Source organism: Strongylocentrotus purpuratus, unplaced genomic scaffold, assembly GCF_000002235.5.
Source record: "Strongylocentrotus purpuratus isolate Spur 01 unplaced genomic scaffold, Spur_5.0 spur5_scaffold_11, whole genome shotgun sequence".
Taxonomy (NCBI): domain Eukaryota; kingdom Metazoa; phylum Echinodermata; class Echinoidea; order Camarodonta; family Strongylocentrotidae; genus Strongylocentrotus; species Strongylocentrotus purpuratus.
This window is the reverse complement of record NW_022145596.1, coordinates 5,675,466-5,923,564: the sequence shown is the minus strand read 5'-3', so window position 1 is coordinate 5,923,564 and position 248,099 is coordinate 5,675,466. Positions and strand designations below refer to the sequence as shown.

Here is a 248,099-nt window from a genome sequence, read left to right as displayed (position 1 = left end):
GTCTGGGACACATCCTTCTCCTCCTCCTCCTCCTCCTCCCAGTTTGGATGAGAAATGGTGGACATTAAGCAGAATGAGATGATGAGTGGATGTTGCAAACAGGTAGTCTAGTTGTTGGTATGCCCATCAGCGAATTTAAACTACTAATTATAGCAGTGTTTCATCTTCTTTCATCGTCTTTTTTGCAAAACTATCTGCCCCCTCTCCCTCTTTCTCTCTCCCTCTCTCCTTTTCTCCCTCTTTATCTCTTTATCTCTCTCTCCCTCTTTCATTCATTATGCACAATCTTATCCTTTTCTCTTTTCTCCTTTCCTCTCTCTCTCTCTCTCTCTCTCCGGTAGTCCAGTGGATATGATTAAGAATAATATAACGTAGTAATATAAAGAGAGGAGCAGCCTCCCCCCTAAGAAAAAAAATAACAAAATGAAAAAAATGAATCAAATAGCCAAATTTCAAAAGATAGATGAATAAGAATATAAATAAAAAAGAGAATAAAATAACAGGCAAAAGAAAAAGAAACATTAAATAAAAGTAACGACTCACATGATCAGAGCATGCGTTTATTTTTACGGTTTCATAATATTATATTTTCATTTTTAATTAAACTTTTGTTAATTGCATTTACTACATATATGTGGACGTTTTCACTCAAATGTCATCCTTTTACGCAAATGAAACTGATATTTTTAACAGGAAAAGCAAAGAATATGAATCTTAGTCATTGAGGGCTGTATAACATTGAAGTGATGATGATAGACAAATAGAAGGTAATACACAAAGAGTGTGAGAGGGGGAGAGAATGCGCGCGCGTGTGTGTGTGAGTGTGTGTGAATTAAAGAGGGCGATATATATATATATTTAATTAATATATATATATAAAGAAAGAGAGAGAGAGAGAGAGAGAGAGAGAGAGAGAAAGAGAGGGAGAGATAATATATAGAGTCGCTTTGAAACTTCAGGAATAAACCCAACCCAACAGATTAAATGATTTGCAAAAGCCACCCTTGGAATAACGAGAGAATAGAACTCTTAAGTTTCCACAATGATAAACAATAAAATAATTACAATTGTAAAGCTTTCGAAAATTCCTCTAGCAAAATGATACACCGAACCACAATTGTTTGTTTGTTTTTATTATTCATTATTTTTTGGGGCTTAATTTTCTCAATTGTAAAAAAAAATGATTGAAACTACAGAGTGAGGTCACATCCGGGCCCAGGATGGACTTTGTTCTAAAAGAGGGCGTGGAGAACATGGTCTGCAATTTCACCAATTCATGGTCTTCAAAAGTAATTCACAATTGAATTAATACAAAATACATGGTGTCCTTCCTCAGAAGATTTCCTCTCGGACAACTAAAGATAATGATTTACTGTCTTATAGAATATTAGTTGTTCGGAAATGAGGTTATATGGTTGCTCATTAAATGGTAATTACCCAAGGTGGTTGATTCCACTTAGCTCGATCATGAATCCTCGATCCGTAGCAATATTTGGATCTCTTATTTTCACTCTCGTCACTATTTTGCCCTCTCGACCCAGGTTTATAGTGATGTGTACCAGATAGAGATGAACCTCTCGCATGCTAGGGCCAAGCGGGAGACGTTTAGCCCTGAACAGCTCTGCGTGTCGGCTGTGAGCGCTTCTTATTGGCGTATTAGTGATATAAATTCTTTAAAAATTATTATTATACTATTTAATTATGTGTTTACATGTCACTACATTTACGAAAACTATCTCCCTGCATGGACTCATTGCTATTTTTTCTAATCTACTTTTTTTCTTCTTCATTTCGTTTGAGATATTATGGCACGTCTAAATCCGACTGTATAGAGCTGGAATCGTTTGAATATCTAAAAGCAATTTTTATCCGAGAAACAAACTAAATCTGCATGCAGTTTTAAATTATGGAGGATTCTTGGGAATTGTTTTGGTCATAGCCTTCTACTGTATATATATATAATTATATTTTTGTTGTTGATTACGTGTGAATCAAAATTTGTATATTTTGAAGAACACATTAAACAAAGTCTCGTTCGTGCCATTACTATAATATCTTCCGTATGTATTTTTTTTGTTTAGTTTTAATTAATTTATGTGAACGTGATCCAAAACGTCACACATGTTAGGGTGCGTTCAATCGAATTTTCGAAGCTAGAATCACAAACATGAATCACAAATCAAAACGCCATTACAAACAACAAGGTCACTGCGGTTAGCGTTCAAGCGATTTTTTATCAACGCTGATTCTAGCTCATTTCGAGCCCAGCCACTGCGGATCACACTTGCAGTTTGACCCAGGAAGTAAAGGTCAACTTCGGCGCGCGCTTTTTGGAATTGTTTACGGCCGACTGTCGACTGCTGTTTTGAGCATAGATCGCAATAATAAAACAAAGAATGAGAAGGTGATGGAAGGAAGAAACAAAAAATAACATAGGGAAAGAAAGAAAGAGAAAGTGATAGAGTTATTAAAACAAAGAATAACGTAAGAGAATGTGATATAAGGAAGAAACAAGAATGACATAAGGAAAGGCAGAAAGAGAAAGTGATAGAATGCTTAAAACAAAGAATTACATAAGAAAAGGTGGTAGAAGTAAAAAACAAAGAATAACATAAGAATAGAAGGAAGAAACAAACAATAACAAAAGAGAAAGTGATAGAATAATTATAAAAACAAAGAATAACATTATGAAAGACAAAAAGAGAAAGTGATAGAAGGAAGAAACTAAGATAACATAAGGAAAGACAGAAAGAGAAAGTGATAGAGTTATTAAAAAAAAGAATTACATAAGAAAGGCTGAGAGAAGGAAAAGAACAAAGATTAACATAAGAATAGAAGGAAGAAACAAAGAATAACAAAAGAGAAAGTGATAGAATTATAAAAATAAAGAATAAAATAAGAGAAGGTGATAGAAGGAAAAAAAACAAAGAATAACATAAGAATAGAAGGAAGAAACAAAGAATAACATAAGGAAAGACAGAAAGAGAAAGTGATAGAATGATTGAAACAAAGAATAACATAAGAGAAAGTGATAGAATTATAACAACAAAGAATAACATAAGAGAAGGTGATAGAAGGAAAAAACAAAGAATAACATAAGAATAAAAGGAAGAAACAAAGAATAACATAATGAAAGACAAAAAGAGAATGTGATACAAGGAAGAAACAAAGAATAACATAAGGAAAGACAGAAAGAGAAAGTGATAGAATGATTGAAACAAAGAATAACATAAGAGAAAGTAATAGAATTATAACAACAAAGAATAACATAAGAGAAGGTGATAGAAGGAAATAACGAAGAATAACATAAGAATAAAAGGAAGAAACAAAGAATAACATAATGAAAGACAAAAAGAGAATGTGATACAAGGAAGAAACAAAGAATAACATAAGGAAAGACAGAAAGAGAAAGTGATAGAATGATTGATACAAAGAATAACATAAGAGAAGGTGATAGAAGGAAAAAACAAAGAATAACATAAGAATAAAAGGAAGAAACAAAGAATAACATAATGAAAGACAGAAAGAGAAAGTGATAGAATGATTGAAACAAGGAATAACATAAGAGAAAGTGACAGAATTATAACAACAAAGAATAACATAAGAGAAGGTGATAGAAGGAAAAAACAAAGAATAACATAAGAATAAAAGGAAGAAACAAAGAATAACATAATGAAAGACAAAAAGAGAATGTGATACAAGGAAGAAACAAAGAATAACATAAGGAAAGACAGAAAGAGAAAGTGATAGAATGATTAAAACAAAGAATAATATAAGAGAAGTGAGTGAAGGGAAAACCAAAGATTAACATAAGAATAGAAAGAAAAAACAAAGAATAACAAACGAGAAAGTGATAGAATTATAAAAACAAAGAATTACATAAGAAAGGCTGAGAGAAGGAAAAGAACAAAGATTAACATTAAAATAGAAGGAAGAAACAAAGAATAACAAAAGAGAAAGTGATAGAAATATAAAAATAAAGAATAACATAAGAGAAGGTGATAGAAGAAAAAAACAAAGAATAACATAAGAATAGAAGGAAGAAACAAAGAATAACATAAGGAAAGACAGAAAGAGAAAAACAAGGTATAACATAACGGAACAGACCACGATAAAGAGCATGGTATAGTAAACGCAAATTGCATGAAAAGCAGGCGCGCGGTTTTTGCCCAAACCGGAACAGGCTCCGTCATACAATCATGATTGAAAACTCCGTCCGTTCAATCGAATTTTAGCGACCGTGATTCTGCAGAATCATGATTCAAAACGCATCTTTTTCAGCGTTTCATGTTTGTGTTTTCAAAGACGTTTATTTTTACGACCGACGAAAAAATCGCTTGAACGCATTGCGTTTTAAACTAAACGTCTTTAGAAACCGTGATTCTAGGGTGAAAAAGTGTCGATTAAACGCACCCTTAAAATCGTGTTTAGTTGGTGCATACATTTCTAATACCCTTGACCTCGGATATTTCCGAATTCCTACATTTTATTTCCGACGTCATAATCCCATACTTTCCTGAAAAAATGGAGAAAGAAGGAAGTTTCCATGCACACGAATAAAAAAGAAAGGAAAAGCAGTATTTCTTTCCCGTTCATATAATTTTGTTCGTATCTACTTTTTTCTCTCATTTCGTTTGAGATATTATGGCACGTCTTAATCCGAGTGTGGAGTTGGAATCGTTTGAATTTTATATAGTAATGTTTAATTCTTGGGAATTGTTTTGTTCGTTTTAATGTACCCATAATCATGGTTTTGTTGTTGTTTGCGTATGAATCAACATTTGTATATTTTGAAGAGCACTAAACAAAGTCTCATTCGTGCCATTCCTATGATATCTTTCGTATGTATTTTTTGTTTAGTGTTTATTAATTTATGTGAATGTGATCGTGCGAACGTGATCCAAAAAGTCACAGATGTTTTAAAATCATGTTAGGTCGGTGTGTACTTTTCTTATCCCCTTGACCTCAGGTATCTACGAGGTCCTACATTTTATTTCCGACGCCCTAATCTCATATTTCCCGGAAAAAATGAAGACACGGAAAATTCCATGCACACGGATACCAAGAAGAGAAAAGCAGTATTATGTTTTGCCTTGATCAGGGCTCTTTTTTTCTTCTTCAGAATTATTTCTTTGTATATCTCTTTCATAATTATTTTCCTAGTTTGCATATTTAACACTTACATCGCCTTGGCCAACCATCTGTAATCCCAGTTCTCTCTCTCTCTCTCTCTCTCTCACTCTCTCTCTCTCTCTCTCTCTCTCTCACTCACTCTCTCTTTCTCTTACTCTCTCTCTCTCTCTCTCTCCCTCCCTCTCTCGATATAGTTCCCTGTCTGCCACTTTCTCTCTCCCCTCTTACTCTCTTTCTTTCTTTACTTTCCTTTCTCTGCAATTCCATTCTAAATTACACATCTCATTCGGTGACGATGATGAAACGATCTTTGAAACCAGATCCAGGAAGATGTTGTTTTACTGTAATTTACTCCCCCACCCCCAAATACTCTACAAAGCAAAAACAAACACTTTTAAAATTCTTCATTTCATCACAGATTTATTATTTCATGAAAATCCACAAGTTGTGTGATATCATATCACTCAATAGCAATCAAAAACGTGTGTCCAGTGACTAGTCTCACACCTAGATCATTTACAAGTTGCAGAATGAAAACATTACACAAACACCTCACTACTAATTTCAAAAGTACAAGAAACGACTACATTCATGACATTGCGACTAATAACCGATAGTTTGCTAGATGGATACACCCCTCCCAATCACTTCAGAATTTTTTTATCAGGTCGGACTTATTTTATAACTTTCAATCAAATAGCAACATTAATTGGTATTAATTAGGTAGTATTCGATGATCGATAGCAAATTTTCTAAGCTATGACATTTTAACAAATAGAAACAAACGTATTAATATAAAGAATACTCACTAAAAATGTTGAATTTCCAATTATCGTTAATTCTCGAAATGTGTTTATTTTCTGCATATCCCCGTTTAACGTTAAAATTACAATTAAAGATAATTATGATGGGCGTTATTAAAAAAGAAAAAAGATTATCTTGATCCTTTTCGAATTCATGAGCATTCTAAAGTTTTACAGATATGTTACTTAGTGCTATTGCTATTAGTGAAACTTAATTGAAATGAGAAAAAATACTAACCATACCCTAGTATAATTATCTTAATTGGTTTGTTTCGTTGTAAGGAACATTGGTTGTTTGAAAGAACTTAGTACATATCGTTATTTTTATAACGTCATTAAAACATGATCATCATTCCAACCCAGGTGTAGTATGAAGACAACTCAATCTCTGTCAATAATGGTCTTATAAAGTTTGAAACTTTGCTTGCAAAGATATAACTTGATTCCGAAATAGGAACGATTTTTGTGGACATAACCTTTTTCATATTTTGCTTGCAAGTCGAAATTTGATTTCGAATAATATAACAATGAAAAAGTGCTGCTTTCACAAAACATTCTTTCCACTAAGAATCTTATAAATAAAACATCTACTTTCATAAATAATTTGTCTTGCGTTTTAGAATAATCTAATGATTTTTTTTGTAATCACATAAATTAAGTCATCTATGATACAGAAAATTACACTGAAGAGCACACAAAATCATTTTTACACTGTACATGTTTCATCCAAGCGAAGAACAAAAAGAAACAATGAAATTAATGACTAAAAACATGACGCTGTCATATTCGTTCAGAATAGGCACATTTTCAAACATGAAGCATTTCAATTCCATTTATAATAAAGTAAAATAGCACCAAAGGATGTTCGGAGATTAATCATTTACAAATTACCGTCCTCTCGCTACCTTCTCTCTTTCTCTCTCTCTCTCTCTATCTCTCGTTCTATCTCTCTTTTTTCACCGACGAAAATCCATGTATAGATATAACTATTTTTTCTTAACATGACTTTGCTTTCAATGTTAAGTCTACATGTCTTCATAGACACAATACAACGGAAGATTTGCCATTGTTTTCGTTTAATTAACCTTAATATGGACTTTAAAAGTTCGATAAAAAAAAGTATAATTTAAAAAAAAATAACATGGCGTGACAAGTATGGTTACATGGGTTATCGCAATTCCAATTTATGATCTAAACGACCTAATTTTTAGAAAAGTTTACAAGTTTGATTTTATAAAAATTGTGATACGACAAATTACTTTTTCACCTCAAAATATTAAGCTGTCTGCTAATGATATAACAAAATATTACAAATTGCCAAATAAATATAAATGAGGTTTTTGTTCTCAATCAAAAGTTGTGTAGATATTCCTTTTTGATACAGCATTATTATGGTTATTGTGATTGCAATATAAAACTATTTACATTCACCACTTTACCATTATAATTCCCTTCAGTGAACCTTTAATATGACAGTATACAAACATGATAATCAATTAGTCCTTTGACATCATCAAAAGGACTGCCTTCACCATCGGAACTTTACTACTGCCACCGAAGATTTCACTTCGAAGCTCGGACATTTCAGAAACGGATTAATTTCTGTTAATCCGCAAAGAGTGACACACGGTTTGAGATTTCAATGCCCTTTCATCTTCCTATCTGACGAAAAGCAAACCTAATCTTCCCCTGGTATTTGGTCCGCTGTCATGTCGAGTTTGTTCACTTCTTACGCATTTTCCCATCTTTCTCTACAAGCTTCCGTGGTTTCACAACTACAAAGCTGTTGTGACATCGGTCGATGCACCTGTCCTTCTTATAAAAAGCGTGAACTTGTCAAGGCACCCAAACAAGTTTGTTGACGAATCAATTCTCTGGAGTTCAGTGACTCATGCCTCGTACAAGGCAGGAACTGTTTTTCGATACGTAACAACTTTCGTTCACCTTTGGCAGGCACGGAATGAAGTTAACCCATCCGATGCAACCATCTCCTTGTGCTGTTTGTTTGTTTGTGAAGCACGTTCAATTTCCACCTGTCCAGTGAGGATGGTTATTAATGGAGTCTTCTGCGACTTCGTGATGGGTTCAGGATCACAACCTGAGATGTGCAAGTAAGCTCAAGTGTTCAGCGTCGTTTTGTCGATGCTCATCTTGATGGTATTGGTTGGCCTTGCGCGCGTAAACAGTCTGAGCTTGGTTCGGGTATTGCAGAAAGCCTACATCGGATAATTGCAAACATCACCTTCTTGAAGTGCGGATGTTTTGTGGCATAGATGACAGGATTTATGCAAGCGTTCATAAGGATGATGGCCCCTGCCCATGGGATGAATGACTCAGAACCAGGAATCACCAAGCTAGCACAATATGGCGTGATGCAAAGAACAAACGCGCAGACGACATAAAAGAGGTTCTTAGTGATTTCGACCTGACGTTTGCTGATCGATCGTCGAGCCGTACTTTCACGCCTTTTGGGTTTGTGCGTTGATGACGAAGATTCTGAGGTGTCTTGAATCTCTGTGATGGTCTTCGTGTGAGCACGGACGTGCACATAGATGGCGACGTAAGACACCAGGATGACTGTCAGAGGAATCGGGTAGATGATGACGGCTTGGGTCAAGCTGTAGTAATCAGACAACGGATGTGAAGTCTTGTGAGTGCATGTACCGTACTTGGCGTCGTATCCGAGCTGTCCGAGACCGAAGATGAGCGGCAAGAGGGACAGGAACAGAGGAATGACCCATGTGAACATGACCATTATGCCCATTCTGACCTTGGAGTAGTAGTGGTGATACACGTGTATGGGTTGAGTGATCAAAACGAAGCGATTGAGACCTATCGCAGCCAGGCTGTAGACACTGGAACCAACGCACGTGTAGAGAATGATGGCGGCCATGACACAAAGTGATTCTTCCATCGGCCATTGCTCTCGGTCTTCATTCAACAAGGCAATCACGTTCCACGGGAGGAAAAGGTTGGTGAGGAGGTCAGCGATGGCCAGACTGACCACGAAGACGTTGGTGGCCGTCCGAAGTTTCCGAGACATGGCAACAGCAGCAATGACAATGCTGTTGCCGATCGAACCGACGACGGAGATGACGATGAAAGTGATGGCCAGGACCAGTCGCTGGTTGTAATCGGTGAACCGGAAGTCTTTACCACCACCACTTCCGGTTGTGTTGACCTCTTCTGACAAAGACATGGTGAATGTCGTCTCCGTCTGAAAGATATGAAAAAACAAGTCACAATGTCAATCCTGGGTAATGTAATATTTTGTTTGAGTTCATGCAAATAACGATTTATTTTTGTTTATATTATGGTCAATCTCGTAGAAATGGAAGAGGGTTCTGTTTGATGTTACCACAAGGCAACATAAGAAAAAAGCGTGAGAAATCTTGGAGTGTTCCTACGTATCATCGAATTATATGAGTTAGACTTTGTTTCCAAAGTGCGATCGCTTGTACTCATGCCTTCCTTTGGAGTTTTTGAGGGTCCAACAACATTGGATCAAAAGACAAATTTTGACTCACTTAAATGATCATTTTGAGACAGTGTAACCATGGACCTACTAAGATGGTGTAACAGAGTGGTAGTACTTTTCGAAATCTTACTACCTGCTAATATTATCATGGGCAGCGGCTAGACCATAAACATCAATTCACTTTATTGCGCGGGTCATGATAAGAATAAGTCGATAAAATTCCCAGACACACAGACAAAGCGTCCTGGTAGGTATACCTGGATGTCCTCGCTCGGAGTTCAAAATCTGACAATTCCCTTGAAAGGTCTCGAAACATGATTTACTATTTGTTATTCGATGTATTCAAATAACGGACCAGCATTAATCACGAATGAACTTGGATTCGCACTTAAAGGATATAAGTTATCAATCATTCGTTCACAAACGCTGGTCATGGAGTTGAGTATATATCACTACTGTGTTACCGGTATAAAACACTTTGAATGTCGTTGTTTTCGATGCCGTTATGCATGCCCCGGATTATGAATACAGCATGATTGATACGAGGAAGAACCGACGATATTGTATAACATCTGACCATCTGTTCATATTGTAAATATCTATGGACATTGAAGGGATAAGGCAACTGTATATTTCTGCTGAAATTAAAAGGCACACGTCTTGTGATATTAAAAACGCGTAATCTGCATTGTTCTCTACTGCCGCGAAACTTTGTTTATGTTTTCTTTATAATGTTGTGGGTAATAACACAAAGTGCTTGGAATATTTTGATCACGTGACCTTCGTGATCTCTTCCGCATTTTGTTTGAAACACCAACATTTTGCTTTAACTTTCCCATAGTTTGACTCAATTTTTCTCTCAAATCGCTTAGCCTTGATATTGTTAATCTAATTCATTAAACCTTCAAACAAGGTGATACCGTTACAAAAAAGTATGATAAAAGACCAGATGAATAATTACATTTTGGGATCAGGTGATTAGATGTAAGAGATACGATATAATTCAACATCTTAAATGTGCTCACGAATGACAACTACATTGTATCAGTCTATTCGTTTTGGGGCAAAGTTCTGGTTCACCATGGTTAAGATTCTTACAAGAAGCAAAATAAGTTACACTTTTAGACGTAACAATTTATAACCTCCACGCTGGTTTGATTTTACCAAGAATCAAGTTCATAGAGCAACGAGAAGAGATTATTACGCCACATGCCAATCTTTTTTTAAGAGAATGATCGCCTGGAGCTATTATCAGGGATTTGATCATTAGAGTGCAATGATGAGAAGGAGATGAAGGATTAGAACAATAATGAAGGCGACCTTATCCCTTCAAACCTTGACATCTGGTCTGGCCGTGATTCGCAATTTGGCGCCATTTTCTGGCTAAAGCCCGCGCGTTTATCGGAGAGCAGACGACAAATGCCGCTGGTGCGATGTATCTACAAACTACTATTCATAACGAGCTTTGTTCGCGATACAAAACGCTTCAAATTTACACCTCGGGTAGTTGCACCCTGCTGACAATACAAATGAGTAAAAACTGAAAATACATTTAATTGCGAAGAAATATGGAAAATTGGAGTAACACCTTCAAAAGCGACTATCAATTCACGGCGTTCGGGCGTATCGATTTGAGTGCGAATATTGTTGCGATGAGAAAGTGGTGATCAAAATGCTGATGGTGAGTCAGCGCCACAAAGAAGCGTCGATGTATCCTTTTATGTAAATTTTCGGCTCCGAAAAGCTTCATTACAGCACGAGTGATATTATTATTTTATTAGCACACTCACGAAAAAATATTTTGCCTGTAGCTTTGCCTTCGGGTTAGCACGCATCTACATCGAGGTATTGATTTTGTGCTTTGCATTCCCAAAATTATTAATCTCAGATATAAACGAATATAATTATATGGACTGTGAGAGAGGCGAAAAAAGGAAGAATGGGCTAACATTATAATTATCATAAGATGTTCCTACGAAAGGAAGTCACGTATCTCATAAATACAGAACGGCATATATGAAGAGAGAGAGAGAGAGAGAGAGAGGGGGGGGGGGAGGGTTGAGGAGGGGGATACAAGATGATGTCATTTCGTGATAAAATTATGGATAAACTGTTAATCATAATGGATTTTGGATCTTCTAAAAAAGGAGGTTCCTTCATCTCCAGATGTGTCACAATAGAAATTTAACTGAAATGTTTGAAGCACACGAGCAGCATTCATTTCTGCTTTATTTGCAATAAACGTTCTCATCATAGATTCACTCGAATAACCATCATTGCTCAGACCTTCATGAGTAATACACCAAAAATGAAACGGGTTTTCTCTCCCGTCCCTTATTTCTCAACCCTTCAACTTTTCATCTTCTCATTATATCCCCATCAGAGTCAGAGTTAGACGGCAATCTCATCCCACTTTCATCCTCGTCATCAATGATCTCACTTTCACGATCTCCCTACCTTTGATTCCTCTGTCTCTCATAACTGTTTTTCTCTCACTATTTTCCTCCAGTCATAACATGCCTCTATTTCGGGTTAGATACCGAGCGATGACTGGATGCCATTCATAACGAGTTTATGACATTGGATTTGGCATTTCAAGCCGTCCATCCATCAATAGACCGCTAGTCATCCCCACGCGATCGAGAGAGTCCGCTAATTATCTTAATTAGCGGCATACGCCGTTGATCCTCCGGACACGCGTCCCCGTGTCCACCAAGCCCGCCGGCCGAGCTTTAAGCCAAGACATACCCCAGACCCACTCAAAATCGGAGACCAATTAAATACCGTTGTTTGCTTGTTATATCCCTATCAACTCAATTAACTACAGCCTGGTTTCTGACTGACTGAGATGAGACAGGTATGGGGGTTTGTATCCTCACGTTCCTCAAGGTAATTAAATCTTGGACGGGGCGGTAACTTCGGTCGTTGTCACTTTTTGTCCGAGTTTGGTGATAAATATCTCCTAACTCAAAGAAAACAGTAATCCTGATGCTTTGAAAGAAGGTATCTTAATTGGCTAGTTTGTCGCTATTCTGATTAGTCAAACGACACTTGATAAAGACAAGGACCGAACCAGCACAAAGACCTGGAAGACCACACATCTTTTGTTTCAGGTCGACTTAAAAAAAAAAAAGTATTTTTCCTCTCATCCGATTGCTAAAACAACATTTCACATTTTCTAAAGTATTACAGTTAGTGATATTTTTATTGTATTTCCCCTCCGAAATGGCATAAGGTAGATATTTTGTTTTTAGATATATACTGTACATGTTTAAAGGTCAAAATTGTTTACCGATACAACTACAAAGAAGCCATATTATCAGCTCCCAGAAATACAGTGAAACCTGATTATAAAGACAGCTCAAGTTATTAATATTTCATTGTTTCATCCAGGTCAAGAAGTCATTTTAATGTTAATACTTCCATAAATAGATATTTAAGACAGTTTACCTCCCAACGCAACGGAGTCCAAATACCATAATCACATATTATGTTATCGAAAAATAGAAGCCTCGTGGGACATTTAAAGAGAAAAGGGGTATTGTATCCAAGCCCATTTCTACTTAATAATCGGTGACCATGAGCTAAATACATAACTGGTCTAGATAGCCCTTCGAGGGTAAAAAATATCATTGATCATGCAAGTCATATCATTTCGAAATCCTTGCGTTTATTATCAAAAGGTGTCAAGTATAAAGAGAATCATTGCAACAAGAGTGTAGACATGAACCATTCCAAATATAACGGCGTGCAGTTGCATCTTTAAATGTATACATGTACATTGGTCCTTACACTGTCTTTTAGATAAATAAAATGAATTGCATCGGAAATTGTTTCATATTAAACTCGATGGTATCCGAACATTGCATACAATCAATGATAATGCTTTTTGGGGGTGATGGTTTCAAATTCAACTATAGTACAAAATTCTGGTCGTACTTTTATTGCTTCGTATCAGGTTAAGATACAACATGAACTTCTGAACCTACTGAGGAAGCGTTCGATGTAGACAGGACTTCGGGATAAAATGAGAGAGGAGTAAATAGAAAGAGAGAGAGAGAGAGAGAGAGAGAATGGAATGAATGAAACAAAAATTGAAACATCTGGGGGAGATGTAACGCTTGACTAGCGGCCAACCATTAGTCCATACTTGCATTTCCTCCTTTCGATCTCCAGCTTGGTACATGGAAGGGACCTACTGTCATGGACCCTATTATCAAGCAATGCATGCATCCGAAGTAACGATAAGGAAGACAATTTCATCTCGCATGACCACCTCTATCTATCATGTTGTCTCCTTCCGGCGGGCCATTTGGTCATGTCAAGGTTAATATTGGACAGTATTTGGACCCACATGTACATTCCAGCATTTCCGCAATTATGGCTTTATATCTCCGTAACGCTCGTTAGATTGCAATATGGAGCACTAAGGGAAATTAAGATTTTTTTAAAAATCAATTTTGACTATTTTGTACAATTCGCAGCATAATGCTGCTCTCCTTTGTCAAAAACTCTATTAGGTAATCAATTATTCATGCACAGTGCGATTTTACTCCAGACTTCCCCGGAATGTAATATACACGAGCATCCCCCTTCCCCCAACGCTAATACCAAGTTCGAAGGGGATGATCGGTTGGATCCATAGCCACATTATATCCAGTGGCGGATAGTTAGGGGGGGGGGTACAGGGGGCACTTGCCCACCCAAATCATGAATCATGACTTTCATTACTTTAACCAGAAATAGAGGGTCTATGCTTTACTTTGTCGACCAATTTCGTCTGATTATTTGTTAACCGTTACTATTTGTAAAGGTGTGGGGGGGGGGGGGGTAGGGGGTATCAAAGATTATCACATAGTCAGTAATTGTACCCCTCCCCACTCCACCTCCCCGAGAAAATCAACCTGGCTGGATCCGCAAAAAAGTACACCAAGTTCATGCTCATGAGCTCGAATAATAACACATGTAAGGATTGCTCATTACGTCATCACTGATGATGATTCCCTGGACATTAGTGTCTTCCCCCTGTATACCCCCGTCGCGGTGCTTGTGTACCCCTCTAACCAAATGCTTCCTCTCTAAACGACAGAGGCGTACCGACTTGTTAGGGGTTCGGTGTTATTAAATCATCAAAAGGGGTTCGTAATAAGCGCTGTTCTACGTTAACTTATTCAAGAGATACAGAGTGTAACGTTATCATCTTTGAGTGGCAAGAAATTATGAGGCGAAGAAGGCCAAGTGGAGAATAAACAATAAATTGCAGATAAAAGATATTGGTCTCTCCATGAAACAGTTGTCTGCATAATTAAACATATTAAACATCAAGTTAATCCCCGTTATATCAGATAAGAGACTATTTAACAATAAACATGCCAGACAAATCGGCTGGAAGCGGCTAAGCACTATCTCATTAGCACAGCATTTCCGGACCTTAAAAACTCGACAAAGTACTTTCTTCCGTTGTTAGAAGTCAAGTCAAAGGAACTATTAACCAGTCTGCTAGCAAGAACGTGTCGTACTCTGCCCTTGTAAGTTGTTTTTGTCGGTCTAAACCTAAGAGTCAAAATATTGATGGGTTTATTACTTACTTGTTACTTTTAACGGTAGGAAAGATGAGTGAATACACTTTCGAATGTATGTATCATCTTCCATTGAACCCTTAGGATTGTCATGACAACTATTTGGTAATGTTTCAGGAAATCGAGTCCTGACTTCCAGATGTTTTCGAAAGTCACATGACTCTTTGTTGGAACGAACAAAGTGTACTGTACTTTTGACTATTAAAAGGATTTCCGTTCATAAAATAAATAAATGTCTTTGTATTTCAAATGGCAGTCAGTGTCTTTCAGATCAGTAAATATATGCACCTTATTGGTTAGCATACTATTATTACAACTGAGATGCATTTCGTATCACTGTAAATCAATCATGAAGACACAATTATGTTAGCAGATTGTACATTCCATGACAAAGTTAACTTAAATTTTGATGGCGAAACGTTAAAATTAATTCACAATAAGGTATACATTTTCTTGGATTCGATTCGTTACACAGAAATTAGATAGTGGGTCGAGTCTAAAATACACGTACGACATGATATAACAAAGGCTTCATGACTTCATGTAACTGTGTACCCAAAATTCGCTATGATGGAAAAACCCTGCTTACTCCCTGTACGATAGCACGAGTGGAGAATAAAAGGAATTTGTAAGCTACATTAAACGCTTTCATTCGAATAACTATCCTGTTAACCTTATCATTATACTCGTTAAACCTGCTGTTTACAGAGATATTTATAAACAATTATTAAGATTATGATATTCCTGAATACTGATGATAATCATTCATCCATTCAACAGCTGCAGCAGCATGACAATGTAATAATATAATAATATGGGGGCTACATGGGGGGGGGGGGGGCTGAAAAGGGCAGAAAAACAGGTTTGGTGTGTTGCAACGTTTTTGCCACAGACATCATGGAACTGTTGTAGTTTATCATGACTATGGTGATTGATAGACATCATTATAGTTGTCAGGTCTTTAGTCATGTAATGATTCATCTTATGAAAAATCATTTTAATAAACAAATTAAACATCACATGCAATCCTCGCGAGAGGTAGCCGGTACTTTCAGGTAAACCGATACCATGAATGAGTCATATTACGAGAGGCATCGTCAACTATTTTCTCTTGATGAAATTGATAAATTCATTGGAGACGGGATGAAATAAAACCCTGAACTTGATCTTCAGATGAAGGTGATAGCATTTCATGAATACTTGAATGCCAAGCCAGGTTTGGAGGTGACTAAACACAATCTAAGGTCACTAAGATACAGACAAAGATACAGACAATACTGCATAATCCTACGTTGTGTTACGCCTTTTGTCTGGTAGAATTATTCATTTCATGGTAAGTACGATCCCCGCCTTGTCACCAATTGTCAAAGAGCGATGTTAATACCAATTATCAGGACCCAATGGATGATGAATCGAGTTTGATTACTCCTAATCTCGTAATGCATTTGAGAACAAAACAAATTAAAATTTGCGGATGTGAATTCTTTTTGTTAAATGTTTTATTCATTTCCAGTGGTTGCGCGCATCGCTGAGGACGAGAAACCAATTAAATTCTCTCGACCACTTCGCACTTTTCAAGATTGAGTTCACCAAATTCGTATGTAAAATTACAGAATCACAAAGAAATATAAAATACAAGAAACGAACGGAGAACATTACAACAACAAAAGTGTCAGTATAGCAAACAAAATACTCTCTTTCACACACATTAATGATATGTGAATCAGACGAATGCTTCCGTTACACCATGCGTTACTGGGTTGAGGAATCGGTAAAATTCACTTATTATTCATGATCAGGTTTCATGATATTCATAACAACCTTCAAGACACACATTACAAGAGTAATCGTTTTGTTTAAGTCATATAGGCCTATAAAAATGGAAAAGCTCACACATTACATACAATCGATTTTCGAGCAATATGCATAACAACCTAATATAAATTAAAGAACATGTGTGTTGTTCAAGGGCAGCACGTGTTGTTACACTTATGACAACGGTTACTGCGAATGAGAGACAAAAGAGAGAGAGAGATAGAGAGAGAGAGATAGAGAGAGAGAGAGAGAGAGAGAGTGAGAGAGGGTGTTAGAGAGAGGGAGAGAGAGAGAGAGAGAGAGAGAGAGGGGGGTGGTGGAGGAAGAAACTGAATAGAGAGGAGAGTGGAGAGGGGAGGGAAGGAGAGAAAAGGGGATTATGGGGATACAGGAGGGAAAATGGGAGATGGAGGGGGGTGTCAAGCCCGGGCAATGGCAGGTATATCAAACAGATATACCTGATTTGTAGTTCTGTTCACATCCAGGAAAAACAAGGAGTCATAATAGCATTGACCTAGTACAATCATCAACAAAATAACAAGTTCAAGATCACAAACAGATATAAAAACAGAAACAAAACAAGTCAGCTACCACCTGGATGTTAAATCAATCACGTTTCAACAGGATAATCTAACCACGATTGGTTTACAGATGATCAGATATGGTGAGGTTTGTATAAATAATTTAATAGCAAATTGATTTTTGTCTTCTTCGAGGGTACATCACCAAAAAGGAAAAATTACATAAACTATAAACTAACAGGAGAATTGTATATTGCATGTACATATGAGTCGCAGAGAGAAACATACAAAGAGGGAGTTTGAGTGGTGATAGAAAAGGGAGGGAAAGAAGGAAAGAAAAGGTAGAGAGTTAGAAAAAAGAACCATAGAGGGAAAGAAAATGAGTGGGTAGAAATGTTCACATCGTTTCATAGTTAAAAATAGAGTTGAGTTTCAAAAGTCGTTTATGTAATGAACGAAGACAGTATGATCTCGCTTTTAACTTAGTTACGCCCAAATTGCAAATTGGTTTAACCGCTGTAATTAATTGTGATCTGATCTTAATCCTTTTTCCTGTTTCATACCTTAAGATTGAACCGATTAGTGACACGTGTCAGGTTATCACATGGACGGTATTACCATATTACGTGTTCACAAGAATAAGGGTTCATTCATATTTTATTAAGTGGTGAAGATTTTGAAGAGGTTTGACACTCTAGATTATACAGATTAGTTTATATTCATAGATTTTTTTAATGGCTTCTTCGTCCGTATAAATCACACCTATATAGGCAGTAATTTTAGCACGTGTTCTATCCTAGTCGACTCGTGCTTCTTACTTATGACAATTCTTGAAAAATACTAAGGTCTGTTTTCCAATTAATGATACAACATCGATTAGCATAATGTTGTGTTGTTTCCAATGACATTACGTGTACAAACCAATTATTATACAAATAGGACTTTACAAACGATAGTGGACAACTGATGAGATATTCCATTAAATGTGTGGTAATTAGTAATCAAAATTAATTACAGATTAAAGAAATAAATCAACAATAGACGCATTATGTAGAATGTGTAGATAATGGCCACTATTCGTCGTAAATTGTACAGATATAATTTTTTTCTTCTTCCAGTATTGAAATAAGCAGATCTGAAATATAACCTTCTAAGACAATCATAGGGCCTGCTAAAGAAAGGGGGAAAAATAAATTTGATGGAGTCTGCAACCCCCCCCCCCCCCCAGAATAGAAAATCTAGCATTTTCTTGGTTGTGACTTGTGAGTGCAGATTGCCGTTATGCAAATCTTGAGTCAACAGAAAATGAAGAGAGACAGGAGAAAGTTTTGAAGTTTTGAAGTTTTGAAGAGATTGAAATAACGATACGTCTTACGTCTTGACACATTTGTAACTTTCTTAAGATAATTATGGAGCCTGCAGAGTCAGGGATAGAAGATAGACTGTTGACAGAGAAAAGGAAAGAAGGGGATGGAGCATGGAGAAAATATTTTAGACTCATCCATCGCAGCCCTATCAAGAAAGAGTGAAACAGAAATCGGGTTTCCATCAAATCTGAAGATTGAATCAATCTATCCCTCATCGTCTAAAGTACAACGCGTTCTACAGTTTCGAGTGAATCATAGCAGGGAGGGAGACGAGGGGATGGAAAGAGAGAGATTGGATGAGTGAGAAACAAGATGAAGGCAAGAAATAGAATTTGGAAGTCATCACCGAGATGTTTCTTCTTCTACGAGTGTGGCTTCATGGAGTGGTGAAAGGTTCGAAACTGAGATTGGCGCTGGGTACACCCAGGGGGCTTCATACCATGGGGTTTTATACCAGAGGGGGCGACCCAGCCGACAAAATTCACACGTTGACTAGTCTGGATGACGTAGGCAGTTGTATGGGTTTCTACTAAAAACTTGAGATTCTATTTCAACTTTTAAATGAAGACTGAGAAAACTTTCGACATAAAATATGCATGACTGTCAGAAGGTTGTATGATTACTGTGATCATGCCAAATCATGCGATGTTTTGCCTTTCATTATTTACTTTTCTATTGCTATATTATTTTGTCCCCTCATACTATTTCATTTTGTCATCACAAAATGACATTCGAATTATGAAACATTTTTCAAATAATAAAGACCTCCCAGCAACCTTTTTACTTTCTACAGCCGAATCATTCATCGATTTCATCTCATGCTAATTGGTGAATGAATGCATGTTCTGCGGTATGTTACAAGAACTCGGTCTTGGTATGTGGCGAAGGTGATGACGAATTCGTGATCTTTCTACACCCCTCATGCCATGCCCTCATGCCATGGGTGCCATATCATATACCAGGCTACCACGCCCACACAAATCATCTAAATGTATAAATATAATGTGCAGGTATGTTCATGCAGCCCCGAATTTGCGATTGATTTGAAACGCCATCGGCAGTCACGGTAACACATACTGCAGACTATGCAGTCATATTTCAACCAAGGTATGGAAATGACTTGGAGAGGTAACTTAATATCGGACATCTTAGTGGCAACATGCAAGGAATGGTAATACTACACCTTTATGCCCGTCAATTCTAATTAAGGAGAAATTCGACAGATGAAAGATTTCTGCTCCACATCTCGATCGATAAAAGTTTAAGTTACAATTATTACTTTCTTTCCAGTGAAATATAAATCTGAAGTTTATTACGATATTCAACCAAATAAATTAACAAATTGCTAATACTTAGCAGAAAACAAAAGTTACGAACATCATTTATCTTTAAAGGGGACAAAATTGATTACAATATTCATCACTAAAAAAATAAATGCATTTCTATTCTTGACCTCGAAATTAAAATGATTAAAGTCATTTTAATTTCAAGTTTAAGGATATAAATGCGTATGTTTGAAATCCTGGTTGAAAGTGATGTCTTCCGGAGAATGCAAAACAATAAGGAAAGAAACATGAAGAAAAGCACTCAAAGAATCTCTAGAAACTAATCGAAAGAACTGAAGATTTACTTTTCAGGTTTTTATTTTTAGTATGATATTGCAGGTTTTGATTAATCCATTCTAACTCCATTCAGAGACAATGTTGCTCCGTTCATGAATGTAGCTATTTCGAACAAACCATTGTAAATCTTGAGAAAGAACAGGAAGTAATAACCAAAGAACAGATGTTTGTATATATATCAGTCCTTCGAAATAACACAGTCATCTTGTTATTACTAATAGTAGGGAAGTGGCAATGGTAAAAAGTTGAAAAGGAAACGCTTGATAATTTGACAGTATAAACATAATCTAAGTGAGAGTGATTGTCTTATAGAGCAAGATAAACAAAAGGAGATGTCAATCATTCGTGACAGACTTCTTTGTAAGATCTTCGGATCATGTACGACTTCTTGGATATGATTGGGAAGGATTTGGGAAAAGTGCTGTTTATTTTATTAGACTTTGCAGCGGGTGGCTATAAACTAGCTTGATTTCTGCTGACTAGTTATGACTTCAACCATGGCTAAATACAATTTGCAAGCAGCCACATCTTGTGCTGGCTGTCTCGAATCCACTGATCCCAATAGCTCTCGCAGCGAATCATCCAAATATTGTTTTCCTGTCATTTTCCCCCTCTATTTGAGAGTAAAAACATTGCACAAGAACAACGAAATCAGATTCGTGACACAATCAATGCGTGCGGGCAAATCCTGCAAGGGATGGAAGAATCCCCTTCCCTCCTTATGAAAAAAAAAACCAGTTACTGTTGTAACGTTTCCCAGGATAGAGGACTTTCGCTGTTTTTAAAAACATCCCCCCTATGATCACGGGTCTGCCGTTGAGATGTGTACGCTACTGAACATTCTTTTTAAATTGGTTTCCTTATAATTTAATATTATTACGTGTTGAGCTGAACTTGAAACAACCGCGAGAAGAAGTACAATGCACACCCCCAGGCCTCAGGCTCAGGAGCTTCAAAAACTTTGCTGCAACCAACATCACACATGATCAATGATTCAATACACATGGTTATTCGTAGACAAACATGACAAATATATTTAAGGAAATAATGCTGAGATGCATGGTTCGATTAACAAATTTGAGGAATGATTGTATTATATACAGGCTATCCATATCAATTTTACAATTAACATGAATTGAATGAGCTCAATTAAGATGGAAGATTGAATTATACTAACCAAGTAGATGGGATAAAAGGTGCTTTCTGCTTCCAGTGGTGAGTGGGTATTCCAATTTCTGGCAAGATCCTGCAATTTGTGCAAAATAATTATGTTTCACTAAAATCCACGTTCAAGTATGTGGAGTCGAGCTCAAGACGTCCCACCAAAAATGTATTTACTGGTTCATCTCAGAAAAATGTTATTGGTCCTCAAATCTCTTTCTCTGATTATATCTTGACAATTCAAATCCTCGAGCTCTTGCTTTGGCTTGGATGAAGCAAATATTTCTAGGACAGTAAACTGCAGGAAAAGTACTATCCTTGGTTTGGTTGTCAAAACACGAAAACAGTGTTTCTGTCGAGGGCATGTAGAGTCAGCAGCAGCCTGTCCGAGAAATGGAATAAACAGCTAGTTTCAGACGAGTAATGAAATTGTAACTGAATTACTGTCAAGCGAGGCACAAGTGCAAAGCGAATGGATTTATGACCTGACGGCACACCGCTGATATGATTTATATCACCAGAGGAGAACTTTCTCTGCTGATGCCTGCGGTATAGTTATCACCGTGAGCGGTCTGCTCGCACGCTGTCTCGTGGTTTTTCTTTGGCACCGCGCGTGTGCGTCCGTCCGCTCGTCGCTTTGCTCGTACAGCAGATACCAGGAGCCAATTAGTCTGAACTCTAAATACAACCTAACGTATCTAACCACAACAAAATCCTGTTTATCAGTCTAATATTGTGTAATTGTCTACTTTTGATGACCAAGATAACGTTGTTTTGTTCCATGGTAATTTATTTAAACATAAGCGAGAGACTGTCAAAGAGTTCGTTGCCTGATTGCTATTTTATTTCAATACGGTTTATGTCCTAGGTTTGCAAAGACTAATTCAAACGACGTTCTCTTATTCGTCAGGGATTATCACTGTCAATATTATGCGTTCCACCAATCAGCTTACAGGCTAGGCGCCAACTTTCCTAAGAAAAGAGCGGGCAAAGATATTACTAGTATTCAATAAACATACTTTAAAGTAACTATGTCCCTTTTGCAGCCAACCTCGAATTCTGTAGAACTTTGCAGGAATTATGAATATGTCATGTATGTCCTATCTGTGAAATTTAAAAGTTAGCAGTGTCCTCATATTCAAATTATGCAAGGAAACCCGTTTACTTGCTAGACTTCACTGTCAGACACTATGAGTGACTGACTGGCTTTTTTTTCTTATTTGGTAATAACATACATGAAAAGAGTTGTAAAGGGTACATGAGCATTTGTCTACATCAATAACCCACTTCTTGTGATGGCCAAGATTAAACTGATTGAATCTTTGCACAGCATAAAACGTATGACCATTCGGTACAATAATTGTCTGAAAATCAAGACTATTACTTTTGGGCTCTATAGCCCTAAAGTCGATTTGATAACTAATAGTCATTATTTTCCCACTTGAAGACATTTTCAAGCCCCACCTTTTTGAGGGAAGTTCTAAATAAGTATTATCTTTCAAATGCAGTTAGAATTAACTTTTTCATTTTTTTGGCCTGCAAATGGGACATAGTACCTTTAATATACTTGATCGTAACACTAAACGACTTTTATTTTCTCATCCGGCATAGTGTATTGATTTTTTTTTTGGATATCATTTTACTGTTATTCTGATATAGCAAGAAAGTGTGTCAGGCATAGAAATCGAATGATAACAAAAGAAGTATAAATGTTGTTTTCTAAATTTGAAAATATTGGTTGGTTTGTTAATTTTACCTGACTGCTAAGAAAGCATGTGCTTGTAAGCAGCAACCAGGGGACCGACGGCTTTAAGTCGTCTCCGAGGGACTTGGTAATTAGGATTAATACCTTACCAAGGGGCACTACAGCTCATCAATTTGGTTTCGAACTCGGGACCTCACGGAACCACTGCTCTACCACTGAGCCATCACTCCTCCATTTAATATGATAGAACAAATACAAATATTGATCGGGGTAATCACAAATTAAAAATCATGATCTCTAAATAAACTTGGTATTGCGAAACTGTCGAACACCTGGCCAAACGATTAACAAAAATAAAAATCCTCGCCACACAAAATCATACACCCCAAACCCACACAAACATTATAAACCCACATACTAATAGGAAAGTGCGTAGCTATAAAATACTGAAGCAAACAAAATTAACAAAGAAAAAAAATGAGGAGAAAATTAATGACAAAAACAATCATTCCTACTATGTTTCTACTAGGCCTTCTGCAATGATAATCATAATATCAAAATTAGTTTTATTTTATGAGACATGTACTTTGATTCATGTGTGTTGATTTCCTATTTGTCCATCCCTTGTTTTTCTTTGACTATTTTGTTGTTCTTGTTGGGCTTATTTCATGAGAAAGTATCGTTACCCATGCTGGTGATGCCTTTTGCTCCTTATTTTTTTTCTTCTTCATTTTAGGTTTTTGTAGATTTAAATTTAACCAGATGAAGGGTCATGATGTACGTTTTGTCGCCTTGCTCCCCCTCTCTCCCCCTCTCTCTCTTTCTCTCTCTCTCTCTCTCTCTCTCTCTCTGTCTATGTCTCTCTTTCTCCCCTCCCTCTGTCTATGTCTTTTCTCTGTCTCTCTGTCTCTCTCTCTCTCTCTCTCTCTCTCTCTCTCTCTCTCTCTCTGTCTCCCTCCATAGCTCGCTCTTTCACGCACCATATCCCTATAAGGCTAAGGTCATGATATCGCAATCGCATGGGTTTTTTTTCACCATTAATTTATTATGTCCAACATAGACAATGTTATAAATGTTGCAATGACAGTGGAATGGGGAGACTTCCTTACTCATTATTGTTCCACACTATGGAGTCATATGATACAATAACCCCTAAATTTGTAAAATTCTATTCTGTGTACATGATGCAAACTATATTTTCATAATTTTCAACCAAAAATATCGAATATTGATTTGTTAAAGGTACTATGTCCCTTTTGCAGCCAACCTCAAAATGTTGTAGAACTTTGCAGGAATTATGAATATGTCATGTATGTCCTATCTGTGAAATTTAAACGTTAGCAGTGTCCTCATATTCAAATTATGCAAGGAAACCCGTTTACTTGCTAGACTTCACTGTCAAACACTATTGAGTGACTGACTGGCTTTTTTTCTTCTTTGGTAATAGCATACATGAAAAGAGTTGTAAAGGGAACATGAGCATTTGTCTACATCAATAACCCACTTCTTGTGATGGCCAAGATTAAACTGATTGAATCTTTGCGCAGCATAAAACCTATGACCATTCGGTACAATTGTCTGAAAATCAAGACTATTACTTTTGGGCTCTATAGCCCTTAAGTCGATTTGACAACTAATAGTCGTTATTTTCCCACTTGAAGACATTTTCAAGCCCCACCTCTTTTAGGGAAGTTCTGAATTAGTATTATCTTTCAAATGCAGTTAGAATTTAACTTTTTCATTTTTTTGGCCTGCAAATGGGACATAGTACCTTTAAAAGTGATGTGTTTATTTTATGTGATATTGCATTAACTTTGTTTGTCGTACAATCGTAGACCATTCTCTCTCTCTCTCTCTCTCTCTCTCTCTCTCTCTCTCTCTCTCTTGCTCCTCCATCTCTCTCTCTCTCCTCCATCTCTCTTTTCTCTCTTCGAGGTAATGAGAAATCCCATGCAAGAAACGAACATGCAGTGCCCTTTTTTGTGTCCCTTTTGCAAAGAATGCCAACATTTGCATTATATTTTCTTCATATTTTCAGACACGCAATAGGTTAGGTAATAAAACAAAATAGGTTGCAACACAATGAGCTTCAGATTTTTTTTTCCTCACTCGTTAATCACGTTCCCATTGTTTATTTCCTCTAATGCACCTACCTGTAGAAATCAAAAGGCGATATAAGATAAACAAAACACTTCATGTTCATTGCTAAGTATATGATGACGGAAGTCAATCCATATCATATTTCGTGATTTTCCATCTCTTTAATATCATATCATGAAATTTTTGTCCTTGACGTCAATGCCAAAATACTTTAAAATAACGAAAAGTTCAAAATCCTGATGCAATGTGAGGTGAAATTGTGAAATTATCTCTTTCTTTTAAAAAACTTACTACAGGCCCGGAAAGAAGGAAAAAAAAGCTTGAAATAATTTGATTTGATTCGTTTGAATGATTCTATTTATTTTATCACAATAGTCTATTACTGTATGTTCAATTTTGTCTGTCTGGAAATTACACGTTTTGTTATACAATTTGTATAATTACATATATTTGTGCAGTGCTGTTCATTGTTTGTGAAATTCAGGAAGATTTTAAACATGATATTGAATAATAATAATCACCCTGTTCACAAGTAATCAGCCGTTCAAAGTATAGCATTGACCCACCAGATCTCAATTATAGCTCATATAGTTTATAATATAATTTTTAAAGTTAGACTTTAAAGTTTCTTTCAACATCATTTCAGAAAAAAGTAACTCTGCTTTGCATAAAAAACAATTGACCATTATAACCATGGAAATGGATTTTAACAATAGAATTCAATCATTCTTTTCTCTCGCCATGTATATTGGACCTTGTTTATCTCAAAATCTACAGTTCTGAGTGTATTATGGTATTGGGAACTATGACTGATACTGGCAAAGTGTCGCAATAATTATTTGTAGTATACACATTTTTAGGTTCGATTAGTCAAGGATAATGAATTGTTTTTATAAAAAATAAAAGTAGTTCCCACAGAATATCAGATCACATGACAAAGATTGCTCAATTGGTTTTTTCTTTGCCATGACGTCATGCACAACAAGGTGAACGACGGTCTGGTGATCAGAACAGAAGATTGCGTAATCATTCTATATTGTCACGACTCAATTGCGATTTTTGTTAGTTTGTTTGCTTTGTTTTTTGTTGTCTTGTAATTGTTTAACTTTGAAATTAAATATAGTCGTAAATAATCACTGTTGCTATATTGTTGCCTCTGTGTTAGAACAATTATTCAAGACATATAACGCTCGTTTACGGAAGATCGAGTTCATCATCAACTCTAAAAATAATGCAGGGTAATTATGATAATAAACACAAAGAAGGCATGCGTATAGTTATAATCAAGCCCCTGCTAAAATCACCACCCCCCCCCCGATTTGATCCGATTATTCTGAGCTTTGATCCCTGATTAACAGTATACTGATCATAATGAAATAAACGGATCGTCATTTTGATTTGAAAACTAAAGTACGAACAGAAACATGCCTATCTGCGGTTGGAATACCCTGCCGGAGGTCTGGGCATAGAGTCTCAGGCATACCGGGGGGTCGAGACAGCGACCCGGCTATGATTCCATTAACATGATTAATTTGATCATTGCATCTCAGTATTATTAGCAAAGATATCGAGGGAAAAAAATGGGAGAGATGATTTGAATATATTCACAAATATAATTTCAGGCTTACATTGTCCTCATTTACGAATGACATTTTTAAAAGTTAGAATCTTATGTGGATGTCATTATAGGAAATAGGAGAGAAATGTGTTTCTTGTCACGTGTAGGCCACCAAAGGACCAGCATCCGAGTCTGCTTGAAGTTTTTTCTTATTGTTATAAGTAGAGAGACAGTATTGATAAAGACAGACGTGTCTTGCTTTCCCCTAAAGTTTATTTTTAACTTCATTTAAAAGAACCTTTTGCTTACAGCAAAGACATGGTTTAAACTTCTTCCTATTTTGTTTCTGCATTATTCTAAAAGATTTAAATGGTATAAAATAATAATATTATTATATCAATGGGAAACTAATACAAATATTGAAAATTGATTTTAAAAAAGATTTGTAAATTACGCCTTGCTCTTCCGAAGGGAATTGATTCTCTTTCCCGTTAATACTCATCTATTCAAAGTCAGAAAGGCTTTAACAATACGATACAATCCAATCCAATCCAATCCAATCCAATACAATACAATACAATACAATATAATACAATATTATACAATACAATAGGTTAACTCCACTTTAGCTCTTTCTCTTATTCGATGTTTGTAACTTCATTTCGAACGTTCAATATATAAAATGTTCAATAGTTGACATGTGTAAAATAGGGTTCCAACATGAATTGTGTATCATGACGGGGACTCGAGTCGTAATAATCACATCACATGAGTATATTATGCAACATGTATACATTGACACATGCAAACATTGTCACATGCATACATTGACACGTGCAAACATTGTTACATGCATACATTGTCACATGTTTCGTGTCACCTTGATGGCTAAATCATAGGCTTCATGGCCCGAATTCACAAAGGAGATTTGTCGACAAACCTTGGTTTTCGTACGTCATATGACGCGTTTTACGCTTTTTTTACAAACCTGGTTTGTAAAGAACAAAAGGAGGTTTGGCGAAACAAAAGGAGGTTTGAGCTCAAACCTTGCTTTGTGAATTCGGGCCCATGAGTTTGGTTGAAAAACACATCTGTACAATAATCATTGTTCTAGTTTCCTTAGCTTTGTGCCAATTACATCATAGATGTATTAAGCGCTATATAAAAGCATAATTATTATTATTATTATTACATGCCCTAGATTGGTTTCGTGATAAACATGTCGACTTCTTTCTCAGAAACTTAGAGTATAGGCCTATTAAGAACTCCAAATAAATCAGTATCAAGAGAAAATCACAACAATTTGAATTTTTCAAAAATAATGGCGTGAGAGAGCTTGTTACCATGGGCAAGCTGTTACTATTCTTTCATGTTTACCATGCAGTTTCATGGGCTATAATTCGTGATCTGAAGCGATAAAAACAAAAGGGAGAGGGGAACTCCCGATTTTCAATTATTGGTACTGACAACGAGGTGCTAGCCTGCATCATGGTGAATAACGCACCATCGATGTTCATCATAATCATGCCTTCAACTCTGTCTCTGTTTATTCTCCCCTCTCAAATATCATAAGGTAATAAAAACTTTGTTTTATATAGAGAAAGCTAGTACGTCAAGTCTAGAATAGGCCTATAATAAATAGTCCCTTCTCTCATAAGGACAGAGGGTGGGGGAGTGAGTGAGAGAGGGAGAGAGAGAGAGAGACAGAGACAGAGAGAGACAGAGACAGAGACAGAGAGAGAGAGAGAGAGAGAAAGAGAGAGAGATAGAGATAGACAGAGAAAGGGGGAGGGGGGGGGGTAGACAGAAGGAAACAGACAGAGATTCATTATAGTTTTAGACTCGAGTATACACATTTACATGTATTGGGGGAACCCATCATAAATAGCCTAAAATATGATGGTGTGTTATGTCAATTCCTTAGTTATTCTAATTATCATTACAAATTTAACTATTTTGCCTGTCATTTCCGACAACTTTTGCTATAAGACGTACTCTCTAATTTCAACAGAAAGTACACAGAGTTGGTTCTCAATACTGATGCACAAAATAATATTTGGGGCCTCGATTGATTTTGTCAAGAAGATATAGTTAAGAAGTAGGATCCAAAGAAAACAGTATTTGGATATATGCAATAAAAGGTTTTCTCTAAAATAAATGTTACATTCTTTAACTTTACAATGTGCAAACTGGAGTCCGATATGAGTTGTCAGATGATTCACAAGCATCTAATCTGTCATTGGCACAGAAATGTAGTACCGCTAATTCTTGAGATGGCGCTATTCCACGAATTGTTAGAATATCATTGGAGGACATGCATTATGCACTATGGAATAGAAATGAAATAGATAATAGATAATTTGAAAAAAAGCAATGCCACTCGTATGCCCTTTATCATTTTGGGTTTTAAATTGTGTTTTGTCCACAAATATAAATATAGCGATGTAAAACGTGAGTAGGGGAATTAATAAATTAGAGAGAGGAAGAGAGAGAGAGAGAGAGAGAGGGGGGGGGGGAGACAGACAGAGAGTGACGGAAGGAGGGAGGGAGGGAGAGAGAGAGAGAGAGAGAGAGAGAGAGACAGAGAGAGACAGAGAGAGAGACAGACAGACATATACAGAGACGGTCATTTTTTTTTGGGGGGGGGGGCGGAGATAGGAAACGGAACAATTAGAGAAAGTTTGAAAGCGCGGAAACCAGCAATCTTACTGCTATTCAATATTAATCCAGCGCCCTCATTTGGGCGTTGGGTTTTAATTTCAAAATTTTGCATATAGATATAAGAGAGAAGGATAAAATGAAGGAGAGGGGAAATAGGAAAAAAGTTCAGATGGAGGAGAAGGAGGAGAAGAAGAAGAAAAAGAAGAAGAAGAAGAACTGAAGTAGAAGAAGAAGAAGAAAAACTGAAGTAGAAGAAGAAGAAGAAGAAGAAGAAGAAGAAGAAGAAGAACTGAAGTAGAGGAAGAAGAAGAAAAACTGAAGTAGAAAAAGAAGAAGAAGAAGAAGAAGAAGAAGATATAGAAGAAGAAAAGAAGAAAAACTGAAGTAGAGGAAGAAGAGGAAGAAGAAGAAGAAGAAGAAGAAGAAGAAGAAGAAGAGAAGAAGAAGACGAAACGATTTCTGTACATGGTTATCCGATATTGAGGATGAAATACACGAAACAATGCTGTTTCGGTGCAGGGAAATCAATAAAGAAAAAAACCAACAATAACAAAAACTCATATTGGATCCAGGGGGATAATTCGACCGTGATGGAGGAAGGAAGAGGGAAATAAAGAAAACACTTCTGGCCGGGGATGCGTCGAAAAGTAGTTGATATATTTAAGGAGGACCATTAGAAGCGTTGCATGTCTCTTAATTCTTAGACATTGACACTACAACTGCGATTTTTGCCATCCTTTGTTTAATAAATAAAATTTGAGTATAACCTTCATGCTTTGATTTTAATCGGCAAATTGAATTTTAAAATGACCTGCCATTATTCATACTCAAAATGGGGGGGGGGGGGGGCTGGGGACAGGTGCGTCGCTAAAGGGGGGGGGGGGGGTGGGGTGCGACATCCCCACCTGTTAGGATATTGTAGGTAAAATTGCGGTGCCGTCGGGAAAAATGAGAAAAGGGGGAGGTAAAAAAAATTAATCGAGAGGGAAAGAGAAAGAAAAGAAGAAAAAAAAAGCAAAGAAAAAGGAAAGAAAGGCAAAGAGAGGATAGAGAACAGAAGAAGGAAAGAGAATAAGAAAAAGAGGAAGGAGAGGAAAAAAAGAAAGAAAAGAAAAGAAAGGAGAGAAGGAAAAAAAAGAAAGAAAAAAGAGTGGGGGGGGGGTTATCATCTTTCCTTGAACCTTGAACCTTTGAATGATCATGATCTAGAAGCTGTCCTGGGATGATGATGTCAGTCAGTCTGAGATGCAAGGGTGAAATAAATAATCCTATTTTCCATCATTTTACGATATGGACAACAATGATTTTATACAATGTGTGCTGATCGGATGAGGATATTAGCAGACGACAAACCAATGAGCTTTGTGTGTAAACCGTGCAAGTACAGCATCACAGCGCCAAGTTTTGCGTGGGTATAATTCACTCATACAATCAATACACGACCAGTATTGTGCAGACGCCTGCTATACGCTACGTGTCATCTCATCTAGGCTGCGCTGGCATAGAGCCTCGGCTGGGACACAGGTGTCTCAAAAACTTGTCTTCTGATCGTGTTTCTGCCTTATTTCCACCACATCCAGCTCAGTTAATATCGTATAGGTATGTGAATTCAATTTGTTTTCTTAGTTGCATATGCTCAAGTCATATATAGTAACGGTATTGCATTATACCACTGAAGAGACATATGCTTTTGCCAGTTTTCTCAGTGAAAACCAGCGGGTTGTGATGAATTCGATACGCCTGAAATGCGGCGTAGCTGGAGCCGTGTGAAGCCTCTTTATCCACCGCCGGCTGTGAGCTGTGATTGTGTTCCGACTGAGTAGCCATGTTTAGCTGTTTAGTATTCAGTATTCAGAATCCTGCTTATGCGATTATGAGAAGAAAAAAAAATCTATTGTGTTTGTTGGAACATATGTGCTACTTGGAGAGAAAAGGATGATGTTATCGACAATATTCTGTCCATTGTGGTAATCATGATGAGTGAATGAAATGTGCATTAATGATAAACTAGTATAAATAGTAAACAGACCCTTTGATGCTGCCCAGCTCCCAGGGTTTTGTTTCTTGTAATTTGTGATCATTATTACAATTTGTGATAATTCTTATATTAATGTTTGACCAATTCATAATATGGTGGTTCGGCTTTTTGTCATCACTGGCATCATCATCATATCATCATCATCATCATTACTAATTATTATTATAACTTAGGGCCTAAGATTATTATCACTTTTATTATTATCATTATTATTATCATGATTATTGTTATTATTATTATTATCATTATTATGATGATGATCATCATCATCATCACCATCACCATCACCATCACCATCACCATCACCACCACCACCACCACCACCACCACCACCACCACCACCACCACCACCACCACCACCACAACCACCACCACCACCCGACCACCACCATCATCATCATCATCATCACCAATTACTATTATAATTGTTATTATAATTGTGAATATGATATTTATTATTATATTCCACATACACCTGTACTAAGAATCTTGCTCTACGATTGGTCAAAAGTAAATCATGTGATGAAAGATAGTTAGCCCATCATTGATTGGAGAAGAAAAGTTTTTTGCACTGTGTAGATAGTAGTACCATCTACACAGTACAACCAAGATGTTACTAGTAACTTCTTGGTACAACGCACTTTCACTGAAGATAGAAGTACTGTACTATCTACACAGTGCAACGCACTTTAATTGTATACGTTGCGTATTGCTCTCCTCTTTAAGCGCTTTTAGTGTTAGTGCGCGAACTTTGGTCACGCGCGAACTATATGGTCACACCACCATACTGCATGCACTGTACGTATCATACATCGTTTGCTAGCTGTTAATTGATGACTTGTTGCTCTAAAATGACGGAAGAAGTGAAATGTTTCTGATGTGGAATATAAAGCAAATAATCACCTTTTGGTTTCAGGCGATGGCAAACTATCACTTCCTAATGGGGCTTTCACATATACACTCCGGGGCCCGTACGGCGAGTAAAATCAGACATTTTGGGAATTTTCGGCCGGTGTCCGGCCGGCTACCGTAAAGATCCTAGGGGCGCCGGGACAGTTTTTGAAGCCGTACGGGCGCCGTGGTGCTGAGTCGGCTGCTCCCAATTCTCCCGGCGTTTTTATCTGACTGTTAGGCCGTAGAGAGCCCGTGAAGGGCCCTCAGGGCACCTTACGGGTCCCGTGCGGGCTTCGGACGGTGTCCGGACGGGCCCCTCACGATTTCAGGGGGTCAATTCTCATGAAAAATCTTTACGGGCACCTTGCGGTGCTAACGGGTGCCGTACGTGTACCCTACGGCTCCCTCACGGGCCCCTCAAGAGCCCCGGGTTATATGCACAACACCGGGCGTCTGCCGGCCGGGGGAAATTTGAAATGAATATTGCCCGTGCGGGCCCCTCACGGCAGCATCTCAAAATGTACAACGCAGCTTTAAATATAGGAGGTGCGGATTTCAGAGGACACATAGTTCAGTGCACCGCACGGGACCCGGCCGGGCGCCTTGAGGACCCCGGCCGGGCCCCGGCAGGGCACCTTCCGGGAGCCACGGGTGCACCTGCTCATCGGACGGAGCACGTAAGCTTACCGGCCGGCATCTTTACGGGCGCCTTGCATTTCACCCGACCAATTTTTTCCGGGCACCTCCCGGGCGCCGCAGAATATGTGACCACACATGCCGTAGAAATGAAAATCGGACGGTTCCCGTACGGTCTCTAAATCCACGGCAAGCCGCCGGGTATGGAAAATCGTACGGGGCCCGGTTTATATGTGACCTAGGCATAAGCGATCTGAAAGATAGCTACATCCAGATCGCCTCAGAAGTGATAGTTTTTCCCATCACCTTCATCAACTGCAATTATTTGCTTATTATATTATTATCTTTATTATTATTGTTATTAATATTTATAGTATAATTTTGTTGTTGTTATTGGTGATGGTGGTGTTGCTGTTGTTATTATCATTATGCCCTATTAAATTGTTGATAACTTGATATATAATATATGATTACCATCAGTAGTATTAGCAATCAAGATGTGCCTGTAGAGTGTAGGCTTCCATCTTACATGTAGGTTTTCATACATAACAAACGATACAATAACATTCTTTAATTTCTCTAATTTCTCTACATTTCTCCTATAGGAATGTAATTTCAAAATGATTTTACCTGATGGTACTGTCGCTGCCCAGATGGCAGTAGGTTCAAATTGCTTCTGGTTCGCAGATTTTGTTTTCTTGTTTGTTTTTTATTCTGTATACCAATTGTGCATGTGATCTCAAAATGCTGGGAGTTACAGCAAGATTCTTTCTTAATCGTACACATAAAGTATTTTAAGTGAAAGCAATAAAAGTTAATTTAGTTTTACACCCCTCTGCATATTCCCGTTCTGAATTCGATGTACAGGCCAAAGTGTCTGTCTGCAATTTTATCTGAAATATCTAAACTACACTCTGAGCCTTTATAACATCGAACCTGGCACTTACACTGTAGTTGAACAAACAATTCAAATGCTTGATTTATAACATTGAATGCAGCAAAATGTTGTTATTTTGCCATGAAAAAAGCAATTAATGCAGTGAATGACTTGGTTTCTCAGATGTGTACATGTATCCTGATTCTCCAGATTCTCCTGAAGATTCTTACAAAGACACATAGCTTATATCATGCATGTTTTGATATTTATATCTTCGTGGAACATCAATCGGATATATTTACTCAGAAGGACAAAAAGTAGAGACAAAAAAGCTGTTGACATCCAATAATAGAAGACTGCAAGTCCAAAATAATGTAGAACTAAGAAGGCATGTGGCCATCTATTTATAGTATATGGAAACAGAATACTCTGAAACAATGCAAGTGACTCTACAAAGCAATTAGCAGCTAAAAACCTCATGAGAGAAGACAGCTCAGATTTTCAAGCTAACCAAAATTGTACTTGACGGATAAGGACAAAATCTCCCTTATTCCCTCACAACAAAGTGTGCATTTTGCTTTTATTTCAAACGATTGGCCTAGTTGTTATAATAGATATTTTGTTTCCTACAGATAATTAGCAGATTATAAATAGAGGCACATATTAATTGGTTAATTTTCTTTGTTATTATCCATCGATTCTCCCCCAAGACCAAGTATCATGTTTTGTTACACTGTGCTACACAATATGAATGTTGTATTCTTGATGGGGTGATTTCTTTTATCTTTCATGGCATTGTTCCATGTTTACAATTTTAAAAGTACTAATGGAAAAATACATATTAGGTATTTATAGATAGAGATTGATATTAGGTACATGTATCTTAGCGAATGCAAATGACATAGTGAATGATGTTAGTTATAAACAGTAATTTGTTGATGTATCTCAATGAAAGTCTAGGTAACATTAAGCCTGATTGAGATGGTACATGTATTTACTTGCTCCGTTTCCTAATGATGTAGTTGTAACTCTATGTGATAAATTATAATTTTCAACAATCATGCATTTTGCATTGTAATATCCAAGAAGGGCGTCTTGACATGGGTTTATGCTTTTTTCAATCTTCTCATATTCCATCTGCTAATATATATGCAAATGGACAGAAAGATCTCTTGTGCCTCGATGCCCTCGAGAACTCTTTTCTGCTGTAAGTTCCTTGTCCATAATATATAGTGCAAATCATGGTATTCTGTCATGAGAAGGTTTCTTTCAAATTACCGGATGGCTTACAATGAATAATGGAACCAGGTTGCCAATTTGGCTAAAGGAGCAGAGGGCACAAAGCCTTGTTCATACATAGGTGTAATAGGGTAAACCACCTAAAATGCTGTGGAAAAATAAAATTATCTTTCATGTAAATGAATGGCAAAATGGGATTACAAACATTGCTGTGTCCAACAACTTTCCGTAAGCATACACAGTTGATTGCGGATTATGATATATATACCAGTTATTATTAATTTTTTTCCCCCGTCAGTGTTTTAAAGGTAGTTTACCGCATCTTAAGTGAACAAGGCTTTATAAATGCTTCCTGCTCCAAGGTTGATCTGTGATGTAGTGATTTCTGGGTATATCATTCTTAATATTTCTCACGTATTTGGGGTCTTATTCTACTTTTGTTTTTCATAAAGTAAGAGAACAAATATATAGCCTTGAGCATGAAGGGACATAGAAAATTTTGAACTGTGTTCTGTGAAAGTCACATTGTTTGCTTCAGAAAATGTAATGAAACCTTTTCTCACTGAGATGAAATACATGTAGTTGTCACTGTTTCAATAAATTGTAATAAGAGCCTGTGGAAGGAAAATGTAGGGCGCATTCTGTGCACACAAAAAAAAGGGGAAAAAAGATTGCTGTGATGACACGACCCTACATGGTGTACTTTATGTTATTACGTTGGCCTACGTGAAATATTAGCTATTCAAGATCACGAAGCCTGATCATGGCCATCATGGTTCGGTCAAACCCTTTGGGTGGATTTTAATAACACGCGTGCTGTGGAATGTTAGGTAAACTAGACCCCAGTAGTCTCACCTTTAGTCAGACCCGTTGATCAGTTTAAACCACTCTAATTTTAATAACATATCTGATATTTTTAGCCATAAGAACTGTCGTATGTATTAAGTATCTTCTTCAGTACACATATTCATCATCATACGTGTATTCAATATCTTTACTATTGCCAAAGAGCCCTGTTCATAATGTGTTTTTTTGCTAGAAGCTCCGACTTCCTAAAGCCATTGTAACCATTATCACCACCTTTCATCAGTCATCGTCACCATTATCATGGCTCAATTACCATGACAACAGTCTACTGATCCTCAGTCGCCTCATTACCACTGTAATCATTATCTTTAGGCCTATCTTCATCTTGGCTTGACCTCTCTATCTCATTAACAAAATTGCATCCGGGCATCACATGTGGGAGACACCATCTGAGAATTCATTATACCTATCAACCATGTGTTTCACACATTTTAGTTTATTAATTTTTGATTTTTCCCTAGAGGGAGAAATATGAATTATGCATGTGTGTGGGGAGTTTGCGATAAAAAGGATCATGATCGATCATTATCTTTACTGTAACAAATAGCTGATTGAAAAATAAAATTGCTTTGATAATTAATTCGTTCCTGTTTTCACGTGGTGACGGTAGTGAGGAAAATCTGCACGCAAATTGTATGCAATTTTCATTCACTATCGTCACTTCGTGAAAATAGGGACGAATTGTAATAACAACATACGTACCACTTTTCCATTTACTTGTACAAGCAAATGACCTCAGCAGTTTGCAATTATTTTTTAATTACTTGTATCATCAGATTTAATGACAGTCTTTGCATTTACAGTGCACACTCTGAGCTCTAGGGAGTATTTTGTGTCATCATTTTTCATGTGCATCCGATATTAATTTATGTGTCATTCCGCTGAAAACAATTGCTTCTCCATACATGCTTTCTAATGGAGCTGCTAAATGTATTCATCACATCTACACGATATATAGTAGATTCCTGATCATTTGAATTAATAGTCTTGAAATCATAGTAGTGTTTTAAATGATGAGCTTTGAAGTGATTATGTCCAATGATACTAATATCCCTGCCAGCTGTTAAGAGATCCACCATCGTGAATACATTTTTTTCTTCAGTGTGCAGATCTATGATACCTGTAGTTTGTCTAAAAAATAAAGAACACATACCGGTACTTCTTGTTTACCCCTTTTTGTATCCACCACTGAAGGACTCTCTGTCATATAAAAGATAAACTCCAGTACTGGTAAAAAAAAAAAAAAAATTCTCACAGAATCAAACGAAACTTACACTGAATGTTCAAGATTACAAATAAATGACATGTGCCAAACAATTTTGGAAGAAAATGTATACTGGCTGAGTAATGAGCATAGAAAGACAAGGAAATCAAGATAGTACTAGCCCCGACACCATGTGTGTTGTCCCATATATAGCTTTCTATGTGAGTGCTTGTTACTTTACCAAGACTCGGTCAAATTTATTATGATTTTGATGACTCCAGAACCTTGCAGTGCACACCAATACTTACATGCTACATGATCAACTGTTTCTGATCCTTTCCACACCTTTTCTTTCACAATGCAATCGCATTACCAGTACTAAAGTTTATCTTTAATCGTGCTTGATAATGTATTTTTCTGACAGAGAGAATGCATCTCTACCTTTAATAGTGCCTTGAGACTTTCCGTTTCTGCCCACTTCATTCTTCCCATTCATACCACCATCAACCATCAAGAAAACAGTTCGATCATCAACCCGCCCTCGCGCATTCGGTTGAGAGAGAAGGCGGAAAGTGAATGATTTTTGTCAATACGCCAATATGGTTCCTAGAAAATTAACCAGCATATTGATGTTTGCCCGAAGTCAACATCAGGGGAGTGTTTCACAAAGATCCTAAGTCAAACTTAACTCTAAGTTGGACTTAAATATTATGGAGAGCCATTTGTAGCCTTAAAATAAAATATGTTCAAAGCAAAAGTTCAAGTATTTTAGACTTTTTGTAAATTCCACTTCAAGAACATGAAATCTCCTTGATAATAGAAAATATGAACTATTTAAAACAACATTTTATGCCTTTTAAAATAACTTATACAAAATATTTTCATAGATGCTAACGGCTATCCATAATTGTTAAGTCCAACTTAGAGATAAGTTAAACTTAGGATCTTTGTGAAACACCCCCCAGATGACGTAAGTTTGTGCTGAGTGTGAGGTCGGATTTCAAGGAGTCGTACTTGTCTGCTCTCAAGTCGTTGGTAGCTGTGAAGATGATGATGATGGTGGGGCAAATGACCAGGGATTGGAATATTGTGATGCGATGTATTTGATGGACCCCGAGCAGTTCATATTACTTCAAGACCTGGATGCTTTAAGATTTATCTCAAAAGTCCGGGTTGTCATCTGCGGAATTAATTTCCATGCCATGAAAGGCAAGACATAGTCATGTTTTAATGATTGGCACCCATGGGTGTGGTGTTAGAAAGGGCATCTTAAAGACTTAAAGATGGGAAAACAGAAGACTGCGTAATTATCATACGTTTTAGTAGCCGCAGTTGATGATATTTTGGGCCCGTATTCAATTCATTTCTTAAAGGTAATACAGAGTTTTGGTATAGGGTCATGAATTTGGTTCAAATGAACATATTGGAAGCATATGCAATCCTACACTATTCAGTGATCGTTGTCGTGTTTGAAATTGAGTCTAAAGTTATGAAATTGTAAATAATAAACTATTTATGTTGTATAGCTTCCTCTCAAGGTTAAGATAATACTTAAGCTATCAAACAATGTTTCTTGACTAAAATCGACCAATTAGCTATTCCCGTCTTGAAATTATATATCACAACTACATATTCTGAGATTTTCAGGGTCGCACCTACGATTGTACGGCCGTAGGCGCTATTTGAAATATATCAGAAATTTACCGGGAGCACCAGTAAATTTTTATATTAAATTTTTATCGAAAGCACAAGTGTTTTAGGGGCTATATTTTCTAGTGCTTTTAATACATCCTCAGGGGCATCCAAATATATCAAAATTGTAAAGAATCACTATCCACCCAATTTTCATAATTTTCCAAAACTTTGTATTACCTTTAAGTCAGAAATATGAGTATTTTAAATTAATTTTCGGCGTAGATAAAATACTTAGCCAACTTTGGTATTCAGTTGATGCTTTTGGCTAAGTATTTTACCCTAAATTTAAAAGGCTCCCAAGCAGACTTCAGTCAATTTTTTCAGAAGCAATGTTTGGCTGGCTTGTAGTTTTCATATGCAGTCATAACAAGCTGTGCACAATTAAATTAGCGTGCATTTATTTTAATGCAACATTTTGATTGGGCATTATTTTGATTGGGCATTATTTTTGATTGATCATTTGACATTACATTGCTTATCACTATCAGTAAGTATTTTGCCTTAAAGTTTTTTTGCCAAGAAACATTTTCAAAGTGATGATGGATGAGAGGTGTATTGGTGTAATAGAAAGAGGTTATTTTTTCAGGATCCATATTATGGTCATGCCTGATACTTTATGCTCGGGAGATTTTGTACATATTCACTAATGATATGGTTAAAAAAAAAAATTGTAGGTAGTAATGATTGGCACACTATTTGATGACACATTAGAGCTCATGATGATATTATTAATTCAATAAAAAAAAAGGAAAAAAAGAAGATCTAATGCAGATATGAATGTATAGTATTTGTTTTGGCAAACATGTTGATATATATTGATTGTGTGACCTTTAAATGTATGTCTTACCCGTGATTGTATGTTGGGCCATGCATATCCTAATGGGACAAGGGATGCAGATATCGGTAGGACTATTCTACATGTATATATTCGATCATTGAAGATGAATGCTGTATGCAAGGGATTTGCTTGTCACATCTTGAAATCTTTAACTTTTCTTGAGTGAAAAGTAGATTGGAATATTGTAAAACATCATGGCTGGAGTTCATATGGACCTCTGCCACATTTCTGTCACATTTTCTTTAAAAAGAAATTCATCTATTCAGTTCTTTCTGTAAATTTATTCCTTCTATCTCTCTCCCTCTTTCTCTCTCTCCCTCTTTCTCTCTCTGCCTCTTCCTCTCTCTGCCTCTTCCTCTCTCTGCCTCTTTCTCTCTCTGCCTCTTCCTCTCTCTTCCTCTTCCTCTCTCTGCCTCTAATTTTTTCTCTCTCTGCCTCTTCCTCTCTCTTCCTCTTCCTCTCTCTGCCTCTAATTTTTTCTCTCTCTGCCTCTTCCTCTCTCTTCCTCTTCCTCTCTCTGCCTCTAATTTTTTCTCTCTGCCTGCCTCTCTCCTCTCTCTCTCCTCTCTCTCTCTCTCTGCCTCTAATTTTTTCTCTCTCTGCCTCTTCCTCTCTCTTCCTCTTCCTCTCTCTGCCTCTTCCTCTCTCTGCCTCTTCCTCTCTCTTCCTCTTCCTCTCTCTGCCTCTTCCTCTCTCTGCCTCTTCCTCTCTCTGCCTCTTCCTCTCTCTGCCTCTTCCTCTCTCTGCCTCTTTCTCTCTCTCTCTGCCTCTTCCTCTCTCTGCCTCTTTCTCTCTCTCTCTGCCTCTTCCTCTCTCTGCCTCTTCCTCTCTCTTCCTCTTTCTCTCTCTGCCTCTTCCTCTCTCTTCCTCTTCCTCTCTCTGCCTCTTCCTCTCTCTGCCTCTTCCTCTCTCTGCCTCTTTCTCTCTCTCTCTGCCTCTTCCTCTCTCTGCCTTTTCCTCTCTCTGCCTCTAATTTTTTTCTCTCTGTCTCTTTTTCTCTCTTTGTATTTATATGTGAATGTCTTTCAATCATCCTTGCATAAATAAACCTTATCCGTTTTTGAATGAATTTAGTTTGTATAGATCTCTATATTTCAGTTCTACTTTATCAAATCGTTTTTCTAACCATGAGCATTTCTCATATAACTTTATTTCCAGATCTTGTTGACTACTCCATGTGGCATTACCCACCAAGCCATCATTTATCTGGGGAAAGGTGACCCATCTAGGGGTCGTGACCTGTGACCCTATCCCATGGATCGTGAAGCAGAGTCCGTTGCCTTGGAGAAGAAACATGTCCATGATGTCTATGAACGTATCGCGCCCCACTTCAGTGATACGCGGTACAAGGCATGGCCCAGGGTTAAGGAGTTCCTGTTGGAGCTGGAACCTGGCAGTATCGTAGCTGATGTCGGTGAGTATCTTAGCAACGTTCAATTGAAATGTGCAGCAGTTAATTTCTGGCATCTCAAAGTTAATATCTGAAGACGTTTGGCTAAAATTTAATCTTTCACCCCCCCCCCCCTTGTTTCCTGTTTGTTAAAGTAGGCAGATTACAGACGAACAGGAAAAAAAAAGGATGGATATGCTGAGAAGACAGGATGAGAAAGAGAAAAGAGAGAAAGAGAGAGAGAGAGAGAGAGATAGAGAGAGAGAGAGAGAGAGATAGAGAGAGAGACAGAGAGGCAGAGAGGCAGAGAGAGAGAGAGCGAAGGCACTTCTTCATCAGCTAGAGCTTCAGAAATTAGATTGATAAGTGCTTCCCAGGTAATAAGGCCAAAGGTGAAGTTTCCTGTCTCCATTCAAACCCAAGAATGGAACCTTAATGGTATTAGAAATGTGATTTCTTTAAAAATAAAAATAAATGCTTGTGTACATGAGATGGTGGTAGCTCATGATTGCTGGTACACTCTAGCATTGAGAATTAAGTCAGGGAACATTTTTACTGCTAATTCAAGCAGTATCTTGCCAGATAGAGGACTATTATTTTCATTAACAATGGGATGATGACAAGTTTCCCACAAAAAGCACAGTGATGAAATGGTCTGCTAATTGAGTGTTCGCTGAGAAAAGTTATTTCAGGACTGTGCTAATTAAATTGCTGGCTCTTCGATATCTGACTAATGAAGTTGTGTAGAGACTGGAGAGAGAGAGAGAGAGAGAAAGAGAGAGAGAGAGAGAGAGAGAGAAAGAGAGAAAGAGAAAGAGAAAGAGAAAGAGAAAGAGAGAGAGAGAGAGAGAGACAGAGAAAGAGAGAGAGAGAGACAGAGGGAAAAAAAATTTAATGAGAAATATTACTGATATTTACTTGAAATTTGAATTACGGTGAAGATTTTTCTTCCTGTCCCATATTTTTTCTTTCTCGCTATCTCTCTCGCCATCTTTGCTTCTCAATATCTTGTAATCATAGTGAAGCAGCTTACGATTTTGATGCATTTAAGAGAGATTAAAGATTCAGGTTATTACGCTCTCAAAGTAGGTCTGTCAATTATGTTAACTGAACGTACATGTACCGCTAGGTGTTTTAGTAATGCATATCACATGAGCTCATTTTCTTCTGTGTCATAAATTATGACAAATAGTGCTATGTGTATGTAGGTATACACATGTAATATTTGTTCTTTTTGAAAAGTCATCATTTTGCCATGGTTATTGAATATTATGGAAGATCAATTTAGAGAGAGAGAGAGAGAGAGAGAGGTGGAGAGAAAGAGAGATAGAGAGAGAAAGAGAGGGAAAGAGAGAGAGAGAGATGGGAAAATAAAGAGTAGAAGAGGGAGAGAAGAAAGATATGAATATTTTATATGGTTGCCATCATACAAACTATCTGTGTTGATATCATCCGGGACTAACAGGATCATATTGCGGTCTTGAGAGATTTGAATAATGGATCTTTCCATCGATACTATCCACCTCAGCAATATCTGGGCATCCTATGTCATCGCCAGAAACCCTTAAGCGCATTATGACGATTCGTTTCATCGGTAATATTGTTTGAGCTCACGGGAAATATTACATCGCAACGTATAAATGGAATGGAATAATGTGTTTTCCCATCAGCACAGCCTGCATAGGAGATATTATGGAAAAATCTTCACTCGCCACTTTCACCGTTCTAATATGTCAGTTTCTGTGATAGTCGTGTTATCCATACTGAAATAGGTATTTTTGTTTAAGCTAAGAGAAATGGTATCACTATTCTAAGGGATGTGAAATTTTGAATGATAGATCGTTCCATCAATTCTACTCATACGGGCAATATTTGAGCTCCATTAATTGTCTTTTTGAAGCAAGAAGGGCATTATTTCTCATATACTTGTATACAGAGTTAACACCCTTCTGGCTCCAAACAAATACAGTAATATTATCACTGAAGACCAAGGAATTAACATTTTCGGTTATTTCATCCATCTGCTCAGTATCACCCAATTGAAGTGTCTACTCGAAATCTTGCTCATTTATAACTCATTAGTGTCAATTCTATGCCATTCATTACCTAAATTACCTAAATAACCCTGCCCTCATCCAGCTTGGGTTGGCAATGCATCATTAGTAAAAGTCTATATGAAATTGAAAGGTCAAGTCATATCAACAAGAAGTGGAAAAGATAAATTTGCTGGATGATTTTGGCCTCGTTCGTTCATAGCCGAGGGAGTGACAAGTGTTATTGCTTGGTATAAGGTTTGAATATTTTATGGATCAATTTGGGGAATAGTGGGTCCCGTAGTAACTCCACAGATACTGAATCAAGTTGTAGAAGTAATTTAATAGGTTTTAAGTATATGTCCCATCCATGCTTTTTGATGTTATGCTTGACTCTTTCCTGTGTTGCTTTCTGTCATATTTTTCATCCCTTTTTTATTAGGTTACTCCCATGCTGAGGTTGAAATATACTAGATTTCTCCTCCCTTTCAATTATCCTGCCCTTTTCTGCATCATGCTATTTCTGTGCTACCTGGTTTCTAATTATATCCCAATTAGGAGGTTTTGTCTCCTTCTATCACCTCATTACCGCTTCTCTCTCATACCCAATGGGATGATCTGCACATTAGCTATAATAAGCATTCAAGGCAACATCACTTTCCTGTGCCATGATTCAAAAAGTGCATGGACACTACATTTTGTAGGTCATACTTTTGTCATGCCCCATGCTACTATATGTACATACATGTACAATATTCAGTATATTGTATGTTTAGAGCAAAAAGGGAATTAAGTATTATACAGAGTTAACGTTCTTCTGCCTTCAAGCACACGGTATAATATAAAACATTTGTTATGGTAAGCCAAATAACATTTGGATTCCCTTTTGCTTTTTATCATTTCCTATTTGTCCAAGCATGTTGAAGATAAAGGTGAGTTCTGGTCATGCGATTGCATTGTGAAAGAAAAGGTGTGGAATGGATCAGAAAAAGTTGATCATATAGCATACATGTAGGTATTGGTGTGTAGTGCAAGGTTCTGGAATCATCAAAATCATCATAAATTTGGCCCAGTATTGGTAAAGTAACAATCACTGTACACAGAAAGATGTATATGGGACAACACAAATGGTGTCGGGGCTGGTACTACCTTGATTTCCTTATCTTTCTATGCTCATTACTCAGCCGGTATACATTTTCTTCCAAAATTGTTTGGCACATGACATTTATTTGTAATCTTGAACATTCAGTGTAAGTTTCATTAGATTCTGTGAGAATACATTTTCTTTTTTTTACCAGAACTCAAGTTTATCTTTAAGGAAAAAGCCAAGATGATTTTTTACTGAATTTCATTTACGTGCACGTGGTGTGATTCCATTTTAGCCTCCGGGGAACGGCTCATCAGGCCGATGTACACTACTACACTACTCAAAGAGTTAAAGCTTAATCATTTTCTTTTTGTCGTTACTTATTCATAAAGAGTGCTTGAATTGAAAATGATCATCAGGCATGGTAGGATGGAGCGCTCAGCGTTATGAATGCATAATGTGGTAGTTCTTATAATGGCCCAATACTCGGAATCTCCCTCTTCCACTCATTTAATATTCATTGAAAAGATAATATTTGAGCTGAAATTCAAAGAACTATGATAATCGTTTTGGTGTTTCTGAGAGAGAGGGGATCAGTGGGCAATGAAGACGCTGACAATTATTTTTCATCACTCATGTATATGTATCCATCAATTTGGATTAATGTGCTTCCTGTATGAATAGCCAATTCATTTTTTCCTTGGGATTTTTTATTATATGATGCACGGTTTATAGTGAATCATCATAAATGTAGAAAGTCATTTTTAACTTAAACCTGAAAGGAGAGTAAATGTCTTCCTTTCCAATCCAGATAGAAATTTGCCTGGAAGAAATATTTCTGAGGTTAGTTTCACAATTCTAGTGAAACAAGTTTGCAAGCTTTTTGATATCATGAAAACAAATAGAAATCTAGTCTGCTTTAATAAATATATGAAAGTTAAGGTACTTCTTGGAATTACGTTTGTAAAGTGAGATTATCTTGTTATCATTCATTTCCTTTTTCATCATTAATAAGAGACAAAATCTATATCATACAGTAAGCTTTTATAAGTATTTAATGCCTTTAGAATAATTTATTCCCAGTCAACATATTTGCAAAGTCTTTTGATCTGTGTGCCCCAGTTTCAGCATCCATTCTAATCCACTTCGCTACCAAATGGATTCAATCAAATTGGATTAAAGTAGTCAAATTTTTATATTAGTTTTCACTTTGGGATTGAGTCCAGACAGAGTAAAACAAAATAAAATGAATTCATTTCAGTTGCTACCCAGGGAAATGAACGTTTTTCCATACATTTAATTTACTTGTGCTTGTGCCAGTTTCCAGGACATTATTGCCCAAGTACTTGTAATATTTTCCAATGGGAAATCAAAATTCATACGTAAAAGAGAAATAAATAGGAAAAAAAGATGGAAGAACATCAAAACACTTGATGTCTGCTTAGAGCCAGAAGGGTATTAACCCTTTCATGACAAATCCTTCCACATTTGTTTGTGGTTTGGCTCAATAACTTTTGAGCCGTAAAAAATATGCCAGATTCATGAGTAGAAATAGCACAAATTTCTGCATATACTGCATCCGTTCTTGTTTCATGGCTATCTTGCAGTTCATGTCTGGAATTTAAAAAAGGGGGAAATAAGCAAAAAGTCTTCAATTTGGCAACACATTGAGAAATTCAAAATCATTGTTTTTCGATCAATATTAGCAAATTTTGAACTTTTTTTATAACATTCCCTCCCATGTAAATTGTTTTCACAGACATTGCATTTCATTTTTAACAATGTAGCAATAAAATAAAAATATTATTGTTGCCAATTTAAGGGACAAGATGTGATCAATTTAGCCCTAAGAATAAATCCTGTCATAAAAGGGTTAAATGAATAATTACATAGAGCTAAGGCGTATGTAGCAAGCGATCTACAGTAGATATGAATGAACCTGTCAAATAGCATTTGTGGAAAGGGGGAGAGAGAGTGAAGAGACAAAGAGCACACATAGAGAGAGAGAGAGAGAGAAACAGTGTGTATAGAGGGAGAGAGTGAGAGATAGGGAGAGAGAAATATATATATATATATATATAGAGAGAGAGAAACTGAGAAAGAGAGAGACAGAGAGAGAGAGAGAAAGGCAGAGAGACAGAGAAAGAGAGGAAAGAAAAAGATGAAGAAGAGAAGAAGAAGAAGAAGAAGAAGAAGAAGAAGGGTAAAAGAAAAAGAAGGAGGAGGAGGAGAAAAAGACAGCCAAGTGGAATAGTTGATTGTAGAGTGGAAAAAGGGAGCGATCGGATCGGATATGAAACGAAGGAAAAATTGTACGTAGCTCAGTCGCTTGAGTGGTGATCAGTTTCCTGTTGTTTATCACGCCTGCCCCAGATTTTGAACCACATCCCAGTGGAAAGGAGGATTACCTCTGATGAGAAGCAGGAAGTGGAAATTTAATCTAACCCATCAGGGATGTTTTTTTTCCCCTCTTTTATTTAGTAGCTAAGGGAAAGATTGATGTTGTGGTAGATGGAGTAATGTGTAGAGAGAAATATACACCGTGACAATGCGGCTTCTGTAAGAAAAAATGAAGAATGCTTTTAAAGGGTTCGGAAGGGAGATGGCTGAACAGCTAAAGGGAAGATTAGAATCAACCTAGCCATTAGTAAGTTTAAAGGGAAATCCAACCTTGATAGCGAATGACTTAGAGGTAAGCAGAAGAAGCAAAGAAGCAAATTGGTGACAGATTTAATGAAATTTGACAAATAATCGTTATGTCTTTGTGATGTAGTGGCTGACAACTTTTCCATTTGTTCTAACACACAATATGACTAAAATTTCAATTTTTCAAAAATGTATGACTAAGTAGGGTCTTTTCTCTTTAGAGGACATATATATATATTTTAAGTATTGCTCAAGAGACAAGGTACTTCGGAGAAAAACGAAAATTAATGATATTTTTGTGCACTACAAATAAGAGAGTTATCCATGACTATGTCACAATCCACTGACCAAATTGCTAATTTGATATTCATATTAATAATCTTATATTTTCAAACTTTCACCACTCTGTTCTTCTTATTTAAATGAACTTATTACAAGGTTTGGATTACCCTTTAAGTGTTTAATGTTCAGAGAGAAAAGAGTTATTGATGTTCAGGTGGATAGGCAGTATTTACAAAGAGGTTAAACCTTGAGGAGGATACAAGGAGAGTGATAAGAAGAGGGAAGAGTGCAAGTGCGTTCGTTGAATGAGAGGTGGAAGATGCAGATGATGGTAAGGATTTTCTTTCTTTCATTGAAAAAAAATTGATTGTAGTCCCTCAGGCTCAAGGAATGAGTGGGTAAGAAGAGGAATATGGATGATAGCTGCATTTATATTTCAAGCAAAACCCATCGTTTTTTCTCATTTCCGGTGTTTTGACGGAAGTTACTAATACTAACAACTACCTAACTACTTAAGAGATGACAGAACAATCTGTAATTCATGTTATTCATCAAAAAAAATTCTTTAGGCTTCTAGCATTCAAATGGAGAAGTGTCAGAGTTGATAACGATAAACACGACAAGAAATTCAATTTAAAAATTCCCACCTCTGCAGTGTAGTTTCTTGAAACGCTGGCAGAAACTTCACTAATTTTTTGCATGTTAATGCTCGTTCTCAAAACACTGGTGAATCATTACGTTTTGTTGGTCACATAACTCTCCTCGCTTGCGTGCTAACGCATGCAGGGCAGCGACAAGTGATGCAGGCGCACAACTCACACAACAAAAAAAATAATTATCAAACACAGACGTTTTCATATGGATTTTTAGACTGTGTAAATGGGTCTATAATGAGACAAGTTGGTGAGATGATCGAGAGTGGAGGAAATGGAAGAAGGCGTGATTGGGGGAGTATGAGGAGAGCAGAGTAGAGGGAGGAAGTAGACATTATAATAAATGACAAGTAGACATTTACATAAACCGGAACACTAGAAGAGGAAAAAAATCAGGGAGTTAGTACAATTTAAATTTGCTTTAAAGAAGTGGTAAAACCTGTGGTGCATATCAATTTGAAAGACTGCAAGAACAGATAAATTGCAGAGAAATCAAGAAGAGTCTGTGGTTTAGAGGCCAAGAAAAGGCTTGTCAGTGATATGGAAAGCTTGTAAATTGTGACGTTATTAAGCTTGACAGTTTAGACGTTATTCAAGCTCGACAATTGTGACGTTATTAAGCCTGACGTGGGTTCATTTAACGATGGGACAAGTGCAAAGTGGCATATTACGTACATGTAAACAATACGTAGGTGGAATGAATGGAGAGAGGTTTAGAGATCTGGCATGTAATCGAAGAAGAGGAGTACAGCTTATCCAGTGATATAGATCTGAGAGCGAGGGCAAATTAGAGCAGATCAGAAAGAAAAACAGGAATAGAGAGAGAGGAGAAAGGGAAGATGAAGCGGAGGATGGAGAGGGGGATGGGGGGGGGGGGGGGGGGGGCTAGTATGGACTATCATCCTGATATATTTAGGTAATCAAATTCCTGTGTAGCATGTAGTTTGTGACTAAATAAGTCAACATTTTACAGGCTATTTTAAAGAACCATAGCCTATCGGGAGGTCATAGTGCATTAGAACAGATATTCCACATTTTACATAACAGATGTAGATGCAGACTGATTGATAATCAGTTTGCAGACCTTAATAAGTAGCTCTGTCAAAACCATCCATCAAGCAAACAAGCCTATCATTATAAAACTTAGATAAACTAACTCAAAGGGAAATCCAACCCAAATAGACGTCTACTATAAACGAAAGCAGAAGAATCAAAGAAGCAAACTGATGAAAGTTTCAATAAAATCTGACTAAATATAAGAAAGTTATGAATTTTTAAAAGTTGTAATCACTAAACGTATGGACACTTGGCTGAAGCAGTATTGGCAATGTGATGTAGTGCTGGACTACTTTCCCATCTGGTCCAACATATAAAATGACTGAAATCTCAGGAGAGTCTATTCTTTTCAAAAGACTCATAATAATATGCTATCTATAATTAATTTTGAGTAGTGCTCCAAGGGAGAAAAACAGAAATAAGTGATATTTTTTAACACAGCAAATGGGAGAGTTATCCACATCCTACATCACAATCCACTGACTAGTCTACAAATTTGAGATTCGCATAGACTTAGTGATCTCATATTTCAAACATTCATAACTTCATTACTACTATTGGTCCGATTCATTTCAAACTTTTGCCATTCTGTTTCTGTTATTGTTCTGCTTTCATACAAATGAACTTATTCCAAGGGTTGGATTGCCCTTTAAGTATGAGGTAAAACTAAGCCATGACTTATATGTACAATTGTACATGTATGTGCTGCATTTCAAACTAGTCTTGCCTTCTATACCCAAAATTCATTCGCAAAGACCATTCAGAGTCTGGACGCGCATACTAGTGGAGGATATCTAGAAGAGTTGATGATTGCTTCTGTACATGCATGAATTTCCAATCATTTCATAGTAGGGCTATCATCAATATGTGTGTTAGGTTGACTGGACATGCTCCATGATTACATGTCATTCCTATTCCCATCCTCCTCATCACCACGGCAACCAAGAGGCATCACTCCAATTCTTCTGCTTTTCTCATGTTTGTGATTACGATGAAATATTTTCTATGTGTAGATTGTGACTGAATAGTACCGAAATGTGTGTAGAAAGTAGAAAATAGAAAGTAGAAAAGAAAGTTTACAGTTCACCTGTTGAATACTAAAACTGAAATAACTCTGGTGTAGTTCACTAAAATACTTGTGATACAAAAACCATTTACATGTAAAAAGGTGTGTTGGTAAAAGTGTCTTGTCGATAAACATTAAACTTGTTGAAATAATCTCCCAAATTCAATTTTGTTGAAATTATTTTACTCTTTTAGTATCTTGCTACATATACGACACCTTGGACTGATTTTACATCTCAACATAATTTGGCACAGTATCTTTAGAGGGGAAATTCACCCTTGCCTTTTGTTGGCTTCAGTAAGAACAAAACTTTATATTTGTATATACATGTACATGTACAGATATGTGAAAGTTTGAGGAAAATCTAAAGAAAAGATGAATTGTAAACTTGTGATCAATGAAACACAAATCAGCAACTCTGTGATTACCCTTGCTATCTCCTCTCCATTAGTATTTTTGCTAAATCATAAGCTTCCAGGGTGTAGGCTCATTGATAGCTAAATCATTTCATATAAGAATCATTAATCTAACTTAATCACATTTTGCTTTAATTCAAAATGTTCTGTAAGGACTGGTGGATGATCATGATTTAGAACTAATTTATACCTATTCTCTGTGCTACCTGTCTCATAGTCCATGCATATAATTACCGGTACTCTTGCAATATTATGATGATATGAAATTATGAATGCTCTTTAATATGCAGCGAGGAAGAAAGAGGTAGAAGAGAGACGTGGAAGAGAGATGTGGATGTTAATTCTATCAGTTGTGTTTGTTCAGCTGATGAATGTGTTTGGAATGATCCCTCAGGATTTGTTCAATCTATATTCATTTGCCCTTCCCATCTCTTAAGAACAGTGCACTTCAGAGCTGTCTGCACTTTTCATCTCCCAGTCCACGTGGATTTATATGAGAATGTGTATGAAATAGGATTTCTTATAGCCTTTTCAGACAATTAGAAATTTATACAAAACTTGTATAAATAATCATTGTATAAACATCGATCGTACAGACTAGAAAATAGCATTAGAGGTCCAATATTAGCGCGCGCAAGGCAAGGTACGCTTATTTTGCACTTATTTTTAACCATGGGTTATGTACATGATGGTTTAAACCTCCTTTGTGAATTCTTGCCAGTATAATTGGGAATTCCTCTCAGTCTGATGTGAGCCAAATGTGATGCATTGCTTATAGAAACATGGTGTTATCTTCATTCTATACCGTATAAAATGTTTTTTGTTTATACTTTATCAAAGTGTTTTTCATGATAATATTATATATATATTTTTAAAAAAACTTTTGAGACCCTTCCGTCAAGAAAAAAAAATCTGCTTGCCATTTGGTTTCATGCAAGTTTTTCGCCCTTTTACTCTTGCCATTTATCTATATCCAAATTTGTAAGGGCTTTTATCACATCATGACTGTCTACAACGCATCTCACCGCCTAGATATTGATAATTGAGCTGTCTGTATGCAGTCCATTGTAGCTCTTTTTATAGAGATCTCTTTCTGAGCATTCCAGAGCTTAATCACTCATTGTTCCTGCATAATTTCCACTGATTCTATGATGATGTAATTAACCTTTGATTAGACACATCACTGTCTCATTAAGAAGCAATAGATTGGCTAACAGCTACAATTTGGCATTATGACGTACATGTAAATTGATGATGGCAAAGAATTATGTGGGGGTTTCTGTCAGAAAAAACAAATATCAGGAGAACATATGACATTTCTAACGTCTAACAGCCATCTTGAACACAAACATTGCACTGTAGCCTTTAGTGTACTCAAATTTTCATCCCATTTATCAGTCTGCCAAAGTTGACTCCAACTTCTATGTATTCGAATTAGATGAAAATGTTAAGAGTTCATATAAAGGTTGTCTAAGTACAGGTAATGTTCATGTCCAATTGTTGTTGGTTACCTTTGTGAAGGAACTACTCTATCTTGATCACTGAGTTGATTAGATAGGTCCATTAAGCCTTCCATTCTGTCAAGTATATTCCAGTTGATATCAACTTCTTGTCAGATTTGACATTTGCAGATTTGTTTGATAAAGCATCAAAGACTAAAGAGAAACAGCATGAAAAGGTGATGGCAGGATAGGTGAACTTGAACTTGAAGAGTGAGAGAGATGGGAAGACAGAGAGAGAGAGAGAGAGAGAGAGAGGGGGTATATTAAGAATGAAATGAAGGAAGAGAAGGGTCATGAGAAGAGCCTGGAACTGTACAGAGAAGAGAACGGTAATAATAGTATTGAGAAAGAATATAGTGATTAGAGGAAGATGGAGACAAAGATAAAGGAGGAATCAAGATTGAGAAAACATTGATGAGAAAGATGAGAGAAAAATATAAAAAATAGAGCAATACAGGGAGAGGAAGCTAGAAATAGAGAACACCGGAAGATTAAGGGATGTAGATATAGAATGATTGATCAATCTAGCGCTTGCGTCAATGATACACAAAATCAATCATGTAAGAGAAAAAAAAGAGATAGAAGGAAGATATAAGATTCATTGTCTGCGGGGATGGAACTCTTCCTTGGTATGTATGTGTTCCATCATCCTTGAAGGAGGTGAGAACCCTCACACCTGACAGGAGGAGAGAAATGTCACAAGCGTTCCTCCGCCATTGCATCATCGATGATAAGAACGGTGCCGGCTAGCGTACAGACAGATAGCTCAATTATCAATATCTAGGCGGTGAGATGCGGTGTAGACAGTCATGATGTGATAAAAGCCCTTGCAAAGTTGGATATATAGGTAAATGGCAAGAGTAAAAGGCTGAAAAACTTGCATGAAACCAAATGGCGAGAGGTATTTTTTTGCTTATGAGGGGAGGGTCTCGCAACATAGGAAACGATCAAACAATGAATACTATAAGATACGGAAGTGTAAGCCCAATACTTATCTGTTATCTGATATTGTTTAAAGCGGTTTACTGCTCCATGCCTGAAAGTGGTGTTAAAGGTAATTTCATGCATTTTCAAGAGTAAGAAATCATCATGAAAATTCAGACACATCTTTAACCTCAGGAAGGCAGTATGGTACCAAAAACATAGCTCAGAAAAAAAACTTCCACAATTATTTGAATGTTTCATGAATCCAGTACAAACGGATGAGTTTGTTATTTGACAGAATCTTTTATGCTTATTCATTCTATGTGATCAAAAATTGTGAAAAGAATTAACCTATATGGCTTGTGCATATAGGTTGATGTGTTTGTATGACCACAGAGCCATGTTGTTTATTTATTTATTTATTTTAATATGTTCATACAGGATGACAATATCAGCCAAAGCTGTTTTTACATTGGTCCTGTATATACATGATAACATACAAAATAACAATGAAATAGGCAAGACATGACATATGACATGGATATTAAATAATATGACATTTTTGATTTTATAAAATAACCAGCGACTACCCAGAATCACAAAAATAAGATTATCCAATGATTACGAACACAGTTAAGAAAAAAAAGAACAAAATTATATTTGTGTTCATTTTTGTATACAGTTGAAATCTTAGTTATAACAGATACTGTATACCAGCTGAAATTGGTGTGTAAATAGCTATCTCTTTGCATGTGTTTTGCTTCAGTGTCCAGTAAATTGTGTCAAGTCTCTCTTTCTTGGAACTTAATAATACAGCATAATGGCATTGTTCATTATTTGCCTACAAAGGACCCAGACTGTTTGGTTTTGTGAGTTCATACAATTGAGATCCACAAATGTCTAGGGTTTTTAAACTCATCCCTGAATATCCCTGAATGTAGATGAGGTCATTGTAGATGTGAAAAGGTATACCGGTATATAGTAAGTTGATGGTAATGTTTCCCTCGACAGACCTGTCTTATCCATTTGTGCATCAGAATATATATCACACCTCAGTATATAAAGAAATTCAATTAAAATACTGCTAGCTGTAAATTTATGTTTGCCTCTGGTTCATACTGTAAAATAAGCGACTTCAGTAGCAATTTAAAAAACAACAACAGATAGTTCATATTTATGAAAGTTCCATGTCTCCAAAAGAAATCACAATATTTATTTTTACTACTTTTACAAGATTTGGCAAAGTTCAGGTTTTTCAATATCTCGTATCTGTGCTTGTTGGCTATTTTTCTCACTTTTCCTCTTGTGTAAACTGTATTGCTTTTTTTTTTTTTTTTTTAGATGCACATAATACCCGGCATAGAAGCATATCGATCAATAAATACTCAGCATCATTCTCTTTAGCTCTTTTTCTGTTATTTGTCTGTCTGTCATCTCATCGTATGGTTTTTTCATGCTTTTCTTTGATATGTTCCCTTTTATTTGCTTCCTTTTTATCTGTATTATTATCTTTTTAATCTTTCTTTTCTTTTTCTCACAATTTGTCTCTTCTGCCTGGGGCGTGATATCTCTTCATCTCATTCTACCCCGTAATTTTGTAATTGAATGACTTTTATTTCTGTTTTTCAATTTACATGTGAGGTGCGATGGCTCCGTAATAAATTTCCCGAAGGAATATTTAGGTGTCAGATGCGGTACGAGTGGTTTTGTGTTTACAAATCGTGACATGTTTATAAATCTTGACCCATAGCAGAAAGTTGGCCGTGAGATAGGTTTTGTAATCAAGCCTTCTGTTTGTCTGGTCTTTATCACCATAGATTGAATCACCGATCAGATGAAAGCATGGCAATCGTGACTTTTCATGGAAATATTATTATTATCAATCTAGAACTTTTCCATACATTTTTTTCTTCAAAGGTAATTTTCAAATTGTCTAAAGGATAAATCTAATAATGTATATTACTTTATGTACTTGTACATTTTTTAAAGAAATGGATACATGTATATGTCTGTTGCAAATTGTATCTTCAATTAAGACAAATGTATTTCTGTGTCTGATAATGGTATCAAGTCATATTCAAAGTAAGTTTCCTTGTAAACTTTTTCTGCATATAATCTTTTATAAAGTATATTTTCATAACTTGTCTATTAGAAAAATATGTTATAATGCAATATTGAAAAACAAGCCATATATATTATGGAATAATTCACATGTTCTTTTTTCCATATTCCACTCTTAACGATATGATAATTTTACTTTTTTAAGTGTCACATTATCAAACAACATCTTTCTGACATTTTTAGTACTTTATCACTCAACAATACTTCATTCACAAAAGAAATAGAATGTAATTTGTAGACATGTTACTGTAGAATGCATGTTTACATTTGAGAAAATAAATTTTGATCGATTCAAAGAGAGAGCGAAATAGTCTGTATAAAAACTATTACAAGCTATTTTCATGTAGGATATAAGTGAAACGCTATGATGGATAGTTAATATAAACCGTGAACTACATGTACTATCATTGAGAATCAGAAGAGTATTGCATCTGATTCAATGACCCTCTGCCTCTCAGTAGACAATATATTTTTTTATTGAAAATTTGATTTATCCTTCATGTCATTGAAATTTTTCTAGTTTAAAAGGTGAGGCCTATTTTGATCTTGTTTGTTGAAATCGTCCCCCAAAGCTGCCCACACACTGAAGCCTTTTCAAGTGAGATTGAATGGCAGTGGTCATCTGGAATTCCATAGAATATTAAATGTCAAGGTATTCCTAAATAAGATTAAATTTTGAATCGAATACTAAAGTTGTTTTTTATGCTTGCTTAACCAAGAAACCGGAAATGATATATTGAAGGATGGATGTTGTTTAAGCCAAATTGAAATTGAATCTCTATATAATACAGCCTTTCATAGAGAAAACACATGTGAAGAAAAACATTCAGAAACTCATGCACATAAATTACATATATATGTATGATGAATAAGAAGCAAACGGTGTTTACACACAGTTAACAACTTTTCTCCTTTTAGAGGGAAGGGGCGTGGTTGTTTACATGTCCCATAATAGTATTGTGCAGTATCCAGGGCCGGTATTCAATTCAATACTTAAGTACAAAATTTAAGCTTTTTACTTAGTATTTGGCTTAGAAAAAATACTTAGCCAATTTTGGTATTCAATTCACACTTTTGGTTAAGTATTTTACTCTGAATCTAAGCCAACTCCATACCAATTATTTGGAGGCCTTGTTTGGCAGGCATGTGGTTTTCTTACGCAGTATTATAACCTGCGCACAAATATATCAGCACGCATTTATTGCAATGGATCAATTGCACATTACTTTTGATTGACGGTGTGACGTCACAATGCTTATCAGTAAATATTTTACTTAGATTTTGTCTCACGTAAGTAAAAGTCTAAAATGCGATTTGAATACGAGATAAGTAAATTACTTAGCTTAGCCATTTACTTAGTAAATTTCTTACTTATGTATTGAATTTAATACCGGCCCAGGTGATTAGTAGACTCTGGCTCTTTCATTGGGTTAGGGTTAGGGTTAGGACTCCTTGCAGACCAAACTGGTTGTCTATACAGAAAAACAACATTTGCATTATTATATTTGAGGTACAGGCCCTGTAAAAAAATTAATAATATGTATGAAAAGAAAAGGTTTGGGCTTGATGTTTGGTGCAAGTTTGTATAGAGGGTAATAAAATTCAATCAAGCTTGACGGTGAATAGTGTCTGGTAGGAGAATGGTCTGGTGTAGTAATTGGATACCATTACTGTTCTGTGAAGCATGAATACTGTGCTGCCTTTAATTTTTGTTTATCCTGCATGGCTTTGGTTATTGCCATTACTCAAAAGGATTACACGTAGGCAAGGTATCCTCTCTTTGCTAAAGTGGACTTGTTAGTGCATGAAATACTTCTGCTTTGTTGATTACAACAGCTACCAGTACTACTATAATGCATGTACCGGTATATCAGCCTTTTCACACACAGCTAAAATTCTATAAACATGATTAGTATAAACGTGTTTAAACTAATCACCTGAACATACGACATCATTCACACACAGAAATTTCGGTGCGATCGTTAATCGTTTTGTGATTAACTACTGCTCGTAAAATGCGCAGTAGTGCCATTGCGCATTGAAGGTCGTGTCATATCAATCAATCAATCAAATCAAAGCGCACGCTCCATCCAGTTTAAACACGTCTGAAACACGTTTAAACACGAATAACCTTTCACACACAAAATGTCAAGCTCTCTAGATACGAACTTCGTATCTGCAGCCTGCTTTAAGGGGCGTATGGATCGCGACTTTGTATCTATCCCAACATCGTATAAACGATGTTCACACTGGGAAAATTTTGTATAAACATGTTTAAAACTTGAGTTCTGGTAATGCGATTGCATTGTGCAAGAAAAGGTGTGGAATGGATCAGAAAAGTTGATCATATAGCATGTAAGTAATAGTGTGTAATGCAAGGTTCTGGAGTCATCAAAATCATCATAAATTTGGCAGAGTCTTGGTAAAGTAACAATCACTTACACAGAAAGATGTATATGGGACAACACACATGGTGTCGGGGCTAGTACTACCCTGATTTCCTTATCTTTCTATGCTCATTACTCAGCCAGTATACATTTACTTTAAAAAATTGTTTGGCACATGACATTTATTTGTAATCTTGAACATTCAGTGTAAGTTTCGTTAGATTCTGTGAGAATTCATTTTCTTTTTTTACCAGAACTCAAGTTTATCTTTAAACACGTTTATACTAATCATCTCTAGATACGATGAATTTTAGCTGTGTGTGAAAAGGCTGTATGTCATACTACAATGATGTATTACTCTCAAATGTAACTGTAACTGCTACAGCGATGACTACTGCTACTGCTACTACTACTACTGCCAATACTACTACTACTACTACTGCTCCTCCTCCTCCTTCTACTACTGCTCCTCCTCCTCGGCTCCTCCTCCTCATGATAGTCCTCCTCCTCCTCATACTTCTACAACTACCCCTGCTACTACGAGGATGGTAATGGCAATGACTCTTCCTGCTCTTACCACTACCTCTACCACTATTACAAGTACTTTTAACCCCACTATTTAAAACAATAATTTATCACTGCTGCTTCTACACAATGTACTTAAAACAAAAAAGTTTATGAAAATTGTATGTGGAATAGCACTGATCTTGTTATTAATATTATTAAATCCCTTGTTTAATATTTTAAATTGGGAATTATAAAGCAATCAGCCTTGACCATACTAAGAACTCACTGTGGGATAGTGTTCTGAAGGACACCAATTTCAGGCCATTATCTCTATCTCTGTTCTCACCGAGGACAAAATGTTTTACTTCATTTTCAAAGTGACCTACTTATATATTACAGTCAAAAGTAAACCTTTCTTGTAAATTCAATTTTATTTTCCCCCTTTTCTTTCAGCTTGTCTTTGTATATATGCAGTCAAGTCCTTGCCCCTGATTTTATTGAATGGCCTGCAAGACTATATGCCATAGTTCATGACCACTCTGATTTGTTGTTGAACCACAACGTCATGCAATTTTATTTTTTTGTGTGTGGAGAATTTTCATTTCGAAATTTGTTTATGAATGATACAGACAACAGTCCCCTAAAAACCTAAATAGAGATCTGCAACCTTTGAATGCTTCTGGCAGTTAGCTGCCCCATGTTTAAATTGTGCTACAGTATGTTTTGTTTAGGCTGTCTTTGAGTTTGAAAGTGGGTTGTAGTTCAAGGAACACTTTTTTGAACAAACAACAATAAAACAAAACAATCAAAATGAATCACATAAAATCAGAAAAAGAGGAGAATTCTTTTAATTTTTCTTAATTTAAAAGATTCTGTAAACTTGGAGGTGAAATCTTAACTGTGCAGCTTCATCCACCCATGCATAAGCTGGGTAATCAAAATATTGAGGTTTATAAAAGTAAATCATTATTTGGGACCAGTAGGGCAGATAATACAGATTCTGGGATATTGCTGAGAAGTGGGCCATTAACTTGACTTTTAACCACAGGGTTGTGTATAGAAATCTGGCTTCTATATTTGTTTATGTACTTTCTTGACCTACTTCATTGACTGCTGAATGCTTTCATAGACAGGAACCCTTCAGTTGGGTAAAAAAAACGTTGTATGGGAGTAACGGGCCATAGAAAAGTAGGGTAGGTGGGTCAATTTTATCATTATATTTTTTTATCTTGGGAAATGGTATATTATATTTGCCAAGTTTGCACCTGCATGAAAACAACATCTGTGTCTCAAGAAAAAATACGCCCAAATCCGCACAAAAGAAGCAATATAGTAGCAAATAAGCAAAACTGGAGTTACACGATAGCGATAGCAAAAAAAAAATCACAATATCGCGCTAATGTGATCGCGATAGCAAATATATTTTATTGAAATTTGTAGGGTTGGTTATGTTTTTTTTTTTTTAAGGGGTTAAATTTTACATGTACCGTATTTGCCGACGATAATGTCGCAGCGCCGCATAGGCCGCACCCCCGATTTTGACGTTAAAAAAAACAAAACTTTTGTCGAAGACGGGATTCGATCTCTTGCGTACAAATGTTGATGTGACTATAATCACCGCCTTAGACCGCTCGGCCACCCCCCACTGATGCCAGACACTGCAGTTTTCTCTGATGTATACATTGTAATGGATTGGAAATGGCAACTTCGCGTGCTGGATGCCTCGCGGCAGCTCCATTAAACGGGCCCTTCTTTTACTTTTGCAATGCATTGGCACGAACTTAGATCAAGATATATCGGCAGATGTTGTTTTTGGAAGTTTATTTTTGTCTTCATGTCAACAATGCAAGATAAAATTGTCGGTAAGATGTGTGGAAATGTCCTGTACCATAGTGGTATAGTTATTTTACCGTTCGTAGTCCCATATGTGCAAATTCGTGCTGGTTTTGACTTTCATTTTTTTTTTTTTTTTTCTTTTGCCGTAAAGGCCGCACCCAACTTTTTATATATTTTCTCTTCCAAAAATACTGCCGCCTTTACGCCGGCAAATACGGTATGTCTGAGATTTTAATTGTTTTGATACTTTATAATTTTGGGGAGCGAAATTGAAGGAGGGGGAATCTTTCTTGTTTACAAAGGGTGTAATGCTAGATTAAAATATAGTCATTTTTATATTGTTTGCATTTCTAATATTATATTTTGTTCTCTTATAATGAAACAAATACAATCTGAATGTGCACTCTTTCAGAAGTAATTTTAAACAATTCCTTAATCAACATTCAAAAGAATACGTGGTAATGAAAATCAATGGCATGGGGAAACAGATCATTTTTATCAGATTAATACCCAATGTAGCAGACTACTTGTTCATGTGTACCTTCACAGCCAGATTGATCTGTTTTTCTGCACATTACTGATTAATGCATCCATGATTAGAATCGCAGATCTGTTATCTTTCTTTATCTTTTATCTGTTTGGTGCCAGAGGGGCGTAAACTCATATATTTTATCAGAGAGTTGACACCCTTCCGCCTCAGAACAGAGGAAGTGTATTAAAAACAATGCAAATTAAATACATTGGGCATACATGACAAGGATGAAAGCCATATTAATCCCAAAAGTAATTAAGTAGACAGCTGGACATTTGTCCGTGGTGGGATACTGTATGTACAGCCATATGTGTATTAGGTCAGGGTTGATTGATTTTTAAAATGAATGACATACCGAAAGCATACCGTTACAAAATCAACCCCTACTATTGTGTACACTATTTTTGTTTTGTTCATCTTCTTCTCTTATTGTGGATGGGAAGATTGTCTTTTCACTTTTTAAGATCACAAGGGATTGTAGTTATTCAATCCTGTTATGTAATGTTATTTAGAAAAAAGTTTGATTTCCACAATTACAATATAGTTTTTGGTCTGGTCCATAGAATTTTGACGCACCAGCGTTATCATGTTGGTACAAATTAACTACTAATGGAAAAATACATATTCCACTACAGTCTGGTATAGCTTTGTTGAGACAGAAATTAATTATAGCTTTTCTGTTCTGAACATCTTGAGGCTTATAGTTTGATGAAAATGCAATCCAGGGCCCCATCTTATAAAGAGTTGATATTATTCACAACTTATTTACGATTGATATCAATCGCAACTATGTACATAAGAGATAGGAGTCTGCAAACTTGCTATTGATTAGAGGACTTGTGATGGATTTGGGTCAATCGCAACTCTTTATAAGACAGGGCCTAGATTTTTTTTTTGCTCTTGGTAGCAACTTATGCATATCCTACTTTCATTAGTTTCAGTTTTACTTGATGTATTAAGAGCCTAATTACCCCCCCCCACTCTCTTTTTTATAATCATGAAAATGAAAATGGGTAGAAAATGTGTTTGTCCTACAGAGGATGTTTGTGAAGAGTTGAACAGTGTAGTGAAACAAGAAAAAGAATTCTAAATATGTTTTTTTTTTCTCTCAGGGTAATTATTGATGTGATGGCAAAGCAAGTCGTTACTGCTACACTTTGTTATAGAAGAAATGTATAGTGAAGTTTGTAATCTTTTGAAAGCATTATGACATTAATAATTGCTGAAATTTCCTGTGGTTTTCCCATTAATACTTTATTTTTTATATTTTTCTTTGATTGTAAAAAGTTGATGTACAGGGAATGATGTACCGATATCTTGTAATTATGAAGGAAATAAAAGAATTATTAAGCTAGAATATTTTCAAACTTTTTTAATAAAGCCTTTCTAGTTGTTTGACGCACCAGCGTTATCATGTTGGTACAAATTAACTACTAATGGAAAAATACATATTCCACTACAGTCTGGTATAGCTTTGTTGAGACAGAAATTAATTATAGCTTTTCTGTTCTGAACATCTTGTTGCTATACTCCATAGCCCTTAAGGCCTGTAAATAATAAACATGAGACTCTTTCCCTTGCTTTTTACTTAACAACTTGGCCTTCGAAGATGTAACCCAAGCTTCAAGAGGCTTATAGGACAAGCTTCTTTCCTAGAATTTTAATCATGCAGGGAAATTATTTCTTGAAGGAGGGAGCCTTGGAGAATGTTTATCGCATTTATTTCTCCTTTCTACAATATTATTTAGGGTTTATGTTCGAGCAGATTGTTAGTTAAGTATCCCTTTAGTATCAAGTGTCTTGTTGAGCGGTCCCCTTTCATTTAATTTGTCTTTAGTTAGCAGCGTGCATTTGATATGACATGTGCATTCCCTTTGAGAATATTGCTTCAGTAAAAATGATTGCAGTGCTCGTTCAAGCTTGTAACGATCACTCACGTAATCACGTTTGAAGTACTTACTTGGAAAACGCTATCTGTGTTGGGTTAAGTAACCTAACATTTCGTTGAAATATAGGCTGCAAAAGATAAAAAGCATTTTACAGGTGACTAACTGGCAAGTAGGGGTGAAAAAGTAGCTATGAGCAACAAACTTCTGAAAGCATACTACTTATTAGTGTGTTATAAGATCTAGAGAAATATGATCTGAACTATATTCTTGAGCTGAGTGTTTTATTTTGTAGCACCATTTTTTCCAACCTAAAAAAACTTCACCCCTCGTTCTATGGGCTAACTGTTGGGAAGCATTGAGAATAACCAAGAAGTGAGTTGCTGGTAACTTTTTTGACTAACATAAAACGTTGCACATGGCACACCACCAAGTCGGATTTGTGCAGGCCCTGTTTTATGAGAGTGCATATGGGTTTGTTGAGTCTGTTACATTGAATTGAATTGAATTCGCATTTATTTCATTCTCGATTAAAAATTACATTGATACAAAAGATACAAAATTATTCATAAACAAATTTAGAAATGAAATGGGGAACTACATAAATAAAGCCCCTAGGCCATGTACACGCATAGTTCCCAAAGCATTCATAGCATAATGTAAAGCAAAGGAAAAAAAAAAAAAAAAAAATAAATAAAAAGAAACAAAAAACAAAAAACATATAACACAAATGTAAACATTAAGATGCTTCTCTGTTAGTTTAAGAGTGTATTTAAACTTGCAAAATATCTTTACAGAAATAATGTTAGTAGCTCATATTTTGAATAGAGAATCGTGACATGGAACTACTAACATACATTACAAAATATTTAAGGAGTGGATTTTGAAGTTTGGCTATTAATGGCTAGCAATGAGTGAGGAGATTATGACGTTCCTCTTTTCCTGGAAAACAATAATGAAACATCTAATGACTCCTAATTATAAATGACTGATGGATATCCATTGATCTGGATAATGGTCATAGGAAAATGAACATTACCTAATCGAGCCTGACCCTGCAATTTCCACTTGAGCAGGATCTGGAAGGAAGGGTATAAAATTGTATGAGTAGGAGATTAATGATTTTCCACTATCTTCATTGATGATGAGAGCCTAAGTCTAGAGCTCTAATTATTTGAGACAGGTAATAGCCTAGCCAGCATTGATAATGGTTTGGTAATTCAGGTTAAAAGCCTCAAGAGAATTAATAATACTGCATTGGAGGAACTTGAGGAAGAGCAGATTGAGTCTTTCATCCATTGAAATTGCCTTAATTTGATTTTTCCTTCGAGTCTTTGCAAACCTCTTGAAGCAGGTTTGTGTAGTTCTGTATAGCAACAGTTACCATAGGATTTGGTTGCTTTTTGTTATTGTTGTTTGAAATACCTTTCTTATTTTTAATCAGATTTTGCTCAATTTTTCACAGACCGGTTTCTATCATTTTTTTTCTGCGTCTATATAAAAACTATCAGGATGGACTTCCCCTTTTATGTTCTCTTAGAGTGATTCATCATCATCTTTGATTGAAAGATTATGACCATGTTTCTGTTTCATAACTACTCAACTATAACCCCCTCCCCCCCCCCCCACACACACACACACACACGTCCCTCCCCTTCAGCTTCATGGAAGCCATGCCATTGTATGCTAGTGTGTTCACATCTACTACAGATAGTATGGAATCGGTATGCTGAGAGCCAGAAGGACATTTACTCTTTGTAAACCTGTAAAGTGCTATTATTTAACAACCTTCTTGCTTTCATAGAGGATATGTTCTCCCAACTAAATCAGAGATATTGCTTGTATCCGCGACAAACAGAAACAGAGTTACATTTACTCAGAAAAAAGGATATTGTTAAATAGATTGAATATAAATTGGTAAACACATCATCCAACCTTTTTTGTAATAGTGATATGAATTTAGAAATGAGTGATGAGTAAAAAAAAAAAGTGGATGCCTATCGACCTGCTTTTTATATCACAGGTTAACAGTTGACTGACCTGGTTATGCAAACAAGTCGTGTGTAGCTCCCTTCTATGTCTAATTATCTTAATGGGATTGCTATTTCCAGTCGCGTTTGTTGTGCTGGATGCAGAGTCATTTCCGGTGAGTTAATGATGGTGATCATGCTGGGGTGATGTTTTCCACGAAGCGGCTGGGCTGGATGCAACAAGTAGTGCGATTGATTACTCACTGGTAGATGGAAGGAATGGCCTGAATCACAAGGGGATGCAAGGCAAGGAAATTGATTAGTCTTTGTGTGCAGACTATATGCCTGCAGGCATATAGTGGATGCTGTAGGGAAGGAAGCCTACTCTGAATAAACATGATGGTTTAATGCGTACAGAGAGGGGAAGCCATTGTCCTGGTTTGATTCATGGTGTTGATGAACTAAAGAAAGAAAATGCATTAGTTTATTAGGTGTATAGAACTCTCCTAATGAGAATGTGGAGTTCTGGTAAAAGGTAGAATATAATCCTTATCGTTATTTTCAATTTTACAAGTATGCTTATTAGAAGAAATTTCCTATTTTAAGATGTGTGTTTGGTTTGCCTCACAGTGTAGGTTTTTGTGTAATAGGTCATTGAATTCATGTGATAATGCAACTGTTGTTTTTGGAAAATGTTCACGTTGAGCATAGTTTTTTTTTGAGTGAGAGAGTATTACCTATTCTTGGCTAATTCATCAAATATGATTACCCCTAGGAAGTGTCACAAAATCATTTTTGATTTGTTGTTTTGTTTTGTTGTTGAATATCAGCGATACTTTTCATGCTGGAGTAACTTAATGATAGGTAGGTATAGTTTTCAGGGTTTCAACTTTGATAGAAAGACATGAATTAACCCTGATAACTTCACAAACAGTTTATGTTTTAAAGCATGAATTAAAAAGAACCCACAGTATATCTACCTCTTTAAGATAACTGAGGGATATGAGTGCTTTTTAGAACAGCATCCTATTCATAGTATAACAGTTTTTTTTCTTTGTTTGCTGCTCCCTCTGTAATTATGTGAAGACCAATCTACCTATAGCACAGTTATATTCGTTACGGTCTAACTCGTCTTGATAAAGTGAAGCATTGACCTGAGGCCATCCGTATTAGCCTTCATGTCCCACATGTTGCTCTAGAGCATCATCGCCGGTAGTTTAGAAGGTTAACCTTCTTGGTAAAGGTTTCTATGATATCGGCTGCCGAGAGCCAAAAGGGCTTCATATTATCTTACATGGAGCATTGACTCTCTGTAAAGGGATATAAAAGGGATCGCCCTTGTGGCTCCCAACAGATCAGTGTGCCTGAAGACTGTTTGCAAGGATATTTATATAAGAATTAAGAGAGAGAGAGAGAGAGAGAGACAGACAGACAGAGAGAGACAGAGTCAAAGGGAGAAGGGGGAGGGGGAGCTTGGGAGGGGGAGCTTGAGAGGGGGAGAGGGATAGATAGGTCGAGAGAAAGAGGGGGAGAGGGAGAGACAGAGACAGAGACAGAGGGATGGGAGAGGGAGGGAGGAAAAACAAACAATATTCTTATATAATTTACTGCAAAATATCATCTATAGATTGATTTTTTAATGCAAAAGCATATTTTAACACTTTAGATGCTTTCTTTGCCTCTCTGCATGGTTGCTTGTTGCAAAATATGCCAACTAACAGAAGGATTGCTTTGTGAAGCACAATGGCTTTGTAAATCACTCATTTTCAGTCATGATTAGTTCCTTGGCGACCCTTTTAACACCAGAATAGATTAATCTTGCACCGGATACAGTTAAATAATCTTGAAGCCTTTGGTATATCTATACAATGATAAACAAAAGTAGCACAAGGAGATTATTTCTTCCCTGTTTTCACAAAGTGACGGTAGTGAAAAAAAATTGCATTCACTTTGCGTGACGATTTTCCTCACTACCGTCACTTCGTGAAAACAAGGACGATTTGTGTAGCATATATTTTGACAAAAATTCATTGCAATTTCAAACTGCAGTTTCTATTACTTGATTTATCAAGTATAATTGCTTTGTTTAATCTCTTACAAGATGAGATAGCCTTAGAAATGGGTTTCGCGATAATTTCCTATCAATTGTATGTGAGCCTCCAAGGGGGAAATCCATCTTCTTTAACACGAGGATAAGGATGCTAATGTTTAGGATAGATGCAATATCTTGTAAGTCAATACTGACAGACTTGAAACAAGATCAAGATTCCTTCTGGCAATTTAGAATGGTGCAGAAATGGACGTAGACTGGTTTTGTGATGAGAGCAGAAGGATCTATTTTTATCATAGGACATTGCACCCATCTTCCAAGGGATTCATGCTCTCACCACACACCACAACATTACTCGTAGTCAATAAATCTTACATTTAGATCGCCTATTTGGTGCAGACTGCTATTAATTCATTTAACAGCTGCTGTTGATCGCTATTGATTATGAGAAATGCAGGTGTTTGTCCATTATAAAACTGATTAATATTTAGCGTATGTGCAGGATACATACATGTTATTGTAAAAGGGAAGGAGGGACTAGAAAATAAAATGTACTAACTAAGTTTGTCTGATATAAGACCAAGAAAGAAAAAAAATTGTTGATATTTGGAAGTATGAATACATCTAGATAAACCAGTCTGCCCCTGCACTTCGATATAAACATTGATTAAACAAAACAAAAAATTCTATAAAGAGAATAAAGATAATACTGGTATACAAATTATCATAATGTCCTGGCTTGTCTTTGACCTGTGCTGCACAAGGCAGTGGTAATGAATGGTATAAATATGATTGGTTTTCAATTCCTATGGAGACATTTTGAAAATTCTGTAATTATCGGTTCTGTGAGAAAGATCACTTTAGGTATGTCTACTCTTCATCAGCTGGAGATTGCCAAATAGCCTGAATTTTCTGATTTGGGAAATAGCCCGAAGTTACAAATTGCGTCTTTATCAGCTCAAGACTCAACCTCAAAACTCAAGGTAAAAAAATTAGCTCGAGATATTTTGCTCAGGGTTCGCTCATAGTGCGAGTCTTCGGGCTGGTGAAGACGCACCGGACAAATAGCAGGATATTTTGCAAACTAGCACAGGATATCTTGTGATGATTATCTCGAACAAATATCCAAATATAAGAAACAAATTAGCTGGATAATATGCGATCGGTATAGTTGAAATAAGCGGGTTATTTGGCAATCTCGAGCTGATGAAAACAGACCTTTAGAGTGATATATTTATTCTTTAAGCAAAGAGAGAGAGAGAGAGAGAGAGTGGGGGGGGGGGGGGGCAAGCGGAGAAGCATATTGTAGCATTTGTTGTATCCCAGACTGATTTTTAATCCATGTATGTAAATGTAGAAATAAATGCACCCTTCTGTGTAGTCTCCATTAATATGTAGCATGCTAAAGCATGAGAAGAGTCTTTGTTGAGAGACTATAATGATAGATAAGACTCGAGAGGTAGAATTGGCTAGATGAAATAAGGGAGATGGGAGGGATCTCCCTGACGAAATGAAGCGATTTGACCCGATGCACTGCACGACCATGTAATGTGTGATGAGAATACATGTATTCAGGGAGAGTCATTAATCACAGGGAAGCAAATTATCTTCTTCTTTAGAATACTCCTCATCGTCTCGTTTGGAACCAAACAAGGAGTTTTATCTAGTATTTAAAGTAAGAGGGTAGAAACTGTACTTTGGATTTTGATTTCATCATTTTTTAACAAAGTAAATGTTTCATTAATATTTCCCTGATTTGCTGGTGTTCTTACTTTCGTTTAGTTTAAGTTTTTTAAATTGGTAGTAATTTAATATCAATATGAGATTTGCACAAGATGTGTGCATATATTTTAGGAAATAGAGAGAGATAAAGACGGAGATATAGGCAGGGGGGATGCAGACTTGATCTTTAGAATTGTTGAGTTCATGTATTTCTCGACTGAGATGGCAGGTAATAGGAACAGGGAAAGGCAAGATATTGAGATTTTAGATGAACAAAAAGAGAGAGAGAGAGATAGAGAGGGGGAGGTTAAAGAAGCTAGGACAAGAGAGAGAGAGAGAGAGAGAGAGAGAGAGAAAAGGAAGGAGAAAAATCATATCATGAAATTAGATTTTATATTCATACCTTACAAGACATTAAGGAATGAGCAGAAACTATAACAACTGTTTATTCCAAGAATTCCTGATCTATGGAAGTTAATTTCACGGCATCAGACGGCAATATGATATCCAAATTTGTCTGATTTCAAATATTGTTTTGTAGTATTGGGATTCTAGACGATCTTCATAATACATATGCTGTGGGCTACCTGTGACAATATTTTCTTCATCAGCAGTATAGTGCTGCCCAAATTTTATGGAAATACCCTGGTTTGGCAGATGAACTGCTATCCAAAATGGCAGTGAATAGGTTTGTGTCACATATTAATATCATTGCACCAGTGATTGGGGGGGGGGGGGGGGGGAGTGCAAATGTTTTAATTGCCATGTGTATGGAAATATTGCAATATTTTACTTGATGCATGAAAAAATTGTCAGAGGTTAATGTAAGTGCAACAGATGAACATGTAATAGAGAAATAGGCACATAGCTAGTATACCTCAGATCTCTTTAATTCATGTTAGTATCACATCAGTGTGTATTATTAAAGATAGCTACATTGCAGGTAATTGGACCTCTACATGGTGTATGTATGCATGCCTTATGGGCTTCTCATTTTCCATGTCTATTAGGAGCCATGTTCACACAGCGATCAGTTATGTGCCATGTGGACGCAATCAGCGTGAAGGTTACGCTAGCTTGTAGTTTCAATGAATTTTAAAAGAATACCTTTTCCGGCTTGTTAACTTTGAATACTCATTGTTTGGGTCCCTTGTGAACCTTGTCATTATCAATGGATCATTGATAATCACTTCAAGGTTTCGCAAACTTTAAGTTAAAATCTACGGCGGTCCCCTGTGAACATAGCTAGAGCATTCAACTCTTTCCTTCCATATCCCCTATGGCACATTTTCATTCCTATTTTCCAAGATGTCATGTGTCCTTTGTCCTGTGTTGTTTCTGTTTTCCTCACCTTACCCTGTGGAATCCTGTGTCATCCACAAAGCCATCAAGCTTCCTAGTAATTTCCCCGAGCTAGATTTGTAATTATGTAAAGTATACTAGTAGTTGAAACAGGTATGCAAGCTTTCTATGTTTCTCTTCATCACCCCACTCACCCCCTCCCCCTCTCTCTCTCTCCCTCTCTCTCTCCCTCTCTCTCCCTCTCTCTTGCTGTCTTTTGTAAAGTTTCCCTCATCATATTTTACATAATTTCATTTTTGTCTCACTAACCCTGTATCCTCTTTGTGTTTCTAACAAATCTCACAATGTTTTTTGTTGTTGTTCTTGTCCCCATTTTCTTAATTCTGCAGCATACTTTACAAGTCAATCTTCAAAAGAATTATAAGATTTCACTTTTCAAATTACATTTAAATGGATAAAAGGGCTGAAATATCTGTTTCTCAACTAAATCTCATAATACTTACATATTTTATCACAATTTCACAGCTATATGAGCAAGAAAATGTTTGTTAATTGATAAAACTAAACAATTATCTCTATTTGTATTGAGAATAATTCTAAATACACCACCAGGTGATAAGTCGTGAATTTCTTTCTCTCATCTAACGTATTTACCTCAAAGACAGAAAATCCTAGTAGGATAATCGACCTGTGCTGATCATTGATCACAGTTTATCTTCCATTTCCTCCTCTCTCTTTCTTCTTACCTTTCTTCAAAATTTGTTTTATTTCTACCTCTCATTTTCTAGGTATCAACCGTCATACCCATGTATTTTGAATAAAATTATGATATTTCTCCACCAAATCAAAATATAAACATTATCAATCAGTTCACTCGACCTCCCAAAATAAAGATATTGTGGGATCTGTTCTGTGGATTACAAATTGTTACAATATTGGAGCATCACTTCTCACTAGCACAAGATTTTATGGATGCCAAACTCAAGATATCTTACAATGTAATCTGTTAATGTGAGTGTGGGCTTAAAATATCATACTTTTGAGTTTTTGATTCCACAGTAATTTTAATAAGAGTGGAGTTGTGGCTTTAAAGCCTTCCATGTCGATTTCAGCTTCTAATGTTGATTGCGAAAAGACCTTGGAGTGACAGGTTTGTCTTTCTTTGTGTCATCTAGATTTCCATCCAAGGAGAAAGAAACTCCCCGCAGGGTAATCAACCTGTGGCTGTCATTAATCAAAGTTTATCTCCCGTTCCTTTTTCTCTCGTTTTTTGTCACCTTCCCTTAGGATGCGGGAATGGCAAATACCTTGGAATCAACGACCAGACCTTCAAGATTGGCTCTGATTGCTGCGTAAATCTTGTGGACATATCCGCCAAGAGGGGCCACGAGGCCATGGTGTGTGATAATCTGCGCCTCCCGTATCGTAGCAACTGCTTCGATGCCGTCATCTCCATCGCGGTTGTCCACCACTTTGCCACGGTTGAGCGGCGCGTCCAGGCCATTCAGGAGCTGGCGAGGATATGCCGACCTGGAGGACTGGTCATGATATACGTTTGGGCTTTGGAGCAAAAACAAAGACAGGTAGCGTCACTAAATCATGTAAAATAGGTTTCTCCACGACTCTTTCTATCCTAGCATAGAAAAGTACTATTGACATTTAAGATAGTGTTACACAAACCAGTCCCAAGTTTCTTGGACATCAAGATATATACCCTTTTAAACATGCAACATGTGCAGAATTCTCACCTATGAAATAATTAGCAACTCTCGATTCATGAAATATAAGTGCTATGTTTTTATGATCCACTGGATTGAATAACTATGTAGCATGTCCCCTCTCCCTCCCCCCCTCTCCCTCCCCCCCCCCCCCCCCCTCCCCTCTCTCTCTCTCTCTCTCTCTCTCTCTCTATCTTCCTCTCTCTTACTCTCCCTGTCGCTCACTCTCCTTCTTTTGAGTTCATCCTACTGACACGTTTCTCAGTATTTTCTCCACTTTACCATCTCCATGTAACTCTACTCCTCTCTGTTTATCTGTGGAAATCCTGCTGGCTTTTATTCCATGATCCCCACGTCTCCATGAGTGAGGGTCTGATTTACTTTCAGTAAGAACTCATTAACCTTTCTAACTTGTCCTCCTTAGGCTTCATGTACATGTAGGTTCAGAATGTGTGTCATGTTTGTAGATCCAACACACGTAGAGCAGGCAAGATTATGAACTCTACTCTAGCCAAGATTGAGCGGTGACCTGGATTTTAGTTTTCTTTCGATATTTAACTGATCTTACATTGAAAGTGACGGACTGAATGTTAAGATATTTGACACTTGTATCTTGTGATTACACACGGAACCAAGAGGAGACCAAATGCAACAGGTTTCCTTCTGATTTATTTTTCCTATCAGAACTTTATGATACATGTTAGATTTGTACCAGAATCTAGAAAGCCGTGATGCTTCCAGCATTTATGGAAATATTGTCAGGGTATTACCCTGACAGTTCTGACTATTTCTTTGGTTTGGGGAGGGCGCCTAAAGTGTACACCATCTCAAATTCTGAACCATGAGCATGCAGTTAAGTAAAGCAACTTTGGAGCCCAAGGATTAATACATAAAGTACAACCAATTACACAAAACCAAAACATTGAGAAATATGCACTTTCTCAACTGGTTTGATCATACCTCGGCACATTAGAACACATCTGAGGGGTGTTTCACAAAGATTCTAAGTCAAACTTTACTCTAAATTGGACTTAGATATTATGGAGAGCCATTATTTTGTGGCATTAAAATGAAATATATTCAAAAGCAAAATTCAAGTATTTTAGACTTTCAAGAACATGAAATCTCCCAAGATAATAGAAAATATGAATAATTTGAATCAACATTTTATGCCTGTTAAAATAATTTTTACAATATATTTTCAATGATGCTAACGGCTTTCCATAATTGTTAAGTCCAACTTAGAGATAAGTTCAACTTAAGATCTTTGTGAAACACCCACCAGGTGTTTGGTAGATCTTATTGATCTTGTTCAAAACAAATGTTGCTCTATCCTCTGTGTTTAAAGGATTTGGTATCTTTGCCTCAGATTCTAAACAAAATCCTGGATTTAGCTCATGCTGCAATGATAATTATAAACCTTTAAGTCATTCAGGAATCCCATGACTATTACAAGCTGATGGCCTGTCTGATTATCAAGATATTTAAGATTGGAATTAGAAATTTCAAAACCTTTTTTATTACACTACAGTCTATTGGGGAAATGAGATATGGTAAAACCGGTCACTCAAAGATTTTTACATTTTTTAAGCATTTTATGATCATTTTGAAGCGCAATTTTTGTAGGGCTTCAATATTACACCAAATCACAGACACTGATAAGACGGAGAGCCATGCATCTCATATTTGTAAAACTGGAAACATTGTTAAACAATGCCTTTAAGCTTTTCTATCTTTTAATTTGCGAAACGGATAGATACGATAAGCCAACAGGGAGAGGAGACAGACTGCAAACGATCAATAATTGTATGTGCTGCGGAGGAATGTGGCATTTACATTCAAGAATTCAGATCAGCACATACACTAACTTGATGCATGCATGTTTAGCTTTTGAAGTAAAGTCGAAGATTCAGGGTACGTGCTCAAGTAAAGGCGCACAATCAATCAATACACTTTCAGTGAATCTAGGCATACAGGAATCAATATATGTATGTGGTATGGAGAAGATTATAACCTCGTGTTTTTCAGGCCGAGAAGCACTGAGCAAGCTTTTTGTTAAAGAGACACTGCAAGAAAAGATTCAATAATTATAGTAATCACATTTGTAGAGTGCTAAATACTACGTTTTTAAGTGCTTTACATTGTAATCATTATCATTGGATTCAATTGCTGATCTGCAAATGATAGTGTACATGCTCCGCTCCTTGGGGATTATTCCACCTAGGCACCATTTTACAAGCACACACCTGCCAAACCATCCACATTAACATTCGAATCCTACTGGGTACCCATTTAACACCTAGATGGAGAGTGGCAAATGTAGACTGATGTCTTGTCAAAGGACTTTATGGGCAGCGGGGGGACTTGAACCCAAAAGATGTGATCCATAGTCCGGTGTCATATCCACTAGACCATGACACCTCTACACAACACCATAATAGAATTGATATTTACTAACTTCAATTCATAATTGAGTTTAAAAGTGTGACGACTGCATGCATATTCATTATCATATTGTCATTACTGTAGTGTCATGCAGACTTCTCTATCCATCTTTCTTTTATCACGAAACTTTAAGAGACAGGTTTTTTTGTACCACTAGTTTAAATCTTGTATGTTTGATGAAACAAAATGTTCAGTCCATTACGGCTTGAGCTAGTGCCCTCTAGTTCCGTCAAAGCCCAAGTGGTGAGCTTATTTTATTGCAAGGAAAGAGGAGTTTTTCTGCAACCGTAGTTTAAATCTTAAACTGTTGGTGATACAAATTGTCATTGCATTAGAGCGTAAGTGCAGTCATGGTTAAAACCGGATGGATTAGACGGTTCGGTTGAAATGACACCATCGATGGGTTAATATTCGTTTATTGAATGAATTGAAATTCTTGAAGATTTCATTCGATCTGTGGCAGAAGTGATCGGGGGCGCACTCCAGATTGAGTAGAGAGATTAAATCAGAGGAGACTGCATGATTCTCCTAGTGGTCACAGCTTTGAGAAAGGCAGTTAGTTTTTATGTCTGCAAATTGGCAGAAGCGTGCCGCCTTGCTAGTATCATGTTACGCATGCTCCATTACAAGCTTAACTGAAGGAATGGATGGAGCTATTTGAAAGGACAGCTACATCTCGAGGTACTTTACTTTGTCGCCAGTCGCCTAATATTTATTAAATACACTGCCCCCTTTTAAGTTGCAACTTAGAGCTATCAAATGATGTACTAAAACTACCTGAAATGAGATTTAATTTGAAGAAATTTTTACTTGTCTCAATCTGATTTACTGTGGAGAGTCTATATTATACAATATAACTTTCCAGCATATATTTTGGTGGTGAATGATTAATAAAAAAAGGCCCCCACCTCCCCCAAAAACTCTCTGCCATAAGTCAGGATGTATACGATATGTTTATGTTATTGCTGTGGTAGTCATATACATCTATGTTGAAAATTGTGCAAGATTCCAGGGCAAACCTTTTTAATGAATGATTTTTTAATATTCTTGTAAAAATTTGAATTTTTCTTTACATCATTATTTCAGTTTGATGCTCAAGATGTGTTGGTGCCGTGGCATCTCCAGCCCAAGAACATGCGAACCAGGAGAAGCAAAGGTAATTCATTTTGGCAAAAATGTAGCTTACATCTGATCATCTCAAATGCTCAAAAAATAGTACCTATGATACATGTTGTTTAGGCTTAAGGTGAGATCATTATCAACGGTTTTACGACACTTGCTCCTTCAACAATTGCTCCATAGTTAAGTTCCTACACTAACCATGTTCCTAACTTAACTCTGGACCAAATACTGTACCTAACCTTGTACTTATAGTGATATAAAACCCAGAGCAATCGTTGCTGTAGCAAATGTCAGAACACCTCATCAACAAGATGATTAACACATAATTTTTGTAGGTCATGTATTGTATGGGATTTCAAATACATTGTATCCCGGAAAATACATCTTTCCGATTATCATTAATTGGTTTATAAAAGCTATATTCTATATTTAGCTGTATCTTTGTTTTCCAAGTAGAATTAAAGTAGAATGTAACTGCTTTGAATCGTTACATTGATTGACATGTCTCTAAATTTGTCACGTTGAGCCGTTTTGTTTGGAAATGGGACTTGAAAACATGGTCCAGGGCAATATTTGAAAGTTAAGCTCACAGTAACTTTTTATTTTAGTGATTTAAAAAACACCCTGTATGTTCTTGGCTCTTCATCAAAATAATTCTCATATTGCAATCAAGCTTACCGGTACTCATATTGAAAATGATATTTTTTCCTTTTCTTCCAGAGAGTTTAGAAGTCTGTGATATTTTCTCTCTAATATGAACTACTAAAAGCAAAACAAAAATATATCTTTCTTGAATTCTATAAGAGGATAGCAGCAATGCAATATCAGGAGATTGACTAAATTCACATTGGAGTGGGATAAAGGCTCTATTTCTTTCTTGTCTAGTAGAATCGTTGATAGGAATTACTATTTTGAGCGAGTTGAAATAGGTCTCCAACGATCATCCAATGCTCTCTGAATGACTATTCAATCTAAAATGGATATAGCACAGAGTGGTACGGGTGATGAAGTATGTGCTTTTGAAAAAAAATGAAAACAAGAGGTAGAGAGAGAAAAATGTAGAAATGCAATATTGATTGCTGGTGGACACTCAGAGCACACATCATCCGCAGAAGGGCACTAGTTCTTTGTAGAATTAATATAAGTGGATGCCCTTCTTGCTGTCAGCCAAGGATATTGTCGTAGAAAATGAATTTATTGTGCTCTTTGCCTTGATGTGGCTTTTAAAAAACAGGAGCTCCACTATAGCACAAGTAATGTAATGGAGAGAAGAAAATGAAGTTATGTGGGCGAGATACCTTGATTGAAGCTGCAAAACATTCTATTAATGTTCAAATTTTTTAGAGTGAAGTAACATTAAAAAAAAGCCTCTCATGGGCTCTTGAAGGACTGTTTTTGAGAGAGAAGCTTCATCACTCATGTTGCATACGGCTGGTAGAAAACGTGACATTAATCAAGTTTTTAAAAAAATAGATCACGACTCTAAGATTGTGTTTGATTGATATTTGTCCAATGCCTCAGAGATGTATGCTAGATTGATGTTCATCTGAGATTGAAGAGGCAAAAATTAATGAGAATTTTTTTTTTACCTTTGCGAGAATAAAATGTGCTGTTTTGGACAGAGAATTATAAACATCCTTTTATTTGATATTAATTGGAAAAAAAATGTTGATGGAAATTGCCAAGTTTTAGCTTTTTAAAATTAATAATATAACTCAGTTTTTATATAGCACTTATTACAATCACTTAGCGCTTCCAAACTTGGAGATTAATACCTCGGCTGTAGCTGTGCTGCCATTACGGCGCTCTAGCATTTCAAAGAATTAATTCCTGCCAGGTACCCATTTACATCACCTGGGTTGAGTGTGGCAAATGTAGATCAATGCAGTTGATCAATGCAGTTTCTTGATGTAGTTTTATTTTCAGATTTGCACTACCAGTAATTAAGTACACATGTTTAATACAGGAATGCCCTCTGCTATTCCATACTATTTTTTCACCAAAGTTGGTCAAGTCAATCTTGTGCTGCAGTGTATAACTCTTAAGTATTTTTAACTTTTGTACATGCATATCAACCTCCTGTTGTCATATAATCAGCTGCTCATGATTTATTCTTAAAATCAGTTTTAATTAAATTTAATATTATCTGTTTGTTATTTGTGAACATGATATGTTTGTCTGGATGCAAGTCTCTAAACCAATCAATATATTTGCACATTGGAAGATTGATCTCAAAATAGCATATAAATCATCTCCGTCACTCCACGACCCTTACTGGAGTCGAGGGAAATGAGGCTTTTGTGGTTGAGTTGTTTCCTCATTTTTGAAATCTACGGAAATTGTATAAAGCCTATCTCAGTCTGAGGTGAAATAAGTTGCGTCATCGAAGATAAGAAGAGAAGTTGTTTTTTTCAGTGATGTTTTTTTTTTACATTATGCTTTCTGATTTCCGATTGTGAAAAGAGGTTGGTGACAAGAGATTCCTGTTTTGTCGCATCCGGCCTTGATGTGAATGGCTTCTCTTGATGGTTTTCCACCCACTCTTGAATCAAAATATGATCATAGGAAGTATTGCATTTTCATTACTAAACAGCCACTGAAAAAAAAGTTGTCATATATAACTGACAAAAGTAAGTGTTGCTCAAGGTTTGCAATTAATGTGTGTTTCACTTTCTTAGAGGATCACAATGTGGTCTGGTTGATTATCAGAAGCAAGGTGATATATAAGTTGTGTTCACTCGTAATTCTTTGCAGTAGCTTATTGTAAATGTTTCACAATAATCAACATACCCGTCATATTAATTAACAAAAGAAAAATAATAACAAAATTATAAGATGACCTCTGTAGGCATCCACTATTATATATTCAATGGTGAGGGCTTTGTGACAAAGCTGCAGATTTCTTATTCCATCAAAACAAGGAACATGCTCAGTGGGTTATAAACACCATTTGACTGTGGGAAGTTAGTCTACAGAGTACAGACCAGGGTCCTTTTTCATGAAACTGCTTATCAACAAGAAATGCTTAAAAAATACTCTGTAACAAATTTGCTCTCACCCAATCCAATGCCATGATTTCTGTAGCTTATATCAGTTATTTCAACTTGTTATTGATAACAAGTGTTGTGAAACATACATTCCATTCCTTGTAGTCACCATGTTTCCTGCATTTATCTTTTAATCACTTTTGACAAAATCTTTCTCTCCATTTCCAATCTGACACTTTCTTCCAGATTTAAATCCATAGATCATCTCACTCAGTCCAATCATTTTGCTCTCTGAATTAGGGAAATTGGTTGCTCTGCGGAGCCAAATATTGACAACCAAACTCATTGCATTCATAATAGAAGGATGAAGAAGGCTTTTGAGTTAAAGTATACCGATCACCAAAATTTGTTTTGCTCTTGATGTAAGAGTTTTCATGTGGCTATACTGTATTTTAAATATGAGTTTCAAATATTACTTCTACAAAGATTTATATACATTCTCAGAACTAGTTCCTGAAAATGTACACACTAGAAGGATAAATTTCTGTCCGACCCTTCTATGTAGGGTTTTATGTAATCCTTTAAATTCTTCATACCCCTTAACTGTTAGAATGGCAGGTAAAGTACTTGAATATAAAGCGCCTTATAAATGTAATTAATACAGATGGTGTATACTTGCAAAATAAAGAAACAATTGCCCAAATTTGATAATATTAGAGTTTCTATCATAAATTACTTCAAAAACGAAAAGTATATTGCAAATTCGAATTGTAGAAATAATAAATTCACAAGAAAATGGTTTCAATTCAGGAATTTGTTTACTTATAATGATATTTTTTCTGTATTTGTTTTTCTTTCCATGAGTGTCAGAAATGAATTATTGATTTGTTAGTTTTCTCTTAACTCAACAGTTCAACAATACTTGTATCTTGAAAAGCCAATTTTGTTTATGTTATAAATGTAAATTACCTTGAATATATATTTGTTAATTTGTTTCAAATGAAAATCAATAAAATACCTGTGGAGGGAAAAATATGGAGAAAAAAAATGTAATTAGTTTAAAGTTGATTATAAACATTACATTCTGGTGGTTTTGCAGGTGGTTGGTGTGCTTTAAAGATAAAAGGATTTATGTTTAAAGGCATTCCCAGAGCTATGTTCTTGATAATGAAATTACAAATCTATTCTTGGTATACTCTTGCAGAGTATGGATTTGTCTTATATTCCAAGTGAGAGAACATACAATTTTAGGATACATAAACAATTAAGTTCTATACACACAGAAGACTCATACATCATAAGTATTGTATTTATTTGTTTACATAAATACTCAAGAGAATTTGATATACCCTGTATTTTAACCTACAACTAAACAAATTGCACCTGAAAGTTTTTAACATTTTCAGACATTGAAATTAATGAAAGAAAATGTTCTGCTCTTTGTGTTGAAAAAGTCTAATGCACAACAAATAACGTTCATGTAGAAATGTAGGATTATTATCTTTGCAAAGGTTAATGGATGTTTCCTCATGTGGAATCTAATTGAAATTAATTAACCATGAAATGAATGAGCATCTGAGTACAACATTTCTTTATTCTTTCTTCCAAATATTTGATAAACAGGAAACAGATCTCACATGTCAAATTCAAGTTTTAACATTCAAGTGCATAGCAATTATGATTTTCCACCCGGTACTGTAAGTAGTTTACAGGTTATACACCACCAAATTTTGATAATGTGTCATATTTCTTTAGCTAAGTAATGATAGTCTCTCTTCTTGAAATTCAAAATTGATTCATGTATTTAAAGTTAGATTTGATTGAATGTTACATTTCATATTTGTCAACTTGGTGGAAGAACAAGGATGTAAAAGGATATTACTTTACAAATCTACAATCACACTCCATCACAGTGAATATCAACCGATTTGTGACATTGTTAAAGAATGGGGTGTGTGCTAGATTTAAAAAAGCAAAAATACTTTTAAAAATTTCCTTGGTGAACAGCCTTAAACTATTTTATGACATATTTGAAGCATTCTGTGTTCTCACAGGTTATTATTCATCTGTTCTGTTTTTTTCAAATATTTCTAAATTTTTCTTTGATATTTGTTTTGAGATAATATAATGGCATAAAAATGCACTCCTTGCTTTGCTTGTATTGTACATTAGTAACTACATTTGTGTATTTACATTACAAAAATTCATTTTTAAGTGCTCAGTCAACTGTAAATAGATGTGGGTTGTGTTGATATAAGTACTTACGGTAGTAAAATTATCAGTGCATGAATTTCCATGTTCTCTGTAGCAATAATAGATGTACTCAAAGAAAGTGGGATGGTGTAGTTTGTTGTTTGAAGCAGGGAGGTGAAAGGAAGGAGTGGAATCAAGCTGCTTTCCTTTGACCCCATGCTCCAAGCCGCCGAAAAGTTATGCGCTAATCTGCAACTGTTGACCAGGTGGTGAGATAAAAGGGCTCATGAAATTTCAGGATTTAGAATTCCTACATGAGAAAATAGTATTCCAGCAACTGTTCGCTGCCCCTTTCAATGATTTTTCATCAATTGTTGAATGTGTAATAAGTAGAACAAGCGAAAACTAATTTGAGTAATGTCATCCTTTTTTCCAACTGCAAAAATTTAAAAAACTCGCATTTTGTCGGTAATTTAAGATTTTGTAATAAATATAAAACTGGTGCCTGGTCTTTGAAATTCCCTGCAGTGGAAGTGTGGCTCGGAGCATGAAACTTCAAAGCCATGTGGAATATTCCATCCCATTGTTACCATTTAGAACTCACGAATGCGATTGAATAAATTACAAGAGTTTCCACTCCTTTCTTTCACCTCCCTGTTTGCAGTAAGGGCATCACTGACTCACAGAAAAATTGTAACTATATTTGGGATCATCGTCATAGAATAATTTAACAATAACAACAACATTAAAACAACAGAAATTTCACAGAAAAAAAAGGTGCTGAGTTCATGAACTTTGAGTTAAGCTTGCCAGACATCATAATTTTGCAAACTCTATTGAATTGATGATTAAAATTATCTTGTTTGAAACTTGATGGAATTGCAAATGTGATGTAGAAATCTGTGGATTGGGGTGTGAGGGGGGGGGGGGGAGGGGTTGGTGCATGCATATTGTCCTAAAGTAGGAGATGCACTCCTGTGCTTGACTGTAATGTGTCTGGGGGAGTTCTGATATGTTCCATATCAATCCACTGATCTAGATAAAACTAGATCAAAATTTGTGATCAGGTTTGAGAGAAGACTACATGCATGGCTAATTGTCTGGCTGTCTGGGCATGAGATTTAACTAAGAGATTGCTCGAGGGCATTAATCACAGTTGGAGACAAACTTCGCTTCAGATGGAGCAAATATTAGAAACGATCAAATCACTCTAGAGGTAATTATTCTCGGACAGTGCTTAAGGCATTGGATGCCATTCAGACCCTTGGGAGGAAGTGATTTTTGTTCACAGTCCGAATAGTTGAAATTGTATAGAATTTTCTAAATGAAGAAGTGTCAAGCAGCCTTCGCCAAAAAAAAAAAGGGTACATTATTTGACTAATGCCAAGTATTGTAGAAAAAAGTGATTTGTACTGTTAGGCAATGGTTAATTTGATGATTCCTGCTGTGGGTTTTTGTTGATTGTATTGTACCACCAATTAGAATATTTACAAATATCCCCAACAAATCGAGTAACACAATTTGTGTCAGCAGATTTTCATAGTGAATTTGGAGATTAAAAGATTAAAAAATGAATCTGGTTGTTTTCTTTTAACATTTTTGTACAAAACATGTAGCTCGTTTAACAATTTGATGTTGATCAGACTGATGAGATTATTGGCCAGGAGTTGGAAATCAGCACATGAGGTTGTCTCTTAAATGACCTTTAGCACATCATTTCTATCATTCTACTATAACATTAACATATAGCATTATTCAAGTATAATGCATGACAACCTTGGGACAAGAATACATTAATTCATCACAGCTCTATATTGAGAATAATTATACCAAGATGATTTTGAATCTGTTTGTTTAGTCATTATTTTAGGAAAAAGACATTAAAGTATATTTTGTTTTTTCTTACTTCATTTGCCACAGGAAAACCGAACAGCAAGAACCAGAATCACAACAGCAGCAGTTCAGCCAGTGATGATGACGACGTGAAGACAAACAAAAAACCAGACAAGGCGCTTAACGGGAAGACAGACGGCAAGCTATCAAAAATGAAAGTCCATCCAGCCATTGTGTCAGCCCAGAATGGAGGTATGCGATCCAGGAAGACCAAGACACTCCAGAGGCATACAACAGAGAGGGACTGGCTCCGGGAGAAGTTTCCTAACCGTAGGGACCAGCCAAGATCAGAGGAAGCCCGGGTATTGAGGAAGTGTTATAGCTGTGAGGAGAGTGTTGTTCTGAGTGCTAAACCAAGAGTCGCCAAGACCAGGTGCCAGTCAGACAGCGGGATGAGTAGACGAATGATGAGCAGGAGTAGTAGTGTAGAAGAAGGAGAGAGGGGAGGGACTATGTGGGATGGTTTCCTCCAGGTATTTCCTGCATCCTACTCACCTACGTCCCCATTCAGGAGTGAGGATGACATGACCCAAGGTGATGTCAATAGTGTCTTTGGGGATGACGATGATGATGACATTGATGAGAACACCAAGAACCAGTGGTGTATCATAAATAAAGACGGTTCTATGGGCTTCTATGAAAATGGACACAAGAGTGGTCAGTCCCTTAAGAACAGGCACCCCCGTTCCCACCTTCTGCTAAATGGCTCAGGCAGTTGTGACAGTATTCTACCAAAGCATTCAAAACCTCTCAGAAATATAAAAAAGCGAACTTCACCACTGTTAAGCTCTCAGTCACTGGATGAAAGAGATTTTGAAAGAACCAGCTCACCCCGAACTTCCTTAGAAAAATTTGGTGCTAATAGGAGAAATCTGTCTTCTTTCTCACATAACTCCGAAGGTGCAATAGATGTCAAGAACCTTAATAAGGGAAGTGACTTGAAGGCATCAACATGGAGTAGCGACACATCAGGGTTTGTTAGTAATGGTAGCGTCAATGGAGAATGCTCAGAGGCCACTAAGAAGTTGCTGAATTGGCGAAAGCTACAACTCAAACTTAATCTTCGGTCTGATGAGACCAAAGAAAAGGGCTCCAGTCCATGGAATGGGGTTATCACCAAGTCTTTAGAACTCTTGTATAAATCTGAAGGAAAGACAGGCAAGAAGCCAGTAGTTGGGTTGAACTTTACATCTGCAAGGGGAGAGGTCTTCAAGCCCCTCAAAAGAAGGAATCGTTTGTCCCAGTCAGGATCAGAAAAGGACCTTGAGTCCTCTTTTGATTCTGTGTCCTCCTCAGATGAAAGTTTGACAGCATACCCTATCAATCCAACCAAACAATCCCAACTGAACAAAGAGCAGACTCCCGCATCTGACTTGCGAACTCGCTCCATCTCCCTTACTATGCTTGAGAAGCTCATGCCCAAAGATTTCAAATTCCCTGAGAGCCCGCTGGCTTTATCAAGGAAACCGTCCTCTGAAAGTCTTTCCCTCAACCAGGACGACCCATTAGAGCCCCATGACCCTGGACGGCATTCAAAGAATGTTGTCAACTCCAGGAGTGAGTTTGGTAAGAGGCGGCCAGCCAGTAACCCCAACCTGAGGTGCAACCATCAAGATGAGAGAAGCAAAACTCCAGAAGGTCAGGTCCAGAAGGAAGAAGACAAGACCAATCCCAAGAACCCCGCAGATGCTTCCCTTTATCTACGTTACTACCATGTATTCAAGGAGGGTGAACTAACAGACTTGATTGAAAGAAACATTGAGAATCTTCACATAGTTAAAAGCTACTATGACCATGCTAATTGGTGTGTGGTTGCAGAGAAAGTTGAAGTGTGGAGGATATGATGGGACAATCGTGCAACAGATTTTATAGTATTTTATACAGAGATCTAATATAGCCTGATAAATGGTATTTTTAATCAAAAGAGGAATATTAAATTATTTTTGTGTCATAGAATAAGTGCCCTTGTGTATTCATGTTGTCCATTGAAAATCATTATTTTTATAGATATTTACAGTATCATTAACAGTAAAAGATTCCTGTTGCCCTCAAATGTTAGTCCTTATCGTGATGTTAGAAATGCTCCATTCATCTTTTAGGTTCTGATTTTAGATTGTTCCCCTAGCTCAAATGATAATTTTCTGATAAGTATTTTGTTACATATACTTCATGATAGACATTCCAGTTCAAACATATTATATTCTTGGATTCCTTGTATGTGTGTTCTTTAGCTGCATAAAGTGATGAAAAGAAGTTAAGAAAATGAACCCATGTTTGACATGGGTCCTTACATTTTGATGCAACCCCTGCTTTTTGTACAATACATCTATGCATGATTATTGTAAGGTGTGACTAGTCCTGTTTACAGACCCATTGTATATGCATCAACATGATTTGAATATGTATGTGTCAAAGATAGAAAAACATAATGTACTGTGCTTTCAATATAATGAACATTCCTCTCTCACTTTATTTGTTCTTCAGTCAGAAGAGTACTTCTGAGAAAATGAAGTGTATCACATCTAGCAAAATATGCAACTGTTGGCCAGTGTCAAAATATAATTTCCTCAATGTTGTGATACTGGATACCTCTAGGTCAGGCCTTCTCAACTAATTTATTAGAAGCGCCAAAACGAATATAATTTTTAGTTAGGGTGCCAAACCAATATGTTTGATTTTGCTGCGAGGGAGCGTAGCGATCGAGCCGACAACGGTGGGGTGCAGGGGGCGGAGCCCCTGAAGCTGATGTATTTTAGGGCTTTCTAAAGTCCCAGATGTGTTATTTTTAACACCTCTTTATTCCAAAATATATCAATCCTAATTTCATACAATTCCTGGGTACATTCACACTGGAGGTAAATATATATGTAGATGTTTCGGAGCAATAAACACGGGAATTGTCCAAATTAAGTGAAATTCAAACATTTTGGGTCTTTTTGATTTTGCTGAGTTTTTAATTCTAAAATACAATTTTATTTTTTCTTAAATTGTGCAACAGTCGCGCGCCACTCCGACTGACCGCAAGCGCCACAAGTGGCGCGCGCGCCGCCAGTTGAGAAGGCTTGCTCTAGGCCCTAGAGCTTTGAATCCCTCATAATAAAATGTACAAGTTTCAAAGCATACACGGTTCTCAGGTTTAAATGTGGTCTATGCAGAAACTTCATAGTTATATTGCAAAGTAAAGTCAGTGAGGTTCTAAAGACTACACCATACCTGGTTTGGTCGGTAGCAGAAGGCTACTAGAATGAAACTTTACGAAGGTCTAGATATAACGTCTTTACGGTATATATTGAAAAGATTATAGAAGAGATGTAGACACTCTAGCCAATGTTGGAAGAAAGGACTTTCCCCAAGTAGTTTTAAATATGACAAGTACAGTATATATTGGTGATTGTGAATATCACCATTGCCAGTTTTAAGGCCAAGATGAGAGGAAGTTCTCTTTTTTTAACTATTCTGTAATTTGATTATAATTAATTGTATCAATAAAAATCTTCCATATAATGAATGATAGGGAAAGTAAGATCTATGATTTATATTAGTACACCTTATCTACAGTGCAGGTAACCAATTTGTAATCTTGATTGTCTTGTGTTTAAATGATTCAAGACCTCAACATTACCAAGTCCGCCACCTAATGCATTCCCTAAATGTAGTTTTGTGCAGATTTCTGCTTTGATTTCATGCGATATGATGAATAGGAAAGATGTTCATATCCCAATAGGTCATTTTGTTAGATCCTGTTATGTCAAGTAATGTAAAGTGGACCTCTACAATTAAATAAAATAAAATAAAATAAAGGGGGGGGGGGGGTGGTATGATTTGTGAGATTGTGGACGGAGATTAAATATATCAATAGCCTATTGCCAAGGAATCAACATACATTTTAAAGCTCAATTTTCATCTGTTTTGAATTGACAAATCATGTGCCTACAAATTAAACTTTAACATATCTTTACATTGTTATTCATCAACAAAGTGGCATAGTTCTATTAATTACAATGAACTGGTTATTATATAATTTTAGTGATGATGTTTAGGTATTCAAGTTCACAGAATTGTTAAAAGTTACTATTGGAATTTGTTCATGCAATTTTTCATAAGGTAACAATATTCTTTAATTTTATTCAAAGCGTTGACAGCAAAACTGGGAAGATTCAGGCAATTCACTATTTTCAGAGAATGTTAGTCCTATCTTCTGTTATATCATGTCAATCCAACTGTTTTGTGAACAGAGAAAATGGTATAAACTTTTGTTTTGAAAGAAATATTTTTCATTTTTGTTTTTAAGTTGTTGTTAGTTTTACACATCTGATTGGTATTGATGCATTTCATTTTTCAGTGTTAGATATTATGCTAGTGAAATGGTTTCTTCTTTCACATTCATGATGCTATTTTGTAACTAATTGTCATGCAGATAATTACTGTCATGTTATGAAACTATTTGAACTGTTGAATTGATTCTGTAGTCACCTTTTCACTTGTGCAAATCTTCACATATAAATATATACTTCTTTGTAACATGTCCTGGTTTTGTAAAATAGATATAAAGTGTATGTCATGTGAGTTCAGAATGTTTCAAGTCCCACATCCGTGTTGAGAATGTTTCAACGGACTTTAATGTTCTGATAAAACTATTGTCATTTACTCTTTTGACTACAAACAATCCATTTCTTTTTCACTCCTATTAGTGATTTGATTCTTATTGACTTTAGATTCTTTGTATATGTACATTATTTCTCTATGTGGCTACCAGGTATTATTGTGCTAGAAGTAGTTCATTTTGGGGTTAGTTGTCTACATGATGCAAGTCACCATGAAGTATTATTTCACAGAAGTTTTGTCGTTATGAATGATTACCAATACACTTTACCTTCTGATAGTCCGTAAACTGCCAAAATCATTAGGTTGTATCCAATATTTCTTGACAAATACTGAGAGATTGTCATTCTTCTTGGAAGTTGGAATATGGTCTCATGAATTGTGAATTTTTGCAATCATTTAATAATGATCGCATCAGGATAATCATTCAAAAAGTGTTACAGTGCTTGATTAATATCATTATATTTGTGATACATATTTGCTGATGCCATAAAGGTGAAGCTTTCAACCTCAATTCATCATTTTGTCAATTTTTTGGGGCAAGCACTGCTTTCAATGCAAAATATTCTCTATTGGTAAAAAAACTTATAAATCTTACAGATGCTGGTAAATTCAATTTAATGTTTACAAGAATAATTTTCTAGCCAAAACTAAACTCAGCTTGGTGCAAATGGTGTTTTGAATGAGAAATATGTCCCTTTTTGTCACTTATTTCCATACCTACCATGCTAAAGTATTTCAATTGAAAACCATGTACTCTCAAAAGTTTCACAAGCTGTTAATTACTCATATAAATTAGAAGATCCAATATGTTGCTTCTAAAAGTGTATTATATCCAGTAAATACTATAGAGTTCTGAGTATATTTATAGCTGCAGTATATATCAGGTATATAGTGTGATTGTACTTAAGTGCAGACAGTACTATGTAGGTAACTGCAAGTATAAATTAGTAAAACCCCGATGTTTTGTAAACATATTTTGAATGTTCAACCAAGTGCACCCTTACTTATGTGTGTGATGTATGTGGCTACAGCCCAGTAGATTATATGTCTATACAAGATGAAAGTCTAGGAGACCTAAAGTCCTCTAGACCAAGAAGTTTCGTCTCCTGTGAACGTTCAGTCTTATTAACTATAGTCTCAACTCTTTAGAAGGCCCATACGAGAGAAACCTTTGCTCTCAAGGACCTTCAGAATGTGAGCTTTTGGTCATATCAACTGTGATGTTTCTCATGTCTTCACTTGTGCAATGATGATGTTAACAGTACTACTGAGGGTGGTTCAGTAGACCCCACCCTCTTCTAGCATTTACCTGACGAGACAATTAAATTACCATGGTCTCACCTCGATACTCTCTGATTTTCTGGTTTGTGACACTTTACTTCTTTCTTCAATCAAGCAAATCTTTAGAAAGAGAATGAACAATAACCAGTGCCTTCTTGTAAGATGAGGTTTATGGTTCAATTAATAATTCCTGTCTTCAATTTTTGGACTTACTATTAGGTTAAGATAAATTATAAACCCTGAGAAGCCAGCCCATAAGAAGGTGAAGGTATACTTCATTGAACTCACTGTTTGAAATGTGTGTGTCAGTTTTGTGATATGAAAACATATACTCTTTTGTGTATCTTTTTGTACTGTAGAGATTCAAGCCTATTTGTATTCATATTCTATGAATCACTTCAAGTAAGGAAAGTGTTTGTACATGTAGTAGGGTAGGGTTGTCTTTGGAGGGTCAGCCAGGGATGTGTGATAGATTTAAAATGTGTGCATTCATTAATTTAAGAAATAGCGGGTTGCAAAATACAAGATCACTTTATTATGTAAAAACTTAAAAACTTAGAAGAAATGAAAAGGCATATATATTCTATCATTTAGACAATGCTTTTACAAGAATCTTTATCATGATTTGTTTCTCTCCTTGTGAATGGTCCTTATGAATAATTGTTAGTGTTTTATGAATAGTGTAGATCCCAATCTATAATATTATGCTCAACTAGGTTGTCAAATGTAGATTAATGTTTATTCCCCCCCCTTCCTCTTTCTCTCCCCTCTCTCTCTCTCTCGCTTTCTCCCTCCTACCCTCTTCCTCTCCCTCTTCCCCTCCCTCTTTCTCTCTTTCTGTTATAATTACACCTATCGGTACATGTATTATATTTAATTTATTTCTTTAAAAAAAGATGGGGATATAAATTTATTTATGCCTGTACACTTCAATGTTAATCTATTTCACTTGTTGATTTCGTATTTTCTCGTTTTGGGTTCTTAGTAACTTTATTCATATCTTTTGTTAGTGGTTTTATGAAACGGTGTATAGTGGAACAATGTGTGTGGACTAAGAAGTTTTATTTTTTTCCTGATATGCTCCAATTTCTACCTGTTATTGGTATTGCTTGATTGTAGCATATTACCTTGGTGTTGATAAGTGCGTTTGCAATTCTGTTAACAGCACAAAAAACAGATGCGGGACAATGCAATTAAATAAGGAATGTTGGCAGAACTAGTTTTTATGAACCAATTTTTAGTACACCTTGTTGATGATCTATTTGGAGTTGGAAGTGATTAAATGTTATTTATTCACAGATTCCATCTCACTTTGGATTTTGTCGTTCTTTATGATGCAGTGACTGGTCTTTGTGTTGTGTTCAATGATGCTGTTGTGTGTGATTAATGAATAAACAATGCTGAGTGATATTAATGGAGGGAGGTTATGCCTTGGTATGGCAAAATCTCTTGTTATTTGACTCTGTCCTTTTATTCATTTTGTTATTCCATTATTTAATCCACTTTGAACTTCTTTTTTCTTCTTCATACTATTTATCGGTTTCTTAGTACTTGATCGTTTACCTAATTACTAAGAAAATGTATCTGCTGGTAGATTTTAAATAAAAGATATTCCATATGTCTACCATAGACTTGAAATGAAGATGCGGAAAGAGAGAGGGGGAGGGAGGGAGGGAGAGATGGAGAGAGAGAGAGAGAGAGAGAGAGAGAGAGAGAGAGAAGGGGGGCTGTGGATCAGAATCGGGATGGGAAAAAAAAGTTATGACATTTTTGAAATTTAATTTTAATCTTCAATTGAAGGAAAACACTAGCTCTTTTTAAAAAATCCTGTATGTCCACTGCTCTACCGTTACCCAACAATGCCTTCACACAGTCGAGTACGCAAGGGGGGGGGGGGAGTTTGGGGTAAAACGCCCCCTTCAGTTTTTTTTATGTGTATGTTTTTTTGAGAAGACCCCCCCCCCCCTTATAATTGTGATTTTTTTTTTCCTCCTAAAAAAGATGACCTCACCCCCCCCCCCCCCCCCCCCCCCCCCCCCCCCCAACGAAACGGTATGTCGATCGATCAAATTTCGGGACAAAAAAAAAAAAAAATGTCCTCTTACCGCCCCCCCCCCCCCCCCCCTGCTTATTCAGCATCTGGCTGAGTCGATTTCAAAATGTTAAAATCCCCTCCCCCCCCCCCCTGAAAAAATTCTTTGTACGCCACTGCCTTCACAAATTGGCTTTTAGATCAATGTAATATATTGGAGCATCCAGTTTAGAGGGGCATTTTAGCTACTTCTAGATGCCTTGTCTCAATTATGTGACCGAGTATTCAGTTTATGTCTAACAGAATATAATTTTTCTTTGGAAAGGCTGGGAGAGAGAGAAAGAAAGAGAGAACTTCAGAATTCATTAGAAGATAAAAGTAATTGTAATTGACAAAATGTTAATATCAAGTTTCAAATAAAAGAATACCCCAACATCTTCTATTTGCAGTTTCTTTGTAGAATAGATCAATACCCATCTGGTATTTTAAAGAAGGAGCTTGTTAAGATTTTGAGTCCTAAATTTTAGTTTTTTCCACTTGCATGGGCAGAATATCCCTCCTGAACTAAAACATGTCCATGTCTCCCCACCCCCTGTAATAGACATGTTTACTAACACATTCAAATTTGAATACATTAGTTGTTGCTATGTCTGGCAAAGCTCGGGCAAGTTTCCAAGTTGTCAGGAAAACCCTATGTTTAAAGAGTATGCATGGAACTTGAATATGATAGTAAACTAGTCTATTCCTCGAATACAAAAGTTAAGTGGGCGGGTCCGATGCGAATATTATTATGCAATCATTTCAAGATAAGGCCAGCGTTAACATCCGGCGCAAAATGGATCCCCTTTCGTGGACCTGGCTCGTTTTTATCGTGTCATTTGTATTTGTGTTACTTTCTTACTCTCCTGAGGTATACAATTTTTTACCACATCTTATAAAAGATGTCGTCGTTTACGGAAAGCTCCTAGACCCGAGGAAACGAACCGGTATTCAGCAGTATTTACTGGTGCCAAAAAGGTTTGTTTGTGGAATTTTGATAACGGTCCCACACGTTATAATTCAAGTTGTAGTAGCCCCCGATTGAATATCGTTATCAAGGCTCTGAGCTGAGCTGAGCTGAGTCAATTGGCTTATTAAATTAAATGCCATGTTTTTCAGTTCAAAAGCCTTTTTTCATAATTATCAATAATTAATGTTCCATCTTGGTCCTTGAAATGTTGCTTTACCTTCAGAAGAGTTTAGACTTAGTAAGCAAACCTGCTTTAATTTATTTTTGATCATCATAATTCATAGACCTACTTGCGCTTGCATAGATCAAAAGCTTCAGTCTCTGAGCTCTGAGTCTGATATCGACGGTTTTGTTCCGTTGAGATTGCATCTGGCTCCTCTGACCGCCTCTATACATAGACTGAAGAACGTCCTATGGGGACAGTATGGGAGGAATAGTTCAGTTCGGCTGGACTGTGATGAATGAGATATGCAACAAGTTTTTCACTCTTTTTATTTACGTATTCATAGACTAGACTATATCCACTTTGGCTGCAATATGACACTGAATATTATTTAAGATAAAAAATAACACAGAAATATCTACTCCAACTTAGAGATAAGTTCAACTTTCTTTGTGAAACACCCCCCTGGTCCTCTAAAATCTTCAAAAATATCATTTTTTACTTATTTTGTGTAATGCAAAGTTGATAGTAAATTGCAGTTAATTCTTTTTGGAGTCTTAAAACTTTGCATCTATTTCTTTCTACAGATGGTTTGTCCACTTTTATATCCTTTCCTTCATCTGGAATGGCTTCATCTTAATGAATGTTGTTCAGTGTACTTTACAAGGTTCAGTCCTGCCTCTCTGGTTTTCTAAGATGATGTCCTTCCTCACAAGTTATCCTGTATCCCCTCCAGCAGGTAGGTGAATGTGATACCATTTATCATATTAAGGATTTTACTTTACTTTTAATTTACTTTAATACACAATGTTGTAGGTCTAAGCCTGTTCATCGATCCAGGATTCTTCCATGGTTACTGCAATTTGTGGAGGGAGGAGGTTGTGTAATAACATGAAACAACAGACAACACCTAGACCGGCTCATACATTTTGTTATACTTTACCAAACAATTGATTATTTCATCTTCTTAATGCATATATTTGAATTGTATCAGACTCTTGTTCCTACATTTAGGCTCATCGATATGCTATCAAGAGTGGGCCAACATACAAATAATTAAGTTTACTTGGTTTGTTTTCAAAAACAATTTCAAACATTGACAAGAATTGATCAGGAAATTATCGCAAAACAACCAGAATGAAGATCCCCCATCCTCACCAAACTTGGACAAATAAAAATAGTGACTGCAAGTATTTATACCTCTAAGCTAGTGAAAGTACATTAGATCCATGGTTACATACATACATAGAAAATGAGTAATGGTAGAGGAAACAAAATCGAAACCATTAAAATATTTAGGAAGGCTAGGGGCAACTGCATCTGTTCAGCTATTCAGTCAGCTCTTATACACATCATCTCAATATAAATGATATTTTGAACCTCTCTTTATGGTTGATTCTGTGCAATGTATCCTGTCTGTTTTTTCCATATATTTCATCCAAAAATGAATTATCTCTCAATATACTCGTCTCATTGAAAATTGTTCTTTCTGGTATTAGTACCATTATTAGTCATAGTCCTATCAAGATATTTTTCATTCATATGCTGTAGTGGATACTTAAAGCACAGGATCCCCCTTTTGTACCCGTTTTTTTTTAAAGCTCTTGAAAAGTAGGTACCGGTAGGCTTACTGAATTTGGATTGATACCCAATAATAGCAATATATCATAGATGTTCATCATTTGTTTCCTTCCTACTTCCTGTCCATACTCAGTTGACCTTCTGACCGTTTTAATCGCCATGGCTGTAATAGTGATCCACGCTCACAGAAGGATCTATGAGTGTCTTGCCGTCAGTGTGTATTCAAACTCCAGTATCCATGTGACTCACTACATCACTGGTATCTTCTTTTACTCTTTCATTGGCATCAGCATCATGGCAGAGGGACCCAATCTCAGTTTAAAAGGTACCGGTACGTGGATAATTTTTTTTTTTTTTGGAGGGGGGGGGGGAAGAAAACATTTTGACAATATTTTCTAGCATACAAGTCTCGCTTACAATGAGCTCACTACTTAGTGATACCAGAAAGCAAGATTGGTCAGTAGTCACATACATGTGATTTGCTATTAAATATTTTGTTGAAATAAAGGGAATGGGGGCTCTTCCAACATTACAAGTAGAGCATTATTCAGATATCATTAATTTGTGAAATAGTTGGTCCCTATGATAATGGAGTGATGATTAAACTTTTGATTTAGAATTCAGCTATGCATCTTTTCACACAAAGCTACCTTGATTGTCTGTGTTTTTCATGTCATACCACTTTTTTTTCTTCATTTTTGTTTAAGTTCACCCTCTATGATGATATGTGCATTGTATGCTCTCAGTCCGCTCAGGATTGTAGCAATTCAGTTGATTTATCTGTTATCTCTCTAGGTGAACCTATCCAACTAATGGATCTTGTGGAAGACTTACGCTGGCATCACATAGCAGGTTTATTGATGTTTGTTTGGGCCAGTTGGCATCATCATATAGCTCATGTCATCTTTGCCAGTTTGAGAAAAACAAAGAAAGGTAAATCTACACACAGTGGCAACCAGTCCTGCCCATAGTGTATTGAGAGACGTAGTTGCGACACGCACGCCCCTTGCACATACAATCTCTATGGGAGGATACTATTTGGAGCTCTATGAATGGTTTACATGTACACAACTATCTCTTTCAATACGCTTAGATGGTCCTATCTTAAAGGTATAGACCAGTTCTGGTCATGCGATTGCATTGTGAAATAAACGTTGTGGAATCGATCAGAAAAGGTTGATCATCTAGCATATAAGTATTGGTGTGTACTGTAAGGTTCTGGAATCATCAAAATGAATCTTGGTAAAGTTACAAGCACTGTACACAGAAAGATGTATATGGGACTATGCGATATCTATCTAGTCCGGATAGATATAATAATTTACCAAATATATCAATTAGTAGGCGATTTCCCGGCAAAATTTGTATCATCACATATATTATTCAAAACATATTGTTTCACATGATTGGTAATAAGAGCTTCCATTTCATTTTTAAGAGGGAGGCGTTTCCAAAACTGGTCTATACCTTTAAGTTATTAAATGCTGAACATCAGCTGAAGAAGCGAATAATGCCCATAGCTGACCATTCCCCTTCTACTGAGACAACTGATTCGATTTACATTCAAAAGAAAATGAAGAAGTCAAAAATACAAAAGTGATCAACCTCATTATTATGAAATGCAAGGTCAATTTTTTCTTTTAATTAGTATCAATTAAACTGATGACTACTAATCTGAACATGGCAGAGGATGAATTAAAATGGAAAAGCAAGTTTAATGAGTATGAAATTGTTTCCAACATAAATAGTTTTGTTATTTTCTGATCCAGATGTGAGCCGTCATATGATTCCACAAGGAGATTGGTTTGACTACGTATCCTGCCCTCACTACCTAGCAGAAACGCTCATCTATACTTCTTTAGCGGTCATCCTTGGTGGTCATCATAGGACATGGTGGCTTGTCCTTAGTTTTGTGTTCTCTAATCAGACTGCTGCCTCGGTCAAGGTCCATAGATGGTACCAAGGAAAGTTTGAGGATTATCCTAAAGAGAGGAAGGCTTTCATGCCATTCGTCTTTTAACCTCATCTGAAGTTCTCCATTTAACTCTAGGCGTATCCCTTGGACATGGTCATTTTGTGTTGCAGTTGTTACAACGTATCATGCAATTATGAACATAATAGACTTATCCAAGGAAAAGTCTTCTTTAATATTTGGTCTGATTTCAAGCTGATTCTAAAATCAGATGCATTAAATTTTTTGATGTAGTCTGTAATTTATGGGACAAGATAATTTGGATTTGGCCCTTTATTATACATTCAAACTGAATTGTAAGGACACTTCAAGTTTATCAGCAGACAAGTTCATAGGTTACATGAAATTTCAGGGTTGATATTAAGAGACAAAATTGTCATGTTCATAGGCAAGGACTGTACATGTAGTCTTCAAAATAATACAGGTTTGAATGTGGTTTGATTATACTGTGTGCCAAATGGAAGTGTAGCTCAGAAGTTTGAGTATCTCTCAATAATTTTTATGTAGCTATGATAAAATTGACATATGCTATGATTAAAAACATTGTTTGAGATCCGTTTAGTCATGACCAAATTAGTATTATACAAATATTGACTGCTCATGAGGATGATGGTTGGAATTATCACTCCCAAGGTGGTGTTCATACCGGCCCTTCTATCGACCCCGAGGCGAAGCCGAGGGTGATAGAAGGGCCAGTATTAGCACCACCGAGGGAGTGATAATTTCCTCCACCATCCCATTACAGAGCAGTCCATATTTGTTTAATATACCTCATCCTTTTCATTGATTCATGAATAGGTCTAGAAAATAAGGGGTTAGGAGTTCTATCACAGTGTTTGATAGTACTATCAAACCCTCTGATGCAATGATAGATCAAAATGCTCCTTGTCATGTGATATAGTATTGACCAATCAGTGAATGACAATCTATGTATGAGGTATATAATTTCTACTCTGAATTAGAGAGCTTAGACAAAGAAAAAACAAACAAAATGTCACTGCCTAACCGTATGAGCCAGTATTGAAAATGGTAGGAACCTTGTATGTCATTAAGGTATACACAAAATGTATCTGAGGTGCTATTGGCAAGTCATATTTACAAGTTATATTTTCTGTTTTTGAGAAATATAATGATATGTTATGTCTCTGTGTTACAGTGCAATAGAACAATAGGGTTCAACATTTTGTCAACTTTTGTTAACTGAATTACAGACAGGAACATAGTAAAGACACAGTCACATTCATCTTTTAAAATCAGTTTTAATCCTAACGCATCTGAAAACAAAATCAGAAACTGAAAATATCTTTAAACTCTGGTGTATCACTGTGTGTCTGGCTTATGTGTCAATGTGGAATGACCAAATATCTTATGGTAGAGATATGTTCATATCATTTTTATGTTAATAGTTCAGAAATTGTACCCAAAGTTGTTGGTGAGGTCATAATTAAGCTGTGGAAATGAAAAATGAGAAGAAAGGAGTGGGATTTGTGCAAGGTAAATATCCATCTTGACCTTCCTAAAAAATATTTAAAAAACATTATTAATCTGATCTGACAGCAGAGAAATGATCATACCTGGCCATAAGCTTTGGAGCTGTGGCCCTTGTCTTTTAAAGAGTTGTGATGAATTCACTCAAATTGATTATACATTGTAAGTCCTCCCATCATAATTACCGTATACTCCTTTCTTGATATGGGAAGTTACTGATATTAATTTTATTTAAAAGTTGATATTTTGATCAATTGCAGCTCTTTATGAGATAGGGGGGGGGGCCTTGGCCCTGTTTCATAAAACTTGTTATCATTAAAAAATTACACTAAATGTTTGAGCTTCTGAAACCATGGCATTTGATTGGCTGAGAGCAATTTTGTAATAGAATTTTAAAATTTGTTATTGATAACAAGTTTTATGAAACAGGCCCCTGATCTTTGTGTGCTTCTAATGAAGGCAATCATTGTGTTGTTTTTACAACCTTTGAAAAGTTCAGATTGATAAGCAAAATGAGATTCTTTCCAATTTGAAATAAGCATATATGATATCTGATTAATAAAACGCTATTGATTCAAAATCAAAAAAGAAAATTAGTAGTGGTAATGATATATGATTTTGTGTGTGAGAGTCACTTGGCACCTCCCTGTATGAAAGAGAGAGGGGAGGAGGGAGGAAAGAGAAATGAAAGGAAAGAGAAAGGAAAGGAAAGACCGATAGAGGTGAAAGAGGAGGAAGAATCACAGATCTTGTGTTTGAAAGGTCACTTGGCACCTCCCCCGTCGCTTTGCTCTTGATCAGTTCATATCAACATCAGACATGCACATTCTGACCTTTGACCCATCACCTCACCATGTAAAGAGAGAGATGTTGTATTTCTCGCTAAGATAGAAGAAGCAATCCAGAATGATGATCATGTCATGTATGTATTCCTTGGGGATCCTCCATAGCACTTCTTCTTTTAGGGCCTGTGGTTCGGTCCAACCTGGGAAGGGTGAAAGAAAGAGAGAGAGAGAGCGGATGAAAGAGGGAGGGAGAATGAAAGAGAGAGAGAGGGGATGAAAGAGAGAGGGAGAGAGAGGGACGAAAGAAAGAGAGGAGGGGAAGGAAAGAGAAAGTCAGAGAAAGGAAAAGGAAGGAAAAACAGGGTGAAAGGGAAAGAAAGTGAGAGGGGGGGATGTAGAGAGTGGAAGAAGAAAAGGATGTTAGAAAAAGTTCTAAGAATCAAAGATGCGTCAAATCATATTTTGAAAAAATAAAGAAAAGGTTAGTGAGAGGGGGATAGTCTATACAAAAAAATTGAGAAATTTGTGGTACAAACAAGAGAAGGAAAGATTGTAAGGGGAAAATAGAGTTAGAAGATTATAAAGTTGTAAAAACTGGAGAATTTGAGAGATGTTGAGAAACAAAAACATAAGACAAATGCGACTGCGTCTCCTATATATGCTTCTTCCATAATTGTTCCTGGGGGTGTTTCATAAAGCTGTTCGTGAAGTTACGCATGACTTTATGAACGGCTTGTATATAAAGTGCCAGATATGATGCCCAAAGTTTTTTCTGATATTTTCAATAACCTCAATTAAATTATGGCAAAAAATATACTTTCATTAAAAATGTTTGTTATGATAAGAATGTTAATCTACATCTGCACAGTTCAACTTTCTTGATGCAGTTAATAATGATTGAGCATCCCATTTGGCTTTTCATATACAAGTCGTTCGTAATGTCATGCGTAACTTTACGAACAGCTTTATGAAACACCCCCTGGAATTATTTGTGACATATCACAATGAAAAAAAAAGCCTATAATTAAATGTCAACCGACGACTACGATCTTGACCTGCTAATCCCAAAATGTAATTGGATCATCTTCATATAGTAATATCGTCGCCATGCTTAGATATTGCAATAGCAAGGCCCAAAACCTTTAATTTCAGAAATTGACCTCTGTGACCTTTGACCTACTTACTTTAAATCTAACGAAACAGTACATATATGGTGATACTATCGCCTAGTTTGAGGCCAATACCTCCAATAGTTCTTAAGATATCGAGATAAAGATAAAAAACAGTAATTTCAAAAATTGACCTCTATGACCTTTAACCATTGACCTACTAACCCAAAATCTAATAAGATCGTCTTCCTATGGTGACACATAATATTATTATCAACAATTTTGAGCTTCATTTCTCAAGTCGTTCTTGATATATTGTGATAACGAATTGAATTCTTTATTGTCATGCACAAAATAAAATGAAGGCATAAAAATCGTTTTACAGCTCACATTTGTATAGATATAACAATACATTAACATAATTATCATAGACAGTAACTACAAATAACATAAATAACATAACAATGTAATATAATTTAACCTCTCTGTTGAGAGCCAGGGGAATTATTTGATTATTTGTACTCCCCTGGCTCCCAACAGACAATACTAACTTAAATAAATAGCAGAAAATGTACATGACAACAATCAATGTCATATAACATATAAATAGAACAAGTCACAGCAAAGATCTAAAATCAATTATTCATTCATCAATTGTTAAAACGAGGCCTATACCTTAAATTGTATAAGTTGACCTCTGTGGCCTTTGACCTAGTTTCTCCAAAATCTAATCAGGATGTCTTCCTATGATACACAATACTATCATCATGCAAGTTTGACGTTCATATCTCAAGTGGTTCTTGAGATATCACGATAACTAGAAAGTGGGACGGACGGACGGACGAACAAGCCGAAAACATAATGCCTCCGGCACCACCTTTGGTGGGCGGAGGCATACAAAAAAAAAGGGGGGGGGGAAGGAAGAAGAAAGCACGAAATGAAAAATGAATACTTGATAAGTATGATGATGATTAGGATTATGAAAAAGGGTGATGCTAGTAATATTGCAGGATAGAGAAAGGCAGCCTGCCTATTCTGATGAGGCAGTTATGTGCTCAGTGACTTTACCTCTCTTTCTAGCCGCGCTCTTTGCTTTGGTGTTTGTAGGGAAAGTCCCGAATTTCTTGATGAGATGGGCGACGAGTCCCGGATGATAGTCACGATCCCATCCACACATATGCAATTCACCTTCGATCTCGTCTAACTGTCTCCCGAGCATGGGTCGCTCATGGTTGTCATAGTGACTCTGAATCATCTTTTCCATGTTGGACAAAGTATAACCTTGATTGAGATGGAAAAGATCAACGTGATAATGGGAGGTAAACGGTTGAAAAGATGGTTCAGGCATATACAGTGTATGAATATTTTACTCCAAGATATCTTCTACGGTATCTCTGAATTGTCTAGATGCATGAGAACACAACTTTTGAAAATGGAATATCATTAGGAAATACATGTGAATCACTTACGAACATATTTGGGAACAGTACGTGAAATATAAATGATAGCTTAAATAAGTTGACGATCAGCCATGCACAAAGAAGACGAAAGACTGGCTAACCGTCAACGAAACGGAGTTAAGTCATTTGTCAACTCTGCTTGTTGCTACGGCAGGCAGCCAGTGAAAACGAATTCGTTTAATCAAAATATGAAAATGCAAGCATTACTTTAAACAAACAGATCTTTGTTATTCCTGGCTCATTTTCCTAATTGAGGTGTCATATGAAAGGGCAGAAAATGAACTTTCTAGAAATGTAATTTTCTCTTTACAATTTAGATACCGCCCGCCAAATGACTTGTTGGTACCCTCTCTTCAAATCGTTTTTCATCACTCATGCGTGAAATATGCATCATACGAGTTGCATCAAATGAAAAAGGAGGATCTAAGCTTTATAACTATGTGTCATTTATTAATCAAGATTGTGATGATAAAACATCGATAATTCTCGGTTTTGTTTTTTCTGGGCGCACTGTATATCGTATTTACCGGTTAATTGCTTTGATCCTCCTCGGAACACTCTTGAGAGCACTACTCGTTCTAGCTGGAAAGCGACCTCGCCGAAGATGATGGTGTCTGGGCTAGCCATGAAGACAGATCTCGGTGATGTCGTCTGCGTATCTAAGAACCGTTTTCTCTCTGTCATGAAAATCCATAGCCCAACTTTAGATAACTACATGTATGTATTATAATCGTCAATATGCCTATATAATGTATATTCCCTGTTTAGAACTCCGGACATAAAGACTTAAGATGGGCATGTAACTGAAAATTCCTTTCCAATGAATTTATTATAAGAATAAATTGATATAATTCATGTTACATTCATTATTTGTATCAAAAAATATTAAAAAATCTGCACGGTTCTATTGTACATCCGAGGATGGTAGATTTGTATACAATAAATCTAAACTCTCTTCTGCTAAAATTAATCTTTACCCTACCAAACAGTAATGCCTATTTTCACAAAATCCATTTGAGATTGTATGCAATTAAAGTAAAACCTAGATCAATACCCCTTTCTGGTTTTCGCGAAGGTGACTCTGTTTGGAGAGATAGCTCTGTGCAGTCACTCTCAACCATTTTCTTACCGTGACTCTTTTCCATATCTGCTAATCCTGATCCCAGTCCACTTTCAAGTTCGCTCAGGTGACCCTCACTTACGGCAACTGATCTCAAATTACCATCAAATCCAGTTGAACAGTCACATTTCAAACAAGCCGGAAGGGAATGACTGAGCTTGTCGAGGTTTTCAGCAAGTCGTTCTTTGCCATCCTTTTCAAGGTTCACCATCTCGTTTTCCATCGCATTCCGCCAATCGTCAAACCGTCTGACGGCGCTGCGCCGAATCTGTGTAATTTTCACCTCGTCATCAAGATTCTGCTTGTAAATATCTCGAAGTTCGTTTTCAAGCATCTCGATTGTTGGCTCAGTGTTTGAGATGTCAGATGCGGTACTGAAAGAACCCTGCTGCCTCTGTGATTTCGACTGGAGTGGAGACTTCGGCACTGGCGCCAATCCTGGTGAAGTGTTCGTCACCCCTTCATATTTTGACCTTTTGCTTCGACTTTCTCCTACAAAAGATGCATGATCATTTTGGTAATTCGTCTTGTAGTCGAAATTCTTGGCATGTTCATGGTTACAAAATCCATTTTCTTTGCTACCGAATAATCTATCTGCATTTACAGACGGACGAAATGAGGTTTCTTCGTCTGCATCCAATGGCAAGTCACGTTTAGCCGAATTATTTTCACTAACACTCTTTGATCTTGTCCATCCATTCTTGCTGATATTATGTTTGTATCCTTTTCGTGATGAAGTTGGTCTCTGCGACGGACTGCCACGTTGTCGAGTGCGTGAATCAGATTTATCATTTAATGTTTGGCGCCGAAATGAGCGTTTGTCTCGAGAATCAACGAAACCGTCATCATCTGCTGGCGATAAACTCTTTAGTTGATACGCTAATTGTCTCACTGCGGAGCCCGGCGTCTTCCCAGGGGTGAAGAGATGAAGTGGATCACAATTATTTTGGGGGCTAGGATCAACGGTGGGGGCGACGACGGAACCGTCATCATCTTCTGGTGATAAACCCTTTAGTTGGTACGCTAATTGTCTCACTGAGGAGCCTGGCGTCTTCCCACGGGTGAAGAGATTAAGTGGGTCACAGTCGTAGGGGCGAGGTACTGATGACACCGGATCACCACGACTCCTTGGTGCGTTCTCATTCATCTCATCTTCAAATATAACCCTCTTCTGTGGAGTCTTTGCTGGAGTGGAAGTCACAGGTCGTGAATGAACACTGCTAATGGCGTTGCTAGCTGCAAAACCTTGCATATCTGGGCTGGCAGCTAGTCTTGTCTCCTCCAGTAATGACTCGACTTTAGCCTCAAGACAATCGTTTTTATTCACGTTCCTTTTAAACTTGATGCTGGTATTTGGCCTTTTCGGCGTTGATGTCACGGGTGTGGACCTCATCTGGGCGTGGTCAAGCTTTTCATCCTGTCTTCTCAGCCAGTCGTTTCTTATATCTGAGCTCTCCGTCATGGCCGATTCCCCGGGACGAGGTACAAAGTCAACATGCCGATAGGAAGCAGGAGCACACCATGGGTTAGACACTTGTAATATTCTCTCTTGGTGTGGGTCGAACGGGCCTTTGTCTGGTGATGACGTGATTCCTCCAAAATGTTTAGGCTTGCGGTAAGAGCTTTTCACTCGAGAATGATCATCCATGTTTTTAGGGCTTCCACTAGATCTAGGACTTCCACTAGATCTAGGCCTAAGCCTTGTCTCATTAAACCTTTGACCCAATCCAGCATCTGAAGCAGCTTGCTGTTTAGAAGATCTGTCAATACGAGCATTTTCTGGTTTTGTGTTGAAAGAAGAATTTCTAATTTGGTGAGATCTATTCATTGTTGAACCTCTAGAAACCATGGGAACATCATCCTGAACCTTTGATCTGCGTTGTGATTCCGTTGAAATCGGTTCTTGTTTCACAGACGTCATCAGGGCTGTTGGAGATTCGGAATCTCTTTCATGGCCATGAGAATGACCGTCCTCTTTTGACTTCCCTCCAGTCTCTTCCATCCACTTGAGAAAGCCTGAGAACATCGCATTTTGCTTCAGCGTCGCATTCTGCTCCAGTAGACTCATCTTGTGAGTCAGCATTTTATTTTCACGAGCCAATGCTGAAATTTGTCCTCTCATTTGCTTGATCGTCTGCCCCTCGTCTTTCGACATCGTTTTTTCTCTTTCTGTCAAGCTACAGCTTTCTTACAAACACTAAGTTATGACCTCACACTTCTCCGTAAAAAGGGCAGAAAAGAAGCGAGATATATTGTATTTTCACCCTTTTCAGCAATACGATGATATTAAAAAGAAAACAAACAAACTGATAACGCAGTGTCGTTATGCGCAACGCGTGCTTTTGCATCTAGCGCGCAAATGATTTTTGCGCAAAATAAGACTTTTCATTGTGACGTTTTCAATCTCATTACGAATTTCAAAGACTTTAAAAATATATCTTAATCATCATTTCACATCTGCTCCATCGTTTTCTTGTTTGGGTATATTCTCTCCATGTGTTCCAAATGTCGCGATAAACTTTCATTTTGCATCCTCCCCGTTCCCGAGATATCTCCCGTAATTTTCCTCCCTTGGCAATAAAATTTCGTGATTATAATCGTGAATGGTCGTGCATTAGCCCCTTCAGTCACTCACTGGAGGGTTGGTATAAAGACTCTATCAATGCGTTATATTGGTTCTTGGTTGGTTTGTCCTCCAAAATAATCGTCTGAGTTTTAACTGGAGGTGCGGGTAGGGTGTATTAATTTGTAGATGGGGGGGGGGGGACGATAGGGCAATTTTGAATTTGACAGGGTCAGTGTGGGTGACAGTGTAGGGGAGGCCCTTTTTTTGGTCCAATTTTTCAGGAAATATTTTGCGCCGATTCAGTCAGCCGGTGAATAAGCGGGGGGGGGGGGGGGGTGAGACCACTATTTATTTTTTTGGACCTAATTCGTGAGATTTTTTTTTTTTTTTTTTTTTTTTGACCCGTCAGCCCCCCCCCCCCCTTTTTTTTGGTCCAATTTTTCAGGAAAAATCGCTACGTGGATCCGCCCCTGATATCATGACATTATAATCATCTTTATCATATAGTCATCATCATCATCATCATCATCTTCATCGTCATCATTACCATCATTGAATTATCATCGTCGTCATCAATATTATGATGCAACATCCCCTCGAGCCTATAAAACAACAGTATTGCCCTCATAGCAGTCATTACATCTATACAATATCAACTTCATAAATCTCTGTTATGACCAATAATATCTTCCTCGTTAATCACTCTGTTTTTCATGTCATTACATATCGGCAGCCGTTACATGTAGCATTATTATCCTAACCATGATCAACATATTAAATCACCATTAACATTGTCGCTGTTCTGTTTAGTAAGTCTGTAATATCAAAACACTCCATTTTCGTTTTATTTGGTTTCCATTAGCCCCTATTCACTCTGTTTTAAGAGTACACATCTATCCTCGTGCCCGCATTTTTTAAAACAATCTCTTCCCATGAATCTGCTTTTAATACTTAATTTTTGTCTCACTTCTAATTCTTCGTTATTCCATTTTTAAAATTACAATTACAAACCCTTCTCTCAGTTCCTCCCCTTCCAAATCCCAAACTTTCTGCAAGTTCCCCCATGCTTGAACAATGTCTACATAAATCATTTCATATCGTTTTTTTCATTGAATACACATCATTATATACCTCATTTTAAGATTCTTTACTAATCCTGTCTTCTGATTGGTTGAAAATGCAGTCATGTTCTTAACCATGCCCGCTAATTGAAATTCATAGTCATTTTTCCCGGCTCTACCAGTTTATATCCATTTTTCATAGCACTTTTTCCATGGCTGTGAAACGTGACGTCATTTTGCTGCGATCCCCAACCATGCCCGCTAATTGAAATTCATAGTCATTTTTCCCGGCTCTACCGGTTTATATCCATTTTTCATAGCACTTTTTCCATGGCTGTGAAACGTGACGTCATTTTGCTGCGATCCCCATTTTGGTTTACGTGTTACCGTATAAGTTTCTTTTGTGCGATGAGATGGAAACCTAAATGGGTGAGTCAACATTTTCCTTTTTTTCGGTATATAAAATATATATTGACTGCTTTTAATATTCGAGGCATAGTTGTTTCTATAGGGTCTCGGGAAACTCACAACCTGCTATGACCCCGCGGCGCAAGCGCCTTGGGGTCATAGCAGGTTGTGAGTTTCCCTTGACCCTATAGAAACCACTATGCCTCTCAAAGCAGTCAATATATCCTTATTATTGCCCCCTCTCTCTCTCTCTCTCTCTTTCTCACCTCTACCTCTCAGTCTCATATACATTACTCTTCCTTCTTTAGATTAGAAAAAAATATTCTTCATCAGTAGTTCCATCTTTTGTAATCCTCTCTTTTGCATACTCCCCACATTATCAATTACAATATATTCTTTTTCTTTACATGAAGGCATGGAATAAAATGTTGATATCTAGGAGTTCATACTTGTTAATATCTTTTATTTACAATATACAATACAATGTATCTAATTAGGACTTCGTTTTCAAAATGATATCAGTCGATCAAATATTGCACTTCATTATCCCAACAATATATCGAGGGGTCAGTGACACAAAGATGTAACTCCATTTCAGCCATTTTGAGAAAAAGTTGTTTTGTGTCACTGAGCACTTGGGCCTTACAGAGTTAAGTCTATGTTTCGCTAGCCATTGACTTCAATGGGGTGTTGGATGGAGTCAAGTCTTTGTGTTTGCTGGAAAGCCCACATTTTTCTGAACATTTTGATATCAAATGCTCATTTTGACAAAATATGGAGTTACGTCTTTGTGTCACTGAACCCTCGATATTGTATCTATTCAGACCTGTTACATGTTTGGAGTCTTGTGATGGGTCTACAGTTCATAATACATGCATATTTGTACAATATTTTTCTGCTTGGAGCCAGAAGGGTGTTAACTTATATAAATTTACACAGAGTCAAAGCCCTTCTAGCCCCAAATAGATTATATATTCATATTTCCTACATTTCCTTGAATTTCCTTATGTAGCAACTAACACAAGGGAAGTCACACAGACATTCATTGATCCGAAATTAATAGCTCCTTGCTTGAATTTGTCAAAGATACAATGAAAATTCCAGGTTTAAATTCAGCAATGCACTTAGTGTAACAAAATGACCGCAATCAATTTTCATTAGAGTATGTGTCATCTAAGGAATTTTGTGAAGTACACAAGGGGCTAAGGATAGCCATACATATCGATAAACAAGATAAGGAGGGAGATACTTTAGAAATATTCCTTTGGTTCTAAGAGTACCCTGAAGAATAAAAATACATTTTACATCTTTTAAGGCGTATTTTCAGTAGTACACTATCCATGCAAATCATATTCCTTGCATTCCATGTGCTTACAGTGTATTCATAAACCATGGTAGTTGTATATGTATTAGGGAATACATATCAATAATGAAAATTATCAAATTTCGATTTCTAGCCCAATAATTTTAGTATGATCCCATACATTTGTTCTATAACTGAACAGAGTACATAATTCTCTAAAGATGTATTAATAAGTGTTCCATTTAGGGAATGTATCAAATAATATAAATGCAAGCATTCATTCAAATATCTTTTTAAAGATTTTATTTTTGTAATACCGGTAAGCCATTTTAAAATATAAAATAACACATAACTGCATTCATGCTGTCCATACCAATGGACATGCATCAATACGACTCCTGTCAGTCTCATAAGTCATAATGTACATTATGTATTTAATCATTTTAGGCAAACAAGGTTAAATACATGTATATACTTATTTAATAATGTTACTTTGGATCATATTTATGAACACAAAAAGTCTCATTATCAGTGGTCCTGCTTGTTTATATTCTTGTTAACTTTTTCAGTACCGGTATAACAAGCTAATATCATTGGTAGCCATGGTTCCACTGGTTTCTTGTCTATGGGAAGATACAGTGGACCTAATGGCTCTTAATGCCTGCCTCAGGGTCTTGGTTACAGAGGTTTAATACCTTACCAAAGAGCATATCAACAGATTTTGTAACCAGGGATATTCCAGTAAACAATACTTCTTCTTCACCACTAGAGCCTTCTCAATTCTCCTCTTCACACAATTACTACAGGCATTCTGGATTTAAAAACGCAAAGCCATTGGAGGCAGTTTGATTCCCATGAAACATATACTTCTGGTATTAAATCAACACCTTCTTATTAAAGCTCAGTATGCAACATGAGGTATAAATCAGAGCATACACTATTCCTTCAAATTCCTTTTGCAACATACATGTGCAGTATATGATGTCATGACATTCCGAAAGAAAGGGGGAAAACCGTTAACAATGTCAACATTGCAGAAGCCTTTCCTTGAATGGGATATATATAACTGCTCTTTATGCAACACCGATAGAGTACTATGACATAATCATGATAACAATGATGATAACTCAGCTAGTAAGGAATCTCTTGGCAAGTTGTTGTATCCTCTTTTCAAGGGCTGGTGACTTGATTGGACTGCTTGGCTCATAGAATGGATTCATGGAATACTGGGAGGAGAGACAAAAAGAATACAATCATATAAATATGATTAATATGATTATATGAATTTATTACTAGGGAAGTATGTATATCAATAAGGATCAAGAAGGGAAAAAACAGTCGCTGCACAGATATTTTTATGAACAAATTCAAATTGATATTATTTTATTGAAATCAGAATCCTGGCATAGAATTATCGTCAAAGTAAACAATCAAACAAAACAAAGCAAAATAAAATTGATGTAAAGTGAATAGGAACAAAAACTTCAAACTATCAAGAGCTGCATCTAGCTGTTAACATTCGAAAAGCAATGTTTGTCTGGAATAACAGGTACATGTGTTACTATATATCTAATAATTGCACTTTATATAATCATATAAAAACTTGGGCTGTATTCTATAACAATTAATACCCGACACTGGGCTTATGCTTCTGTTCAAATTCAGGTTTAACATAGGAAATTAATCTGAAGTCTACAAATGATCTTAGATCCATAGTCGCATTTAACTGAATTAGTAGATTACAGATGACAGAGTTTCTATGAGAACAAGAAAATAACAAGTACATGCTCCTTTAAAAATAGATAGGGATCAATTGGAAAGAGCATAAATGGGAGGTTGATAAACCTTGGAGATCCAGTATTTAGAACTCACCTTGATGAATATTTCATATACTTCTGAGAAAAAGTTCTTGATCCCGTCTTCATTCTTGATATCATGTAGAACAAGAAATCTCATCCGTAAATAACAAATTAGGTCAAGGAATCGTAATGCTTACTACATCATTTTACCTTTTGATTTCTAGTAATAATTACTCAGTCACCAATGATCACAAACTACATGCTTGATTGATAAAATGTCTTCTATCATACGTACCAGGCAATTGAGTAAACTTTGTATTAATTGTTTAACCTTGTACAGAAACAAGGAGTAGAATGCGCCTGCTTATGGTGCTTGTTCATGTTAGGTCTTGCTTTTCATATGAATGAACATTTATGAATTGAAATAAGAGACAATTAAAAGGGAATTCTCTTTTGTAAGTTAGTACTTAGAATTAGAGATGAGATGCCTTTTACTACCATAAAATGGCATACACCTTTGCTGCTACCCATTTACTCCTAGCTTGCATGTTACTGTTTCCTACCCCATGAACACACAATAAAGGCCACATATCTAGCATCTGTTGCCTCACTCTCTACATTGTCATCATTTTGTGACATCATACAAAATGTAGATCTACTGCCTCATTACTACATTATTAAACCTTTGCAAATTAACCAAATCAGAAGGGTGTTGGGAACAAAGAAATGAAAGAATTTTTTTTTTTGGTTTCTTTAGAAAGGATATTTCCCGCTGTGACGAATGCTGAAACAAACCACTCGTTGAACTTGTCAACTGTCTTGAGATACCTGCATCAATGAAGGACAAAAAGAAGAGTCAATTTTACATTTATAAAATTGTTATAATTACAATATTGCACACTTATCTCAGTGCATTTAACAGTATAAATCAATTAATAAGGTTGATATGTACAAGTTTCCACAGATACAATACCAAAATATTGTTACCAACACAGTGGAACATTTTCTTACATACCGGTATGTATCTGATTGTGAGATGGGCAAATAATGGACACAAATACGTCATTGTTGACCTTAAATGCTTACATGAACAATCATATCTAGAAATATAAGGATAATGTAGCACCTGTTAAAACTGCATAATAAAACAATATCGTATGCTTGCTTTAAAAAAAAACCTTAAGGATAATTATTCTCTGTTCAATAGAACTTTTTCTTCTACATAATTTCTGAGGATATGGTGTTTTTTCTGCAATTTTCAGGAGTAAACTGAGTTCTGACATATATTCATGATCATCCATTCTTTAAAGTCTAACTTAAAACCATCAGTTATATGGAAGATTAACAAAGTGTAATCATAAATGTGATGGTAAAGTGCTATTAAAAACAAGATACTCAACAAGTGAGATGGGAACATTACGTACATATTTGGTGTCGTCCACATGTGTTCATCTACCATATCCAATGCTGCATGAGCTATGAATTGATTCAGGTGTCTATGATCATCTTTCTGTTATGAAAATGGAAAAAAAAATGCAAGGTTAAGAACTCAAGGTAACATTGAGCTTTTTAATGGTAATTTTGGTATTGATAGAAACTGAATTTTCAGACTAAAATAAGTTATAAAAAAAGAAAGTAAAAGAAGAGTACAAAATGAATGACTTCTGTAAAAAAAAATATACCGTTATATAAAAAAAAAAAAAAAAATGGGGGGGGGGGATGGTTAGATGATGTATTCATCTCTCTGATGAAATCATAGGGATCATGCTTGGGTCATTCAACTAACAATCAGTGGCAACATTTAATGTTGGCATCAATTTGTATTGTGTTCATCATAGCTACTTGCTTAATAATTTAGATTTGAAAACAAATCTTTGTCACTATGATTGACATTGAGGGGGTCTGGGAATACAATTAGTTTTAAATATATAAGCTTGGGGTCGAAAAGCAAACCTTTTCTTTTGCAAACAAAATTTTTAAAAAGCACTATGTAGCATTTACCTTTGCTTCAGCAGCTCTTGATTGGCTACTATGCTCAAGCTCAAACACTGGGTTGTCATGGTGACCAACTATAACAAAATAGTAATTTCCTGACATCTCTACCCCTTTATAACAATGCTCACGATGCTTAATCTGTCAGAGTCCAGTCTCCTATGTTTCTCTGGCTGAAGATATTGGAAGAAAAGACATGAAATAAGAAATGATGAGATAAGAATTAGGTACAATTTTAAGGTTTGACTTCATCCCAATCCTAAATTCATCACAGAAGATTCTTTGTCCATCATTCTTTCATATATACATAAAGTTAAAGGCATAATGGGTGGCTGACGCTTCTTGCCTACTAATACTTTGTAAAGCCTACTGCTAGTTTCCCGTTTTCCGAATTTTTCAATAGACTGGGGGGTAAAATTTCATTGTGAAATAAAAACAGATTAGATAAGATTATATTAGAGTGCCTTAGATCTATTTGTAACAAAACAAAACCTTCATATCTATTTTGTTACTATTACTGTATTTATTTGTGCAAGAAAACAGTTAGAAACTGATGAGAAAATTCAAATTTATGTAATTTTTTTTACAAGCCTCTAAATGCCATCTTTCAAGTAAAAAATCTGGAACCGCATATTAAATAAATGAGTGCGCAGCCCTCATAGGGGAGATGCAAGTTGGTCTAGCGGCAAGTTCACTTGGTCAGCTCTCTTTCTTCGCCTACTAGCTTAGGTGACCCCAGTTTGAAATTAAGTCACATCTTTCAGATAGTGACATTAACCTTAGATCCCTAGATGTAAATAATCATATCTGATTGGTACACGTCTGTAAGAACCCAATTACACACACTCATCCCCAGGCTTTGTTTTTGCAATGTCAAAATGACAACACAGCCGTTCCTTGTAGTTTTGACACTTTACAGTCCAGTGTTGTCTTTGTTCAGTGTTTTCACTACAATTTTGACGAGACGAGATTCAAGCATTAGAAAAATACGACAGCAAATTGTCAATTTCAAATGAAATATATAATTAGCACTGATTAGGTACGCAGACATAGTCTATGCCCCCTATTATTTATACAAGATTTGAGTTTAGACTGCGCGAGATGCAATGCAACAGTGCTTGTCATTTTTACAAGTAACAAGGACAGGCAGTGTTCAGGCCTCTCGCCAGGAAATTAAAAACGCAACGCGTGGCGCGACCCGAGGGGAAATTTGACCCCCCCCCCCAAAAAAAAAAAAAAAAAAAAAAAATTACAAGTATTACAAGTAATTTGATGAATTTTTATCATGGTATTATATTCCGGGTCATTGTCATATTTACCCTTGCACTAAATATTCTAAATTATCAATGTTATTCTATCTGTCTAGACCTATGTTGGAATTTGTGAAATTTGTTATCCGATGTTACAAAGAAAAAAAAATGAGAATGATCCTAGTTGTTTGGATTTTTTAAAGCTGTAATTATTTTCCTTATATTAAAAACAATATTGCATTTTCTAATTTTCACAAAAATTGCAGTAGACCTCTACTCAAATTTCTGCAAGTCTTTTACTTCATATTCGAGTAAAATACATTCTCTGTCTCAAAATGAAATTTATACACCAGTCAATGAAAGTTTGATTTGAGGTCAACACACACAAAGACTACGCCGCTGCATAAGCTATGTGCACACAATGCCATACCTGCCAACCCTTACGAATAATTCAGAATATTCTGTTGTTTTTTTTATTTCTAGGACCAGAAAATGTCAGTTTAATTAAACTACCTAAACAATGACCCATAGATCTAGACCATAGTCTATGGGGTCATTCTTTAATAAAACTGACATTTGTCACCATTCCCCATACACATAGATGATAGAGGCAGATGTAATCTCCAGAGACGCCACGTTCAAAGATCAGCTATACGTGACATTTTCATGATGCGGCGCGCGAGCATGCATGCGAGGGTATAGCGTAAAGGTTTTTTTTTAAATCACGTGCGTTGTGCGTGAGAGCGTTTTCAGACCCTCGAAATGCGTGACACTTGGTAGCTCTGAATCTCAGCGGAGCAACCGTCGATATCAGAGACTGAATGCGTGACACTTGGTAGCTCTGAATCTCAGCGGAACAACCTTCGATATCAGAGACTGAAGCTTTCGGTCTTCATTTGCGTACACATCATTCATGACATGCATGGCCAGGCGCAGGCTGGACCCAATTTAGACCGAATTTTCCGTCTCTTTCGTTCGTTAGCCTCTTATTGGGGTAGGGTCGGCCGGCTCTCTCTTTAGTCAAATCTGTGCCACCGAGTTTACAGAGCAGACCCTATGGTCGGCTTCTGTCTCTTAAGAGAGGAGCCGACCCTACCCAAATCAGAGGCCAACGAACGAAAGAGACAGAAGCCGACCAGCACTGCACTGAGTCGGGAGAGGCTAGTCCATCTTAGACCGTCTTAGACCCAAAATCCCCCAAAATGTCATTTTACCTCGTGCATATCCACATGTAAATTAGGCCTAGGGTCTAGGCTATAATAAATCAGTTCCACTTAGATCTACCAACTTGACTGAAATAACTTTAATAGTCCCTTTTTAGGAAATTATGGGTCAAAATCGAAATCCATTTTGAAAATCTTTTTCAACATGGATTTCGATTTTGACCCATAAATTCCTAAAAAGGGACTATTAAACTGATTATTTCAGTCAAGTTGGTAAGTGGAACTGATTTATTATAGCCTAGGCCTAATTTACAATATAAAATGCACGAGGTAAAATGACATTTTGCCTTTTTTGGGGGATTTTGGGGGCAAAACGCTACGACCTGAAATGGCCGTGGCGTTATCAAGGGAATGTGTATAGACGGTTTCCGTCTCTAAAGAGAGAGCCGGCCGACCCTACCCCAATAAGAGGCTAACGAACGAAAGAGACGGAAAATTCGGTCTAAGTCCATCTAAGCTCGTCCGAGATTCATATGGCTAGCTATGCCGAGACTACTGCGGTCGCGGTCTCTCTCGATCCCAATTTGTGTCGCTGCGCTGGGCCTGAGCTTGTGAGAGCCTGGAGTGCGGTGCTGGCACGACAAATGGTTTAAAATAAAATCACTGACGAAGCTACGTTAAACTTAATGGAACCTGAATAAATAATGAGATAACAAAGCATTAGATGTAGTATAATAGTACTCTAGTAGTTCGCTAAACATATTACTTACACAATTATTACCATTCAGATGCAGAGTTGTCTGCTAAAAACACTGCCACTGGTTTTCTATTGAATCCGGAAGTCATCCGTGTAAGAAAAGTAGTTACGGCTACATGCGCTAGCCAATGAGAATAGAAAATTAGACGCGCGCCAGTATGCCTTATCACTCCTTTGAATAAACTGTGACAAGTCACTTATCATGTAGCTCCAAATTTATGATAATTTGATTTAAAATTTGTACGGGATAGATGAAAAAAATGATATATGATGTATAAAGTTAGCTTTATCGTTAATCTTGTGAGGGATATTTATTTTCAAAAGCTAGTATATTTTTCTCTGTAAATTTGCATACGAAATTGATAGGCGAACTGATACTAAATTGCAGGCGCAATGTTTAGGTTTTCGATTTTTTCCCTAGACGAGCACAAAATGGCTGCCTAATCTAAACTGTGTGTAACTCAGTGAGAGTGCCCGTAAAGCTATACTTTGCAGCTCCTGAGACCATAACAGAGGCATTTCCAGCTGAGAAACACCTTCAGCTGTCAAGAAGGTATGTTTTACTTTCATTTTTTTAAATTTATGAATTTCGTTAAGGCTAGAATTTTGCATAACATGTAATTTAAAGTGGCTGGTTGTCATGGTGTTTGCAAGCGGTGACATAGCGCCATCTTGATAAAATTTGCAGACATGAAAGGTCAAACATGTCATTATGTTTTACGTTTTTTATCGCTTCTTGATGTGTAAAAATGCTTTAAACTTGTACCATAACAACCGTGAATAAATTGAGGTAGATTATTATTAGCATTCCTGTCATATAATTGTCAAACCCAAATTATTCGTGCATAGTTTGAGAGTACAATTTAGAATCTGCTCCCTGGCAAATGCAAGGTGGATCACATCATCATATCGGGGAGTTCCTCTCGGGATACACTTTGCCGCGGCGCGAGACACAGCGTCGAGCGCAAGGCGAGGCGCCGGGTACCGGTCCGGGGCTGAAGGCAAATTCGCAATTCGTTTATAAATGTGTCGATTTAAACTTTAAAGCGAAAAGGTTCCCAAATATTGAACGGTATTTTAATGATTTTTTTTAGAGTTTGATAAAGATTATTTCATGTGCGCAAAAGTGTCCCATTGGATTGGCACTGCTCCCTTTGCAGCCAGCCATCAACACACGAACTGTGCGTGCAGCACAATCATCATCATCATCATGTCTCGATGCACACCAGCACCGGCAATGGCAATATGCCACTATTTTGGATAGCTCTGTTAAATAAATGGCTACAGTGATAGACTTAGTTCTCCTTTGACCCTAGACCGAATTTTTCTGTCTCTTTCGTTCGTTAGCCTCTGATTTGGGTAGGTCGGCTCTCTCTTTAGAGACAGAACAGCCCCATACGCTGTAGTGGCCGCGCGTTTGTACTAAGAAACGTTACACAAAACTTGGCCAAACTTAATCCCTAATTTTTATATTTTACCGGATGCGTATCCGATGCATTTAAAGTCCTAAATTAGCTAAATACTTAACTACTTCGGTTCCACTTACCAACTTGACTGGAATAATCCGTTTAATGGTCCATTTTTAGGAAATTATGGGTCAAGATCGACATCCATGAAGAAAATCTTGCAGCCGAGTCTCATTCTTTCTAGTCTACGCCGAAGGCAAAATGATTATAACGGAAAAACTGTGCATGTCATTACGAACTCGTAGCTCGTGCACAGTTTTTCCGTTATAATCATTTTGCCTTCGGCGTAGACTAGAAAGAATGAGACTCGGCTGCAAGATTTTCTTCATGGATGTCGATCTTGACCCATAATTTCCTAAAAATGGACCATTAAACGGATTATTCCAGTCAAGTTGGTAAGTGGAACCGAAGTAGTTAAGTATTTAGCTAATTTAGGACTTTAAATGCATCGGATACGCATCCGGTAAAATATAAAAATTAGGGATTAAGTTTGGCCAAGTTTTGTGTAACGTTTCTTAGTACAAACGCGCGGCCACTACAGCGTATGGGGCTGTTCTGTCTCTAAAGAGAGAGCCGACCTACCCAAATCAGAGGCTAACGAACGAAAGAGACAGAAAAATTCGGTCTACTTTGACCCTAATTCACAGACGTTTTTCACCCTTCCATATCACAAAAATTTGACAAATTGGTAGAGTAAGGGAGGGGGTAATCGACTGTCGACAGTTTTCGGCCGGTCCATTGGATGCATGGTAAAATCCCTTTAAAATACATCGCATAGAAGTTTAATAGCATATCACATAATCCCACACATACCATACAATACAATGCCAGAGTCAATGAAGAACCACAAAAATCTAGTATCTTACGCGTGGCTGTAAGGAATATGTTATATGGGTACCATAAAATGAGCTTTAGTTCAAGTATTTTTCAGATTTAGAGCCCGATTTTGTGTGAGTCACAAGCTCAAAAGTATCTCATCACATGTATTAAATCAATGCAGCCGGACACCGCAGCGCACACATGATATCTCTGTCTAATTCAGATTCCAATTTCCGATCACCGCAGAAATAGTTTTCGGCATGGCGAGCTCTGGCGTGGGATACCTGCTCCACCCGCTAGTGCTATAGATCAGCGGGGAAACGCACGGCGCGCGCGCTTCCTATTGACTTTGTACATGCGACCGAAAACTGTCTCGCTAGGCCGATAACTGTCTCCGAAACAGTGAAAATTGAAATGAATATTGTCATGGCAATTCATGATTTTTTTTCTGGGATTCTTTTTTTTGTTTAAATAATGATATTTGCTTCATGATTTGAACAAGAAATGATAATAAATAGGAATTAGTAAAGAGTCCAAAAAATGGGATTTTGTCTTTAAGATGAAGTTGAGTTCTGGTCATGCGATTGCATTGTGAAAGAAACGGTGTGGAATCGACCAGAAAAGGTTGATCATCTAGCATATAAGAATTGTGTGTATTGCAAGGTTCTGGAATCATCAAAATAATAAGAAATTTGGCCAAGTTTTGGTAAAGTTACAAACACTGTACACAGAAAGATGTATATGGGACTACACGAACAAGTGGCGTAAAAATCCTACCCTGGAGTTTTACGATGTTACATGACATATTTAGAATAGGAAGGCATTTGAAGAGCCATGCTTTTCAGGGAACATGTCTTATCTGATGTTCTTCCACACTTGCATAATAAGAATGATAACGCTCACAAATTATTTTTCACCTCTTCCCAGAACTCAACCTTCTCTTTAAGTGGCTGAAAACCCCCTCCTTTACTCTAGACCCTATTCCAAAAATCTAATAAGTAATAGGTCTAGATCTATCACCAATTAAAAGAGGAACAACATTACCTAATCTGTCATTTAGAGACAGAAGTTTCTTTTGAATTGGTTGTGAAATTCAGAAAATATTGACAAAAGATCAGGCAAGTTTGCACAGTCTGTTAATGTACATCCTTAAAAAATATGAACTTGCCGACAAGGGTCTGGAAATCTCCACTTTGAGAGATGTCATTAAAATTATGAGTAAAAGTGATACCAACTGATTGTTAGAAATCTTATTCAAACGTTAGAAACACAAATCAAACCATTACAGTTTTTACACACACAGAAAGTAACACCACATCAAAATCCCAATGTGACCTCCGAAAATTAATCTTTAAAATTTGCGTTTTATTGTCAAAAATACAGAATCTGCGCTATATTTCCAGAGCATGGTGCTAAAGTTAGGTACATGTAGTAGGAAACAAAGTCGACACAACCGTGGTATAAATCAGAAAACTTACCGTAGGATTATGGCTAGGTTTTTTTATTAGTCGCAAGCCATAAAAGTTATAGAATCAGCAACAACAAAAATGCCAACAAATTCTCAAATCTCAATTTCCATCGGTGCTGTAACTTCATTTGCGAATAGAAGTTTGGCTCAAAACTTGGTTATATGAATCTTAGCACAAGTACTTTCATTCTCAGCTGTCATGTTGAATAAACATCATTTTTGTTGCCACTGCCTGGTATCATTTTTCCTTTCTATTTCATTTCCTGCCCCACCCCATTCTGCTGATATTCCTTCCCTTACCCATGCACTGCTCCTCTTTTGCCATCCTAAACAGCATGGCAGCCAGCAAGGCTCCTCAGCTTCATCGGAGTGTGATGTCTGAGCCTAGGGGCAATGCTGTACCCAGGTACAACTTTACCCAGCCCATGGATGACTTCCTTTTCAACTTGATAGGTGGTGAGAAGGAGGAGAGCAAGCCAAATAATTACGTGAGTATTCAAAAGTAGTTTAAATAGCAGGTGAAGTTTGTGCAGCTAATTTCTGTGAGCTTCAAATTACATCCTTTAAAAGGAATTTGGACATTTAGTCTGCTAGGTTGCTGTGGGACTAATTGGCCCGAATTCACAAGGGAGGTTTGTCGACAAACCTCCTTTGTGAATTTGGGCCATTGTGTTGTACAATACTATACTCTCTTTTCATACATTTTCATATCATTTGTGAAAATTAGAACACTTTCATTCTGTATCGATTTGGGAATTTAGAATGGGCAGTGCTGTTCGAGGTTCTTATACACGTGTGTATTTTATGGCTTCACACCTATAGGAGGAAGTTCAAATTCATTTGCTCTTTATCAGTGATTTGATATTCTAATGAAATATAAGAGTTTTATTGGAATAGTCATTGGTCTGAAAAAAGCAACAGGTACTCCTAGGAATAATTGTTATTGATAGGATCAAAGCAATTAATATTGTATGGCAAACAGACAATAACAGATCACATTTGAAGTATTGATTATTTGCAACTTTTATTCATTTCAGTACAATTGGAAACCAAGTTCCACATTTGCTGAGCAACCTTCAACTGTTGTTCGTAGTAAAAAGTCCAAGAACAAGGAGAGGGAACAAAACATCTCTGTGAAGGCTGTAAGTAGTTCGTGGGTGTATTCTAAGAACCTGTCCTGCTAATTCTTCATGTTGTCCAAACTCTATACTTATTCATTTTCAGGATCTTTCTTGCCTTTTTTAATGAAAGGTTAACATGAATGAAAGCTTGCTACCCTTTTTAAAAGGAATAATTGTAGAAATAATGAACATGATTTATAGTTCTAAAGTGTCTATGTAATATTTTTGGTGGCTCTGACAAAATTCCCATCCAAATCGTTTGAGATATTGAGACAATCAGTGTAAAGGTAAAGTTTGTTTTATTTCACAAAAGGGAATTTATAGATAATTTTCCTCAAAGTTTTTTAACAAAATACCCCTAGAAGAAAAACTACAACATAGGCAAATTCTTACTTTCACTTACTAAATGGTATTGTTGCCTGAAAATTCCAATGAGTGTTTGTGGCAGTCAAAGACATGATATTTATTCACAAGTTAACCACTGTTTTTCCCTGAAAGAAATTGCACTTCTGTGGAGGAAATTGTCAATGAGGAACTTTTTGATGTATTCTATTATCTATTAAAACAGGATACGCAAGGTGCTGCTATGATGAGTAATGGTCCCTCCCGCCGTCGCACACCAGCAACCTACCCAAGAACACAACATGTTAGTTCCCTTTTAGACAGAGAGGAGCTGGAGAATCTCCGTCAACAGCTGACTTACAGTGATGTTGATGATGTAAGTGTTCTCTATTATGTTCCTGCCTTGGAGTAGTGTGTCTTAAATGTAATTTGAAATGATGATATACAGTAACAGTTGCCCAATGCTCCTCTTCAAAACAAAATTCATGTGTGGTTATTCTCTTATCCATTCTTGAGAAATAACTCGGTTCTTCTTTTTATGACCCTAATGAGCCATACAGTCAATGTATCATGAAAAAAGGACTACTTATGATGGCACCTCTTGTCTTGATTATCATCGTAGTGACACTCCGATAATCCTATGTCTATTTTTAGATTGAGCAATTTTTATTGCACCTAAAGATGACATTTTCATGAGAGGTCATACATTTTCTCTCCTGTTTTGCTTGTTCACAGCAAAGCACAGACAGCCAAGCTTTGGGTTCAGTTAGCATTGCTAATAGAGTGAACAACATGAGACTAGGTGATGATGTAGCATCCATCGAAAGTGGCACCAGAAGACCTCCCTCTTTACTGGATACTATCTTCGTCAATGAGAAGGTAAATTACCACAACATATTCCCTCCCTACATGAGCGGTTTTACATATACAAAGACTGGACTGGGAGTATGAGTAAGGTGGAGAGAAATAAGCATGATAACAGTCTAAGTTGCCTCTCTTCTTCATAACTGCCAGTTCATCAAACAGGTTCATTTAATAGGAAATAATAATCATCAACTTTTTAGATTCTAAGTTCATGAGAATTTGTCTTATCAGCTGCATTATTTCATCTTATGAATACTTCTTTTGAAATGCAAACATAAAAGAATTCACCTCTTTTTCTTTCAGCCTGATCGAAACAAGATTGTAGCCAGACTCATGCAAATAAGGGTAAGTGTTTATTTATTGATGTAATGCAAGCAATTTATGTATCGTTGCTCACATAACTCCTCAAAACTGTCATGTTTTAATCCTTTCATTTTTCAAATGCAGAGCTGCCAAGTAGTACGTTTTTAACGTATTAATACGTTTTTTGGGGGGAAAATACGTCTGTACGTTTTGCTGTGCCAAAATACGTTTTTTGAAAGTTTCGTGTATGGCTGTGCGAACGTGGCTAGCGGCTGGCTGTGAGATCCAGCGTATGCATAGTTTTGCTATTGCTTTGTGTCGGCGATTCCTGCAGCGCGCACGCATGTACATTGCACACAATACAGGGGATGTACACCACTCAAAGACGAGCGCATTTCCCCAGGCCATCCATACACACGCTAATGACATATATCATCAGTGCACTGCAATACACACACAGTGTCAGTACAAAAAAGTCACGATCTTACTACCAAAAATCCATCCCAAAAGCCAAATTTTGCTGTCAAAAATGCGGAATCGGAGCCATATTTCTAAAGCTCACGGGGGCTTAGCCCAGTTTTAAGAAACAGCTTCACCAAAAAAGCGCTAAAAATCAAGAAATCAGCGATTTTGTTTACCAGTTTTTTTTGCCTATCGCAAGCCCTTCGAATGTGATGGTATCTTCAAAAAGCCAAATGAAAAATAAACACGGACCTGCTGATGCATTGACTTTATGTACAAAGTTGATTGCAACTCTAGACTTGCCTTGCGCCGCAACACACAATGATTCTTTTAGTTTTAAATAATGGACTTTTCTGATAAAATAGCTAAATATCTTTTTTTTAATCATTTTTTTAATGATTTTTTTTTTTTTAAATTTTTTTAATTTTTAAAACTGACAGGTCGGCAGCTCTCAATGATTGAAAGCGTTTTTATTCAAAGAAACATGATTGCAGTAGCATTTTATAGGGAAAATAACAAAAACCGTTAAAACAGGCAAAATATGGTTTTTCACCTAAAAATATGGTTTTTCAAGCTGAATAATATGTTTTTTTAATGTGACAGGTTGGCAGCTCTGCAAATGATAATCAAACGTAGAGTTTTCAAGATTAGATTTTCAAGTTCAACAATCCTTAAATAGGAACCCTTTTATCGGGGGGGGGGGGGGGGGGAGGGGGAGAGAGCATTGTATAGTAATAAACAAATTATAGTTGTTTTGTATCCAGGTTACTTGTTTTTCAAGCTGACATATTTTGTGCTACATTTGCCCACTATCATGTGTTTCATCGACTCGTGTCTTCAATTTTTCAGGATTATGTGAAACAGGCCAATGCCATGATGTCTACCCTACAGAACTCTATAGAGAGTCCAGAGAAGGACGACCAGGTGGGCAAACTAAGCCGGCTCCAGGAACACCTCCAGGAGCAAGAAAGAGGTTACTTGGCTCTGCTGGAGCGTATGCTGGCTGAGGAGCTCAGCTTAGCTGGCTCTATCTCTGGGATGGAGTCATCGGTCACAAGTAATGATCTCAATGGCTTGGATGCAGCTGTTGAAGGCAGGAGCAGTCAGAACTCTGGAGAATCCTTTGCAACATCTGTAGCAGAATCAGCATCAATCAACCTAGATGCACGTTCAGATATTTCAGAGGCTACTACCGTGAGTGCCAAATATTATATATTTTGATGTATCTGTAACAATCAAAGTTGCTCATGTAAACTTCTTAATGCAAAGTTACATATGCTTATTTTCAGTTGCTGGCATTAGAATGATTAAGCAATCCTGCAGGAAATAAATCTTGTTAATGTCAAACTTTTCAAGCTAAGCCCAATAGTTTCATAAATGCCTTTCAAATTGCCTGTCAAATCATAGGTCAATTTTCATGAATGATTCTTGATGACATACTGGCTTCAGTAAGTTTGACATGAACAGATTTAGTTCCTCCTTCCAACTATCCAGTATGCCTTACTTCCATTCCATAGCCTCGCATGATGCTTGAGTTCATTCAAGAGCTTGCTGGTGTGGTAAATTCCCAAGCTGATAAATAATAACATGCATTGTATTTTTAGGAGGGTACTTTCACAGCTCGCACCCGTCCCAAAATTGAAAGCCACCTTGGCAATCACTCATGCGCAAGCGACAACGATATCAGCGATTCCGAGCTGGATGACATTCGGTCAGTCAGTAGCTACGCCAGTGGTTCCTTTGGCTTGGACACCCAAGAGCTTCATGAACAGTACAGCTCCATGCTACAGAAGTACCAGGATGGGGGTGAAGAAAACCTGAGCGCTGCCATGGAAAGGATTACCCTATCTAGGAATGAAGGACAGGATGAGAGCACATCTTCTCAAATGTCTTCCAATTCTTCATACAGCTTTCAGGAGGTACGCATCACATGTACCTTTGGGGCCGGCCTCCAGGGATTAACGGTGCTTTCTCATGATATAAGTCCATTGTTGGAACTCTGATGTCATCTCATGAGGCTACAGTACAAATATATATTGTATTTTGTATTTTACACTGCCTAACTGAGTATTCATGAAACATCTAACAAAGATTTCACGCGCTGTCTATGTTTCACTTGAACAATGAGATCATGCAAGAAAGGAAAACAGAATTGTCCATTATCAAAGCCATTATTCAATGAAGCATATGAGTTTCTTGATCGTTGATCCAGGATTTTTGAGAAACAGGTTTTAGAAGTGTGTGTGGTTTTACAAAGTTAGAATTGGTGGTCGAGAATCTTTGGATACTTTTGGGAGAAGCACAAATAATGAGATACTTTCAAGAAAAGAAAACATCACTTGATTTATACTTCACATGTGTGTATGGTTTTACAAATTTGGAATTGGTGGTTGGGAATCTTAAAATACTTTTGGGCGAAGCACGAATATTAAGATACTTTCAAGAAAGTAAAACATGATATAATTCATTCTTCACATGTTGGCATGCTCGTAGTTTACTACCTGTTCTTGTAGCTTCCTTCTGTCTATTCGTCTGTTTGTTTTTTTGCTGATCTGTCATTTCAACAATTTTCAACAAACAATGGCAACTCTAGATGCAGATCACTAGATCATTTCTCTTCTTCATTCTGTTTGGAGTATTACATGGCATTCTGGAAAGCACCTTATCCCTGGTTTCGGTCCCAGGGTAGATTCACTATTTCACTAACAGTCAATTCACCCAATTGCTTGCACATTATCACTGATATGGAAAAGAAAGTAGCACATTGCTGAAAATAGATGATGAAATTGATTTTTTTTTTAAACAAAAAATGCTTGGACAGTGATAGAATTATATTTGTTTGATATTCCTGTCCCATATTTACAATGCTTGCAGTGTGCCATTGTTTCTGAAAACTTGTTCTGGTAGTTCAGGTATTCTTGTCTGTGATTAGTCCCTATATGTGTGAATAATGGACCACTATAGCATGCAACTTGACCCAGATTTGTCTTGCTTGTATTGAAATACGTTTTAAAGTTAACGGCTGTCTGTTTACATGAGTGACCATAGACAATATAATATGTATCAGCATGAATGATGACAGTCTTGCTAACAATTTCTTTTCTTAATAAAGTAATAAAACAGTGTGTTTAAACATAGTTATATTAGAGGATGAATGAAGTGTTTTAACATACCGTGTGAGTCAAAAAAAAGTTTACACCTAGAAAATTGCTAATTATTCAAAAAATAAAGTATGAACAGTAAATTATTATACATCGTATGAAAGAGCGTTTTATCCCAAATCATTTGGTATCATTCTTGTGTGGTATGTGTTCACGCTTGGATGAACAAGAGGCACTAATTGCGAGAGTGCAAAAATCGACCTACGCCAAAGTGATGCCTACAGTATGTGATATGTTGGGATTAAAGTGAGAGAATGAATTGAATATCGAAATGAGATGCATTGCATATGCTTTTTGCAGAAACAAAGTCACACATACACACACACACGCGCACAAATGTTTGTTGATATTTGATATGTGTGGCATGATTAATTTGTTAGGGATGTTATTTGGATCTGCAGTGACCGAATTTATACCCAAATCCCAATTGTTTTATTCAAACATCACATAGTCAACTTTGGCGCAAGTCGATTTTTGCACTCTCGCAAAAAATGCCTCCTGTTCATCCAAGCGTAAACACATACCATACAAAAATGATTCGGGATAAAACACTCTTTCATAAGATGTATAATAATTTACTGTTCATAGATGATTTATAAAATCATTAGCAATTTTCTAGGTGTAAACTTTTTTTTGACTCACAATATATAGTATTAAAATGGTGAATATGCATATTTTTCACTTCATGACCAACATACACACAATTACCATTGCTGCCAAAAACACATTTTCAGCTCCATTCTGTTCTTATACATGCACACATAAATTAGTTTTCTGTACCTTTAAGCTAAAATTCCCATTAATCTTTTGAGCCAATTAGTTCAGGAAATCCTGTCCAACCATTGATAAGTATATTCAATTTATAAAAGTGGAATGTGTCTATGGTAACCATATCAATACATTCAGTGCATTCAGACATGTAGATCTTTGGGTAAAAAAAAAAATTGACATTCTAACAAAACAAAATTTAATGCAAATTCTTCTGTACAGAATGGTTTGTCGATGGATAATCATGAGTTCAGTTCTACATTGCTATTGCATATTTTGTCATGCTTTCATTTATATGTATCACATCTGAAAGTTCAATCATTTAAAGAAAGAAATGTCATCATTCCTGTTTAAGACTTATTTAGTGAAATATCTTTGGGTAGAATTTATTTTAATGATTGTATTGGATAGAAATCAAACTTCAGATACTTCATTCATTTGTCACTCCATCACTGATAACATTTCCATTGAAAAAAATTGTGTTTTGCTCAGTCTCTGGCTGCACATAGGCAGCATAAACAGCCATCTTTTAGATTCTATATTCAGAATCCATTATATTCCATTTATAATGCAGACACAACACTGGAATCTGAATATAGAATCAAGTGTTGTGTCTGAGTTTTTAATAAATACTTCCAGCTATTCTGCAGTAGCTGCTTTTTGATTGAAGGTGTTACTATTCAAACACAGGTGTTACTATTTATGCGAAGGTTCCACACCATTGCCATTGGGATATTTTGAGGTTTCATGCATGAATGAACATGACTGTATTCCATCTGTTGTAGGTAGCTGTATTCCGGTAGAATCAGTCAAGCATAATACAATGCATGCTTTGTTATGCGTTTTTAATGGTACCATTTGTATGGCCATCATTCAGTGTGTGTCATGTAGTATAGTAATAATAATAGTAGAAGGACTCATTGTGAATCATAATTGATATGATATTTTGATTAGATCCATATGCTTCATGAGTGTGGATCGAGATACAGTGTGATTGAATTCTAATGAATGGAATATACATGCATGGTTTGGAGGTGACATTCATTAGAGGAGTGTACATGTCAAGTATTATGAAGAAGAAATTGATTGTTAACTAAACTCACTCAGGGGTTGATTTATAGGTATGTAGAATACACTTTTGTCATTTTCGTGTCATGATACTTGATACTTCTTAGTGTTTAATAGTTCCATATTCCATTATTACAGTTTGAATTATAGGTATGCTGAATAAACTATTGTCATTTTCCTGTCACAATACTTCATTCTTCTTAGTGTTTAATAGTTTCTTCTATATTCTGCATGCAGGGCCAACAGACAAAGCAAAATGTCTCTGAGCAGATAGAGACCCTCGAAGGATTAAGGAAGCAACATGATCTATTACGGAAGATGCTTAAACAGCAGGAAGAGGTATGATTGACAAATTAATTTAATACATATTTTATTCATAGTCCTCAAAATGTAAATGTTAACCAGAAATCATGAACTGATAATATAGCAGTGTTTCATCACATCTGTCTTGCAAAATATATTTGTAAACTACACATACTAGAATAGAACATACTGTTTAGCTGAGGAGTAGTAGTGGAAAACAGTTTAATGATATGTAGCTTTTATCCTTCCAGTTGCAGGATGAGATATAGATGCAAATGTCTATACCATCATGTGTGACATGTTTCATTTGTGAAAAATGATTAAATATGACGTAAATGCATATGAATGAAAAATGTGTATTGTGTGATGAAATGTAAACTTGATGTAGACTACTGCAACATAAATCATCACTTTGAAATTTGTTATGTTTTTATTAGCTGAGAACACTTCAGAACAGACAAACAGCATTGATGACCTTACAAACTCAGATTGAGAGCAGATTGACAAACTCAGAGCAGGAAAGAGCAGAAGAAACAGGTAAAACATAAGCAAACAAGTTCTGTATCATCTTAAATATCTGGTCAGTTGAACATTAATCAGTATCAATTAAGACAACAAAGTGACATTCATTTTGTTATGCCCTACATCTACCAATTATTTAGATTTGTCCTGGGCTATTATGTCTCTTTTGTTGTACAAGTTTGATAAAGTGATATTTATGAATTAAATTTTTTTAAAAACGAAAACAAAGATGACTCTGATTTTTAGTATTAGATGATTAAGGTCAAATATTGTGTTTTACTTTTTTATAAAAGTGTATTATATTAGTAGACAGATACTGCTAATCCTGTCATAATATTGCAATCATACTTTGACCTTTCAATTATCTGGAAAAAAGAAAATTATGAGAGATTGAATCGAGTTAAGAGAATGTGAAGCAGAACTCCTAGTCCAGCATCCTGCTAATTTATATATTGTAAATAAAACTGCTAGTGAATGGTTACTCAATATATTAATGGAATTCATTTTGATCCTGCAGGTTCTGTCACTAGTACTCAGGCAACTACAACGACTGCCGGCACCTCTGTCACTGAGGACACCGAGCCGCTAATGACAACAGCTGGTCGGTTTGCAACAGGTGTTCCTCTGACGGCCGAAGACCTTCAGGAGAGACGTAGAACTCTGATGCGTATGCTAGCTGAACAGAGTGATACAAGATCAGGAGAGATCCAGCAGGCTAGGGCTCTCGACTGGATGGAACAGGCAGAGGAGGAGGTAAGACTGATAGTGGACTTTGTTCTTTCATTGTTCTGCAGAGGAATAGGACCAGATGATTCATTCGTGAGAAAAGGAACCCCTTATTGAAAGCTGTGATGCAACTTTATAGATATATGTAGTTGGGTAATAGAAATCAGGAATTTTTTCATTCATCTTTGTATGCAATAGGTTATAAATATGGTATTCTCAATTATGTGTCGTGACCCCCTTTATCATTATCAATTGGAATTTTTGTTTGAGGTATAACTTGCATTTTTCGTGGACTCGACCCCAAGTTATGGTTCAGTATTCAATGGATAAATCTTGTAGTCTAGTGGATATGTCTCTGGACTGTGAACCATAAGGTACACTATGGTTGCAGGAGCTGAAGGTGGGGTAATAATATTTTTTTTTTTTGGAAGCGCATAGAGATGTTATATTATGATGTGATATGTGCTATACAAGAACGTTATAGTATTGTCATTATCATTTTTAAGCTTTTCTGCATAAAGCTTGTACCGATTCAGGTTTAATTAGAGATTTGTAACATATTCATCAAGATCATTGTATTGTTGCGTTTCTAGGTTAGTCCACCATTGGTATCATCAGAGCATGCAGAATTGAGAGATAAACTAGAAGCTTTACAGCAGAAGAAGAGACAGATGGATGATCTTCTTATACAGCTCCATGCTCTTCATCCTGATATGGCTAATATGGGTATGTCATTGCTCACTCAACTTGTTATTATTTGTCATGGCGTTTAATCTTTGTACTTTTGAATGCATGTCTTCATTTGCAAAGGATGAGGATTAATTTCAATAGCGAATGATTCTAAACCATTAGTAAGATCAGTAATCTGCTTATGAAGATGTAAATTATATACATGTAGTAGATTTCCCTTGAAATGGACAATGTGAGGTATTGATAAAGACCCAACGTCAAATAGGGTCGAAATTAGTATCAGCTATCATTTGATTTTTGTTCTACCATATTGTTTTGCCATTTTACCGGACCTAATGAATTGCAGTACAGGAATTTACTTCTCATGAATTAAATTGTAATATGAATTCAAATGTTCTATAAATACAGTCGGTGATACATCAAGCGTAGCATCTACCACTTCAAATGCCAATGAATACAGCGGTTTGATGGTGCCGTGTGAAGAACCTAACGAGTCATTGGATGAAAATGAAGCCACTCTTACCAATGGAACAGAAAGCATCAGGTAACAAAAAGAATACTGAATAATGTGTTGTTTTTATCTCACCCATTCAGACAGGGCCCATCATAGTTTTCTGTTGTCGTGAGGAGACAATGATGTTTTATTTTTACTTATTTTTGTCATTAATCTTTTATTATTTTTTGTTTGTTTATGTATTTATTAATTTTTTGTTTTAATTTTGTAATTAAAGTGAGCTAATATTGTTCTTTTATTATTCATGCCATAGTTTTAAATTTAATTAAAATTATATGATACAGTAGTAATTTCGGTTTGAACATGCTCACTTAGAAAATATGAGATGGTGTTAATAGTAACTGGATAAGAAATAATGTTAATTATATTTTACATTTTATGTGAAGTTACATTAGATGACAGTTTTGTTCCATGAATGGCCACATGGAACTTAGTAGAAATAGTCAGACTAAACATGAATATGTTTTCCTTTCAGAAAATTGCACGATGTAAGGGAGAGGCTTACAGAGCTCCGTGATCTAGTACAGCAATACCAGGATACAAGTCAGGTATTAGGTGACCAGGATGAAGATTCGCAACGCAAACAGCAAATGCAGCAGTTGGGACTAGGGGCCAATTATGAGGATCCTGTTCTTATGAGCAATCTAAGGTATGCACAGAGAAAAATTGTATGGATGTGACAACCCTTTCTCTCTCTCTCTCTCTCTCTCTCACTCCTTAATTCTATTTGTTTATCCGTTCCTCATTACTTTAAAAATATTCATCTTTTGACCATGTTTTTTCCCCTCTTTCATCTATGTTTTACTCCCGGGGAAGGACCTGTGTATTTTGTTTGTTTGTATTTTTGCCTGAGATGTTGTTGTCCCCTTAAATGGTACATACTTGAGTACATAGAGAGTTTGTTTGATGATTATGATTATTGGTAATGCTCTCTTGCTAGCTGGCCTGTCTGTTCCACACTTTACAATATAACAATAAAGATACTAACCGTATTCTCTTTTTCTTGTCATTTACAGGAGATTAGAGAGAGGTGAACCTGTAGGAAGACCTGTCCAGATGAGGCCAAATCATGTAAGTTCTCTCATGCGTGAAGATACCATCTGTTACCTTAGCTGATTAATCACGAGCATTAGTCTCGCATTGAATTGATGAATATTACTTCATTGTGTTCAATGTGAGGGTAGTCTTTGGAGGCCTTGGTGGTCACAACCATTCATTTCATTCATTGAAGGTGTAGTTTCTTGTCAATCACAATGATTAATGTGCTTGTGACTTATGGAGTATGCCAGTGTACTATATCGTCAGAAAGTTGATTGACTGTATTGATTTTTTTGTATTTCTGTTGTATTAATCATTCTTTCTATTGCGTTGAAAGGATGACTATATTTTCTGTTGGGAGCCAGGAGATCATTTATTTATAAGCTTTTATAGAGAGTTAACATCTTGCTGGCTCTCAACAGATGGTAGATATGTAATACCTTGTATTGAGTTTCTTTTTTAAAGGATATATATATATATATATATATGTAGAAAATGTTGAATGAGAATAGCTTATATAACCCAAATTCCTTGTTAACTTTGCAGATGTCATATGGTGGAGATAGTGCCTATGTACAGGTTGGTTCAGGTCAGACCACCACTACAGTGACGGAGACCGAGACTGAGACGGAGACAGAGACGGAGAGTAACCACAGCTCCATACTAGCTGCATGGGGTGATGATCCAGAAATCAAAGAGAAAGTCAGGTAGGATCACTAGTCTGTGATGTAATTCTTATATAAGGTATCCTTACTTTGAGCGAATGGAAACCATTCATCCTGCTTTGATAATTAAAAATTGCCTTCTGATCTAGAGGACACCAACTCTTTGTAAAATGGTCTAAGTAAACATTCTTCTGGGTTTCAGCAGTTGATATGTAATAATTTCTGACTTTTCAGGTTTTAGATATGTATCACAACGTGTAAATGTCTCGCGTTGTTCCTTTTTGTTGATCTCATCTATCTTTGTAATTGTTTTAACTTCCTTGTCTGTGATGTGCAATGCAATAAAATCATGCTTTGCTATTTCCTCCCTCTACCTGAAGGAAACTTCAAGAGGCAAAGCATAAGTTACGCCAACTCCAGTCACTTGTGGCCATGGTACAACAGACCCCTGAAGTGGCTTCAGCCTTGCCCGATGACCTGGCTGAGCTGGCTGCAGGCCTTACAGCTGGCCTTACTGCAGACTACTCAGAATCAAACAATGAAGACGACGATGAAGATGAGGAAGACGACGAGGACGAGGAGGACGAAACGGAAGAGGGGGATGAAACGGTGGAGGAGAGTGGGAGTGAACTTCCTATGGCAGGTGCTACAGGCGACCACAGGATGCCAAATAGAGATGAACAGATTCCTGAAGAGTTTGTCAGGGAAACAAGGTAAGGCAACCTATTTCAAACTGGAATATTTTAAAAGGGATTATTTCCCGATTATATACATTTCATTGGTTTGCCTTATCCTCTCACATTCTCTTTTTTCCTATTTCTCTCTTTCGTTCGCCCTCTTCACATTCTTTTTGAAAGAAAGGCCAATAAGATCACTCTTAGACGCTTTGCAGTTGATGGAAGGTTATTTTATTCTGAAGGCAACAAAACAGCCCCTGTAGAAGCACAAGAGTAAAAACAAATGTAAATTAAAAACACCAAAATATTCAAATAACCAATTACTTCATGATCTGTACCAGCAACAAAGAAGGTGTTCAGTGAATAAGTTTATTATAGACCAGCTTCAAAATATTGTATCAACTAAATAATCACCACTATTATTTTCATGACTTCAATGAATAGGTTAAATTAAATAATATATCATGTCTAATATAACGGCTGAAGGACAGTAAACTTTTCATTTCGCATATATAATGCCTTACATCACTTAAGCAAAACCTAAATTACAGTTGAAGTGTAAAAAAGCAACAACAGATTCATTCAATACAATAAAATCCAATAACACTCACCGCCCATACTATATAAAAAAAAAAGGCTTGTCTTAAACGTACGCCCTTGTACAATACAGTCTTTATGGTCCTATGAGAGATAAAACATCATATATTACAATTAACATACAGCAAAATTCAGAGGTATGAATAAATAAAATTCAGTTATATAGACCATTAATCTGTGTAAAATCATAAAACATTGTACCACCAACTAAAATTAAAAATGCAAGTTTAGGATTTCACTTTGTGTACATTCACATACACCACTCAAATACTATAAAAAGGATTGCATTGCAAGAACCCATTACACACTCAAATTCTACCAATATCCATACGGACATCAATAATTGTTCAACAAGCATATAAGTAGGATACATGTACATATATAACAATAAATAAATGTAACATTTATAAGAATAATCAAATGATTAACTCACATGTAACTCAATTGCCCCGTATGCACGTGCACCACTTGTGACTTCTCTGCAGTAATGTCCTCTCCAGTAATGTAAAAGCTGTCACCTCTTGCAACCGAACCCATGCCCGGGCCATTGTCCAGTGTGCACTCAAGCCATTGCAAGAGAGGCCCGAGTGCACACCGAACAACAGACGGCTCCAAACCCAGGCCCACCCACAGGAGGCAACAATCTCACATTTCTACATTTTCATTCACTTTCTTTCACTTCTTTTTTTCTTTGGCTTGGGGGGCTCGATTGAGACCCTCTCTTTTCTTTTCACCATTTCTCCATTTCCCTTTTCTCCTTGGCTATTCCTTTTTTTGCCCTTTATCTTGTTTCATTGTGGAATTCAACTGTCCTTGATTATTGTCAAACTATTCCGTTCTCAAAATAAAGTACTGGTATGTTGTCCGGCCTTGGTCCGTATTAGCCACTGAATGAATATTATACTGTGTACACAACGCTTGAGTCATATTCCAGACAATCTGAAATGTCAATACACCTTTGGAATGTCAACGTATTGATTACATTAGCAAACGGGGAAAGGAAAAATTGAAAGACTTAAACTCATGCGGTGTTATGGAATGCGTTCTGATAAGCACTAATACATCATGTGGCTTGGGAGCAATTTTTACTGTGAACATTGCATTGCTGATATCATTGAATCAAAATGGTAATGTATTCAAGTATGTACAGATTACTTATCAGTGAGGTGAACTCATCTATGAGTGGATTTACTTGATAAGATGTAAGGCTTTGCATTATCTTTGGTTGTACATGGTGTTGTTGCATTGAGCTGCTGAAAGGTGCACTGAATCTTTCTCACGTTTTACCTGCTATAACACCATGTGTTAGATGTTTGTTTAACATGACATTGATTCTATTGTTTGTGTGTTATGGTTTGCAGGGAAGCCTATTATGAGGCTAAGATGAATCAGCAGAGACGGGAGCTTCAGAATCTAATGTCTGAGAGACATCGACTCTTGGGTGTCCAACAGCAGCTCAAGGAACTCAATGAGAATCTCCCTCCTGTCAGAAAGGTATGCTGCTCTTCAACTGTCTGATTATTAACTCTTTCATGAATTCCTCACCCAATATTTGTTTTTGTGAATCATATAGAAGCATGTGCTCCATTTGGATTTGTTGTTCTCTTGTGTATTGAATGTAAGAGCTACGAAAACGATTATTGTCTAGATCTGGATATTAACATCAAATTATTATGCAAATAACTAAGCAGGTTCAATGCGTGTTTTCTAAAAGATATTGAACCGTTATTTGAAAGACGATGGAAACACATACCTGCAAACCCTTAAGAATAATGTTTAGAACCCCAAAATCCGGAATATTCTGTTTTTTCAAAATTGTGATTTTTTAAAAAATTTATTTAGTTATTGATTTTTAATTTTTTTTTTTTTTTTTAAAGCCAAATTAAGCTTGTTTTATCATGTGCTGCGATGTTAGAGTTCATCTATTGTGTGCGTTGAAGGGCTGCATGATTGAACGGCTAATTTGTATTCGCTTTTTTGTACAGGTTTACCGCGTATTGTCAGTTACATGTGCCAATGCTTGTTAAGGGTACAGGTTTCTCATTTTCAAAGGCATACCGTGCTAAAAATTCCTAATTCTCATTTTTAAATGTTGGCAGGTATGGAAATAAAGCTTCAGAGAGGTATCAGTAATGCTATATGCAAGTCTTTAATATGATTTAATGATAATATTCTCTCTCTCTCTCTCTCTCTCTCTCTGTAGCAACCTGCCAAACCTGGGGTGACATCGGTAAACATCATCCCACCAACTAAGAGAGATGCATCAACTAATGTCCAATGTAAGTTTTCATAATAAATTCCCTATTGTTGCATCCAGCTGCTTATGCTCCAATTGTTTAATTGTTAATACTTCTCATTTATTAGTGTATCAGACTCACTTTGACACAGTGTGTAATAAAGAAACCATTGGTATTGCAATGTAGTCATTTACCGTGAACAATGATGTTTTAACAAAAGTTAGATCTACATTTTACCACTCTGTTCCTTTAGTTGTATGGAACAGTGCCTATATTTAGTAAACTTTATGTGCAATTATGCACCAAAGCAAATATGCCACTTTGTGCCTTATTTAGTCTCACAGCCATTCTTCCTCGCTGTAACAGCTTTTGCTAGTCCAACATAAATTACCAGTTCAAGGTGATTTATAACTTCCTTTTGTCTTACCCTTCATTTTTGTTTTGTCCATTCTAGCTGTGGCTACGCCCAGTCGTGAGGAAGTCTACTCTGAGATGAGGAGAAATCGAGCTCTTCAAGATGAACTGAGAGAGAAGAAGAGTGAGCTCTCTGACCTACTACACATTGTCAAAATGAACAGAGAGGTAAGTACATGAAAGCATGCAGAGCAGCTATACATTGTAGACTCCAGGGGAGTATTCCACAAAGACTAAGATCGACTTTAAGTTAGACTAAACTATGGCAGGCCGTTCATGCCACTGTTTGCTCTCACCATTTACTGGCATTGGTCTCTCAAGGGACTTACAAATCATGGTCACAAATCTACAGAATTTACATTCTTTGATGATTCATAATTGAAGGAAAAAATAATATTTAAAGATCATAATGGTGAGAGCAAACAGTGGCATGAACGGCCTGCCTTAGTTAAGTCCAACTTAAAGTCGGTCTTGGTCTTTGTGAAACACTCCCCTAGTCTGAGACACGCAAAAGGGATCAGAAGACATGCAGCCTGGTAATTTTAGATCAGTATGTGTACACGGATGATTATAATAATTCAGTCTAACTAGAGAAATCAATTTCATTGAATAGATGTTCTTTAATGAATATCAAAGGCAAGTCGAAATTTCTGTATTTGTATTTAGCTTTGTCTTAGCAATATACCTTTGGCATGTTAAATACAAAATTAAAGCAATGAATTTATTATCAATGAGTACAAAATGATTTAAATTCAAATTCATTTTATTTATTTCCATTTTCAATAAAAACAATACAAAGATTTAAACATGTCTTTGTTGACAATTTGCTTTTTCTTATGATTTGATAACAGAGGTTACGTGATGGATCTGAGTATCCTCTTCAGACAGACTTAGCCGGGTATGACAATGATTTATTCAGGTAAGCAAAAACCAGATCTGCAACCTTAGTAATGAGTTAAGCATCCTTACAATTAACATTAACATAACAAGTTAACTGGTTTGAATGTTAATACAATTTGTAAGCGATGATTTCATTTTGTCCTGAAAAATGTTAATTGCTATCTTGAAAATATCCAATATAGCAATATGAATTGAATAGACTTCCTATATTTGCTATTACTGAATTGATATGAAAAAGTTCACTTTCTTTTCTACTTCTCATATATATATATATATATATATATATATATATTGCACTGTATTTTCAACTTACCTCTATTAAACAAGCTCCTCTCTAATGTTTCTTGTATGTCTCTGTGCAATATACCCCTTTTTCAAAAATGTCTAGTAAAAGGGGAAAGAACTTGGTGATTGTCGCTTTTCCTAATATGTCATTTTGGGAAATCCAAATGCTACTAACAAACCCTATAGCATATCTAGAAGCTGTGTAGAGGTATACGTTTTAAAATAATGATTAAAATCTACAATTATTATATTGATTCTTCCAGACTAAGATCAGATATGGCTATTATGATCAGGTAAAAACTTGCAATATATTCATGAATGCATCTGTGCATGTTGATGTAGTTTATCATATTGTGATGCTGCTGTAAATAGAGAAGAACTGTATTGAGTAGTTGTATTTTCAATTTTGGCATTTTTTTTCCCTTTCTGCCTGCCATGATGTTTCACAAATTTGATTTACTGTATCTACATAGGAGCTTAGATAATTATTGCTATGGTAATAAGTAAGTCAGCAAAAAAATTCATTCATATTGATCAATACGTTTATTTATTTTGAAAATGTTGTAGTAAAATGATTGTTGATCGAGAAGGAAGATCATTATTTTTATGGTAGAGATATATCGTGCAGAGTAAACATTAGCTTGTTGAGTGAGCTGCTTTTTGTTGTTTCTGAGGAACTATCTTTTTGTGCTTTCTTTGTGACTGAAATGGTTTTACCTTTTACTTATGAGCCATGCATGAAATGCCTCAATAGTGATAGCAAAATAGGAAAAAAAAAATTAGTTTTTAGAAAATGTCCTATTTATTTTGGTGCTAGTTTGTTAGTTTACTCTTTTCCTGTAGTAAATATCTTATTTCTGTCATTTTGCTCTTTCTTTGGTGTGTACTTGGAAATCTTTGCACTGGTATGTCTGTGGGGCGCTGCATGGGATACATTGAAAATAAAACTTTGCATTTTCTCTCCTTTTGCTTTTGTTTCTGTGGTCTATCTATCCTCCTCTTCCCTTCTCCCTCCCCTTTCTCTCTCTCCCCCCCCCCCCTCTTTCTCTCTTATTCATTTGTAAACTGAACAGGGAATTATTGCTTGATGCCGGCAGATTGAGTATGCGTAGCGCTGACATCACAGCAGCTGCCACATGGGGTGGATCAACGCAGGTGAGCGAGGATGAAGGATTAGAAGATGGATATCCTAGCGATGGCATCTTACAGGTGGAGGAAGAGGAGGAGGTGGGTCTTTTGTATTTGGATTTCTCTTTATTTGTAATTGTACATTTCATTTTGCTCTTCATGAAACAAGATGTGATTCATCAAGTTATTTTGTAGCTTGATATTAATGTTCATTCACTCATGAGTTTCATGATTTGATATTCTATAATTTATGATCCATCTATGGTCGTGGTAAGGATACAGATTTTTTTCTTGCATAAGAGTTTGTAAATAATGATATGCAAGCATAGATTTAACAAAATTAATTATATTTTTGTTGCCTATTTTGTAGGATTGGATACAAACTTGTTACATTGTATTTGCTTTCACAGAGATTACCATTTGAAAGTGAGTGAAAAAAGTTTGATTGTTTATGTTTGATATGATACAGGAGCAGAGTATTGATACCTCAGATACGTACACCATTGAGTCGGGCGATAAGCCCCCCAGCAGGAGAAGAAAAGCCCTACCTTACCCAGGAGTGAAGAGAGTGACCATGGAAGATGATGGTGAGACATCATCTATGGATGCAGCTAGGCATGGTATTAGATATCCTAAGCACATCAACTCAGCTTTAGATAGGCAGAGTCATCTCAGGTAAGAGACACTTAAGTTGCAGAGGATTTTTATTTAGGGTAACCAGGATCTTTGTTGGAATGAAGTTTATGTAACTTAAATTTTAATTAATATCAGACACTAAATCAGTCTTTGAAGCAAGGAAAACCCAAGAAAATCCACCTTACCACCTAACATAAAAAGGTGTGATCGTTGCAAGAATTTAGAGATATGGATTGTAATGTCTCTAAGAATTCATAAAGTCTATTGAGATTGATATTCAGGAATTATGATACAATCATGTTAGGCTTCAACTCAAAAGATGTTCCTACAAACCCACTTCCATCCTCCCCTTAATGAAAGTCATTGTTTGAGTATGGAATTAATTGATTACTCTCAAGTTTAAACTTCATTGTTCCATCATTTTGTTCTGTTCCATCCTGTACATGTAGGCAGGAGAACATCCGTTCAGCCGAGGAGCTTGTGTCTGATGGCTATGAAGATCCCTCTATGGATGACCCTACTGTCCAGGCTCTACAAGGTCACATCGGGCAGCTGCAGAGACAGCTATCTAACAGCATGGGAATGTGTCAGTCACTTATCTCAGATCAACAATCAATGAGCAACCTACTGTCAGGATCTCTTAATGGTATGTTCTCTTATCCCTAGAATCAAGTAAACCAGCTCAAATCGTATAATCCCTATTATCAGGAAGGGAACTCATTATTTAGCGAAATTAGGGTATATATTTTTAAACATCTAGTCAACTGAAAATAGTATTGTAATGATACATTCCCACAATAACATTTTATCACATTTTTAAAGGTTCGGTGTCAAAAAGGAAATTTGGTCAAGTTATGGAGGTTTGAAGTTTGGCTTCTTTTGGAATGATAAGAAAACATAGTGGAATGCAGAAATTGATATTTACAGAGTAAGAATGAGGAACTGTCTATTGAGATGTTGATTAATCACGCACAAAAATTCACCAATTTTTTGTTCTTGATTGACAGCTGGTCATGGTGGTTTACAGCCCACCCCCACACCTCCCAACCCCTTTGTTCCTCCTGGAGAAGGTCACCTAGATGACCTTGTCCAGAACTACGATCTTCGCATGCAGCACCAGCAACTAATGCTAAACTTGAACAGTGCCTACACCCAGCTCTATCAGCAGCAGAATCAGATCCAGGGACTGCGTAGCCAGCTGGAGGAGAGACACTCAGAAGCTTCCTTTGATGTAGGAAGAGGAGGCCAAGGCGGCATGGCATCTACCAATACCAATAGCAATAACAATGCCCCACCTATGTACAGGAATCAAGCCAGACCCATGGGCATGGGATACCCAGGTCAGGCCCCATCCTTTGGGAGATCCCCTGGTATGGGACCTGAAGCAATGTACGGTCCTCCTCCATATAATCGTGGTAAGTCCAGTCTTATCTTTCATTATCAAAATTTATAGTTTTACCATGATATGACCTTTCTGTTTCTCTTATTTAAGATTAAGTACAGATTCATGTGTTAAGTAGTGACCCTTTCCAAATATACTAAAGATGTAGATTTAAAACAGATGATGAGGTAAAGATAACTATGATGCCTATGCTCTTTCCTTTTCATCAACCTGCCCAGATCTAATCTCCGTTTTCAGTTTCTCCTATGAATGTATGGATTTACATCCTAATGTTGAATGCATACATGCCAACTGTTCAGATTAAAGAGGAACATTCCTCTTTTTGGGAGAAGATAATTATCATTTGAATGCAGGTGTTCCTCTTCCTGTACAAATTTGTCTGTAGTATTGAATAGGAGAGTTAGGATTGTTCCTCTTTTTTTTGAAAATAGCATAATTTGTACAGATTTCTGATTTTCAAATGTTGGCATGTATGTGAATGGTGGGGGAAAGGGAGCTTGATCATTTCAAAACAGTTACTAGTATGAGATTTCTTATATTCTTCTGTTTCTTTCACACATCAATAGGCATGCCATTCAACGTGAATCCTACATTCCCACCTGGCTTTGCTCAACCGAGTCCAGGCAACTACCCCTCACCCTATGCAAACCCCTACGCCTCCAACAACCTGAATGAAGGTGGCTCTGCTGGTCAAAGGGACACCTACAACCCCTATGCCCGCCAGCCCCCTCACCCTCAGCAGAGGTACGGTGGTAATGCAGCCTCCTACCACGTCCCACCCAACACAGCTCAAGTCAGCAACGATGATGATGAGTTTGAAACTGCCTACCTGAATGGTGCTATAAGCAGCAAGCAGATGAAGATGATGGGAGGGTACACTCTAGACAGTGGGATTGGAGACATCAATGATCTTTTGGCAAGGGAACCCACAGAGTCGAGGGAAGAGATTGCTGTACCTCCACTAGATATTACCAGCCTTCTTAAAAGAACGTAAGTCATCTAATCTTACTTTGCTTAACAGGATAGGATAGTCTGCAATGGTGCAGTCAAGATAGGTCTTAATCATGGGGGGGGGGTGCAGATTGTGAGACTTAAATGCTAGGTGATTGTTACCAAATGCCATCTTTATGGTTTTTACCGGGACTCTAGGACAATATTACAACACTAAATTAGTGTCTGGCAGTTCCATTGCTTGATGGAGCAATGGTGTATGAAAACCAGTCATGAAAAGTGTAAAATGGAACTACTCCATCATGTTTTTGTGATGATATATGAATCCATACAATGTCTATTTTGTGTGCAAGGTTTGTTCTTGCTCGACTTCTGTATACAATGGTATTGATACACCTTGGTGATTGAACAATGTGTGATGTTTCCCTCTTTTTTTCAATCATTATTATAGAGACCAGCAGAGGAGACTTCGAGATGAGTTGGGTAGTCAGAGATCAAATACATCATCCAACAGAAGAGGTAAGAACTATTTCTCCAATTCTTGTGGAGAACTCAGTCCTTTGACAGGCACATTGAACATTATGGCTCATGACATAGATCCATATTTTGAATTGTGAACTTTCAGTTATCTGTAATAATGATGTCTGTACTTGATTACATAATGAGAATCCTTATCACATTTCATTCAAAGAGTAAGATTAGTTTTGATGTGAGCTTTCAATTGAGTCAGTCTCACTTTATTTTCTTGAAAGGTTAAACAATATTTCAACTGTCAGAAGAAATACTTGTTAGGACATTAAAACCTAATCCATACATGCCAACTGTTCAGATTAAAGAGGAACATTCCTCTTTTTGGGAGAAGATAATTATCATTTTAATGCAGGTGTTCCTCTTCCTGTACAAATTTGTCTGTAGTATTGAATAGGAGAGTTAGGATTGTTCCTCTTTTTTTTTAAAGTAGCATAATTTGTACAGATTTCTGATTTTCAAATGTTGGCATGTATGCTAATCTTAGTTTCCCTGTGTTTCTCTACAGGCAAGCACCCAATGCCAAGCAGTGCATCCCAAGCCAGAGCACAGCTATCAAGCCAGTCCACCCAGCCCAGCGCCCGTCTGGCCAAGCTTCTAGGACCCAAGATGGGTACCGGTCTGAGTTCCTCCATCAGTGGGACTGCCTTCCTGGACACAGCGAGCATTACAAGCACAGTGTCCATGTCTAGTCTACCTGGTGACAGTGATAGGGGTAACAATGGAGCAAAGTCAAAGGGCAAAGGGCAACAGAAGCGGCAGCAACAGATACAGCAAGACACTGATCGATCAATTATGTCACAGACAAGTGAACTGTAAGTCAACATTTTGTATATAGTGTTTGAAGATGGGTTATATCATATGAAATGCTATGCATACAGTGTTTCAATTGTTCAATTAGTTTATTTTTATGTCACATTTATACAAATGTTTAAAAACAGGAAGGGGGCAATGGAGGTTACTGTCAGACTACTCCATATTCTACCCAAGCTGTGTCAAAGAAATTATAACGTGATTCTATTTCTAAAAGCAATGGTTAGACGAACACTTTTTAATAAAAGTTCTTTAATTTAGGCTTTGCACCATTGTGATTGAAATGCTTACATGGTTTATTTTAAGATTTTGATTTTCACTTGTGAAAAATGACGGCAAATATCACTTCCTTATTTCCTCTATTACCCCCTTAGTGAGTCTGATGCTGGGAGTGAGTTCTCTCTCTTTGAAGCTCTACGTGAGTCCATCTACTCAGAAGTGGCATCACTCATCTCACAGAACGAGACGAGACCGCACTTCCTCATTGAGCTGTTCCGTGAGCTTCAGATGCTCAATACAGACTACCTCAGACAGAGGGCGCTTTACGCCCTGCAAGACCTTGTCTCCAAGTACCTCACTGATGACAACAACACAAACGCTTCAGCATCCGAGGCCCCCACGCTACCATCAGAGAGGGTAAGTCTTCAACATTTTCAGTACAGGTGTACCTACATACAATTTATATCAATGACATATTTGAATAATATGTACAGGTTTTATATCCATGCACTAGTATTTCCACATGATAGTGTAGATCTTGAAAAATAAAGAATACCAGAAAAGTTATTGCCCATTAAGTCACTAACTAAGTCATCAACGTGATTTCTTTGAATGTGTGGTGAAAATAGTAACATACAAATGTTTACTGTGGTAATATGAACAAAGTATTCAAAAATTACATTGAATATTTCAGCCATTGAGTTTATAAATCTTTCCTATTTTGTTTACAGCCAATGCCAGCATGGATGAACTTTGCAGGATCGGAGCAAACTCCAAGTGAGAGCTTTATTACATCAGATGAAGAAGAAATCAAGGTAAGGCAATGTTTTTCAAAACTTACTTCATTTTTGTCTGGTTTCTAATAAGCTGTTTCTGTGCAACTATGAAATGCTATTTTGTATTTTTTGCACTGAAATTACATGTAAGTTGTGTCATTACCTGAGAAGCCAAAACAAAATTGTAGAAATGATGGGGTTCAAAGAGGAGATTATGTTAAAAGATAGAATAAGTTCAATTCAATTCAGTATTTATTCAATACCATAATAAAAACAGTAACATCAACATACAGTGAATATAAAAGAAATACTACTTATACATAATTATTATTAAATAGTAAAATATTGACATTAGAATATTGACAGTAAAAAAAAAAGAAGGAATTTGGTTGCTGTATAAAAACCCCAGTGGGTTTGTCTGGACAGCCACCATAAACAGTAAACCTAGTAAAAGAATCATAACCATAACCAAAACAAAAGTTTTTCTTCTGCATTTGTCACTGAAAACACTGCTTTACATACAGACTAAAATGGTAGCTATTATAACTACAACTACTTACTTGATCATAAGCATGAAATCTTGTCGTTCATACACTAGGCGCGTCTGTTTGGTGCTAATCTGCAGAAGCCCCACGAGTCGTCCTATGCCTTACTGGAAGATGATCAGTATGATTACATTGAGAATGTAGACTCTGCTAGTACACTCTCCACACCTCCATCATTAGGACGAGCAGAGTTTGGCTTTGCCAATGAAGACCTGGGGAACACTGTCATTCATCTTGATAAGGCACTCAAGGTAAGAATTTTGAGGGGAAATCATTTTTGACAAAGGGTATAAGGTGTTGACCATATGTAGATGTAAGGAACATGTATATGAGTTTAAAACCTACTTTTGTTCCACACTTGAACTTGAAGATAAGAAAACTTGCATTGTTGGGATGGTCATGTACATGTATGTTTCAAGCTTCTACCTTTCTTCACTCTAGGATTTCAAGCCCACAGCCTTTGTGGTATGTGGAGTTGTCGTTGTACGATCGTTCATTCACTTGACTTTCATTCCAAGGGTTAAGGGTTCCAATTCCAGCCCAGCAATGAGGTCCTGTGTGAAGACATTAATCCACTTTTGCCACTCTCCACCCAGGTGTAAATTGGTACCTGGCAATTGTTTGGGTAATAATAATTGTAGGGCATTCAGGAAGAACAGCATCAAAGCTGATGAGGCTTACCTCTGTAAACAAAATTATTATTAGTGGTACTACAAAGATAGCTCAGTCATGCTCATTCAGTCATAAAATGCACCTGATGAGGTCTAGCTATTATAAACAATTTTAATTATGTCGTTTTATACACTATCCACTCTGATTATGTTTCAGCGGATGAGAGAATACGAGAGGATGAAGGCAGAGGTTGAGGCAGCTTCAGGAATCAGCTCAATAGATAATACCAAGGAAGGAGGTGCTATGTCTGCCTCGGATATGACTAGTAATAGCTCAGCTCAAGACATGGGTAGTGAAAGCTCCTTCTCTGACCTGCCGGTGAGTTTAACAGCATTCTTAATTACATACACCTTTTGAATTAACTGTATTAGAGCACAATGGAATATTTTCCAATGCGTTCATCATAAAATGTTTGTCTCTTCAACTTTTATATGATAATAATATGAAATGTTTAGAGGTGGTAAAATCAAAACATACCAGAATAGTTTCATTTTTTTTTTTTTTTTTTTTGGGGGGGGGGGGGGGGAGAGAGGGAGCAGAACACAAAATATATACTTCATTTACTCTTGAGTGATGCTTTCATGTTATCAAAGTGATCAACTGTAAAATGTATTAATTGTACTTACAATTGATATTTGCTGTAGAACCATTCACCCGTTAAAATGAGTCTGTGAGTTCAAAGGAATTTTATTCTTATCTCTTCTGCCCCCAACAGTACCCTCGCATTGACACCCGTCAGCTGGACCTGCAGATCAAAGGCATCATGCAGGAGGTTATTCCCTATCTCAAGGAACACATGGACGATGTGTGCTCTCCACAGCTACTGGCCTACATCAGACGTCTGGTGCTAGGTCTGGCAAGGCAAAAGGATGAAAGCAGGGAGTTTGTCCGCTTCTTCAACAGGCAGTTGGGCTCCATCCTGGAAGACTCTCTGGCTAAGTTCTCTGGTAGAAAGTAAGTCAGTTACTTTATTTTCAATGATTATTTTAGCAGGGTACTATGTTGAGTGCTCTAGCCGTCAAAGATTTAGCAAATTAATATCTGTCAATAATTACCAATACACATTGATTTAGATTTAGATACAATACAGAGTAGATATTTCAATTTGGTTAGTACTTTGTTACATGTTGAGTATTGTGGGTGAATAAACTTTTTTTTGAAAGGTTAGATATCAATTATATATCCCATTGAATAGCATTTTAAGGAAAATGTTTGTATTATGTAAAAAGCATCATATTTTCTCTTCACTGTTGTCACTTCTACAAAATTTGTTTGTAAAAAGCATAATCCCTAAGTCACTGTTCTGAGCTTGTAAACAAAAAATTAATGTTCTATGGTCGTGACTCTGGTGATGGTGATGATGATGGTGTTTGTCATAAATATAAATCTTATGTAATTTGATTTTACCATCTTTTCTCTCAGGATGCGTGAGTGTGGAGAGGACTTGCTGGTAGATATCTCTGAGATCCTCTTCAATGAGCTAGCTTTCTTCAGGCTTATGCAGGACCTTGATACAGCTGGTAACAAACTCAAACAAGAAGCAGCCAAACGAGATGAAGATGATGACGACGATGATGAGGAGGAGGATGAAGATGATGATGATGAGGATGAGGAGGAGCAAACAGAAACAGGGACTGAGACTGGTACAGCTCAAGATCAAGCTACTGGAGAAGGTAATGAATAGTCCATGTTAACTTTTATCTTTATTGTTGATGATAAAATCTTGTGCTTTACTGTTTAAGCCTTTTAGAGGATTGATCAGGCAATACATTTGTTTTTCAAGACAAGATTTTGTTATACATCCCAAACTTCTATTCCAAGCAAGAAACTTCTGTGTCTTATTTTGATATTTCATTTACACAATGTGCTGACAATGGCATTGATTTGATTTCTGGACTCCTCTATATTTTGTTCAGGGATTACATTTTGACTGATTTGACATTTACTTCAAAGAGTTGAATTTGATGCTTTGTCTAAAGTGTGAGCTCCGGAAGCAAAGAATATTCCATAATATTGAAAAATATCTTCTGGAGAGTTTCAAGTTCAGATTACAAATACACAGGGGGTGATGATTGTGAAACTGAAGTAATGTTTTGGTTAAAAACTTCCATAATGAATGTATATGCTCATCAGCTGGATATTAGGCATGCTATTATTCAGTTGATGCAATTCTAAATCAATGCCACTCTATTTACATAATTCATCTCAGGAGAAAGCAGTTCTGATGACGAGTCTTCATCCGATGAAGAAGATACTGTGCAGCAGCAGAGTCATCCAGCTGGCAGGCAGCAGCAGCAGCAGGGTGGTGATGGGTCTGGTGGTGGAGGAGCTATGATGGAAGATGAACTAGAGAGTGCTATGGCAGTAGCTTCTAGGTTTGAAGAGGAAGAACTAGGAAATGTAAGTGCACATTTGATTTACAGGGCACTCTTGTAAAATATTGGTAATATTGCTGATGAAGCCACCCTGTTAAAATGAGATTAAATAATCAATACATTTTGCAGAATGTTGTATCCCTGTACTGTTGTTTGAAATCACATTATTATCTCTTCTACATGTTTGCCTACTCTGTCTTTTAAATTAATTTCTTCTTATTTACCTGTTGATTGCTTTCGTTTCTGACGTATTTTCCCCTACATTATCTCCTTCTATTCTACATGATTTTGTTTTTGTAAAGTATGACATAGCTGTTCTCTTCTTACTTTCTACAAGGTGAACATGATATATTATCAATCCTCTGATCACACTTGTAACTGTTAGCATAGTGTTCTGGGCTCAACCATTTCTCAACCAAATATAATTACAAGAACCCTACAGTAACCCAACCATAATTAATTGATAAGATCATTGATCACAAGAGTCACTGCATACCATACCCAGGAAGCTGTGCCATACTTGGTTTTATTTTACTTCTTTCAGTTGTATGCCTCTGACATCATGTTTAATTTTAAAGAACTTGTAGTACTGGGTATGAGTAATATGCAAGATTATGTTATTATTACCTGTATCTACTTCATTTGTTTGTGTTTTCAGACGAGAGATGATATGTTTTCTACACAAGTGGACATCAGTGATAGAGAAGAGTGAGTACTATTTGTGATTCTTTGTTATTATTCCATTCTTGTAATACAAGGAATAAATGACTTGAGTGTTTCAATAACAAACACATTAGCTGTTCTATTCTTTAATGTTCACCCATTTAAAGGGACATTTTGAAAGCAAAGATGTAATACCAGTAAATGAAACATTGTCAAAGGAGAATGGGTATCATAGTGATATTAACAAAGTAGAATTAAACATTCTTTTTAAAAGACTTGAAATGAATATGTATTAAAGTTATGTAAACATGGCATGTACATACTAGTAGTCATGCTCTATGCAGATTTACAGAAAACTAGCGAATAATGTTTGTTATTTTATTTCCTTTCATTTTAAACAGAGACAGTGAGCCACAGGGTGTGGATCATTTACAGATTGAGCTGTCCATGAGTGAATCAAAAGGAGTCACATAGTAAGTCATTAAATGGTTAATTTATTTTCTAAAAATGGCTTTTCATTGTCCATGACCAATATCTCCAATATTTTGGAGGTCAGAGACACATATTACACTTGCTGTAGCTAAAACAGGAATTTGAAGCCTTCAACGATTAGTTGAGTTGTATTTGTCTAGCATATCAAATCATCTTAGTACCTCTAATGCAGAAATTCTATAACATTTAGTCATAAATTCTACTAAAGAGAAAATGTGACAATGTTGGCTCAATTACACAGTTGTAGGGTTGATCATTTATTTGTGCCTTTCCTTAAACTGGTGCTGTCGTTTCTCTTAGAGACTGAAGCATCATGCTTGAGTTGTCAAGTAACATGGCATTTTTTATATTTTTCTCTCACTCCTCAGCATTGGTAGTGGTGAAGAGGAAGATGACCCTGACAGTCTAGGAGAAGCTGTGGAAGAGACAATCACAAGCATTGGAGCTGCTAATGCTGATGGAGAAATTGATAGTGTGGTGAGTTTATCATATTTTCTTTGATTTATTATCACTGAGTCATCTTGATTCTCCTGTGTCCACATATATCTCTGGTTATCTGTCAAACATTCTGGTTTCAGGTAACTAAAAATACAATCTTTATATTAGATGTGGTAGAGTATGTGAATTTAGACAATTATGTTTCTTTGTTTGACTGCTTATAACATCATCTGTTACGATTTATTGTCATCATTTGAGCTGTTTTTGTTTTATTTTACCTGACTGCTAAGATAGCATGTGTATGCTTGTAAGTAAGCAACCAGGGAACCAACGTCTTTAAGTCCTCTCCAAGGGACTTGGTACTGATTGGTACGATACCAATGCTCTACCACTGAGCCATCATGTCTCCCTTCACATAAGGCAGATAGCTCATCCAATTTTCTATTGATTGTGTGCACTTCTTTTCATCAAGTCTTATCATGTTTTGGGGTTCCTTGCCATTAATTCATTCATCCTTCTCCCATTCCAGGATGATACAACGATGAGCACAGAGATCCCAGTGGAATCAGATGCTAGTCAGAAGGAGAACATCTCTAGACAGGAGAGTCTGGAGAAGGATCCAGCTCCGGCTCCAGTCCCTGAGTCCAATGAGACTAATGAGACTCCAGAGTCCCAGGAGACCCAGGAGACTCCAGAGTCCAGTGAGACTCCAGAGGCTACCACCCCACAGGCCACGGTGGGTGAGAACAACAATGAGGAACTCACTGTGGATGATCTGCCTCCAAAGCTCACTGTCATTACACAGGTGTGTATTCTTGTTTAGATAATCAATAGTCATGCAGATTTCCAAATGTTATTAAATGACTTCAGCAAATTTAAAATCAGCAAATGCCAATGATCTTTATTTCTTTATTGTGAGAAATATTTATTGTAAAGTTCCTCTTATAATTTGGGTTTTAAACAAATCGTTGCTGGTGTTGCCATCCACTGTATGTACTGTGCTCAGACATTTGCATGTATTTCAGTTTTTGAAAACAGTGACAAAATGGCCGATTTCCCTTTCGCTGCAGTGAAATCTTCAAACATTGAGCTGATTTCTGAACTTCACATCACCATCTTTTACTATATGACAACTGATTTTATCCAAATTTGCAGTGTAGCATATTATTTTTATCTCTCCATATCTTCACAGAATTCTCTTGACAACCAGATGATGAAGGAGCAGACCAATACAGATGGAGTGCAGGCAGTCCTGGAGACTATGGTAGAAGGAGAAGCTCAGCTGGCTGGAGACCCTATGGCCTTGAGCGCTCCTGAAGGAGCCCCGGTGGAGAACGGTATCATTGGAGGCACCCCTGGAGAGATAGGTTAGACAAGAAGATTTTTTTTGACCCTCTTCCTCTTGCTTTCATGGGCCCTGTTTCATGAACCCTGTGAAGTACTTATAAGTAAAAATTAAAAGTACATCTTTTCATTTAACTTAATGTTGTAGTTTAAACACATGAGGATCTCTTGCAGCACAGTAGAATATATTTGCATAGTTTGTGTGCCTAATAGATGTATGCAACTTTTAAACATTAATATTATTAATAAAAGTTGATCCTGTCCGCATATTGTTTTATATAACAGGGTCTTGACTATGTAACTTAATATGAAACAGCACAATGTCAAAATAAATGGAGTGAGGAAACAAGGTTGCAGTATAATCGAAATCCCCTTTCTTCACACTGAATTGCGTGAATGATCATACATCTGTACTACCTGTCCTTCTGTAATCATGCATAGCAAATCTTAACAACGAACACGTGTCTCATATCTGTTTTCTTCTCGGTATTCTTCTTTTCATCTATAGGATCAGAGTGAACTTGAGATGAAACTGAAGAAATGAAATGCCTTGACAAGGCTGTGCTGCAAGCCATGCTGTAGGCCATGCTGTTACCAGGTAGAGACGTGATGATGATGATGAAACCATTCCAGTGTGTGCAGATGAATTGGAAATATGAAGGAGGTCTTACACGTGTGTCTTAATGTGTCACAGACGATGTTAGCTATTTGTTGAGCAGTGGTAATGGAGTGTGGTAGATAAGGTCTTTTCTGTGTGTGATGCTAAATAAAGTGTTCTTTCAAGAATTTATTGTTCATGCCAAAAGAGAGATTAAGAGATTATTTAGTGACAGTATGTATTGCTTTCTCCTGTATAGTATATACTTAATACACAGTTTTTCTAATATTATATGAAATACTATTCTGAATCGATTTTCTAGAAGGTAAAAATCTAGTAAAAATGTTAAGTGTTATACATATTCCGTCTTAATTCTCTTCACTCTTCCTTGTTAATTTATCCTTTCTGTTTAGTTTGAAATACAAGAAAAATGTTGATTAATGTATAGATATGACTAACAAAACAGTGAAAAGGAAGATGTTTATTGTGTTTCAAAATGATTGTGGCAAAAGGAAAGTGCTAACAGTAATACTTTTGAAGATTATGTTAACTTCAACATTCCTGAAGTAATGTCTAGTTGTCAACTCCCTGACCGTTGATTTGTTGAGAATGGAGAGCAGCTACTTGGTAGACCAGAGATAGATTGATTTATATATATATCTTGACTAGTCATGTACAGAGGTTGTAATGAATTGCAGCACAGCACAGAGAGTTTGGTGAATTTTGAATGTCATGATTTTGTTTTTATACTGGATCCTTTCATTGCGAGGACTGAATACACATAATTGTACATAACAACTGCATTCCTACATAAGTTGGAATTTATGAACATGCCTGTTCTGTTTAGGGGAAATAAGAATATTGAATAATACTGCTGGAATTCTCCGTCCATTACTGGTATTTGTAGCTTGCTTTGTAACATAATGTGCATAAAATATTTTGTATATTTGTTGGGTTTAGAAAATTTGATATAAAATCCTTGTTCAAAGCAGTTTAACTAGTTATTTCAATTTTCAAGTGATAAGAGTGCCATTTAATGAAAATTTATGAGAAAAAGAAGGTCCAAAGATATTGTACGTATTCATAAAAGATATTTCCGTTTGATGTTTATTTGGCCTTGTACGATATTTGTGTCATTTGTATGTATTAGAAAATGGTATGTACATGAAGAAAAAAGATGTAAATTTTGGTTATGCTTGAATGATTGTCTTTTGTTTCTGTCACCTTTTGAAGGTATGCATGCTGCAATGTTTTTGTGGTAGTATTTCCAAATTTTGAGTTTTCTTTATTTCCTTAGTTTGCTGTGTAATATGTATATAGTTTATAATCTATCCAAAATTTAATTTTGTATGAAGAGTGAATATGTTCCTGTAGAAATTGAATGTAAAGAATCCATGGCAATAAATGTCTTGAAATACGTCATGCATTGGGCATGCATTGATTCATTGCACCTTGATACGGTAGGGGGAATAATGTTTTTGTGTTTCTTTCTGTCGTAAACTTCTCACTCTTTCCTCATTTTCAGATACAAAAATTAAAAATGATGCCTTTATGCACTGTATTTCATGAACTGCCTGTTTATGTGATAGCAGCATTATTTTTTAAAGACCGACATGAACATGTCACGATGATGTCTTGAGTAAACCGACTTCATGTTGGGCAACATATTCAGTGACTTGAAAGCTTTTTGTATATTGACATACCAGACTTGACTGGCAGTTGTAAAACAGGGTCTTTTCAAGTTTGAATCTGAGATGCATAGCAACACAAAGCCATTTAAAGTTGTTTAGTGGCAAGGAAATGAATTGAGAGATACAATTTATATAGTAATGTGTAAACCAATCTCTCATGAGTTGAGTTGGCCTGTATGGGGGAGACCTGTGTTTGTAAAACTACATTCAACACTTTTGACTAAAGATGTATTCACAGCATCTATTTTCCAACATAGGAAAGTTGATGTAAACAAACACTGGATGATAGCAAAGTTGCATTTTGTACCTCTAAGCCTCATCTGTGACTGACCTTTCAAGAAACTTTACTGGAAAATTTCTATTTTTGTGGAAGAGATTACCTAGCAGTACTTTAAGTGGACCAATACTGTGAATGGAAAAAAAATCTGACATGCTTGATACAGTGTGGTACAGACAGACAGAAGATATATAATTTTAATGTAAATGTGTTGAGAGTATATTGCGTTTTGATGTGCTATCTAGGAAACAATATATCTTTTTCCACATTTCCTATTAAGTGTTTAAACTCTTTACAATGTTATAAAGGGATGCTAGTTTTTGAGAAACTGCATACCCAGAAAGTTTTCACGAGAAATATTCAAAACGATCGAAGTTTTATATAAAACTCGTCTTGGATTGATTGAGATGAAAATAATGTTTCTGTGGAGATTGTTTCTGTGGAGATTCATTCTTAATTGATGTAATGTTCTTTCTTTCATTGTTTTCTAGTGCCTTTCTGAGATTAATTCCATCTGATTGATTGATGTGTTAAGTAATCGTTGTAGACTTCTAGTTTGGAAATAAAAAGAAAGAAAAACATTGCAAAATATGACTGTTTTGTCTTTTTGTTCTTGTAAGGTATGGAGAATATAGATCTGTTGTAGTTGTTCTGTCATAACCTTCATGATAGTGCACTCATACACATTCTTAATCTGAAATGTATGTTTTTAATAAACCCCCAATTTAAGGAGGCTTCAAACAATATGACATGTATGGAAGTGGGATGAACATTTTTTTTTTAATGTAGTGTAATAATAAGATATGTATAGAGAGATAGACGGAGTAGTGCAGAAATAGAAGATATTTAGGTAAACATGTGTTTGAAAGAACACCAGAAAAAAAGAGAATCTGTCAAGTAAAATGTACTTTTTGAATAGAATTTATTATCAAATCTATATTGAAATCAAGATATAATGATGCACAAAACACAGCCATGGATACAAAATTGCCTTTCATTTTGTCAAGAAGAAAGTCCTTACATCATGCGCAAGGAATTGCCATGTCTTCTTATTGCAGATTCACTTTTTGGAGTGTATATAAGGCATTGGTAGTGGTCAGCTTGGTAAAGAGCTTAAGACCGATCCTTCTACTACAATAGATAACAATTAATATTCAGTTAATCACGTAATGCAATAGTCTCAATCTTACTTCCATCCCCCTAATCCCTCCTTGCTATCCATTGGCAATGCCATGGAAAATATTTATTTCAAAAGGTTAAAATCATTTGGGGGAGCCTAAAACGGGCGGAAAGGGCATACGCCATATATCACTGGATTTGAAACTACATAGCAGGATAGATTTGCTGCATACGTTTCAGGTTCCCTTGTGGAGCACGATTCCGACCCCTCTACCAATCAGCTGTAAATATCAATTTTGCTATGCGAAGCGAGGCTACATAATATCTAATATTACAAACTTTACAACATATTTCATATGATATTGCACTAGAACCCTTACAAAACAAGCACAAGGTGTCCAATAATTAATATAGATGTACATGTACAACATTATTATGGCAACTGAGAAATATATTACTCTTTTTTTTTTAAAGAGAACATTCCAGGTAAGCCGTGACAATCACCATCTGAAAAATACAATTTCGTAACTTTTATGACGGCTGAGAAAAAAACAACATTACTTTCACATACATGTACCTTAGTTTTCAAGAAACAGTACTGGTAACTTCAGTTTACATAGTAGTAGCATTCGTTTTCTTCTTGATAGCATCTTTCAGTGCAATAAGGGGTTTCATAATTGTGCCATTAAATCCCATCAATGCATCCAGATTGGTACTTCACATCGACTAAATCTATTTTAATTATAAAAACGACCTCACTGTATTGATTACATATCAGTACGTCCATGCAATCTTAATTGCTTTTATTGTTCGGATGCTTTCATCAATCGATACAACTAGCTTGAAGGAAACAAAGACAAAATCAGGGCCGTGGTTCAGACTATTATTCAGGGGAATAATAAAAGAAAAACCCCTCAAGGTATTCACTCAAACTCACATGAGAACATAAATGGCGAGTAACTACCCGCTTGCACATGATCAAAATGACAAAAAGCGCGTTTTCAGCTGAAAGTAATTGCATAACATAATCCAAAAGACAATCATAAAAATTCTGTATATAATTCTGCATATATAATTTCTTTGCAAACAATAATACGCCGATATGATATTTGCACAATTATGCCAGCATTTGATTAATGTATTTGGAAGCATTCATAATTGATAAACAGCTGGCAAAATATGGAAGACAATCAATATGCTAAACTGATAGCTATACTGCAAGATAGACCCATGTATAATTTTCCAAACATGCATTAACCTTGTCTTGCTTCATAACCATTCACATGGAAGTTTGCGATCTCAAAGACTTGAAAAAAATCAACTTATTTCAGTAGCCATGTGCGTCCCTGTTGGAAATGTCGAACTATTTCTGACTGCAATACAATCGTCTATTGAGGTTGTCCTAAATTTGTTTTTTAGTCAATGCAAACCTGATAATATTGATATTTCATCCAGGATAATATGTTTCAAAGGCTGGTATTTCACGCTGAAAGCACTTTTTAGATATTTTTTTTGTATCGCATGGTTAATATTCTCACAATGTAACATTAAATGTATTAACTACTTTCCTTTGGGTCTAATAGATCCAATACCACCGTCGCCGTATGCAGACGGTAAAATATGCACCAATTTAGATCGACCATGTCCATCGTTTCTTTTCATAATTTGCTGCAAAGGAGTCATTGAATCCACGCAACAATAGTTATCAGTAGGGTAGGACTGACTGACGCCATGGTGTTCTTGAACTGAAGTTTTCTTTTGCGTTATGTTTGTTGGGTTAGCATTGCGGTTTGTTGTCAGGTCTTCGTTAATGCGACCTCCGCTCACACCAAACTTGGGAGAGTTCTTATTGTTTCCCGCCAAATTATGACTGACGAGTCCGCGCCGAATCCTAAGCTTGGGATGTTTGGGCCCGTTCCTGTAAACTTTATAAGCTCGTCCAGCCAACTTATCGCCCGACGGTCCGATCTGCAACGTTCCTGTCGACTCGATACCACTTATCCATTTGATATCCTCGGCAGCATTATAATCCATACGACTCAAGACCGTGGTCTTATCCAAGATCGCAAGCTGTCGTCCGCTACTACGTGTCGACGTAGCACTTTTCGCTCCGCTCGCCGCGGTACGACGACCGTTCGGGGGCTGTGAACGGGATGTCGTTGCAGAGTGTGAGTTGAAATGGGCAGGATTTGCAGGTGCACCGTTTGTTGTTATTTCTGCAGATTTTGGAATAACTGGAAGATGAGACGAGGCCACTCTCTCTTTTGGTTTAGGATTCGATGAAGCACTGGAAAAAGGAGCTCTCCGACACACCATTGGTTCAAAGTAAACGTTACCACGGTAACCTTTCCAAACCTGAAAAACGATTGAGATAAAAAAAAATATATATTTGTGAACATATTTTTTTTTTTTTGAGCGATAATATGGTTTAACAATTTACAAGAACCAAGAATCTGACGTGTTTGATATGATTTTGAGTCAGCGCATGTAACGAAACGCAAAAATGTGATAAGCTGTCAAACAGCCAAAAATGAGAGTCAAATGATGTGAAATGATCATCTAGGTCTAGAGATTTTTCGTCAAGGCCCCAAATTGACTTCCAAGAGGCACACACGTGTTCTAATTCTCTCCGGTGACATCAATATAGAGAGGGGTGGCATGTGACAACTCAAAAGTTTGAGAAGTATTTTTTTCGTACAGCCTTGCCGGCCAAATGTTAAAACTTGTTAGCTAGAAGCAAAATTTGGTCTGAACCCTTATCCCGTTAGAATTGTCTAACAGCGATCCTTAATTTCTATCTTAGGTATAATTTAATGTCTACTCAAATCTACATAGTTTGCAAGAAAAAAATACATAATTGCAACCAATGAACTGACAACGAATTAACAATCATTTAGGCCCCTATTGTGGAAGATTATTTAATATGTCTTTCAATTAAATCTTAATCATTTATTTTTGTTGTGAAGTATACATAATATGAAAAAAAGTAGAAGCATCCATATATTTACCTTCATTGGTTTCAAAGGTACAGGTTTGCTTTGAGAGATGTAGAAATAGGAATTCGGTTGATCGTTGAAAGGGGTCTTGTTGATGTGTTTCACAACGTTAGGAAGATTGAACATCGGAACCTGTAGTGGAAAATAGTAATGTAATGTGAAATGTGAAAAATTACAACCTTGAAAATCAATAATCTATACGCTACAGTCAATGATTTTTTTTTTCACAAGAAGACAAGCAGTTCTATTGCAATTTCGGCAAACAATTTTTGTTCTAAACGTAACATTAGTAAAGTGTCTTTTATTAAAATCTGTGTTTGTTTTATTTCAAATTCATGTTTTTTGTAATTTCATGTGCCATGTATTCTATTGATTGGTATTTTTATCAAGCGGAATATAATATCTAAGTTCTTGAGCTCTATCCCCTCTTCGATTATAGTCACACACACAATACCTACACCAATCAAATAACAAATTATATCATAATAATTATAGTGTCAGTTTATATAGCGCTTAAAACATCGACGATGTCTTTACAGATCTATTCAGACTTGCCCGATTCCCCACTCCCTGTGGAGCATTCCAGCCAGGCGCCATTTAAAATATGTTCGCAATGCTGAGCAAACTAAAATGCTTTTCACATCCTACCGGGTACACATTACCCCTGTAGATTCAGTTGATACTGAAGCTGCCGATTAAGTGGTGCGTGTGACCGAGGTATTATTTAAAAGTTATTTCTTTCTTACCCCTCCAAGCAAAGTGGTAGGAATATGCTCTGGTAGACTGGCCGCACTCCTAGGCGGTGGTCGTGTTTCTCGACGTCGAACATGTGGTTGAGATCGGGTACTGTAGCTAATACTTCCACATCGGTTATGGATGAGATCGACTGCATGCTGGTACATGCCATCACGTGATTGCGTTCGAATACTATGTTGGTAGACAAAACTGTTGGGAAAGGTGAATTTTACATGATAGAATTATTTTTCATTAAAGAGCTGCTAGAATAGCCATGACTGATGGTCATAAATAACAAAAATAGCAAGGAGACCTGTACATAATTAATATGAATTATCGCCTTAATTGGTTGCCCAGTGTCTTTTTCATTGTCGTGACTACGGGGGGAGGGGGGAGGGGGAGGGGGAGGGGGGGGGGCACGTGCTCCCTAAATCAAATGACGGAGTAAAACGGATAAACAAAGAGAAAGAGAAAGAGAGAAATGGAAAATGAACGAGAGAATTTGGAAACGATCACACCCTCCCCCAACCTAATCATAGTCTGATAAATTATCACATTATTTTTCGAATTTAGTCGCTGCCCCCCCCCTTCTCCCTGATGTTTTCAGTAAGTTTTCAATAATATGAACTGGACTGATTCCCACACATTGAACGTTCTGAATTTTCCAACAATCCTGTTTACATTACATAATTATATTAACACAATGGATAGCCTATCAGCACATACATATAGTTTTTTTTTATATATCAAGTATAGCTTTTACTTAGAAAGCATTTCTGAGGAATATAATATATACCACATAAAATTAATGAGAGAGGTGTGACGACCTATGCTTACCTTTCTCTGTCATCAATGGTGACGGGTGTGTTCATGGTAGCCGCCCTCCCGAGACCAATCATATCTTCATTATCCATCATAGATGTCCTCCCCGATCCTGGCCGGTCAATCACCCTCTGGAGTTCCTCATCGAGCTCATCCACAGGTATAGAGAAGTCCACACTCTTACCACACGTAACACGCGTCACTGCATCGTCATCCTCATCAGCATCGAAATCGTCGTCGTCTTCGTTACGGATTATACGCGTCATATCGACTTCGATGCTGGATACCGTTTTCGAGGATTTGACGCGCACAGTCTTGGATTTCTTGGTGCTTTTGGCAGACTTCATACTCGATCTCCGATTCCCCTCTTTTGATTCGACTTCCTTATCGCCTGTCTTTACAGTAGCTGTCAGATCGGTGTTTTTATAACTATCATCATTCTCATATCGCCCTGCATCTCTCGGAGATCCGTTGACACTGATGCTATCTCCAACATCATCGTCATCATTATCATTATCCAGAATTTCTGCATCTTGATCTCCTTTCATTTGGCCGACGTTTTCTTCATCATTTCCATTTTCTCCTACAAACTGAGCCTCCTTGTTAACTTCACTAACGATGTCTATCGAATCATCCTCATTTACGTTATCATGGTTATTTAGTGCTTCCACTGATTCTTCGTGTTGCTGATCACAATTATCTCTGCTGTCCTCATCAACCAAGCAATCATTTTCCCGTTTCATATTACTGACATCATCGTCTCTCTCATCTTCCCCGGTAGGTTCGGTTTCCTCATCCATCTCTCTGCTATCGGCGTTCCCGTTTGAATCGCCGACATTTCCTCCTCCGATATCTTCACCTTCTCGCTTCATATCGTCGTCATCATCCACCTTCTCTATTTCCTTTTCGTTTGAGTTCTCCTTCCCTCCATCATGGTCTGTCTCCTTGAGGTTCTCATTATCTCGAGCATCCTCCTTCGAGATGTCTTCCTTCTCACTTTCAGTACTATCTCCCATCATTAAAGTTTCTAAGCTCACGTCATCATGAAAGGCTCAGAAATGAATGTCGAACGAATAGTGAAATAATATTGGTTTTCCTGTATATGGAGAGAATCGAAATAAGATGTGTTGATTAAAAAAAATATATATATATTACCAAAATAAATAAATAACCATGCTTCACTGTCTTTTGCCATTCCTGTTGCGATGAATTATAATAGTTCAAGTTTGAGAATGTGTTTCATTACGCCTGGACATAGTGTGGACTCATCTTGAAATAAATGCAAAGACCTGTAGAAAAAATTCCATGAATGATTTTGATATACGGTTAAAATGTTTACATCTACGTCATTTTTATTGACCGATGAAAAACAATAACTCTAAAAGTTTTGCTTTTGATGATTTATTACATATCCATACATGCGAAATCCCTTGATACAGAATGTATAGACCAATGTTGTTTCCATACGATTAGGATTGGCATGTTGGCTGACATCATTGAAAACAATAATAAATTACTTTGACATACTTATAATCATTACTTTTATCTAACCATGATAGGTTTTTTCTTTCATAAAAATCATTCATTAAAAAATGGTGTGATGTGCATGTCTTTACAATGTTATTCATGCTGTACTTCGGTCATATCAAAAGGCAATTATCCAAAGTTCATTAAGGTTAAATTCGAAGTGACCAAAGTCTATGAATAGGAACTTATTCTAGTCCAAGATACATTTGTCAATAATCTGTGACACGCTGAACATTTAGTTTTTTATGGCCGCATATCAAATATATAGATGCCAAGCATATAATCAAATAGAGCAGAGCAAACCATGGGACAATGTACCTTGTACTAGTTTTTTTAAAATATTTTCTCGAAAAACTTTACATATTTTTATTTTGTATAATTTCCTTTTGGTTTGACATCCACACGAGAAATGTTTAGTGATTTTAATTCAATGATTAATACTCATCATCGCTGTAATGATGAGGTATTTCAAAATCTAAACATTACAATATAAAATTATGCCAATGAAATATTATAACATCAAACATGCAATAGCATTATACTAGATCAGTTAATAGAATCTATAAGCATTCTCTAACACACAGTACCATTGACATGCTGTTCCAATTTCTCAAACATTTACTTCGATATCTCGATCTGCATTACTATTACACTTCCAACGGAAAGTTTGAAGTCTGTTCTTATCTTGAAATTATATGACACGTTGAAAAAAGAAAGATAATAACACTAACCTCCTTTTAGCAGCTACTTGTCGACGGTCGAATATAACCAAGTTTGGCACAGCACGTTATACTAAAAATCCACAGTTGAAGCTCTGAAGGGGTCTTCAGTTCAACTTTGGTATGTGTACCATATACCAAATAAGGAGCAAAAGTTCACTTTCTCACCCTAAAATCTGCTCCCAAGGGTTTCCCGTCGAGGAATGAATTATTTCCATATACCAGGCAACAGCTTACTCGGTAAAGCCTAGTTCCTTGAGTTTTATACACGAAACTCCACTGAACCAGAATACTATTCGTTTGTAAATTAAAACCTTACAACTACCTCTCAACAATGTGTGAGCTCTCTAATTCGGGTCTTCGTGTTGAGGATTTACTCCGCTCTTTCCGTGCTTCTCATTCTTTGACAACAAACAAAATTGTTTGGGCTAACAATAGTGAATAGACCGGATCAATAGTACTAGAAATATCTCTATTGACTAAACGGTCTGCCCTCTTCTTTCACATGGCATGACCTCTCCATAGCAACGTTATGCAGGTACACCACAGCGATGGGCGATCCCATTTTCAGACGCGGGGGGTACGGAGGGGCGTTCTTTATAGTTTTATATGAGTTTCTTCTTGCGGATATTTGGCTTATTATCCGTGATAAAATAAATATATGATTTCCATGGACTTCTTTATCTTACCAATTCATTTAGACTTCATAAGTCCATGGGAGTATACACCATTAAAACAACAAGGAAAATGGGGATGTCAACGATAATGGGATGATGATGATGATAATGGAATGATAATGGTGGTGGTGTAGGTAATAATGATAATGATGATGATGATGATGATGATATGGGAATAGTAGTGGAGTTGTGTAGGTGGACATGACAACGTACCCGTGGGTGTGATATATATCTTATTAGAGCCAGAAGAATATCAACCAAACCAGAAAAAAAAACTTTTAATCGTTTATAAATAATATCTCTGTCACCAATAATCAAACGGTCATATTCAAATTAATTAGCCTTATTGTTCCCTTGTCTATCATGAAAGTCCAACGGCACTTTATCGATCGGAAGAGTTTGGTACCACCATTGAAGTTGGTGTTTGGACTAGTCTAAGGATGGTCTTGACCGTCTTGGATCTATATTTTGATAGACCAAGGAGGACTTTGTTATTCAGACGTTTAGTGTAGTTCGATATTTCTTCGATTGGTGGTTGAGCAGTTGAACAACAGCTCGAGGGGAACAACAAATGAACATGTACGGATGACTGCATATAGCTTTCATCCAGAAAACTTGAAGTTACACCCCGTAGCGGGCGCGTGCGATGACGTGTTGGAGTAAACGAAAAGTTGTACAAGATATGCATGATAACATTAATCTAAGGAATATTCGGTAAAGGTAACTAATGAAAAGAAGTATGTACACCGGTCTAAACCGTCCGCCAACCAGAACACGTATATTCATTTTGCGTGTATGATATGTAAACTACACCACAATCAACAAAATAATCGAAATACTTTTTAAATTATCGGTTGGATGGTAGACTGTTAGAAAGAACTGGACAAAATATCGATTTCCTGAACGATCGAATCCGTTTTTATTTAAAATACGAATGGCTTTTACACATTTTTCTGCCATTTTTGTTCTTTTCCCCTCAATCATAACTCCCTGTCTATCAGCAGTGCGTCATCATCGTCCAAAATTAGACAACAACAATTCAAATTGACTGCTTGTGTTTTGCGATTTGCTTTTACTAAATGCGATTAGTGTTTGACATCAAGATTCTTAACGGTATAATACTCATACATTGGAGATAAATTGCATTTCTTCATTAATTAATTTTCTTTGTAATTTTGATAACTCTCCACCCTGCTATTCAATTTGATTATATGGTGGTTTCTTCTTCGTCACCCCCCTCCCTTTTAAAAACGTAATATCTCAGTCTGTATATTTTCTTTGTTACTACTACTGTAAAAGTTACGATGAAAGAACAATGATTCTCAATTTGTCATAAGTATTTGAATTTCCTTCATGTTATTATTGCGATATTTTCCGAAAGTGAGTCGTATTATATATATTACTTTCCCCCAGTCCATTCTCTCTTTATTCATCTCTTTCCCCTTTTCATATGTGATGCAATCTTGTCTTTGAAGAAAAAAAAGTGTTAGAAAGTGTTAGAAAGAACTAAAGTCCATTTTTATTGATACAAATTCAAATATACGTAATCAAAACAAAATGTTCTTTTTTTTCCTGCTCTTTCGTAAATTTCGTTGCTAACTTACAGTGAAGGTTGCCCTCTGTTGTCTCATACAATACAGTATTTTGCTGCCTTGTTCTTGAGTTTACCGTTATCTTTGTTGCCTTTTTGTTGGTGTATTCGATAAAGTTTCCGTTCGTCAAACAATTTTGTCTATAGAACCCCGAAACGATTTCACTCCCATCCTTATCGATTAGAAAGGTTTAATACAACTTGGGAGAGTAACCCTTAAAAAAAATCTGATTGCTAGTTTACAAGTTAACAAACTGGCGGCGCACCACAAAACTACCCATTGAATACATTCAAATTTACACTCAAAATTTATCACTCCCATTGACATCATCGTTGTCATAATTTTTGTCGCAGTAGTTATCAATGTTTTTTTTGTAGGGGGCGTTTGTTGGTGTGTTAAAACTTTCGGCATAAAAGAAAATCTTATAACAATTTCTTTTAATCGCTAGTATCTCCCTTTTTTCAGACCAATGTCTTTATTATAATCATATACCTCTTAGTAATTCTTGATCTATATGTATATTTTAACTACATCATACATTTGAAATTAAATTTGCCACATCCGTTTATTTTTATGTATATCCGTCTCTCCATCAAAAATCTTTCTCAATCTTTCTGTCCTTTTACCACATGTGTTATGTGTGTACTTCTCTATTCCTTCTTCCTAACTAATAATGCCCCCCCCCCCATCTCTCTCTTTCTCTCTCTCTCTCTCTCTCTCTCTTCTCTCTCTCTCTCTCTCTCTCTCTCTCTATATATATATATATATCCCTATCTCTCTCTCGCTCTCTCTTTCTTTCTTTATCTTTCTTTTTATCTTTTCCTCCCTCCCTCCACCTTCCTCTCTCTTTCTCTCTCCCCTTTCTTTCTCTCTAGTTTCCATCTACATGTATTACACTATGACCTAAGCTAAAGAAGTAGTTACACTGGTAGTCATATTTCAAGCGCGAGAACGGAAATGTAGAAAAAGTCTACTAATTTATTTAAAAAGAAACATCACTTCCTTTGTCAAATATTTCAACAACGGTAACACAAAGACTAAGTATAAATTACTAAATTAATGAGATTGAATATGGGTAATTCCAAAAACTAGGGACCAACTTTGTGACATTTTAGGTGTCCCACTTGCATAAGGAACCCACACGTATTTGTGGCTCTGACTAAAGGCTTGAACAGTGGAGTATGATTGTTAAGTAATTCTAGGTATCTAAACAACAAAAAAAAAAAAAAAAGTGATTTTAGGTATGATGATGCAATATAATGCTTGGAACTCACTTTACAATCTCACTCCACTATTTAAGTCTTTACTCAGAGCCACAAATACGTATGGGTTCCTCATGTAAGGGGGACACCAAAAATGTCACAAAGTGGGTCCCTAATTATTTATGGAATTACCCATTATGTCTCTCTATGTACACACCTACATATTTGGATTATTAATTGATATTGATTGATATTTGTACTCAATAAATGAAAGCGAAAGTTCTGAATGCATTCGTGAAATAAAAAATTATAAATTGCATGGCATTTTTTGATGTTGGGTTGATTTATATCCCGCCATTATTTATCTCTTGACATTTTAAAAGAACCTGTTCAGATTTTCCACTTTTTTCAAACTTTGTTTTAAGGCTGCATAGTAACTAACAATACAACCTGACTTTAACCAAAATTAAAATCGGACTATGAAGATTTTTTGTTTTAAAAGGGTTTCATTTAGGGTCCGAACGGGGATTTACAAAATGGAAATCGAGAGCGAGAATAATTTTTTTCCTTCCAGTCCGAGAAACGACCTAATCAGCTACATATTGAGAGCTGCATTTTGACTTTGCTACGACTTGGTTACGATTTCGGGATAACAATGCTTCGTAATTTCTATTACATTTCAGCATCTCAATCTGGAAAATTTCACATATTTAGATTTGCATATCTAAAAAATTTAAGTTTTAATAGCCGGATCACATTCGGGTATTACAGGACATGCATGCGATGGGCATTAACCGAGTTTATCCGTTGTATGGTCATATCTAAGCACCTAGAGCGGAGCGTTCGACTGAGATATTCCGAGAATTAAAATAATAACAAAAAGAAATTCATAAAATATTCACAAGCAAGAAGCAAACAAACAAAAAGCAATCAACACGATTATACATCTATTTCATTTATTTTATTTATTGTATTTATTTATTCATGTCATACAAGATTTAAATATTGATTGTTTACATATGTTTACATAGTCCTGGTATTCACGAAACGATAATAATAAATAGCACATGCGAAAACACAAAAAGGTGAAGAAAATACTTTTAAAATATTGCGACCGTGAAATACGTGGAATTAAGTTTAATGATTATGACTTTAAAATGTTTCCAAATCAATTTTGAATAAGGCACCGGAACGAGACATTTTACTAAAGTATGGCATGTATGAAATATAGACACAATCATAGTTAATTAAAAGAACTCAACCATTTTTCTAAAAGATAAGCTACAATGTAGATTAATATTCAATAACAATCGTTATTAATAGAATAATTTAATGTAATGTTTTCGTTTTTATGGGAGCTAAATTAATTTGAAAGTAATGATTTTTTTATGTCTGCCAAAGAATGTCTTTTAACGAGGTAAGTAGAAAGAAAGAAGAGCAAGATAAGCCTAGAAGATAAATCCTAGTAAGCAGCAACTGTTACTAATGGAAGACAGAGAGACTGTTCTTAAACAATCTGTTATCTGATCGTCGTAAAATATATGAGTTTACATTTAGTCGCGTTATTCTTTTTAAAACTTAAATAGACTCCGATTACAAATGCGTTTTGTAAGTGATACATTATTCAAGTTTTGTTCAATGTATTTAAAAAAGTAAAACATTCTATATATTGGTCTAAAACGATAATAAATGCACAGAATAAGAAGTTATTATCTACATCTCTTAATTGCTTTTTTATTCCACATCTAAACCTCCGCCAAAGTCTGTCTGTCTTAGTTAATGATAACAAATGGAATGCTAAAATTAGAAAGCGCATGATGTACCAGCTTTTGTACGCGAAATACATAGCAAAATGATAACGACTAATAATGTAACATGACTGCACAATATCAGCATTTATTACATACAATACCTATGGAAATTATAAGTGAGGTGAAGCTGGGTTCTCATCGGATACATTTTTGGAGTTAGTTCAATAATGTTGGTCTTGTAACTGTCATTAATCTGAAGCCATGATGATGTATGAGCTTTATGGTATACATTCAAAGCAAGCAGTCGCTCACAATATGGAGATGTGTTGATTCTTGTAAGGTCCATACACTAGATGTAGCCTTGAGGAAGCCATCCATAGCTGTACAAAACATAAACAAACGCATCATTTAAGTAGTAGTAATAGTAGTAGTAGTAGTAGTAGTAGTAGTAGTAGTAGTAGTAGTAGTAGTAGTAATAATAATTCTACATTTATATTGCGCACAACTCTGCTAACTTAATGGCACTCTTGGCGCACAGATCAACAAATCAAATACATTACAAAATGTGGTCGTTAATCAAAATTCAACAAAATATATTACAAAATGAGAAGGCGAGAAATGGTCAACATAACTACAGATATACTACTAATAACCAAAATGAATACAAAATATTCTATGTCAGATAATAATCCTAACACTAACAGTACGCCTTATTCATCAACAAGGTCTTCAATTTTTGTTGAGGTAGTAGTAGTAGTAGTAGTAGTAGTAGTAGTAGTAGTAGTAGTAATAAAAATAATAGTATCAATAAGAGAATTGCTAGTATTAGTAATGTTGAAGGTAAATTTTTGTCAATTTGATAAAATTGTATATAAAACTGAATGAAACAGGAGAAACTCTGCTCTTTTACATTTTTCACATGAACTCGTTTTTGTGATGGCAATTAGAAAGCACTTAACCATCTACGAAAGAACAGTTCTATTGAAGCTTTTAAGCTGATAATCAACTGTGCTTTGTACAAATAAATCAAGTTATTTATATTTTTGGTAAAAATGCAGTCGATGTGAAACGTACAGCTTATTTATGTAGCTAAACAAGTAAATATATCCTATAAGAGTTAAAAGTATTGTAAGGCGACGGGCCAATCAAAATATGCACATATATTACATAAATATTTATCACACGATACCTACATGTAGTTCATTATTTTCCCCGCCCAAAATCTACTTCCTTTTTTGCTTTCTTATCATGATTATCGTCGAAACTCGTATTGAAGTACGATCAAGAAGGTATCGTGTTGACCTTTTCTAAAGACATGAATATCTAATTCGTATGTCCTCTCCTTAATAAGTGGTTTCATGAAGCTGAAGCAGTTCCTGATTTTATTAGTATAAAATGTCGAGTTTTTAAAATTGTTCTATTATTATTTTTCACCTGCGATAGGCATTTATTCTTCATTTTACAGCACTTTTACAAACTTACAAGGACTCTCTTTTTTGTAATCCCGAGAGTCGTATTCCATTTTGAGAGAAAGGAAATTTTACAAAAAAAATATATAATGGTTTTATTATTCTGTACTAATACAAAGAAGAAACCACGGCTTGAACAATGAGACCAATATGATTTAAGTTTAATAAAATGACATTCATATTGCAACTGGATCTGTTATATGCTGCCTGTAAAAGAACAAACAGTCTGAAACAATTCAAAGGAAAGGAACACGGTTTGTAAAAACAAAAAAAGAAGTGAAATGATTCTTCAAAAGTGCCTCCAAACATGTCTGAAATCAATTTATAGCGATTGTATTCCGTGTTACTCATGTGAAAGAATCGTTAGAGACTCGCTACCCATTAAAACGATTGCAATGATAAACTCGCCACTGGCTCTACTCCTATCAAAATATGACTTCTTTCTTAGCATTATCTCCCTCTCTTCCTCCACCTCGATCGCCAGGGTTAGAATCAATTTCAAATGACTTTGATTCTTTTGCGTCGTTTCTTGGGTATCAGGTCGTTTCCTTTACATCGCCAAAAGTACTATCGTATGTAACCCTATACAGATCATATCAATATTTCGCAGTGGATTCCCTGACCTGGCTTTAAACGTATTTGGTTACTCACAATACTTCGTATCGGAAGCGCTCTAGGGGCACCCATTTTTTCTTCTCATTTTCTCTGTCTCTCCGCCATTTCGCTGGGCTACAACCGCCCTCATTATTAAACCCGCATAATCTATACTCGCAAACCATCATCATGAGAGCAGCGAAATTCATCATTGTTGTCTGATTAAAACTACTCGCTTCGTCAAATTGCAATTACATGGTGGGAAACACAGGGCAGTTCCTCCCCCTCCCTCTCTTTCTCTCTCTCTCTCTCTCTCTCTCTCTCTCCCTCTCTCTCCCTCTCTCTCCTTGAATCTTTCTCCTTTTGATATCTTGTGGTAATAATCTCATCTTTGCTACAGTTCTTCCTCTTCTTCTTTCTTATGTTTTGAAGGCGATGTAAGGGCGATGCCCTACGGGGTTCACTGGCTCCATCGCTTCGTTTCGTCACCTAACTTTAAGTATAGTCGCCCCATCCCAAGCAGTAGCAGCCACGACAGTCAGTGGTAGAGCTAGGGCGGCAAGGGTAAAACAATTACGTGTCGTCTATGAAAATAATGAGCTGGTTTGCATTGCAAAGTGTGAGTGTTGGGAGGGGATGGGCGGCAATTTCTTGGAGCGCGGCTAGAATGGTTGTTTGGACATCTGGAAATGCGCGGGAAGGCGGGCTGATGCATCCTTCAGGGGCCATGTCAATCACGGGACAGAAGAGAAGAGAGAATCAAATACAATACAGAAAATACAAGACAGGACCAGAGAAAAGAGAACTCGAATATAGAAACACACAGACAAGGAGAGATGGGAAGGGGAATATACCCAAAAAAATACAGACAGTGAGAGGGGGAGATGAGGAGAGACGGATACATACAGACAAAACCCAATGACAAGGCTTACCTTAAAGAAGGGATACTAGAGAAGCCAAGATTTTGTCATCATGGCAAAGAGAATATCATAAACTTTGCTTTTCAATGATAATTTTCTACAGTATGAGTTGACAGTGTTCCATTTTCTATTCTATAAGTCAGAAATTGTTTTCGAACTAAAATAACAAAGCGTTAGGGATTTTGACCCACATTTACAAGTCCAAACTTGGGACAAGAGGAATTTGACAACACTTCTTGAAAAAACCTGCTGCTCATTTATCCGTATAGCAGCAGAATTATGAACATGGTATCATTAGATAAAATATTCGTTGCTCTTTACATGACATATAATTCTAGGTCTAACGGGTTATACATTTTAAAAGGGAATCTATCGAAGTTGAGTATACATTTTTGATACGCACTATAATTATAAGTGAGGTGATTTTGATCATGGACAGCTTTATGATCGACATCCATAACCAGGGTTATACAATCTTATGCATCAATTTTATTTCAATGCATACAATGTTTACAATCAAGTTCAATTTCACCAGAATCAGCCAATCATGATGAACTAACGCAAACCAGTGATCTTGATTGGTTGATGTTAGAGAAGTTACGTCTATTTGTAAATTGTGTTTCAAGATTCATCTCAGTTTGTAGGTTTGGAGAACCAGGGCTTCTACCGAAATATACATTCAGTTCCCGTTCAATTTCGAAATCAGGATAAAAGGGGAATATTGTGAAATATTAGAAAAACATATTTCTCATCATGACGTGCAATGATTGGTTACCAGATTAAGATGGAAACCTCAGGAATTTTCCAATCACAGGTTATTAATCCTCCATGTACTTCACACTTACATCATACAATCAAGAAAGTGCAGCAGTCATTATTATAAAGCTCCAGCATTAATAAACAGACAGATTTTGTTAAAATAATACGTACTCATTGTATTATTAATTATCTTAATCATCTATTCACAATAGTTTAATTGAATTCTTTCACTTTCCGCATGTCTATATTATTGAATAACTCTTTTCTCACTTCACAGCGTCATTTATATGACTTTGTCATCTATCTTTGTAAAACCGTTATGTAACATAAAGAAATAGTACACTTTTTTTGTATTTCATGCCAGCGTGTATCCCATTATACGACTATTTATCGTGTTTCGGAACTGCAAATCTTGTAAAAATGGGATATGAAGCAAACAAGTATCATTGAGTATCAAGAGTTTATGCTGAAGAAAAGAATTAAACTCTAGACCTCTCTAACAATCTTATCACATAGGTTTAGATGTAGATTGTTTTAATGTCCGATGTGAGAAAGTTCAGCAGCGTTCAGATCTTTCCCTGCCCGACAAGCTCTCTTCATCAGACCGCGGCCAGAAAGTGCGATGACAACACCATCTAAAGCTGCTTTTAATTGAGCGGGAAAACTGAAAAAACGTATCGATCAGACAGACGACAGCTAACGTGTCAAAGCATGACTAGAAAAGCCGTTGGGTTTATCATTTTCTTTTCTTAGCCTCAAAAAGTGGATTTTTTTGGGGGTGTTGTTGTGAGTTCGTGTGAAAGTGTGAAGGGTGAAACACTTTTGGTTATTCCCCAACCGCCCATAAAAGGGGCCATGATGAGATGACATTGTGATAGGTGATGGTGAGGGTGTGGATGAGGAGGAGTTAAGAGGATTTGGGAGGAGGATGCTGATGGTTACCATGGTGGTGTTAGTGATGAAAAACGATTGTCGTGGCCTAATTGTTTTGTTACAGTCATCATTTTTACTGTCTTGGATGATGATAGTGATAATGGTGACGACGAGGGTGATAATAATGATGATAATGATGTTCATAGTGATTCTGATTCTAATGATGTTTGTTTTGATGAGAGTGATGAGAGTGATGCAAATGAAAGTGATGATGATGATTATCATGGTGGTGGTCGATGCGGCGGTTTTTATGGTTGTTATGATGATGTTGATGATTATGATTATGTCCTTAAAAATAATACAGAATAATTATGATCGATATTAATGATATTATTACATCGTCGTGCATTACTTATGCTTTTGAACCATAGTAGAAATATTCGATGATGAAAAACAATATTTATAGATGAGAGACATACGCCATATAGAGAGCGAGAAGATTTTGATCCGTAATAGAGTGTCGTCACTGGTGTGTATGATAGCAATCTTAAGAAGATGTGGAGTCATCAGTGCATCACGGTATAATGTATGATTTATTATTTTTAATCGAAAGCTGATTAATAGACACGTAAACTAAATTATATTATGTGACAGGTATAACGGGAAAGAAAAAGATGGAAGGGGGCGCAAACAAAAAATACGATTAGTTTTATAGAGAACGGTGGTATTCTCAAACCCGGGCTGAACTCAATGACCTCAAGAGAGGACGGATGCAGAATGAGACCAGAATAACGAACATAAGGTGAAAGGGGGCATATCGATTGATCAGAGAGATGAGCAGGTAGAAATAATATAAATCTTCCTAATTGAACCACGGTGACAGTAAGCATTAACATCACTGTTTCACCTAGGGTTAAAGGGTTAAGATTTGATGATGGTAGGAGGGGTGTGTACTTCTCCAGAGGCATATAGACAAGAAAGTGCGATGACAACAAGTCCTAAAGCTGTTTTTAATTGGGCGGGAAATCTGAACAAACGTATTGATCAGACAGACGACAGCCAACGTGTCAACGTGAGACCGATAACCAACCAAAATGTTTGCAAATCATCGTCTCAGTTCCCGCGCCTTTTGGCTCCCCAGTCTCCAATAGCCACCAGTACAAGGTGTTGATACATTGTGATGAGCGATGGACGATGGTGATGAGGAGGAGGAGGAGGATGGTGGTGTCGATGTTGACGGTGATTGGGGATGTTCTGCGGTCGTGGATAGTATTGGTAGCTGTCCAGCGTCTTGTATAGTATATGAGGGGTGTATATAAGTCATCGAGCCGGTCTTGGTATGGCTTGGCAGGCAGCGGTACGGCACCTGTGTAGCTCGGGGCACTGCAAGGCGCGGAGACTATCGACCCAGCCGACCAAACTTCCCAGCTTGGTAAACAATTACCTCTCATGGCTTCGCGCATGGTTCAACACGTCTTGTTTTCATTTCTCCATCTCGCCTTCATCCTCTCTCTTTCTATCATTATGTCCTTTTGGCTTCTCCCTCATCTTAGTTATTCCTTTTCAATCTACCCTACTTTCTTTTTTTAAAACTACGGATTATAATTTTTAAAAGATAAAGTTATATCGGTTATACACGTAGTTGTAACAAAAAATCTTCCCCTCGTTTTCTTCGTTTTCTCATTCTGTCATCATTAATCCAATCATTTATCATATTTCAACACCATCATTTTCTTTTTAATTATTTTTCAACCGAGTATCTTCTAAAGCCATAACTTATTGTTTTTTTTCTTTTAACCTATAAATATGATCTTCCCAGTCTCTATTTTGCCTTCATTGTCGCCATCCAAGTAAATGAAATTTAATTACAAAAATCGTAATAATTTTCATGTCATGATGTAATCATTACATGTCAGCTGTATCAATATTAATGTACGTCCTTTAATATGTAAAATGTAAATCCTATCTTCATAGCAGAAAACCACCGCCAAGTACATCATTCTTTACATTTATTTCACGGAACATAACCATGCTACTTTATTCGATATAAACTGAATTCGCATACGAATTATCGTACATCAACCCCGGCTAGGTCAATGGTAATACAATATTCTCCTAATTCCTCAATTAGGATAGACAGGGCGCACTGATACAAGAACCTACATCCTAAACATAGTCACAGCTTCAACACCTTTCACAGTTAACCCAAGACCTACTCGACCGACAAAAACCTGATTGAACTAAATTTGTTTTGCTGGTGACAAATTTCGCTCGTCAAATTGGTCATAATATCAGGTCTATTACCAATATACCACACAATTCCTCATGCATCCATCTCCAAACTGACTGCGGTGGGTCCAAGCCTGTAAATATCGAATTTTAATTACGTTTCCAAACACTGAAATGCTGCTTCTGCTGTGTGTGGGTGGGTGGGTGAAGGTGCGCGCGCGTGTGTATACCCGTCGTGGCCGCGCACAGGTCGAGCGGGAACCGTGCCGGTGAACAGACGATCAAGTTAAGTGCGCCAAAACTTCGTTATCCATAATGTCTCCGTTGAACCAATTGAATCATGGGAATAATCTAGTTTAGTACCCCCTAACCAGTCCAAATTCGGATATGATGCGTTAAGAATGATTGGCTAAATCTCATTTCGTTACGTTGCCCGTGGATTCAACTTCGACGGACGGGCGAAGGGCAAACAAGAAAACTCGATATATTTCTTGATTGTTTGTCAAATTAAATAGCGATTAGATGAGATTTGAACCCGTGAAGAATTGGTTTGAAGCAAATAGCGATACTCGTATTTGTGTTCTCAGTTGCAAGAGAAGAACGATCGATGCCACAGGCTCTCGATTGAATTTAGTTGTAACTACAAGATCGAATATTGGTCATTACTGCAATGAGTGAAGTGTAACGTTATACATATCCCGCCTCAGCTATCGCGTTATTAAGTCTTTTGAATGTGATTTTCTTATTGATCTGATTTAATCCTTCTCTCCTTTTTTTCTCTCCTTATTCCTTCATAATTTCTTCGAAAATACCTCGATGTATTATTACTGAATGTAATGGACGGCTTTGTAGAAGTAATCAGTTTCTGTTGCCTGGGGAAAATTTGAAACAAAGCCTCAAATACTGTCAGGAAAATCGTTTTTCCTGATCTGTTTTCGCAGAATAGAAATTTGGGACGTAGAGCTTACTTTTTTAATACTGGAATGCACAGTTTAACAAAATGTGTTCTTTTCTTCTCAAGATACATCACAAGGAATTATATAGACAAGATAACCAAACAAATTTTAAAGGGATATCCTTCTCTATATTTTATTGTAATATTGTTTTTCTAGTTAAGTTCAAGAATTTGATTAAGTTTTCTTTTTACTGATATTATGCCTTATCAACCCAATGAAAGATAATTATTTTATTTTATTATAAAAGTAGAAGGACGCAGAAGAACACCAATATAAACCAGTTGGAATCTACCAGTTAAGTCACATCAGTGAATGTTTATATACAATATAAAGAATCCTATAAAAATGTATATAATTATGTCCATAAAAATATTGCTAATGCCGAATGATCTTACTGCTATATAATGTCATAATGTATTCTTGAATCTGTTTCACAAGAAATAAAACGGGATCGAAATGTGAAGCCTGTATAGAATATCTTATGAATAAACGGTGCAAATTATGTGAGGAAATAGGTCATGTTTGCCCACGCCCTTGCATTAAATACCTCAGAGAGATTCAAAGCAAAAACCACAAGAGAACTCCGACATCAACCTTTGCATCGCATGGCGAATCTGGTGAAAGAGTCAACCATACATCCACCACTATGCCTACCATCCATATAGGAATGAGTGGCTCACACGGGGCGACTTGAGACACCCTTCAACTCTTCAGATTCAGCTGTAGGTTATGACACTATATGATTGTATTTCACGCTTATAATATATGAACTGATTGTTTAAAATAGTTTTATCAGCAACAAGCAGAATCAAAACGACAAAACAAAATACTACTATTACAGAATACTTTACATTCCACGTGATTAATACCGTTATTATTTCTCTTGAAAACGTTTTGTAAATTGTAAATATTATGTCCACCAAATTCAATTTCAGATCATATAACATTTTCACACTAGAACTGTGTTAACGGTTGATCAGTATAAACATATTAATGTTTGTAAACAAATACTATCATTTTTCATATTCATTATGAAACATTTATATCGATATATCGCTTAATACGAAATAACGACTCTTAGCGCTTTACAGATACTATCATTACCCCAGTCGTCGGATTTATTCACTCACACAGTGTGCACCATCTCCATCTTCCTAGGGAGTTTTTTTTACCATATTTCATCACATAACTATATAGGTCTCGTGTGGTATGTCATGTGACCTTTGTTATCAGGTTAACTTTCTGAACAGGTGCATTTCTAATACACTCCTTTTGAAATTTCAATCAGTAAGAGGAAAAGAATCAGAGAAGCCCATCGTTCTGTACAAGTGAACCTTTAGTAGGGGTGAATGTACAGTTCACGTCTTTAAAATCTTTCAAATGTTCATCGTCAAGGAAAGCTTGGACATCTAAGGACATGAAAAGCTTCTTAGCTCTGCAGTACGAATGACTTCGGGTGAGCAACTCGACAATGCACTATTTGGTCCTCGTTTTCATCTGGAGGAGAGATGCACCTATTTGGGGGATCATTATAAAGTACAGGCGCACTCTAGAATCATGACTGGAGGGGTGGTATTATAGCCATGCCGATAATGAAAGGGGTGATATGAAGTGCTACCTGGCAAAAGGTCATAACTTCACTTCGAGCCCTTCTGTGTTTACCGTAAACAAGAATATAATTCGGCCATATTCTGGAGAGTATTGTGTTGGCAGTATTTTGAACGGCACATTATGTTGCGATTTTAAAATGATTCTCGATATTTTTAAGCCGACTTTGACGAATGCAACGCGTGTTCATCGAAATAGTAATTGAGAAAAGTAATTGTGAAATAGTATTTTGAAATATAATAATTCCTTTGAATGTCCAGAGATATCACATTACTTTCATAAACAAGTTTCTAACGTGGTTAAAGTTTTGTTTTTAATCATTAAGCTTAGAAAAGATATTTTTTATATTTTACGACTTCTATGAAAGTGGACATACAGCCTTTTGAATTAATCAAATAATGCATATGTGAAGTGCAAGAAAAAGAGGGGAAAGGAGTTGAGTGCCTTTCTCTGCAACATCTAAACGTACGGAGGCGTATATTAAAGAGATTCCTTAATAATCGCTTCAGGCCAGATTGGAGTACTGGTATGTAAAGCTGAAGCATTTAACATCGTTTCTTAAGAGGAAAGTTTGTATTTTTGGCTTTGTGGTATACAATATGGTGAACGCACCGCAAGGTATGCTACACGATGACAAATAGTGTATCACTTCTTAGAATAATACATGGCGAATTGTTAAAAGAATTCCCCCCCCCCCATCTGTTTCATTATGATGTTGGAAGTTGATGCCTCGATAATTAAATTCTATTTTCTCAATGAATATTCAATTACCGATCACAAAGTCCCTAGAACACATATCATATATTGTTTTGAAGATCGAAATGTTAGAAAATAAAATCATTTTCAATTTCCATTGTAATGTAAAATTTAAATCATATAAACAGTGGTGTTGCCATAATGATTGTAATAGCAATTGATAGAGTTATATATTTTGTTTAGTATACAAAGTGCTTAACAATATGTACATCGTCTCCACATTATTTTATATACTGTGTACCAACATGACTTCTTCAAACTAGCCAATATTGTTTTCATTCTTTTTCAATCAGCCATCCCAGGTCACCCCTGTTCAACACTCGAGAGAGAGAGAGAGAGAGAGAGAGAGAGAGAGAGAGAGAGCATTTTTCTTCGCCGGTACTTTCTATTTAAAAGTGGGTGGGGGGGGGGGGGGGGGGGTTGCCCTGACTTGAAACTGCTCTGATTGAAGCATACACGCCCCGATGAATTCTTCAGCGGCCCTAATTTCGGCCATATCCCAAAACGACTGGTACTCGCTGGAACGATTTCCATACGCTCGGTCAGGGGTGATTCAAGCGAGTTAGGCTCAAGACCTTTTTCTCTACGGCCACTTAACTGATTAGAGACCGCGACTAAGCCGATTTCACTGTTTAGTGTGATTGAATTTTAACTGGATTAATCACAGAAACATAGACGGGGATAGGCCCCCGTGAGATCAAGAACAAAGGGGAGAAGAGAAATCATATGCCAATTGTCTTGCGATGACTGCTCAGTATCTTCAGCATCTGGTTAACATAGCATTTCTGTATTTATCATAAGGACGTCTCTTAACTGGTAGTCGAAAAAAGATTTCAAATAATATCTAATATCCCACAATTAAATATTTACGTTCTTATGACAGAACCATTCTATTATCACCTTTTTATGTTTGATGATCGATAACGTTTTTTTTCTTTTCTTCAATCTACAACTTAAATTAGAATAATAAAATGTCTCGTCGACAGGAGACATACATGGCACTACAGCGGCTCCTACAATAGAGTCCTTTAGTCCTTCTTTTCCAATTTTTCATTACTCTCTCTATGTAGAATTATTCTCTCTTTCTTTCAACTCTTCATCTTTTTATTTCTCCTCTTCTTCTTCTTTAATTCATCTTCTCTTCTCCTTCTTCTTCTTCTTCTCCTTCTTTTCTTTTTGCTCCTCCTCCTCCTTCTTCTTCCTCTTCTTCTTCTTCTTCTTCTTCTTCTTCTTCTTCTTCTTCTCCTTTTTCATGTTCTTTTTAGTCTTCATAAATTTTTCCTCTCTTTCTTCCTTTATATTCTTCTTTTACCTTTTGTTTTTCTTATTTTCTCTTTCTTTTTTGCTATGCCATTTATTCATTTTGAGTCCTATAATGGTGTAGTCATCCATATATTTGTATCTATGCAATCAATCATACTGACGGACATCTAAAATAAATGCACAATAGCTACTGAGAATATTTTTCAATAATACTTTAGTCGACGATGGCGATGATGATGACGATGACGATCGCAGTCATGATGATTTATAATAGCGTCACTTCGTCGATACGAGCGTTTTGTCGAGAGAGAGCGACGAAGATGACAACTCATATATGACTCTTTCTACCTTTTAGGAATGTCTTCTAAAATTTAATCGCGTTTAGACCCCAGAGCAAGAAAAAAATGGAGGGGGAGGTCCACCATATTTCGGTGTCGTCAAAAGCGCGGGGAAGATGGCCTGGTGAAATGTAATTGAATTGAGTAATAGAAGGGGGATAACTGAAATCGCAACTGCGAATAATGAGTGACTATTAAATCTTTCGCTCATCACAGATTTCCCTGACTTACTTAGCGGTCTCTTTATGACACCAAGTTGTTTATCATATTAGTATCAGCAGCTGGCTCATGAAAGGAGTCAGAATTACTTAAGGATATGTGATCACGATAAATGAATCATTTTTGGCCTCTAGTTACGTGTGGCATCATTGTCATTTTTTACATTTATGTTAAGTTGATAATAATAGGAAAATCAAAACAAAGACATTGAAAGTCTCTCATAAACTAACAGAAAAATGCTGGCATTAATTTAGAGCAATTTCAAAGATTTTGTTTTACTTTAATGATGTTTACTTTAGTCAACCAAAATTAAAAACATTAAATTGTATGTCTTGATAGCCATAGCAAAATATGAGTATGATGACATTGTATAGGCCTACATAAAAACACGCACATGAACGTTGGTTTCTTATTCAACAACATTATTAACAACAACATGGCATTGTAATTCAAAGCCAAATAATTTGACATATTTTTAAAATTATTTAAATTTTATACGGAAAGATAAGTCAGGTGTCATTCTCTTTAATCCCACTTAGCAATCAACATGAAGCAATAGGCATTTCTAGGGATACGCCCGTCTATTTTTCCTAACACCAAGTTTTAACTAAGGGTAGTCATTATATGAAATGGAATTTTAATCAAACACAAAAACAATTCATGTCAATACTTATACCTTTTTCGAACATCTCGATAACAAAATAAACTCTTCGACGGTTTTTCGTCTTCATTGTCTTCAACTGTCCCCTCTCCCGGGAGGTCGATCTCTCCTTAACGTCTACCTGTGTCTTACTCCCGACGCGCCCCGACGCGTCCAGACGCCGCTATTAAACCCTCTCGTATAATCCTGCTATGTCAAATGATGCGATGTGGGATTATCAGGTGGAGAGATAATCGTACAAAGATCCGGTGGACCAAGGAGTTACCAGGAAAGCTTGCCTATTAATTCCTTGGCTACACCGTCCAAAGTACGGGAAGGTGTGGCAGAGAACCAGCATCTGGAGCCCGATCTGGAGATATAAAGCTGTGGTGGAATCGAGAAAGAGCTGAGACGAAGAGAACAGAAAGAAATTGAGAAAGTACATTAATATGAGTTGTAGATTTTGACAGTCCATGTATTATAGAATCTTTATATGACGCTATTAATAACTATACAAAACAAATAAGGTATGATAAAAATATTGAAAATATGGATTGTTTTAAGGATAATAAATACTATTGGTGTTGTCTTGTGTCAGTAGGTTTGACCTCTCTCATGTTAATGGATCCACTTTGTGATATTTCTAGTAATGATTATCATCAGAATTAGCGCAATCCTTAGTGTAATGTATGACGGACAAGAAATTTGTGTACAATAATTGAAAAGGAAGATCGAAAAAGTTACACCAAGCAAGCAATCTTAAAGTTACTGTTCTCGTCTCTCCTTTGGACCAATATTCATTTCTCTAGCGCCTTTCTCATGATTCACATGCTTTCATTTTCCCTATTGACCTTAACAACCTTAACCATTTCCGTTTCAAAATTTACCAATAAGAAAATAACAGGTATAGTTTACAAGACCTCTCAATGTTTAGTTTTGTTTTTGTAATCTTTCCCTTTTCCCTTTTTTCTTCTTCTATGTTTGAGCTTGAAGTCGCACCAAGCGAGCAATCTTGGAAAGCAAGCGCATCGCCCATGAAGATTGTATCATGTCGCTTTGGAAATAATTCACCCTGCGGTGGTTTTAGATTGAATAGCATAATTTGTATGATGATCCTTCCATTTGTTTCGAGTAAACTTGCATTCTTTTCATCTCTTGAGATTTAAAGGCGAGCCGAAACGAATTGAAACCCAAGAAAGCACCTCGGATATTCATTTTGAAATCAAAACTCATCAGTGTATTCTATGAGAAATTAATACGCTACGACGCTTTCCGCAAAAGGAAAATATGGAGAATTGTTCAAAGATGAGCTTTTCATAGTCTACAATCATCAAGAAATCTGACTTCGAGCAGAGTGTACAAAAATAATTAAATTTTCTGATGGTGAGGATTGATTGTAAAAGCATTCTCGATCATGTTATTGAGTTTGTTCATAACATGTTTATTAGACTTTGTACTTACCAGTATGTGCCACAACAACAAGAAATATTGTTATTTGAATGTATTTATTTACAAAAGTTAAGATAAGATAAAGACAAGATGAAAAAAGAAAAGGTAAGAAAAAAAAAGATACGATATGATAAGATAAGATAAGATAAGATAAGATAAGCTAAGCTTGTCCAAAAGAATTATATACGTGTAAGCAATATGTATCGTTTGGGTATTTTTAATTCCATTTGTGATGATTTTTTAATATTCCAGTTGGTCACCACGCATTACTGGTGGTAAAAATAAGTGTGGCGTCTTGTATGGACGTGAACGTGATTGGCCATTACCAACATGGGTGATGACGTCATAACATTTAAAAGTCATCATGCGTACAATAAATAAATAGTTTATGAATATATGTATCGGTTAATATCCACTTAATGATTCTCAAGTGAAACAAATAACAAACAAAAACACGATCGCAATGCATCATAGAAAACAAAATAGTTTATTTTCCGAATTTTTGGAACACAACATCGTGCACTTTGTCAGGGAGACGGACACATTGTACTGTGGCATCACACCTGTCCCCCCGCAAGGAAATTTCTATTCTAGAAGAATTGTGAAAGATCACATGATAAGCTCTTGACCAATCCATGAACAAGAAATTTTCTATGAGGTATACATCAAACATTATGCGTGTAAGCATTAAACTATTGAAGTAATTTCTACCTTTAGCTTTACCCCACGTCCATCTTCATATCGTGCCGGCTAGAATGTTTCCACTGCTTAAAATTAAACTAATTGAAATGACCGGATTTTCCTCACGTCATAGGCGCAACCCAATACATATATTTCATAATTTCTTCCATGTTGTGTTGACCGCGAAATTTCTTATAACTTCGTATATTTACGTATCCCTTTAAAGTATTTAGAGTGTGTCATATTGAATTAAACAATAATATCTTACCCTTTTAAAGTGAATTACATAATACATTTCAATGACTTTATATTAGCTTTAATAATGATACATAACTATAACTAAAATAAAAACATTTTTATGAATGAACTTAAACAAAGGTAAAGGGGCCTTCATTATCAATTATCTCATTTTGATTTCGTTTTGATATCCAATAATGTTTATATTCACTGTTATTTTATACACTTTCACAATACCATAATTATCATAATACAATATCATATAAAATATAAATATCGTAATAATGGTATTGTTATTTTTTTTTTGCTTGTTGTCAGAGATTTTTTGTGTGCCCTTAAACGTTTTTATAAAACCCTCGATCTGCCCCTGATGTTAAATACTTTTCACTTACTTTCTCCACTTGCTTTCTATTACTTGATTATTTACAGAAGTTACGATAACCTTAACAATAGCAATAAATGTATAGCAATACAATTATAACACCGGACTGGTGTCGGAGAAAAGTGAAGAGTGTAAAGATACATCAAAAATAATTTTATGAAACGATGTTTTATTCAAAGAAAATAATAAAGGGAGCAAAGAAATAGCAGGGGGCTTGTGATATTTTGGAATGAGATGAGACGAGAGAAAGTGAAGAAATAGAAAGAGAGGGAGAGAGAAAGAGAGATAGAGATGTTTGATGAATGGTATGATGAGAATGGTAAGGTTGAGTGCATGTTAGATTTAATAAGGAGGGTAAAGCGTGGCAGTATAGCGTGTTCCCTGCGGGGGAGTTACGGGGCGATTGACGAACGAAGAGGAGCTCCGAGCCAAGGTCATCACATGCCAATGATATACATACATACTCATTCCGTCCAATGCTATTTCATATCTACACAGGTTTCCAGACGCCGTTTGTTTAATGTGGAAGAGACGAAAAGGAGAGGAGTGGGGTATATTGTCTGCGGGCAATATGTAAAATTTGTTCTCATGTTTTCAAGCATTGCCTTTAACCATGCAGTTGAGTTGTTTGTTTTTAGAGGGAGTAGTTGATGCGCAAGAGAATGAAAAGTTAGATGTTTTTATTGCGAATAAACTTCGTTTGGCATAATATTGTGCATACCAATATAGGGAGAGAGCCTGGAATTGTGAAAAGTGAAAATGTAATATGGTAAAAACAAAAGGAAATTGTAAGAAACTGAAATGCTACAATTTGAAAGTATTTACATGTATTATGATTGCTCGTATCCATATTAGATACAGGTTCATTCTCTGTATCTGATTTTAATTAAACAGACAACTACCAACAACAAAAAACAACCGTTATGAAAGGAAGGTAAAATAGACTGGGTTTTTTTTTCTAAAGGAGCTTATGAGAAATTTTTCAGGGCACTTTACAGAGATTAGTAGTAGAAGTAGTGGTAGTAGTAGTAGAAGTAGTGGTAGAAGTAGTAGTAGTAGTAGTAGTAGTAGTAGTAGTAGTGGTAGTAGTAGTAGTAGTAGTAGTACTGTCCTTAGAAGTAGATTCGGGGGATCAGTACTGAAAGAAGGTACATAATGCCAGAGCCTTAGTGATGATGTTTGTAAACATTCGCAAAGAGTCGATCAGGACTGAATGAACAAAGTTGATAGTAGTGGAAGACAGGGACAAAAAAGAGTGAGAAAGGAAAGTACGCTACAGGTAAAGGCGGGAATATGATATGTTATGAAAAGAAAAATTGGAAAAGCAAAATGACATCAAAAGGGGTGGGAACTACGTCCCTATTGAAAATTAGTAAGATGGAATTTTAGAGACGGTATTGTGATGGAGAAAAACATTGGGAAAAAAGGTAAACGAAGAAAAGCCGAAGGAGAAATACGAGAATTGTGAAAGAAAGTGAGGCAGGGGGTGGGTAGGAATAGGGGGTGAATAAGTAGAATATACAGGTGAGATAAAGTCCAACTATGAATAGAGACTGAGGGTAGGGTATGGAGAGTGTGTACTTGAGCTGAAAGGAGAATAGAGGAGTAAAGAGATGGATTGAGAGTCCACCACGCAGCGCTGCACACCTAATGTAATTTGCCACATTTCAGCCAGGTCAGGCACAAGGAGTTCTTTCCCTTCTACGTTTCGCTGCGCTGTATTTGATAGCTGCGATGGCGTGCAAACATTTCCCCTGCTAAGTGATCGTATTACACGGTCCGCTGGACACACACTGCCCCGCTCTCCGGGCCGCGCAATCAATTAAAGCGATGCCCCTTTAGTTAGTATCCATGCATGCATGCGTGGCGTACGTACTACCGTAGATAGCTGAAGTAGTGGTAAGCAATGGTGGCGCCATATACCTTGATACACAATACGGCGCCACGGAGTGATGTGTATGCAATCGTTAAATACGGGTGGGGGAGGGGGTATGTAGCTACCACGAGGAAGAGTTACCGTCGTAAAATTTGCTAGGTGTTAATAGAGAATAATATGTCTCATCATTGAATTCAATGAATTATTCTGCGGGTGAGTTGTGTGTGAATGTGCGTGTGTCTAAGTGTGAATACTTACATGCAGTGTTAAAAGGTGATTCGAATGTGTACATGAAACCATTGTTTACATGGATATATGCAAGGAATTAAACGTAATAAATATGAAGATAAAACGTCATGAATAATAGTTATTACATAATTATTCGGAAATTCATACAATCAGACTGAATTACATGCATTAAACAACAATGATAATAATGATCATAAGAACAATAATAATAATAACAACAATAATAATAATAATAATAATAACAATAACAATAATAACCTGGATTGATAACGCCGTAAGTACAAAATACCGTCATTCACGGATTCATTATCGCACAATGTGCACCATCTCCACTCCCTGTTTGCTATTATATAATGACCATGATGACGATGATAAATCACAGTTTCATGTCGCCATAATTTTTTTATAAACATTCCGAGGCACATTATATACTTCAGACAAATGAATTTTTAAATGCTATGGCATTTTAGAAACATTTACGTACATAAAGTGGCATTATACCTGTAAAAATTTTAATAAGTTGACAAACAGACAAGTGATGCCGAAGTTGTAAAGGACTTAAGAACGACATGAGAACCAACGAATATAGGTCGAGTTCATTTCTACAGGTATTGATGGAGATAAAAACATCGACATTAAAGGAATAAAAGGATATTGAAAGTGAAATCGTAATTCAGTGCCATTATTTTGTTGTTTTGTTATCGACGATTCTCATTCAATTTTTGAATGTTTACATCCAATCCTTGGAATTCAAGTATTTTTCGTTCAAGCATGTAAAATTATTTTACGGTTGACCAAACTGCGGTCCTTTCCATTTCCGCAGTTTGGAGAGTTAAGAGTGAACCATTGTACGACTTGTATACATAATCACCGCCATTCATTAAAATAATTGATTTCTTGCTTAATATATTCATACAATTTTATTCAACAGGAAACGAAGCACAAACTGCAAATAGTTAGGTCGAGTAGAATACCTTAGACTCATACGACCTTTGCATAATATGTTGTTATCGCATTTTAGAAGATTTGTTTTTCAATATTTTCTCACTTTCAAAAATGTAGAGACTTTGCATAAAATTCAGATAACGTTTTAAGAATAAAAAGAACAGTTGGCTATTCACTTTAAAAAGAATGAAATTACAAAATAATTTTTGATCTGATCTGTATATCTACACGTCTTTCTCATATTGTATTTGTATCAGAGAATACTGAATTTCAAACTTACTAATTACATAAAAGCTTTTAAATTACAGGTAACAAAGGAAAATTGTCTGAATGGACCGTTTAACGCCTATTTAATATTCTTATGAAATAATATAGGGTCTTCTATATCTATCCCTATCCTTTCATCTGTTGTCACAATAAGGTGACAATAGATTACACAATCGCATCTTTTTGTACTTCACAACACAACTTTGGAAACAAAATTAATACCAACAAAAATTACCTGTGACAAAACACGGTCGTAGGTTTTAATTAAGAAGCAGATCCTTTTTCTTTGAAAAGAATCTTCTGCCCATGCGCATGATTAAAGATAAACTTTAGTACTGGTAATGCGATTGCATTGTGAAAGAAAAGGTGTGAAAGGATCAGAAACAGTTGATCATGGAGCATGTAAGTATTGGTGTGCACTGCAAGGTTCTGGAGTCATCAAAATCATAATAAATTTGACCGAGTCTTGGTAAAGTAACAAACACTCACATAGAAAGCTATATATGGGACAACACACATGGTGTCGGGGATGGTACTACCTTGGTTTCCTTGTCTTTCTATGCTCATTACTCAGCCAGTATACATTTTCTTCCAAAATTGTTTGGCACATGTCATTTATTTGTAATCTTGAACATTCAGTGTAAGTTTCGTTTGATTCTGTGAGAATTAATTTCTTTTTTTTTACCAGTACTGGAGTTTATCTTTAACATAATTCTGTAGATAAATATGTATCAGGTTTGTAACAATATCATAATAGTCAAACTAAAGTTTTTAGCAAAAACGAAAACATTAAGGATAATAACAATAAACATAAATACCGACGTCGGCAATGCGAATGACTATGAAATGTTATAATTAACAACTCCCACATAGACGATATACCTTCTTTTTCCCCCTATGAGACATAATGTTATTTCCATAAACAGATGAACCTACTGCTACTACTAGTGGTAATAATGTTTTTCGTGTATGTTTTGTTAAGTAATTCTTTTACTTATAATTAGAATAATGGAACAACAACACAAATAAAAATGATAATAACAAAAGTAATGATAATTCTATTAATAACGATAATGATAATGATTATGATAACAATAACAATAATCATTACATTGAAAACAATTTCAATTGGTATTATGAAGTACATGTACATTTTTAGGATACACAGCATTGAAAACTACAAGTAGTCCAAATTTTCACGATAATCCGCCCAAAATTTCGAGAAATGTCTTTTTACCGGATATGCATTGACTTTACCTGAGTCGAGAGGGAAAGATACAGAATACTGTCTTTCCAAAGGGCGTGGCAGTGATTCAAACAATGAACCATTTACCCCCCCCCCCCCATAGAACTGATTTTTTTTTTTTTACATAAAAGCGTCGAGAAGACTTTTGTTCGTTTCTGTCTTTCTTTTTTTACAGTCAATTGGACATTTCGTATAAATCATAAATCCGCCATTATTAAATAACGTTGCCATTTGAAATCAAAGAGAAATATAGAAATATAATGAAATTGTATGAAGAAAACCTAGTAAAGTCTTTTATTTCGCTGGATCGCTCTCACCCAGTCAAATAAATGCTAGGCTGACACAGTAATGTATATTTCTTAAAGAGTAAAACGCAAGAGCTGGAAACAACTTCATCGGAAGAGTACATCTTGACAGCTTTCTTATCTAATAAATCGTGACACCCTCACACTTCAATAAGCACCTCTCTTCCTTTCCCTCAGATTCACTTCATATTTCGTTTTTGATACATTTAATACTTTGAGTATCAAGTTGTACTATTTTAATAATGACCCCTTTTCGTGGATGGCTGACCCGAGCAACAGCGATTTATCATGAAAGATAAGGCGAAGAAGAAAAAATAGGAGCTTTTGGAAAAGTCAGAGTTATTGCATTAAATTATTGCGCTTGACACCGGATGCATCACGTCTTCATTTCTGAAAGCATCTTCGAGTTTTATATCTTTCTGAAACATTATAAATAAAGGTCTTAAAGAGCAAGTGAAAGCAAAGTCTGGGTCTTAAGTGCAAGACCTTTTGGCTCGACAACTTTTGATATACAAATGTTTCATACCAATATGTAACAATGGCTTTTAATGCAAGTGGATGTAGAAAAAGTTAGCATCGGCATAACTGAAAGTTTGTTCCTCAAAGTTCTTATGTTTAAATATATTAAGAAAACATGTTCATGATATTTATCTTGAATGAGATTCCGAAAATGTAGAATAATTAGCTTTTAGTGCTTTAATTGTACGACATATCTCACACAAAATAATGTACTAATGCTTCCTATGCAAGTATTTTTTGCTGTTCCATATTTTCTGATAAACAGAATTGCATAAAGAGCATGATGTCAATACTATTATCCTATACATATAATTGTAAGATTATTAGTAAAAAGTATTGATGATAATGTCTTTTGTTCATATAGGTAGGCCTATATCATTAAGCCTACAGCTATTAGCATAAAGTCATTAACTTATAATAATAATAATAATTTTGTTTTGTTTGTTTGCTTTTATTTCTGCGTTTTCAAAATAGAACATAATCATATACATAAAGTAACAATTTTTTCTTCATTTTACATAATTGTAAATTTTTAAGTACATTAAATAAGATACATACAAACACAAATATCTTTCAATGAAAATAGATAAAATACAGAAAACGCAGGAGACCGCCATAATAATAATGATGTGACAACGAAATGTAACAGAGAAATAAAATAAGTGTATGTGTGTATACATGTAAGTGTGGTTAAAAAACCAGGTTTCGGTTGAAAAGAAAGATGGATATTACAAAAAAAGTTACATAACGCAGAAAAAAAGGACGGCACGCACACACACATACACACACGCACGCGCGCACCCACACACACGCACAATACTTATGATAAAGAATACAACATCTTATATAGTAGGAACTCAATGTAGTGAAAGCCCCTCTTTGCCATGTTTATCTAATCCATTCTATGTAGTATCCTTAGAACTTGTGTTTCCAAAAGCCTTTGGTCCTAATAACGCGAATCACCTCAGTCTCTCATTCTATTAAATGCATCTCATCTTGAGTTCTGAGGAGAAAACTGGTTGTTAAACAGTCTAGGATTTTGACAAACAAAACCGCGTCGAGATTGGTGGAAACCTGAACTGAATTCAAAGTGAGCAACTAGCATAGGCCTCATAATTGAAGGCATTATATAAGTTAATTGTATTGAAGGACATGAAGCTAGCGGGAAGACGGCAATCAAATTTACTTATCACTTTTCTTCCTCTTTTATTTCCTATCTCTATCTCCCTTTCATCCCCTATCCACCACTTTCTTCCCTTTCATGATGAACTCTTCCTCGCCCGGATGGCATCTTTTATATCTCCTTGTCCTCTCTCTCCCTCTCTCCAACATACCCTCATCTTATTTTCCGAAAAAGAATCAACAGTGATGGATCTGAAATTGGCGGCATTCGTCGGTATTACATTGCACTGACATTTGCGATCGGAATTGTAATGTAAGTCGCCGGGGAGCCTGCGGCGTGGAAAGCGCTTCACGATTAGTATCAAATCACCGCGGCGTTCCGCAAGTCGCTAAGGTTTGGCGCGAAAAGAGAGCGAGGTATCAGGGGGGAAAGAAGGAGACAGAGGGGAAGGAGAGCGAGAAAGAGAGGAAAAACCGAAGGAGCATCGTGTGTTTACTATGCATCTACCGGGGAAGCTCTGGCGTACCATTTATGTTCACCGTACTCCGATTACAACCCCGCAAACACCAATCAAGCAAATAGCTCTCCTCGCAATTGTTTTTCTCTTTCTTTAACCGACCATTTCTTGTCCATTCTTTCTCTTTTTACATCTGAATAGAAATAGACAAAACATTAAGGGTCTCTGGAACCTGAATTACAATAAGACGGGGATGTAGGCGTGGAGATAAAATATAACCAAGTTGATTCTCTAATTTTGTTAATTGGTCGCAGATGTTAACCTGTAGTGGCTTTACCACAGACGCCCTTCAAGTATGTTTTATGCATGTAGAATCACGAAGGAAAACAAATTAACCTTTATTGATGAGAAGCCTGAGTAATACTAATGTAAATTGAAAAAAGATTGATAAAAATAGATTAAAGGGATTTATAAAGCCAGCATATTTTATTTGAAAGGAAAGTTTAAAAGAAATGAAGAAGTAAAATGATTTCTATGTGAAAAATATATTTGCAGTTACTTAGTCTTACATCATGTATAAACTGTGATTTTAAAAATCATGATTTCTACCGCATAAAAATAAAACAAAAATCCAAAAATAAAATAAACAAAAAACACTTCCAAAATGCACATTTCTAATTATCTAATACTAAATATTTTTTAATTGTTATACCTATTTATGACTTTACATAATATACTAGACAATGGGATTCGTTATAGGCAATTCATGATTTATTTTCTTGTGCAAATATTTTGGGTACTTGTTAGGTACTTATTCTTCATAGATAGTAATACTATACCAAATCATTCTCTAGAGTACATTATAATATGAAATGGATTATGATATTTGTTGTACGTTAGTTCTACTAAGAATTAATAATGTGGTGTATATTTTATTAAATATATCGTAATATACATTAGCGAATCATTTTGTCATATCTTCATTTGTAGCAAATGGATTTCAAAGGGAAAATAAAGAAATGTATGTATCATTTTCTTAATATGATGAAATTACACGTGAAAATGGTAACGCCAATACTTCTTTTGGCACTTCTTGCAATAATTGTGTATCATGATGTGTACATGACTTTGTATCGCTATTGTCATTTTGAATTCGTTTCCCATCAAATTTAATATACAAACGCCTTGTTGACAATAAGGCATATAGGAATCTATAAATTTCTTTCATTATACTATTTCGCCAAAAATTATATAGCCAATATATAGTTCAGATATTGTAGCAAACTGAACATTAGCGTGTTTCAATAAACGAATGCTGTTTCTATTCTTACACAATTATAGATTGATCACTTGCCTCCATTGATTTTGTTGATAGTTTATTATCCACATTAGTGACTGATAAATGGTGACATTGGAAGATGTCGAAAAGGAGAGTTTGAAAAGGTGTTAATATAGAATATAATTCAAAACGTCAAGTTTACAGTCAAATTTGCAATGACGTAGTCCATCAGTACGGAGCTCCCAGACCGGTGTAAGGTGAGCCCAAGACGGGGAGCTAGCCGGGTCACGCGCAGAGGGGTATCCCCGTTACTATTTGCATACCCGCGCGCGCCACTTAACGCAATTAATTTGATAAGGACCCCTTGCCCCCTCTGAAGTAGAGAAGGGGGGTAAGTGGAGAATGGGGAAAGGGAGACAGAGATAGGGAGTGAGAGAGGGAGATGATGGCGTTATTTTTACGCATTGTTTGCACAGGAAATTATTACCGGGGCGCGATGTTAAATACATTACTTTAAGTGGTTTAGATTTCTCGCCCATCCGCTAAAGTGAAAGCTATTGTTCTGCCAATTATTATAATGATTCTTCATCAGCAGAAGATGACGATACCTACTACCCAACATCGAAGTGGATATCGGAATCGTTTTATTCTTTTTGGGGTCATCCGCTTAGTCCAAAGAAGATGAAAGAATGAAGGAATGGGATGAAAAATAGAACGATGTAGGATAAGGGAGGTGAGAAATATTTAGGAAGAAGGAATAAAACGGAGATGGAAAAAGAAGGTGGTGTATTATGGCTCGTGATGAAGGGTCTTGGAGCGGGAAAGTTACCCGAGGGATCGGGGCGAGCAGTAGGGTCGGGTTACACCGCTCTCAGTTCGATGGACCGCAGTTAATGTAATAAGGAGTAGTAATCAGTCACTGGTAGAAATAGACTCCGCTTCGCTGAATTCTCTTTCCCTTTTTATTTCCTTTTTTCTTCTTCTGCTTTTAAATGGACTACTTTTCCGTTTCAATCCTTCTCAAGATGAACGCTGTCAAGAACTAAATGAAACAGATAAAAAATAAAAAAATAAACGGCTTCTCTTGTAATACATCTACATCCTTCTTTCGAACTTCAAAGATTTTACTTTCACGGGCCTGTGTACATTATCTAAGAAAGTTGCCCCAACCTTTATTCACCTTCGTTTTATCAATCATAAATTAATTTGAATTACACAGTAAGACCCACATCTTAAATACTAATGCCATACAGTTTCTGACTGTTATGTCACTTTGTTTTCCTCGAGTTCAGAAATTGATGAGATGATTATAATGGCCTGAAACTTGGTTTAATTCTAATATTTTTTGTTTTTGTTTTAATTGTCAACTTCATTATTTTTAATCTCCATTGTGAAATATTACTGAATAAATCGATTCTAGCCACCGTGAATGTTATTTTTAAGAATTTGTTTTTTTAGTCTCTCTTCATCAACTCTCTGTCCTCATTCCTTTCACTCTCTTTCTCTCTCTCTCTCTCTCTCTCTATATATATATATATATCCGTCGGTCTCACTCTCTCTCTCTCTTTCTTTTCCTCTCTCTATTATACCCCACCCTCCCTCTCTCTCTCTCTCTCTCTCTCTCTCTTTCTGTATCACAATCTACTCTCCGTATATTACAATATCCCCCTCTTTTATCCCTACATGTGGCAATATGCCGGATCATCTCAATCGTAGGTTCATCACATCCATTAAAACAAGTTGATAAAATTACAGCTCTCTCTTGTGGAATTTCCCCCGTCCCTGGTCGCTCAAACTACAGCCACTCAACTTGTCTGGCTCTCTACTGTAGCTTCGAAGTCCGCACGTAAAACGAAGAAAAAAAAATGAAACGCAAAAAGAGCGCGCAAGATTTGCTCCGTGCCTGGGCTACGCTGTGCACTCCCTTATCTAATTTTGTATTATTAGATTCTCGAATCCTATGAATGCATGATTTTCCAATCTGGTTGAATTAATAGGAATGTATACACGTGTAGGCTGATTCATTATACCTAATAAAAATATGAAAAAGGCCGAAACGTGTCCATGTCTAGAAAGTGTGACTTGCGTTAATTTTAAAAGATGAGCTTGTTACTTAGCGCCATTGTATTTTTGTAATAAGACGCATACAAATCAGGATGTATACGACGTTCACAGAACAAAATTTGCTCGACCTCTTTTGCGGGATCTTTTTTTTTTTTCAAGACAAAGATCTTTTTCAGAAAAATAATGTTTAGTAATCAACAACACAATACATGGAAATGGGATGACCTAAGCCTCCTGATATTTACCTCCAATATGCGAAATATTATCATTACGATTTGATATTCCTATTTGCGATTAATTTTGAAACGGTACAATTTGGTTAAGGTTTATCGATGTCCTAGAGTATACACGTATTTTTGTTTTGATGTATCAAATATTTCTTAGCTGACGTATTATTTTTTTACGAATTCTTATGGCTTGATCAATCTAATATTACGATAAAATTTTCCTTTTCTTGCTATTCGTTTCATTTTATCTCATACAACAATCTTCTGTAAAAAAAACTTCTGACCAGGTTTCTTTGCATCATCAATAATTGCTATGAAGTTATCATCTCACCAATTTACCGGTTACCAGCTTCTCAGCTTATTGCCATATTTTAAATGAATGCCTTGACATACCCACCAGCCGATGATATAGTGATTCATCATCGTCATCATCATCACCATCGTCATCATCATCATTATAATCAACGTCATCTTCACCATCATCTTAATCCTCCTCATTATCATCATTATCATCATTGTCATCATAATAACCATCATCGTCATTATTATCATCATCATCATCACCACCACCACCATAACCACCACCACCATCATCATCATCATCATCACCACCAACACCACCGCCACCACCATCACCATCATCATCATCATCATCATCACCATCTCCATCATCGTCATGATGCTCAACATCATCGATGGTCAGCCAGCCCTCTCATCTCCTTGCCATTATCTGAATCGACTGGGTGACCCATCCAAATCGCCATCTCACAGGGCATGAAACAAAACAATGAAAAGACTGGACTATACAAACCCCAAAATGAACAAAACCGTGAAAAAATGGGAAGGGGGAAAGAAGGACATTCAATTCTATCCCTCGAGGTGGTTCCATTCCCTTCTCACTCCTTTCACGCGTTTATGCACCTATTAAAGAACGATCGATGATGCCTTGGGCCTGGCCTCATCACCCTCATCCTCCTCCTCCTTCTCGTTCTCCATTCTCCGAGGGATGATGGCGTGATGGCGGACACCCCTTCACCAAAACAACATCCTACGTGATGGCTTCTCAGCCGAACCGCCATCCCCCAGGCCTCCGCTAATTTGTATCAACTCTACCAACACTCTACTCTCCAACTCATCTCCTTGTCTTCATCTATCCTCTTTCCTTTTTACTTTTCTCTCGGTCTCTCGGTATCTTTCTCCTTTTCTTGTCTTCTCCTTCTCCCTTTCTTCCTCTGTCCATCCCATGATCCTACCCACAGACCTTTATGTCTGCTTCTTTCCATCATTCTTTCTTCATAATTTTTTTTTTTTACTCATTTACTGATTTTACCATCAAAATTCTTCTCTTTTACGCTTATTTTTAAAACTCTATTTTGCACATGCTTTACATTTCTGTTATGTCGCATGGTCTATCTCTTCCAATGCTTTTAGCCCCTCTTTTCTTGTAGATGGTTGAAAAGAAAGTTATTACTGTCTGTCTCAACGGACATTAATCTAATAAGGTATATACTCTACATCGCTGAGTATTAATCTTTATGTTGATCGGTTGTCGATCTTTCTGGAATATATGTTTGAAACATACAGCATTATTTTTTAAATTTCTTAAATTACAAAACTGTTTCTTACTTTAAAAAATTATTCTAATGTTGTTATTGTTGTCGTTGTAGTAGCTGTTGTACTTACTCTCTATCTTTCTCTCTATCTCCCCACCTTCTATCTTTTTGTTATCTATCTCCCATCTCTCTCCAACCCTTGACGTTTTCCATTTCTCTTCTCCCTTCTCACCCTCCTCTATTCATCTCTCAATTTTACTCTCTCTCTCTCTCTCTCTCTATCATTCCATCCCTCTTCTCATCTTCTATCATTCTCCTATCTATATTATCTCTCTTTCTCTCCCTAATTCTTTCTCTCCCTCATCTTCTCTCTTTCTTTTATCTATCTCTCCTCTCTCCCTCTCTCTCTCTCTCTCTCTCTCTCTCTTTCTCTCTTTCTCTCTCGTTCATGTACTTCTTTTTTCATCTCCCTCGCTCCATCTCAATCGATCTTTGAAGCTCATCCATCTCATGATGCGACCGTGAGAGAAAGTGCATAAGCCGGGAAGGCAATATTAATTTATATAATTCAGTTATAGATGATGAATGCGTGGTATGAGTAGATAGAAGGTATATGATTCCCTGTCGGTAGTATATAGTGTGTTTGCCGCCCATCATCGTATGTAGCCCGACCCTGAGCTTGATGCCGCCCCAATCATACCATGTCAAGTTTGCCCGCTCAATCAGATTCATACATGAATCGATAAATCGACACTACAATCAACTACCCCCCCCCCCCCCCCCCCCCCCCCCCCCCCCCCCCCCCCATTTCGCCTTTCTATAATTATGGCGAAAAGCAAATCAATGAGACTTTAAGATGTAAATCAATGTTTCCAAATTCATCAAAAAACATGTGAGAATGAAATTATTCTATACCTATTACAGCAACTTAAGTAGCTTTAATCATATAATCATAGCAAACTTCAGTAAATAGCCTTTATGGTGGCTATAAGCAAGACAAATATGGAGCAACAAAGTCTGTCAGAGAACATCACAAACGTATAATGTGCTTATAAATTATTAATCTTCGACTGCCCCTCTCTTGAAAATTAAATGCTTTCCCATCTTCACCTGGCGTATGGAAAATACTTACAGGAAGGGTTCCTATTCGCTATGTTGTAGGAGTATTGCAGGTGTGCCCCTATTATTGGTTTCAGCGCAAATCCGAAGCACTTCAAATTATGTGTCATTATCATGCATGTCTCTTTATGAAAGAAAAGCGGAGGTATAGATGAACTGACACAAGAGATGAGGATTAAACTGACAAAATGTATGAAGTAAAGGAGGAGGTAAAGTAAATAGGAAGATGAAAGAAAGAAAATAATACTAGATTAAATGTTTTAGTACCCCCAAAAGAAGACGACCAAATAATAGAAATAAAAATGACATCCCCAAACATACAGAGCCCCACCCCCCTCCCCAAGAAAACAAACCAAAATAAATATGCAGTTACAGCGGTAAGTAGTCAAAGGATTAAACGGACTGTTAAAGGACCGAGATTTGACACTCTTACTTATTATAGTAATAGTGTCTTGCTGGCGTTTTAGTGCCACTCTGGCATGGATGCATGCGGGCATCCATCCCGGCGAACCAAATAGTAATAAAGCCGAAAAGAGTGTCTATTGGAGGGTATGTGTACTACTACACGGTTGGGAGGGGGTGTGCAATTTCCCGGGCTTGAGGCCATCGAACGGTGTTACATTTTACCCCAAGTTACTTTTGTTGATTGATTTTGGACGTGTGATCCATTTCAATGCTCGGATTGGGCGCGAGAGACGCTCAGCGATACCTCCTCCTCCTCCTCCATCGCTTCGTTTTCATCCTCAAACTCGGGAGGTGTATAGGGCCTGATTGCTGCCCTGAGTATATACCGCTGTCCCCTCACTCCATCTTTAACAAATTGAAAGCGTTCTCCAGGTTTCGAAGAGCGATTAACACCTTGTCGAAGGGAGAATTTGGTTAGATGGCGAGACATGTTAGCGACCGTTAACCGGGCTGGCTTTAATCTAATTCCCCTACATATCGCCGGATAAAATGAATATTCTAATAGACCAACCCGAGCGGCTACTGTTCCAAACTCGTCTTCATTTCAATCGCTCCGTCTCTTCCTTCTTCTTCCGATTTTCCGTATGGAGTTCTATTCGATCGTATATTTTGTTTATCGGCAACCATATGTTTCGCTCTCTCATAATCGTTGTTCAATTAAGATGATTATCAAATAATATCCAGCGGCATTTAAACCCAATCAATTACGGAACCGTTTTTATTTCTTTACCAAACTTCATCACGTCACACTCACTTGAAAGGAAAAGAAGAAAAAAAGGGATATTTTCAGAAAGAAAACACTCTAACCCTTCAACAAGAAACGTCTCTACAGGTGTTAAAAAGAACATTATATTATTGGCTCTAAGCTTGAACTGGGTGTAAAGAAGTAAATGCAAATACAAACCTAAAATATCTAAATTAAATAAGGCGGCATATCAGAAAAATTTGTATTATTTATTTCTAGTGTTATCATTGAAACAATGGATTCGTTTTTTTGGAGCCATATTGTCCATAGAGCGTGAGGGATAATTAGATTGTTAAAAGTGGTTTCGGTCCACCATGGTTCATGTCAAATATTGGTCAATCTTTGCCAAGACACGCATCGGTTTTGGGCGGTCTCGGTTCCTGTTTTAGCTTTGTTTGTCTTTTCAGTCGCTACGTCTTCTGAACTCCCCATCTCTCTGTTTCGCAAACTTAAGTAATGCCTGGTCAATATTGATGAGCATAAATGCATATCGATTTCCTGCCTATATGCCCTTCAGATGTTTGTCTTTAAAACTTAGCATTAGCATCTCCGTCTTAAAACAATGGAGGCCAAAAACACGGGCTCAAGGTGCTGAAAAGAATACCAAAGAGGTTCTGAGGTAGGATGCTTTACCTGTATTCATACTCTGAGGGCGATGATACACAACCCATCGCCTCTAGTGTGTCCGATATCTAGGTATTCTATTTTATTGGACTCCTTCCATGCCTTAAGAGATTCGAAAATGACCAACGGAGTTTCGAGAACAAAGAAGAACGGGGTTAGATTTCGTTTTTGACGCAATGTCGTGAGTGAGATGGAGCCCCTCCGATTTCAGTCACCCTCCCCCAAAAAGAAAAGTGGGGGCTCTTAATAAACATAGCGCCCCTCTCCCATGTTTATCAATGTCTGAATACGCCATGTGCATGGACATGGTAAGATTGCTTGCAAGGATACATTGGTGAGTATGTTTTGATTGAACGGTTCAACATGCCCTCGCCGTGTATAAACTCATCTTTTATTCAACTCCATCGAGAAAATTGGAAGATGAAAGTCAAGCAGGGCCTTAACCCGCGGCACATACCGAGAAGGTACAAACGAGAGGACCTAATACTATGATGTGTCCCTACACTCTCTCTTCCTCATCCGGAGTGGCCATTTCCCCTGGCTCTCTTTCTTCCCCTCTTTCTCTCTCTCTCTCTCTTATTTTATCTTTCTCTCTTCCTTTCTTAAATGCTTTAATTTTTTTTCTAACATCGGTATCTCTGTATTTTTATTACGCTGCCCGTCATACTTCCGCCACTTGACATTTATTCTTTTATTAACTAGTTTTGTATCTTTTGTCTCTTTCCGTGTTTCTTTTTCCCCTGATTATTGTTCACACACCAGTCCTGTATCAATCTATACATTTCCTATACATTTAATTAGTGTATAGTGGTCAGCTTACTTACAATCAGTGGCCAGAGTTTGACCCGTTGCTTCGGCAACTGGCCATTCCGATGGCTGGTTTAAAGTTTGCTTCCCAGACTAGACTTAAATTATCAGATCTATCTAGAGTTACCCAAACCATACATCAATAGACCATTTCATATTTCTTTTCTTTTTTGTAAAAGAGGTATTTCACCTTGCGTTTTTGTTTAAAATTATTGTAGACTATATTCAATCTAAAAACGAATGTTATCAATTTGGACCAGCCGATGCCAAAGCGGTGACACCCAACCAAGTTTCGTCAATTTGAATTCTCTGTCAAGCGTATGACATGATAATAACAGTTTTTAAATCCTTATCTCACATGGTCTTCCGTTTTATGGTCATTGAATAAATCATATAAGTATATTTCTCACTTGGGATTATATAATATTTAATCATTTTGATACAAATTTAATATAATTGAAAAGTTAAAGAGAGTGGACACGTTTGGAATACCACTTTAAATATCTTGTCGTCTTAATTCCAACTCTAGCTTTTACCAGTTATTGGGAAACGGGCGATGCCGACAGCTCAATAGCTCGTTTCCTGTTCGGCTGTATTCGTTTCCTGTTCGGCTTCCGTCGTTTCCTTCCGGAGTACTTCCCGTATCGGAATACGACTCGGTAAACAATCGTCTACACCATAATCATCTTCATGAATAGGTCAAATCATTACAGGATATTTGTTAAATTGTTCAGTTTAAATCGGTATGCACTTCTTTTTTGTCTTTTATTTTCCTTCTATGTTTCTCTTTCCTCTATTTTTGTTTAGCTTGTTGTTTCTTTCTTGTCGCATTTTAAGCTTTCCCTTTATCCCAATGAAGTTATACCATCCTTTGCCCTCCCTTTTGTCACCGATTGATTGATTCTTACTCTCCTCAATTATCATATTTTCACTTCTGTTTTATTATTATTTATATCGTCTGTACATTTAAGTTAATATTCTGATTTTCTTCTTTTGTTTTACCATGTGCCTACACAGTGTTATTTAACCCCAATCAATGACTCCACACGCAAATAATAATAATGATAATATTGGATGTTTTTATACCGCAAAAATCAACGAAGCAAGGTGCTCAGGGCGTTTCAATATTACCCCGGCTCTACAGGCTATCGTTTTCGGGGCCCACGGCATTCAAGGAATTCCTTCCTAACGGTACCCATTAAACACCTGGCTGGAGAGTGGCAAATTTAGTTTTGAAGGTCTGTTGTTATCAGACTGCTAAGAAATCATGTGTATGCTTGTTAGTAGGTGACCAGAGGACCTACGGCTTTAAGTCCTCTCCGAGGCACTTGGTAATGAGGATTAATGCTTTACCAATGGGCACTAGCACATCGACTTGGTTTCGAACCCGGAACCTCACGGTTTCGAGGCCACTGCTCTACCACTGTGCCATGGCGTCTCCTCTAATGTACATGTAGATCAATGTCTTTGCAAAGGACGGTAGTGCTGCGGCGGGACTCGAACCGTGAACCATGTGATCTACAGTTCGACGACGTATCTACTAGACCACAGCATCTCTACGACGAAACTGAAATGCTTGTTTGTCGACTGATTTAGAAAATTTAATTATCCGAAATTAAACATGTAAATTCGATTGCCCGATATCAATTCAATTCAATTCAATTCAATTTTATTTCGCAATATAAAAATCAAAATATACAAAGTAACAGTAAATTTTAACTATGTTTACAAAGGTTATATGTGGGGCTTTCCATGAAGGTTGCGAGAACCTGTGAAGTTGGATCGCCCTTTAAAGAATGAAAAACAATACAAAAAGAAATACATGTATAACATATTATAAGCACATAACAATAAATTAAGTAAAATAAGCAAAGTACAAACACTTCAACTACCTATAAAACAAGAGAAAGTAAAATAGAGAGAAGAAAAACAATATATAAAGGGGGAAAAAAGGGAAAGGAAAACAAGATAACAATGAAAGAGGGTTCAGATATAAAATTAGAAAAAAATAAGAAAAAAAATCAACAACTGTGCTGATTAATAATTATTTAGTAGTAAGATTTTATATTGTTTTCTAAAGGAAGATATGAATTGTGATTTCGTTATTACTTGGGGAATCATATTCCACTGTTTAGGACCTAGATAACTCATTGATTTAGCTTCATAACTAGACTTAACAGACCATAAATGAAATTTGTTGGAAAGCCGTGTATTATAATTATGAATTTGACTATTATATTGAAAGAGGTCTGAAAAGGGGGCAGGTAATAACTTGTTTTTATATTTGTACATGAATGTTGCGATTTCTTGCTTATTTATATCATATATATTTAATAACGATAGCTTCTTAAACAAAGGCGCGGAAGGTGCTAGATAATGAGAATTGGTAGCTATTCTTAAACATTTCTTTTGAACTTTAAATAGTGAGTCTAATTCAGTTTGTGTTGCATTAGTGGCCCATACAATATTACAATATTTCAAATAAGGAAAAATAATGGAATGATATAAAGTTATCAAATTTTCGGGTAACAAACTATATTTTAGCTTATTTATCAAGCCAGCATTTCTGCTGATCTTATGTAAAACATTTGTGATATGGTCCTTAAATCCCAAGCAATTATCTAATACGACACCCAAGAAGTTAACGGAATTACTTAATTGAATAAGTTTATTATTAATATAAATGGGAATTTTATCGTTATTAATTAAAGGACCGTTATTGCTAGCTATATCGGAAATTTTGGAAATTTTAGATCCTATATTATATTTAGTTTTTCGAAAATAAACACATTTAGTTTTGTCAACATTCAGGGACAATTTATTTGCTTTTAACCAGTCAGATATATTCTTAAGCTCATTATTTAGAACGCGGACAGTATTATTCAAATCTTTAGATGAAAAAAATATACTAGTGTCATCAGCAAATTGATAGAAGGTTAATAAGTTAGATGATTTACAAAGATCATTTATGTATAAAAGAAATAGCAGGGGACCCAGTATTGATCCCTGAGGTACCCCAATAAAGACATTTAACGAAGAAGACAAAACACCGTGGACAAAAGTATGTTGAACTCTGTTTGAAAGATAGTCCCTAAACCAGTCTAATGCAACCCCTCGTATTCCACATTGTTGTAGTTTAAATAAAAGTATCGAGTGATCCATAGAATCAAAAGCCTTAGATAAGTCTAAGAAAATCCCTATTATATGTTCGTTAGCTTGAAATGAATCTAATGTTCACAGGAATAGCTGGGTCTAAATCCATATTGAGTGTCACTTAAAATATCGTTGATATTTAAAAATTTATATAACCGATTATAGATTAGTCGTTCAAGTAATTTAGAAAAACATGGTAAGAGGGATATGGGTCTATAGTTTACAAATTTGCCGGGATCGTCTTTCTTGAAAACAGGGATTACTTTAGATTCTTTGAGTTTTAAGGGTACTTTACCAGATACAATGGAAAGATTAAATACATGAACTAACGGCAATACAATGGCATGGATAACCCGCTTAACAACTTTACAGCGTACATTATCGATTCCACAACTTGCATTACTTCTAAGGTATTTACTGACATTAATTAATTCACTCGTATGTACAGGTGATAAAAAGATGGAATCAACAACACTTGTTCGACAATAAAAATGAGAAGAATGAATAGATTGTGGTACCGCGTCACTAACAGTTTTTCCAATGTTAATAAAAATTAATAAATATTAAACACAAAAATACAAAGCAAATCCCGTCCTTAATCTCATGAAGATGATGATGATGAACAGCATTTGTATAGCGCCATAGATCTGTTTCAGAAAACATTCAAAGGCGCCAGCTCCTCCAATAAAATTAGCATTTAAATTGTCTAAAGGAAGATGTGAGCTTTGAGTAAAGCTTTGAAGTGGTCCAGGTTGTCAATTTCGCGAATAAATGATGGGAGGGAATTCCACAGGCGAGGAGCAACAGAGGAAAATGAAGCATATTCTTCTCGTTAATTGTCCGTTAAAATAATTTAAGACTCAACGCATTTGTATTTACACTGACATTTTTTTAATAAGAGTTGCTTTAGTTCGATTTATAGTTCAGCTCCAGAACTTACCCTTTATCACTTTGACAGAAATCGCTTTTAATATAATAAGTACCAATTTAATGTTCGTATTCTTTATTCATATTTCGAAAGCCCTTTTTTTTCCTCTTTTCTCTTATCTTTCAGCTTCTACCCAACATGAATTTTAATAACGGCTAACCCCTGTAATAACTTTTCGTGTGAATTTATTGTAATGTTTTTAGAAATTTCATTCAATGTAACTTATATTTTAACTGTTGATATTCAAGAAGGTTGCTGAACTCATTACTTGTCTGATCGTTCATATATTTCAACACTCTGTAGCTCGTTCAGCTTCTGTCATCATGCTGATATCATGAGCTTCAACACAAATATGAACATAGAGACTTGTACAACCGTTTAGACTTTAGGATTGCCACATATAATCATCAGGTTGGCATCCCTCATACACGCAGTAATGTCACGTTTCATTTTAATTATAATGTTTATGCATGCATCGTTTGGAGAGAAGATATTAGTAGATGAAAATTTGTCGTGGAACGAATTTTGATTGTTTATCTTTATGAGGATGGCTTCTACTCGGCCATGACAACCTAACATCTTCCCTCGCACTTCTTCACTTTCTCTCCCGCTCCTCCAGACGTTTTCTCACCTGCTCTTCTTCTCCCTCTCTCTCCTGATGATGCACGCCTCCTTGACAACTCGATGGTGTGGAAAATTCCGCGCCGATTGGAGCGATTGATGGATGGATGGATGGATGGATGGATGGATGCAGGGAAATTTCCCTGGGTGGAGGGAGAGAGGCTGAATATAGACGTAGATGTATGAAAATGGGGAGGGAGTGGGGCAATGTTACGGAAGAGGTACTGGGGAGAGAAAGAGAGAGAGAGAGAGAGATAAAGATAGAGAGAGTATTTCAAGTGAGAAAACGGGGGAATTGTGGTGGAGAATGATTTTGGAGAACAAAGTGGAACGAACGAGGGTGTGGAAGAAAGGGGATGGAATAATGATAGTTATAGCTGCAGAGGAACAGTGTTCCATTCATAATGAGTTGGAAACAATGAGTAACTGAGTGAGTGAGAGAGAGAGAGAGAGAGAGAGAGAGAGAGAATAAATAGGGGCATGCACAAATATTAAACAAATAAAATGTATTGCGCAACAGCATGAACATCGATACGAAAAGTATAAATAATCATAAGATATTGTGAAGGAGAGATGGTGTTAGAGAGAGGGAGAGTGAGAGAGTGATGGAGACCTTCTTATGTCAAGAAGTTTGATGTTGCCTCATCAAGCGATGTGAATGGATGCGGAAGATGAAGGTGTGCTTCTATCCACACAACCACCTAGCGATGGAGTGGGGAATCCGCAGGTAGAAGGGGATGAATTTGGACGTGGTAGTGAAATTTATTATCATCACAACATTCTAATCAATTCAGTAACATCTACCATGTCTTTAGATTTAAAAATGCAAAACATTGCCGATGTACAATGCCTTGTATATATAGTGCTGAAATAAACGCATTTCTTTAACTGTTGAGGCAAATGTGTTTGTACGTAGGCGCAAAACAGATGAATTCTGCAACCAAATAATAACTTTAAAGATATTGAGTTTCCCTTTTTTCTGTTTTTCCAAATATGTCAATAAGTAGATACAAAATAACCCCAGATATTTCTTTCCACTTGGATGAGTATGCGGGTTAATAAGTTATTCCTCTCATCGAGATGGTGCACCCACCCCTTGGTGTCGCTAATGGCATGGATGCCCCTATTTTTAGGCTACGATCCCCATCACTTTGATTCAACAGCGGATAAAGTGTCTCCCTTATGGTCAGCAATCGATTCGACCTTTAACAGTGTGATATCACGATGATAACAATCATAGAGCAAGAGTAAAAATGGCGAGTAAAGAAAAAAAAATATTTGAACGTATCTTTCTGATTTCCCCTGGAGCTCTCCGATGCCTGAAAACTGATCGAAAACATCGACGATGATTTGTACAATTTACAAAACAGCAACCCAGCAAAATGATGAATTCCATCATCTCCATTTCCAATTTTCCCGACCAACTCGCCTGATTTCGTTTTCACTCTCGACGTGTAAGTCAATAAGCCATATCTATCAAGTACATGCAACAAACTTCTTCACCAAATTGATTCCTTGTCGTTCACCGTTGACAGTTAAAGGAACCTAATATTTTCGGCCCGATTCTTTCTTTCTCTCACTTATTCCTTTTCCCTGCTTGGCAATATAGATTTCAGTATTTCCTTGTCCTTTTGGTTCGATTTAAATCCTTGCTTACGGCAGGAGGATGGAGTCAACACAAGCAAGACAAAGATGGAACTGATGATTCCTAAGGCTTGCACACGTCATTCTAAAGAAAAGAAACAAATATAACTATATAAGGAAATGGACGAACGATTTCTCACTTTTCCCTATTTTCCAAGTTTTCCTCACTATTTCACTTTCTCTGATTAGTTTTTGAGAGAGGATTTTTTTCTTTATTTTCCATTTCACCACAGAATTCACATCATTTCACAGATCATATAACATTATCCGCATGTATTTTAATCATTGCAAGATATATTGACTTTTCTATTTTTCCAGGACGGTAGCTGATCGAGTGCTCGACGGTATATAGTTAAAAGCCTGACTTACCACCCTTTCTGTAAGAAGTTTCTTTTTAAAGGTACTTCCGTAAATTTCTTCCAAACATCTATCCATCATTTAATACTGACGACAATCTATCGAATCTTGTTGCTAGTTATCCATTAATCCAAAGTCAACATTTTCGACATTCTGTTTTCACGATTCAAAGTATAAGTTGAAATATTCAAAACTCATACACACAAAACTATCACACTCTATCTCTACTCTTGCGTCCCCTTTTATTTTTGGCTTTATCTTTCTGTCCGTCCACCTTGTTTTCTCTCAATGCCTCAACTAGTCAACACACATACCGTACACAGCATAACATACACACAAACACACCCTCACATACACACGCACGCACACGCATACACACACTCACACAAGCACACACATACTACATGTTTATGCAATACAAAACATTGATTTACTTTGAATGTAATTGAACTTTCATGATAAAAATAAAAGCAAAGTTCAACATATTTTTCTCTAATCTCTTGTTCTCGTTTGTCTTTTCCTATTTCTGTATTCCTCCTTTCCAACCGTTTTTTCATCAACTCTTTTATATTGCTGTATAGACCTAAGGCCATGGCAGTATAGTTCTGCCCACAGCAAATGAGTGACGTTGTCGCTGTTTACAAAAAAAAAATAATGGCAATAATATAGGAAGGGGAACAAGACAAGGAAATAAGGGAGATGGACAAGAATGAAAGATGGATATAGAGAAAGTGAGAGAAGGGGTGACACGAAGAAGTCGGGGGGGGGGGGTACGATAAGAGAAATATGGAGTGACAGAAGGGAGAGAGAGGAGATAGAGAGAGAGAGAGAGAGAGAGGGAGGGAGGGGGAGAGAGAAAAAGGGAGAAAGAGAGAGAGAGAGAGAGAGAGAGAGAGAGAGAGAGAGAGAGGAGAGGTGGATGAAGATGTGAAGAGGGGATAACAAAAAATGGCATGGAAAGGGGCCTATTCATCGCAAGGCTCTATAATTTGATTTAAGCAGAATTCTGCGGTCCTTGTGTCACCATAGCTAGGCGAGCTGCCTAGCCACGCCAGACCATCGCTGTCGCATATGCCCACAAAATACATCCCGCTATATACTGGGGGCATAGCCGAACATCAAAGTGTCAGAGATATAAACACTGGCGGCAGGAATGATGATAGTGGCTCTATCTGAAAGCCAAAATGGAAATGATTGATCGTCAAAACATTCATTAATTGATGTATAACCCTAGCTCAAAGAATAATGGCAATTCTACGATGTTGCTTTTCATTTTGACTGGAAAGACAAAATCGGGGAGGGGTGTTCCCCTTCCACTTAAGTTCCCCCTTTTAAGACTCAATGGAGGCACGGGTTTATGCTAATGCTTCAGGGTGAGCATGAGGAAAGGCGTGGGTTTTATCCTAGAAAACGTGACTCTCCATAAAATCCTCCTAGAGAAGGCCATCAGATGGATTATTATCATCTTGTAAAAGACTGAAGAAAGGGCGAACAGATATTACGATCATATTTGTGTTTGACACACATAGCTATTCAGCTACAAATTTGCTAAGCTCTAGAAATATTCAGAAAATCGCAGCGGGGTTATTTTGCCTTCATGATAAGTTCTTGATAACCATGCGTTGAAAATAAAGACAAAGGCGGACTATAAATCTATATTATGTCGAAGAGAAGTATTTAAAAAATGAACGCTTAAGGGCAAGAGGAAGTGAAATAAATAAAAAAATTCTCCATAAGTTATGGACAAAAAGAAAAGGTAATTGGCATCAAAAATTCGCATATTGGAAATCAGAAACAAAGGAACTTAAGGAAGGAAATGTAAACGCTGAATTTTTAAATGAAAATAGGATTTGATTATTACATTTCAACCACTTAGTTTAGCTCATAAATATAAACATTAGTATCAATAATTGTAACGCTGAGTTATCATTATATAACAGTCTCTGCTTTAAAGCAACATAATGGTAAACCGAAAATGAATGAACCAACACGGAAACGCAAAGGAAAAGACAAGAAAAAGACAAATAAGAAAAGAAAAATCAAGATGCTCATTTTAGTGTTCCCTATAGTAAAACAGTATCAATATCAATCCCCAGTGATTAGTGCACACTGGGAATGATCAAAGTAGATGGCAAACTAACACAGACTAAAAAGAAAATATACTTCAAAGTAGACCAAAAATATGATTTGATTAAAAAAGAATCACGTTTTCAAGTAATGTCAATCCATCCGTCTATAGGGACTTACATCAGTATCAGTGTAATACCGAGACAAACCCAAGGATTCTGGTTTTACAATGCGAACAACAAATATACCATTTGCAACAGACACAAGCTTTCATCGATTTAATTTACTTAGAAATAGAAAATACTCGAAGACGGAGGAGTTACACGCTATATGATCAGAGCTCAGGATTTCTGAATAGCTCTAGATTCAAATCAGTGTATATTGATTGGTCTAAAGTAATCACCACGATTGACATTATTGTTACTACTCCTCCCTAATCAAACAAATTGCACTGGCGGAGAGTTAGGCAGTACAGCAGTCAAGTCTACCGTCCTAAAAGAACAACAAAACCTCGATAGAATCCCAAGCAGCACACAATTGAAAAGGCAATTAAGTAATGAATATTTTAAGTTGAGGGTAGACGGTACACGCATTTAGATTTCTTTTCTTTCCTTCCCATTTCTTTCATCTCTACCACCTCGGCCTTCAAGATTTTTCTCTGAGTTGTTTTCATTGTTATTATCTTGATTTGTAAGATTGTGATTTTCTTGATTAATATTATACTCATGCAGTTACAATAAGGATTATTGGAAAGAGCAACTTTATCACTGTTTCATATTTTCCCCCTCCCACCTCTGATATTATACATTCGTAGGTATGCTTAAAATGGAAACGTACTAAAATATAAACCCCTATAGAGTACGATGACATAGTGACACATTAGTGATTTGTTTGCCTTTTTTTCTTTCTATTTTCAAGTTGTTTTTGTATCAAACTGCGCAAGTCAAAGCTCTTGTTTGATTATTGCTCGTCGCCATGGCTTATTGCTCAATATCTTTTTCAGTGTGTATTTCTCTCTCTCTCTCTCTCTCTCTCTGTATTCTCCCCTCTCCATGATCTCTACATCGATCTATTTACACCCTCTCTCTACCTTTTCACCGTTTTGTCATTTTTCTCCCCCTGCACTTTCAGGAGATGACACTGCAGCTGAAAGCTGAGAGTGTCCACCTGCCATTTGGAAACAGAATTTGAATTTTAAGATCCAGATATCAAAGAAATAAAAGACAATCTTATATTTAAATGAATCGACATATAAGCCAAACACATTTATATTTGAATAAAAAAAAGCGATTCGTCGAAATATGCAAAATGTATGATTCAAAAATTGATATTTTGTTATTGATTTCAGCTGGACAGTTATACAGTTATGTAAAATATTATCGGATAAAAACAGAGGTTGAATAAGATTGTCACTTCTGTGAAAACAGCTCCGTTTCAATTTGAAATTATTTGTTTCATCAAACAATGCTTTTTATGGAGGGGGTGTGCAGGTGGAAAAGGGGTTTATTGGTGGAAAAACACGATGATATTAGAAGGCTATTCATGAAGAAAACAAAATTGTTTAGATATTTTCTTGAAGAATTCATCATCATGCTCTGTTCTTATTTTTTCTTATTTCTCTTCTTCTTTTTTCATTTTAATTATTTGCGGGAAATCATGGAACACAATATCAACACTGGGTTCATGCTAGAATGAAAAATATTATTAACTTTTGTATACTTCGTCATTGTCATTTGATTATAAGTTTTTGTTTATTGTTTGTGACTCGCTGTCTGAATGGAGCTTGGATAGTGGAAAATCCTTAGGTTGTATCGATTATTAAAAAAATGTACTTAATTTTCATTTTAAATCTAGAACACTTTTTTTTATTAAAAAAACACTTTCTGCTCTGATAATGATGTAAAAATGTGTTGTAAAATTGATCAAAAATGCTCAAAATTTGTGATTATCATCTTGTTTTATGATTACGCTAATATTCACAAGTCGATAAACTCAATAATAATTATACTCCGCGTCAAATGATAGTACATTTCTATAATTGTTTCTACTATAACTTTCTAATTTCATTTTTTTATCCTTTGTTATTGGTACAGATAATAATATGCTGTCAGAAAATGAATTGAGTCGTTCGTTCAGAATTATGCATACCACACATTCTAACAGGCATCAATATCCCATGAAGGGAAACAAAACTGCACCATTTCTACACTGCATGGAAAACATGTGTGCGCGTGTCTGTCGTTTGTTTAGATAAAGAGAATTTAATTTTGACGAATGGGTCTTGCGAGTGATACATCAAGTGATCACGCTTGAATGCAAGACGCTGCTTCACTGGGGTGACTAACTCCGATCATACGCTCTCCCATACCGTCCCGCCGCACACTCTGATAGAATGCGTCTTATTCCGTCGACGAGCGAGCGGAGGGACGCAATGAGGGAAGGGGGAGTCTCTGGTGTTAAATTTAATTCATTAGTGGTGGAGTATGTTTCTTCGAAGGAGTAAGAGCTTGGGGTGGCCGAACAGACTGGGGTAATCTACGTAATTACCCTCTGCTTAAGATGACGTGAAGTCCCACCCATAGACTCAGCTCAGAGGGAGGAAGCCGAGAGAAAGAGAGAGAGAGAGAGAGAGAGAGGGGAGAGATGAAAATGTACCTGACTCAAACAACGCAGTTGGAGGAAATGAATTTGATGAGACGGAGAGAAGATTAATCATTTTTGCGCTAATAATCCGCTCCGATTGCCTAGCTTTGATTAATCAGGAGGTATTGAGGGTGTTTAATGAACCATAAACTGGCTAAACTGTTGTTGATTATACTGCCCGGAAAATGTCTTTGTTGGTGGGTATCTATTCAATTAATCATCCTAAATTGCGACAAAGGAAAGGGAAAGGCAAAACAATAATCTTCCTATTAAATTATTTCTCTTTTTGAACATGAACTATGACGGTATTAAAATGGTTCCGTGACGAATTATGATGAAAATATATTGAAGGTGAATCCCCGCGATCCCAAAAACGATATAATATAGCTTATATTATTTTCCAGCAAAGGTATATAACCATTAAAAAAGAAGCCACACAGCCTTTAGCTCAATATTTTTATTATTATTGAGACTATGATTAACCTAAACAAATAAGAGGCATATGTCCGCTCATCATCCAATCCAATCCATAAGATATTTAATATAGCGCCTTTTCCTTGCAGTTACAAAGCGCTGCACACACGCTCCACAATAATAATTATGGATAAAATTAAAGCATTATCAAACTAAGGGAGATTCATGTTTTCGATACATAGCCTACATTACGTTAGGCATTTTTGATGTAAAAGTGGTACTATCAAAAATTGTATATTTATAAATGATTGTTAAAATGTCGTGTTGAAAAAAAGACTACGTCTCTATATAAGGTAAAAAATTGTAAAATAATTTCCAACTGATTCGTTGCAATTACGATTCTTTTAATCTGGAAATTGTAGATTTCAAATTCATCATCAAGAGTAATACAATTACAATGAAACATGAATAATAAATTCATTATATATTTATTATTTCTGTATTGATAAGTAAAAAAGAATACATTTTGTATAAGTGCCCATATATATATATTTATTTATTTATACAATATAATTAAATATATTATAAAACAATTTCCAAAACAGATATAAGGATGAATTGTTTGATTAATGGAAAGCGTGATAACATGATAGACTCGTAAAATGAAGCATCTTTTACCATTATGTAATTTGATAATTAGTTCGGGTATGCCTCTTTTTTTTATTTTCTTTTTCTAAATGAAATCCTCTGATTTCTGGATATTAACCACTGCTATGGGTAAATGCGTTCTTATCCCACGAGGGACTATTTTCCCCATTTTAAGTAATCACTGAGGCTGTGTATTCCCCGCTTTACCACAAGCGAGTACACAAGTTGGGGCAAAACTGCGTAAAATCGGGTTTAGATTAAAAGCTCTGAGAATAATTTTTCCTCTTTTTGATTCTATGGGGAATAGCGAGACAGCGGGAACCTTGCTGGCGGCGACCGCCAGAGCTGGGCGTGCGATGAAGCCTAGCAACCGCTTGAGACTGCGAGATCAATGTTTGTTTTCGATACATCACACCTCCTCGTCCATGCATGAAAGTTCTACCTACTCATCGTAAAAAGCAATGATATAACATCCCTGTTTGCATATCATCACGCTTAATATCACCAAATGAAAGAGGGCACAATTCCACGAATAAACACGGTGGAGCCATTGACTTTCGTAAAATATAGACATACTCCAGAAAAATAAAAGATATGTGTTTGGGAAGCATTGGATCGTATGATCTAAAGCAAAGCACTTTATCCTTCAAACACTGGATTTAAAAAGGTTTTCAGAATAGCCTGTCTGCATTATGAGGTTGACAATATAAGGAAAATCGTATTCATGAGACAATTTTCCCATGACTTTGAATGTTATTTTCAAGGAAATAAATTTAGTTTGAGTCCTATCCCCATCACTTAACTTGAAAATCAATATACGATTTTGATATGATATTAATATGACTTACATGGATTATATAAAGTGGTGTAATTTTCTCGATTTTACTGTTTTCTATAAATATGAACAAGGATAAAATGCATTTATTTCATCTTTCTTTGATCTCTATAATTGTATTACTCCACCCCCCCCCCACTTTTTCAAAGTCCGCTTATATTAGCAGCATATCTTCACATGTAATATACAAATAATTGAAGATTAATAACTCATTTGTACGGCTGCGCGTCAGCAACGTGTTAACAACGTTAATAAAAGTCTTAATCTAGTTTTCAGTATTTATTTCAATAATCACGACTCTAATTATATCACAATGGCACTCACTACACTTTTAGCCAGGTTATCTACAAGGTATACTTAGAATTATCAATCAACACACACAAAAAAATGTAATTTTGGGAAAGTTTATTAGATGAAGCAATTTCGTGATCAGCAACCATAGTCCAATTATTCTAACGTTATGTTAGTTTAGTGAGTCAGTGGCCTACCCTAGCTAGCTCGCTTAGCTTTCTAACGTCATGTGGGGCACCCATTCATGCGGACGTCCAAGAACAACTCTCTCTCTCTCTCTTTCTCTCTCCCCCCTTTCTGTTGTAATTCTCCAAGGTACACTTTATTTGCCCCAAAATAGAGACGTTATTTACATGAGAAATAAAAATCAATTTAGTAAATTACTCGATGTCATTAGCAGATAGTGCTACCACGTCCAAACGGATTGTTTCCCTCTTACAAAACTCTTGGTCTCTGAATAATATGGGTTTTTGGCGCGCGTTTTTCTTGTTTGACTCTGTTTATCCCCCCTTCTCATCCTTTCCCCCAGCCTCTCCCTCCCTCCCTCCATTTTTCCACATTCCCCCTTTTTTTCTTCTCTCTTCCTCTCTTCTGCTCTCCATCTAACCTTCTTATTTATTTTCAGTGATTTATTCTTTTCTACTCTTCTGGCAGTTATCTGAAATCAATCATCTTAAATTAATATATATATATTGCATCTCCATGTAATTCAGATTACCAAGATGACCAATCTTGTATAGCTCTGTGTAATTCACACACTCACAAAATGTGCGTGTGTGATATGCATAGTATCTTAATACTCAAATATATTAGTACATTTGCTTTTTGTAAATGAACACAAAATCCATCTCTTTTCCATCACTTTTGCACCAAAACGAAAGAAAAAACAAAAGAATCCATAATATAATGAATATAGTTTAAACACTTAGATGAGTGATTTTTTTTTAAGTTTTAGGGGAAAAATAGAGATAACATACAAGGTATAAGATGGCTTTGATTTTAATAAATACAAAACGTTTTTGCTCTAATTTTAATCAAACATTTTGATTAAGTTCAAGAGCTTATTTACCTGATGAAAAATTAAATTAACACTGAATATAAACTGAACTAAGAATTTGAATATATATATATGGATAGGCTATATATGTTTGTAATTTTTCGATTTAAAAAATGAAATATGCTTTAACAAAGATTTGGTGGTAGTTGTTGATCTGTATATCACCACGCTATTCTTCGTTTTGATTGGTATCATAAATGTTCTCTAATATAAAGTTCGCGCTCTGGTTGAGCGACAAACTTAACAAAACGACTTGGTTATTTTCCCCCCGGAATATATTGTTCCTTCTACCGCATGCCCTCATTCCCACAAAGTAGTACTAATTAAGAGTATATATTTGCTTCCTTGCAAATACAAGCAAAATGGTTGATTTGTACTTTCCTTTATGCCAATTTATGACCACACGGTTAAAGAAGTGTACTTCGAATCAAATGTAATTATGACAAGAGGTAAAAAATAAGTCATTTGCGAGAATGATACTGAGGCAAAAGAAAGTTGAGTGAGACCGACCTTGGACTGGCAATCTAATAAGAGGTGTGTCTTTTTTCAACCTTCATAATACAGTATTCAGCAGGGAGACCTACAAAACTCCGTCGTCATTTCACTCAGTCCCTCGCGCTCTTTTGTAAAGCTTTCCACAACTGCCATTTTCAGTTTGAAATATATTTTCTCTTCTTTCCCCAAAGTATGAGTAAAAAATAAAAAGGTCGATAGAAGGTTTTGCTGATGTATAGAATGCATTCATGCGTATAGAGTCACAATGACAAGGGCTAGAATGGTCTAGTAGAAATTTTGATTAACTCCCTACCTGCGGCGGAAATTGCTTCTATCTGTTTGAACTTATTGTATTAGACGTAGGGGGAATATGAAAATCGTTAGAAGATAGAAAAAAGTTTGGAAAGAGCGCTACTTTTCCATCACTAACTTCCACTTCAGTGGTTTTCTTCAATTTTTGGAGTACATGAGCGCAGGAAAATAAAAAGGTCCTTGGGTACTTTAGGTGAAACTACGTGCTTTATGTTTCACAAAAGACTCCGAGCAGTTACAGAATAAGTAGAATATTTTTTCAAAAAGAGAGAAAATGAAATTGAATATTATGATACAGGGGCAGGAGAAAGAGAGAAAAGAGAGTAAGAAAGCTGAAAGGGTTGTAAATAAAGATTACAGACAGGGGACATAGTCAAAGAGAAGAATTTGAGAGAGAGGCAGAGATAAGTCTAAAGCATTCTACCGACAAAAAGCAGTGATCATAACAATAGTATTATTTCCAAGCCCATGTCGGAATTATAAAATTATCCTAATGAGTTACACAGATGTTGGGTGAAGTGTATTTCTGTAAATGTATACTTGTTACTAAGTTGACAACCCCATATGCCTACTATAACTCATATAAATGTATTTTTCTTCACCGAATGAACTATGACGGTAACATGGGGAAAGCCACGCCCTCTCGAGCAAGCAAGAGAAGCGTTATAAAACTTCCTCCGCTCCCCCCCCCCCCCCGATACCCTTGTTAACATCTCCGGGCTCTAAGTCAAACCTCGGTGCTTTTATATGTTCCCAGCCCTTCTAACAAGGCGAGAAAGGTAAAATCCCGCTAGGACCATCTACTAATTACGATTAGAAAACTTGGCGGGAAGTGTACGAAAGAAAAGGGGGGATAGAGAAAGAGTGAGTTGACAGGCGGAGTATTGTTTAGCGATCACCTAGTATAAGTTGAGGAAAAAACCTCGACATTAAGTGCCGTTCGACAGTCATGTGCTTAAAGAATATGAAGGAATGAGCGATACAAGCAGGTATGGGGTAGCTACCGGGTGGTAGGCAATGCTCTAGCAGGGGTAGGGGTAGCGGAGCTTGGCGCCTGGGGGATTCCTGTCAGCTAGCAGTTTACACATGTCGCGCGAAAGGGATGAAAGAGAGAGTACATTTCTAGGATGCACCAAATAAGAAGGGCTTGCTGGGCGCCACGGGGCATGCATACACACAAATCAGCGGTGCAAAGATGAGATACGCCCAGTGATTCTATCACGTGACAGTACCGATGTTGGTGGCGGTGGTAGCGGTGCTGGTATTCGTGACGCCACGGATCTTTGCATGTACAGCGCGTATACACACACAACCGAGCACACACACACACTTTACACGGAGCTACTCCAAGCGCGCTCTCTCTCTCTCCTCGTCTCCTTGCAAAACATGTCTCACTTCACTGTTTGCAACCTCCGACATCGCGCGCGGAAACTTCATCTCAGAGCATCTAAATGCACTGGGTATTACAAGCCATCTCTCGATATTTTCCCTAAGTGCATTAAATTGTGATTACTTGGCTTCGCCTGGTCCATGGATTGCAAGCTAGTCTCGTCTTCAGTCTAACCATTTCGCTCATCTGACAGTTGAATTTAGCGTGTCTTCAAGGCATCAGTGACTTCGTCTCTAATACGAGTTTTACCGATGACATAGCTTTATCGCAATACCCTTTTGCTGTTTGCAGATTGTGTAAATAATTTGAAGTACTTACAGTTTATACAAAAAAACTACCCGTATGACATGATCATAGAGACCGATTCTTATCTCTCTTTGAAAAGTCTTGAAACCAGCACGAAAGGCTCCTTATCTGTACAAATACGAACAGCATTAACTGGCCAATCAAGAGACGTCTCGTTGACTACGTCACAGACAAGCTGAGTTAAACACCATCTTCATCTCTCAATTAGATCGACTCGTCTTATCTCATCTTATCACATCACATCGCTCGTCTCTCATCTTCATCTCTCTCTCTCTTCATCATCATCATCATCAACATCCTCTAGAACAAAAACTTACCGATTCAAATAAAACTATCCCAATCTCTCCTAATTTTTCCTTGTTTTAACACAATTTGGGGTTCCACCTTTGTCAAGAAATTTCGGCAAAATTGATCGTCAAGTGGTGTTTAGTCGCTCTGGTAGCATGATGGATTACTCGTCATACCTGGGTCAAAATGCCTATGATTCGTGTCTAGGCGGGGTGGAGGGTGCCGGGTTGGGTATCCCGACTTCTTATGGAGAGTTCCCTGGTTCTGTGAGTTCTCAACCAGCCCAAGCCTACCCCTACAGCAGCCTGAGACCATCGGTTGGCTACGGAACAGGAGCAGGCAGCATGGCCGGTACATGCAACCTAGCATCGATGATGGAGCACCAGCAAATGTCACAATGCTCGCCGTATTCCAGTGGTAAGTAATCCAAAATAATTTCTCTGTTTGATGATAACGATTATTGGCTAAAACTAGATGGAAGTGTCAGACAGAACTAATGTCACTCTTGCTATCCCCTCTTCCCGTTCCCAATTGCTGATCAAATCGTTCCAAGTCAATTGTATATCTCTAAATTCCCTCGTCAATGATAGAATTAGGCGCGGAGCGATCGACGCTCGTCTAGCTAGCACTCCCTCTTTCCCCGGTCCCTACCAACCTATAACTAAGTTGATCAAACCCAAATACAGTTTGCAGTTCGCTAAATTACATAACGACATTTACACCAAAGATAATTCGATCAATTTTGCCTAGGTTTGTTTTTTGAGCGCTTTAGTGTCGTTGATGATGGTTGATTATGTGATTTATCCTGTTCTGATTTGATTTGTTGGTAAATTATTTGGTAATTTCGTTAACCAGCCGCGCGCGCGACCAACAATGACATTAGGTCCGTTTATCAATTCGGACTCCCCACTAATTCGAACAATTTCTACCTCAACATCGACTAAACCACTTTTCCGATCTTTATTTGTTTATTTTCGCTCATCTTACCTTCGAAGTATGCTCAACGCACACACGTCTCTTCTAATAAATGAAATTTTGATGTTTAAAGTATGTGCGGTGTGCAAGCTTCTCATTCATCACCACATTGATTTTGTCAAGCAAGTTTTACTTTTATTTTTTGCTAAAGCATGGGATGGATTTTATGGCCGTTAATAGTGTATTTTAGCATGTTCAGCTTTATATAAAATATATTCTACTTTTATTACTTGAAGCATTACAATAAAACCAAAGGGATGTCGTCTGCATTAAAATGGTTCTTGATTTGAAGAAAAAATACATACGAATAATTCATAAGGTTCCTATTTAATAAACCATACATTGAAAGGAAAATCACTGTATGTGTTAATACTGATATTTAGATATCTTAATTTAAATATAAATGAATCTTGAAGGGTAGAAATATTTGTTTGCTTGGTCTCCTAATTCTTTGAAATTTTCAAGTGAAGATATACTAACTTTGTTATTAATAATCAGAGATTATTCAGTGAGATTAACAGAACAATCCCTAATACGAGATGTTATTCTGTTAAAATATGGCCAAATATTTCGAATCTCATACTTTTAACTTCCATTATTTTGACGGAAGCATACGTTTAAAAGTTTTGTAAAACAATTTTTCTTAGAATTTTATTTCATTATCATGACAATAAGAAAAGTGTAAAAGTATATTTGATGTAATAGTCAAGAATTTCTAGAGATAATGAACAAAATACGTTGTGCCGGGCAATCGACGAAGTGTCCAGCAAGTAGACATGTGGAATTCAATCCGTCCAGTGTAGATAAGAAAGCATTTCATGATCAGTAAATTATATACGAAAGTGAACGTGTAAGATTATCATAATATGCATTCCGAATGTGGTAGATACTTGTCTTAAGTTCTATAAGTGTTATTAAGAAAATAAAACAAAGCAAAAATAACAAGAAAGGCTTAAATACCCGCAGTTTAAGAACAGAATACTACATTTAAAACAGCAGAAAACGTTTTAATCACCAAAGCATTTATTAGAACTTCGATGATTTTTAGAAATAATTGTATGTAATAATAATTGACAGGTCTCGTCAAATCGCGTACCTACAACTGTAAAATTGAGACGTAGCCTTCTCAACAAGAGAATTTGCATTCGTAATTGATTAGCTTAACTTCTCACAAATCTAAATGAGCACGTTTCATCCATTCTTTCCCCTCCCAAACACCCCCTTTTATCTCTCAATAAATACGGAGAACAACCTTTTTTTTTTCTTGCCGAAGAAAGACTCACACGCAAGCAAGAGTTTTGTCAAGGCGGAGAACATTAAATTAGCGAATTGGTTATTCAGACAAATTGTATTACAGCATTGTTTACGCATATGAAGAGGACTAAAGTGAATTTGGCTCTACCGAATCAACGAGTCATGAAAAGGGAGGTGTAACAGTTATCAAATAAATCTCAATTTGAGCTACGTTTAGCTCTTCGGTAATAACATTAAGATGGTTGAATACTTTAAAAGCCCACTCAGGCAAACTTAACTATGTATTTCCGTTTCTCCCTAGACTCCTTTTACATTTTGTTTTATATAAATGACTTTACAATGGCGTTTTACATTCACCAGCACGACACTCAGTGAGGATACCAGACGCTAATCTTGACATATTTTTAATGTTAAACCAAGTAGAACTTTGTTTTAGATGTGATTGTTTCAAACATTTATTAATGATGTGCTATCCCTTATCTTATGGAACATTCTAGGTTTTAATAAAAGAGTAAAAGAAATTGAAAATACAAAATAAAATACGAAAATTGGATGTCACCTGCCAAAGAGAATTCTCTCTTTTAAAGTGATTTCTCTTTTAAATTAAGACACAAGCAATTAATTTTGTCTTCAATTGTTTTTCTTTTTACCATTATCCTTTACCATTTTCCATTTTCTATGTTATTTCATTCATTTCCTTTAATCTCAATCTTTTTCTCGTACATGTTTTTCTTTTTCCTCAGTGTTTTGACTTTCGCAGTCTATTCCTATCATATTATCTGAGCGTGTGAGCGGAGTACGCCGATCAGTCCTTACTTCTAGTTTGCTCAAATAATTGCCGAGAATGCAAAACGAATTAAACGCTATTTGACTGCCAAATCAAGCCACTCTTCAAACAAATGACTCAAAGACATCCCGATTCGAATTTCGGCGCGCATTTCATGTGTAATTTGCTCTACAATAAAAAACGAGAGCACGGATTTAGTGAGGGTTACCAGCGTTTAAACTTGATCAAATGAAGAATCTTGGGTGTTGAAGTCTTCTTCTCATCTTGTCATCTTCTCATTTCATGAGTGCCAGCTCTAAAAGTTTCGAAGGTAGCAAGCCCCCTTTAGCGATACGTATTTCTTGACCGTCTTCTTCCACGTGTGCATGTGTGCTTTTTCAAAAATGAATACTGATTAATTAATGTAAAGGGATAGTGTGTGCCCGTGCGCAGACGGCTGTACTAAGCTAAATCCGCGGGCTTTCGCGACTCGAATTCCCGCAAAGAAACACGTATCCAATCAATCCAGCCCTCCTCTCCTCCACCGAGTGCATTTCCTCCTGTTTGTCTTCTTCTTTCTTTCCATTCCTCATGTCTTTCCTTCTTCATATCCAAAAGGGAAAAGTCATATGTCAAGCCTGAGTATCTAAGAAGCCATCCCTTCGATAAGATTGTCCCGGAGGTGTGGAGAAGACTTTATCCCTGATTAAATCAAGTTTTTCCTCCGCTTTTTTTTTTCTTCTCCTGTTGAAAACCAAGCCTCCCCCAGCAGGAAGCTAGGCGAAGAAGATGAGGGAACTTTACCTTAATTTACATCAAATACCAAACATTCCCTATCATCTATATTAACATCACTTCTAAGATGGCAGCTTTTTAATTCTTTTGGTGGTTTACTTCCAAGAAAACGACTCCATGACATTGGGAAAACGGAGGAGAAACATAGAGGAAGCTAAACCCACATGAGACATGTTAACAAGTATTGTGTCGGAATAGCCTCATCGTAGATTGGACGAAAACTTAATCAGTTGACGAGTAATCCCTAAACGAGAGAGTTAAATTAGAAGTTAGCCTACAACTGCGTTCCTTTTCCCCCCTTTCTTTTGGGAAGTGAATAACTCGATTGGGCGTTGCTATGTCTAATGGGATTTATCTGTTTTTCTACAACAAGAAAACGCCCCAGCTAAAGATAAATTAGCGTTATGTATGTGATGCCCCTGGCTTTACGGGGTATAGTCATACTTTATTATTAAAAAAAAGTTGTTGCGTTTAGTTTAAGCACAAAGAGGTGTAAGATGTAGCAAAACAAAACAATGATAATAATATAGGATTGAGATTGGATATGAGGAATAAATGAGGAATGTGTATTATGTAAACTAATACTAAAAGAATATATTTTTATTTTCGTAAAGTTGGATAAATGTTATGTTTTATTTACAGGAATGAGTGATTAAAATGGTTGCTGTTTAGCTAAGTATCATAATTCTTGGAGCACTTTACATTTAATGCATATTATTTACTGTAACAAGAAATTTATTTATTTTTGGCTGACTGCATGCACGAGTACCTCACTTTTTAATTAGATTTTCCCTATCTTACATGTAACTAATTGTTAGATTAATAAATAAAACAATTAACTGGTAGTAATATTCTCTTTGTTTTAATTTGTTTAACAGCGGATTATTAAGAAATTTGTTTGGAGAACATTTGACAAAACTAATTTAAATTTTTCGTTCATTTCCATTATCAGTTCAAACACAGACATACCGTACAATACATTATGTTGTGACCATCAAAGCTAGTCAAAATGACATAAGATATATTTAAAAGCCTTTTTTTTAAGAGCAAAAGATCAATAGTCGATTCCCTTTTCGAAACTATTGTTATCCACGTTTGTCGATTCTCAAAAAATATGTTCATGTTGTATATTTCCCTTTGCTTTGCCTTTGATATAGTCCAGCTTATTCCAAGGCCATGACAGGTCAATTATGGAAATGAATCGTGTATTGTCTAAACTATTATCAATCAAAGAAAATTGAGGGGGTGGTCGAAATTAGGCTGGTTATAATCCACTCAAAGGGAAGCCCACGCGACCAATCATTGATTTTCTTTTATCTTTACACCCTCCTGTCAGCGAGGCAGGTCTTTAATCCGCCCCGTATACCGACCGGGGCGCTTGCGGGAAGCCGGCTATTCGCATTCCCGCACGTGACACAATCTCCAGCCGAAGAAAGAGGCGCCAACTAAAAATGCCATATGCGACTTCGTGAAGATCGCGGCTAGCAAACTCTGTGGATGGACACACCCGTATGTGCCCACCTTTTCACGCCTGCGTCACCGGTCTAGATCCTTATCGCACATGGGATAATCTCTTCGACTGGTGACCAGAAGGAGATATACTACGCTTCATTAACAACCAATTCTTTATAATCTATCTTCATCGCTGTCAAAGGATGAAACGAAGATGCTTTTAATGCACTACAATTGTTTTCATACTATACATCTACAAATTAAAAAACACTTCTTAATATCTATTTGAAAATATATTTAAAAATGCCTACTATACATATTTTGTATTCTTTGGGAAGAAAAGTCCTCTGAACAAAAGTCATTCGACACACTCAACACTATCACAAAGAATTTCTTCAAAATAACTCAATGGCAATTTCAATACCATAGTAATATTTTGTTGTACAATATTTGTAATTTCAATGGGATATACGTAATGCTTACTGAAATTGCCTTATCTTGATTTTTTGAAATTCTTTGCCAACGTTGTATACGTGTACCCATATATATATATATATATATATATATTTATTTTTTCTTTCCAGATATGTTTAAAGAAAGTTAACAGAAAGTACAACTAATACTACATGGGTATTCGATTAATACTACATTACTAATTGTCACTAAATTGATAATCATAGTAACACAATAACTTCTAAGTACATTTTTCTCACTAGAAAATATACTTAAAACTAATTATAATGTTGTCATCAAAACATGACCACATTTGGGGCAATGATAATCATAACGTGGCAAATCATACAATCACGAAATGCATTTTATGATAACAATTAGAACCAAAACAAAGTGAGATCATATTCGCTCCACATCTTTATTACACTGATTAAACTAGGCATTTTTTTAGTCATTCAAATTAATCATGTTAATAGAAATGTTTCAAAGGTTTCATAATTTATCACAAAGATATTCACGTCAATACCATATTTTTTTATTTGACTATTTGTTTTATTTGCTTAAATGAGACATCAATGGATATACAGATATTGCATGATATGCCCCGAATATTTTTTTTCTTCTCAATAGCTGAGGCACATAAAATAGGATAATGAAATGTATCTTTTATAACAATTGAGATTATGCAAATTTCACTCGGATTGCCAACACAGATGTATGCCTTAATTATGTTATTGTTTGACTATAGCATTTGTACTCTACTGATATTTCAACTTCTGGTCGGATGCAATCCGTTTCCTCTCCCAATATTATATTTCTGCTGGCTAAAATATGCCCCTCACACTAGCACTCAAATTAATTAAGTCTTCCTCTATCGTTGCTGAAGGAGAAAGAGAGAGAAAAAAAAAGTCGTCAAGATTGTTTGGAGTATACGGTTCACTCTGTGCAAATTAGGAGATGTTTAAATGTTGACATTTGGGGTCCATATTCGAACGATCACCCTCATCATCTCTATTGTTTGCTTGTTACTGAGAGAGGAGGAGGAGGAGGAGGAGGGGAGAGAATGAGAGAGGATGGTGATGATATCATTGGTGTTGGTGTATAGGAGCGAGATGAGATGGAGAGAGAGCGGGTCGATAAGGACATATGGCTGAGCTTTCCCCGCCGTGCCAGACGGTACGATACTACCCCTCGTTCGCTCATCGGAGCGCTAGCATGGCAAGCGGGTGGTGAATCTACCCAGCGAGAAACACAGAGAAGGGAGGAAGAAGAGGAAGAAAAAAAATCAATCAATCAATGAATTAATAAGGGCCGCCTTCCGAGTGGTGCGCTGGGTAAGCGAGGGGAAAAAAAGAATCACAACCGTCATTGTAAATACGCTTGTTTGTGTATGCTTGTTCATAGACCATTTTGGCAAATTAAATATTCAGGGACACCGTAGTATGGAATGGGGGTGAAGGGTATACTCATAATACTGCGCTGCTATTTCCCCCATCTCTTCTCCTTCGCTCGGGATGATACATTAATAAGGATGATGACTTTGGAAGCAGAATTCGTGCGTTAGTATGACACATGTCGATGTTTGCGGAAGGGTTTGATTGAAATGAAGAAAGCTTGAACAGGACATGAAGTGGCCATTGAGAAACTATTTGTAGATACAGAGAGACCCATGATGATGAATTAATCTTACCCACCATACATACCACGTTGATTAATTAGGACGCATCGTTTGAAAGATTGGTTTTCTCTTCTCGTTTATTCATCCGGAATATATCAACATCTACATGTACCAGAAGTTAAAGATTTGATTACAGAAAAACGATTATGATGATGATATTAGAAGATGATAGGAGGAGCAAGAGATTTTTTTATTTTTTTTTGCGAATAAACATTGTTATTAGATGGATGATTTTAAATAAACAAGGTCATAATGAACAAAGGTCAATTCAGCATAATTAAAGGAACTATTTAGCCATGAATTTGTTGGTACATACTCAATGATGACACTTTACATCTTATTCTCGTTATACTTAAAAAAAATATCAATAGTGAATAACAACACATAGCTTTGATAACATATTCGATAGGGTCGGAGATCATGACATCATTGACATTAACAAAATGGACTGAAACAGTTACTGATCTGAAGACTTAATTTGTCAGCAAATTTGTCAGATTAGAGGGGCACGCGCCCTCTCTATAATGGAGGACAGAGAATAGAGACAGACAGAGAGAGAGAGAGGAGGAGAGAGAAAGGGAGAGGTGACAATACGTGAAAAGGGAATGATATCATCCCCTTCAAAATCTTCCCCGTTCGATCGCTCTACTCCTTGCATGTAATTCATTCGACATAAGACCAGTATCAGCCCCCCCCCCCCCTATGACTCGATCCCTGCTGCGCCTCTGTTACTCACTCAGAATGAACTTATACAAAATTGGGAAAATATAATACCAAGTAAAATCAGGCATGTCAGGCTAACGAAGACGAAAAGAAACTTCTGATTAATTGCGGGTTTCGTGTTATAGACAATCGATTGATATTCGATCTAATTTTAAGAAACCTGCACGCTGTAATTCAAAATGAAATCAATAGTCATTTACAGTGTAAAACCCTGTAGTCTAAATTATTAGAAGTCAATTAACTCTGTCATGCTCTTTAAGGGCCGTAGGCAGTTACACCAACCCCAATCTTTATGTAATACGTAAACAAATATGATAAGGCTAGTGTTTTATTTTAAAACTATTAAGATTAGTAAGTAAAAAGTGAAGAATTTTCTTATCAAAAACATTGTATTAGTGATGATTTTAGGGGTAACATCATAACATGAGAAAAATATCTAACAATTTTTGTCTGCATTTTATTCCATCTATTAAAATAAATGATTAGCAGATTTGGTGGAAATTTTGATATTTTGGTGTAGTCGGAGAATGAAAGAAAGGTTCTAAAATTCTAGAAGCAAAGAGCTTCGAGAAACCAAATGGACGCCAAACTTTATTTGCTTGTAATACAGCGTAATTTCGTAAATATGTATAGTGTGGAGACAAACAGGTATACGGATAAATAAATATAAAAGTAGATAGTTTCCTGTTTCTAGTCTTGGGAGTTGTTTGAAGTGAAAAACAAAGACATCTATGGTGGCCCTGAAGGGACATCGCGAATAGACTAAATCGTGAAAAATATGCGATAAAATTCACGATATCGTCAATTTTATCGCATATTTTTCACGAAGAAATTCACGAAATTGACGATATCGTAAACTTTATCGTGAACTTTTCACGATGAAATTGACGATATCGTGAATTTTATCGTGAAAAGTTCACGATATAAAGTTCACGATATCGTCAATTTTATCGTGTACTCTATCGTGTACTCTATCGTGTACTCTCCTGACGGGCGCTTCGTAAACAAAACCAGCCCTAGCTGGGGGAGACAGAGAGAAGGAAAAAAGGGAAAGGGAAAGAGAAGATAAAAGGAAAGAAAGAATAATAAGAAGAAAAGAGGGAAACGGGGGGGGGGGCGAAGGGCTCTTGCCTCCTCCTCACTCCCCCCCCCCCCCCTCCCCGCCAAAAAATAAATCAGAGAGAGAGAGAGAAGGGAAAGGGAAAGGGAAAGAGAAGATAAAAGGAAAGAAAGAAGAGGAAGAAGAAGAAAAGAGGAAAACGGGGGAAGGGCGAAGGACTCTTGCCCCCCCCTCCCCCCCCCGCCAAAAAATAAATCAGAGAGAGAGAGAGAGAAGGGAAAGGGAAAGGGAAAGAGAAGATAAAAGGAAAGAAAGAAGAGGAAGAAGAAGAAAAGAGGGAAACGGGGGCAAAGGGCTTTTGCCTCGTCCCCCCGCCCCCCGCCAAAAAATAAATAAGAGAGAGAGAGAGAAGGAAAGGGAAAGAGAAGAAAGAAAGAGAAAAACGAAAAAGAGGGAGAATAGGAAAGAAAGGAAAAGAAAGAAAAGAAAGGAGGCAAGAGCCCTTCGCCCCTGTTTCCCTCTTTTCTTATTCTTTTTCCTCTTCTTTCTTTCCTTTTATATTTTCTTTCCCTCTCCCTTCTCTTTCCCTTTATGGCGGGAGGGGAGAGGGGGAGGTAAGAGCCTTTCGCCCTTCCCCCGTTTCCCTCTTTCCTTCTTCCTCTTCTTTCTTTCCTTTTATATTTTCTTTCCCTTTCCCTTTCCCTTCTCTCTCTCCTTATTTATTTTTTGGCGGGGGGGGGGGAGTGAGGAGGAGGCAAGAGCCCTTCGCCCCCCCCCCCCCGTTTCCCTCTTTTCTTCTTATTATTCTTTCTTTCCTTTTATCTTCTCTTTCCCTTTCCCTTTTTTCCTTTTCTCTGTCTCCCCCAGCTAGGGCTGGTTTTGTTTACGAAGCGCCCGTCAGGAGAGTACACGATAGAGTACACGATAAAATTGACGATATCGTGAACTTTATATCGTAAACTTTTCACGATAAAATTCACGATATCGTCAATTTCATCGTGAAAAGTTCACGATAAAGTTCACGATATCGTCAATTTCGTGAATTTCTTCGTGAAAAATATGCGATAAAATTTACGATATCGTGAATTTTATCGCATATTTTTCACGATTTAGTCTATTCGCGATGTCCCTTCAGGGCCACCATAGACATCATTAACCGCCATTCAAACCCAAACAGACGACAGACAAGCGCGGCGCCACGGAACAGCGCTCTGGTCAGGTGTGTATCGAATTCTTCACTTGATTGATTTTCTGTCTCCGGAACACTTGTTACAGTTATAGTTGCACCCCTTCATGAGATAACACATATACGAAAAAGTAAAATGGCTTTTGGGGAAACAGTCTGTTTACCCATAGGTTAGTAATAGATATATCCTTCCACCCTTGGCAAAACTTCTTCTCAAGAAAGGGACAAGAGAGGGAGAGAGAGAGAGAGGAAGAGAGAAGCCGATATGGTATAAAAACAAATTACCTACTTCAGCAGCAAAATCAAAGATTGCTTAAACGCCTCACTGAAATACTATCCCCATTAATTGTGTTCTCACTTCCACAAATGGAGGCGGTTCTTATTATCCTGATGGAAAACGTTCCAGGAAATAAAGGGGAAAGGGCCTGACCTGATACTGCCATGGTGGTTTCAGTTTTCTGTGTACCCGTGGAATCCCTAGCAGTTAGATCTCAACCAAATCAATCGACGTGTTTTCTCACTAATGAACAAAAACTCAGATTTAGAAAAAAGACAACGAACCAATTGCTTTTAATTGCCCAAACACTCTACTCCCTCTAGTTGTTAAATCGAACCCCCTTTCTCTCTCTGTCTCTATCTCTGTCTCTCTGTCTCTCTCTGTATCTCTCTCTCTCTCTGTGTCATAGAGAACCTACCACCATTTACTTTCTAGCGTTTCACTCAGATATAAGTTGAAAAAGGGCGCGAAAAGAGCGCGCGAATTTCCTCGAATCAATCCATTGGTAGTGTCAAATATCGTCTGCTAGTCAATATCACCTATCAGTGACATTCACCTAGAAAACAGGAAAACAAATTAAGGGATAGACGATACCATCAAAACATTCAGAATAACACTTCTACCAAGCAAAGAGAAAAATAAGGAACAACTTAAAAACAATAAGACTGAAATGAGACAGGGTGGAAGAATCCAGCACAAAAAGACATGGAAACTTTAATGACTTCATCATTGCTTTATCATCATATCAAGTGCGATTAATTTATATTTTGATACCGTGTAAGGAGTAAAATAAGAGAAACAAAACTAGATCTCTGTGCGCAGGTCTATATGACGGATATGTTAATGCGTTTGAAGTAATAAACAGAAATTGAAGATTGGGGCACATACATTGACGGTTTCATTAGATCATAATAATGTAGACTCCACATAACTGAATTTCAAGTTTTTTGTTCAAACCAGAATTTTTTAATGGCATATTAGCGTTCTTATATTGTATGCCATGGTCACTTATTACGAACAAAAGGTTGTTATGTTTTCCAGTCCTACTAAATCGGATTAGGTCGATTTTATATACGTAAGCCTTTTGTTCCAAACTCTAAAGTTGATTCACTGTACTAGGTGTATATATTTCAGGTGCTATGATTTGGAGGCCTCTTCTAGGTGACTAAAGAAATAGGTTTACATTACATGCCTATGGGTATAGCTATGTGAGAGATGAAATCATTGCCCAGAATTGAGTTGTCTAAAAAAGCAATCTTTATTTCAATATGGCCGTGATTAAACCGGTCGAAAGAAGATTGAACTCCGATGACTAAACAAAAAATAAGATAAAGATGAGAAAAGAAGATGGATTGTTGAGAAGGGAAAAAATGGCTCACATAAAAAGGTGATGTGATTTAGCCTCTCTTACTCTATCGGATATGAAAATAGAGACATGTTTAGGCCTGGGGATAAATTGCTCATCATATCAGTGATCTTCGACAAGGGATTCGATGACGATTTGGTTACGAGACCCTCACATGATCACGATGCTGCCAACGTGTGTTTTAAATAAAAGTACGGCGATATAATAGACAACCACAATATAGCCACAATGATTTTGTCGATTCAATATTGTTGAAGCTATTGAGTATCAAGATAATGCATGGACTGATAAGATTTCAGTTTATAGTCTGTATGATAACTATTTTCTGTTTTCATTATCATTGTGATATTGTTCTTACCCCGGAGATAAAGATGTATTCGATTTCCCTTGTGAGATATTTTCACAATTCAATTTTATTCAACATCAGACTGAAGTGATAGCAATATTGATTACATGACTTATTGCTCAATTCGTGTATCGCCAATTTAAAACTTTCAAAGAAAGCGAGAACAATACACTTGATTCCTGTTTTTACACATCTTTTTGTTCCGCTTTCAACTACACATATGCAAAGCGATTAAAAGACTAAAGATAGAAAATGGCCAAGGGGATAATTAATGCTCGACAGTTATTTGTTATCAAAATTAGCAGTCTGACCTACGTTAATTAAACAAACCAAACCAAATAATGAAAATGCATTGTTGAATAAACTAACGACATGGATGAAATAACCGAAAAATTCTTCCTTTTTTTAATATATTTTTTTAAAACCGTGTTCTGTATTTTTCTCATAAAATATTATACTTTATTCAAACCCCACCTATAGGGTCTTATGTTACCAGGATTTATTTCAATTTCAATGCATTCAAGCAACAACTACAATACCACCACCAATAATAACAACAACAACAACAACAACAACAACAAGGAGACAGCCATTTAGAGAAAATTAAATGTATATAATTTACCCTTGCCCTCTCAACTACCAAAGGATATTAATCGTCACCTAACCAATGCCCTACATTACTGGTGCGGAAAATTAGGACGATTAATTTGTTAAAAAGACCCCATTCCACTGTTGACTTTCGGTACCCATTTGATCTGAGCCACACTCGCGTTGAACGGGAATTAAGTTCGCTTAAGTAACTTTTCAGAATAGAAACCGGTTAGTTTCGCGGGTAGCATGAGCAAAAGACCTGCCGTTCATTAAAATCAGTGCCGATAATATTCTATGAAAGACTGGTAGCAGACGAGTAATAATCGAGCTTGTAAATTACTAAACAGATGTTAAGATCACCGCCTGCCATTCTGAAATAATTCATATCGAAGGAGGATGACAATTGGCGGCAAAAAATGTGAGGGGGATACTCATTGGACCCCCACTGCTTTGGATCTTTAAAAAACTCTCTATTTCGTCAGGTTTGAGGTATTTTCTATGTATGAACGAATATGTCGCGTTTCTTTGTTCAAAGAATAATTATATCGACCTCGTTTTTTCCATCTTAAACGTTTACCCCACCTACATTCTCCCTCTCTCTCTCTCTCTCTCTCTCTCTCTCTTTCCCTACCCTCGCTCTTTCTTTTTCTCTTCCTCACTCCTCTATCTATCCTACCCCCTATAAACTCATTCCTCTCTCTATATAAATCTTCTTTTTTTTTAATTCTCTCCTTTTCTCAATATTTCTTCTTGATTATGGTCTTTATTCATTTTTATATTTTAAATAGCTTCATCTGTCTAATGCTTATATTTGTTTGCCTTAAAGATAAAGACCAGTTATGGTCATGCGATTGCATTGTGAAAGAAACGTTGTGGAATCGATCAGAAAAGGTTGATCATCTAGCATCTAGCATCTGCAAGGTTCTGGAATCATCAAGATGATAAGAAATTTTGCCCATTCTTCGTAAAGTTACAAGCACTATACACAGAAAGATGTATATGGGACTACCCTATATCTCTCACAGACCATGGGAGAAACAAATTTACCAAATATATGAATTAGTAGGCGGTTTCCCGGCAAATGTATTAGTCAAAACATATTCTTTCACATGATTGGTAATGAGAGCTTCCATTTCATTTTTTGTTTCCAATACTGGTCTTTACCTTTAAGGTCTCCAAAATGCTCCCTAATGCTCATTAATTCTATTCGAACAAAAAGATTTATTAACATATGTCATAATATCATCAGCTCATGACGAAAACATTGTTAAAAAGAACACATGTTCATCAATAATGGTACTTATGTTGAACGAATTTATTATTCACGCAGTCTAACAGCAGACCTCTTGGTTATGGAAAGGAAATATTGATTTATTGATGGGTTACGGAAATGGTTTCAGCGATAAATCATGGAGGTTCATTTTATCGATTAAAGATTCATTGTGTGTTAGGTACTAACAAGCTGGATAATTATCTCGTTATAACAAAGGAATGTATTTTTAATGTCCAGTTATTGCTTATGTGTTTAGACGAGGAAAGTGATTTCACATGTCAGCGGTTGTTTGGTGTACTCAAATTTCCAAAACAAAGAGTACAGTTGTCAACCTGACTGGATACAATTAGAGAGGGCAGGAATTGTGTTTTTTCCATTCTAACTCCGAAAAATTTAAAAGAAAGATGTAACAGGGAAATATTATTAGATCATTGTTCATATAATCAATATTTAAAGATATCAGATTGACGATCATATCGCATAAATTTCTCTTAATTTTTATTTTGTACATATTTTTGCAGAAAAACTAGTGACGAGAAACCACTAGTTATGAATTCGGAAATGTAACTCATTTAGCGGTCTTGTTCGTTTTCTTACATTAATCTGATTTTTTTTTAAATGCCCTCTTAAAAATCCGTTTGTACAGATTGATCATCCTGAAAAATCTAAAAATATCTTTTCAAATTTCTTTTAATCTATGATCAAGACAGTGTAGTGGTATAATCAAAGCTTCTGGAAATTCAATAGAGACATCATGTTTTTTTGTGTTTTGCAGTGTGTTTTACTACTTTTGCTTTCTTTCTTTTCTTTCTTTCATCCTATTCTGAGGTTTAACTACATACATCCTCACTGATATGCGTTGTCTTGTTGGTGAAAGGATCAACAGCAATGGCTTATAGTCATCACAACAAAAGAAATCCATTTTGCGCGTCTATATTCAAAATTAAGATGCCACTATACAGCGTTGGGATGTATGTGTATTGTTGCTTGAATATACCTGTATACTTCGATGATTTCCATATTCTTGGGTAGATTTTATAAACTTGCATGGCTGCATTTTCTTCTGCGCCTTGGAGCATTCGTGAACACATGTAGTTGCCATGGTTGCAAGGGGAAAAAGAAACCATCGGATTTCTGTCAAATGGAAATAATTAAGTTAAATTCTGAGTAATATCTAATTTTATTTCGGCGGCCGACCACGCCAGAATTATTGCGAGAACACACGCGATCAAGAGTTTATGTTCCCCTAAGGATATACTGCATGGCTATGAAGGCCTTTAGTATTATGCATGCAGTGGTGATATAGAAAGAGAAAGAGATTCGTATACAGAAACACATGCAGAATAGCAATAGAACTAAATCAAGTAGTAGAGTAGAAAAAAAAGCTGCCGCTGTTCAAATATCTGCCTTGAATTTTTCTTTAACACTCCGTTCATGGTCCGTCTCTATTATTCTTTTTCAGATTATCACATAAGTGTTAATTTATATATACAGATATATAATTAGTTACTCAGTTCATAAAAGTAAAGGAAATCATCACGTAGAAATATTATAAATTAACAATTATTATTTACCATAGCTCCAGTGGAGCATTAGTGGAACTTATGTGATAGGTATAGGGTAAGTAACTTTTTTTTTCACTGTGTATAAAAACACATGAGTCACATGTCTTAAGAAGTCCAGAGTCTTTTGAAAACGCTTATACATACTAAATATCGTCTTTCAAACCAATGATTTGCTCTGAAAAATAGACATGCATTGCCGTATCTGACACAGTTCCAGGCGGCGTTTGCATTATACATGTATAGATAAAGATGCATTGACAGTAATATACAACGCTTCAAATTATGTCCATCGTTATGACCATTGTCCTCTGTAATGAATACATGCAAACGATGGACGTGTCTGAAATACCAATGGTTGCTAAGAATGGATGCAATAACAATCCATAATTCATAGCGGCCGGAGGGCAATATAGGTCTGTGATAGAAATACCAATACTATTTGACACAATATAAAAATATATCAGAAGAATTGCTCTATATACGAATATCTTTCAGGTTCTTAAGTGCGAATGTGCTTATATTTCAATCGAATGGAATTTTGTCGTTATATGCACGTATTTTGTCTTATAATTGGGTTGTTTAATTAATGTATTTTGCTTTTATTTGTTTGCATTTAAGACTAAGAATGATGTTTTACGTAAATCTCAACAAATGACGAAGTTGAGCATTATAACTTGATAACATATGATTCACATTGTATGGCATCTATGGTAATTGACTTTTATTTAAATAGTAAGGCATGTTAAAAAGCTATGCTTATATTTAAAATGATTGTGATGCTGGTAATACTTGTAAATCTACCTATACAGAGAACTAGAGAAAGGGGAAAAACAGAGACATATAAAGGGAGAGAAAATAATCAAACTGAGTCAATATTTTGAATAGTCAGCTTGGGTAGATGCAACACATTCTGTTTGTACCATGCATTCTATCCTCATGAGACAAGCATGTTTTCAAGTTTATAGCTCATTTAGTAACTGACTGATTTGAAAGGTGGTCTCTTTGCAGTGGCTGAATATTGTTCTCACATAACCATGTATAAAATAGCGTCATCAAAAGAAAAAGAAAATACTTCTCTTATTTTGATAGAGGCTAAATTGTCTTTGCAAAAGGACAATAATATTTCATTTAATTTTGATTATCATACCAACCAAAGAAATCGTATGTATTAATTTGCTTTCGTTTTGCCTCCACATATCTAAATCAGAAGAAATCGTAATAAACATAAAAAGGTGTAAATTATCGAAACTTAGGCCTATTCTATGGCATGAATAATGTTGATGGGGTTTACCTCGAAAATGAGCCATAAAACCAAAATGAGACAAAATCATCAAACAAAGAAACTTATTTAAGGTATAAAATCAAGTCACGCGCAAAATGATTCAACGTATCTTCTTTTCTCCCTCTCTCCGTTTACTCATTTGCATAATATTTGATGCATCTAGGAACGGATCGTGTTAATGCATGCATAAGCTTTTAGATGATGAGATGAAGTTTCGCTGCTTGGTAAAATACAGTATCCCTCCTTTTCACCTCGAGTCACTCTCCCTGCTCCAGCCCAGTCGTTAATCAGAGAAACCGTCCCATGATCACGCGCTCTTTGCATCGCCTTTATCACGCTCCTCATTGTGGATCATATTCATTTCGATTGACATACAAACATTGTGCAATAACTTAACTCGTTTTGACAGTTTTCTATCCTCTTTAGTACTCTCCCTTCATCTCCCTCTCCTTCTCTCTCTCTCTCTATCGCTATCTCTCTCCCTCTCTCTCTCTCGCTCTCTCACGCACACTTACCTTTAAATCGCGCCATTTTTTCGTTGACTTTACTGAACGACTTTCCGCTCATTAGTTGAGTTTTGTCGTCGAGTAACTAACTATATCAATCCTAGAAATGTAAGGTAATTAATGTGACACTGCATTAGACCTTTCTCCATGTCCGTGGTCTCTAAGACCCCATCGCAATTGATCGTAATTTGCAGATAATTATGTATAAAATATGAATCTCTCTGTCTGTCAGATGATAACAATCCAATCACACGGAAAATAACAAATTGATGAAAGATATAGTCACCAAATTACTTTTAGTGATTACTATTCAAATAGATTATGTTAATTTTTGTTTACAAATACTCTCGTTATCTGTAAATCCACACATTTCTTACAATATATTTACATACATGCTTTGTGGTTAAATCCAGTTATAAACATGACTTCTGGAACTGTGTATCATTATTTAATGATTTCATCTTACATCATTAATGGATAATAAATGTATTGCGTTGACTCATTATAATTATTAAGGGATAATAAAGGCATCGAATTGACTCCAGTTAAATTTCATGACATAACTAATTCATGATTAAATCACTATAAAAGTTAGTCGGATGTAAACAAAAACAAGACATTGTAAAGAAAAAAAATGTACCGTAAATAAATCCACTCGACTCGACCATTATGCTCAACTGGCCCATAAATATTTTAACACACAAATCTAAAAGAAATAATAAAGTATGAAGTAAACTTTAATGAATGTGAATGTCCAAACCGAAATATGGTGAGCAGGAGAGGAGGAAGGGGGGGGGGGGGCAAGTGGAGGAGAGGGCAGTTGCCTTACAATATTTTGGGAATTGTCTGTAGTGTGGAGTGTATTATTCAGGGTTAATGCGTTTACCCCACCCCCTCCCGCGATCATTATGTATCAGTTCCTCTCTACACTATACCACAACAACCACCACCACCACCATCATCAGATTCATCACCATCATTTAACCACCACCACCATCATCATCATCATCATCATCGTCATTTCATCCAATATCACCATTATCACTACCATCACTATCATCATCACCTCCACCACCGCCACATCGTCATCACCACATCATCACCATCATCATCCCAACAGCATTGTCATTTTCATCATCATCACCATCATCATCATCATAAACATCATCATCAATATCATTTTAACCAACATCACCAACACCACTAACACCACCAACACCAACACTATCATTTTCCTTATCATCATCATCAATATCAACATGATCATCATCATTTAAAAAACGTAAACGTAGAAAGATGTCCAAGTATTTATTTTTTATACTAATCATAAAATATTTTCATTACAAACTAAACTTCATCCAATTTAGAATTTACTAACAAAACCCCCTCTCTTTTTTCTTCTTTCTGTTTCAGCCGGTATGCCGTACATGCATCGAATACTCCACGAGGGTTCGACCACCTCTAACGGCCTGCACGAGAAGAGAAAACAGCGCCGCATCAGGACAACCTTTACCAGTGCACAGCTCAAAGAGCTCGAGAAAGCCTTTAATGAAACCCATTATCCGGACATCTATAAACGAGAGGAATTAGCCTTGAAGACTGATCTAACTGAAGCCAGGGTACAGGTGAGTTGAGTTTTATATGTTTGTTATTAATTATTTTTTCTAATTATTGTTACCTCATTTCCACCACTAACTACAACTATTACTGCTGTCGCTGATGCTGCTGCTACTACTTCTACTACCACCACTACTACTCCTAGGCCTACTACTACTACTACTACTACTACTACTACTACTACTTCTAATATTATTACTGCTTCTGCTACTACTGCTGCTACTACTACTATTGCTATATTTGTTTTAACATTTATTATCTTTCACTACCCTTATTATTAAAAAAACTCTGAAGATAATCACGACACAAAACAATATCCTTATATCCTCATTCCATCTTATCATTTTTTTAAAATCCCAGATGAGATTTGTTTTTCTTCTGTTCCTGCGTTCCTCTCTGTGTCATTTCACCAATATAATCATTATGATGACATTCAAAAATTCAGTCACCTTTGCTACATTACTCTTATGTCTGGAATCATTCATAAATGACTGCGCAATGTAAGCTCGTGGTAAACGATAAGCGTCTTTTTTCCCTATATTTTCAGGTATGGTTCCAAAACAGGAGGGCAAAATTCAGGAAAACAGAACGCGCCAATGCTGCAGCAACTTCTAACAACAACAACAATAGCACCAGCAACAATAACAACACCACCACAAACACCAACAACAGTAGCAGCAACACCAACAATAGCAACACCACAAGCAACAGTAGCAACAGCCCAGCCAGTGGGACAACTACCGGAAGTGCACTGACCAACGGCACGACTGGGTCAACGGGTCAACAACATGGTGGTGTTGGTCAGTTGTCTCAGACCGGTGGTCAAGCGAAGACGAGTGGAGGAGCAGTGTCTCCTGTGAAGAAGAAATCACTGAAGGCCGAAGATTTGTCACCTGTAGCGCCCACTACCGTCGGATCTATGACCAGTGTTAGTTCGTCTGCTTCATCAGGTAAGGCCTTCCACCTACTCTGCTTCTGTCGCTGTCCTTTCTCAATTATTGTTTTCAATTATATATCTCATAACTCCTCTTTCAACTATAGCCTTAGCTCATCTATCCTTTAAAACAAAATGTGCGTATCTCCCTCTCTCTCTCTCCCCCCACTTTTGCTAACTTAAAATACTAAAATATCTGTTTATCTTTTTTGTTAAAGTATTCAAATTGTAGTAGAATAATGTTAAATTGTATTGAGTTCTTATTAAATAAATACAAATAAATCACACCACAAAATATAAAACCGAGGATAAGGTGATATTGTTTGCTTATTTCTGTAACTCTCGTCATTATCCTACATTTACTCTGTCTTTTGATGGACAGTAATTTCTGATTAACATATTTTCATACATGTCATCGTCATCTTTATTATTCTAATCATCTCTATTTCTCGTTTTTATTTTCATCGCAGTTACCCATTCCTCATCAACCAACTCGTCTGTCTCAAGTCATTCATCTCAGCATCCCTCATCGCACTCCCACCCGACGTCCCACCCGACCTCTCACTCACAGCTGACCAGCGGTGGTTCATGGGCGGCTGCAAACTCCGCCTCGGCCGCTACTCATCCCGCTCTCCATAGTCCATACTCCACTATATTCCCCTCGGCATCAGCACTGCAACACGCCGCCACTGCCCCGGTTGGACATGGTCAAATTAAGACCTCGCACGCCAAAGCCACCTCGCATTCGAGTCTGTTTTCGTTGAACTATTGAAGTCATGAGGAGGGATTTTGTTAGTATGTGCTATTTTCTCACCTCTTTTCTATCGGAATTCGGCTATTCGCGATATGTTATTGTGATTATCATGACAAAATTGAAGTCATTGTTTTACAGGATGACTGGAACACTGTGTGAAAATGACCTTTTTCTCACTTACTGATGGAATTTGATCGTCTTTTTATTTATAAAAAAACAACCATTCTCATCGTTAGAACTGTGTAGAGGGTGTTATATTACATTTTTGTTGTAATCACATTAGGCTATTCAACGTCTCATGGTTTCATACGTATAAAGTTAACAGTAAATGTGTATTCTGAATACACAAGATGGAAGAAAACTTTACTTTCATATAATATGGATAGATAAGGAAATAAAATGACAACATGATATCGAGATACTAAACCATATCCCTTTACTTCTTATATTTCATAGTGAAAACAGGCAAAATAAAGATGGAATGTCTGGGAATTCATGATAATTACAATTCATGATACTAAATCTTTGTGTATCATCCATAACGCCATTTGGTTGATTTGTTTTCATTTCAACCCGTTGGTTTAAAAAGAAAGTATTACACATGTACTTGCATTATATCAACATTATGGTTAGAATATTTAAAGAAAATCGAAATTCATATAAAAACTGGTCTCTTTCCATTTTAAAGGAATTCTTGAGCGACTCTTTCTTGTTTGTAGATTTATTATTTATATCTCGTAATCTACGAAACCAAAGGAAACGAAATTAATTTTGTGAAAATGTCTTTTCTGTATATTTCTGATCTTTTATAGACTTTGAGCATACACCTTTATGTATAAGTAGTCTATACTTCTTTGTTACATCATTATTGTATTTTGCAGGGTTTAGTGCTACATGCCTGTTGTTGTTATGAAATTGTATATAATTATTTACAAAATTGAAGAAAAAACAGAATTATTTCTAAATCTTCTTATTCTTCACTGAATGTCCACATTTTGTGTGAGGATAAATGTTTCTTCAATGAAAAGCAAATTTTGAAATGATGAAGGGAAAGGTGCAATATATAATGCTGAATCAAGATTTAAAACAAAAATTATTCTTATGATATTTCAAAAGAGTCATGTACTACTTACTCACATTTGATTTGATGGGACCGTTTATGCAATATTTACTCTGGTTTGACCTCTTATTTGTTGCAAACTGAGTAGAACCTTTGATATTTCTATTTAACTCTTCATTTACAATATTCCAATGGATTAAGGACTATATACCTATCTTTGGACTGGCTTTTCTAAAATTGAGAAAGAGAATCCATAAATACAGAAAACTTTTATCAGTTGGGGTAATGATAACAAGTAGTTTTTTAAGCTTCTAATAACCTTAAATTTGTTATTTATCAATAATTATTAGCCAAATTACAATGCTTTTACTTTCTCGATATATTTTGTTTAGGATAGATTATGAGTAATCTTATCTAGAGTGTCAGAACCAAATGTTACCACGATATTCTTGTAATAATATTTTATAATAATATCTATAAATTATTCTTTCCTGAGTCTTGTTTCCTCTTTAGAGTTTAACTTCTCAAACTCCCTCTTGGAACCAAAAGAAAAGAACAATTTTTAGGTGTTGTTTACTTATAAAGAATTTACCTTCTCGTCTCTAACTCACATTCTCATTTTTACAGGGGTACACAATTTTATTAACTCTTCTTCTTTTTTTTAAACTAAAAATTCGTTTGGAATATTACCTCTCAATTTTGTCAGAAGTATTATAATACATTAGAGAGGCTGAATAAGGAACAAAACTATTCTAAAAAGAATTATAACTTCGTTTACTTTTTGCACAAAGATGTATGTACAGTGTATGCATGTAAATAATACTCATGAATGATCTTGTATTATGTTCTGATTCGTGCCAAAATAAAAAAAGAGAAAAAAGAGAAGTTTCTATAGTTGTGCTACTTACTTTGTTTGCCATGAGTAATTGTAATATTCAGAAATATCATATTGTCATTCACAAGAAAAGGACGTATCAGCAAACAAAGAAAGAAAGAAGCATTAGATAAGTTAGTAAGAATTGAAAGTGTATCATGTGGAATGGCGCGTTATTAAGTGCCATGAGTGCGAACTTATCCATTATATTACTGATCGCCTAACATTCGTAAGAGAATTGTAACAAAAATGAATTGATACGATACGTCTCGATGCAAAATTATAAAATTCAATGTTTTTGAAATATAAACGGATCTTACTGGAGGATAATATGGGCAGTAGTGTTTACAGTTTCTATTATATTATCATTTTAATATCATGCCCTTCCAAATGACTATTTGATATCACAACAATCATATGGATTTGGCGACCAAAATGAAGAAGAAGGAAACGTTAAGAGCATCTCAAACACTGTTGGATCTTCCTTTCTTATATGGTGCAGAACATCCGAAAATTACATGTGGGTATCCCACATAAATAATAAAATGAGATAAGAAGTAAAATACCATACGGTGTACTCTGAAAAATTATTTGCGGTAATACTGTTATAGTTATTAAAACCCACACACACACCTTCACACACGCACACGCACTGCGCACGTACACACACGCGCACACACAAATACACCAGTAACAAACAGTATGTATGTAAATACACCGGTAACAAACAGTATGTATGTAAAGTTTGTGGCTCGTTTCAAACATCACGTAACCCCTTGTTAAAAAAAACGATACATTAAATTAAGATCAATACAGATAATATCATATATGACAATTAACAAATAATGTGAAATGATACGAGCCTTGTTTGTCTATTTTTTAAAATGAACCAAACATCTTTATTAAAATACCTTGTTTGATATAATTCATTTCAGAAGCGGACCAATCGTTTGTATATTCAAGGAGAAAATAAACGGGCAGTGCACAGACGATGTAAAAGAAAAAAGTGCTAGCCAAGAGAAGCTGGCGGTAAAAATGAGCATCGGAACTCTCTATCCCAACATCTCACTTTCAGGTTTTGAATTTCAATGCATATCCACGAGCCGGCCCGAGTTCGATGTTCATTTCGTATCATGTTTTAATGGCCTATGACAGGAAAACCCTTTACTTCCATCATATTTCTTCTCTAAAGTCTTTGTGTAACAAAATATAAATTACACGTCGAGGGAAATCCTTGGTGTAATCACGCGAAAAATATGCCTCAGTAAAGTTTGTTCAACGATCAAAAGAAAGAGACAGAGAAAGGAAGAGGGAAAAAAACACTTGATACGGAGCGATGATGGTTGAGCAACATCTCCGACACTTGTAAATATAAGAAAGGACAAATAATAAGAGAAGGGAAAAGAGGAGAAAAGGAGAGGAACGAGAATGTTAAGATGACGAGGATGAAAAAAAAAAAAAAAGAGGGAACTGAATATTCCACGCACGACCTGCTTGCGAAGGTAGAAGCTTTAATAGCCCGGTGAAGATGCGAAGCGCGGGAAACCGGCCTGTCACAAATTTGATTATCGTCTGGCGGAGCAGGCATAGGCGCGTTTTCCCTTTCTCTCGTTGACCTATTGTCAGCGCGATTTCGCTTTCGAGTTCGTCACACACTTGAATCGACGCCGACTTGAAAGCTTTCTACCTTCCCCTTTCTCTCTATCTTTCTCCTCATCTTCTCTTCTTCTTTTCTCCCTCTTTTCCTTTCTTTCATCTCTTTCATTCTCGTTTTCTTCTCAATTCTTGACAGTAAGTTATTATCGTAATGGTCCTGAAAAAAGCTTACAGTCCATAATGGTAGAAACGATTATTCTATTTTTGTAAATCGCATATCACAATATCACATTTCTTATGTAAATTCCCGTGCGCTTACACAGTATCCAACCAACAGTGCGTTCACAGTCATAGCTCTGGGTATAAAGATTACAACAACAAAAACCAGCATAAGCAGCAGAAAACAAAAAATACCAAAATCAATGCTTTGATCTTTCCAATCAATTTCTCTTGCATTTCATTTCATTTATAGTGCTACAAGCATTATGCCTTTACTATAATAAATAATTAACCATGTGTTTGCATTAACTGATTAACATTATTTATATCCACATAATGCATAGTTGTGCCCATCTTAAATTTCGATTATGGACTTTAAACAACAGAATACAATAGAGTACTCACTACTCAGAAAGCTTAATAACTAATTGTGTTTCTCAGATTTCTTTAGTGGACTTGTATATTAAAAGGCTTCATAAGACTAGAATCAGTTATAAATCTTGTTTTTTAAATGAAAATGGTAGGGTTTGATTCGGATAATCAATTTAAGTTCTTCTTTACAAACAATGACTATACATGGGACTCAAACTGGACTCATAGATCGAATGTCACCACGATGACGTCATAAAACAGGAACAACTTAAATTAAAAACGTTCATGCTCCTGTGAGTCACATGATGAGAGTTAGAAAGGACTTTAAAGAATTGAAAATAATGGAATTACATAGTTGTCTCTGTGGCGCAATCGGATAGCGCGTTCGGCTGTTAACCGAAAGGTTGGTGGTTCGAGCCCATCCAGGGACGGCCTTGTCTTTTTAGACTAAGCTTTTGGATGAAAGTTCTGGCAAGTAGGTGAGTTCTGATATTATATATGGTACATTATACAGAACAAGAATACAAGGTAATCTTTTTAGACGAAACATATCAATTCACTTTTGTCTTTCGTTCCTGTAGGCATCTTAGTTAATCTGATAATGCTCAAGTTATCATTCATCGCACGCCACGCCATTTCAAATGAAACACAGTTATTCAAGATTATATGTACATCTCTCCTCCTCTCCCTCTCTCTCTCTCTCCCCCTCTCTCTTTCTCTCTCTTTCTCTCTCTCTCTCTCTTATTATTGCTATTTCGCTAGTTTGCTCTCTTCCGTGATCCCTTTAAGCCTCGTTTTACCCCCGTTTTCGCACACACTTTCTCTGTTTGATATCATTCATCATTCTCTCTCTTCTCTCTCTCTTCTTATCTCTCTCTCTCCTTCTCTCTCTCTCTCTCGTTTCTCTATCACTCCTCATGCAATCCCATTCCCTCCCTCTCTCTTCTCCAGTCTATATTATCTCCCTACCTGCTCCCTCCTCTCCCTCCCTCCATCCATCCCTCCCTCCTCTCCCTGCCTCCATCCATCCCTCCCTCCTCTCCCTCCATTCATCCATCCCTCCCTCCTCTCCTCTCCCTCCATCCATCCATTCCTCCCTCTCTCCCTCCCTCCATCCATCCCTCCCTTCTCTCCCTCCCTCCATCCATCCCTCCCTCCTCTCCCTCCCTCCATCCATCCCTCCCTCCCTCCTCTCCCTCCCTCCATCTATCCCTCCCTCCTCTCCCTCCCTCCATCCATCCCTCCCTCCTCTCCCTCCCTCCATCCATCCCTCCCTCCCTCCTCTCCCTCCCTCCCTCCATCCCTCCCTTCTCTCCCTCCCTCCATCCAACCCTTCCTCCTCTCCCTCCCTCCCTCCATCCATCCCTCCCTTCTCTCCCTTCCTCCATCCATCCCTCCCTCCTCTCCCTCCCTCCATCCATCCCTCTCTCCTCTCCCTCCCTCCATCCATCCCTCTCTCCTCTCCCTCCCTCCATCCATCCCTCCCTCCTCTCCCTCCCTTCATCCATCCCTCCCTCCCTCCTCTCCCTCCCTCCATCCATCCCTCCTTCTCTCCCTCCCTCCATCCATCCCTTCCTCCTCTCCCTCCCTCCCTCCATCCATCCCTCCCTTCTCTCCCTCCTCCATCCATCCCTCCCTCCTCTCCCTCCCTCCATCCATCCCTCTCTCCTCTCCCTCCCTCCATCCATCCCTCTCTCCTCTCCCTCCCTCCATCCATCCCTCCCTCCTCTCCCTCCCTCCATCCATCCATCCCTCCCTCCCTTCCCTCCCTCCATCCATCCCTCCCTCCTCTCCCTCCCTCCCTCCATCCCTCCCTCCTCTCCCTCCCTCCATCCATCCCTCCCTCCTGTCTCTCCCTCCATCCATCCCTCCCTCCTCTCCCTCCCTCCATCCATCCCTCCACCCTCTCCCTTCCTCCATCCATCCCTCCCTCCTCTCCCTTCCTCCATCCATCCCTCCCTCCTCTCTCTCTCCCTCCATCCATCCCTCCCTCCTCTCCCTCCCTCCCTCCATCCCTCCCTCCTCTCCTCTCCCTCCATCCATCCATTCCTCCCTCTCTCTCTCCCTCCATCCATCCCTCCCTTCTCTCCCTCCCTCCATCCATCCCTCCCTCCTCTCCCTCCCTCCATCAATCCTCCCTCCCTCCTCTCCCTCCCTCCATCCATCCCTCCCTTCTCTCCCTCCCTCCATCCATCCCTCCCTCCTCTCCCTCCCTCCATCTATCCCTCCCTCCCTCCTCTCCCTCCCTCCATCCATCCCTCCCTCCTCTCCCTCCCTCCATCCATCCATCCCTCCCTCCTCTCCCTCCCTCCATCCCTCCCTCCTCTCTCTCCCTCCCTCCCTCCATCCCTCCCTCCTCTTTCTCCCTCCATCCATCCATCCCTCTCCATCATTCCCTCCCTCCTCTCCCTCGTTCCATCCATCCCTCCCTCCTCTTCCTCTTTCCCTTCCGTCCCTTCCCCTCCCCCCTCTCCCCCTTTCCCCCTCTTCTCACTTGACTCGTCAGCAACTCTCAATGGGCTCTTATTGTGTATGTAAACACACCTTGGAGTGGCTTTTAAGAGAAGGTGTTTGCTGCTCTTAAACCATGCCTTGGATATCTTGTGTTTGAAGCTGCAAGCAAGGAAAGTACCTGTGTGCCTTGGGAAAGGGTAAGATAAAGCTTCATGATTTCCGGTTAACTCAACACCATTGATTATAGAGAAAGTGATATGCGTCTCAATAACCTGGGAATCTATTTTTCTTTTTTGCATCAATATACCCCCATTAATCCGATTGAGGATTGATACCCGAAAACCGTTGCACAGTATCCCCAAAATAAAAATAATAATGCAATAATAATAGATAATTAATTAATCAATAGATGAAAAAATAAATAGGCCTAGATAAAAAAAAAAAAAAGTATATAAAACATGAACATAATAAGAAAGATAAACTTGACAGTATGTTGTCTATTGCGCTACTCTCCTCCTTAGCCTCTAATTTCTTTCTTATTTTCATCAATTATCAAAGTGTGTGTTGTTATGTTTTTTGGCGAATTTGTGTGTTTGTTGAGTTCTTTTTTTCGGGAGGGGGGGGGGGGGGGGGGTTCGGGTCTTCTTATGAATAATTCAAGAATTTTACTTCCTCTTTTCAGTTTAACATTTATAACATTTACAGTGATTTAGAATATTGTAGTTGTTTAGATGGTGGTTAAGAATTTGTGACATTTGGGGAAAATTATAGTGTGTAAAATCATTCGGCGAATATATATACTTTACTTTATTGTTAATATTTTGTCAACCAAAATCAGGCGAGTTTGTTATCCTCTCAAAAACAACAAAAATACCTTATTCGCTTTAAAACGAAATTCCTTTCATACACTATGTATTTATAAAGATGTAACGGATAGGGAACACTGAGATGTAATTGATTAAAAGTTACCTGAAGGGTAACTGGTCTTTCAAAATTGTGAAAGCATCAATAGTTTAATATTTTTTTAAGATACTTTCAGACTCGGCAATTTTGACGAATAGTTGTCCCATGTAGATTTTCTTTTATTTGCCAACATGGACATTTTGTTGCAATCATATTTTGCTCGAGGGTTATCGCGCAACAAAAATCAATAGCGAATGCCAGAATACAACGTGAATAAAAGATGATCTCATTAGCTAAACGTTAACACATGTAGTTATGCTTTGATTGAATTATTTTTTAATGAATTCCTGCATCACCGGAGGCATCTTTGCATCTTTTGCGTAAATCACTAGCATTCTGTTCTAAAGATTTGATTCCACTGAAGAACTTTTAGAAATGTTCTTTTCGTTATTAAGTTGTGTCCTTTAAAAAATCATTATAATACAGACTGTTGAAGTAGATGTAATGTAAAACGGTAAAGTAAACGATCAATAAGTATCTATGAACGTATCACTCAGCTTGTGTAGCTTCTCAACTAAATGAAACCTGCTTTCTCCGAAATACAAACCCTACTCAAGGATCTTGTTGCCATGATAGCAATTGAGAAGAAACAAAAAACTAACAGGATGAAAGAAGTGGTTAAATACACATTAAATGCCCGGAAACAAAACCATTTCACATGTCGGTGAAAAAGAAGGGAGACAAAAAAGGAGAAGTCTCATCTTTTATTAAAATATGAGAATATCTAGAAGGGATGTAGTCAAAGGGTTACATTGGAGAGGGGAGGAGAGAACCGCGCATACCCGGGAGGGGGTAACCGGTGGAGGCGGGAGGAATTTGCATGAAGCGTGATGATGTAGGAGACAGAAGGAGAGAACTGGAAAATGGGCCAATTATACTCGATGCTGAAATCACAGAGTGGAGGGAAGACCTCTGTGGTGGTGTTGACAAGCCTGGAGGTTCCGCTGGCAAAGGAAACAGCCCTGAGTCTATGAGTCAATAGCCCGGGTGTGAATACAGCTACAAGATATATTAATCCTTACACTACTATATAAGACCATGAAGCTGCTTCAAGTCTACGTCAAGTAACTTTCCTTGAGATCCAAAGCGTTAATCGCTTCAAAGTTCTACTTTAGAAATGAAAAGGAAACACAACATCATAGTTCGAATGAAGAAAAAGGGAGATAATTATAAGAGAAGTAATCATCTTCATATACTTTATTATTTTGTGAACATCCAGTTGCGAAGAGACAAGAAAACAGCGAAGATTATTATGCTGACAGAATAGTGGTAATGACTATCAAAAACAAATCAAAGTGATCTAATCAAGAAAAAATAAAGTCTGAGCAAGAAAATATAAACTAAAGAACTAAACTATTGACTTCTAACTCATAATTAAACTTTATTTGAATTTTGATAAATAATTTGTTTGATTCAATAACAAGACGACGAGAAGCTAAATATTATCATCGAACATGGCGCTGAATTAAGCCGTTTATTGTGGCTTACTGGAGTTGGTATGGCTTTGAAATATACACAGAGCATCTTTGTTTTAACAACAGAAAACCATTATAAACACTTCAGCCGACGAAATTAGTTGTGACATGTTGGTTTTCATAATTGAAGGGAGAATTATAGTCCATAAACCATATAAAGGTCAGACCTACACAGGCCTAACAAAAACAAAACAAATAAAATTCATAGAGTCTAATTTTTCTTGGAATAAGTCAGTTTAATTAATAAATTTTTTACCACAATCATTGTCAACACATATAAAAGATTCTGATTACGCATAAGAAGTTGTAATAATACTAACGAAATAATATCTTCGTGAGTTTACGCGAAATTAATTTCAAAGAAGTCAAATGAAGAGAAACATTTTCCGAGACTTCACAGACATCGTATACAAATTTCACAATAGTAAAATAAAAATACGATGTGTTTTGAATTGTACATACATAAATAGGTTTGATTTGATTGTAATGTCTGTGAGAATAGGAGAACCTTATATGAAACCGTTTATTTGAAAAAGAACTAAAACAATTTCGAGGTAAAGTTGCATGTAACGTCACCCCATCGATTTGTCTTCGGAATTGGCAAAATGCTCGATCGAATAAAGTTTTGTTATGATTGGCAGGACCCAAAGAGAACATGGGTTAAAAAGTAAGATCCCGAGCCATCTTTTTACAGATTTGAAAGGTATCAACATCTTGATTTTCATCATGACTCACTTGGTGAACCAGTTAAGTGAATACATTCATTGGTACAAGGGATGCATATACAATGCCTTTTCACATATAAAGAAATACACAGAACTATGCGAGACTCTTGGAAAAACGTAGTTATCATGGTTATAGGGAATCATGCGATATTATGAAATGCCTAAATTTGAGTGATGCATTCCTATTTCATTTCAAAATGATAAGTTGTATGTATTACACAGTATAATGCAATATTATTAAAAACGTAATCTTACAGAGAATAACGGGAAATTATGAATCCCTCAATATAACGAGCACATGCGTTTTCATTTGCAGAACAAAAAGTTATACGGACTATGAGAAAGTTCGAGTTAATGAAGTGCCCTAAAATAATTAGCTCATATGTTTTCATTTGAAGATTGTAATCTTATAGGGAATTAGAAAATTGACCTCCTGTCTCAGTGCCTACTTAATCTCAAACGCACCTTTAAAGTATTTTTTCTTCTGCTGTCTATACCGGCTGAGCCTCGTTCTGAAAAAGCGCTCTTCGATATAAAGTCTCGTTTCGATGAAGCGCGCTTTGTTTTTACTACCGTTTTGTCTAAGATAATGTTTTGTTGACATGCCAATGCCGATCTCTAAATCAGTATTGATCGCCTGGCTTCAAATTAAATCAAAGTTTTAATTAAACGTCTCCCGGAATGGGCCAATGGTGTAAGCAAGCATTACGATGTGTACAAGGGGATGGACAGTTAAATATCAGTCTGTAAGTATACATACGATATTTGGATACATTTAGGTAAGTTAAAGGGAGTATTTATATGAAAATAAATAAAATAAACGTATGTAGAGAGATATGTAGAATTTGAAGGAATTAATTTGTAGTTTGTATGTTGCCTCCAAGTTGAACAAATGGAATGTTTGGAATGACAAACGCTACTTAATTAGCACTGTACATGATTTTAAAGAATAATTATACAAGAACGAATATTTAAAGAAAGTTCTAGCTTCAGTAAACAACAGAATATGTACATGTCCTTTTCTAACAGATACAACATCCACAAAGGTGCTGTATCGCAAATCTGATATATTTATTGCAATATACTAATACTAGTAAAAAGATTTAATGATAGTAATAATATTTATAACTTAAGAGTACTCACAGCGAGAAAGCCATACTACTTACAAAATAAGAGTTTTTGAAGAGAAAACTAATCAATGGACCAATTATAATAAATGTGCTTACACTTTTTGATTTCATAAAGGATGAGAAAGGAAACAATGGACATACTGAAAAAAGGTGAATGCATACATGATTATGAATGGAAGACAAAAAGTAAAACTAAATAAAGCATTCTCGCCTACAATGCTTTGTATACAGTGACAAGGAATAGATAATGAAAACAAGTAAAAATGTATAGTTGGGTCTTATTTATCCATGGTAACCTCATCAGTATAAATACTGCGCTTCCTGCCTCTCCTGCAATTATCAATACTCCAGCAATTGCCGGGTACCATTTACACCTGGATGAAGAATGACAAATGAGAATTAATGTTTTGCAAATGGACATTAGTGCCGGGCTGGGATTCGAAACCGTATACCCTTGAATCGAGTGTAAATGTCCTACTTATTCAATTCACAATTGTTGCGTACAGATACGTACATTTTCCTCTCCCTTTGGTTGAAGAAAACCAAATCATAACGTGAGTTTTGTATTTATTATTTGTCTTCGGGCGTCTTCTTCTCTTAATAAGCTGTATGGAACGTTTGTAATGGCAAAGTTTGTATTCACTCATAGTTACAGTACATGGAATACTAATTAATGTTAATCAGTACTGATAGCTCAATGATGAAGAATAGAGAAAGAGCGGGAACTAAACCCTAATAGTAAAAACATTACCTAAAATGTAAAATATGCTAAACCTGACACGTACATGGATACAATTGATAAAGTAATATATCTGCAGATATATGATAAAGATTTATACTTTTAAAATTAGCCCTCGATGTAGGCCTAAGAATAACATTTTCTAGAAAATAGTAATATTGTATCTAATAATACAATAAACTCATCAGTATTTTCCATTCAAATATTTTCATTTGTAAATTTCTTTCCTAAAACAATCATTATGAGACTAGTACCTCCATCTTCATAGCCGCTCGCGAGGTGGCGCTCTCCCTCTTATGATCTGGGCTCGCGCAATATTATAACTCTCTTTCTCTAACACTTTTTTTTTTTTTTAACAATTTTGTTTTATTTCTCCAAATGTGCAATACAAACCATAACATACAATTGAATAAAATAAACGTGTTCAATATTGATGCTTTTACATAAACATAAATAAACACAAACTTATTTGCAGTATATATATAACTTAGCAACAAAGTAAACGTATAAGTACCTAAACATATTAATATGTCAATCGTAAATGTTATTCACTTATATACAAAAAAAAAACTTTAAAAAATCTGGAGGTAATTTTACTGGAATAATCCTACCCCCTCCCTGCCCCCTCCCTCACACAAACATACTCACCCACCCACACACATACTCACCCACCCGCACCCCCCACACACACACTACTCACTCAGTGGATGTCTGCTAACATTCTCAACTCAAGAAAAATATACTTAATAAGTTATCCAGGCCGTTACCCAACCCAACAAATATATCTCGCCATTCTAAATCTTTAATTTCATCTAACTCAAAAAGTTGTATTAAAGCCTGCCCTATCCTTTGAACGCTCCCGCAAGATAAAAATAAATGTTTGTATGTTTCTATTTCCTGCTTACAAAACGAACATAAATTATCACCTACAAAACCATATCTATGAAGATGCTCATTAGTGTATATGGCTCCATGCAATAATTTAAATTGAAATTTCCGTTGTTTTCTAATGAGTATAGTAATTTTTGGTCTAACAAATATTTCTTTTAATTCTTTATCTATAAAATCATAATCATTTTGCCCATCCCTTACCTGCAAATCATACGTTTGTTGCAGTGCTTTGATAAAATAATTATAAATTGTTCTTGAACCGACATCCACAAACTGTATTTTTTTACTAGAAATATGGAAATAAGTATTAAAGCTAATCAAATCAACCGAGGAATTGTATTAACCCTGAATCATCCTTCCATAACCTGGGTATCGCATCATAAATATCAATAATCATAAGCAAAATATTACCTTTCATACCGAGGTTTATAAAATATTTAACAGACTTAACATGGCCTTTCTCAACCAAGTGATTCAGTTGAACAATCTCTCTTTCAAACAAGTATCTATCAAATATACTTTTTCCATTTATACATATATTCCGATTATTAAAAATAATTGGATTAATATAACCCTCCAAATATCTTAAATTACTTGTCTCTTGCCATGCTTGCAACATTTCCATATAGTATGGTGGAATAACACAACACACAGCACCGCAACACGCACACACACACGCTCACACACGCACATACGCGCACACACAGACACGCACACACACAGACACACGCAACACACATACACACACAAATCACCCTTCCCACCCCACATACATACACACACATGTTGGCTACCCTTTAAGATGAATTAAATGGAAGAATTAAATAAAAGAATTCTTCAGTTTAAGTTCCAATCATTATTGCAGTGTGAACATAATGTTTGCACATCCATAATTGGAGAAAAAAAATGTGCCCCGTTCATTTTTGTTTTGTACAAAAGGAAAGGGAAAGCCCTACCGATATTTGAACTCTGGTCGCGAATGCTATTCTGCGAAGGATCGTCATCATCAGCAGCAGCATCATAATCATCATCATCATCATTGCCATCATCATTATCACCATCCTCATCTTAATCATCCTTATAATCACAATCATATTTCTCTATTTGATTGGGATCTTCATGCACCCAAATTTACCGGTGCTTCCGGTAAATTTTGACGAATTTGAAAAAGCGCCTACGGCCGTACAATGGTAGCTGCGCCCATGAAAATCTCAGAATATGTAGTTGTGATAAACAATTTCCAAACGGGAATAGCTAATCGGTCAATTTTAGTCAAGAAAAATTGTTTTTATGGCTTAATTAATATCTTGACCTTGGAAGGGAGCAATACAACATGAAGAGTTTATTATTTACAATTTCATAACTTTAGACTAGATTTCGACCACGACAACGACCACTGAATATTGTAGGATCGCATATGCTTCTAATATGTTCATTTGAACCAAATTCATGACCCCATACCAAAACTTTGTATTACCTTTAAGATCCCTATATATTGCTGGGTGAAGTTAGAGATAATAGTGATGCTTTAATCTCCATACAACAACAACAAAATCACTATAATATTGTAAATTAATGGTTTATAATATGCATTGAATATATCACACCAAGTTTAGGGTAAGATAGTCACTGTGAAAGTTATGTTTGGTAGAGCAAAGAGCTGCATGTCTCCATTTAAAAGATTGCACTGGAAGAAAGTACGTATTGCCCTGCCTTCATCCTCACAAGTTAGCATGTTAAGAGAAGTCTCAAACCTTCTGTATTTCTTTTCAAGATCATTTGCACATCAACAGGGATATAGTAATACAATAAAGTTATCTATATATTTTTTCTAAAGCTCTAGTATTTTAAGCATCGTGATTTTCAAAACATTTTCATATGTAAATTTGTTTCCTAACAGAATTATAGCGATCAAGTACCTCTATCTTCATAACCGCTAGCGAGGTGGCGCTATCCCTCTCATGATATGGGCTCGCGCTCGTCGCCGTTCTCTTTCTCGCTCCCGATGACGTCGTACTCTGCGAAAGACGGCTGACGTCTCTGTTCTGAACCACAGATATGCGAAAGCTCTTCACGATATCTCCATATTCATCATGCAGCCGTGCCAAATTGTTGACGATTTTCCGTTCAACCTGCGAACACAACATAATACAGATTATAAAATAGCTCTAGTATTTTAAGCATCGTGATTGGTCAAAACACGTCGCATGACATGCAACTTTTTTGTGCAATCTGCAGGGAGTGCAAAAAAAGCGCAGCGAAAACTAGTATCATTGCACGCTACAGCGCAGCGTACGCGTAGAGCAAGTAGCAAAGTTTTTATCTTTTTATTTTCTAGAACCAACATAACTTTAAGTCTAAAGCGTTGGTCACAACCAACCGTGCGTGTTTTTAGTCCGTACAGTTTTTGGGGAGGCCACGGCCGCCATGTTTTTCTGAAAACGTAGGGAGGGAGTGGCAAAGGCAGGGAGGGAGTACCGGCAACGCACGTCACACGCACGGTCGTGAGCGGTTGCGTGCATCGTACGTTGCGCACGTGGTAAGTGCGTTGTACGTGCCCCCCACCCCCCCCCCCCAACTCCGGGGTCGGAATGACCGGAAGCGTGTTACTAAAATGTCCGGTAAAGGGGTACTTTTCACGCACCAAAGTCCGGCTCGTAGGACACAAAATTGACTTTACACACCGGACTTAGGGGGTGTTTTCAAAAGGAGGAAACACGCATATGCGTATCCTAAATAACACTGAATGTGGGGGGGGGGGGGGGAAGTACGTGCTTACGTGCTTACAATGTACGGTCTCCGTGTGGTTGCCGCGTTATCGTACGGAGGCCGTACTTACACGTGCTGCTCACGTACGGTGTCCTTACTCACTCGCACGTTGTAAGTGCGTGCACGTGCGATGAACTTGGTGAGTTTTTCCTCCCGATGTCGAAGTATATACACTATGAACATGACAGACAAAGAAAGCGGACAAAATATACAGTTCCTCAGGTAGACAAAGGAACATCCCTTCACTGCTATTATGTAAAAAGGTGAATATGCATGTGACACCTGTTCTACAAATTTTTACATAATAGCAGTGAAGGGATGTTCCTTTGTCTACCTGAGGAACTGTATATTTTGTCCGCTTTCTTTGTCAGTCATGTTCATAGTGATATATAGGACGACATTCCGATGTTCTCCACTCGAAGTCCCAGCTGCTGCTGCCTCAAGATGCCGCCCATTCCACCGCAGAGACTATATGTGCATTGTAAGTGCGGAGCACGTGCTTACTCGGTACTGTCCACGTGAGTTCTGCGTGCTCATTAGACAGTTGAACTGGGGAAGTGGCGAGTAAGCACGGACCACGCACCTATCACATGCGCAGCACGCCCGTGCTAAGTGCGCCTTCCGTAGACAAAGCGACCTTGGGAAACAAATTTAAAAGACGCACGGAGTCAGTGCGTTGTGCGCTCGTTGGCAGTACCGGGCACGCACGTCACACACACTGGGGGTGAATCGGTAGCCCGACCGCAGCTTGAACGCAGCGAAAGTTCC

General features: G+C 36.6%; 8 protein-coding genes and 1 non-coding gene across 12 annotated transcripts; 5 read left to right on the top strand and 4 right to left on the bottom strand.

Annotated features, from left to right (window-relative positions):
- Positions 1-6,206: 6,206 nt before the first annotated feature.
- On the bottom strand, positions 6,207-22,048 carry LOC589531 (5-hydroxytryptamine receptor 4). The gene is made up of 2 exons (XM_003727648.3): positions 21,496-22,048; positions 6,207-9,153 (listed from the first exon to the last, which is right to left on the bottom strand). Exon 2 carries the CDS (start codon positions 9,133-9,135, stop codon positions 8,083-8,085), a length of 1,053 nt encoding a protein of 350 aa, XP_003727696.2. The 5' UTR covers positions 9,136-9,153; positions 21,496-22,048; the 3' UTR covers positions 6,207-8,082.
- An 8,826-nt stretch (positions 22,049-30,874) lies between these two features.
- Positions 30,875-85,313, top strand: LOC580052. Its single transcript, XM_030980466.1, has 6 exons — positions 30,875-31,102; positions 40,950-41,205; positions 70,447-70,742; positions 74,409-74,478; positions 81,545-84,112; positions 84,589-85,313. Exons 2-5 carry the CDS (start codon positions 41,046-41,048, stop codon positions 83,359-83,361), a joined length of 2,343 nt encoding a protein of 780 aa, XP_030836326.1. The 5' UTR covers positions 30,875-31,102; positions 40,950-41,045; the 3' UTR covers positions 83,362-84,112; positions 84,589-85,313.
- Positions 85,314-90,230: 4,917 nt separating this feature from the next.
- LOC579990 (polyprenol reductase) lies at positions 90,231-95,105 on the top strand. 2 transcript variants are annotated; one of them, XM_011683637.2, is made up of 5 exons: positions 90,231-90,452; positions 91,195-91,346; positions 92,322-92,519; positions 92,984-93,121; positions 93,958-95,105. In XM_011683637.2, the coding sequence occupies exons 1-5, from the start codon at positions 90,271-90,273 to the stop codon at positions 94,206-94,208; spliced, it is 921 nt and encodes a 306-aa protein (XP_011681939.1). In that variant the 5' UTR covers positions 90,231-90,270; the 3' UTR covers positions 94,209-95,105. The 2 variants fall into 2 exon arrangements, with proteins under 2 accessions (XP_011681939.1, XP_785169.3); XM_780076.5 differs by having other exon boundaries at positions 90,232-90,452; positions 92,322-92,513.
- Positions 95,106-96,284: 1,179 nt separating this feature from the next.
- LOC105446615 lies at positions 96,285-99,685 on the bottom strand. Its single transcript, XM_011683638.2, has 3 exons — positions 99,530-99,685; positions 98,611-98,823; positions 96,285-96,633 (listed from the first exon to the last, which is right to left on the bottom strand). The coding sequence occupies exons 1-3, from the start codon at positions 99,627-99,629 to the stop codon at positions 96,497-96,499; spliced, it is 450 nt and encodes a 149-aa protein (XP_011681940.1). The 5' UTR covers positions 99,630-99,685; the 3' UTR covers positions 96,285-96,496.
- Positions 99,686-105,780: 6,095 nt separating this feature from the next.
- LOC579875 (trafficking protein particle complex subunit 2) lies at positions 105,781-112,543 on the bottom strand. 2 transcript variants are annotated; one of them, XM_779969.5, is made up of 6 exons: positions 112,435-112,543; positions 109,261-109,424; positions 108,684-108,769; positions 108,026-108,087; positions 107,333-107,418; positions 105,781-106,686 (listed from the first exon to the last, which is right to left on the bottom strand). In XM_779969.5, exons 2-6 carry the CDS (start codon positions 109,354-109,356, stop codon positions 106,588-106,590), a joined length of 429 nt encoding a protein of 142 aa, XP_785062.2. In that variant the 5' UTR covers positions 109,357-109,424; positions 112,435-112,543; the 3' UTR covers positions 105,781-106,587. The 2 variants fall into 2 exon arrangements, with proteins under 2 accessions (XP_785062.2, XP_011681937.1); XM_011683635.2 differs by having other exon boundaries at positions 112,446-112,532.
- A 291-nt stretch (positions 112,544-112,834) lies between these two features.
- On the top strand, positions 112,835-147,395 carry LOC115922169 (pericentriolar material 1 protein-like). 2 transcript variants are annotated; one of them, XM_030980463.1, is made up of 41 exons: positions 112,835-112,974; positions 116,509-116,662; positions 117,212-117,316; positions 117,864-118,013; positions 118,373-118,516; positions 118,805-118,846; positions 120,116-120,460; positions 120,871-121,185; positions 124,501-124,602; positions 125,004-125,103; positions 125,606-125,841; positions 126,408-126,540; positions 126,913-127,048; positions 127,494-127,667; positions 128,035-128,089; positions 128,603-128,763; positions 129,102-129,434; positions 131,357-131,489; positions 132,199-132,274; positions 132,687-132,814; positions 133,498-133,565; positions 134,905-135,058; positions 135,429-135,634; positions 136,045-136,241; positions 136,603-137,010; positions 137,564-137,987; positions 138,400-138,467; positions 138,985-139,291; positions 139,664-139,925; positions 140,240-140,323; positions 140,883-141,080; positions 141,658-141,819; positions 142,217-142,455; positions 142,924-143,174; positions 143,711-143,901; positions 144,535-144,584; positions 144,941-145,012; positions 145,400-145,508; positions 145,999-146,274; positions 146,662-146,836; positions 147,322-147,395. In XM_030980463.1, exons 2-41 carry the CDS (start codon positions 116,510-116,512, stop codon positions 147,330-147,332), a joined length of 6,933 nt encoding a protein of 2,310 aa, XP_030836323.1. In that variant the 5' UTR covers positions 112,835-112,974; position 116,509; the 3' UTR covers positions 147,333-147,395. The 2 variants fall into 2 exon arrangements, with proteins under 2 accessions (XP_030836323.1, XP_030836324.1); XM_030980464.1 differs by lacking the exon at positions 120,871-121,185 and having other exon boundaries at positions 112,836-112,974.
- Positions 147,396-150,277: 2,882 nt separating this feature from the next.
- On the bottom strand, positions 150,278-157,679 carry LOC115922168. The gene is made up of 5 exons (XM_030980462.1): positions 157,310-157,679; positions 155,067-156,147; positions 154,241-154,439; positions 153,507-153,626; positions 150,278-152,853 (listed from the first exon to the last, which is right to left on the bottom strand). The coding sequence occupies exons 2-5, from the start codon at positions 156,068-156,070 to the stop codon at positions 152,059-152,061; spliced, it is 2,118 nt and encodes a 705-aa protein (XP_030836322.1). The 5' UTR covers positions 156,071-156,147; positions 157,310-157,679; the 3' UTR covers positions 150,278-152,058.
- Positions 157,680-211,326: 53,647 nt separating this feature from the next.
- LOC115918510 (paired mesoderm homeobox protein 2B-like) lies at positions 211,327-232,234 on the top strand. The gene is made up of 4 exons (XM_030981254.1): positions 211,327-211,628; positions 230,173-230,384; positions 230,924-231,326; positions 231,781-232,234. Exons 1-4 carry the CDS (start codon positions 211,367-211,369, stop codon positions 232,080-232,082), a joined length of 1,179 nt encoding a protein of 392 aa, XP_030837114.1. The 5' UTR covers positions 211,327-211,366; the 3' UTR covers positions 232,083-232,234.
- A 4,308-nt stretch (positions 232,235-236,542) lies between these two features.
- Positions 236,543-236,616, top strand: TRNAN-GUU. Its single transcript has one exon. It is a non-coding gene; the product is annotated as a tRNA-Asn (tRNA).
- Positions 236,617-248,099: the final 11,483 nt, after the last annotated feature.

Bases quoted from the DNA above. Each gene is read 5' to 3' on its own strand.
- LOC589531 (XM_003727648.3), bottom strand. From the start codon at position 9,135: ATGTCTTTGTCAGAAGAGGTCAACACAACCGGAAGTGGTGGTGGTAAA.
- LOC580052 (XM_030980466.1), top strand. From the start codon at position 41,046: ATGGATCGTGAAGCAGAGTCCGTTGCCTTGGAGAAGAAACATGTCCAT. The intron at 41,206-70,446 runs GTGAGTATCTTA...ACCTTCCCTTAG, and splicing joins CAGTATCGTAGCTGATGTCG to GATGCGGGAATGGCAAATAC. The intron at 74,479-81,544 runs GTAATTCATTTT...CATTTGCCACAG, and splicing joins GCGAACCAGGAGAAGCAAAG to GAAAACCGAACAGCAAGAAC.
- LOC579990 (XM_011683637.2), top strand. From the start codon at position 90,271: ATGGATCCCCTTTCGTGGACCTGGCTCGTTTTTATCGTGTCATTTGTA. The intron at 90,453-91,194 runs GTTTGTTTGTGG...TTCTTTCTACAG, and splicing joins TATTTACTGGTGCCAAAAAG to ATGGTTTGTCCACTTTTATA. The intron at 92,520-92,983 runs GTACGTGGATAA...TTATCTCTCTAG, and splicing joins TCTCAGTTTAAAAGGTACCG to GTGAACCTATCCAACTAATG.
- LOC105446615 (XM_011683638.2), bottom strand. From the start codon at position 99,629: ATGGCTAGCCCAGACACCATCATCTTCGGCGAGGTCGCTTTCCAGCTA. The intron at 98,824-99,529 runs GTAAATACGATA...ATCTCAATCAAG, and splicing joins AGGATCAAAGCAATTAACCG to GTTATACTTTGTCCAACATG. The intron at 96,634-98,610 runs GTAAAGTCACTG...CACCCTTCCCAG, and splicing joins GAGCGCGGCTAGAAAGAGAG to GTTGGACCGAACCACAGGCC.
- LOC579875 (XM_779969.5), bottom strand. From the start codon at position 109,356: ATGTCAGGAAATTACTATTTTGTTATAGTTGGTCACCATGACAACCCA. The intron at 108,770-109,260 runs GTAAATGCTACA...TTTTCATAACAG, and splicing joins CAAGAGCTGCTGAAGCAAAG to AAAGATGATCATAGACACCT. The intron at 108,088-108,683 runs GTACGTAATGTT...TCATTGATGCAG, and splicing joins ATGTGGACGACACCAAATAT to GTATCTCAAGACAGTTGACA.
- LOC115922169 (XM_030980463.1), top strand. From the start codon at position 116,510: ATGGCAGCCAGCAAGGCTCCTCAGCTTCATCGGAGTGTGATGTCTGAG. The intron at 140,324-140,882 runs GTAAGGCAATGT...TTCATACACTAG, and splicing joins CAGATGAAGAAGAAATCAAG to GCGCGTCTGTTTGGTGCTAA. The intron at 144,585-144,940 runs GTGAGTACTATT...CATTTTAAACAG, and splicing joins GACATCAGTGATAGAGAAGA to AGACAGTGAGCCACAGGGTG.
- LOC115922168 (XM_030980462.1), bottom strand. From the start codon at position 156,070: ATGATGGGAGATAGTACTGAAAGTGAGAAGGAAGACATCTCGAAGGAG. The intron at 154,440-155,066 runs GTAAGCATAGGT...CTTTCCCAACAG, and splicing joins ACCATTGATGACAGAGAAAG to TTTTGTCTACCAACATAGTA. The intron at 152,854-153,506 runs GTAAATATATGG...ATCGTTTTTCAG, and splicing joins TACCTTTGAAACCAATGAAG to GTTTGGAAAGGTTACCGTGG.
- LOC115918510 (XM_030981254.1), top strand. From the start codon at position 211,367: ATGATGGATTACTCGTCATACCTGGGTCAAAATGCCTATGATTCGTGT. The intron at 230,385-230,923 runs GTGAGTTGAGTT...CTATATTTTCAG, and splicing joins TAACTGAAGCCAGGGTACAG to GTATGGTTCCAAAACAGGAG. The intron at 231,327-231,780 runs GTAAGGCCTTCC...TTTTCATCGCAG, and splicing joins TAGTTCGTCTGCTTCATCAG to TTACCCATTCCTCATCAACC.